The sequence below is a fragment of the Falco cherrug genome, chromosome 11, assembly GCF_023634085.1.
Source record: "Falco cherrug isolate bFalChe1 chromosome 11, bFalChe1.pri, whole genome shotgun sequence".
Taxonomy (NCBI): Eukaryota; Metazoa; Chordata; class Aves; order Falconiformes; family Falconidae; genus Falco; species Falco cherrug.
The window spans coordinates 28,919,312-29,180,428 of record NC_073707.1 but is presented as its reverse complement, the minus strand read 5'-3'; the positions used below and the strand labels follow the sequence as shown (position 1 = coordinate 29,180,428).

The 261,117-nt window shown below is 40.9% G+C and overlaps 1 protein-coding gene across 1 annotated transcript; it reads left to right on the top strand.

The window, feature by feature from the left end:
* The first annotated feature begins 31,618 nt into the window (after nt 1-31,618).
* Nucleotides 31,619-232,590, top strand: LOC102046314 (multiple epidermal growth factor-like domains protein 6). The gene is made up of 37 exons (XM_055724090.1): nt 31,619-31,764; nt 46,427-46,561; nt 47,203-47,312; nt 48,802-48,906; nt 142,753-142,875; nt 163,129-163,251; nt 169,851-169,976; nt 176,707-176,829; nt 179,444-179,581; nt 181,695-181,817; nt 182,397-182,519; nt 183,471-183,623; nt 186,171-186,302; nt 188,719-188,847; nt 189,165-189,293; nt 190,110-190,244; nt 191,255-191,389; nt 191,835-191,960; nt 192,992-193,123; nt 194,097-194,225; nt 195,830-195,961; nt 199,026-199,154; nt 205,070-205,198; nt 209,897-210,025; nt 212,164-212,292; nt 212,825-212,950; nt 214,029-214,157; nt 214,318-214,446; nt 215,569-215,700; nt 220,410-220,538; nt 221,401-221,526; nt 222,213-222,341; nt 224,637-224,765; nt 225,085-225,213; nt 225,911-226,036; nt 228,463-228,591; nt 229,597-232,590. The coding sequence occupies exons 1-37, from the start codon at nt 31,679-31,681 to the stop codon at nt 229,674-229,676; spliced, it is 4,656 nt and encodes a 1,551-aa protein (XP_055580065.1). The 5' UTR covers nt 31,619-31,678; the 3' UTR covers nt 229,677-232,590.
* The last annotated feature ends 28,527 nt before the right edge of the window (nt 232,591-261,117 follow it).

The following is a 261,117-nucleotide window of genomic DNA, read 5'->3' as shown; positions in this document are numbered from 1 at the left end:
AAAAAGAGCAACAACATATTCTTTTCCCTTGCTTTAAGAAGATTCCTGAAGTTACGTTTAAAGGCTGTTGTTCAAAACCATGAGTGTTTCAAATTGACTAGATAAGTTTTATAGTATCCATTTCTTTCACGAAGTAGTCCCAGTAGGTTTCTTAGTATCACCTGAACTGCAGCCTCCCTCCCTTTCCCAGACTCCTTCAGAGATGTTCTGTCTTTGCACTACCAGGCTCCTCAGGTTGAGCTCAGTTAAGGAGAACGAGACAATTATTTCTAGACTGAGACTTTGAAATTACTGAAGATGATTTATACTTCAGTGTTGCAGTTATTCAGATTACTTAATTTCTTGAGCTTCCACTTGTTGCTTACCTTACTTTTTCTAACACTAGTCTACACCTCTGGTTTTGATCACTTTGCACTGGAGAACAACTGGCTAACCAGTAACTTCATCTGAATGTGGTAGTCACTTTGGGTTATCATTATGATGAATAGACACCATAAATTTAAGAAGAGACTGAACTGACACCGCTACTTAATACCTATTCCAAATACAGTTAATTGATTATGGTAATGTAAATATACTTAATCTGCTTGTAGAAATTGGCAATATCATTAACAAATGCTGAGAAAAGAGCAAATGAGTATCTCTCTTTGCTTAATCAAATATTACTTATATTCAGTAATAGCTAGTGATATATCTCCTCTTCAGCTCATGTAAATTGTGATTCTTCATGAGAAAACCAATTAGAGTTAAAATGAGGAATTTATTGGGAGCAAGGGACTATTATGTGAAGCTATTAGGCAAATTTGAATTGGAAGTCCCAAAATAGAAAGGTTTGGACCTAAAAGAGACTGTAATATATTAAAAAGCATTAAATTAGTTGCTAGGAGAGGAATGTTACTTTGACTAATCACTGAATAAGTTACTGATATAATCAGAAAAGATGGGGAATAAGTGTGTTCTGAGCCATGTTGTACCATGGGAAGCGTGCTTGGAGGCTGCAACAGGGAATTAATGGGCAGGCATTTATACACACCTATTTATCATCTTTAGTTTAATTTCCTAAGCAAATGAGGCTTGTGCAATCAAACCGTCTGCCAGTTTGTGCCTTGTAAGTACAAGCAGTTGGCCAATGCATTGGCCAATTTCAAACAAATTTAACCGGGCTGTAGAAATGTTGAGCAAAAAACGAAGTTCCTATAAGTTTTGAGAAATTAAAGGAACAATACCTAAAGTATAACCCCCTGAGTTCCCTAACTGAAGAAAAGGCTACGTGTGCTCAGACTCAGTTGGATAACAGAGAACCTGTTCAGGGGAGAGAAATATCCCATTTCTTTAGGACATGTGTTCTCACCATCAAACACAAGGTGTGGGAAGCCAGTCCTTAGTACGTCTGGAAATCACAGAACTACATGGGTTTTTTTGTTTCCTTTGTCTGGTTTTCTCCTCTTAAAATGTAATTCTCTTGTATTTTCTTTCATTTTTTTCACTGTGAGTTTAACTAAGCTTGATACCATGATTATTATGTACCTAGGGATACCAGTTTCTAATAAAAATGATCATTAAACAGCTTTGTTTCCAGTTTGACCCCATGAACACAGCAGTTAAATAGATCAAGTAGCAGGTCTTTTTTTTTTTTTTTTTTTTTTTTTTTTTTTAATCCTACCAATCAATGGATCAGGGATCCAAAGTGATGGAAATGTACAGTGAAGGTTGTCCCATACAAGTCATAGCCCATTCATTTGGTTGCCAGAAATCAAGGAATGTACTGGCAAGGCGTATGTTATTACCTCTCCAGCTACAAAGCACATTCCAACTGCAGATGTTTAGGCAAGAATGACCTTTTTGTCCAGTGACTAAAGCTTACTAATGCGTGCAAAGATTGTTTTAACACTCAGTGTCATTTATTAGTGGTCAGAAACTGAAGGAATAAAAAGGTTGGACTTCAAGAGGTGAATGGTCCTGGGAAAATTGAATTTATCCTTGCCTGAGGCCATAGTTTGTGACACAGGGGAAGTCAGGTTTTTATAGCTGACCTATCAGCTGCCTGTGTCTGAGTGCCCAGCTTAAGTAATCAGTTGAACTCTTTGCTGATATCCTAATTCAAGGTGAGGGTGAGGACAAGGAGGACAGTGTTTTGATACAGAAAGTGCTATACTACTTAATATTCAGGGGAAAAAAATAATCAAACCTAACATATCCCAGACTGGACATGCAAAGTTAACACAGCTTTGACATGCGTTTTCTGGTGCCTCAGTTCTTGCTGTAGAACAGTAGAGGATGACTGACTTCTTTCTCGTGGATGCATATCAAGATACATTGATCTAAATCACTCAGCATTCATGGTAGGAATGGGGATAAACACTGGTAAGAAAATTCTGTCTAGGTTCATAGAATAATTAAAACAGCATTCCATACTGAGGTGAGAAAATGTGGTTAACTGATGGAGATGAATAAGGAGGCTGCGCTCTGACTTAATATCCTCTTTCTGGTGCTTCCTGACTTAAATAGTCTTGTCATTTTACTGGCTCCAAAACATTATCCTTTGTAAATAATTAATGTAGGTGAGCAGATGCATTAAAATGTACAGTTGTTTTAATAGGACTAGGAGGTAATGGAGCTATGTATGCCGCAGATCCCCAAATTCACTATGAAACGTACATGCAGGACACACTTGGAATTGCCACGCGTTACATCATTGCCATACAGTCACCACAGATGAACTTTGAGGGGTAGTACTCCAGTGTACCCTGTGCTGGAGCTATTGTCCATCGATGCAAAATAACTTCTAAGAAATGCTGGAATTTGATCAGCCTTTTGCTGAAATTCCCAGAAAAAAACTCCTCATACTGTTACATGCTCCATTGCTCTTAACATAACAGCTACCATAAAAACTGACAGTAAACACTTGAAACAAATATTAGGATCTCATATAATTTAAATACCTTGTTTAATCATGAATTGATTTGAAACAATGATTAGATGATCCACCTTATACAAAACTTGCAATTGGAAGCCCTGTATTCCTGAGGGCTGGTGTTACACAAAAAAGGAGTAAGTTTGAGTGGTAATAATAAGAACACTCTTATGATTAAGGGGCTGGATGCCGGAGCCTTTAAGCACTTACCTAACAGCACGTTATTTGCATAAAACAGAAGTGCTCCTAGACCAGGATCTCTGTGTAATTTTGCTTCTGTGTGTTTTGTTTATACTACAGATCAATCTGAACCACTAAGTGAAATGCAAACAACAACAGTGCTCAGTCTGCCCCATGGCAGGTGGATGCCTTTGGCAGTATGAGCAACCACACACAAAAGACATGGGGTTGTGCCTGTAGTGAGGTGGAAACAGGAGAAAAATCTAACTCCTGGGGGAGCACCATGCAAATATAAGAACAGTCAGAACACAGGACCCTGGAGTTTTTCCATGTGGTAGAGTGTTGGGGGGGTCCTGTGTGCTAGCTGAAAAATTCTGTGAGGGAAGTAGGCTTCCCCGTTTTACTGTTTCAAAAGGTAGCAGTTGCATTCCAGATTTTATGAGTTAGAGGAAATTGTTGAACTTGGGAATGCTGACTACAGGCATTGTTTTTTCTGATACATAGAATAATCCCCAGTGATTACATTTTCCTGGTGCATTTCCCATTGGGCTGTCCAGACTGGAGGCCGTTGCAGATGAAGAAGTAAATAGGTCAGTGAATTTTGAACTGTTTTATCTTCTGCTTTTTCCAGTCTTGTTGGACTTGTCTATTTTTTCACAGTCTTTTGGTTTTTCAGCACCTGAATAAAAGCCAGGGTCTGATATCCTACAGCTGTAGAACTGTCTGGCCTTCCAGGGAAGAGAAATCTCATCTTCATAATTGTTTCCATTATCATTGCACTGTAAGATAAGGAAGTGACTGATGAACGAATGTAAATTTCATTGACATTTATATCTGTGATATCTTTGTGATTTTTTAAGGATCTGAAATGGAGACTTTTAAACGGAGTTTGGAAAGAACTGTTTACTTTGTAGGGTTAATTCAAGGAGAAAACAAGCACTCAGGAATTTATGTATAAAATCTGAAGAAATGTAAAGGACTTTAAAATGAACTCAGGATTTTAACAGCCATATTCACATTTATTTTCAACTTCATGAGATTGCCATCTCTATTACTGATACTGTCAGGGCCTGCCAGACTTGGAAATAGAAAATGTTTTTCCAGTCAGTTACAGGTTTGTCCCTGGATTGTAGTTTTATTTAAATTTTAGTTATTTACTTCTAGCTTTTGTGCTGCTCTTACACACCAGGAAAACGTGTGCAGGCTTCTCTCACAAAGCATAACTATCTGTCCTAATTGTTAGTCTTGGAAGTGCTTTACGATTACATTACAAAATAAAATTAGTTCCAGTGCAAATGAATTTTACAGATTTGTTTGGGAACATATAAGAATATAGAAGAATGGAGAAAATAGCTGCATTTGAGAATGACCTGTGAGATAAACCTTGAGCTGTTCTCCTCAAAGGTTTCTAATATTTTGTGTTTCATGTGTCACTGTTGAACTTGGTAGGAGTGTTTGCACTCAAAAAAGTATGTACTTGTTTGCAGTGTTCAGGCCTCACTTTGAAAAGGCTATCTAGGAACTCACTGAGCTCTTGCTAATAAAAAGGAGTCCTTAAATTGAATACCCTACTCATTTGTTGTGTTTCAGAAAATCGTGCAATTTCTCCATCTTTGTTCCCTAGTCTTTAGGACTTTATTCTGTAGGGAGGTTTTTTGATTTTTTTTTTGTTGGTGGTGTTTACTTTTTGTGCATATATTTGTTTTACCATTAGCTCAAATGTCTCGAAGAATTTGAGTGCAATTCTTCTTTAGCGTGTGAGCTGCTGCAGGATTAACATGGTCCTGTTGTCCAGATGGCTCAATGCATATGACTGGGAACCTTAACAGATGTGATGATCCTGGTCCCCAGGTTTGCAAAACTCTTCTCCACTTCACTGATAGAAGTACAGCTCTTCACTGTCTTTTAAATCGTTCAACTTTGTGCACTGTGAATATTCTTTTTGTCTCAGATATCCAAAATTACTTCAGTCCTGTTGGTGAGGAATTACTCTTGCCTACTGCCTGGTGAGAGATTTGTTATTTTTGTGTTAGCTACCAAAACCTCCTTGAGCCACATTTTGCCTGATTCAGTTACTGTTTGAGTTCCCTTCAAAGGGTGTTGTGTAGGAGTCTCTCCCCCTTTTCCCATGTAGCAGAAGATAAATGCCTGCTGGCGGCTCTCTGACGCTGCCACATCAGTTTTCATCACAGCTTTCCCTGTTTGTCCAGCTCGTCACTCCATCTGGGGTAAGCAGCATTCTTTCAGAGGTTAGGTTTATTATGTCTGCACATTAACTGAGGATGACAAAGTAAAGAACCACTAAGGAGTTGTTGTATGAAGATGGTCCTGAAAGAAGTAATTAATGGTTATGCCAGTAAGGTTCTTGAACTAGCTGTAGAAATGACATTGGAAATTGATCTTTTTGTCTGTGAAAAAGCATAGCTTGTGTGTTGGCTTGGATCCGTGCAGCACTGTAAGGACAGGAAAAAAGATCCCAGGAGCTGTTTGTTTTTGCAGTTATTAAACCCGATGAGCTTAGTGTTTGGAAATGCTGCAAAAAGTGGGGGAAGACCACTTTTGGAGCAAAGCAAGGGAAATGGAGCTGCAGGGTGGGGAGCAGGCTGCCGGAGAGTCCGTGCCACCTAGCGGGAGCCCCCCTAGGGCGGAGGAGACCCGGGCGTCTGCCCTGTGCCCCAAAAAGCTCACAGGGGTCGCGCCGTGAAATAAAGAAATCACTGAGGCTGTGGGCGCTCAGCAGAACCAATAAGCAAGGCAATGAGTGTGCAAGCTGAAGGCAACAGCTGGTGGACCATGTGTGGGTGAAAAGAATAAAGTCAATTAAATCCCTGATACGGCTCTGTTACAAGGGAACTCATGTCTTTTAGAGTTAGCTACTTACCCCCCGTAACAATACTGCTCAGTCAGCATAGAGGAGCTCTTTGCCTGTGATGTGACACAAACTAACTGTAGTATTGCCCTGAAAGGTTACGCAGAGACATGAGACAGTGTGTATATGCATGATTTATTATTCATACCTGAATTGTAAGTGCTTTAAGGCAATGGAGCCCATAAAGTTTTACAAGCATTTACACAGTACATTTACACTGTGAATAAAGAAGTGCTATGGCTGCTATTAAGAACCTTTATATGGAATTACTGCATAATAAATAATGAGCCCTGAGAGTAAAACCTACTCATCTATGTTATCAGACATTCTTATGTTCTGGCCATGATGATGAACAGCCTCTGAGAGGTATGATGTCCAGCTCAGTGCATGACCTTTTTGTTTGTGTTTGTTTGGGGTTTTTTTAATTTTTATTTAGTTTCCTTAGGAAATGATGTTTCAGTTAGCCAAGGGTGTTGTGTTTGTGTGTTGTTCTCTTTAAAACATTACAATTCACTGTCTGATTCAAGCAGACTTTACCAGGGGCAGCAATCTCAGATATTGCATTCCTGAAAGTTTCGTGCAAATAGGTGGCTGGGTAGAGAAGAGCAAGCCACGAGGGAAAGGCTGAAATGTGGTATCAACTAGCATCTAATAACATGGAAAAATACTTTATAAATACTGGAAGCACAGGAAAAGCTACCATTGCTTTTCATAGCAAACTATAAAACACAAGAATTTCAAATATAAGCTTCTATTGGAACTATTTGTTTAGGCAAAAGTAATACAAGACTGGTAGTAAACCAGGAATGTGAACAGAATTAGGGTATTAGGCAGCATCAGTGGTTTTACTCCTGATTACACTTTCTGAAGTGGAATCACATGGCTAGAGTACAGTTGTCATCAGATAACTATGGTGCAGTTAGCATTGCATCTGTAGGAATCAAAGTTGTATCTACCGTAACTCAGACCAATTCCTGAGGAGGAGATGGGGAGAGAGAAGGGATGTTAGCAACACAGTAGCCCAGATCATTGGTGACAGTCCACGTGTTTCAGCAAATATCCCAACTCCCCACAACATCAGGTACACTTGAGAACCTGATTCTCTGTTGTGTCTCTTTGGATTTTTTGTGCTTTTTGGAGTCTTGCTTATGCTGACCTGCTAGAGGGCTGGGATATGAGATTTTGTAAGAGTAGTTGTACATGCATATTATTTCTAGCATCTTGTTTAGTATCTGTTTTTCAAAAGGAATCTCCTTTTCAAATAGACCCACAGAAGTTTCTGTGTTTAAAAATAGCAACCCGAAAGAGCTTGCATCCTCCTTTTGGCTTTTCTTCTTACATATTGCATGATTCAAGAGAAAGCCTGAACGTATAAGGAGGAAGTGACACAGACATATTGCTCATGATGAGAGCACTAAGCAAATGGAAAACAGAAAACAGAAATTTGGCAGAAGTAGTAAGGAAGATTAAAGTACATCTGGAGTAGAGCTGTGTTATTCTAAGGGGTAAAATAATCAAAACAACTGGAAATCAAAATACATTATTGGAAATTTTAGCATTCAAATGCCAGCAACAAGGAGAGTGAATTTGCCAATTTTTGGTAAAATAATATTTTATTACAGTGAGGTTTCTCCAGTGACTCAGGTAAACTTTCTGATTGCTTAAAATTTGTTTTATCTGTAAAGTGCCTCAAAGTGGAACAGTCTACTGTAAAGAAGCAACACGGCTTTTGAGTACATACAGTACATGTAGAATAAACACGCTGCTAGGCAGCTGATGTTTTTCTAGAGTTTCAGATAGCAGAAATGTGTAAATCTGAAGGTTACGGTTAGGTAAAATAATTACTGACCTCCTAACCTTTAGAATGGTTGATTAAAAGTGCAATTCCTAATCAAATACGCATATATATTTACCTAAGGTCTTCAGATCTCAAAAGAGCATTCTGTGTACTGCGTATTATGTATATAACACAAAGACTTGAATTCATACAGACAGTTTTCTGGGTGACATATTGGTTCTATTAAAGCCAACATCAAATTATTGAATATAGTATACTCAAGATTTCACTTTTACTTTCTTTTGACTTCAGAATTTAATATGTGATTAGTTTGTTTTGACTTGACTTAAAACCTAATGCATGACTAATGCTGATATGCAGTAATAAAACTTCCTGTTAGAATAAATCCCAAGAAACTCTACTAATTTTATTGTCAATTTGGACTCATACCAATGTTACAGTGGAGAATTTTTTCATTTTTATTTCCACAGTGAAAGTAAGAGGCCCCAGCTGAAATATGACAGCCAGACTGTGTGTTGGAGCAGTTTAGGTCCAGAGCCAGACCTATATTCTGCAGTCTGAATATTTTTCTAATTAAAATACACTTGATCTACTGTTAGAGTGTTGAAGAGCTTTTGAAGTCAGACTCTCACTTGTTCACTTTTGCGGAGTATTTTGAGGAAAGAGGGTTGTCTTTGTTTTGGGACACATAAATGAAGTTTGGTTAATAGATTATAGTAACCATAGACTAGATCACATTGTAAATTTCATACTCCACTTCCATTTGTTCATCCTACAACCCTGAATTTTTTACTGCATTTATCACAATGGTATTTGGAGACATATTAGGTTTCAAAGTGGGCTTACTGAACTTTTTCAAATCTGTCTCTTTTTTTTCCTCAGGTCAGCATACACTGTTTTTTAGGGCTCTGTTCTCACTGTGTTTCAGTGCAAATTTTGAAACTAGTTCAAGAAGTAGGCTTTATGTGCTTTTCTGAAGACATGAAGCATCAGGATCAGTCAGGATTACTCATCCTCATTGTACACATCACTTATATCCAATTATGCCAATATTTTTTTTACAAATATTAAAGGCACATGGCCTGATCTGAAACAAAGTAAGTTTTTTAAAATGGAAAATAAATTTCCATTTTTTGAGTGGGAATTATGGTATCTAGAATATTTTGCTTCAAAACAGGTTCCTTTCTTTATTGAAGGGAACAGTTAAACCCCTGACTTTAACTAGCTTTACACCACTTGCAATGTACTTTTTACAGCTCACTTGAAACCCCATACAAATACATCATGTTAGCTTATTTGTGTGTGATGCAACACAAAGCTGAAAACTTCAAGGTTTGCAGAGGCTGGATGACATTCCATCATGGCACTTTTGGGGAAAACGGTTGTTCCAGAAGAGCACGATTTAGTTGAAACCTGACGTTTGGCATATTATTTACCTCCTCAGGCAAGATACCCCCACACAATTTCTGCATGGCAAATACTGGTCTGTAAACTTTGTGGGACAGTAGAGTGTGCTGGGTGACTGGCACGTGCCTGTCGGGAAGCTACAGCGTCTGCCAGGTTGTTATGCTGGGTGCTGTTGGGGGACCAAAGCACAACTGGACACACAGACACCTTGTTGCTGAGAGAGAGCAGGCTGCCTTGTGCCTTGAACACCCCCCCATCTCTGGTTTCTCAGTTCAGATCCTCAAAGAAAACCTAGAAGTTGCTTCAAAAGCCCACGTGGAACATTAACATTTCATGGTTCTGACAGACAAGTTGCTTTTCTGGCCATTACAGGTTTTCTCACTCTGCATCATCTATTAAGTTCTCACTGTCCCAAAGGCACCTCTCCTGTCACCACAGGGTCAAAGCAGCTTGTCTCTTCCATTGCTTTAGCCTAACCCTAACATCCCTTCTTTTCCCAAAGTGCCGGCACAGCACCCTCTTTATCACAGTAACTGAATAAAGCAGATAGGTAAACTTCTTCCTTGGTGTAGGCAGCTTCAAAGGTTGGTGCTCCTGGCTTAGCACATGAAAAAAAATGGAAGACATGCAAGAAACGGAACTCAGTTAATTGAGAAGGGAAGAAAAAGCACGTAGATGGCATTTGCCTTCTAAAAAGCATATGTAGGAGTATCCTCTGATGATAAATCTGTAAGTGGTATATGCCCAATATTTTTAGATCGTACAGGATTTCTTCCAGCAATAATAAATACTATTCAAGGTGCCAAAGTTGTTACCACTAGTCCAAACTTCTATATGCAACCATGTGAGAAACTGCAGGTTCTCCAGTTGGTTGGTGCTTACCCAGGTATTACGCCAGTGTGCAAAGCCACAGACTAATGATAATAGTTGGGGTTTTTTTCACTTAAAAAGGAAATAGTTCAATTAAGCACGTGTATAGCAGTTCTGTATAATAGGAAGCTTTGCCCAAGAGATCTGGCCATAGGTCTTGAAATCACTGGAAATCCTTTCAATACTGCATGGGCCCCAAACCGTCTATTTATAAAACAGATCCAGAACATGCATCCAAGCTTTCTATCCTGTTTCTGTGCCATAGTGCTTTGTTGGGACACAATTTAAATTCCTTTGAACTCAAATTCTCCTTGACTACAAGAAACATTGACTGGGATTTTGCCTTTAAAAACAGCAAAGTAAATGAGCCTCTACACTCAATCACAAATAGTCAGGCCTTTGTTATCTGAGCTGCTTTTGACATAAAGATCTCCTATGTGAAAAAAAGAACACACTATTTGTCAAAGCTCTGTTTCTAAGATGGAGTGATACGTTTTTTCAGAGTCCACAGAAGACAGTGTACAGATAAAACTTACCTGAGAGATGGCAGATGGAGGTGACAGTCTTCTTTGTTCAGGAAAAGGAGGAATTCAGCCATGGCTTCTGCACACTTATGTTAATATCTTAACCACTGGGCTTCTGACTGTTTTGGATACCATGTTGAAAAGTCTTGATGTCATCCCAAACCAGATGGGGATCATACTGTAAATTTCCAGGTTCTGTAGGCTGGGGGAAAGTTTCTCACTTCAAATAATGAGCTGCTTTTACTGAAACAACCAATTAGGGATATGTCTCTGCCAATTTAAGTTATTTTCCTTTGCACCTAAACATTTAGTCTGGAAAAAATGGGGTTTGATGTTGTACTTTGGTTATACTGCTTCTCTGTCTAATATCTTATAAATACCTTCTGTCTTGAAGTTTATGAAGACTTTACTCTGAGGCCATACTGACCCCTGAGATCAAGACCCTGCTGTTGAACCAATTTGGAAAAGGGATTACAAAACACAGGGTATGAACACTTCATTTTGGACATAAGTGTGTGGTAAAGAGCTTTTAACTAGTGCATTTCCATCACCAGAGCCCATCTAGTAATGGCCAATACTGCTGATATAACCAGAGGCAAACAGGCTGATTGATGATACCCAGCTCATTAGTAAGCTTTTCAAAAGGAGGAAAACCCACCAAAAGAATCCTTGCTCCAAGTTCCCTGGTGTGTCTTATTTTCTGTGTTCCTTCTAGAACATAGCTGCCTTCTGGACAAAGATGACCTATGTTATGCCGTATTATGTTTCTGGAACATAAAGAGCAGCAAGAAGCTTATCCAAGCTCTTTAAGGAATCCCCATTTGGACTGAGAGGTGCGTGACCAGTATCTTCATCTTTTCATGACAATAAGCACCACAAAAGTAAACGACTCAAGTATATTTGTGGCAGTGTTTGCAGAAACAAATCCAACAAATCCTTCTGGGGCTCTTAGTAACCTCTCAGATGCTGAATAACAACTCCTTTGAAGTGAGTACCTAATCCTTTTGGGGGGGAGGTTCAGTGAAATATGATTTCACTTTTCAAGATGTGGCAGTGATACAGAAGCCTCTGTATGCAAATCGACAGCACCAATTACTTTGTGCCTATGAGAAATTGTTTCATTTTTTAATGAGATGAGAAACACTGACTGAAGTACAGTCGTGTTACACATTAAAAAGGAGTGGTATATTTGGTAGCCAATTTTAACACCTTGTAATGAGAATATATAGTGACAGAAATATTTCTTTCAAGTACAGCCTGGTGGTAAAACGCGGAGATGTTCTGGCTCTCAATTAGCACTTTACACTTGTACTTTATATAGGTATGCGCGCTGTCACCATGGGTTGGTTGCTCTTAAAAGTATCCAGGCGTGGTTCCAATGTGCATTTATACATTGTGTTTATCTGTTACTGATGTGAACTTCCCAGCAAAAGCAGAGCATCCCTGGTCAGTGCCCAGGGGACCACTCCCGGCCCGCCGGGGCTTCCCTCTGGCACCAGGCTTTTGCCAGGAATTCTGTTTTCTGCCATTCCGGCATCCAGGCTGGGAGCCGGTTTGAGATTTATTCTTCCTCGTCTTTCTTCTCTCCCTGCTCAGCGATCTTTCACTGCAACTTCTTTACATTCCCGTCTATTTAACCTCTATGCTCCGCAGCAGCGCGTTTGCTTTCCTAAGGGCCGGGCCGGCGCGCTGCTGAAACACGGGACTTGTGGCGGTGCGGTCGGTGCCACTGCGGCGCTTCGGGCAGGCTCCGGCGCCCCGTGCGCTGTGCGGTGCGGAGCGGAGCGGTGCGGTGCGGAGCGGTGCAGCAATTCCCGCCCTGGGCGCCAGATGGCGCCACCACCCCGGTGCTCGCGCCACCGTCCTCCGCTTGCCGGGCCTCGGCCGCCACAGGGCGCGCGTCGCCTTCGCCTCCGCCGCCTTTTGGTGTGACACCAGTAAGTGCTGTGAAAGGAAAACCGCTTCGTTTTATATTTCTGACTTGGTAAAATGAAATGAAAACTTCTCCGGGAGGTGGCTGCGGGGGCTGAGCTGCACCCCGAGCACCCACCTCCCTGAGGGCAGTCCCGGCGGCAGGGTTCCCTGAGGCAGCACGCTTCCTTCAGGGGGACACACACCAGTGCTGGGGCCTGAAAAAGGCTCCTGCTCTGAAGGTGCTTTGTGGGAAGGTGTTATCAGTGCCATCAAATGTCTGACAGGCGGATGCCGAGGGGACAGGGCCAGTCTCCCGTCAGCAGTGCGCAGCGACGGGACCAGGGGCCGCGGGCACACGCTGCAGCCCAAGAAGCTCCATCTGAATGTGAGGAAAAACTTCTCTGCCTTGAGGGTGGCGGAGCACTGGAGCGGGCTGCCCGGAGGGGCGGTGGGGTCTCCGTGTCTGGAGACACCCACAACCCGCCCGGACGCGGCTCTGTGACCTGCTGTAGCCGGGGTCAGCCTCGGTGCCCCCCCGAGGTCCCTTCCGAACCTGGCCACTCTGATCTTCCAACCCTTCTATTCCAGGACACCTTTGTGGGAAGCCATTTGCTTTCATCAACCCATTCCTGGCTTCCTCGCTCTCTTGTGCCACAGGTTTCCTACAGACCTATAGCTGAACGGGGGCTGCTCCCTGGGTGGATTGTACCTGACCTGTAGGACAGCTAGTGGCTGTTGTTGGGTTTCTGCTCCTCTCCCCGCACACCCGCTGTGCTTGTGCAGCTCCAGGTGTACGAGGAACATTTGCCAGCTCTTAGGAAAGGATATGCAGGATGCTATCATATGTTAGTGCTTCCATTCTGCACTGCTCTCGTGTGTTTCTAAAAGCCTTAGTAAAACTTCTAGTTTAAAAAGTACTTCGGGTTTCCACTGGCTTGAGCTGGCTTGTTGGTTTGCAGATGAATCAATCAGTGTACTGTTGCAAAGGCATAGTGTCTTCAGAGTGTGACCGTTCAGCACACATCTAAATAAAACAGGTTTTTTGTTTATTATGATCTTTTCATTATCTGCATTGGGGAGATTCTGGCATTTTACATGGCACTTTGAACAGGTTAGCTACTTGAAGGAACAGCTTTTTCTCCTCCACAAAGTAGTAAATACTATATTGACAATCTTTTTCCACTTCATTTGAGAATAGACTCTTTCCAAGGAAAATAAAAGCTAGTTAAAGCCACCTGTCCACATGTCCCAGTTTTATTTCAGAGCCAAAAAAGAAATCGTGAATAGGAAATAGAAGAAAAAAATCCTTCCCCAGTTGGTGATTTCATTGTAGAGTTCCAAGATGTTCACTATGTCACTAAACAAGAAACTGTAACTGTATGTTAATGTTCATCTAAACTTCCCATTAGCTGATACACTTTCATGTATTAATTATGTGCCCCTTTACTATCTTACAAAAAAAGAACATTACATTGTACTATACTTGTGGCTTGGGCACTGGCACAGGCTTTATGGTAACAATGCTCCAAGCATCCTACCTCTGCTTCTGCTTGTCTTTGGGCATGTTACATACTGCCTTTTTCTTCTCTGTGAATTAGGGATGGTCATTTAATTCTTCTCATGTGTTGTTTATTTATACTATAAAAAATTAATTTCTCAGTCTGTGTTTTTTCACAACTGATTTTGCCTCAGTGGATATACCTAGATGTTAATATAACAGAAAAAATATTTGACCGCTATGATTTCTTATTGATTTTTTTTCTTTCTGTCTACAAAATGCTGATAACATTCAAGTACACTTTAACGCAGCCATTGCCAGAGGTTTGTAAAGTGCTTAGAGATCTGCAGGATGAATATGCTAAAGAAGTGCCAAGCAAGATGATAATAGCCTATGTTTATTACCTTGATAGAATCCATAGAGTTTCAGCGGAAACAAGTCCTAAAGTGCTTGTACCCAGCTGATGGAAGCTGGGGTCTTACAAAATTTTCTAATTCCCTTCTTCCCCCCACCCTGGCTCTTCGTCCTGCTTTTCACTGACCTGCTGTTCTCAGCGTGCTGTTGAGTTGCTTATTTTCAGTGCAAACTTGATTCACACAGCCCAAAGTCTGCATTTTAAGTGAAGCACTTTGGTTTGTGTTGCCTCATTATTTTTCTTCATGGTACACCACAACACAAGGGTGTTTTGCAAAGCTTAATTGAAACCAACAGGTAACTGTCTGACCTGCACTACTTAGAAATGACCTGCTAGGTATCAATTTAGTATACTTGGACTGTTTTTTTTGGCTTGTACACAAATATTTATGGCAACTTGGCTTAAACCCTATTGTAACAGAGTTGCTGTGGCACCATGGGATTATTTGTGTCTCAGAATTTCACCCCTTAAAATCCAGGGTTTATTTCACAAATAAAAATACATCTGTTCATTTCTGCTAAAGGGAGGAAGGGGATGAGGGGACCGAGTCCACCCTCTGTAAGTTTGAAGGCTACACCAAGTTGGGTGGGAGTGTTCATCCGCTGGAGGGCAGGAAGGCTCTGCAGAGGGGTCTGGACAGGCCGGACTGGTGGGCCAAGAACAGTTCTGTGGGGTTCAACACGGAGAAGTGCCGGGTCCTGCACATGGGTCACAATAGCCCCACGCAGCACTGCAGGCTTGGGGCAGGTTGGCTGGGAAGCTGCCTGGAAGAAAAGGACCTGGGGGGTGCCAGTTGAGAGCCGGCTGAACATGAGCCAGCAGTGTGCCCAGGTGGCCAAGGCCAACAGCATCCTGGCTCGTGCCAGCAGCAGCGTGGCCAGCAGGAGCGGGGCAGTGCCCGTCCCCCTGTGCTGGGCACTGGTGGGGCCGCCCCTCGCACCCTGGGCTCAGTGTTGGGCCCCTCAGCGCAGGAGGGACCCTGAGGGGCTGGAGCGTGTCCAGAGCCGGGCAGGGGCTGGGGCACCAGCCTGGCGGGGGGCGGCTGGGGGGGCTCAGCCTGCAGAAAAGGGGCTGGGGGGGGGATCTTACCGCTCTCTGCAGCTGCCTGGAAGGAGGCCATAGGCAGGTGGGGGGGGTCAGTCTCTTCTCCCAGATAACTAGCAACAGGACCAGGGGAACAGCCTCAAGTTCCACCAGGGGAGGTTTAGATTGGATATGAGGAAACATTTCTTCATGGAAAGGGTGGTCAAGCATTGGAACAGGCTGCCCAGGGAGGCAGTAAATTCACTATCCCTGGAGGTGTTTAAAAAATGCGTAGATGTGGTGCTTAGGGACATGGCTTAGTGGTGGGCTTGGCAGGGTTAACAGCTGGGCTTGATCACAAGGGTCTTTTCCAACCTCAATGATCCTATGATTCTATGACATTTTACTACTGCACAGTCCCACATTTACTGGGAACTGCGCAAACTGGAGGCCTTACTCAGGGCCCTAAAAGGAGAGGAAGGTGGAAATCTGTGTACACGGGGGCTCACCACAGCAGCTCCAAATGGGGCTTTTGGTCACTCACTTTTCTCAGGAACAGCTTTTGCAGGAAATGTTTGTGGAGGAAAAATCCTAGTAATTCTAAAAGCATTGGAAACATATTTTTCTTTTCAATGGACATCTGTTGTGCTAAAGAAAAAAACAGGCTTAGAAAATAATGATGACTCTGTAGTTCCATATTATTTTCACTGTACATACCCAGAACAAACCATATTTGTCAAAATTTTGCTAAGCATTAGTAAGTGTTGATGTAAGTACAATATGCTGAAATGTGCTTGTAGAAATCACATAATAATTCATAGAAACAGAAGCAAAAGATGGAGCATCCACAGCAGTTTGGAGTTCACAGTGCTAGAAGAGAGCTCTTAATTCTTAAAAGAAATTATAAATGCTCCTAGAATGCAACTTCTGCAACTTTTGTTTGTCATTTCTAAACTCATTGACTGTGCTTTATTGGCAACTAAAAGCAAGTCGCTTATGGCATGAGGAATGTGCTGAACAAGGTCAAGAACATTTTAAGGCAGCAATTTCTTTCCTTGATAACATAAGGCATAGTCGTTTCAACAGCTAAGTAAAGGTCAGGATGATTCAGGGTCAGCCTTAAAAGTGCTAGCCTTAAAAGAGTCATAAAGCCACAATGGCCCAGAATTTTCTACTGTTCAACCGTTTTTATAGCTGATTACTCCAGGGTGAGCATCAGTAGCCAGTAATCATAGAAAGAGCTGCTGGGTTTACACCTAAAGGGAGGAGAACATTGTGAACGTTTTTTGGAATACCCATTTTCTGGTATGTCATAAACATGCCAGAAAAGCTCTTTGCAGTATGAAAATTTCTTCTGGAGTGCAAGAGTTAAAAATTGGATGGACTTGGTAGTGACAGTCTTTCTTACAGCTTCAGCAGAAGTTGGACATCGTCCCTATTTCTGGAAGATAAGATTATAGGCATTTTGTTTGTCAGAAGAAGTTTCATTGTGTGAGAATAATTCATATTTCCTAAGTATGCCACATTTCTTTAGTAAGCCTTTTCTACAGTTGAAATGTGGCTGTGCCCTGTCCATCATCTGTCCTAGAAATGGGAAAATGAGTGACAGAAATTATTTGTTAAAAATTGCTAAAATCATTCCACAAATGCTACAGGAAAGAGACATTGTTTATGTAGTTGCATTGGGGTATGTGTACTTCAAGTGAAATACACCAGGGAAAAAATGGTCAATGGGGTGTGTTAAAGGTCTTTTATTTGCATAGATGCTTCACTTTGCCACCTGATTTATAAATCTGTGGATTCGGGAACCCTAACTAAATACTAGTGGGTTAGCATTTGCCCTTATAACCACATGCTGGAACTGGAGTTTGCTCAGTGAAACTGTCATCCCCTACCTCCAAAGATCAGATACTTTCTTAGCATCCTGATCTGTCCAAGGCTTAATAGTAAGAAATTTGTTTTACATATCTAAGGATAATAAAAGAAAATAATTGCAGTAAGGAAACATTCATGTTCTCTGAAGTTCAGACTCATGTATCACAACAGGTACTGATTTCTAGGGACTGGTAGTTTATTATTAGTTTATTTCTCATAATCAGTCTGTCTGTGTGCTCACATGGACTTCATGAGTCACATCTCAGCTCATTATCTTGTGAAACAGACCTATTATTTTTGAAAGCCATCCAGTCAATAAATTAGCTTGGAGGAAATGATAGTCCTAAACACCTTTTCAATAGATTGCTGTCATGCTTGGTCCCTATCAAAGAGAAGCCTGAATTTTTTGTCGTGACATATGGATTAACTGAGCCTTCCCTGCTGTGAGAAAACAAAAGACAATTGGTGATGCATGGAGCAAACTGATCTTAAAACAGAGACATCAGCAAAGAAACATGACAGCATAAAAAGACAGAGTACAGTCTGCCGTCCACATTTACAAAGTCATTCAGTCTGTCTGTAACTCCAGCATACATCTATTGCCTATTTTTTTCTCAAAGTGACAGTGTTCCTTAACCATAACGTCTCAAAAAACCCTGCACTTCAGACAGAAGTAGGGGCATGTTAACCAGAGTTTCTTTTGTCCTTTACCATGCTTTCTGTTGAACCACAAAAAGCTCACTCAGGGTCAATAAGGAATAATTCTCCAAGCACAGTTCCTTTCTTTGCTCTGGCTTTTGCTTGCGCCTTCCACACTACTGTGCAGAAGCCCGTATGAAAATTTCAATGTGCTACAATAGAACAAGCTGATTGTCATATTTCCCCTTCATTATTTATACATGAATATGCCTTTTACCTGATAGAATTTTACTGTTTTCTTCTGTTATTTAATGTGACTTTGTAGTTGCCGATTACATCTGTATGATACATTTAGATACAATACAGAGAAAATGCAGTGTGTTCTCATTGGGTGTAAAACAACAGATCTGTGCTGGGTCAGCTCACATCTTTTACCAGAGGCTAAGGGTCAGAGGCTGGTTAGACTGTAGATGAGGGAAAGTCCCCGTAGAAATGACACACAGCCATCATGGCTTCCTTCTAGGAGTTCAGTTTCATGAATTTTGAACTTCCCAATATGACTTTTTAAATTTTGCTTCAGATCTATCCTGATCATTATCTAACGTTCTTGCTCAGGTGGACTGAATTTGTATGTTGGTTTTTGCCCCTTAAGGATCTGAGCATTTTTGTTTCAGTGTTTTTAGCAACAAATGCTTAGTATTTTCTTGACTTTTAGAGAAACAGATATTTTATTTCCTAGCTTGCAGAGGAATGAAGCTGGGTTAATTAGCATTAGTAATATACAACTGTGGGTTGGCTTCGGGGGTGGTGGGTTGGCCGATGTAGATAAGGTGCAGGTGTGGCTGGTTAAGTTAAGTGGTTGAGAGCCGATGAAGAGAGAACAGCCGAGGAATAAGCAAGAGAAGAGAGAAAACATGCCCTGGACGAGGTGAGGAGAAAGCAGCAGAGGGACTGGTATGAAGAGTATGTTCGTATGAGATGGTAAAAGACCTTGTTGCAGCCAGCTAGTTTGGAGAGTGCTGAGACACTAGCTCTTTGAAAGTATCTCTTTTCTCTGAAATTCAGGATATTTCTGTGCAAAAATTATTTGTCCATTGTGCAGTTGCTGTCATACTGACTATTGCTTTTAAGTGTGATTGATTCTTAAAGAACAGCTAATAGAGCTTTTTGCCCACTATCCTCTTGTCATTGCTGTAGATAGAAAGAAACCTTTCAGCAGGAGAAACTATTGATTTTATTACACCTTGGACGTACTGTCATCAAAATAGAATCAGAGAGCTTGATCCTTCCCTTGCTAATTCTTATTTTACATTGGTAATTCCTCTAGCTTGTTTCTGTGAGAAATAAGTAAGAGAGGGTCACTCAACCTTCTGCAGATGGAAGGATTGGAACCATCATCCCTTAAAGTATTGTCCCTTAAAATTGTTCACAAGAAAAGCATATGGACTGTGTGACTTGCACAGAAACCCTGAGAAGCTGGAAGAGGAAAATGGTCACATCTTACTTTACCCACAAAACCTTGAATTATTGATGAGATCTACCTGCTTACATAACTCCCATAATGTAAATATACCTGCATATCGCATGCATTAATGGATTTGTCCTTAGGCCACCTTGGCAAGGCAGGAAGAATTTAAAGGGAAATTTGAAATTAAAACACCCCCCCCACCCCAGTGCCTTAGGACATTGAGGTGAAATACAAGTACTTAAATCCTGGCAGTACAGTGAGACTTGCAAGCCTAAAGCTCGTAATGGCCATGTTTTTGATAGCGATGTTTCCCTAATGCTTAACATTCTGTTTCGGCTTGTGTCCAGAACTGTGTCTTAGCAAGGCTCAGCAGCTTTGCCTGTCCCATGCTGACGTCCCTCTGTGCACACTGCTACCTGAGATAACCTCTCCAGAAGACATGAAGCCAGTATCTATCTTCATTAGAAATTATGCTGGAAGACACAGGTCTTTATTCTTGCCCAATTGTTCAAAAGGAGATTTTTTTTTTTTTTCCTCAGTGTTTTCTGTATTGCCAGTCTTCCTCTATGGAAGTGCCTGATAAAGGAGAAATAGGGATGAGAAATCAGGGATTTCTGGACAAATGTTGGGAGAAAAAGGAAGCCAAGCCAGGACCCGCTTTGAGCAGGTTCCGGCTCCTAGTGCAGTGCAGTGCGGCACAGGAGCAGAGGGAGGTGTTGAGCTGAAAAAAGAGATGACTTGGTCTTGATCCCTGTTCTAAAGATTGTCAATTTATCTAGTGATCACTCGATGTAAATTAAGATCAGGATAATCCCAGACTGCAAATTCCAAATGAGCATAGTTATTTTTTCAGTATTTAAGCCCAGTAGAATGTGAGATTTAGGACACATCTTCGTCTTTCATACTTTTCTATTTGATAATTTATATAGCTTCCTTCTTGGGGATGCTGAGGAGCCATTTCTTGACTGCTGCAAGATTAGGTACTGCAACTCTACTTTAGGAGCTAAACAGCCTAAAGTTAATTTGTTTACAACTTTACAACTTTTTTCATTACTTCTTTCAGGTCACCTATGAGCTTTGGGAGCAAGAAAATAAACCCAATGTCCCATATAATTTTAATGCCTAAGCTATCAAATTCTGGTTCCTGTGCTGCATTTACTGACTTTTAAGTAAGTGAAAACAAGCCTTAAGATGGACAGAATAGTTTATCAGTTAATAATGTATATCTGAATGATATCACTGCTGTGCTCAACACTTAAAGAGCACAAATATAAAACCCACCATAAATCTGAAGATTCCAGCTCAGTAATGCTGCAACAGCCAAAATAGATCATAGCAGTTCAGGAAGCAAATTCCATTTTCACCGAGAAATGTAACAAAATGTATACAAAGAAACACTGCTTTTCAAACATAGATTTTAGAACATTGCTGTAATACCTAATAACATGAGCAGATGTCCTGGGGGGCTGCTGCCGAGTTCAACACACACATAGTTAAGTGACGGGGGAGGAGCAACACAGCTGCAGAGGCATCCCCCTTTATCCATATCATGTCTGAACCAAGCTCTGAATGTCAATTGCGTATTGCCCTGGTCCAAATTATCAGCTATAATAGAAACTAATTGATGTTAAGTGAATGTTGTCTACCATCTCAGTTTAATGAAATTCAATGTTTCTGTCAAATTTTCTTACCACGACTTCAGTATAAAAGTGGGAAAAACAATGTTGCAAGGAATGACATAGCAGGAGTGAGATTTTGGTTTTCCGCAATTGTTTAGATCTGCAAAATCAACTTTGCAATTGCTGATCAACTGCCAGTCTTTTTCCTGCATACATCCTTGCTGGAGATAAAGGTCTTGTAAAGAAAATTTAGGAGGCCACTTGCCGATGGTGTACAAAGATATAACAGAAGCTATCTTGTTCTTCTGTTAGCCCTGCAGTGGTAACCTTGGTAGATTTGGCTTATCAGTAAATGGTTGCAAAAGAAGGTGCTCTATCATGAAACGAAAGTTGACACATACTGTATTTCTAGTTCTAACTAAACCATGATAACTGATCATTTCCCATTGTCAGTAACATTGCAAATAAACTCAGCTAGCAGGTTTGGACTATCTTGACACCACTGGTTTAATTACCCATGCTATCATGATAGACGGGTGCATGCAAATTTGCGCCTTGAAATTGTAGCTGGACTTCACTTTTATTCACCCTCTAGATGTTTTCCTGTGATCTAAAAGACAAATATATTTCTCTCTTAAGAGAAAACATGATAGCATGCTGTAATTTCAGGGTTAGTTTGCCATTTTTTGGTTATTATTTACATTAGTATAAGGCTAAAGATCCCCAAGCTAGGTTCAGGATCCTATTACACCCAAAGACAAACCAAAAAGATTATTCCCTCTTCAAGGTGCAAAAGGCTTAGTTGTTGAAAGTCACTGAAAGTTATTTAAATTGTCAGCCTCCAAAGCTGTTTCATATAGCTGCTTGAGGTAGAACCCCATTTCTAGCACAGGAGTTACTAGAAAAGATCAGTGTGTTATTCTTGTACCTGAGGCTGCAACACACTGGTTATAGTGACAGGATTCGTAATTAAAAGGCTGAAAACCAGCAGGGAATGTAGGATTGAAAGGCATCGCCTGGTGACCAAATCCAGTTCCCTGTTATCACATAAAACTGTATTTTAGAATTCTTTTAATGAACTTACAAATGTCCACCACGTAGCTAGATCTTTATTTTGTTCCTACTAGGAGGCTATTCCAGACACTCATGCCTTAAATGTATGTGTATGGCTAGTTTGGACTGGCTTGTGCTTATGCCAGCATTGTCTTTTAGCTTTGCCAACATTCTTGCATGTCCCTGATACTTATCCTGTCCCATCCCCCTTTTCATAGTGTGCTTTGAAAGAGCAATCACATAACGATCTCTCTTTCTGCCCCAACCTTCATTCTGCTAGTTTAAACAAGCCTTATTTTTGCTCGTCTAAACAGATCAAATTCTTTCTAGTTTCCTGGCTGCCTGTTCTCCTGCATCCTAATAGACTTGCTCCATACCTGCATCATGTTGAATTCTTTTCTTCACACTCCTGAATAATCAAACCTGTTTGTGGTATCTCAGAATGCCTCCTAGCAGGAGCAATATATCTTTACTGCTAAGGTATCACTACATTCTAGGAGCATACTGATCTTTTTATGTTTTTTGGTTTACTGCCTTACCACATTAGTGGCTTACAGAATCATGTGAGTAACTCCATTTTGTCTCTTTGTGTGTCATGGCAAATACAGCAAAGATTGTTGTTATTATTAGTCCCCATGTGTATAATCTAGCTTCTTGTGGTCTTAGATTTCATCCATATTTTGCTGTTCCAGAGTGATATTCTCATTCTCTTCAGCATCTCTCACCTTTTCACCAGCAAACTTCATGAGGATATGCCTATCATTTGTGCCATAGCGTGCAGAGATAGTACTATTTTTTTCCCCCAAGATAGTACTTTTATTTTCCCCAAGACTCATCCTTGAGAGATTAATTAGTGAGCTTCCCATAACTAAACAATTCCCTTTTGCATACAACTCACCATTATATCCTCCTTAGCTTTTCTTGTACAGTAAGCTGCTTGAGGTTAAACTAACAATTTTCCACAGGTACTAATGCTTCACTGGAATCTGTATAGATTAGAGCTTGCATCTAAAAAGTCAATAATAAAAAAATAATGTTGACTTATTTTAGCACGATTTAGCTTCATAAACTTAGATTTTTGTACCATTTCCATTAATCTTTAATTGTAGTAATCCTCAGAATTATTTTTGATTTTTAGACAAATTTTGAGGTCAGTCTAAAAAGCCTGTAACTACTGACATTGCCTTTTTCTTCCATATATCTAGATGATGATTAATTTATTATTGTCTTGATACATGAGTTAATAAAACTTGCTTGATTTGCAGTACTTAGTCCACTCAACACTGATTTTGTTGGAGTGATGGCTGCTTTTTTGATGGTTACATATTTTTCTCAGACAGTTTTCATGTAAATCTTTGTAGCAATGTGGGTTTCTCCACAAGTTAATAATAGGCACAGAATTATTAGTTGGGGATTCCATTCCAACACCGTTTTGTTGTTGTTGGATATGATCACAGTACAACCTGTTAAGCTGTAGATAAACAGACATACAGGCAAGTATGAAATATTTAATTGCCACTTTCTTGCTGGAGTCCTGTGCTTGCTGTTTCATGAAGCACGGTCAGCGCAATTCCCATACTCAGGATGATTCTATTTACGTTTAACAGCAAATACTGCTGATGCTAATATCTGTCTCCCTTAAGAATTTAAAAAGAAGGCTTATTAAACCATTTTCAGTTCATCAGCTCCCTGTAGACAAGAATGTTTGAATCCTGCCTTGTAATACGTAAATGCCTTTATATGTGCATGGCAGTATGAGGTTAACTCTGTGTATTAAAAGCTGTTCCAGGATACCTATGATTCCTTGATAATAAGGGAAATTAAATATCTTTTCATGTATCATAGATATCACAAAGATGAGAATTCTCTATGCTTCTCAGATATCCATGATTAGGAAAACAGGATCTGTCTACTCTAATGCTAACTTTCTTACCAGTTCTTTTATTCTTTTAAGAGAACTTGGTTATTAATGTTAGATAGGGAAATATACAGGAAAGCTTGCAAACATCCTCAACTGCAATGTGCAGGCATCATTTTCTAGACTCGACATTTGAGAATAAAACCTACTAAAAGTTTAGGAGTTAGGGAAGGATCTGGAGCAAAGTGCTTTGGCACCATAAAGGTAAAATATGACTATATGATTTTTTTAAAAAAACATGGACCCTGATGAGTGCTTTTGGAATATAAATTTTAGCGTGAGGCATTCCCTTTCCTCATGTCTTTGGTCTCAGACTAAAGTCAAACGGAGTGGTGGTGTTTAAACCATATGTTCAGGCACCTGAATTTGAGCAGTTTTGATTAAAAACAAATCCAGATAGATTTGGGGGTTTGTAGATCACATGGGTTGTTTAGTCTATGGGGAGGGGACCCAGGAGGAGGGAAGAATAGAAAAAAAGTTCTTGCTCTATCAAAATATGACAATGTTATCTGAATTTTAAAATATGTGTTTTAGTTCTAAAAATGTCTGAAAATATGGGTCAGGTCTTGCAGTTTCTACTTATTCAAAATACATAATGTAGTCTGTAAGTGTTAACGGAAAAAATAAATACAAAATCTTAGAATTTTATTTTTCTTCTTAGATTTCAGTTTCATCGTTCCCAAAAAATTCTCCTGGTTTCTGTTAATAGTTGGTAAATAGATTTATAGTAGGTAAACTGTTTCTCAGAAGAAAAAAGAACAGACAAATGCTCCTTTATGCTACAGATAAAGCACTTTTCAAAGGCAATAAAAACATGAAGAATAAGGAAAAAACTCTCCTCTTTAATTTCATCCTTCCCTCCCTCTTTCCCTCCAAGCCACTACATTAATTAGCTGTCTGACTGATTACTCAGTCAAGGACTTAAAAGATCAATGGTGACAGTAGCCAGGCAGGTAATTTAGAGGAAAAAACAGTAAAGTAATGCTCTAATGTCTTTCTGAGAATGAAGTGTGGTCTAGTTGTGTCAGCAGAACAGACAAGAGAGGGAAGTTATACAGAGAAACACGCTATTGAGTTTCGGTTCATCTGTGACAAATTACCTGAAAGTGTATTCCTGGGATTTCATTAGCCCCTAATTGGAAGCAAACAAACAAAGCATTTATTCCCTTGAATTTTTGTATTTTAAGTACCAGTGATGTGCTTAGTACTGTATAAGACAAAGGAGAAAATACAGGCTTTCCAAGCAGCTCACATCTGAAATACATGAGCATTTCCAAAGGGACAGGGAAACCCTGAGGAGAAGTCTACTTCTGAGCACTTTTTTCTTTGATATATTTTGCGACTGCATTTTTGGTGATGTAGACGAGAGTTACTAGTTTTAACATCTAAAACCCAAATTTTGAGTGGGTTGCCTACCCCAGAGGATAAATTAGAATGCTTGAAGTATTAGTGCTAGTTAAGACTGTAGTTTTACATGCAGCAGTTGCTGGAGTATTATTATTGCCTTTTTTGTGTGCTTGAGTTCATCCCTTTAGTATAGCCCTGACACTCACTGAGCTATGCTATGAACTAGCTGAAAAATTCATTAGGTGAAATAGACCTCTTTTATCACATATTTTAATATTTTTTGCATTTATTTGTTTCAATTTTCTTAGAGAATAACTCTATGAAATTTCCTACCCTCAGGATAGATCAAGAATATTTGAAAATCAGATTGTGTTGTCTACCTATGGTTGGTTGGCTAAGTCTCAAAGGGCTCTCTGTATTTCCTGACTTTGATGAGCCTTTAAACACTCCTAGCATGAACACCCCAAATTTGATTTCTCTGAACATATAAGTATGCAGGTACTCTGCTGAGTTTTTATATGAGTTGCTTGTTCAGCTGTTTGCAGATTTTTCAGGTGGGTAACAGCACGGTCAAAAGAAGAGCACTGAGAAGAGAACTGTTAAAAAATAAAAACCTATTTCCTCCTAGAAAATGTTTTGTAATATTTGCACTGCTCTGCAAAATAGTGGATTGCTCTGAAGTTTCTAAACCCTAATTCTTTTCTTTGTATTGAGATGAGGCTGGAATAGCTCCATTAAGTTTATTTGAGTTACATCTGGCACTCACCTGTGTAGGTCAGAGAAGATGCGAGTCCTCCCCAAATGTGTGATTTTAATTTGAATGTATGCAAGTATGCTAGATGAGCTACTCATTGGAGTGTCATTATCCCAAATCCAGAAATAGATAAAAGTACTCCCAGTTGTTATTGCCTGTCAACATAAAACTTACTTCAGGATTATATTGTCAATAGTGTGTTCTTGCTAGGGTTTTGGTTAACCAATGCTAAAGAGAAAAGCTAAGAAATGAGATCAGTGGTCTTTATATAAGTAATTGTGAATGTGGGGAACATTTTATTTTCTCAATCAGATGTAATAGCTCCCTACAGAAATATACTCCTGACTTGAATATCAATGGATTCCTACTTATTCTGTCAAAAAGAAATACTTTATTTGAACATTCTTTCCCTTTTAGAGAGAGTGCTATGGGGTTAAATTGTTCAGACCCTTTTTATTTCCTTCCCTTCCAACCCCTCCTGCCCTCTCCTCTGAATGAACCTCAGACGTCAATGAAAACCTGTTTCTGTTACACCAGGCAAATGGAAGAGCGTAGTTGGTGACTGTTGGATGGGCAGGGTGGAAATGACTGGGGAATGAGTAGGATGTTGACAGTAAATTCCCACAGAAGGAAAACCTATTGAACTACACACTCCCTACCTCTCATCATCACCTGTAGCGGCACATGCAAAGCACTGCCCACGCCAGGCAGGGCCACCGAGGGTCCCAGCTTCCGGTCCCAGCTTCCAGTCCCAGCCACGTTTGCTCAAACACACAGTGAATTTGTCACTACTCTTCGTGCAGGGGTTTGGCTCTTTGTGGCAGCTAATGCCTGTGAATGGCTGTGTTGTTACCAAGTAATGGAAGAGGGGGTCAGAGGGCAGAAATGCTCAGAAAGATAGAAATGAAACAGGAATTTCAATTCAGAGCTAATGGATGGGGTTCGGAGGCTTCTATTAGTGGAAATTATCACTGTATTAATGTATTTCAGGCAGCATTTTTTACAGTTGAATATGGTGTTATTTTCCTAGTTATCCATTCCCTGACAAGTGGTTATAATCAAAGCTGTCTGTGAGCACTATTATCAGAAACTTACTATTATGTGCTGTAGGAAAAAATATCATGGAACAATGCAGTGCCAGAAAGCTATTATATGTTTTAAAGATCTAGTGCAGCTCCAAGTATTTATTTATGTACTACTTTTACTTCCTGTAGAAGAAAATAATTTGAACTTAATTTTCTTGTCTTACCCAACTGCTTTAGAAAATGTACCTCCCAAAGTAAGTCCATAATTATGATTAACAACACGGGTTAGATCCTCAGTTACTGTAAATTGGCATTTCCCCATTCATTGCAGTGGAGCAACGCCAATTCACTGCAACAGAGAAAGCTTCCAATGGCCTTGGTATGATGCTTTACATCTTTAGGGGTATTAACAAACCTTCTTTAATACAGTATCATACAGGCGTTACTCTAGCCAGAACAAAGTTAAAAAAGGAATAAATTTAGCATCACAGTCCTAAAAGTCTTTAAAATTATCTTGTAAGCAAAAAGAATCCTTTCAATATATTCTGTTGATGAATTAAATCAACAAAACTGCTATTGCTCTGTCAGGTGGTCTGGCTTTGTAGAACAACCTTATTTTCTTCTTAAATTTCAGGTTAGCCATGTACTTAAAAATATTACTGTAATTCAGGCATAGCTCTTACTGCTTATTGTGGAGGAAGGAACTCCGGTGAGACAACATAGGAATGAAGTAATTACCTAAAATGCTTATATAGTTGACTGTGAAACATCAAGAAAAAAGAAATATTTACAAATCATAGGGATTTTGAGGTTATGATTATGAATAGGCAGTAATAAATTCTGCACTTCAATTAGTAAATCCTCAAGAAGGCTAAAGATTAATCAGATTAATTTGAGCAGTAATCAATACGTTTTTGGAAACATTCTCTGTTTCAGGCTGGTCTGCCATGCTCTCCATCCAGTTGGTGCTGATGAAAATGATGGTCTAAGACTAAGACTAGTGAAGAAAAATTCAGAATTCCTGAGGATACACTGATGGACAGGTAGCATCTGTAAACAGGTACTATCCCTGCAACTTGTTCTTTCCAAATGTCCGTTTCTCAGCATCCTCTCTTTTTCATCTTACACCTGGGAATTGAACAAACAAAATCCAAATAGGTTTTTGGAACAATCCTAAACCAGGGATACTGTGAAGACAAATGGTAAATGTCTGTTACCCCAGCTGCTAAGTTAATTACTGTAATGGGAAACATCTTGAGAGAAGCATTACATATGGTTATTAGCAATTAACCCACCACTCCAAAAATCACAATTCCTGCTAATAACAGAACACAGCACAGCCTTCCTAATTACAGTCTCTGCACGAAAATTTCTTTATGTCAGAAGGGAATGTTAAATCCTGTAACTAGCTACGATTTAAAAAGAGTGGAAATGGAGATATTGAGAATTAGACAGAAAAATGAAAATAGAAAAGGGTGATGTGTTACTGAGTCAAAGTTGTGGGCACACTCATTCACGCTTGGGGGATACACAACAACTGTCACAACATCTTTGTAGAAAGGCAAAATCATAAATCAAAATTAAAATGTTAATGAGGAGGGAAATATGCTTTAAAATGGAGAGGATAGGATAGAACTTTCTTCACAGATACTGACTTTGCTACAGAATTCATGATCTGGACGCTGTTGTAAATAATGTGCTGAATTTGGATTGTACTGGAATATGTCAGAACAATTTTCTGATCAACAAGAGAGGAGAATAATGAAAGTTATATATCTTCCATCCCACAGAAAGTCCTTCAGTACTACATGGAGGGCATGAATGGTTTTTCTCTAACTGTTTGTATTCTATGCAATCAGATTAGGTTGTAGCTCACCTGCACCAAGCCACTAAGAACTGGCACTTTAACTGCCCAGTTCAAAAGCTGATTTAGCAGGGCAAGATGCTATTTAATTTACTCCTTTCACCAATCAGGAAGGGAACTCTTTTGTCAACATATTCAGAGACTGGTTTGGTGGTGGCCATGATGTGGTTTGTAGGTATCAAGATGAAAGATGCACAATTGTATAGCAAGTAAGTTTTGTGTGTCCAGCTGGTCATGGCAGGGATGTGGAATAGAAAGAATTCACTAATGCTGTATCCACTACCCTTTTTTCCTGACGTAGCACACTGTTACCCGTGTAAGAACTAGAATAAATGAGTCTTCTTTTACCTCTGTATTATCTATGTCGGGTCAGAAGATTTACCTGACTTGGGCACAGTCGGATCACTTATCCCACTAGGGTTTTGAAACTGCTTTTACAAATGCTGCAATTCTTAATCACGCAACTCATGTGAATTGTCCCATTAAAGTCAACAGCTTTGCAGGATATTCTCAATTAAAACACAGCTGAGCAGAAAACATTAAATAGTATTTGTAAGAAGGGCACATTGCACAGGCTGGATTTACATTTCAACTCAGGAGAATGTCAGTGTCATAGTCACTACAGCGAGGCCTGCAAGACTCTACACAGAAGGCAAGGGGATGTTACACTGCTCCATCTTCAGAATTCAGTTGCAGCTGTATTTTGCTGTGTGGCCCCCAGGCAAAGGTCCTGCCTATTCGGTTGCCTTCACTGATTAAGGTATGCTGCACTTCAGTACACCCCAAATTTGCATGTTGCTGTTCTGTTATTCTTAATAACTGGATGTGTATAAATGTTGTGTATAGTTTGTAATGATCACATGCAGGTTTGAAAAATAATGTTGAACAGTTTATTTTTGAGTCCCTTAGAGATGGAAAAAATAAAAACATTTTTTAAAGACTAATATACCTCTCCTGGAAAAAAACAGCTGATCAATAAGTTCCTTTGCTATATTGCCATGATGTGATCCTGAAAATAATCCCGGTTGGGATGACATCTCAGAACATAATGAACACTCAGACTTGCTGTAATGAAGGTCTATTATTTTATGAAGAAAGATTTTCTGGGGTTTAAGAAATAAAATGATTAGAAAACTATGTGCTTTGCAGGAGGTAATGTGATTAGCTCAACATAAGGTCCTGCAGAGTTAAAACTACTCCAGACGCAAGAAAGGCTTAGCCATTCAACGGAAATTTCAGAGTACAATTAATCTGCTCTAAGGTCAGATAAGGGCTCTGTGTTTCCTTTACCATGAGAAAGAAATCAGTCAATAAAGTCTCAAGGGGATCATGTCAATGCAAGCTTCAAAGCAATGAACAACATCAAACCTGTTTTCTTGTTATGATCGGTAAATGTTTACCTACTTTCACAAAGGCCTTGGAAAATAAAAAACATGCAGGAAACTCTGCTTGTAAAGTGCGTGTAAAGGAGAAGCCAGTGTATCTTGTTACAGGACTGAAAGGAAGACAAATTAATGCACTGTAACACTAAGGCTGACCCCTAACCCGTGAGGATGTTAGTGTGCCCGTGCAGTTCTCTCTGTCACAAATTTGGATAGGTGCTAATCTGGAGCAACCAGAGACCAAGCCCATTCCACACTGGAGTGGAAGGAAATCACAGTTGTCTTTAGCATCAATTGGCTCAGGGCCCATCAGCTCAGCGGCTGGTTACTCATGGCTCTCTAGAGGCAGGAAAATTGTGGGGTAATAGACCCTGAGTCCTACATTAGATCATAAAATGCTTAAGGTACGTTTTCCCCCTTTATTATTTGCTGCTATGCACGGTTCCCCTTTCAGGTCAGTTGATCTCCCTTCTCTCACCAGTAAAGGGGAAGAGTTGCCTTCTGAGAGCAGTAAAGGTCTGGAGAGATGATAAAGATGGGAGGATGGGTGGTCTAGAGGATAGCTGGCAACTCTGGGATTTAACAAACCACTCCTCCGCTCCCAGCTGTACATTCTTGCTGTCACTAACTCTCACAGTAGTGGTGTTATCCCTCCCTCGTGATGTTAAATGCATTTATTTTCATGGTTACCTCTTTGAAGTGCTCAGATGTGATTGTAACGGACGTCACGCATGGAACAAAGAAGGACTGGAGGAAAAAGGAGAAGCTGAGCTACGGCTCTCGCAGTAAAGCAGAAACAGCTTGGCATCCTGGAGCAGGAGGGAGAGCGTGCAGGGGGTGGCAGTTCTCCTCCGAGAACCGGTAGCCGTCATGAACATGAGGCTGCACACAACTTCAGATATTATTCAGTGGAAACAAATCCTTCCTTATTTCCACCTCCCCGTGTTGTGCCCAACGGGAATTTGGACCGAGAGGAAAGTCCCTTTCGAGGAGGGGGAACCGCAGAGACAGCCCAGAGGAGGAGAGGTGAAGCTGGAAGCACGCGGGCGGCGCGGGGCGTCAGGAGAGCCCGCGGGTCCCGGCCCGGGAGCCCCGAGCCCGCCGGGGGGGATGGGGGCACGGCGGCCCCTGGCCCCGAGCGGCGCGGGGAGCTGCGGGGCGGGCTGGGGGCGGGCCGGGGCCGCCCAGCCAGTGGCGCGCCTCGCCGCGGCTTTAAACCATTTGGAGGGTCGGCGGTAGCCGGGCGGGCGGCTGGTGTACCGCTGAGCTGCGGCCGCCCTCCGCATCCCTCCGCGCCGCACATCGCTTCCCTCGGCGGCGCCATGGGCCCGGGGCCGGCCTGCCTCTGCCTCTGCCTTTGCCTGTGCTGGGCGCTGGCCGCCACGGAGCCGCGGCTGCAGCGGGGCATGTGAGTGGGGCGGCGCGGGCGGGGGCTGGCGGCACCGCGGGGCTCGCTGCAGCCTTTGTCTCTTGCGGGGCAGGGTCTTGCGGGGCTCCCCGCGGAACGCGGCTTCGGGTTCGCCGCCGTGCAGCCCTGCCACAAAGAAAAGTTTAGCTGGGTGCGCTTTAACTTCCCAAGGTCCCCGCCCGCGGTGCGGGTTTCTGATCCGCGGAGTGATTTTTGAATGGTTACTCGTGAGACTCCGAGCCCCGGAGGGACGGCGGGCGGGCTTGCTTGACTTTGATTCGAGATCTGAAGTGAGCTTCAGAGAGTGCATCAGTATCTCTGAGTCTGTTTCTTCCTTCTCATTTAAAAAGCGAACGGGTGGCAGAGCTGAGCGCTGTACAGCTGCCCTAGTCCACGCTTTTAGAGGGGCTACGGTGAGCTTTACCTGGTGGCAAACGGCAAGAGAAAAATCAGAGTAATCAAACGTAAATGCAATCAGCAAGAAATAGAGACCATGAGCAGGCAGAGGTGGGAGCGGTGGAAAGCATCCATCCGCAGCTGTAAGCACAGCTCCTTTGCAGGCACAAAGGAGTTGAGTCCACATGTATGCTTGTGCAGGAGGAAGTTTCTATGAGGTGTTTTGCATGACATGAGCAACAAATGTCCTTTGTTGTAAATGCGATGTAGCATTTTTGTCAAGAGGCGGTTTTTATAAATTCTAAAGTAGAGTAGCTGACAGCCTGCGCCAAATCTTATGGTTTAAAATTTTTGCCCATTGAAATGGAAAATAAAACGTCTGGAAACTGTTCCCTGCTTTGTGTTGGGCATCTTGTTCTCTGCAAAGCTCCTTTTGTGTTTTTAAGGAATGTCCCCTGTCCTGTCCATCCGTCCCCCAGCAACCTGACAGAAGCCTTTTCAGATGTCTGTGATAACCCGATTTCTAGCCTCTTTTCTCTTCCTATATTTTGACATAATGAACTTCATCCCATCTTTTTATAATAATTTTTTCTTCTATTTAGTTTAAATTTAAGCATTTCCTCTGTCACGAAATTGAGATTTGTAAGCCTATTGCTCATTGGTTTTCTATGCAATGTCATGTAAATATGTATTTACAACAAGTGCTTTAAAGTGGTTTATATTACTCCATTTTGCTAGAGCATTAAGTATCCATCACAACGTTTAGAGAAGTCAAGTTCTTTTTCTGGTAAAGCATTTTTCTTTTAAAAAAGTGCTCTGTGTTTCAGGCATGCTTCTTGCTCTTTTTGTAAGCAATTGCTGTACTATGAGGAAGAGTACCATTGGTCTACATTAATCTATTTGTATTTGACATAGGCAATAACTATGATTCTGCACTTTTGAAGCTGGAGGTGGTGTTAACTGTGAATTGCCTCCAACCAGTTTTTGTTTGCTGTTCTCTTTTTAAAGGTAGTGTCACTGAAAGAATACAGGAAACAGTCCCTTCTGGAAATGACATTGTTTGGAGATATTACTGTTGGTCTTGAGTCCTTGGGAGCAGCAGTGCACTGTTAGCCAGCAGCAATCAGAAAAACCACCCAAACCCCTGTACCTGTGACAAAGCCTTGCATGCTTTTCCCAAGAGGCATACCCCTGCCATTACTGTAATTCTTATTCCTTTTTTCTGAACTAGGGCAAATATAAGTGTTACTCCAAACTTACTTTACACTATTCAGAGACTTGACCTTTGATGTAAACAGAAATACAAGGCATCATTACTCCTAGCGGGTAAGCCTGCTAGCTTTCACCAAGAAACAGTGAAATATCCAAAAGGACACTTCTAATGAATTGCCTTTTTCTAGTAATTGTGTTTTGTTCTTTTGACATTGGTCATCTGCAGCCAATGGGATAAGAACAACAAATGTATCCCTTGGAACATACCATGCTGAGTGCTTTCTTGTTTAGCATTTGCTGCTGTTTTGATTGAGAACTTATGTGGCTGAGGATATACAGGATATTCTTCATAATTGTTTTTGCTCTGCTGCTAACTTGAGTATTTGCTCCTAGCTAAAATGCAAGCGATCTGTGTGGATGTTGGTATTCTGCTTCCAAGCCCCCTGAGGAGATTTAATGTAGAACAGATTATAGGATGACTAGCTATTTCCATCAACTACGTTTCCAGACAATTAGCCCTTGATGATCTTGTATTAGAACTTTAGAGAACACTGGAACAACCAGAGAACAAATTTGCAGTGTTCATTGAAAAGCATGCTATTTGGGCCTTGAAATGAGGAATTAACCATCTCTCACCATAAAAAGCACATTTTTAGCAGCTCACTTAGCAGTGAGCTCTGTAGTTCAAACCTGGGGTATATAATGACATTCTAATTGTGATGTGTGGTTATCTAGCATTGAGTTTACTTTCAGGGTCGTGCTTCTCAAAAGGCTGGAGGTAGCTGTGGGGCAGAGCAGAAACAGGAACTATGAGTGGAGGGCTTCAGTTGCTGTCAGAAGTGGTAAATCCTTTCCTAGAGAAATATTCCACTACAACTTTAAGTACAGATGTTTGCTCACAGTTACCTATATAGGACAGAACAAAAGGCAGGAGTGGTTATGAGGCATGTGCTAAGAACCCCCTTTGTGCAATGAATATTACCTTTCATAGTTAGGACTGAGGCATAGCTCAAGACTGGATTCTTCTGTTCCCAAGTGACACGAGTAAGGAGTTCTTTGGAAAAGTCATGAGATAAACTTCATCCCTCTTAATTTTAAGCTCATTGACTTGCTCTGTGGCTTTGCAGGTCCAGGATGACATCTGAAGGGTCTGATTTGGTTTTAGAGGATCCAGTCACAATCTTGCAGTAAAAATATTTTGTTTAGACTTTTTCATTGCTCAAATGTTGCAGCTGCATATTTTCACTCTATTTTTAAGCAAGTAAATTTGGTCACATTCCAAGGAACACCTGGATTTAGAGCTGAATTCCTGGCTGAGTAACTGTTTTCCAGCTTTGTAAATTCTATGGGGCATGGTAGGCTTACTTGTGTTCCTCTAGATAAATCATATTCCCAAAAGCAAAATCTAGCATTCAGATGGTATCTACATTTGCAGTGCTCAAGTAAACTTGGTCCTTTAACTAACCCGCTTATTGGGCTACAAAGATACAGGACAATTTTTGTACCGTGTGTCTCATTGGAAACAGATGTGGCTGTGGACACCATTTTGAAGTGATATAAATAATTGGTTTAGGTGTAATTAAGAAGGTGAAGCCCACTTTTTTTGAACACTCGAGTGCATTTCAAGATAAACTACTGTTGTACAAAGCATTTCCATATGAAGAGATGCTTCTGAATTTTGATTGCCACAGTGGAACAAATTGCATGCCACTTTATTTTCTTTGTTGCATTCCTACATATTCAAAGTGACACAAAAAATGTTTCTGTAAAGTATTATGGTGATACAGCTTAAACTTGGATCCTGGAGTTTTGTCATAATACTGTCCAAATGATGTGAAAAGTAGGTTGTGTAATCAGCTCTTGGTGAGAAATTTTCTCAGTATATTGGCTGTTTAGCCAATATGGTGTATTTTCACCTCCAGTGATGCCAATTTGCAGGTGTGAGGCAAGTCTTTATTCCTAGCATTAAATAAGGGCTTAAAGTGTGTTTAGTTTTTGGAGCTGAAATGATTCATGTAGTAGAATTTTCTTCCATTTCTTTGAATGGGATATCCTATGTTCAGAGATTTGATAGTTAACTGAAGATTGAAGGTTTTCAAGTGAGAATAAGGACCTGATTTGCCACTGGTGTATTAAAATTTGTATCTCACGTTAAGTAAGCTTAAATTAGGTCTTTCTTATCAATGCTTTTTAAACCTTGGTTGAAGTGATGCCAGCAGCCCAGAGTCACTGCCGAATTCTGATTTACGTTGCTGAATTTTACCTAACAAGTTTTTTTTTTCAGCTGAAACCTCAAGTACTTCTTCCCAGTCCTGTCTGCCTAGGATCTGTAAGGTTGCAGCAAACCCTCAGTACTATTGAACAGCAGCTACCTCCAGCTTTTGAGGTTTGGATGATGTGATCCCAGTAAACATGATTTAAATGCTTTGGCATAAAAGTTATGGCAGTCCTGTCCTGTCCTCTCATTCCACCCTTCCCCTCTCCCCTCCAGTCCTTTAGTATCCAGTAGTTCTTTCTAGGAAAGAAAAATAAATGTTGAAGACTGAGATCTTTCTCATCTTTGTGAACGTGAACGTCATGCTTAACAAAAAAATGTCTTTCTAGTCTGTGCACTACAGTATCTTGCCACCAGATAGAGCTCATGCTGGTCAGCACTGTAAAACAGAATCACATTTTTCAAGAGTTTGCTGCGCTTAAAGCCTCTGTTTCGGACTTTCTAGAGGAAAATCAATTTTGAGTTTAGTCTTTTAATGGATGAGAAAGGGTTGTTGCTTGGTTGGGGTTTTTTTCCCCTCATCCCAGTATGTTCATTGGAAGGAGACTTAAAGATAATGAATATCATCATGATATAGTTCTTTTCCTGATTTATGACTTGGTTTTCTGCTCTTCAGGAGAAACATGAGATCAAGACTTCCACCTAAACTCTGAAATAGCCAGAAGACTAGGAAAATAATCTTAAAATGTGATAGCCTGAAGTTGCTGTATTTATCAAAGATAAACTTGATCTCATGATTAACTGTAAAATATTTTCCAGTTTTATAAATATGTTTTCATGTCAGAGACATCATGTAATATACCTACAAGAGCTTTAGAAGTTTGCTGTCCGTAATCACAATATATACTGTAAGATTCTTAAATATGCAAGTTTAAGGTAGGTAAGGCTCTACTATTCACTTTTGATGGGATTTGGCTGGTTACTCTTCAAAAATTCACCCAAAGAGGAAAGAACATGTCAGCATTTCTTTAGGTTTAATTGTGCTGCACTTCAAAATGTTGATACAGTTTAATTATTTATGCATATGTTGATTACATGCATATCCTGTGTGTTCACAGTATTTCTGATTTTTAGGAAAATTGCCTGCTTTTTGCTTTGACTTTTTTTCTGCATGGGTTATATCCAGCGCTGCTTATTTATCTTAGTTCTGGCACGCCATGATCTAGATGTGACAGAGAATGTGGAATTTAACAAATTTGAAGAAACCTCCTGGTGAGAGGGGGTAAGATTATCTGGTAATGTAAAACCTAGTCTTTGATGACTCGTCAGCAGAACCTCCTTTGATGGAAGCACCGCTTTGGCTCTCAGAGAGTTAACAGACCATATTGGAGACTTGTGTTATTCACCAATTAAATACCTTCCCTCTTTGAACACAGTTAATAGATTTCCTCCTTCTGAAATTCAAGCCTGTTATTGCTTACGTTCTCTCTAAAATCTATTGCTTTTAATTTATTTCTGAGGAGAAAGAAATTTCCTTTCATTACTGCTAAATCAAAGCATTTTAAAATTGCGTACTGAACATATGTAGTCTTGAGTTTATACTTTGGATTCCATGCTGGTCTTGGTTTAAAACTGGTCATTAATTGTTCTGGAGGTAAACTTGAGATTTCTGCCTTTGTGTAAGAAGATGTACACTTTCAGATATAATCTGTACACAAACTGGGCTGTACACTGAGCTGTATTTCTCTCAGTGCCTTTGACCTATGGTGAATATTTGATCTCGTGTGTAAAAAAGGGGAATGTTATTTAAGTTGCAGTGCTGACCTTTTTTTTTTTTTTTTTTTGTATTCTTTAGCAGAAACACTGTACTGCCTTCCCTTTGTTAAGTCAGAGCAGAACTTGCTCAGATTGTTGTGTAGTAGAGAACACCATGCCCAGACTCTGTTTTTATGTACACAAATTAATTGAATATTGAAAATAAATCATAGTATCTGAGCCTGTGCCTCAGAAGACTTTATAAGGTGCTTTATATTGTTTTATAACAAAAAATGTTATCTGAAATTATGAAACACATATTTTGGGTTTACTGTTTTCGGGTGAGAGTATTTCTGTATAGGAAAAGAGTTTTCATACACCTCAACCCTTACAATACTCTTCAGTGGTTATCTTCTATTTGTAAATGCTAGCACTCTCCCTGCCTGACAGATGCATCATCGATGGTGAAAAATACAGTTGCATGAGCTTACCTCTTATAATTGTAGTCTTTGAAGCAAGGCCTGTCCATCTGTTCTTGTCTGAAGTAACACCAGGAATCTGTGGGTTATTTAGAACCTCTGTGGAAGTTTCTCATCTGAAAGATACAAATGTTTGGTGAGGTGTTTTTCCCCTGTTTGCTGCTGTTGAACACTAATCCAGTAATGCATGCTTGTTAGTTGGCATGTGGGTTTTTTTTGTGGCTAGAATTCATAAAATATTTAGCTCAACTAAAATTGCTTAATGTTTAAAAAACAAACACACAAAAACAAATGGGCATTTGCATCAGTGTTATAAAGCTTAGGGTTTATAGGGGAGTAGAGTACTTGGAATATTTTAACACTTAAAACATTGGCATGTAGGGAGTCTTCTTGCATATATTACATGATACTTCAGAAGTAAGCATTCAAGAAAAGAGGTTTTGGCTCTAAACTCTTAAAATCTGACATCTACCAGAAAAGCAGCGAACAATTCCTAGACACTGGTTGCCAAACTGAAACTGAGGATTTCGCTACCTTCTAACTAGTTTCACTGTCAAGTGATGTGGCACTTGCTGTAAACCAAAATGAGCTTTTTCTCTTTGTGACACAAGTGGTATGACACTTTTCAGTAATTTTAATTTTAATATTTTAGCATCAAGCCCTCTTGTGTCTTCTTGCCAAAAGAAGTTCAGGTGTGTACCTGGCAGATTTACCAGGGTGACTTTTATTATAACACTTTTCCTCAGTGGAATGATGATTGAGATGGGTGTAGTTAATGTGAAACTTCATCTAGAGATGACTGCTGCTGCTTGATGCTTTCCTCTTTGTGCTGGTTTTGGCTGGGATAGAGTTATTTTTTTCCATAGTTGCTGGTTGTGGGGCTATGTTTTGGATTTGTGCTGGAAACAGTGTTGATAATTCAGGGGTGTTTTAGCTACTGCTGAGCAGCACTTACACAGAGCCAAAGCCTTTTCTGCCTCCCATCACACCCCACCCCACAGTGGGCAGCCTGGGGTGCACAAGGAGCTGGGAGGGGACCCAGCGGGGACAGATAACCCCAGCTGACTTAAGGGATATCCCACACCATATGACATCATGCTCAGCATTTAAAGCTGGAGGAAGAAGGAAAGGGGGATGTTTGGAGTTATGGCGTTTGTCTTCCCAAGTCCCCGTTACGCGTGATGGAGCCCTACTCTCCTGGGGATGGGGAGAATGCCCATGGGAAGCGGTTAATGAATTCCTTGTTTTGCTTTCCTTGCATGCATGGCTTTTGCTTTACCTCTTAAACTGTCTTTAATTCAACCCATGAGTTTTCTCACTTTTACTCTTCTAATTCTCTCCCCCACCCTATGGGGGGGAGTGAGCGAATGGCTGTGTGGGTCTGAGTTGCCAACTGGAGTTAAACCACAATGCTCTTATAATTTCACATTTTCTTATTACTCAGTTCAGTCTAAATTTTGGACAATTATTTGCTTTGTCTTAACAATGAGTACATGCAAACTATTTCTTAGCCTCTATATGCGTGACCTCCCATATGGTCTTCTCATTACATTAAAATTGGATTCTTAGGACAAAGGCCCTTAAATTGTCTGTGAAGTGGTCTGCATGCTAGGATGGTTGGTTGGTGCTGTGTGAGGGCTTGGTAGGCCTGGTCACTGGCAGTGATGCTGACACTCTCCTGGATGCTATTCTTTAAGTCACTTTTTTAAAAATATCCCCTGTGTAGAAATCTGTGGAGGTGTCAGAAGGCATCTAACAATAAAGAACATAATGGATTTAAGAATATGCTAATATCAGCTAGTCTCTGCAATTATTGTGCTAATACTTTGGTAGTGAATTTTCTTTGTTTACAATAAGACTCAGGCCAAAGCAGCCATATGTTGGGATAATCAACTATTTTGGGTACAGTAGATAAGTAACGTGCATGCTTCCCTGAATATGCATGAAGACAGGTATTTGGAGGCTATCAGAGTTGTATGCTAAAGTGGTGATCCTGTATTTGCCATTCTGTGGGTATGCACTTCACTTGATGCTTTACCTGATCCTGCAGATGCCACTTGGTGCCTGCAGAGGTCATCCGGTAGAAGAAACTGTAACACTGGATGTTGCTGGGGGACCGAGGCTATGTGACACTACTTAAAATAACAAAACAAACAAAGAAAAAAAAAATCACTCCTTCATTTAAAATACAAAAAAAGTTACTTTCCAAATCATAGTTAAATGATCTGGATGTGCATGTTTATCTTCTGCTTTTCTTGCTAACCAAAATAGATTATTCTGTCTCGGGAGAGGGAGGAGGATAGTTAAATAGAAGCTAAACGACAGACGCTGCACTCTGATAGCAGTAGGAACTAAAAATCTTATTGTTGTTATAATAGCTGAGTGTGTAATTAATCATCTCGTATTGATTTGCTCTTAATCTAGATGCAGTGCACAAAGGCTGAAAGAACTCTCATGTTATTTAGCTGCTCCATCTAATCAGAAAGAGGATGTGAATAAGACGCAGCAGTGCATTAGTAACCTGTGGGCTATAGGAGAGTCTTCTGTGGTGGACCTTTGTCCACAGATCCAGAGAATAGTAGTGATAATGAGACAGAGTCTAAATGAGCTTGGAGCTTACAATCCATATCCCAGAGGGCATATAAACATCCCAAATATTGATACAGGATCAGTAGAGAGCAGGGATTGATTAGTGGTCAAAGGAGCAGGATGTCCTAATTGTCTCTGGTAGTGCTGATTAATTTTATCTGGGAAATGTGGGGAAATGAGCCTTAAAATAGACTAAGGGGAGCTTGGCAGTTTTGTCATTCCCACCTTTGTGAATTATTGTTGCTACTAAGCAATATATATCTAGAGACAAAATTTATATCTTTATTTCTATATAAATAAATGTTACTTGTTCTTTGGACCTTTTGTTTCTGTGGACTGTTTCCTGATTTTGACTTTTTTTTTTTTTTTCTGTGCTCAGATGGAATTTGCTTTTCTCTCTTTTTCACTTGAGATTTTATTTATAGCAAACTTTAAATCAACATCCTGTTTGCATACAACATGGTGGTGTTGACTTTGTTTCCTCTACAGTGCAGCATGCTTCTGCATGGTGCCAACCTGCCTTTGTCTTTTATAAAAAGCTGGGGATGTTTTGCTTGGGTGGTTGCAAGTGTGAGGAGATTCAGACAATTTTGTAGCCTGAGAAGTTTCTAGCCAAAGCCATTGTAGCAATGTGCAGTGTATCTCTAGAGCAAAACCACTAGTTGTCATCAGAGTAGCAGATAATTTAGCCCCGACTATAATCTTGGTTTCTTTAAGGTAGGTGCTCATTTGATCTTTACAAACTAACTCTGGAAAAACATGTAGACTATGCTTTTCTAAACTTTTAATAACGGCATAAAGGGAAGGAACACTGACCATTTAATGTTTTGAAAATACAGAATTCCAGCCGGTCACTTCTTATGACAAGTTTCATGTATTGACTACTTTGTGGGAAGATCAATAGTGTTCAGGCTGCAAATTCTTCAGCTGAGGCAATGCAGGCTGCGACATCTCGTTCTTAGGAAGACATTAACAGCCTTCTGGCTTAGCATAGAAGGGGGTGTCATTCACTTAGTCTCTGTGGAAAGACCTAAAATCAGACAGCCAAATCATTCTTTGCTTCGTATTCATTAATGTTTTGATTTAAAGTTTGTGCTGTTGAAAGAAACCTTTAGGGATATCTTGATTACCATTACATCTACCTACCTTAGATTCTTGATTTGAGCTGGTAAAAAAGTGGATTGATAGAGTGAGATATTTACTTTAATTGTCATTCAAAGAGCCAGGTGGTTAGGATCATGTTAGGCAGAACAAGAAAATATCCCTGTCAGAGATACGATGTATCTTTTAAAATGGTGGAGCTATTCCCTTTCTAGCTCTTGTGTGTTCCCTTGTTTTCCCGTCTCCTCACCTCTGCTTGCCCCTTTTGGACTGCACGTGCCAGGGAGTGTGTGCAGCTGCCTTTCTGCTCCCACAAGCAGATGGCCTGTACCTGTCTTTTCCTTTGTTACGTGAAAACCGTGTGCACCTCATTGTAAGAGCCTGTCTATTGCTGTAGAAAATTATTTATGCTTGTTTGAGTGTGTGTAAAAGAGATAGCTGCACTGATATTCTTCTCAGAGTTGCAGAGCCATGGACAAGGATAAAACAGCAGAGCGCCTCACTTGGGAGACCGTAGACATGCTGTTTCTAGCATCTATTGTCTGCCTTGGGTTGTGGGAGGGCTGCAGTCCCTTCTTAGGGGAACTTGGTTGAGATGACACTGGTGGTGACAACAGCTTGAGATAGAAGACATAGAATTGCAGCTCAGGACAAATGACCAGAATTGCCAGTGACTCACTGAGGACTTCAAGGATGCTGTCTGTATGTCCAAGTGCTGGTGGGTGAGATCAGTCCATTGAGCTTGTGGGCTGCTTCCTGGAACGGGCAGCGAATGGCTGCTAAGGGGAACAGGAAAAGGGGTGAGCATGCAGCAGCACTTTGCCTAAGTAACTGCCTCAGCCTCAGTAACTCGAGGCTCATGGAGTTCTTGAGCCAGGTTTGTCACCTTTGTATTTAATAGACCTCCATGGGTGCTCCTTTGACTGCATTTTTGTATGAAGATACGCATTCCTTTTTAAATTCTAAACACAGGAATGAATTCTATCCCGCCTGGAGATGCTTTTAATTTTCTCTGAACTTTTCCTGTTGTGCAGTAGTTCGTGGGCATCACAGCCGTGTGATTAGCCAAGGCTGCTCTTGCTTCATGTTGGTCTAATTATCTGTTCATTAGAATCTTAAGTCTCGAGCTGGAAATGTGTAGGGTGCTTTTTTTTTAAAGGGCAGTCTCCTAATGCAAATATTAAAAGAGAGTTTTCTGGCTTGCCTGAGTCAGACTGACAAGCTAATAATAGCCTTCGTGTTAGTCTTGGCTAACAGAGTGCATCAGTATAAAAAGGTTTTAAGGGACTGGTGTATCAATCAAATCATAGAACATAATATGCTTTTGTGTATTTTGCTTGTTTTAACTCTTAAACTCCCATTAAGAAATATTTTCTGAATGCGAAGGGCATGGGGGTAAAAATGGAGCTCGCCTCTAAATATACCATTACATCCACTTGAGGTTTCAGGTTAATCTTGGATGGCCTCTAATTAATAGAATGCCATGAAACAAAATTGTATTTTCAGTAGCCCTAGGCTTGTTCAAGAAACTGTTCTTAAGTTTATAGATAACATATCAAAGAGCAATGAGTCAGATAGTCAACACACCAGTTTTTAAGTGTTGGGGCGGGGGGGAAGTTGTGAAGATGGCTAATTGTTGAAGAGGGCATGTTTTATTTCCCAGTTCTGCCAGCAGAGGATTACATGTTATACAATTGCTTCAATTTAATTGTAGTGTAGCAGAGGTTTTGATATCTGCCTTTAAATTATCCCAAGGGCATCTAGGAGGAACGGCTTACTTTGAATAAATCTTAATAAACATATGACTTTATGCTGCTGGCTTGTTTTGTTCTGTGAGCGCCATTTGTTCCTATTAACTATATCACAGAAGTCAATACAGCTATTCCTGGAAACATGGCAATATCACATGAGTAAGGTTTTATAGGATGGCCTCAGTATGTCATTACAACAATTGTCATCTTCTCTCTTTTATTTGTGGAAGAGTGATGCATATGAATGTACCTTTATCTGGAAAGTTTTGGGCAATTCTAATAAAAGGAGATATGCATGAATTATCAGTACATGATGTTCTGTTCACTAGAGGGAGAGTCATTTTAAAAAGCCTGCTAAGTGAGGCATGGTTGCTAAGTAAGGCGAGGGTTTTATTAGACCAACTGACGTAATGGAAAAAAAGCAGGCCAGATTTTGGGCATACAAAGACCTCCTTTGGATGTGAAACAAATGACAGACTTTGCGCTAAGAATGGCTTGGGAACAATTGCTCTGAACTTAAGCTAAATATGTTAAATGGTGAGGTAATTTGAGAGGAAGAGGTAGCTGGGACACGTGGAAAAGACTGTGAAGTAATGGAGAGAACATGGGAATGTGGAGGAAGGGTGGTTTCTGGAAGAATTTAAGGCAATCTGAAACTACGATGCTACTGTCTTCTGTCTTGCTTCATGGTGTTGGCAGCCACAGAGAGGGCAAACTCCATGAATGGGAAATAAGGAGCAATATAGAAAATGAACCCTGTAGTGGAGGAGGAAGAATGTGGAGCAATAGCGGAGGGATGTCCACTGAAAGTATGTTTTAGGATGATGGAGATGAGCAGTTCCTCCAAAGCCTATGAGAAATAGGCATTCTGGTTCAGGAAACTAGCTTCTGTCAAGATAAGGTTTTCTAATACAAACGTACTGTACTTTTTTTTTGTTTGTTTGTTTGTTTTTTTCTTCCCCCATGGTGAGATAAGACAATCAGAGCATACAGTTGTGGACTTTTTTCATAACTTTATGTAGCTTGCCTGGAATTACTGAGGGGGTACTTCGTTTGTTTTTAAATCCCATCTGTTTCTCTACTGAAGTGTCCTTGCTGGGAGAAGGTCCTCTTTACCCTGGGGTGGATGTTCCAGGTGTTCACCTTTGCTGGGGACTTGCAGTGCTGTTGGGAGACCTGTCGGATTTCCCATTCTAAGTGGGCTTTGCATGACTGCTGGCCTTAGCAGAGCACTGAACATCTTCTGCATGGTACTGGGAATATTGTGGAGTGGATTTGATCTAGGTAGGCAGGGTTTCTTCCAGGTGTTTAGCTCAACAGTAAAAACAATCATGCTTATAGTATTTTCTGTTCTGCACAGGCTTAATTCAATGGTGTTTGTAAACCACCTGAAGACCTGCAGATGAAAGATGTCCTTTTTTATTAAAAAGGCTACCTTGCGTGGTGGTCAGACATAATAGGGAGCTGTAAAGTACTTTGGGCCTCTGAAATAAAAAGCACCATAAATCTTGAATGAGATATTAAAATATCCAGTATAACTAATGATAACTTTAACTGCCAGGCAGCTGTTTGGCTAGAACAGTTTATCTTATTAACGCAGGAACCCCTCCTGTTTTCTAGCACAGGCTCATATCCATACCTTTGACAGAGGAAACAAGTGTGTCAGTGTGTTACTCTTTGTTACTCTCTAGCCTGAAGAGGGGTCCCAAGCTGAAATTTGGGGAAGTATTTGTCTGCTAGCCAGTATGACAACTGTTGAATGTTGCTTACCATTTACCAGAGTGGGTATACAAGGTCCCTGTTTCCCCCCTGTGTTTTAGTCATTGAGGCTTAAATTTGCAAAGCCTCACCAGCTAGAGAAATCTGTCTTGGGGAATTGAAAATTTAGTTATTACACAAATGATCTTAAACTACTAAAAAAAGATTAAAATCACTGAATTAATTTCATTTTTGTTACGGTATACTTCTGCCTGAAAAGACAAAAAAACCCCACATGTTCTGTGGCTTTAGTTAGACCCTGCATGTTCTGTACGGTTATGTTCTGGCATGCAGCATTTCCTAATTTACACCGGGGCAAAGAAATCAGAATAAAGAAGACAGAATCTCTGCAAAACCACCACCATGTGACGTTTTTTTTTGACCCATCGTACCTCTTGAAATCTTGTTATTTTTGTAACTAGGGCTAGGTAGCAGGATGAAGATTACATATCATCCTACAAAGCAAAGCTTTTATTTTGATCTTGTTATTTTAGAATAATCAGCAGAGAACAAGGATACTACCTCCTATGAATTTCATGTGCTTCCCAAAGGGGACTGATAGCAAAGGGGGGACTCTTACAGAATATAAGTTTTCCACAGCAACAGTTTAGATAAATCTTATCTGCCCTTGAATTTGTTGTAAATCTTCCATTGACTTGTGAGGAGTCAGAATTTCATTGTATATTTGCATACTGTTTTTGAAGGCAGGCGCTGTGTTTTCATTGTGTGGGTATGGAGGCTGGCTATTCAGTAGCTTTGAGCCGTGAAGGTCAGTGCCTGTAGCTGTCAAGTCTTTGATTCCCACCCTGGCATGTCAACTGAAATAAGGGGCTGTTGTGTGGACCAGGCCTAGCAGGGGGACTTCCAGCAGTCTCAGCACAGGAAGAGCCTCTCCAGCTCCCTCACCTTGGTCTTCTGCTCCTCAGCTCGTGAGGCACCAGCCTTCCTCAGGCAGTGCCTTGTCTGAAAGGGTTGCCGTGGGCTGGTATTATCAAGGGACAGCAAAGAGTGTCTGCTGAGCAGTTGGTCAAATACTGCTCCAACACTTTAGCTCTCATTTTCTGGGAACAATGTACATTTGTGTTTTGCTAGCTGGGCCTTAATGTAAAAATACCCCGTCATCAGGAATGCGTTTGCACTTGTGACTTGTCCGACCAATACATAATGAAATCTTGGCTCCATTAACATCTGTGGCCATTCTGAAGTCATTGGCTCATGATTTGTCAGGTGCGTGTGGATACTGAAGAGAGCCGTTTGATCAGTCAAAGGTGAAAAAGTCATAGAACTACAGTAGTTTTAATAGCAATATAAATCTGTTTCAAACTGTTACACGTAGCACAATTTCATGCATATTTCTTTAGACTTAAGAAATTAGTGCTAAAGTGTGACTTTTTCTTTCCCTCAAGGCCAAATGTCTGTCCAGTGTTTGAGCTGGCACTGGTAGGACACCAACAGCCGTGTGTTCAAGCCTTTAGTCGCATGGTCAAGATGTGGAAACAAGGATGCACAAGGAGGAGGTGGTGTATGGGCTACGAGAGGAGGTAAGCTATTTTTATAAATGGATTCTGTTACTGGACTTAGTGCAAATTCTTCAACTGTTTTTTTCTTTGTGTATGTGTTAAATATTTAATCTGAAATGCGTGACTTAGCGGGATGCTAACTATATCCATAACTGAGACTTTAATTCTGTTATTACTGAGCAGAAAATACAACTTTTTTTCCTGTGTTCTGTGTTGGTCATGAATTTCTTGACTGGCTTTAGATCACAATTTTATATTATCAGAAAATGTTCCTGTCTCATCCTTTTTCAGGTGAATTCCAGCTGTCAAGACATCTACTTTGAAAAATTGAACTTCTATTTCTGTCATATACTTAGAACTGATGGGAGATCTGACTCCCCCAACAGTTAAAACCAAAACTGATTGCAAAACAAAATTACTCACCTTTTGACTAGCCTGAATACAAATTCATCAGAAAATTGCGGACATGGTATAGTAGAGCTATTGGATGTTATCAGTTATCAGGATACGCTTTGTTATATTTGCTTCATTTTTAACAAGAACTACTGATAGGGGCTGGAAAAGCATATCTTAAATATGACAGAGTTCAGTTTGCTACTGATGAGATGTGAATAAGTGAAATAGAAGTTGTGATTGTTCTCTTAAACTTACTCTTTTAAAAGGTCTGGGTACTACACGATTTACAAGCAAGTGTACAGAATGGAGCATCAGATCGTCTATAAGTGCTGCCCTGGATGGGTCCAACATGACAATGAACCTGGCTGTTTGCACTGTAAGTTGATGGCACAACTGTGACAGACCAAGAGAGAGGACACCCTTAGGCCTTACTTTCCTACTGATAATTATTTCTAGAAAGATGGATTTTGTTTCTTGCTATTTGTGACTGGGATTTCCAGTTATAAAGAGGTAATCTCTTGATGGGGAAATAAACTTATTTTAAAAATACAAAAGCTGTCATGTGTAAAAGTACCAGATATCTCTAATATTAATCTAACCAGTGGAAAATTAATTTCTGATTGTAGTTGTAACATTTTTGTGCCAGCCTGGCTTTGACAAGCCAACTGAATTTATTGCTGCTACCCAAATTACACAAAGAAATCTGCTGTAAGGCACTTGTTTTTTGGATGTAATGCTTCTTGCAGAGTCTGACTGGTTTTGGCTTTTACACTGCTGCTGTTGCTGTTGAAGCAATTGTGTTTCTACCCTATGGTTCCATCTGATGAGAGCCCATTTCTATCAGTAATTTCTAATCATGATTGGATGTTTTGCTAAGGGATGGAAATCAGTTTAAATGATAAGGAAGCACTTCAGCCACTGTTAACAAGACATGAGTAGAAGATAGCAATCTACACAGTGTTTAGTGTTGTTATGGTTTTGTCAGTAATTGTATTTTCTGTATGAAAATTAGCATCTGTTCCTACGTATTTTTTTAATCTTCATACCAACTTGAGGGCTGCATTCAGAGAGCTTGCTTCTATGGTTGTCTCTTCATATATAAAACCCAAAAACAAGCCTGAGAGGTAATTCCTGTTACTTTCAGCCTGAATCTACATATTTAGTGTGCACCTGTTTAGTTGTAGGAAGTCAAAGATATGTTTGCAATCTTTATTTTTATCTCTGGTGTAAAGGAATTTAGCGTATTTAAACACCAGTGGCAATAGAAAATCATTTTCTTACTGACAAAGCAGTGCAGACTTGTTTTGATTTCTTTAAGGCACCAAAGTGGTTGAATTCTTCTTTTGTATCTGATGTTCTTTGCGAGTTTGGCTCAAGTATGTGGAATTTAATTTATTATAAATAAATAATGTTCTGTGTTGGAGGAAGGGAAGTATTGTAAATCCCTTGGACATATGTAACATCTTTTAGTATGCCAGTGTTTCTTAACCATTGCTGCATTATTCCTAGCAGTTCACCTCTTTCATCCTGGCTTCAGGCAGTGCTTAGAGTCCTGTGTTTGTCTTCTGACTGTGAATCTTGGAAGACTAAGAAACTGTCTTCTGACTCTGAATCATCTTTGGGTTAAACTACATTCTTAGTCTTATTTTTATTAAAGTTAAATTTCTTAATATCAACATGGTACTTATACCCATGATAACAAGTTCTATTGCAGTCTAACCTTTCCATTTAAATAAAAGGCTGGATTTTTTTCTTATTTGGAAGTTCCTGTTACAGCAGGACTATGACAGGAAGAGAAAATTCTGGAGGATCCTTGGCACAAAACCAACAAATAAACCCGTTTCATTCTGCTTGTATGTTACTAGTGCATTGCATGGCTGGCACTTGCTTCAATGGAGGGAAATGTTCTGAAGCAGGATCCCAGGTGTGCCAGTGTCCTGCAGGATTTCAGGGTCCTCGCTGCCAGTATGGTGAGTCAAACTTAAATTGTCTCAAATGCATCTGGTGTTTGGGTAAAATGCATGTTTAACAATATTTGTTAAAATGTATTTTATTAATGTTGACTTAAAATTAAGGTTGTTTTTGCTGCACTCCAACTGATTATTTGGCCATTCCCTTATTTTCCAGAATTTGCCTTTTTTGGTATTGAATTTTGACAAAGCAAGATGAAAATTTAATTTGGTTGATATCAGATGAGTTTCTGATAATATATTTAATGGATAATGCCATTGAATATCAGCAGCAGTGTCCAGTGGAATATCTTTCTATTGCTTTTGAACTTGTATGTTCTTGTGGGGCTCTTGCTAAATTTGTCAGCATTGCTTTTACCCTTTTGTGAGAGTAAATTCTGAGTCAAAACAGGTTGGGCAGTAGGTAAAGAATGTAACAAATGAACCAAATGTATGTATTAATGGGATTTCTTTTGGTGCTTCTGACAGTAGGAAGGCTGGTTTTACAGATCACTACCAAATATTTCCTAGTACTCTTGATGTAATTTACGCGCTAATCTTTCATTTCAATAACTGTGTTCTAGCATATTATGCTAGACTTAAACCATCACCCGCTCTGTGGGAATCTTTTTCTCTTGTATGCTGGTTCACAGCCTGATAAACCCACAACGAGTTGTCTTGTAATTTGTGTGAAATAAGACCATGATGTACTCTGTAAAGCTCTCCAAAATTACAGAACTTCATCTGTTTGGCTTCTAAAGGGAGGGGGGAAAAGTCATTCCTTCAGAGTAGGCTGTGATTGGGACAAAGGATTTCTTTTGTATTAGGCAAATGATAATTTCCTTTTCAACTGAAGTACATTGTGTTTTGTTCAAAGAAAGGCAGATTTCTGAATATTAAGGTTTTTCACTTTTAAATTCTAAGATGTTCACATCCTCACCTGGCTTGTCAGTCATGTAGTAGAAGTGAGAAGAAACGTAACAACTGTTTACAACAATTCCTTTAGGAGCTGAAAAGCTAAGCTCTACTCGATACATGGCTTGTATCAGCTCTGTACTTGATACGTGGCTTGTCATGCTTGCTTTGTAACCTCTGTCATATTCTGGTCTCTGTGCTCCACCAAGGCTCATGTGATGGACTGGGTCTTGTGTGGGCTTACTGCACCAAAGCAGCTTTGTCTGTATGGGTAGCAGCCTCTCTCAGCGAAGGTAATAAAGCAGCTGGAGGTGCAGCAGGCATGGTAAGTGGGAAATGCTAAAACTCAGCAAATGTTGCAACAGGGTTGTTTTCATTGATGCCTGGTCATAGATAACAATTTTCCTTTATAAGCAGGCATTTAAATAAAATGCAGAGCTCTTGATAATGGAGCTTGAGCTGGTATCAGGCCACAGTGTGCCTTCAGGCAACATCAGTTCAGTTAAGCAGACTCCAAGGGAGATGCTGTAATTCAGCATTTCTTTACTGCCTATAGAAACAAGTTTTGTATATAACATGGTATCAACCAGAGTGACACCAATGCAGGTTACTTTGTTACTGACTTACAATACAGCTTCAAGGTAAGCAGGATCTAAGGAGCCCATATAATAAGCTTTCATCAAATGCAATATGTGTCTCGGCACGTTTTAAACTGTCTTTGCTAGTCTTTGGAGTCTCCCTCTGTTGCTTGGAAAAAGTTACAGCACTAAGGCGTTTCCAAGAGGCAGATTATATAGGTGCTGTGCATGGATGGCACAGGTCAGATTTTCAAACTGAAATGAAATTGTGCGGTCTCTATTTCACAGGTTGGTGACTGTGGACACTAAAAATAACGTGAGGTGCCCTCCAGTTCTCACTCTTTGCGGTTGGGTGAAACATTTATCTTGGTGGTTTGTCTGTTTTCTGTTGATTCCTAAGGTTTGAATGGAATTTCAGTAGTCGTCATTTTCAGGTTTATATGGTAGCTGTTATCATAGCCTGGCAGGAGTAAGTTTATAAATTGAATTCTGAAGGGGAAAAAACTTCCTTTCAGAAAGAACGTTATGGACAATTCACCTGCCTAACAAAAGCAAGGTAACTTAGAGTGCAAGGCCTCTTAACTGTTGCAGGCATCTCTGGTCAGATGTTTGTGAGATTTGTATCATATTTGTTGCAAGCAAAGCTAAAGAACATGTACTGTGGAATTAGCAACTATAGCCTCTGTTTTTCTGCTGATGTTGGAATATTGCTCTTTTGAAATAGCTTGAATTTAATGTGACTGGATTACTGAATGGTAACATATTGTGGTTTTAAATGATCATTAAATCTAGTCTGTCCCTCCCCTCCATACTTGCCTGTGCAGCCTTACTGTAAAAAAAACAAACCAAAAAACCCCCAAAAAACCAAACAAAAAAACCCCACAAAACAACAAACAAAACTGTTTTCTTTCCAACACTTAAACCAATGGAAGAAGAATCTCTCCTACCTTTTGCTTTGAGGATTTGGTGGAACAGGTGTGTGCCAGGAAACCCGTGGTTTATGGTTTTAGAACATGTGCTATAAAATGTTAGTGGAGAAGATTATACTATGATATGTGAAGCTGTCAAAGAGGACAGTCTTTGGTACAGAAGCATACTTCCTTAGACCTCTGGACTGGATCCATCAACGGTCTTTTTAGCAGGAGTGTTCAGGTTGTCCTCTTGGGAGCTTTACAGGGGAAGGGAGGCTTTAACTGAATACAAGACCACAAACTACTGGAAGAAAGCATCCTTGGTGGTAATCTTGGTTTCTTTCGCTTTTGGCATTATGGCTTCCTGAGGAGATTGACAGGATGAACCATGGGGATTTTGTAACTGTACTTGCACTCACTCAAGCAAAATTGTTGCATGTATCCCATTTTATATCGCCCAGTCTCCAGCCTCTTTGCTTATCTTCTGTTTCTGTCATTCAGTGTGGACAGCTAATTCTAAAGTATCACTTGGGTAGTGGCTCTCAGGATCTCCCTGCTGGGCACTACAATCCGCAGACAAGAAATTATTATTAAAATATTATTAACATCAATTACTCCAAAATATATATATAGGAACATATATCTCAATCTTCTAATCTGGTTTTTCAGGTTTGTTGAGTTTATATTTGCCGCTAAATTAATAAGTCGATCAGTGTCCTGGAAATCAAGTTGCTAAATGCTTTGTCTTGGTCTGTCCTGCAGAAAGTTTGTGACAGGTCATCAAGAATGACTTATGACAGCCCAGTGCATCATAGCAATCCATAGCAGAGATGACTACTCAGAACTGGCATGATCGCTTCTAATGATTTTTTTAAAGATATTGTGTGGTGTTTTAGCAGCCTGTAACATGACATCATTTCTGATTAGATGCTGAAAGGGTTATTGTTCCTGCAACAAACTTTATGTAATTGTGACTAGAAATGCATTACTGCATCTCTTGTATACTTCACTCCATAGTTTTATTATTTTACCCACACAAGCAGCAATAAAAACTTAGAAGAAAGATTTATGAGTGAAATGGTCGAGCTCTTCATATAGCCATTACAAGGATTCAGTAACAGATTGAGCTGTCTCTTTCATTGTCTGCTGCAATTTGTCTTCTAATAATAGACTTATATCAATTACAATGTAAACTTGCAAGCTATATTTCTTTCTATTTTTTAACTTGTTTGGAAGTCAAGATTCCCATTTCTCTTGAGCCCAGTGAAAGGGAAGGAAGACTTATAGCAAAAAAGAAAAAGGGTAAAACACAGTTCCAAGAATAAAATCTGCTGCAGTGCTAGTTTCATTTTTATTCACTAGTTGTCCTAGCAATTTTTTTCAAGGCCTGCTAGCCACCTGAGCTGGACATGAGGTAAATTAATTTCATTTAGCTTGTTTAATTCAGTCCTGGGACTTGTGCTTGCACATGCAGCTAGATTCTACAAAGAAGGGTAACTGTATTTACTCCTGATATATATAATATTGCTCAATACAAAATGAGGGGTTAGTTTTGACCCTTAAACATTTTGCTATCAAAGCTCAAGTTATTGCTGATTTTCCCACATGCCTCCTGCTGGTTTTAAATACTTAAAGTAAAAGCAAGAGTGAGAACTCAGCAGGCTTTATAATGTCATGACAAACAAAATCCCAGCATTACAAAGGTTTTGCAAGAGGCTACCATAATTAGGCAAGAGCAAGTACAATTGAGCATCTCTGAAACAATGGGTGTTATCGGAAGACATGTAAAAGTGAGGAATGACCGGGGCAGACTTGTCTGGAAAGTCATCTTGCGATGACATGATGTTTGTCATCTTAGCTTAATCATTTGAAGAAAGCTGAACACAATATTCCAGTGTTTAACAGATTAAGTGTCAATATATTTAAATTTTACACTGTAATGTTTGCTGTAACGCAGGTGGAATTTTAAATTCTTCTATGCTGCCTATGTAGTTGCTAAAGATTGTGTGCTTAGGGAACATTTACTACATCTTGAGGCAGTGTGGTCTGCTGAATACAGTGCTTGCCTGATAGTTGAGATAAGAGCTTTGTTTTCTACCTGCCACTGACCTTGGATGTTAGTTCGGTAACTTTTAGCAAATTGTACCACTATGCCTCAATTTCTTTGTATATGAAATGTTGATAATGGTAACTCATTCCTTTGTAAAGTGCTTTGAGACCCAAGTAATTAAGAGTAAGATAATGGCATTGGAATGTGTATATAAAGGCAAAATGCACACTGCATGTGTATCTAAAATGAAATGCTTATGAGACAGATATTCATCAGTTCATTGACTAGCTGTCAATCTCTCCTTAACTCTGGTCACACGCTATTAAGATATTGAACTATATAAAGATTCTAGTAAACAAAAATGTCAGTACCTCCTAGTCCAAATAGATCAGTTTGTTACAGAACTACTTAAAACAGAGGTGGTTTTTTTTAACCATTCACTAAAATGGCATGAACTCTGATATATCTTCTTGCAGCTAAAAATACTTTCTCATTCACTGTGGAAAAGAATTTTTCTCATTTTCCTCTAGAAAATATTTCTTCCTGCAAAGAGTTATTTGGTAAAGCCTCTGATTAATGTCTTCTCTGCAATTCTGGTCTCTTGTAGAGCTGCATATTTTCTTCTTCTTTAAGACTGAAGACCTAGACAAGGATTACAGGGCAGTATATATCCATGAAACAGTGCTGCAAATTTTTGTTCTTTGTAGGTCCTTAAAATAGCAAAAGGCAAGCTTAAAACTCCCATGGATCTGCTACCTGTAGAGATGTCTTTAGTTTTCATATATCTTTGTTTCCCAGTGGAACTAGATAATGTTTGAGTATTTGTAAGGGTAGATTAGTTCTTAATGTGCTTGCCCAGTGCTGCTGATAGCAAGGGCCCTCACTTTTGCCAGAGGTTTCTAGCATTTTGTTTTCATATTTTGGCTATGAATCCCATGCAGTTTTACCAAAGACAAAATTTTTAACATGAAAATTCTCCATTAGCCCATAGGGAGAGTGGAAGAGGATGGCACAAAGATAATTTATGTTCAGATTGTTCTAGTTTAGGGCACATAGTCTCTTCAAGATTATAATTTCGTTTTTTTTCTGTTTTAGTACAGTCATTCTCATGCTCCAAATGACTGTCTCAGCAGTGAAATGCTAGTGCGCCAGTCATGGCAAGTGAAGCAGAGATGACTGATCAGGCTGCTCAGGATAGAAAGGTACCTATCCTCTGGTGAAAAGAAACCTTGTGATTATCCTCTACCCCTGGTGGGGACCTGTTTTTTTGTTCTTCCTCTGCTTTGTTTAAACTCCCAGGAAAAATGATCCATTAGTCCCCTACCTTTTTTCTCTGGCTACATACTCTTCTGTTTTTATGATTAAGAAACACTGGCTGACAGAAAATATGAAGATGTAGATGCTTTTGGTCCTTTACATGGCAGTAAAGGAGCAGCAGTGTTGTGTGAGCTTTTGACAGCTTGAGAGCATCCTGTTGGCTTGGTATGTGCTGAAGCACTTCAAAGTTGTGTAACCGCTTGTGCATGCATTAGAGGCTGTGGTAATAAGCATCTTTTTTAGCACTTGCCAAAGTAATAACAGTGATGTTGTATTGACTATCCAAAAACATTCAAAGTGGTGAATTTTGAAAACACCAGTGTGTTTTAAATAACGAACACAGCTAACAAGGTGTGTTGACATGTTTCATCTCAGAAATTGAGTAGACCATGGCACTTCCTTTCTGTTTGTCATGTGTGAGCCACACAGGAGAGACCAGCAGCATGAGGCAGTTTCATACGATGGTGCTTTGCTGTCTTGTCTTCTGTGGCAGGTTGTATATGGGGCTAACAACTAATGCCTGCTGTTTTGTTAAGGAAGTAGTCACTACTGAAATCTCAGCCAGTTTTAAAGCAGATTGTTTTAATTCAATGAAATGGCAGGCAGACTAGGTAGGTTTTAAACAACCTTAATATAAATTGGTCATGTAACAAATGCAAAAGCTCTTGATTTAGATGAAGTGATCAGAGAAATCCAGTGTTTATCTCTTTGCTCTAATTCTTTCAAACATTGAAGATTTCACAGTTCCTTTAAAACTGTTTCAAAGGCTGTTTCAGGTGATTTTTATTCATAGTGAAGATGCCCAATATGCATTTGAGAAATCCCCCTTATTTAACTTACTTTAGATGTTTTTGTATTTTAAGTACTATTTCAGTTGGTGTGACAGTTCTGCCCTTGCCAAAACAGCTAGGTGTGTTTTTGCATGGTATAGCAAGTTGTATGCTTTAACTCATGTAGAGTGGTCCTGTAGGCATGAAAGCCAACCCAAAGGGAGGTCTAGAAATCTGCTCAGTCTAAAATAAGGATGACCTTTTCAAACTTCCCCTCTCATTAACTAAAAATCAGTAATCAGTAATTTATTTCATATGAAGATACTGCTGTTATTGCTGTGTTAATCCTCTTAGTCTGCATCTCTTCACCTTCCTTGATACTGTCTGTAGCACACAGGCATCAGTTGCGTTTGTACCAAATGCAGCCTTTATATTTCTCAATGTATCATCAGCCTCTGTCAGCTTGGAGTTGTCAGGGCTAAATTGGTGTCCTGCTGTCACTGCTATGTTCAATCTGATGTTACTTGTGCAATCTGCTTCTTGGTGACCTTGGAGGCTGCTGTCACATGCTGCCTGTTTCTGCCTTGGGTGGGAGCTGTGAAGCCTCACAAAATCTGCAAATCCAGTTTTGGCCCTTCCAGAAACAATATAAAAGCTTGACAGCACTTAAAGCTTCCTTGATGGTGCAGAAGTCCAGAGTCTAAAAGCACAGAGGCAACTAAGATAATGCTATTCAGGTCAAAAAGTAAAGGAAGGTATGAATGATGAAAGTATGCTGTCCTTGCACTTCAAAAACCATTTCAGATCTCATATCTGTTCAAAAAAATGGCTTGTGTAATTCTTCAAAAAGCAGAGAATGCTTGCATTGTTTGGGAGAATATTAGGACAGGACTCAACTGAAACAGTGAGACGGGGATATTTAACTCTGTCAAAGTAGCTTGAAAGTTCACAGGAACAATAGCGAAGCATAGGCACAAATCCATCTCTTCCGTTGGACTGCCACAAGAGCTTGACATTTAACTTGGTCATTTTTAGTCACCAGGAAGTAGCACTAGATATGTACAATTTATTTAAGCAAGTACTTTAGTATGCTTTCCTGTTTCTTCTGCTTGGAAATGGTGGATGATTTTTGTTTGGCTTTTTTTACTGCATTATTTTAATTCATGATTTGTGAGGAGCAAATTTGGATAAAAATTGAGTTTATAAAGGACTTTATATCAACGAAATGCTTTAGGCAATTTTATGTAGTTAATCAGAAGTCTTTGCAAGTGAAAATATGTCAACAGACCTTTGGTGTTTAAAATTAGTATATTAATCAGAGCAGTTATTTATAGTTAGTGAACTGAATTGTTTTTTTCTGTGCTGTCCTACACTACTTAGAACCAATCGATCTCATCTTGTCTTACTTGTAGGAAAAAGGGAAAAACACTGGTGTCTTGCTCTTTCAGTCCATAATTGGTTTATCAACTTAAATGAAATTTTAGCTGTGGTAAAGTCTTCTGATGTAACCTTTTAGCAGATTCTGGTCTCACTGTATAGCTGGAGACCTTCAGCACTTCAGTGATCTAATTGCCTTCAGAATCTGAGAAACAAATCTATGCTGGTTGATTCTGCCACCCCCCCACCACCCCCTCAAGCCTTAATGTAGCATATAAATTTCACATTAGGTTTTAAAAAGTATTTATTTTTCCTTTTAAAATATTTATCTTAACTATTTTTAAAAAAAGTTATCTGTTTCTAAAGTACAATGCCAACCCTTACGTGTACGCCTATCAAAACAGTCATCTGCTGTCATTGAAAAATGCCTTCTGAGTTTGGTCTCATGGTAATATACCTTTCTCTAATCTGTCTCCTGTATTCTGCACTTTGGCAACTGATAGGTATCCTGACATTTGAAACAGATTGTGATTTGAATAATATATTATCGATATATATAGTCACAAATTAATAAAATGTAACATTGGACCTAAATATATAATGTCAGAGAGCTGGAGCTGATTAGAAACCCGTAAGAAAGAAGAGTTTAATATTCTTCTGTGCAGAGACTTGCAAAAGACAAATGTAGTGTACAAAGCACTGCAGAAGGTCCAAGCTATCTATAATCTCCCAAGAAAAAAGTTATGGTTAAGATAAAATGACATTATCTGTTCTAATGATGGATTACAGTTGATTCAGAGATTAATTCCAGATGAAAGCAAGATCCTATGGAGGATTCAAAAAACATGAAAGTGTGGCTTGCTCCACCCTTTCCGTTCTTTCTTCTTTGCCCTTCCCCCTGCATTCACTTCTTTCTTCACATACATCTAGTTTTTGCTAGTATCATCTGTAGGAACACCCTTCAGCACTGGTAAGATATGAACCTCTACAGATAAAAAGCCCTTTAAAGTAGCCACTAAAAAGCTAGGAGGAATAAAAGCTTTGTCACTTTAAAATGGGAATGGTGAAACACTGATGGAAAAATCATGGCTGGCTCTCTCCTAGATATGACAGGATATAACAATCAGCCCATCTTGCTGAAACGCTCTCGAGTGCCTGGGCTTCACAGCCATTAGTACAAAGCGACAGGTAGACAGACAGCACTAGTGAAATAGCAAACAAATATGTCAAAAGTAAATGAACCTAAGAATAACCACTTGAAAGCAAATTCACCCTTGTTGTCTTTGGTACAAAATGCTGTTTACTTTTTACTTCTTGCAAAAGGTAGAAGTACAAAAAAATCATGGAAAAAACCCTTGCTTTCTAGCTGCTAGCATTTATTTGATGTTGGTTCAGGAAATGTGGTACCAAACCATAGCAAAGATGAACCCTGTGCAGAGATGCTTGTAGGTACATTTCTCTTCCTACCGCTCCCCGCCCCCCCCCCCCCCCCCCCCCCCCCCCCGCAACAAAAGGTGAGTAAGCAGACCTCGAGTCTCAAGAAACATACGTCTTCTATTTCATGACTCCTGCTGGTTTCTATGTGACTGCGGGCAAATTTATTTGGGTGTTCAGCCTGCTTGCTTCAGTGCAGAGGTATCTGAGCTAGATCACAGGCAATCAGGTCAGTTAATACAGATGAGTTTAAATAGCCCATGGTGGCTAGACTTTTGCCAACACTCAGTTCATGCAGTGTTTATGTAGCTCTTAATGCAACGCCTCAGTTAAAGAAAGCATCTAGATAACCTAGGGTTTTAACTGATTTGGCAGAATATCGGGCAGATTTTTTTCTTTAAACCTTTTTATTGATGTGTTTTGGGAGGTTCGCAGAGTGAATTTTGAGATGATTGCTATGTGTCTCATTCTCCTCTCAGCAGATAGCTCTCCCTTTTCTTTAACCTTCTTGCACTTGGAGTCAGATGGCAGGTGCTTCTGTCTTCCGTTGTGCTTTCTCACCCATCCTCAGAAGCGATTGGACTGTTGTGTGTTTCCAAAGAGATACCCATAATAAGAGAACACTTCACAAACAAAGCTCTGTTGACTGTTGCTTTCTACTTCAGTGCTGTTAGTCTAGCATGTTGTTGCTGATTGCTTTTGCTCCCATGAAATGTTCTTGAGGCATTGTCATTGCAATGTTTTTTGAAATAGAGACTTGTTGAGCACCGCTTCAAGGATTGACTGAGCCAAATTTAGGTAGCTAATTATTTTTGCTGACCTAAATGCTTTGTTGACACGCAGATAGGAACAGTTTTTGAATGTAAAAGAAAAAAGTATACCTCTAGAAGTGCATATATGCAGCTATTCAGTCAGGACTTTATCTCTAAGTCTGATTTAAGACATGGACAATGGCCTTTAAGAAATGATCTTAGCATCAAAGGCAGGCCTGTGGTTCCTTTCCTGGTTCTTTCCAGCCTTTGCCTGCAATTCTCTCGAGCCTGGATTTGCTTTATTCTAGAGGCTGTGTTTTAAGGCTTAAGAGTAGATGTGTTAATGTGTATCCTGTCATGCCTCCTTTCTATGGGGAAATTCCTTCCATCCTGTGCTACGTGTTTCCTTGGGAGGTCTCTCGGTGCTCGTAAGGAAACACCTATTTGTTGTTAGCTATGATCCACCTAGAAATTTGTCTTCTCAGGTGTAATGACTGCCACAGAATTCTTCTTTATAAATACTATTTTACAGTCATTTAACAGCATTCTTCAGTGCTGATGTTTATTTCATCTAAAAGGGGCAAAAGAGTTAATTACATTGTCTAGAAATGGAGACAGAATCTTGCCCGCAACCATGAGGCATTACTGCTCACTTCAATATAACTGAACTCACAGTAGTGGCAGCTGGATTTAATTATAAGTTTGCAACCCTGTGGTTTCAGCAGCAGCTGCTGAAGAATGGATAATGCAAGTAGCCTTCGAAGCCATTCACATTAGAGATAAAACCTTGTCATTCATGGAGACAGCTGACTGAACAAGTATTAAAATGAACAAAGATTTCCCCAGGGAGGTTGCAGTATGAGGTTTGTTTTTTGTCTATTTGGCTCTTGCTCAGATATGTCAGGCATGCAGTATTTTATTCTGTGTTTCCACCCAAAAATAAGAGACTATTCACAAATAAAAGTCCTAGAGTATCTAATTGCCAAACACATTGAACAGCAACATATATGCATGTGTGTTTTGTGTTACAAGTGACTTCTGTGATGCCAAGCAGTCTAAGATAAGCATCAGTTGCGTGATTAACATGTGGCTAAATAAGTTAGAAAGGAAACAATACTACTTGGCTTTTGTTGTATTTCTATAGCAGTCTTATGAATTAAGCGCTATCCCTGCCTGAAACATGAGGGAGAAGGATGGGGGAAGGCTACTTATGTGCTTAAAGGCACTTTAAAGTTTCACTTTATTTTATTCAATGGTATGTCAGTAATAGATAGATACCACGACTGACCTGCTATGGAATAATATGTGGCTATTGAAATTCTGGTTTTGTTTTTTCGGTTGATATTTTTGACTTTTTATAGAATGTAAAAATTAAAATTCTAAAATGAATTTGGGTCTTGAAGCACTAAAACTATAAGCTCCAACCTCCACAGGCAATTTCAAATATTTTCCAAGTCAAATTGGAACAAAAGCTAGGTCTAAATGATGTGGAAATTCTAAGTTTGTTACAGAGTACATGCCTAGCTTCAAACATGACAGTATTGGTGCCATTCAGTATGACATGCCTTTTACACCTGAAAAAATTGTTTGCTGTTATGACTTATTTCTCCAGGAAGACAAATCTGCTTCTTCTGTGTCACTAGATTACTTGCATACCAATGTGTCTTCAGGAGAACACATTGTAAAGCAAATCTGTACTATTTTGTTTATGTGTACAGACCCTGTGGTGTCATCTGTAACACGAGGATTTGCCCTGGCATCTTGCTGAAAAATTTCCTTTCTAATGCTGTTGTTTCACTAGTAAGTTGCTATCTTACTCCCAGCAGTTTTGGTAGTATTTCAATGGTAATATGTGTGTGTAACCTAGAACATTCTTTATTATTCTCTGAAATTTGTTGTATAAGCTTAATCTTAGTATTACTTGTGGATAAGCATCAGTCTAGCAGTTAATTGTAGAAGCAAAAAACATCAGGGATTTATTTTATACAAATGTCAACACTTCAGTTGAGTGAAGCAAGTTTCAACTGCTCTTGCTTAAATTTCTCCTGCTCAGAAAGACTTTCTAGCATCTCTAAAATGATTGTAGCTGTATATGAACCCCAACAATTACTCTTGAACTGTGGAGCAGGTTTTCAGCTTTACTGAGTTCAGATGTTCCCTGGTGTCATTTTCCAGCATCATTGGTCACAGTCACTTCCTAACATGACTTCCCATGCTCTGTTGAATTTTGAGGTGAGTAATCATTTGGAATACTGGAAATACTTTTCTGTTTTCTCTACCGTGAGACTTGCTGTTCTCTGAAAATAGGCCCTGGTTAAGGGATGTTTTTCTGGGTCTGTAAAAACCAGTGTAAGCTGGTCAAATTCCAGACCTGACTGTTTCAAAGCTGAGTCTCACATTGCATTTCTTAGGCCTGTTCTTTGGTGCTCCCCCCACCCCCCTTTTTTTCCCCTCAAAAATAATGAAGCACTGAATTACACTGCTTAAAGTGCAGCTTTTGTACATCTAGGCAGATACCTGTCATTTCTGCCTTGTCACCTCTCCTGTGAAGGAAGAGGCAGCTATGGGTGGATGGTTTTTGGAGGTGCTAGCCCTGTGATTCTTTGAAATTGTTTCATTTTTATTGAGGGTCATTGATCATTCTTCTTTTCCTTGTTCATTTTTTCCTGTCCTTGCTACTTTCCAAGCCTGAAGTTGTGACTTAAACTTTAGATCCAGTTACTTCAAAATTGTTTTCTGCTTCTTCAGGTACTTTCTAATAACCTATTCTATGTACAACCAAAGTTGAAAAGGCCAAATTTATTTTGTGGCCGCCTGGAATAAAAGTGTCTGCTCTTGGTTTTTAAGATGTTAGAGAGATTCTGATGGCGTGCATCATTTGTAAGGTACCAAAGTGAGGGAAATAGTGTGTATGCTATCCTTTTTTAAAGAAAACTTATTTCTAACTGTTTCCTTTTTTGTAAAATCTAATTGCTTTTGGTTCACTGAGAATTCACGGGCAATTGCTTTTCTTGCTATTACCTGTGCTGCAAGTAGAGCTTTTGTATTCAGGGTTGCTGACCTGAATCTGTTTTCTCTCACCGTAATCTCATACTGTTTTGGAGCTTGCAAAAGCTGACAGGAGTTAGGGGAGGCAATACTGATCTGTTGATGTGTCTTACATCATTTACTTCACATGTGAATACTAGAAATCCTGTTAGTATATAGCATAAAGGCTAACAGGGGGGAATAACCAATTCCAGTGGAGATTTTTAGGACTAGTCTTTCACTTGTCCATCCATCCCTTCTTCTTACACCCCTGCCCCAACCTGAAATGTACCTGCACGTAAAGTGTGCATTTTTTTTTCCTTTCTCTTCTTTTTTTCTTCTCCCTAGCCTCTGTGTCCCAGTGTTGCATTTATGTTGTGTAAATAATGTAGGAAATGTAAGTGTAACTTGAGGTAGGGAAATGTCAGGCTCGTTATGATGTTAAGCCTCTTGAATAATCTTCTCATTTTGGATCTTTATACCCTATAGAACATAGTCTTGAAAGTCTGTGTAATGCCTGGTTAACTGAATAGCCTTGTCTGCTCATTGTGGTACCGGTATAAACAAGGACTGTTTAAGTTATGTTTTCCAAGCTGGGGTCCGCAGTGTATCACTTCTGGATCTTTGCACAGTCAAAGAAGTTGAGAGTTCAATTCAGTCTTCTCTGACTTCTCTGCTTTGTGGTAAAAATCTGCTTTCATTGACTTGAAGGTGGTATTATTTTGAATGTATTTGGGAACTGAATTTGGAATTATTTTTGACCTTAGCATAGTAAAGCAACAATCTCCATTTGCAATAATCTTTCTTTAGTTTTATATGGCGTGTGAAGTAACAGGAAGGAGAATGTGCTAAAAGAGCAGAGAACAGATAGATGTTCATCAGAGAGCAAATTTAATAACTGTGAAATAAGTGCATATGTTAACAACGCTTGCTAAATTCTTTGCATGGAAGGCACATTCGTCTGTGGCATGACTGTACAATTTTACGTTGATCGCAGCAGAGTTGTACTACACATCTCTAGAGAATTTAGCCACCATTTGTTTCATATTCCACCTCTGTTCCAGCCAAATAAATTTGAGATAGAAGAAAATTGCACAACACATGGGGAAAAATGAAAAAAGAAAGTGTAGGTGTAGCTCTAAGTGTTGCTCTCGTCATCATCTTTGTATTTCAGATAGCTTTGTGTGACGATCCATTTATCATGGCAGTTGTTCATTATCCTGCCAGCCTCTTGGCATTATCATTTATTCTGACAAGTGCATAATAAAGCTGAAAGTTTTAGAGCTGATGAACTACTGTATATGTGAATATACTTTAGGATTTTTTGGGTTGTGCAACTAATTCAATTTCACTCAAAACATTTTCTTTTGATTTAATCTTATTCTGTAAGAAAATTGGATGGCAAATAAAATAATTCACCAACAACTGAAATGCCATCAATCCTGTGATGGAATATGGACAGCTTTTTGGGGTGAAGGATAAGGCTAACAAGTAATTTAGAAAAGTGTATGAAGGGTAACGTAACTCACTAGAACTTAAGAGAAAATTTTAGTTCTCCATCCATCCAGAACAGTTCAAACTGAGGTCTGGTCAGTACCTGACTTTTCTCTCATTTTCTCAAAAATCCTGTGTATTCTTAAATAAGCATTTGTAACGTAAGCATGCTGTCTATATAAAATAAATAAATAAATATATGTCTAACTTATGGTATGCTACGTGCATGCTTTTGTTGTAAGAGCCTAGCTGGGCAGTTAGGGAACTCCAGCACTTCTCAGAGTTCAGTTACTGCATCCCAGGAATGAGCCTTTCTGTGTGCTTTAGCCTTAAAATAAACAAGAAAGACTGTCTAAAGAATAAAAAGCTTGAACCACCCCAAAATATTTGTGAAGTTTCAGATGTATCTAAATATTTAGAGAAGTAGGATGCACAGGTTGTAGTGAGGGAGAACTCACGGGAGAGGAACTGTGTGAGGTTAAATGTGCTCCGACATGGCCTTGGTTAACTAGAAGTTCTTGAAACAGAGCTACTCTGTCAGTGTAAGTTTTCCTTATTAATTGATGTATTGCTCTCATGCCCTCTTTATGAATGTTCATTTACATAAGCTTTCAGAAATGCAAATTCAATGCCAGTATCTTTTTCTTTTATTTTTAATAGGCGTATCAAAGAATCAAGTGGAAAGTATGCATACGAACAGCACATTCAAATTTATAACCAGATGAAAATATACTACCGGTGCAGCACTGTGCTCTGGGATTCAGAAGTCGAATATGCTTGAAGTACAGTTCATCATAGTGAAGGTTATAGTCCAGTTACTGTTCACAAACATTCCTGGCTGACCTGCAGTGCAGGTCATTATGTCTGTACAGTTCACTGGATATAATGCCTTGAGTTTCATTTGCCCTTTATCCTGACACAGGTACTTAGTAAGTATCACCTGATTTATTTTATTGGGCTTGTTCCTTTCTGATATCAAATTTCCTGACTTAGTAGTTTTAAACAGGTCATATTTTTTTGCTCTGTTGGGAGGCCCATATTTCTGTCACTGTTTCAAAGGTTTTCTGTGCGGTCATTATCAACCTGATTCAGTGCTTGCAGGAAACCTGGTAGATTTTTAACTAGTAATGGTGAAGAATTCTTGCCTACATAGCATACGATCTTTAAAAATGTGCCAGTCTCTTCCTAATGACAGTATAATGTCTATAGCCAAATGAGTCGATGACTTGCGCTGCTTTGATGCACTAAGGCGTGAGGACAAAGGGTGGATTATTACACTTGTCCAGAAACCACATCAATGTGGCTCGTGTCTTGGATTGTATGCCTTCCTGGGGAAAAGAGAACAAATGCAGCCTCAGTGTATGAGAGCAGAGTAATTGGAGGTTGCTCCAGTGCTGTTGTGTTGGCATCCCAGTTGAGGGACAGTGGTCCTCCTTGCTCCAGAAAGAATCCAGCACCTCTTTGAAGTCCTTTTGCTGCCAGTGCAATTCAGGATCATCTTTCATCCACTGCAATGTCTTTCCTGGCTTTCCTTCTGTGTTTAATTATGCAGGATGTTAGCATAAGCTATGAGGCTCAGTGGTAGGGGGCTTTATTGGATAGTCCCGAGGACATGGGCCAGAGTGTGTTGCAATCTCCTGTGGAACATATGTCTTCTGCATTGCATTTTATTGCACTGGAGTATAATTAAAGCTGGTACAGCATGTGTGAAGCATGTAGTCTCCTTCCCAAGCCAGAAGCTGGGAGTTGCTGTGCCAGCAACTCAAATCTGCAAAGGCAAATGCTGAATGGTGTTGTGTCCTTTGGCCTGTTCCTCCACAAGTCTCTCCTTTTGCTATAAATATTGTCTTATTTTTGTATTCCTGTCACTCTGCTCTTTGGGGTTAATACATAAGTGCTTTGAAGGAGCCGAGAACTATATAGGCCTTACTATATATGTCTGTAGGCCTTAAAGAATCAACAGCCCTTGTTAAGGAAGCAGTGGCTTTGGAGTGTACCCACTGACAGAACTGCAGAATTGTTTTTTTTCTTTATGAGCACTTGCCCCATCTCTGCCTTTGCACAGTCTAGCAGAAGCTACTTGCGCTGCACTTGGGCTCTCATACCCTCAGAAGGCTTTGCGTGGCAGGTATTTAGCCATGCTTAAACTCTGCATCTACTGATCTGAACTCTACATCTACTCTACTCATGTAGAGTTTATTTTATTGTTCTATAGAAAATGAGGACTCTAACCTTTCAGCATATTATAGGTGAGAAAATCAGATCAAAGCCAATATGATTTTCTCACTGTTGCAATCTTTTAGATTGCAAAAATAGGTCTTGGTGATCGAAAGTACCATATGCACATGTTGTCATGAAGGGAAGTCTGACTGTTGCACATCTGACCTATGTCAAATGGAGGCAGCAAAGATACAATCCAAATGCAGTGTGGGAAGGATAAGTTGACAGCACTTTTCTGCAAGAGAACACACTTTATGCCGAGAATCCACAGCTAAGGGTAAGGAGGATCACTAGGGTGGTGGTGCACTTTGGTTTAGCTCCTGTGTTGTTTTTCCACAGGATGATGGTGGATCATCTTACTAGTATCATGATTCATTCTTCTAGCTCCTCTGAAAATTAGGTACTAGGGGTAGGGTGAATGCTTTGATACTCATCTAGAGACCCCACAAGCAATGAATGGAAAGTCTATGTCTGGAAAAAGTGTCTTCATATGTTGGATAGATGCAGAGCCAGTAGTGCCTAATAGGAGAAAGATTTTCTTAAGAAGTTACTACTTTGTTCCATTTCTCTTACCTCTGGGTGTGTGGATTGTTATAGAAAGGCCCATGGTTGTGTGTAAGTAACTGAACTGTTAACAGTGTCGCTTGGATTAGTTACTAGGGGTGAGTCTCAGGCACTTCTGCAAGTTTAAGAGCTTTTTACTGTTTTTTTCCTGGCTCAGTTTCTTTCTGATTTAAAGGTTTTAATGGCTGTGACTAGTGTGCAGTATTTACATTCCTTCATTAGGAATAATCTACTGCAGTATTTTCTTAAATAAACAGCAAATTTGAAACCAGTGAGGAAAATCAAACATGCCCCACAATGGACCCAGTGATGAATATCAGCCAAAAATGTTCTGAACCCATACATGCGGAGAAGGGCAATTTCTTGCCTTTCCTGTCTTATTACTGTCTGATGTTGCTTGATGCGCACAATAAGCCAGTTCGGTAGTTCTGGTCATTGTGTGTCTTTTTGCCTCTTCCTTCAGTATCCTGAATCAGGCTAATCCTCTCTTCTTCACTTTTTGTAATACTGCTTTTAAAACAATATAGACTGGTCTTCCTCAAAATTTCTTTTGGCCGTTTCTGCTGAACAGTCTATTCTTATTTTAGGTAAATGTGAAGGTTTTGACATGCAAAACATGCCATATTTTCCACCGTTTCCTCAAATGGTGTAGTTGCACTTCTGGCCACCTCCTGGGGATAAAAGCAATGCCTAGACTAGCAGATGATCCAGAGTGACTCGGACACCTGTCCTACCTCTTACTACTGCTAGAAATGGCAGCAAGTAAAATGTAGATTCCTTATACAAGTACGGAGTAACAGGGTTTCTTGGAGGTTGGGAAGGAACAGAGTGAGCAATGGCATAGAGCTGCCGCTGAACTCTCTAAATGCTATTTGAGGATACTGGCTGTTCTAGCCAGGGACTCCCAAGTGTCCCATCTGTGCACCAGGGCACCCTTTCTACATCTTAGCCTCATTGCCCTCATTGGTACTCTGCTGAAGGTGGTGTTAGCTATTTTGTAGGGATCTTGCAACATTTCATGAAGAGGTAGCATAAAGGTCCCTGCATCTGGGCTTACAGGCAGAAATAAATATTACTGAAAAATAAATAAATGATTCAGCCTACAAACTGTACTTCTGAGCACAGACCAGTTAAAATGATTCCCTCAGACATCACAGTTTTTTAATGGGTCTTTCCTTGGCTTGTTTTACATCTGGAGGCAAGCAGCCCCCAGATTTTTCCTCATCTTACACATCTATGAACTATGTGTTATAAATATTTAATTTTTTTAATAACTGCAAGGCCTTTTGGAATCTTACATATTTTAATTTTATAAATAATTTTATCTGTATGAAGAAACACTCATTAAAAGCCTATTGTGTTCACAATGAAGGAAGTAAGATTCTGTGGTTTAGAAAACACTCCTTTCAAAATTCTCTTTATAGTACACTAAAACTGAAGAGGTCTATTGATTTAATGCACACAACAATATGGTGTTGTGCTATGTTATGTTTCTGTCTTAGTAGAAATGTATTATTGATTGTTTTCATTATGACCAGATGGTAATGACTAGCAAAGTCAGTCTACACAATTTGCCAATACAAAAAAAAACCTTTTGAGAACTTTCTTGCCATGTTGTTTGACTGTAGCATACTTGTAATGATCTCATTCTTTCTCATACTTAAGTAAATAATTGCCTTCACTGTCCTGAGAGTAGATCTAAGCTTAAATTGAAACTTATATAAATGTCAGTACTTTGTAACTTAATGTTACAGTTCATAGATGGCAAAAAAAGTGAATGTTGCAAATACTTGAAGAGGCTTTGACTGAAATTACCCTGACTTACACTCTATTCAGCCCTGCTGACTTTGAGGGAGGGATATGAGGCAGCAGAGGATTTGATGCATGGTTAACCTCAGTAAAATAGAGTATCTTCTTGATTCATAGACACTTGTGGCTCCTACTGAAATTGCTGAGAACTCTTCATGAGAAACAATGCAACTTCATATTAAGTTGTGTGAACCTGAAACAAACTGCCCCAGCAGAATCTGGGAGAGCAGGAGCAAAGTGGTAAAATACCATGTTGTATATGATGGATCTCTGATGGGGTCCCTCCTCAGTGTATGCACCTAAGCATGTTGTGAAGCTTCAATATAATTTTGGCAGTTGATGGGCTGTCACCATGGAGTAAATGAGAAATGATCACCTTCTACCAGAAGTGATGCTAGACTTGACAGGCAGAAGGCATAACTGAACTTTTCTGTCCAGTGACTCCAAGCTGGTGCTCCAGTCAGTATGGCAGAATAAAAGCACATGCTGGTTCAGGTGGAGACTAAAAAATAGTCAGATAAAGGGAATAGAGAAGTTTTGACTTAGGTTGATATCAGAGTTGAGTGATGTGGAATGGCAGTTCTGCAATTACGTGGATCTGGGACTATGAAGGCAGAGGGAATAGTCCTGGAGCCAGAGCAGAAAACTAGGAATAGGAGCCAGGAGAGTGGATGATTGTTTCATTTTTATTTTTATTATTTATAACATTATTTTTTTATAGACATTTTTTTCCTGACTGAAGCTGGAAGGTTAGCGGTTTCTGATACAAACTAAGGTTCTGGTCTTGGCAGTGAAATGCAGCTATGGTCATCTATCTAGGATTTTGGCCGAACGGCTTGCTTAACTCTGCCCATCTGTCATCAGCATCCTTTATTCTGTGGCAGAGTGAAACTGGGAGTTTGACTTCAGAGATGCTTGTTATGCCTGGTGTGTCACTGTTCATGACAGATCTGATGTACTCGTGTAGCAATTAATGGTGGTGCAGACTTTCTTTTGGCACCATCATGTTTTGTGAGTTTTCATCAGCCTGTACTTAGTTTGAAGTGAACAAAATACTGAATATTAGAGATGGAGAGGGCTGAGACTGCAGATGCCTCTGCAAATAGCATGAAAGAAGATGTGGCATAGTGTAGGGCTGGCCAGGCAATGATATTCCTGTCCTGTGATTGTTTTCAAGATCAGAGTTGTTTTGTTTTGATCTTGCTCTAATTCAGAACAGAGCACCAAAATTCAAGTGTTTATGGACCCAAGGATCTCCATTATTCTGCTTCAGGTAGAGTGCGCTTACAACTTTAGAAGACACCTGCTCTGGCAGGTGCTGAATGAATCTGAAATGATCTTTGAAGCTTCCATTATTCTCATCAATAAAATGAAGAGCCGGTCAGTCACACAGTGTGATGTGTCCCTGGCTCTGCACAAGCCTTGCAGCCTGGCTGTTTCGGGGCCCTGGCCAGCATGGCTTCTAGACACAGGGGACATCTGTCTCCCAGGAGTGTCCCAGTTCTGTGACTGAAGGAAAATCCTGTGATTTCTGGGTCCATAACCCCTCCAGATGGGCTCTTATGGGTTGTTGCAGACCAGGGATCTCTAGCAGCCGTCTGTATGAGGGCTGAGCAGCTCTTCACTAGCATATGACTCTTCCGTGTTTCATCAGAATTTGATTTCAACTCATGTGTTTTCTGTAAGACACTTATTTCAGTGAATGATCTAAAAACAAACAGGCTTGTTTTTCTTGGAAAAATCTCAATAGCCTTTATTGTATATTTAATTCTGATGTTTCTGGAAGATTCGATTGGCATGTTCCACTGTAGTGGGCCTCTTCTTATAGATAGTCAACAGAATGGACTTGGCACAGCACTAAAACCTCTTCTGCTGAGAATATAACTACTTTTTAAAGGTAAAACTAGCAAAATAAAACACAAATTAAACTACTTTGTCTCAGAATGGAATTGAATGTACGTATTTAGGTTAAAGTAAGAAATGTTTTTAAGCAAGATATAGTATTCAGTATTTATTCACGCAAAGTTAGTAAAACAAAGATAATTTTTATCTTCATCAAATAAAAGAAAACACAATGCTGATCTCACTTAAGCCTATATAAACAATTACTCTGAATTAATTTTGGGTTTCTGTTTATTCTGCAACGTGATTGTCAGACAGCTGTTTATATGCAATTGGAGCTTTATAGCCTAATTCTGCTGCTGTTGATGTGAATGTCAAACTTAGCATCCTGCAGTGGAAGGAGAATTGGACCCTTAGCTTGCACATTAAGAGTGAGAATACATACGCAAGTTCTTAATTTATAAGAATAAATTGTTACAGGAAACCTTCCTGTCTAGGTTTTCAGTATCTAGAATGTGTTTTCCATACTCAAACTGTAATGAGTAACAAGTTGAAACTTGCATTACCTTCACTAGTTTTACTGAGTATTACAGCATATTTCCAAACTCTTTTATAGGCATAATATTTCAGGACATTGCTTATTGTAGTCTTTAAACTGAAAACTGGCCTTCTAGACTCGAGCTGTCCCAAGTCCAGTTTGGCAGCTGTTCCACTGTAGACTTGTATGCTTCTCATTTTAAATCTTGTTGATCAAGTTATTCCATACTGCATTACAGATTTCTTATATAAATAACTTTAAATCTCAATGGGACTGAAACAACAGTTGTGGCGGCCAATTCTGGCCTGTGATTTTTCTGATCTTCTTATGCCTTTGCTGGCAGTGAATGTGTATATAGGTCCTGACACAGCTACTGCGCTCTTTTGGCTGCTTTTTTTTTTTTTTGTCTTTTCCATTATTAACAATATCAAAGGATCGCTTAGTCACCTCAGCCTAGGTCTGAATACCCTATTTGCTTGCCATTTTTGGTCTTTCAGCCTAGAAGGCCTGGGTCATCTAGGCTTTAGAAAAGACTTAAAGTAGACTTTTAATGTAAGAAAAGATTCCTTGAAGCTTGGATTTGCTTATTTTATTCCCTTTGCCATTATTATGTGTCACAACTGAAATACCCAATAATAATAGTTTCAAACTGTCATTATTTAGCTAGATTTTCCCAAATACTACTTAATTCCTTCTGTTTCCCTGCTATTGGTAGGGGTGGAAAGGATAGATGTTACATGTTGTCTAGTCACTTTACTACTTGCATAATAACCAAAAGAATTTACTGAAAATCAATTCCTGCCATACAATAACTTAAGATACAAATATCTTTAAAATGTCTGTACCTTTTAATTAGCAATGCTACATGTTCTCTGCAAGAATATTGACATCCTCTGTGGAAGAAATGTCTTCTTTAATGCTGCCTTTGGGCGTGTGGGGAAATGGGTTGCAAGATGCTCTTACCTTTTCTGAGGGCGCACACACATGTGCAGAAAGGTTGTGATGCATGCCATTGAACTGAGTGATTCACTGATGGCTATGTGGCTTTTAAAGTATATTAGAGAATATTCCCTTCTTTAAATAACTCTTTGGTTTCAATAATGGAACAAAGAATGAGATGCTTTTAGATGCTGTGAGAAATTCCTAACAGCTTCTTGATTATTTTTGTCTTTCCCCAGCCACCTGTGTTACAAGGTAGTAATTCTGTAAGTTTTATTCCAGTTTTTAGGCTTGCCTAAGATACTTCATAAAGTCAGTATTGTTTGGTCATGAATATGCAGTGTATAGAAATTGTCTCTCGGTGCATATGTAATGGAGTGGTGTGTGTGTGTGTCCATGTATATGTACACATAATACGTATACGAAGGGTAATATTGTAAAGGGTGAGAAAGTTAATTTTGTAAATCTGCACAATATTTTAATGAATACCTTAAAGCTAAGTAAATGGTGTTTCTTTGCTTTATGTAGGGAGCTTTGTTTACATATATGTACAAATAAACTCAGTTTGCTATTACTGAATAGTCCCTGTGCATCCTGTATACAAAGAAATATCCTGTATAAAAAGAAATTCTTTAAAACTAGCCTCTTCCCAGCTGAACTTCTGACAAATGCTTACAAAAAGAGAAGAACCTTTCCAAGACAATCTTTTTTCAGAGGATCTGTTTCACAGCTGAGAGTCCTTTAGGACTAATGCTTCAGCACTAGCCTGGATATTGAAATCTAGGCACCATTAGCTGGAGTGTCCCAATTACTTTAATTGACACAGACATATCTGAGGAGAGAGGCTGTTTCCAAGGTTACCAGGATTTGAATTACAGCACCACTTTTTAAAAAAGAAAAGAAAAAGGAAAAAAAGAAGCTACCCCTCCCTTTAAACTCCAGTCCTATTAGAAGTCAAAGAAATTTTAGTAAGAGTGGAGTAAGCTCTTTGCAACACTAGTAAATATGGTCCTAAGCAAAATTATCCAATGTCTTATATAATGCTGTGGCCACTTATATTTGCTTTTGATTTATTTGCAGAGTACTAGTGTTATGACTAAATGATCTTAAAGGATTGGTTTCTGGATCATGCCTACAGCCACTGGGGAATATTGTGAAAAACTTTCTTCAGTGTTAGATTCATGTGCATGTCTGGCACTGAAAAAAAATAAATCTTCTCTCATCGCCCATTTTCTGGAGAAATGTGTGTTACAGTGAATAGAAATTAGAGTTGAGCCTTCAGCTCTGTTCTATATTAATGTTTAAATGTTCATCTTATAATAAGTTGGCATAATTCTAGAAATACAGTGTCTTCCAAACACTTTAATAATTCTTCAAAATAATTTCTGTGCTGTGATGCAACTCTTAGTTCCACTGCTGCATTCCAACATCTGTTTCACTTTAGTGGGAATTTCAAATACTTATCCTCAATGTTGTGTGTGAAGTTTTTAGAACATGGTTTTATCCAGTTTTCCAGGGAAAAGTACTGGAAATGGCAGCAGAGTGGGTGCAGGTTTTGAGGCTGTCCTGGATTACAAGAGGAGGTACAGGAAAGGTTAATGCTTCAGACTGTTCTGTTTCAATTGTCCTGCCCCACTGCTGCCAACTTTATTGTGCATGCTGCACTGTAATACAAAGAGTAGGAGTTTGCTGTGACATCTTGAGCTCCTGTCTGTCATGTTGGTGGCTTTCTTTTCTCCTTAACTTAGTAACATATCTGAGTCATCTGGCCCTTTGCCCCTTCCTCAGGCTCACTGGCAGTCACGGAGACCTTAAGCACCTGGCAATGAAGGCTGCAAAGGAAGAGAAAAAAATATCGGAAGGATGGAGAATGCAGCAGAGGCAGGGGAGTATATGTAGAAGATACATTAATCTCTGTCCTCTGGCAGTCAGTTTTGCATTTAGTTTTGGGATGATCGCTGTGGGAATTGACTCGGTCAGTGCTGGAACTGAACACTTGCTGTTGTCTCCCCTTGTGTTGTCTTGTAGACTGAGTTGTGCTCAAAAGTTCAGAGGATCATCTTGTCCTTAATTCTGTGGGTTTTGTAACAGCCTAATGAAGAAAGGCTTTCTGCCTGTAAGTTCAGCCAATTAAATTTCTGTAAACTTTTCTGCTAATTTTTCCTCTATTTCCATTACTGTAAGTCAGAAGCAACTGTACTGGTCCCAGTCTGTGGATTCACTTCATGTAATTGAAACTGGAGAGTTTGAAAACCACTCAGCAAGAGGTTTTGTGGCAGAAATTGCTTTAAAAGGAGCTTTTTCTCCTGCTGTGGAGGTACTATGTCAAGTACCTAGCCTGTAGGTTGTGGAACAAGGAAAGTTACCCATTTAATTTATACCTTGGTATGTGCCGTAGATGTGATACCTCTCACTAATTCAGCGTACTGGTTGGTTGACCAGATCCAGTACCATTTTGCCTAGTGCATTCCCAAAGTCCCCGATTGTCTGGAGCATAAAGCCGCAAATGGCAGTGAAAGCCTTGTTACTGGTTCAAACCTATTGATAAGAGTCTGAGGTAAAATGAAATTCCGTGAGATCTCCAGAGCAATTATATAGCTGCGATGAGTTTAAATAAAGTTCACTAAAACACACTGGACTCGCAGCCTCTTATGATCATCAGTCATCTGTGTGGCTGAGAGCGTAATTATTATGGGCATGCTGTCAAGACTCTGTAAGACTCTAGTGAGGAATAGTTTGCAAGACTGGTTCATCATAAATTTTGTCATGTAAGAGTGAAAGCCATTTTTTCTTATTGGACAAAACTGAAATATACATGGATCTTATCCAGTGGATATCTTCTTTTAAAGCCTTTCTGGATTATATCTGCTTTATTAAACTATAACCATTAAAGAAAATAAAAAGTTGTTCTTGGAGCCTGAGGTCTTTTCATTAGAGAATTGGAGAATGCCACAATAGGTAGGAAGAGCTTGTGATGAATTTCCTTTCTAGTCCGTGGTTCAGGTGTTTACAACAGGAAATGATTTATGAGATTAATCTAGATTTCAGACTATGTTTGGCAAGAAGAGGCAAGAACACCCTCTGAATAGCATAATCAAACTAAGGCATTTAATTTTTTAATATGTTCCTTCAGTAAGTGAAGCCTGCCAGTTCTAGGCATATGTGCCATTACAGATTTAATCATATAGATGATGCATTCACAGAAATGATACACACCTCATGTATTTGGAATTACTGAGTGTTCTTTATACCACTTCTGTGAAAAATAGCCTTTTCTATAATCTTTTAGAGCTCTGAATAGAGGATTGCATTCCATTCCATAGTGCTGAGCTGGAGTTTTTAGGCACTGTGACGTATACCAGGAGACTTGTGTTAAGGACTGAACAAACACTGAGCAAATGGATAGTCCATGCAGAGAAGGTTTAGAAAGAGAAAAGATTCATATGCTAAGAGCATTTACTGAATATATTTGTTTCTTAATTTTAAAATTCAGTCACCTCTTTCTTTTTATACAGAAATGAGCACTTCGGATAGATAAAGGCATTGGTCTTATTCACAATTTAATTGCATAGGTACACAGTGTTCTTCCAGTACACTTATGCTGGGACCAGTTCCCCTGTATGTATATTGGGCTGGGACCCAGTGTAAGCTATACCAGCAAGGAAGTGTTTCTGAATGTGTCTAAAAGGGTGTTGGAAGCAAAATGACTATGGCAGCATAGCCCTCCTGTACATATTCACATAGTATAAAGGTCAAGAAAGTGCAGAAACGCTTTGTAGTGGTCTAGTTAAAGGCTGGCAGAAATCCTATCTGTGAAGATATCACAAGCATAATGCATGTAGTCATAACTTAAATTATTAAGAGGCTGAAGTACAAAAAGCTTGAGTACAGTTACAGCTAGGTTGTTGGGTTTTTTTTCCCAAAGAGTACTAGTACAAACCTTATTGCAAAAAAACTCCACCCTTATAAATTCTGAACAAAGTGCTTTGTTTGTTTTGACACTGTTTACCTAAAAGTTACCTGTTCTAGTAAATGTGGTTGTGTAACATACAAACGCATGTGTATGCTTCACAGACATGCTGTAGGAGTTGCTTATCAAATCCATTGAGACTGTTTACTCATCCCGTGAGACATTTACCCATACCAACCCATGATTTCCTAGTTCCAGTTTAACAAAAATAATGTTGGGCATATGGAGTGAGATTACAAACTTTTGTTTTATTCCAAGCTACAGAAAAATTGCTTTAACACAGTTCATCATTTATCTCCTAATTTACATTCAACTGCTGTTCTGGGACTTGCCAAGTTCAAAGATTTTTCATTTTACTATTACTCTGCTGGCTTAAAAAAAGTAAAAATGAAAAAAAAGAAAAAGATGTAGTAGCTGGTTGCACTTTATAACTGTCTGGGGGTGAAGTCATGGCTCCCTTAAAATTGATGGAAAAACTCTCATTGACTGTAGTGAAACTTAGTTTTCCTTTTGAAATCTGTTTTTAATTATAAAAACAAACCTTTCTCTCTCTTTTTTTTTTTTCTTTGCCTTCTCCCTCCTTGCTTGTTGACTTTTCATCCTTGCTCACTTGCATTGTGTTCAAATGCTCTTACTTGTATTTTATAACAACAAGAAGAAACTTTCTTTTGCCTGATCAACTTTCTGTACTAATTCTTGTGCCTTTTGAAGAAAAGAAATAGTCCAATATTTTATTTTTTTTTTTTATGCTGAGAGCAAATAGAACATGATGGAAAGGTCTGAAAGAAATATACTTTTGTTATCTATTAATCTCTGGAGTTGTTGCTGAAAGCCAAAGGAGCTATGTTCCTGACTAAAGGTATTAGAGCGTACTAAGTCTTTAAGGTCTCACCCTGGATGTCTCACTGAGTACTCAATTGTCCTACTGAAGTTAAAAATGAATTTAGCATATGCTGTAACTTCTTAAGTAGTTAGTAGAGCTAAAGCCTTTTTTTTTTTTTTTTTTATATAACTACAGTGTTCTGCTTCCCCAGCTAAATCTTTTTTATGTCGTCTTTGAAAAACTGATTCTACTTATAATGGCCACCAGGTATTTGAAGAAACCAGATAGCAATGTTTCCTAAATGTGTACACAGTAAATAAAGCACAGTAGTTGCTTTAGTGAGCTTTGTTCTGTTGTAAAGCCCTGGTTTTGTAATGCCTTTGTAAAGAGGGAATTGGATGTACAAGTTACTCCGTTGTTAGGTAACCTCAGCAACCAGTTCCTGTGAAAGTGTACATGAAAGAGACTCGTGTCTCTAGACATTGCCTTGCTGCAATTGTGTTTCTATAACAACTTGAGGAATCATTAATAAATTTGAAACATAGCTTCTCCCCCTAAGCATTTCTTGCAGAATGGGGGTTTGTACCAGATTTCAAAGAAAAGCATCATGTTTACAATTTATTTCCTGAGTAAAATAATTTACTTTTTCAAGCAAAATTGAGCCAATGCATTGTATTAAAAAAACCACCACTGATGGCTCTAAAAGTTGTCTAGTGGTTAGCTTGCTTAAACAAATAATTATTTCTAACATTCTTCAACTATTAACTCCTTTAAAACATGAAAACATTTGTCTGTTGAACTGTTCTTGTAAAGTTTCCTCTCCCTATGTTAGTTTTCTCTTCTCTTATATCTGGAGATTTGAAAATAGCTGAAGATATTTCATGTTTTATACCCACTTATTTTTATTTTTAGGTTTTTACTGCTCACATCTTAGAACGAAGTTTCAAAGGTTGCTTCTGAGAAAATTCATTAATGATGCTTTTTTGAGATATGTATTTTATGTGGGGTTATAAAAAGCCTCTTCTCATCTCATTTCTTAATACCAGTTTGTTCTTGGGGTTGTCAGTTGATCTTGTCTGTTCCTCAGTTTCTGAAGTAACTGAGCTTTTCCTGTAAAGAGATGTTTGACAACTGTTACATAGCTAGCCAGAATGAGAAAGAGTAGTCATGGATAGATTTTTAGAAACTCTAGTAACCTTGTGCTTCATATACTTACGTTCTTATGGTTCTTCAGAGGTTGTACCTTTGTGGCTGCCCCCCTTTGAAAAAACCTAAAATTAAAAAAAAAAAAATAATCTAGAGAACAGTTATATGCATATTAGCATTTGTTGCATTGCATCTGTAAGTTCCCCAAAATTTTAGGACAAATAAATACCATTAAGCTAAATGCTCAAAGAATTTATGTATATTGCAACACCTTCCTGTTAGTGTTTTGAATTGATAATGCTACATCTGTTCACTGGTTATCATCTACAAAAGAACATGATTTAGAGCTGTAATAAATATCGGCCAGTACTCTACTAACCTGGCTTTCAATTGAGATTATTCTTCCAATTTAATCTTTAGAGGTAGCAGATTTCATTGCAGATACATAATCTTCCCCAATAATGGCAAAATTTCCTTGGTGAAAATGGAATGTTCTGAAGATTGTAATTATGGCAGAGGTTTGATCAATATGTACTTCCTTAAAGAGATACTATTTGTTGGAGATATCTCTTGTTGGAGAGCTAGTGAAATGATTTACCTTCTGTAGGACTGCTGTGTTGAAATGCATCAAGCACAGCATCACAAAACCAGATAAGACAGTTAATCTAGAAGTCCATTGTAGAATAACAGATGTTATTATTATGGCCTATGTAGAACAGTCCAGTGTGTTCCTTGAGAGCAGCTTAGATGATTCACATAGTCTTATTTCCATTACTGCTGTCGGTGATGAGTAATGGTGTGCTGTCCAGAACACAGGATTTTTACAACTCCTCCTCTTTGTGAAAATCTGTTCCTCCATGCTAGCTATATCTGCTGTTATTTAAATGTATCAAATATACACTTTCAGAGGAAAAAATATACAGGCATTGCTAAGTGAAGTTGAGAGGAACTCTGTTAATTCTTCTGTTACATTCACTCAGGCTCGTTACCGAAATCATCTTGGGATGCAGAGCCCAAATCAATCTACTTGCATCTCTGTTGCTCTTGAATATAAAATGCCATCTTGGAGCTGTCTCTTGTTTGCTGTATAATTTTCAACCATTGACTCTGTTCTGTGATGCCCTCAGGAGGCTATTAAGAAGGTAACTCATTGTGGGAATCTGAAGTGTAGCGATAATAGTTTGCCATAAACTGTAAAATGGAAGAATTTTATAGATTGTTAAAGCTCACTTTAACATTCTTTATTTCATCTTCTGCTTTGGATTAATGCAAAGACCATTGCAGACAAAGGAGGGATGACTGCTGCTGGATTCATGAACTTTGGATCAGGGTGTATAGGAGTCGATGATTAGAAGCAGATGGTTCCTATTGGGCAAACAGGTTTTGGGAAATCGAATTAGTATGTATTTTTACTCATATTTTTGCAAATAGTAAGAGCACCGGTTATGATTTCAAGGTCTCTAGTGTGCTTTTACCAGATGCTACCAGTGCAAAATTCTTACTTTTTCTGGCGGTAAGCTTAATGCACACTACCTGTCCAGCTCACACTGCGTACTCCATAGTTAGTAACTTCAGAAGACTAGAAAATACTGGTAAGCGTAATAAAACCATGTTAGCATAAGCAAGTACACTATCCCTCAGAGCATGATGTTGGAGAAGGTTGAGATGGTTCACTGGAAAATGCAATACTTGATATATGTAGTAGTGCTAAACCAGAACATTTGGATAGAGGCCAGAAGGAGGAAGGAGTGTGTTTCTGGTGATTTGAGGCAAGACTGACAAAAATACTGGGGTCATCTACCAATATTGAAATTACAGATGCAATGTGGGAGATTTGTGTCTGTTAAACTTGCAGGGATAAGAAATATTTTACTTTTTTGGCAGTATTTCACTTGGACATTTTTACTGTGGAGTTTAGTTATGGATGAGGTCCTGAGGGTGGTAAAAATGCAAAGAAGCTTTGCTTATTCCCACCCAAGAATTCCACCTTAAAAATGTAAAAGACCATAGACACTAACAGTCAACGAGGTAGAACACAAATGAGAATTTAAACTATTTATTGTTTTAGGTTGTGGTTTGGTCATATCTATGGCTTAATTGTTGAGCTTCTTAGTAACAAAGTAAGTTGTTAGAAGGATTTTTGAAGGTGGGCAATGATTTAGTTTTGTTCAGGGAGGATTGTGTCCCTGCTTGGTCCTGCAAGGTGAGGGACAGCATAAGACTATATGCAGGGAGAATTGTTTGCTTTTATTTTTATCATATGGTTAATGAAGTCTGACATCTTGATTGATGGGACAGAGCTATTGGGGACCTTGGAAGTAAGGTAAGGCAAGAAAATATATGTCTGATATCACAGAGAAGGAGGTAGTAGAAGAAACAGCACCGAGATTTGGCTGCAAATACCGCTTACCTGGATGGGTGGTTTCACAAGTCTGTACAGATATGAGCAAGGGAAATTGCAACACTGAGGCTAAAAAAAAAAAAGACGATAAAATCTTTTTTACAGAACTCAACATGTAAAAACCAGTGCCTCAAAAACAAGTTAAGTTATCCAGATGAATACTTTGTTATTGAAGCTGGTAGGCAGACCAGATCTGGCAGTCAGGATCTGCAGGCAGACCCAGATGATGTGCAGATTAGCAGGTTGCCTGACAGGATGGTGATGTCTTACCCGGTAGATGAGAGAAGATGTGGCAGGAACTTCTTTTCACTCCAGATATCACCCAGACAGAAAACATGGCATCTCTGTTCTCCCCACTGCAATTAATCCTTAGAGGAGTTGCAGGCAACCTTGTTAAAACATCACAACAATATGTTAATTAGCTTGTTCATTCAAAAGTACATACCTAGAAGTCCAATGAAAGAATTGGACTGGAATAACTGGAGTTCCAGTTTCTGTGGAAAAGCAGACTTAAAATCTTAAATCTAAGTAAAAGCAAGCAGTAAGCTAGCTCCTGTTTTGAGCAAACCCATTTGAGAATTAGAAAAACCACAGATGAAGCTAGCGATAAACCTAAATCTCAAGCAATTCATTTAACTGGAAAAGCTACCCCAGGGACTTGGATGGGTCTTAATCTAGAGTTTTCTTCACTGTCAAGTGTTTGCTCCCTCTTGTTATCTGCAGCAGGGGCTGTCCTTGCATTTTATTTCACTTTAATTTTATTTTTTTACTTGCTAACGATTGTCTCACCTTGTCAATTTGAGAAAATTAATCAAATGTCCGACTGTCATCAGAACTATTAATTTTTTCTGCTTCATCATTTAATTTTTTGTATCTTCTTTACTAAAGCTGAAATATACTTAGGTACAGACCTGTGCAGCTGACACATTTCCCCTCCATAAGGTTTCTCTATTTTGGAAGTCCACTGAGACTTTCAAATAAATTGAATTGACCTGTGCAGATCACTGTGTATTTGTCTCTTGCCTGACCCTCCTCTCATATGGCAAGCATACAGATTTGAATGAATATGATTATACAGGAAAGCAGATTCACTGTTTATAATTGCTTTCAATTGCTATTGCTTGGCACTGGAAAGTGCCAATACATTTTTTTTTTTTCAGAAATGTTTTTTTCTACAGGAACTTTTGTTTGAGATGATGATCTCAGTTGTTTAGTCCAATGACTGTGCCATGACCAGTTACTAGATATTAACTGGTAGTTAATTGCAAGCTTTGGTTGTTTGCCTAACACTTCAGTTATTCAGAAACAAATGTACCTTTTTTCAGCTGAGTGTGATTCTGGCTTGGGTGAAATTAGTAGCTCAGTGTTTTGTTATTCTGCCCTGTGATCATCAACCCTGAAAAGCAGCTTTCCCTTTCATGTGCTATCTGTAGGAAATTTGTCTTTGTCAGCAGTGTTCCCTTATTCTGCGTACCCAAGGATATGTCTCTGTTTTATCAGGTGCTTCAGAATTATTCTGTATTGTGTGGGAAGTCTCAGAGGAGGAATTTGTCCAGCCACTTGGGTCAGGGATCTCTTCCCTGTGCACTGTTTTCAATCTACCTATTGCAATATTATGCACACACTTGCAAACTGGAAGCTGTAACATACGTAAATAAAGGGGATGTTTATTAATATATGTTGCCTGTGCAAGCTATAAATAACAAACAACAATAATGATGCAGTGTCTGATCCACATCTACCAATAAAATAGTTGGGTTTTTTTTTTTTTTTATGTTGTTGGTAGTGTCTCCCACCCACCCACCCCCCTTAAAAAAAAAAAAAGTTCTGGATGGCATCTCACTAAAAAAGCATGTCTTAATTTTAAAATTTGTGTGTCCTATCTTCCTTGGATTTGAATTGCTAGTTAAATCCCTGTAATTTTTTTTTCTCTGTCACTCCTGATAATGCTACTTTTGGAGTTGTTGTATACGAAACTTAGGAGGTGGTGATTTTAATGAAAAAAAATTATTTGCTGTAATAAGATACAGTTCTGTTCTTTTTCTGTGTAGAGAACACTGAATTATTTTCCCTTTCAAGCAGCCTACTATAAAGTGAAAGAAAATGTTAAGTACTTCAGATAGCTAGAGCAAAACTAAAGGTTGAATAGAAACCTCTGCCTTGCTGCTGCTGCTCGCACTGACAGCGGTTCTGATATTCTGTGTGGCAGTTTGTTTACCGGATGGAAATGTTTCATTCACCACTGTCTTTTTTTATTTGTCACAAAGAACAGAATTGGACTTAATCAGTTTTAATTGTCGTTAGTAGAACTAATACAAGGAGAGTCAAACAGTGGTGCTGAGAAGGCTAGTAATTTTAACACGTAGTTTTTAGAGAAAAATGAACTTATATATGTGAAAATTGAACTTTTTCTCACCTTATCTTAATGTTTAATCGGAGACCTTGCAACTCCCATTTTCCCTGTCTGGCGCTTACGGTTTTGATATGACAACTCATACCATTCTCTAAACTCGAAAGCTCAAGAGAATGCCTGTAATCACATACTAATGATACAGTTTTTCTGATTAAATTCACTTACATCATTCCTAAAAGAAGCGATAAGTTTAAATTGCTAAACCTGCCCAGTTTCTCTCTATTGCAGTGTCATCTTTATGCTGCTGATAGAGGAAAAGTGGGAGCTGTGGTTTTCTTTAACATAAAATTAGTATTTAGGAAAACAGAGGTGCAACTAGTTTTCATATCCTCTGCAGGAGAGAGGCATAGTACTTTATTGAAATGACGGTTACAAGGTGCAAAGATTGAAGACTTATCTAGTCTGGTGCTGAATGTACTATGTTAATTTTGACTGTGCAGGTTTTTGTTCTCTAAATGTTGGCTTGAGTTTTTAAGCATTTGAGCAAGGAAGATGCTTACAAGGCTCTTACTACCATCTTTAAGAGTGCATCCTTTGAATTACCAACAAAAGTGCCCTATAAGCAATATGCATAATGGTCACAGCACAAATCCCAAATACACTTAAAGCCCTGACTCCACTCAGTCTGCATATTATTTTATGTTCCTTGTAAGCATGAGCCTTCTGAAAAAAGAAATGAAACCATGCGAAACATTAGCTCTGGATCCTTCCATTTGTCCCAGAATGGGAGTAGGGAAGCTTTCTTCCAAGTTACTGGACCACCAACATGCCTCAATCATGCTGTCCCTGGTGGAAACCCTTACAAGCTGAAAGTTGTCTGTCTTCCCACTTCAGGTTTCCAATAAGGCAATTTGTGTAAATTGAGGTTATTTTCAGTGTGGTGAGGTATTAGCTGTAATCTGGGTTAAAGCCATTTGTGTTTGGAACTAGTACTGAGAGTACAAGACTTGCTTGACTAGGAACCATAGTTATTTTCAGTGTGCGTAGAATAAAGCAAACCTAACATATGCTGGTTATCTTTATTTCTTACCACTGTGTTACAAATAGCAGTGCTCTCAGCACTATACTTATTTGAAAGCTCAAAGGCTGTTTCACGTTAGACAGCTTTATTCTGAGAAAATATATTCGTGCACCGAAGGAATTACTGAAATCTTAGACCTCCCTGCTTGGTCATAAGTCCTCTAAGCTTCCATCACCTCTTTGCACCGATGCTTTTAATGAGACTTTGCAGTTCACATCTGGCTTTTACTACTGTGAGTGTGTGACAGGATACAAAGGGTTCATTGTTTAAAAATGGAGACCTGAGGCTTGTAAGAAAGCAGTAGGAGTTGAAAGTGACTCTAAACAAAATCCATTTTAAATGAATTCAAGTCTTCAAGAGTGTTTCTTGTCTATTTTACATATCAAAGGCCTTCATTTCTTATTTATGGTAGGTAAAAACTGTATAGGCTGTTGCTTGCTATTGTTTTGTCCTTATTTAACTATATTAATATTCAGTTACTTTAGGGTAGCATCTATATTCAGTAAATCTATTTATCTTTCTTATCCATAAAGAGCCAGTGAGTCTACATGCTCTGTTCACAAAAGTATCTTTATGTTTACACAGTACCAAATATTGTTGGCCTTTGGTCACAGGTAATGAATAATATTTGCAGCAGAAACAGAATAGCCTTCTGTCTTGGGCAGACCCTACAGAAAGGGGTTGTGTCCACTGGAAAGCTCCCAGTACTACCAATAACGAGTTAGTGGCAGGTCCAGGAGCGCTTTACTGGTAGATGGATCCAGGCGGTTACAAGAGTGATCGCTAATCCTGCAAGTCAAAACCTCTCATGCTTTGAGAGCAGAAAGAGAGCGGGCATTTTAGCCAGCACTTTTTCATCTAAAAGCAACATCTGTGGAATGACTTTAATGGTAATCTGTAGCTGTGAAGAATGTTATGATCTCTTTTGCTGTCCAACTGAAGGTGCTTGCACAAAGCCCCTTTTGAAAAGTGCAGAAATACACTAGCTTCAAGAATCATAGTTTTTATAAGTTTTTATAACTCATTACTATTCTTGCAGTATTTCATTATATGGTTACAGGAGTGATATATAGGGCAAGTAAGGGGGGAGTCAGGAGACCTGGTTGTGTGTTGGTGCTGCTGTGCTATTGTTTTGCATAGACTGTGTTGGTGGGATTCTTTCTGCTTTGCTGTATCGTTGTTTTCAACCTCCAGCCATTTCTTTCTGGATCATTTTGAACTAAATCAGAATGGGGACAGTTTTACCCTGCTATGTGCTCTCAGCTGTGTTAGCTTAGATCTTCCCCTGGACTACCTGTTGCTATTTTTCTAGCTAGTTTAGCCACGCTGTGTCTGGTAGCTGAGCTAACTTACTCAAAGCTTGTAGGAGGCACTGGAAATGGCAGTTTGCTGTGCCATGTAGGCATCTTGCTTTTGTAAGGCACCTTGTTTACTTTTGTACAAGTTGTTACAGCTGAGACCTCTAAATGATACCATAACGTGTGCTGGTTTTAGGCAGGCTCATTAAGATAAAGTCAGGTTGTGTCTCTTTGTACTTCCCTTTGGTCCTTAATGTTACTTCTCAGCATTACTTATTTCATACAAAGAAATAAAATGTGGTGGTTCAAATTAATGGCCTATGTTCTCTTCTGTAAAGCCATGAGATGTTATTAAACAAATGATACTTCTGGAGAAATAGAAAATTTGTGATTGTGGAGTTACATACAATCCTACTTGGAGTATACTGAAAAGCATAAACGATAAAGCTAACCTCAGCATGACATTTGAATACAATAACTTTTAAAAATGCTTTTAAGAAATACTAATGTTACCTTCCTAGTAAGGATTTAATAAAAAAAGTTAATCTCTGGACCTGATAAACACATTCAACGCTACCTCCATGAGATGCGATGTGGAGAGGGAAAAAAATTATGTCATGGGTCACATACATGTCCTAATTTTACTAAGATAATTTCTGAAGTTGGAAATGAAAAATATGTAGAGGGGATCAAAATATAACCAAGTTTATTCCTTCACAGGTGGTTCTGCTTGAAAGGTAGCCTACAGAGCTTTTCTGTCACTGTTGTGAGTTGTGAGGAATCCTGGGTCAATTTTTGGCTCGCTCTATTTAGCTGATGCCTTTGCTTTGTTTGCCGTATGGGGTTGGTAAGTGCCCTAGCTGCTGTTGGCATTCAGAGGAGCATCTGTGAGGGAGCTGATGGGGTTTAAGGGGCAGGTAAGGTGCACTGCAGCTGTAGAGTCTTTAGAAATTGATCTTAAGCATAATAAGCTATTGTAGCCTTCGATTCAACCGAGTGATGAAGAAACAGTTTGTAGTTGTAGACAGACTTGAATAAAGTATGAACAAGTTAACTTCACTGTGGAATTTCAGTGATTCTGTTTGCACCTGCAAACAACTGATGGGCACAATTTGTAGGTCAGAGTGTGAGTTTTGTTTGGCAGCCTGTTCATGGTACGCTTGGCTGGACTGCAGTCCAGTCATCACAGGGACTGCTTCTAGCTTGACCTTGTTGGGGCTGGCAATGTCCAAGTCAGACCCATCTGTGAGATAGAAAAATCTGTGCTCATGGATGCTTACGCTGCTCATCTTCACTTTTCTGATTTATGACAGATGAGGTTCTGCAATTTTGTTGTCTTGGAAATGACATTTTATTTCCTTTTTCTTCTAGAGAGGTTGATTTGTTTTTTGTAATTCTTGCCAGTAAAGGGAAATTTAGAAGACTTGGTTTGCTAGAGTAAAAGCAACCCCTGTGGTTTGGCATCTGAATTTATTCCAAAGCAAGAAAGATCTAGCCTCTGCTTTGGATTTGGTCTGAATATTACGAGAGCTTTCAATCCAGGCAGAGACAGATTTTGTAGAAAAATAGTTAATACAACCAGACTTCTACAAATGCAGTTTGCCCTATTGTTCTGAGGCAGGTGTGGATTTTCTTAGGCAAGTTTTCTTAAGTAACAAATGGCAGAGACTTCCAGTATCTATAAAATTTTGTATTGCGTTGGTATGTTTATCAGCCAGCATGAAGTGCCAAGAAAACATTTTGATCATTTGTGATCTCTCTGCTCCTGTTGTGCCATGCTCTGTAGCACTGGTGTTCTCAGGGACTTCGGTGGTGCATACACTTTGTATAAAATACTGTTCACTGTGAGTGAGGTTAGTGTAATCTGTCCTTAAAATTGAAGATAAGGAGTTTCAGCACCTCCAAGTCCTGAATAGTTGCCTTTGTAACATGCAGCGTGAGGAGAAATAGAGCTGAGCAACTGAATACAGGAAAGATCACCAAGGTCTAAGGGAAACAAATATAAGAAAAAGCACTATGCTGAACAAGCAGAAGCCTTTGCATTGAACAGACACCAGAAACTTTATCTTCTGGGGGCAATTTGTGTTATCTTTCACTGTTTTCTGTTTCTGGAGCAGATTACTTTGGCCAGGAAGGTTTCTCTTCCCTTCATTCAGTCTCTCATTATGTGGCCTGATTTTTGCCTGTTAACCTTTCATGCTTACACAAGGTTAGAGCTTTGAGGATGGTTTGCTTTTCCTACTAAAAGCTCCAGTATGAGGAAAGTACAGAATGTAGTTTCATGTGTTGTAGCTCCTCAGTTAGTACAAACTGCGGCAGAGCCACCGAAATGGCAGGGCCAACTGCCAAATTGGTTTTGTCTGCTGCTTCTTTCTGATTGCAGGCATCAATACAGTAATGGTTTGGGGGTTGTGTTTTTTGGGGGGGTTTTTTGTTTTTTTTTTTCAATGGCATCCCCCTACCACCTAATATCTAAGCACATGGCAGTTTGATTGTATCAGCTTTGATAAATGAGAGAAACTGAGGTACAGTGCTTGTGGGCATACAATGACTTAGTGAAAATGACAATAATTAAGTTAAATTTCGCTATCTTAAGCCATTTTTGTAACTCCTATGTGCCAGTTTATGCAGGGTTTAACTCTTGCCATTGAAGGGTATCTATTCTGATGGTAATATGCTTGCTTTCCTGAGGGACAACTAGCTACTTGATTATTTTTTTGGTTTGTTTGTTTGTTTGTTTTTTCCAGAAATGCTGGCTACTTAAATAATTTTGGGGTATATGAACTTGACAGCTTGAAAAAGAAGACAGCTTTAAAAATAATTTTACAGCTTCTGGGTTGTAAAACGTTGGTCGCAGTCTTCCAAAGTTCAGTCAGTTGCAGAAAAATAGTTTTTTCTTTTACTTGGTGCTATGGCAGTGGTAAATATTCAAGTGTTTAGTTAAAGTGCTTTGGATCAAACAAAATGCATTGTGGTATATAAGAGATCTTGAAGACCAAACCTGTCTGAAGCTAAAATGCAGTTCCTCCCACCTCTGCCCTCTCCCTCCAGATCAATGACATGATAAATTGAAACAAATCTGATATGTGTAACCTGATCAGGCTTCCTTTACTAGTCCTGTCTTCAGCTTGATCCAAATACTCTTCAGCCTTTCCATTGTCTGCTTTGGGAACAGCCCAGGCTCTAATTGTCCCTTTAGTGAGAAAGTTGACCTCTTGACTGATTATTTTTCTTTTGCTGAATTAATTTCTTTTTGTGTTTGAAAAGAGACTTTGGATCCCACTGAAGTGACTCAGTTATACAAAGGGAACAGAGATTTAAAAATAATAATAATAATGATAGTAATGCATCTCTTGCCCTTCTTTTTGATGTGCCCAATAGGAACATCCTGGTACAATCATAAGTGGAAGTCAGTAGAGTTTTCCCATCAACCTAGCAAAGGTCATACAGAAAAATAAATAGAATTTTTCATGAAGCTTAATAAGGGTGAGCTATGTCTTCAGATGCTTTTCTTTATAGCTAATTGCTTTATCAATCTGGTATAGAACAGAATACAGAGACTAAAATATTTGTTAATTCCAGCCAACTTTTTTCAAAACTGAAACATCCTAGGTTTTTTTGTTGAAGCTTGACAGCATGAAAGCTCTTGGAGAACTTGTGTATGTTAATGCATGTATAGTTTTTACAAATGAATAAAAAATAGAGTAATTATAAATTAGCATTAGAAAAAACATTCTAAAATGTTTAGAAATTAGGAATTGGAAATACATTTTTAAGAAGAAAATGTTTTATGAATAACAAACCTTTGTTGTGACTATATGACATCTTAATACTTTAGGTAATACTGTTGTAATTGGGAATTCCAAAAAACTGTGACCCATAAGTATCTCTTCCGAATCTTTATATTGAAGAAGGATATAGCAGTCACCCAATTCCTTGAAATGTCTTCCCTTTAGCTAAATCACAAGCATTACTCTTTTAAAAGAGCAAGCGCAGTAATGAGATGCCACCTTCTTCCTGAAGAAATTTGGAGCCAGGAAAGAAACTCTGTGGGGAAACAAAATGTAACCATCTAATATTTTATGAAGAATGATTTCTCCTCCAGGGTTACTATTTCATGTTTTTATTCTAATAGATCTTGTTAAACAATGAGGCAGGTAACTCTGTCCTTACTTTTAATGACTGGTTTCAAAAAAGTGCTGCTGTTCATCAAGTTAAGTGCTTAATTATTGTTCCCTAGGCCATTTACAAATATTCCCTGAAACAATCTATCAGTGTAAAGATTAATTGAAGTCATTTTGTTGTCTGGGGAAAATTTGGAGTAATTTTGTTGTCTAGAGAGAACTTCAGAAATGTTTTTCTTGACGTTTCCTGTTTTTATGAGTAGGCTCACAGGTAAGTTGTGGACTTGTGTTGGGGTTGTCATGTGTGACAACTTCATTTTTCAGCTTTAGGTAGTCTGTCACCATTCCTGAAGCTATATGCCTTTGTTCAGGAGCTGATCCAGAGCCCACATCTTAGACTTTCAGTTAATCCATGGCTTGTGTGTTGGCTTCCTGCTGTGACTCCGAACCAAAAGAGCATCCACTTCAGTGATTAACATGCTATCATAAGAGAGAATGAAGAGACAGTGTTTTTTCTCTTAACATCTAGCAAAAGTTGCTTCATTAAACCAATATCAGTACAAAAAATATCTGTTCAAATAGTGCCTACCTGCTAAGAGGTTGCCATCCTGAATAATGTTTTATATTTGATGTATATTCTGCCTTTCATCAGTGCCTGTGGGCTTTATTAAGTCTTTATGAACTACTTTGCTTCTCTCATTATGAAAATGCATTAACCTCCAGGCTGGAGCTCCTCAGTCATTACATCACATGCCAATAAGAACAGGGGAAACAGAGAACTTCCAAAATTTTACTCTTTCTGTAGTGTATAAAGGTCCTGGTCATGCTTGGGACCCTGTTTTGCTGAGCGATGTTCAGCTAATATTCTTTCCCAGATATTATAATAAGATAAATATAAACTTAGCAGGTGGAGGCAACAGATTGAGACAACATAAGTTAATGATGATATCACTATAATTAAAGTATTAGCAGTGGTTCTGTTACAGCAGCTGCTTGGTTGTCTAGTACAACCTATCCAGATAAAGTAACATTGATATAGGTGGGAATGTAGTTTCTAATAAGACTCAAGAAGGCATTACAGTTACCCTCTTGTCATTAATGCAAACTGATCTTACCATTTCTTTGCACATAGTGATTTTTTGGAACAAATACAGCACCCCTTCAAAATCTGCTCCAGAAGATAGTTTCCGTGATGGTCACAGACCATCTAATGTTTTAGTGAGACATGGGTTTGCTCCTTTTGCCACGTATTTTAAATTCCTGCTGATATCTTGTGCTTTTGGGGGAAATATTAAGGCTTAAATAATGACTTTTTAAAGAATTGTCCATTCTTGGCCACACTCTTGGAGTCTCTTATTTTAAAAACTGATGGAAACACAAAGGGACTTCACATGTCTGTGGAACCAGGGTGAGTGAAACCCTCAGAAACAACAAGGAGAAGCTGAGGCTGAAAGACAGACATCCATTTAATTTTTTAAAATCTTGGAGAGATGGTGCTTGATGGGGAAGGAAATCAAGCCTGACAATATTGTGACAAATGTCCCTACAAGTATATTTAAGTGTCTTAAATTTGGCCAGATTTCTTTACATGTCACTTATGAGGGGTTGTTTTACATTTAAATAATATCAGCCAAAGGAAGAAAGTTAGGGTTGCTGTGGTCATAAATACTGGAGCAGCTTCAAGGGAAGTACTCCCCTTGAAAGAGACTGGCATTAACAAGGTTTTCTTTCTGGGCATGCAAAAGCCACAGTAATGTTGTTTTAGTTTAGATTTCAAAAGATATCTAAACTTTTATTTAGATAAAATAAATAAAAGTTTTATTATTTATTTTAAAATATCTTAGTCAGGTGTAGGCAGCTCAGGCTGAGGAGCACATGGGCTAAGGTAGGTGAGGTCCATAGTGTCCATTCTCTTCTGTGGTACTTTCTGCAGAAGTCTGGCATAAAGTTATGACATGTAAAGTGTTTCTTATTTTAGTCATTGGCCTTATTCAGACATGCCTGTGAAACTAATGTCTTGCCATTAAGAAGACAAGGAACTTTTCAGTGTGTGCTGCCGGTGAAAATCCCCAAATCTAATAAAATCTGGGAGTTTGTCCCCACTGGGAGGTAATTGCTTTAGTCTTCAACCAGCTGATTTACATGTAAAAATGATATACATATCAAAAACATATAATTAGTAATGGAAATATTTATCATAGCTCTTTCTAAACCAGTGATAACTCCCGGAACAATATAGGGGAGCCAGAGTTAAAATGTACACACTACTCAGTTTTTGCTTTGCCTCAAAGAAGTGCTGCCATATGTATCCACTGAAGGTGAGTTGGAGAAGCTCTTGGCATCAGTCTGTGCCAGCAGTCAGCAGGCGTCAATTAATCATTGTGGCCTGTTCAGTCCTTGCAACTCTTCTGTGGTTTCCAGTGCTCTGAGCTGTACCTTGCCCCTCTGCAAATGGAATGAAGAAGCAGCTGTTCACTGAGACCAATTTTCTGGGAGAGGAAATATTAAGAGTTTTGAAATAATTTTGCAGAAAAGAGTAGAAAAGTACATTTAGATAAACAATTTGTTAGGAGAAATGTCTTGAAAAGGCAGTCTACTTGGTTTTAAGTGATGTAGCTTTGAAACATACCATTTTGCAATGTAAGCTTGCAAGATCTAAAACATGTTGTCTTTGCTCAGCACATCACATATATTAATAATTAAAGTTGGATTTCAAGGGACAATTGGGCTTTGATATGCAACTCCTCTGCCTCCTCCCTTTTTTGTTCATTAGGGACCTTTGGAGCAAGAGAGAGAAGGGGAGAGATTTTCATTGCACTTCTGCTTTGCACAGTGAAAGGGCAGTTTTTGAACTGCATTTACAAATAATTTTCTTTCATTGGACTTGCTGATTGGATTAGCAATACTGCTGGCTTTATTACCCCTGATTAAAGTCAGGGCACTGGGGATCTGACAAATGAATTCTGTCTGTAGTTCACCCAACACACACTGTTTAATCCTGTTGATTGCAAGGCTTACCAAAATTGTTTAGTCACAAAGCTAGTTCTGTAAGTCAGCTAGGAGAAAAAAGGTAAACAAAAGATTGCTCAGGAGGAAATGAGTTTGCAAATTATGTATACTCATATAGCTTCTACCAAAAGTCCAGAAAAACTGTGTGTTAAAAGCTAGAGCTCTGGATGACCTTTCGGTCGTCTGGTGTGTCCCTGTACTAACGCAGGATTGTTTCCTGTGGTATACATCTTTGAAGTCCTTGCAAAAAGGAGATTAGGTCTGAGTACTCTGCCCATGAAAATGTACTTGGTAGTGAAACAAGAGGAAGCACAGTACGCATTTCACTGTTACTGTTCCTTGGACCTCAAATCTCCTAAATGTGCAAGAACGATTACATTATTTTGCTTCCATTAAAGGTTTTTTTTCCCCTCCATAAAACTGAACAGAGTAACGGCTCTTCACTGAGAGTATTAGTGGCAGACAAATTAGTAAGCAACTATTTTCAGTTATAATTATCCCTGAGGTTTGGGGTTGTCATTGTTCTCTAAATGCCTTATGTCTGCAGTCCTCAATTTCAGCCACGTTTTTCAGGCAGCAGCCCTGCTTGTCTCCCACCATGTGCTGTCAAATAATAAGGCAGACTGTAGCCAGATTTAGGGATAGTAGTAGACCCTTGTACTCTGCCAAGATGTTTGCAATGCACTGTTCAACCTGGCCTGCTAGCCACTGCTGCTGGCTTCTCCTGCTTTTCACTGCAAGTGCGACTGGTTTGGTGGAGTTTTGCAGTTTTCCAGTTCTGGTTTGCCAGCCCTTGGGAGTCATGAGAACAAAAGACAGGTCCTAGTGGGGATGGAAGACTAAAACCTGCACTGAGTTTTTGGTTGCTGAGACTGCAAGTTATATAGAAAGGATGATGTATTTCTTGACCTTTCAAGTAAAAGCCTAGTCCTAAAGTATCTTCCTAAAGACTAGAAGGACATGATGAGGTTCACCTTAAAAGGTGAACATCCAGAGTCCCAGATCATTCTGCAAGTGAGGGTCATGACTGGTTGCTTCTGCATGGAATTGTGCTCCTTGAGCAAAAACTGGAAGATGCAAGTGAGCTTTTACACTCTTGTTTGTTGTGCCCTGCTCAACAGTGTGCTTTAGGAGTTGAGAGTTGGCCTTGACTTTTCAATTTTTTTGCTTAATTCAGTACAGTAACACTGGAAATCTTCTGTTAGAAAACACTAAATTAGCTTTAGACTGTAGCAGGCGGTTATATAAATGAGACATAATAAATCAAAGCTTTCTTTTAAGGGTGTAATTTGTACTGAATACTCTTGGAATGAGTTTTGTGGATTTGGAAGCTGAATATTACAATTTCAGTGTGGCAGAAATATGTTTTGGTGAGAATTAATTCCTGACTAACAGAATTATGTTTATGTCTATTCAGCCCATATCCTCTCCAAGGCAGCATCTGGCTTGTTCTCCTTCCCAATTTTACATTTGGATAAAGTCCGAATAAGAAAACTCTGGGCTGTAGTGCAATTAAACAAGTAACTCAGGGTCCCAGTCCTGCTTGGATCCTTTTCTAGCTCTCGGCTTGTTGCTGTAACAGGTCCTGGAAAGTCTCCGAGTACCCAAATAGCAATGTTTTTGTTTCTAACTTTCTGACATTCTGCGAGAATTCACTGCATAGTTTGACCAGATTTGCAGATGACAGGCCCAGTCTGGACCAAAGATCAAGCAGAGCTTTCACTGCAGCAGCTTCTCCTGGCACCTGGACTTGTGTTGTGCTATGGGGAACGGCTCTTCTGCCCCTTGCTGTTGCCTCACCAGATGAGAGTCATGGGGGAAGCTGGTAAGAATGAGCTGCCTTGGCTTCCCTTTGTGCCTCTGCTTCATCAGCAGCTACTGCACGCTTAATAATCCTGTGATAATGAAGCAGGCGAGCTGGGAGTATCTCTATTCTCATTAAGGTGGGGAGTGGTGTTGGCCTAACAAGGTTGTTCTCACCACTGCCTCGTTAAATGCCTTTTCTGTTGCTTTTCCCTGCCATGTTTGGGGGCTTGTCTTCTCTGTTTTTGTTAATAATTTGAAAATACACAGTGGTACTCAAATCTTGTTAAATGATGTTTGGGTTGCCTCGTAAAACAAGATAATTGTGCAATCACAGAATGGTTTAAACATCTGATTTGGATTTGAAACAAAAATGCTATGTAATTGCTCTCTAAAACTTGTAACTCGCACATGAAATGGATGTTATCAGGCAGATGTTCTTTTATTCACCAGCACACTCAGTATCTCTGGCTCTTAAGTACCAGGATAAGCGAAACATGCTTAATTAGCTCAATTGTCTGTGGCTAACCGTTATGCCCAGCTTCTGGTGTCTAGGTATGGTTCTGCAATAACGCCTGGCAATTTTCTCATGCACTTGGTATTACACCAGTGACCTAAGCCAGTGCTACAGGATGTAAAAGAACATAAAATTTGTGGGAACACTGGCCCTTACAACTGCCCCCTGAAAACTGAGGCTTCTATGTTAAATAGGCTTAACACAGCATCAGTATGTAAAACAGCTCACACCGTGCTACAGAATTACTTACATGGAATTTTTTTCTCTCATCACGACAGGAAAGGTTTTAAAATCTCAATTATTTTAGGAGTAAAACTTTAAAACTTAGCTTAATTTTTTGTTGACCCAAAACTAAATACTGTCATTTTTGTGTGCACGTTCTGCTTGGTTTCACACCCATTGGCATTTTCTGAAGTAATTTCAGTAACATTTCCTGGGGGAGGGCCACAAACCTCCCAGGCAAACGCCACCTCTTTCACCAATCTGTGAGCAAATGCCAAAGCAAACTTAGTCTTTAAGTAGTATGTGAGGGGGCTGTTCACAGGTCTGAAAGTATTATCCTGATAAAGTACAATTCCAGTTGTCCTTTTGAAATTTATCTTCTAAAAAACTCTGCAAGTCCTTAGAAGTTGTCAGGAGTGTGGAGTAGGTAGTTAAAGATGGGTGGAAAAAATCCCTGCTAACCAGAATTTCTTTTGGTACTTCTAGTGCATGGTAGTGGCTTTCCTCTTGTCCTGTTGTGTGATTGTTGCAGGGTCTTCAGGTCTTCCTTCACATCATTTCACTATCTAATTTTTTTCTTTTTTTGTCTGCTGAAATCCATTGTTACCAGATTTGCAGCACATATTGATCTCTAGTCAAGCAGATACTTGCCCTGCCTTTAGCAGTCTCTTGCCTGTGGGCTGCGTCTTCTCATTATTTCTTCACTGGCCACTGGCTGTCTGAGATATGTCTATCATCCTGTTAAGTGCGTTTGAAAGACACCGATTCCTTGGTATTCTATCAGAAAAACATTAATAAATTTCTTCTTTCAAAAGCAAGGCGCAGTATGTAACTTGAATCTTGCTTCCTTTTGTCCCAAACTCAAATTCATATTTTTAAGAACTTACCATGTTACATAACATTCCAAGACTAGAAAAAATAAATAAAACGAAAGGAAGTTTACCATATAAGCTTTGGAAGACTTGGTGCAAACAAATAACCTGACAGTGGCCTTAGTTTTTAAACCTTAATTATGTCAGATCTGATTAGCAGTTAAATGCGCAAGCACAGGATGAGGCAGAGTTTGCTTTTAAAGGTAGTGTTGGGTGACCAGAGATTGTGGCTGGTTCTGTATTGAACAAAGGCCTAATCTTGGAAGTAAAGGCATAGGATGGTGGTAGGTGATGGGCTTTGGGCACCTTCAAACCCAAACATTTGTTCTTGTTGCCCTTTAATGCTGTGTTAACCAGGTAAAATCCAAATTAGGATGTTTAAATGGTCTAGCTAAATTTCCCTTGAGAATTCAAATTAGACTCTTCCCCTCTCTGGCTCTCTGTTGCTGATTGCTGGCAGATTTTTCTTTCTATCCCTTTGTCGCTAATGTAAGAAGAAATGAATATCCTCAAACTCTTTTATTGCATAGATGGGACCATCTTCTTTCAAGTTCATTTTCTTTGTTGTAAGTCAGCTCCTAAAGGCATCATACACAATTCTAAAAAAATAGAAAGGCAGATATGATGACTGAGGTCCACATTACTCATAGTTCTAAAATAAAACACACTCCTGAGCTGTAGATAAGAGTAGCTGTAGGTGCAGTGAAGCAGCACAAAGTGTGTGTAGGCATCTCTGTCTTTTGCAGGATAGGGAGCTACCAGGAATCCTCCTTTCTCTAGCAGAACTACAAAATCCTGTTGCTGAATTAATTACTGGGAGAGGGAAGTTTCGGTCTTAAAAGAAATTTAAAACAATAACCACCATACAACAAAGTACCTTCTGATTTTATCAGAAATACTGATCACCCTTAGAAGCATTTGTGGGATAGTTTTTCAAGTAAAATTAGGATGAACAGAAAAAAAAAATATCACGTGTAAGCAAGTCTCCTAAAATTAGTTTGGAAACCTAAACCAATAAGCAGATCCCAAGGTGCCGCATAAGACTGTAAAGGGAATGTAACTTGTATAGTTGACAGTCTGATAATCCATGTGCAGTCATCCTGAAATATTGTTAAATTAACTTGAAGCAGCCTCATGATAAAAAACTGATTTATTTTTTTCTTTCCCCCCTCTGTATCAGACTTTTTATCCTTCAGGAAAAAGAAAACAGACTTCATATTCGTTGCATAAAGTGTGCCTAGGGACCTTGAAGTCTTGTGGATTAAAACGAATTAGGGATAAACAGGTTTATTTCTGATCAAAACAGAACTTGCTAGCTGAAATTTCTGTGGCATTTTGGGGGTCTGCTCTGGCTGTGCTAAACAAGTTTGCTAAAGAAAGCTGTGGCTGTGCTACGTGGGAATGTCAGATTCATGATTCTCATTAACTTGCGAGGGATCTCCGACATGGGCAGCAACGAGATTGTGGAAATATGGCATTTCCTTGCAGAACTTTTTGAAAAACAGCCTGTGCACTTCTACTAACCTAAATGGGTGATTTAACCTTTCTAGCAAAATGAGGTCTACCCGGCAGTGAAAATGGGCCAGCTCTGAAAAACCTCCGTATCTTTATGTGCTGTCATAAGAGCATTGCTCTGGAAGAGTTGATGGTGCGTGCTGCAGGCAGCCTGCCCCGGGGTGTGCGGGCTGCCCTCGGTCGCGAGGAGTGGCGGCTGGTTTGCTTTAACATTCCTTAGTGGCAGAAGATGAATTTCTCTGATTTGGAGCTTGCTGCTTAGATCAGGCTGCAAAACAGGAAGACGGTTATGAATCCTTAGCAGCTGGAGGACTAGATAATTTTGCAGCTAATCTTTCTGCTGTTTTTAATGCCTGATTGATTACCTTATAAAGAGTTTAGAATTAGTTTAGTTTAAGCCACTCTGCTACTTCCTTTAATAAAATTGTCTTCCTTTGGGGTGGGCCAGAAGCAAATGATTTTGAACACAGAACCTGGTGTACGTAAGTTTATGGAGGGTGGCCTAGGCTTTCAGGGATTTGCAAGGCAGCGTGCAAAGCACTGAGGACTTCTGAAGTTTGTGCTTGGAAATGGAATACCTGCCACATCTAGCATTTTCTCGTTCCACTGATTAGTCCCCCTATGAGTGTGTCTTTGGAGAAGGCAGAGAGATGAGCACGGAGAGAAACCTGAGAAAGGACGGCAGTATTGGAACAACGTGAAATTAAAATCAAAGCCCTTCAGCAAGCTGACATTTAGTATTTTAAGATGAAGGATACCATTCAATAATGCTGTGTTATATCCTTAACCCAATGGGTGGGGTTTGTGTCTTTAAATTACAAGTGATTAAGACTTGGCTGTAGATTAACCCAAGATCCAGGTATTCATCTAAAGAGATGTCCTCTTATGAAAGCCGGTTATTTCAAGATGGTGTTTGATGGTTTTCTTTTACTTCTGTTGTCTGGGGTTTTTTTGGCATACCTGCTGCTGATTGACACACCACACACACCAGAAACAGAGTAGCCCACCCTTTACAGACTTAAAAACTATTTATAGTATATATTTTATATACGTCCGTGTTCCTGGATGGATAGAGGAAGAATTTGATTTGGCAAAACTAAACTGTACATTATATAGCAGTACTTAAAAGCCTTCCATCCACAAGCTTCTGCTGACCTGTTAGTAAAAGTATGAAGTATTCAGGAAATAATTTTGATAGGGTCATATTGTGTGCTATGATAAGAGAGTTACACTAATGAGGACTGACTGACATTCATTGATCTTGGAAAAGGTAGGAGCATAGTTAATTATTTCATCGCAGGGAAGATTAAACCACTTAGCAGAGAATGGGTGGTGGGATGAGATCAGTGTTCAGGGAATCATGCTGTTATAGAGGAACACAGCATCTCTCTCGGAGGTTGGAAGGGTTTTGAAAATGTGCTGACTCAGGGAAGCAGCTGGTATTTGCTGAAGCAGGTAGTAACGGAAATGAGGGTTGTAAGACCTGGGAGAACTTGAAAGCACAAGTCTACTAAGAGTTTCTAACACTTAGTAAGACGATGGATAATTCTGAATACACACGGTATGCAGATGCCTAGAAGCAGCCAGTGAGGGTGTGGAATTTGAGGTTTTGCTGTAGGTAAAAGCAGACAGGAAGCATTTCAACAAGGAAACGTGCAGCACTATGTGAAGGACTGAAATAAAGCCATGTGAGATCACAGCATGGCACGTGTACTCGCCAGGACAGCAGTTCTCTCCTTCGTCCGTCAGCCCCGGCAGGGCCCTTGATCTCCCCCTTCCCTGCCAAAATGGAAAGCTTGGTGTTTCCCAGCCTCGAGGGAGAGCATTGTTTTGCTCTCTACAAAGCATAGTTTTGTAGGCTAAGACGTCAAATAACATAGGACTGGAAGAAGGCTCCTGGGCCACTGACAGGATTTCCAGCTAGTATGAGCAGATGTGTCTTATTAATCCCTCTATAAAATTGTTAAGTGATTGCTTTAAAAACCTTATGTTCTAGTATTTGTATCCTTGTTTCAGATCTTACTGTCATTAAATATTTTTTCAGTGCTGTTGATGTTAAACCATCTGGCAGTGGACGCAGATCTCCAGTGTTTTTTCCAAGGTTTTCCTCATCTATTCCTGTTGTGTTTTGGTTTCCTGGTTTAGTACCAGACGGAATTCCAGAGAAATTAAGAGTTAAGGGGCTAAAACGTTATTAATTCTCTTGAGCTGCTTGCATATGTTCATATTTAAAACATAGACAGAACCTTCACTGTTGTGATGGAAATTTTGCGTTTTCTTTTTGTTTAGTTAAACATTTCAGAGCTCAAAATATTATAGATCTTGGACTTCTTGTGTAAAGTCTCTGCTTTTTTCAGAAAGTTAGCAGAAAAAAATACAAAAAGAGGGCAAGAAACCCTATTCCTTTTCCTGCCCAGTTTGTCTTCCTTCATGCCAATATGAACATTTTTCTCTATGTGGAGCTGGCCATGAAAGAAAACATTCTCAGAAAGAGGGCAAAGCAGCCCTCTGATGTCGGAGCAGAAAGCAACACACAATTGCTATTTTGTCCCTTGTAGAACAGGACAAAGAGATGAGTCTCTTAAACACACCACGCTCCACAAATTTTGTATCTCCATTGGAACTGAATGGTTAAATGAAACCTTGTCCTAATGCAAGCCAAGGCAGAACACCTACGAGTGACTGCTCAGCTTGTGTGTGGCACTAGAGAATAAAGTTGTAGTAAATCTGGGAAGAGGAGCAATGGGAGAGGTGAATTCTGTGGTGTTATTTTAGAACAGATGATCATTAACAGAAATATAAAATATAAGCACTATAACTGAATAGGAAAGAAGAAAAAGGATAGAGGACAAACATAAAATTATGTTTTAAGATGGTATTTTTGGTTACTATGGCATTTAATTAAAGATTTTGCACATGCTGCTGTAGATTAAGTGCAAAATATTTTAAAATACAGGCAAAAGTCTTCATTGTTTTGTGCGACGTGCATGGACACAAGGTACAACTTTTCATGTTGTGTTTTGCTATTTTGCTCTCTTTTTACATGTAACTAAACCACAATATATTATTTCTGGTTTTCAGAAAGCAGATTTGTGGCATTAACTAAACACTCCTTGGTACTTTATCAAATGTGCAGTAGCCAAAATGCAAAGACAGACTTCTTTGTTGTTGCGTGTGAAAGCCAATTGTAATTGCCCAGGGAAAGATTAGCTACAATAGGTGTTAGCTAACATTTCCCCCCCCCCCCCCCATTCAGGGTTGAGTGCAATTCTTTCTCCTCCTTTTTACTTTCTGGTTCAAGAGGAGGCAGAAATGGCTGGCAGTCTCTTCCCATTTCTCACCTCATCTTTTAATTGCCTGTTTTATTTAGGTTCATTTTTACTTGGGTTAGTGAAGGTCACACTCCTCTCTGATGTTGTTAGCTTTTTACAAACCTTTATTTCTGTAATAAAGCTTAGAAATGTCAACTTGAGTGCAGGATAAAGTTCTATTGTTTTCCTTCCATATTTGCATGTTGGACTTTTGTGGACTGAAATTACACCTCTATTTTCTTTACTTACAAGGTCAACGTTATGACCCCTATTTCCACTTTGCCACTGTAGTTTGAATTGCAGCTCTAAGCAGTTAATGCCGACATTAGATATATCTACTTCCCCTGAAACTGCTGTAAGAACAGAAAAGTCAACTGAATAGTAATATCAAGTTCTGTTGATGCCACTCTTTCTTTAGGCTAATGTGAATCATACTCTAGATAAACATTTCCTTCCCAAGCACTTGTGCATGGTTTCTATCAGCATATCAAATGTTTACCTGTATTTCTATTCAGTTTTGAAATATTTATCTGAGGCAAAATTGGCTCTAAGTGGAACTTCACCAAAAAAACCCGACACCCAAACCCAAAAAACTATTTTTGTGCTCAAGGTTGCATCAGTGGGTTAGGCATCCTGTCTACTACTCTGATTTTGGATTCTCTTCTCACAAATAACCAGCAGACTGAGACCAGACTTCCAAGAAATTCTTGGTACGAGCCACACAGCCTCCACCCTGGAGCTGTTGATGTGTACAGCTGCACTGGTCCTCAGTATTTAGCAAAATGATCAATGTGAAAGAAGAGACATCCCTGTGGCAGCTGCTGCTGTTCTGCGTTCTTGGCCAGGATGGCAGCAGAAGTGCACATCAGCATCCTTGGTGCCATACGGCGTGAGACTGTTGTGTCACACACCATGTGGAAGATGAGAGAGAATAATTTCAGCTGAGTATTTAGGGAAGGCTGATGGGTATTTTAGGTGCCTCTGTGTCCTCATATTGACCCTTTCTCTGCAGTGTATCTGCTTAGTTAAATCTTGTCAGCATGAGGATATGCAACACATACTTTTCCTTGTATCGGATAAATTAGTCTTGTGAGAATATTACTCCAATAATAAATTTTACCCTATGTCTCCCTCTCCTCATCCCTCCTTCCTGTGGTGAGCAGGTTTTACATTCTGACATCCCCTTTAAGTGTCTCTACAAACGACTGAATTAACTCTTTTGTGACTCTTATCCTGCACATTAGATGAGACTGACATTGTTGGTGGAGCTGCTTTTTAGCTAATGACTTGTATTTGATATCAAATGCCCCATTTTAAATGCAAGCAAAACATATCCTGCCAAAATGAAAACAAAGCATGTTAAGCAAAGACCAGGCACATAGGGCTTGACTGATGTTCAGAAGTTATTTTTTTTCTCTGTGAACTCTTGTCAAAGTCTAGAATACATGAAAGCAAAAAAGAGCCTTGATTCACTTCTCATGCCTTTGGGAATATATATGGCAAAAATTTAAAATTCTGATCCAGCAGCTTCAAAAACACGGCATCTGAAATAAATTATTTTCACTACATAGCAGCAAGTGAACTCTTACACTGAAACTATTCCTTTTGAACTTCTGCGTGGTGTGTAACACACTGTCTCGAGCCATACGGCACCAAGAAAACACCGTCTTTCATTGCTGTAGCCTTTCTGGCTCGGATTCATACCAACAGCTGTCAGAGTGCTGTCTCTCTTCTTGTGTCGATCATTTGACTGGAAAATGAAAAGATAATTAACAGTTTGATATTTAATAGGGCATTGTTTTAAAAACAAGGCAAAACCTAGATGCAAGGGATTCCTGGCAGAAATCACCTGGAGATCGCGTATTTCAGTTAACTGCAAATTTGCCTCATAAATCTTAACGGTTCTGTTCTATATGAAATGAATTTAGTGTCAGCAAATTTTAAAACTATGTCTAAAGTGTCTAATGAGTTTATAAGCCACTAGAGAAGATAGGATGCTTTGCTTGCAGCATGGAGCTTAATTTGATATTCAAGGTCAGCACATCAAACTTCTTAATCAAGATCATAATGAGGAAAACATTTCTACTCGAGCAAAGGAGCAGAAAATAGGAACAGTACAAGAAGGAGCATTTATGCAGATGATTAACAAGTTCTTGTTTTAGTCTTCTGTCAAAGTTGAACCAAAACTCTTCTATGCTTTTCTATTAAACAAGTGCATTAAAATGTAAAAGAATTGCTTTAGTTTCCAAGGGATTGGTAAATGGCTGTGAAACCACATCATTCCATTTTATTAGCAAGGTGACAATGTTCTGGTGCCCTACATTTCAAATGGAAAATCTGAAGCCTTCAAGATTTAATGCAGTCAATGTTCTCTTAAATTGTGCCACAATAGAAATAGAGCATGGGGAGAGAACTTCAGGAAGGCTTTACAAAAGAGCTGGGAGCTGCTTTGGGGAATTAGTGAAGGTATTCTGTTTATATTAGCAAATGAAGATAAGAACTCCTCAGTTCTTTAGCAATGGAGTTAAAATCTCAGTCCTTAGGGCACTCTTTTCGATGGAAAAACAGTCTGATGGTTTAATAATTTTATTTGTACAGTTGATAACAGGAATTGCTTCTGTCTTCACTAACTGATGACCAAGGGTTGAAGCAATAGTGTTGTAGTATAGCTGCTTTTTGTGACTGCCTTAGGCATTTGACCTTCACTTTGCCCTTCAGCTGGGTGTTTTTGGCTCTATCTGCAGACTACATAAGCAGAGTGTCCAAAATTATTTCAGTCTGAGATACTGTCAATATGTCATCAACTACAGCCCTACTGGGGAGTTTTAAAATTCTTTCCAGCACATAATGGATATATCTGTTTAAACAGTTCTTAAAATTCTGAGGAGATAGACAAATCCGGCAGAAAATCAATAGTGGGTTGCTAGTGGCTCTATTATTTATTAATTTCAACACAACCCAGTGTACTGCTAGGTGAATATCGAAGGCCACGATTTTTTTGGTATATTATAAAGATAATATCTTAAGGGGGAGGGGGCTAACTTGGAAGTCTTTTGTCAGATAAATATCTCCAGAAGGTCCATCAACTGGACTCTGTTCCTTTTGAAGTCTGAGCTATATTTGTGCATTTTGGAGCCAAACGTGGTCATATAGACTGATCTTGCTGTGGATTTCTGTAGAGATAACTTTCTTCATAGTGTTTTATTCTCTCGGAAATTGTTGTTTCGAACATGTAGCCTTTAGTGTGATCCTTGTGTCGATGTTTTGCAATCTTTCTAGGAAACGAAGTGAAAAGTCTGATACACAGAAATATTTCCTTTCATTTATTGGGCTATCTGATGTGTCTCATAAATAAAGATTTAAGAAAAGCTGTTTCAGTAAGTATATTTATATTGACAATAAATCTATTTTATCACAGTACAAGCAATTATTGCTCAGCATGGGTGTCCGCTGTAAATTGGCAATAGCTTGGGGCAGCTTTTAAATGGTAAATCGTGATTATGAAGATATTAAAGCCTGGCACTATCCTGAAAATAAGTATGTAATGATGACACCTTCTTACTTGCAGATATACTTCCTGCATGTATTTACAGCCCAACCTGCTGATGGAAGAAACTAAAATAGATTCTGTTTGCTGGTAGCTCTGCAGTCAGCACGCTCCTGGAAATGGGAGTTGGGCTTTTCTCAGGGCTAAGCAAATCTACCCATACTCATTAGGAAGGCTCTGATAGCAGGATCTTTCATGGCCCGTAATACATTCAGCATGAAAAAAAAAATCATCAGGGGGTTTTAGATTGAAAATGAAACTGCTAGGCTGATGGAAATCAATTGGAAGAAGCCAATAAATAGATCAAGATAAATCTAAAGATCTCCTGGGAATGGGGCAATCTCCAGGCGTGTCCTAGAGCACCGTATTTAGAAAAAGAAACAGTATTTCAGCATTTGAAAAACTGCTGGTGGTAGAAAAGTATATTACTTTGCTGAAAAAAATGTACACTTGTAGGGGTCTTTTTTGTTTATTTTTTTTTCCCAAATGCAAATTTGATGTTCAGGAAATTTTGTGTAGAGCCTAGTCAGCAGTGCACAAGGCTAAAGAGGAAAACTAAGCCCCGAATTACAAACTGGAGTTTTTTTATGTATTCTTAGAACCATGCACATGTGCTGAGGTAGGACAGAATGGGACCTTTTGGGACCATGGTGGCTAATCAGAAGTTTTGTGGAAATTTAGGGGTAGCTGGTTCAGTCTGGATAATGAGGTCCAGTTTTCTGCTGTCAAAGGCCAACCATCTTATCTAAGTCCTTACATATTTATTTTTTCAGACTACCGTTGTATTTTCAGTTTCATTCTCTTTCCTGTTTTGTAGAAAAAAGTGACAGAGACGCAGAACACACTTTCAGTCCTTGTCCCTGGCCAACACGCCATTCCCTCCTCTAGCCTTCAGGAGCTTTCTGAGAATCCTCCCAAGCAGGAGAATGCATCTCATTTCCAGTAGAGCAGATTGAAGCAGGCACGTGAAGCTGACGTCCTGAGCAATGCACAGCTTCCATCTCCCTGTTTAAATTACCGAAGCAATGTTGCCCAGGTGGCTGAAATCAGCTCCAGGTGCATGGACATCACTCATGGCTGTTGTTAACCCCCTGAGCAGTGTGCTTCCCTTGGCCTCTGGTTTATTTAACCGAAGTTGTTGGTAGGTGCCTCTTGGTGTTCGTAACATGGCAATTAGTTATTAACACTGAATTTTTAAAATGTTTCTTTGTGGTTCTCTGAGCACTTCGCAGAGAGAGGGGTGCAAAGTATCAGCTTTCCCAGCAAGCTTCGCATCCCTGCACTGGTTGATATCCAAGCCTTATGGTTGATTCCCCCTTACATTAGAGAAGCTAAGCGTGGAAGTGGTAACTCACTCTTTAGCAGTAATAAGATTGTTAACTTTTGTTTCTAAAAGAATTAAATTCTGGAATTATCCCACTGTAGCCATCTTATAACCTTTGTCTTATACCATCATCTTCCTTCTGTGTATAGAAAGTGAAAACAAATTTCTGGAGAGGTTTTTCTGTCAGTATAATAGACTGAAGCTTTTTGTAATAAAACCATAGCAAAAGCTTTTAAGACTGTAATTTAGAAGAAACTGCCCATGAAGTTTCTGTAGTATATTATTTCAATATTATTTCATTTCTGGTTTTGGGAAAATGCAGTTCTCACTTTGGCTTCCATGCTTGATGTGTTATTTGTGTAAAATGGTATAAATTCTATTTGGACAGTTTTATATACCTTAAGGTGCAGTACCTGCAATGTCCATAAGAAGTTTAAACTATCTAAAACTAGTTCAAAGTCAAATGTCAGTACAGTGAAAATGCATTTATTTTCATTTGAAATAAGAACATAAAAAGCACACATGATAGTTTTCAGAACTGTCTTTGTAGTTTGAATCTTGAGAGTTGTTTTCTAGTATAATGACTCTAATTATTATAGCTTCTTGATCTATTAATGTGTTTATATACATAACATCATCTCTAAATTAGGTGTGAATTAGGTCAAGTTTGGTCAAGGAATTGTCTCGGCAAAACATAGTAAAGCAGGAAGCCACAAAGGAAAAGTAGTGTTAATCGACTTAAGCTGTGTCCTTTTTATGAATTGAGTGACGGGGTGTGGATGTAGGACTCCTATGGGAAAATTACGAGGGGATATTTAAGAGAGGAGGTATGTGCTACAAAGGCAGGAAATATCATTCTAGTATTTCCTCTTGTTTTAACAATTATATGCCTTTTCAAAAAATTAAACTGGATTCTCTTTGCCAACTGGACTGTGTAGCTATGTAAGTCTGTAGTGCAGTTTATTGTTGTATGTGGAAACCCAATTTACAATAAATCATTTCTTGATGTAGGATTTGAATTAGCATCTTTTTCTGTAATATATTTGAGTATGCAAATATTGTATTCTAGTTTATGGTATCAGAATACCTGTTAAATACACTTTTATCTTCCCCTTCACTAGAAAAGTCATTGTTATCTGAAATATACTACCTCTTTTGTTGAAGACGGAACTTATTTAAGACCTTTTTCATTTTCAATAATTTATTACATATAAATCTTTGCTTATAACTTCATGAAGCCTTCAGGCTGGAGGCATTGTTAGAAGAAGAGTTATAGAAGGCAATCATTTTTTATATGCTCCTAATAAATGGAACTAGGCCAGGTAAGGATATAAAAAAGTCAATATGTAAGAAGTAAAGACGTGAAGCTAGTGGATCGCATTTGTGTTCTGATCTGAATAAGAAACATTGCACATGCGACAGAGAGATCAAGTAAGGTTTGCCATGCATCTGGGTGCACAATAAATTCAGTGAAAGGAAAATTCTTATTCTGAGTGAGTTTGGGTTTTTTTTTTATTTTTTTATTTTTTATTCTTCCAAGTAGCCCAAGTGGTGTGTGTGTGTCAAGTGGTTACGTTCCAATGCAATATTGTCTTGGTTATCTTGTGTTTCAGATATATAAATACCTCTTTGATCTAAGTTTGCAGGAAACCCAATTCGACATGCAGTTGAATTGTGGATGTAATTTTTCACCAGATAGGTTTGAAATTATATTGGCTGTATGAAGCTGTTTTTCTCATACAAATCAGTGCACAGGGATAGTTTTCATGTTCAGTCTTGCTGCATCGGGCCATGTGATGCCAGTTGGAGTGTTTACAATTCAAACCCAAGGAGTTACTGCTGAATGGCAGGTGACAAAAGCAGGTGATTGAAGGTGATTGAAGGAAGGGTAGCCTAAGAGCAGTCTGGATTGTAGAGCTGTGAGGCTATAAAACATGAGTCAGATTTCATGTCCATTTATTTTATATTAAAACACACAGAGAACAACAACAAATACTTCCCCTCCAGACCTGCCTCCCCAAAGCATGGCTGTCTTCTTACTGTTTCTCCCACCACTTACAATCCTAAAAAAATTATCGATCATGTACTCTGACACCAGCTTGGTAGTCTAAGAGCAGCAATTAAGAGACTTCAGTGCCTGTGCAGCTGTGTGAGATGTAAAATTAGAGTCCTAGGGAGCACACAAATTCACTTGGAGTGTGGTGCTGGTATAAATGTCCTGTGGGAGAGCTGTAGCCAACGCCGTGTCCTTGTTTGTCATTTTGCTGCATAACGTTGGGAAGGTACTTAACTCCTATAAATCCTCCTGACTGCATTTGTTGAGTTTCACTTATTGCTTACACCACCTGAGGATGTGTCCCTGTTGCACCCACTGCTGAGACTGTCAGCGTGACTGTCCTGCTCATGTATCCTGTGGTTCAACAGCAACTTCTGCTCAATGCCTGTCACGACAACAGCAACCCGGCTTTGTTTTTAATGGGAATGGAAGGAGTTTGAAAAATTCACCGTTCTCAGAATTCTCACTAATGGAAACAGTGGCTTTCAGGATATTACATGTCCTATGGAAAGTGTGTTTATGTTTGTATATGCAAAAAAGAGAAAGCACCAAGGCCAGCCTCAGCACAAATATAATTAGTAGCTGTGGGATAGTTCAAGGCTCGTGGTGTTCAGGTATGGAAACAGCACAGAAAAAATGAAAATAAACTTGTGTTTGAATTTTTCTGCCTTGCAGAGTGGTAGGAAAAAAAATAGTTTTACCAAATCTAAAAGCTGTTAGATGGAAACAATGTGAGTTGTCATTTCTTTGACCTTCATCAGTGTCAGACTGAAAATAGTGTCAGGGTGCCTTACCCATCCGTGTCTCCCCAAACCTGGCCTTTGGCATTAGGAGGGACGCTCCATCTGAGACACTACCTAAAGAGAAAGACTAATGTGTCAGTGCTGGCTTAAATTGTCAAGCAGGTAATATTTCTTTTTTCTAAAAAAGTAATTACTAGTGAAGTAAAGGATGGGTTTAGGCATCCAGAGGTTTAAAATGACATGAAGTATTTGGTGCTACTATTATAAGAGGTGATTTATCCCAGTGGATCCAGAAGGCTGCTGCAATGAAAATATTTCTGGTTTCTGTTACTGCTTACCATGCATAAAACCCCTGAAAGAGAAATAACCATCCTGAAGAGTAATACTGGAAAGAAACCCAGTATGTGTGGTTCCTTGCAGTCTGTATTCTTCATTTCATTCTCATTTTTCTTTTTTTTTTCCCTTGAAAATTCCAGTAAACTACAAATAATATTTACTGCTGACACCACCGCCACCACCCCTCCCCCAACACTTTCACTCAGTTGTTAGAACTTAAACTGCAGGCCTGTAATTGAAATGAATGTAAAATTATTTGGCTGATTACCCATTTTCACAATGATAGGTTTCCTTGTTGTGTGTGAAAACTAAATGATAATGTTTTAAGTCACGACTGCACCTTGGCAGCCTTTGAATCTGGATGTACAGAGCTTTCCTGAAGGTAATATCAGAGCCTCAGAGCATAAAGCAGTAATTGATGTGACTGATCCACAAGTGAACTCTGCAAGGTGTAAGATGAATAGCAATGAAATTGCAAAAGCTCCAGTAATGAGGCAGGCTGTATTTTAGCTTGTTTTACTAGATGTATGCACCTGCATATTACACTGACTTACTCCATGCTACATAGAAAAGGGCATCCTAAAGTAAACTCAGAATTTTAGTTTTCATTTATTTCAAATAGTCCTTCAAACTGTTTAGTGTTTTTGAGTAGTGACTTTCTTGGTAGTACAAATTCTCTTGTAAATATATTGTGCTAAAAAGGGATTTATTTTTTTCTTTTCATAAACAATCCTTCAAAGAAAAAAACCTGCAGTATTTGGACCATTTCTTTTGTCTTGCTGCTTACTAAGTTGCAGGATGGTTTCTTGTACATAACAAAACAGGTTTCTTAACTTTTTCAAGTTCTTAAAAGAAAGAACGCAGTTTCCTACTGTGAAGTGGTCCTTAAACTAATAGAAGTATAACCTGTTGTGCAGTAGCAATACACTAATTTCTGAATGTGGCCATAATATTTCTTCTACCAAAAGAAACCTCTGCAAAATAGCTCACTTTAAACAAAGGCTGTAAAATGTTAGACGCAGAATTTCACATTCAGTTATTCTACTCTCTAACCAATATATTTCAGATTTGAAGTTAACGATTTTGCTTACTACTCGACACAAGACACTTCACATGGAAAGCACCTTTCCTTGATGGTAATGGCTGAAATGCTGCCTAGGTCCTTTACTCTATGGGACCTTCCAGCTGGTTTCACCTTGGCAGAGCTGGCATTTAGCAGCTGGTTTGTCATTTCCCTCTGGTAATAGTGGTGCTATGGTGGAATATTTCAGAAAACCACCAAGTCACATAGGTAATGTCAAATGGGACTTATTCTTCTGGCTTTATCAATTCTTATCGGTGAAATTGCACATGAAACCATGATGTGAAAGCAGAAAATTAAGAACAATTAACAATGGTAGCGGTTAAACTGACTGAACAAGCCTGCCTCTGTATACGTGTTCTGTATCATGCAAACGATGGTTTGGGCAGAACGTTGGCAATATAAGGAAAGAGGGTATTTTATCCTTAATTTCCTTTGTTTCTCCATGTCTTCTGCATGCAGCTTCAGCCCTGGCAGCACCGCTGAGTTTGAATTTCTTTGTAAAAAACTAAGGCGAGGGGAAGGAGAGTTTCTGTTGCTAGAGATGAATGACAGCACTCTCATTGACTTCCATGGGGGTGAGACAACAGCGCGCAGCGATCATGAACGGGGAGAGGGAGTGATGGGCTATTACAGTTTGGATCTGAGGGGCGGTAGGAGTTAAAAGGGTCATGAAGTTTATGCATTATTGACAGAATACCCATAATGACTCCTTAGGAGCTATTATACAGTGATATGTGAAGGCCTTAGTTGGGGATGATTTAATTTATGAATCATTTCTGTGATGGATTGCCTGCTATGTCAGACCGGCTGCTGCACTAACTCGGTGTTCTTAATTCATTATGAAAGATTTTATGCAAAGTAATTGCTGTACAACAGCCACTTTTCAGAATGAAATAATGTGGATGCTTTTTTTCCCCTCTCCTACTAGTGAAAGCTTTTGTTCACATTATGAGCAATGTTCCGTTTGTGAAGTATCATCTGGAAAAGCTTTGCTAGGAAGCAGCGCTGCTAAAGACCGGAGCTTCTGAAATGGCAAATGTTTTTGCACTTTGAGGTCTAATCTTTCAGGTTTCAGATTTACTTCTGTTTAATGAAGTCTCATGTTAATTCAGGCATAGGCAACATATTGAAATTCTTCATGCACAAATCCTCCAGAGGAATTCAGGAATTGGTTCTAAAATATCAGAGGTGAAATTTAAAAAGGTCTTTTTATTATTTTGGTGGTTTTCCTGTACAGTATTGCGTGAGGCTCATAATCTTTCTCTGTCTTTCTCTTCTTGCTGCAAAACAAATCTGTCTGTGGTTCCTTTTTAGAGAAAGTGAAAAATTACTTCTCTCAACCAAAGCAAAATGAGGGAACTGTTACAGTATGTGGAGCCCCAAAACTGTACAAATCTCTTCAGAAGGACTAGAAAAATGCTGTGCCCATCAACAGCGGTTGTACCCTGTGGCCCAGGTACAATTTCTGTCTTGGGAAATCCCAACAGAGCATGAAGAGAGGAAAGGACTTCTTCCTTTCCCTCCTGCTATGCTGCTTTCCCAGCCATTAGCCAGCCAGGATGCTGAACCAGGTCAGACTGATCATCAGGGACGCCCCCGGTCCCTCTTTCCTTGTCTTCCTTCAGCTGTGAGCTCTTCCCGGCAGAGACTGCCTTCCTCACAGGGCATGCTGGCAGCATGTGTTAGAGCCCTGTTTTTCAAGGCATTGAGGAGGAGATCATCTTCTCCGTGCAGTGCAGGGGCATGCAGGAATATTGAAGTGAGCCCCAGAATAAGCTGTGTTAATATGGTACACGCCTAATTTATTCTGCTCCTCAGGGTGTGACTTGCTAGTCATTATTGAGAGCATAAACACAGAAATCCAAGGCATGGTTTTGGTAGTTATTTTAAAAATCTTAATTCCTTCATTCTGCTTTCTTAATTCAAAGCAGGGATGAAATTGTAATGTATTCTTCTGGGAAACACAAAAATGGATTCCTTTGGGTTAAAAAAAATCAAGTGTGTGTCTAAAAATAACTCAAGTGATCCTTTTTCATTCCATTAATATGTCCCATTTTTGAAGTCTAGAGATGAAATCTTTAAGTTTTTTGTGTTGGTTTTTTTTGTGTGTGTGTGTTGTTTTTTTTTTTTTTCTTTTTTTTGCCCCAATAAATGCATGAATTTATTTGAAGAAGTGCAAGCCCAGAAATACTATAAGAGGGTACAAGCTCCTCAGCTTTAGACAAGATTGATGAGGTTAGCCTGACTGGCAAGTGTGCAGTTTACATGCTAATAGCAAGTATGCTGTCTTGCAGGGAGAAAATACATTGCAGAGTAAGTGTGGAATGTTTATTAGTCCCAGTAAAGTGTAGCGGAGACAGTACAAATGATGTAAGAGGAATGTTGTGCAGGAAATATAAGTCATTAGATCAGACATGTGTTTCTTGGCCAAAACCCCTTTGTTTTATAATCAATCCATAAGGACTCTGTGCAGACAGATGTCACACTCATCATCTTCGCCCCGCACGGGTCCCACAGAGATGCAGCAGCTCGCCCAAGGCTGCCCCATGGCTCCAGAAATCAAGGGTGGGTAAGACCTCGTAAACAAACTTTAAGGCGACCCATACTTGGTTTCAGGGGCTGCGTGGCTATCATCACTGCTGGGTATCAATGTCCATGTTTGCATGTATGCGCTTTGTTTCCTTACACAAAATATTATATGTATGGTGAGGAGAGAACGATTTTGCTTTTCCCCTGCTTGCAACAAAGTTTGTAACAGTGAAAAGTTGAACGAATCATAGTAAGAGCTCTTTTACATTAGCAAATATCAATTTTACTTTTTGTTGGTGAAGAGGGAAAGCAGGAAGGGTTTAAATTGCCTGCTTTTTTATCATACTAGTCATAAATCTGAGGGAGTTCTTAAGGTACAGCGATTGGAAACAAAATTTATCCCTGTTGCTTCATGGATGGTATATATTTTTGTAGAAAGCACCTTAGCTTCATTGGCTGCAGCTTTTTTGTAAAAATAGGAAAAACTTTGTTTCCTTCAGTTTTACATAACCTGCTATTTATACTTTGTGTTTTGATTTTATGCTGTAATTTTAGGAGGTGGGAGTTACTTTTTTTTTTTTTTTTTTAATGCTGTACCTGCTTTTCCCTAAATGTTCTTCTTGAAGAGTAGAAAATTCAAATTAGTTTGCCTTTTGAGAATGCTGGTTTCATACAAGAAGTCCATCAAGAAATGTCCTACAGTAATGACTGTACCTTCTTTATCTTTCAGTACTAAAATGTCATTGTTTAAGCTTGCTGGACAAATAGCACGAGTTTTCATTCAGCACAGCTAGAGACTTACTCAAATTCCCATTTACCTCATTACAATGGAAATTTCCAACAAACTGTTGTGGTGTTATCAACTGCAAATAAACCAAAGGTTAAACTAGCAGGAAGCAATGTGAGTCTGTGATGCCTGGCATGTGTTATTGAAAAGATTTTTTCCTAGAGAATGTGATTTTTCTGGTTCCCTGTAGAATAGAGTAAATCCACGTTACCATTTGTCCTGGTTGTGGATCTGATCATGTTCGCCTGTGCAGGTGTAGCTCTCTGAGTTAATTATTCCAATCTATCTTGGATTTGGTGCCCCATGAAGCAGCTGGCAAACATGGTGGGTCAAGTAATCAGCACTTTGCTGTAGAAAATCCACTCCATGTCTTTGGGTTTTGGTTTGCGTCTGGGTACAGACAGAAACATATAAATAAAGGAAGTATGGACAAATATAAGCTTATGTCATTAGTTGTTGACAATAACCTTAAACAAAACAAGCCACCTGCTCCAAGTGTGCTCCAAAATTCACTATCAGTGGCTTTCTAAACTGAAATGCTAAGAAAATAAATAAAGAAAGAAAACAAACCCTATAATGCTACTTTATAATATAAATAGAAAGTTCATATATTGGAAGGCTCTGATAAGGTGGTGGGTTTTTTTTTGTTTGTTTTTTGTTTTTGTTTTTTAAATATCACATCCCTGCAAGCCATTTTTCTATATCCTTCCTCATTTGCATATTGGTAATCAAAGTAACCTACTCCCCCATTCTTTGAATAGGCTTTTCAAGCCTTTTTTTTTTTTTTTTTTAATTGCTCTATTTCCTTCTGGCATATAAGATAGGGTCTTTATTTTTTTCTTACTTTGTATCTGTGTTGTAATAATTTTCAGATACATGCTTTTCTAGGAATATAAAGTTTTGGGTAGTATATTTTTAAAGCTGATTTACTGTTTTTCTTTTATTAGCTTAAGGGTTAGGAGCTTTGGGCAGATTTTAAAGTCTGTGTTTGATCTTTTTTTTCTTTTTCCTGTGAAGATGACAGTTTGCAGCAATCAGTAAGCTTTATCTCTCTGGGTTTTCTACAAAATAAGTATCTCTTTATGTGAAAGTATATTTTTACATTTTTAACAGGGACCATTTCAGAAAAGGCCACACTTTTTAAAATTTTAAAACAATGATGTTTAATGATAAATAATCCTAAAAAAAAATAATCTAAACATCATTCTCTAAATTTTCTCAGTGTAGGTTTTGCAATTCATAAGGAGGAAGCCAGCATGGTATGTGGGGTTTGTAAATCCGAACTTGAGGGCAGGCATGCTCAGAAATGAATGTGGATGCTGGGCATGAAGCACAGTCCCGCCCTGGGTCTCTCATTTTGTCCAGGAACCTCTTTACGTAATACAGCAGTGGATTTTTTGATTTGGGCCTGTAAAAAGGAAAGTGTTCTTATTTACAGAAAGAATACTTATCCTAGGCATTCATTCTTTCATATGTTGACACTCCTGTCATCTTCTATTTAGAGGATATATCTCCTGTACAGTTTATATAGGTTATAGCCTTTAATTTTGGATGCGCAGTGCTGTCCTACTCTGGGTACAACTCCAGTAACTCCAGAGCTGTCCCTGCTCCTGGCACTGCCCCATAATAGCAAAAGGGCAGCAGCTGTAGGTGGAGGCTTGGACAGACCCAAGCAGAACGTGTGGAAGTGCACTGCTTTAAATTCTGCTAGAAAAACCAACTCTCCTTTTATTTAAAAGTTCTCAGTGTCCTGCTTTGCTTCAGTACCATATCTGCCAGGGAGTATCTAGTGCTGCTTGCCGTGCGACTATCTTCTATTGGTCTGTCATGTTGTCTTCTATTGTAGCTGGAACATTGCTGCTGCTTATATACTGAGCCCCTTTGTCTTTCCTCTTTTACACTTCCCCTTTAGAGAAACATCATTTATTGTTTTCTCAGCACTCAGTCTTCCCTGAATGTGTGTCGTTCTTGTTATCCGTTACCCAGGATAGAAGTACCACAGTAGTTGTTAATTACAATGGAGAACTGCAGGGCAACACGTCACATCTTTTGGGTATAGATAGATTACACTACATCAATAGCTGTTGGTATATATGAAACTTAAGGAACATGGTTAAACTGCAACACAGCTGAAAGTGCTGGAGGTATTACTCTGTTTTGAAAGGTTTTGATTGTGGTGAAGAATTATTTGTAAGAGTTAATCCAATTCTCTTTTCCCAGTGAAAAGAGGGAGAATCTCTATCTTGCCTCTGTGGAAAGCATTTAACCATTCAATTAGCAAGTTCATCTGGAAGCATGTGAAGAAAGACACAAGAATCCTCCTGGGCATGCTGTATGAATACCAATGTATTAATTAAAATCAATCTAAATATGTCAGTATTCTGCAGTTAGGGCCATATTTCAGATATCATGGGGCCATCTTTTTTCATAAAATTACAGTGTACTCATGCAGCATTTGATATTTATCTTAAAAAAAAACCCAACAGAACAACCAACCCAAACACTTTCTTCCTGGGACACTTACAAGTCTGGAAGGTCCTGGGTTTATACAAATGCCTTGTAACTGCAGAGAACCTTATTGTCATTTCTGCAGCGAGACCTGCTGAGGTGCCTGTGCATTGGGCCCTGTAAAAGCAGGCTCTGTTTAGGTTTGTCCTTCTGGCCTCCTTTCTTTGTTTAAACTATGAAATACAGTGTAAACACACAGCATAAATAGCCAACCCCAAATGTAATCTGTAAACCTTGTTGCTTTGGGTTTAAGTTTGTTAAATGCTCTGAAGTGCAAGTTCCCAGGCTCCTTAAACTTTGTGCTGAATCAGCAGATGTGCCACTTTCATCTCACTGCAATGATCTGTTCCACCAGGCTCAGGTCTCTTATCTGCTTTCTGTCCGCTTTCTCTCCTGTTCTTTTCAGTATTCTCTTTTCTCCCATACTTCCTACCCAGCTTCTCAAAGTGACTATTTTGGGATGCCTAAGCCATGTGAACTTACAGCAAGGATAGATGCTAGGTGCCTTGGACTCCATATTTCCTCTGGCTGCTGTTACAAGAAGGACTAGAAGCCAGGATTGGGCTGTTGGGTAGTGGCATGAATCCAGGAGACAGGTTGTGCGGGGAAAATCAGCAGCTATTGCAAGGCTCATGCCACATTTCATGTGTGAGAGACCTCACGTAATACTCCCAGTTGTGGCTTACAGTAAGTAGGAGGGTGTCATTCAGGGTGAAATCAGATGCTGTGCTGGAAAATATTTAATATTTGCGTGCGCTGGATTTTATATTAATGTAATATTAATATGTGCTGGAGGTATTTAGAAGACGTGTAGACGTGGTGCTTCGGGACATGGTTTAGTGGTGGACTTGGCAGTGTTAGGTTTATCGTTGGACTCAACGATTTTAAAGGTCTTTTCTAACCTAAATGAATCTATGAAAATCCAGTGGATCCTACAGGCAGCAGCATCAGTGCCGCTGCGAAAGCCACCAGATGGTGGGAGCCTGGCAGGACCAAGGTCTGTTTGCACCAGAAGGCACGTTCACCCAGAAGTACCTGTAACCAGTGCTGTGTCCCTTTGCTCCTTTGTTCCTTTGCTGCCAGCAGCTGAGAGAGAGCAGGGGGCACAGACACAGGTCTTCACCTGTTGATAGACTGTGCTTGCCTTGGCAGTGTCCCTTTAAACAAGCCCTTCATGTCTCCTATGTTGCTTTAAAAAGTTCATAAAGTTTTCCCATTCGATTTGCTGTTGCTAGGTGCTGGGTGGTTTGGTGGGTTGTGGTTTTTTTTTTTTTTTTTTTCATTGTGCTTGTTATGAAGAAGCCTTCAGCAGGCTAAGAATATTTTATAAGGTTAGAAAATGGTGTTAAATGTTAATTAGCAGTTGCATAATCCCAGGTGGCATCCTCTCACATGCACTCGTCAATTTTTAATGAGTGTCACTCGTGCATATCAAACTCAAAATTAGCTTTCTTTCCCAAGTACTCTGTTTGATTTTCACACTCACTTTCCCTCCCCTTCTCCTTTGATGTTACTGACACAATATATCATGCTGGCATTTGCTTTGGCTTCATCTCATGCATATTGTCATGTAGCTAGTTAGTTATCTGCAACATATACACATACTCATGTCTGTAGAAGCACAGCTTCATAGAATCACAGAATGAATATAGAGGGCTACCACCCCCCCCATCTTAGTAAACTGAATGAGGAAAACTTGATGCAAAAACATTTAGGGTTTAAATCTGAGATTTCAGAGTACTAGAGCCACTCTCTGAGCTTGGCTGGAGGTGACCCTCTCTGATCCTGCATTGCATCTGTTGGAGCCCTGGTGTAGTTCCTCCAAATAAAAATTTGGAGCAAAAGTCTCTGTGTCTCCACTAAATTTATCACAAGTTAAAAACTAACAAGAAGTGTTGTACCTACATGTATCTGCTAACTGGTGGGATGCTTCACCACCTTGTTATCTGTGCATTGTGCTGGTAGAAAAGCATGACTAGTCAGAGGTGGGAAGGATATTTAACATCCACAAAAGCATGCATAGCCCTGTACGGGAATGCCCTCTGTGGGCTGGTTTTGTTTTTGAAAGGTGTCAGAAGTGAAAGTTGCCAAGGCCAGTGAGATTTTGCAGATCTGCACGTGCAGATTGAAATAACCTGATTATTGCAACCCTTGCATCCAATCCTTGGTTGCTCTCAGATGAGCTCACTGTGATAGTGTTACCCAAGCCACTGGTATCGGATAGAGTGTGCACATATCAAATGGAGGCACATAAAGGGACAGTCAGGCTGAGTAAGATCATCTCAACTCCTACGGAGTCTTTCTCTTCACTTTGTCAGTTTGTGCAGAGCTTTAGACTCGAATCTGTTAAGCAACTTCGTGGTAAATCACAGAACAGCTGAACAGAAGCTCAGATAACTGAATTTTCACTGTTTATCATTTCCATTAGTCTTTTTGCTTGTTAAAAGGAAAATCAAAACTCCCTTCCCCCGGCCCCGCCACTCCCCTTCCCTCACATGCAGGTTTGGTCCTTAGCTTCTGATTTGATCATGGAAGCAATTTTACTTTGGTCTACATTTTGCTTTGATTTTTATTTGTTAAGGAAAGAGTTCTTTAAGCATCAGGATGATTTTGTTTTGTTAAATGGAGTTGTTAGCTCACTTGGCAGGAGTCTCTGTACAGACTTTGCTTTGATTTCCCCTAAGAATACCATGTGTTTGAAAAATATTGGCTTCTTGACACTGTAGTGCCAATGACCTCTCTTTCCAATAGAACAAACTCAGCTTCAAATTATTTTTATTAATCAAGATTTTATCTCTTACCAGAGATTGACAGTTTTCCAAAATCTTTTTGACAGCTACTGGTAGATGCGAGAGGTGAACCAGAATTAACAATCAAGGGTTAGGGGCCTGATTCCTGTTGTTACTTACCAAAACCTAAATGGGGGAAAGCTCACTGATCCTCCTGCAGTTACACCAGCACAAATGAGATTAGAATGCAGTCGTGTATCCAGGAAAATGAAAATGTCATGGCCATGACTGGTGTCCAACTTCTGAAATAAACAGATCAAGCAGGAGTAATTACATTTCTCTTTCACCCTTTCTGCACACAGGCACTTTTCACTATCCTTTGATGATCTGTACAGAAAATATATATGGTAATAAATATTTCCACACCCATTGCTAGTTTGTAAGAGTAATGTAGCTACTTAGGATGAAGAAAGTAGCAGGATGATACACAAGACATTGAAATGCCAAAAGGCCAGTATATTTTCCAAAAGCTTCCTATTTAAAATGTAGTTTGGGTGGTGTTTTTTTTAACTTATAGTAGTGGGGTGTGTGTGTGTGTGTGTGTGTTAGTGCTGGGTGGTGGAGTGATGGTTATTTTTCCATATCCCAGCAGTACATAGAAGCCATGGGCAGACACCAGTGCAGGCACTGTCCAAGGAGGCAGTAGAGATGAGATCAAATGGTGCAATGCTGCCAGCTCCCTCTCCCTTGTTCTTCAGTGCAAGCAAGGATACAAAATATTCAGATGTGCTAATTGAAACACATTGTGCTTTCATTTCAAAGGTCCTATTGCATGGGAGAACTTAAAAGATAGTTCTAGTATTAATTAACCTGGTTTTGATCCTTGGTAAGAAAAAGCAAGCTGTTCTAACAGGAATCCAACCCTTGCTGCTCCTGAACTTGCATCTGCTCTAGACCCATCTGGAAACTCAAATGCGGGAGATGACTTGGAGAGAAATGATTACTGAGGTTTTTCCAGTCTGGATCAGGAGTTGAATGTTAAAAATTTAATGAGATAGCTTGCTATTGTGGGATTTGGCACCCCAGTGGAGTTTCTTAAAAGCTTTGACTAGTACACAGTATTTATTAGGACTGAATTTGGGCTTATTTTAACTCTCACTATCAACCTTCGGGTTTTCGTACTCAGTCTTCCAAGAGATTTGGGCTATCTGTTGAAGCTTTGGATAGGTACCGTTAAAGAGGATGTGTCTTTCAGGCTATTTTTGTTGGTAGGTTATTGGACAAAATATCAGCTGCTTCTGGAAGATCTCCATTCATTTCATGTGCGTTTGTGACCACGCACATACTGCCAGGCATTTGCCTCCTAGAAGCAGGCTTATTCTTCTGTGTCTGCTAAGCCATGTGCATCAGCTTTAAAATGCTGTCAGAACGCTGACTCAACCTGGGAGAAAGAACCAGAAAGGTGTTTTCAGTGCATTACTTCATGTTCTGTTTTCTGACCCATAATTGTGTATTTTCAAACGCACACACTATAATAAGTGAAACCAATTCATTTGGAGGGCAGGAGTTTTTCTTCTCCCTTCTCCTTGCTTTTCACTTCTGATTTCCTTAATGTGAGTTACTCTGCTTTCCAAGAGACAGAAATTCATTGCTTCTGCCAATATTTGGAGTTATAAACCATTGCTTGAACTTTATGATAACATTAATCCTAGTGTATAGATTGTTACTATGGTTAAGGACTGTCTTACCAGCTCTAACAGCTCTTGGTATTGCTTCAGGCCATTAAGCAACAAATTGTCTGTAAGGAGTAATTTGTTGCATTTCGCCTACCTTGTTTTATAATGCAAGGTATTATATTTTATGTTATGCTTCCCTGGGTTCAGTTGTCACCCCCATACAATGCCACAAGCTCTTCAGTCTATATGACCACCCAGTTATTCCCTCTCTTGGGAATACACCTTGGAGAAGATGAGACAAATTGAAAAGTATTTTGAAGTAACAGCAGAGTTTTACTTCTTGAAATTGTGGAGTTCAGCAATCCCACGACATTTTAATGGTTAGTTGTATTTTTCAGTCCATGACAACATTTAGGACAGAGATATACAGACTTCAGTCTGTTTTAATCCTCTATTTGCATGTCAGTATCAAATTTTATGAATACATATGCTGATTTACATAAAGTTGTGACAGAAGAATGTAAAGAGACAAAATAACTGCGGAAGTGTAATTATTGAAATAAAATTGGACACATGAAAAAACTATAATATGACCTTAATGAATGGAGGCTATGGAGATTTTTCATGTAGTCTGCTTACTTGCATTGTGTTTAAGTCTGATTTACTCAAACTGATTCTAAGCTGTGCAATGGAAAGGTGAATCAGCCCATTGTTCTTGATGGGTTCATTCTCTGTGTTTACAGCTTGTTTTGTCAAAGAGAGGAGTAAGGGCTTTTTCAGCCTTTATAACTTCTATTGTAGTTTAAAAGAAAAAGAAGCAAAGATACAAGTTCTCAAGACACAACAGGATGGACAGGACTTGCTCTTAGCAGTAGCAATATTGAATTGACTCACTGTGGGTACTATTGACAAGGTCTCTCCTGCACATAAGTAACATTCCGGTCTCCATACCTCTGCACAAGTGGCGGTGGAGCAAACACACTTATCGTCAGTGGGTGGGCCTTGCTCACTGCTCTTGTTTCATTCTGTTGCTCCACTAGAATTAATCTTGTTTCTCTGGAAATCGGCTGAGAACTGGCCCAAATGCATCTCTGGAAACAGACTGAGGAGCTGGGAGCAATAAGCAATTACATTGTGTTATATCAAGAATCCAGGTGGAAGTGGTTCACAGCTGTAGAAAATGTTGTGAGAAAAGGTATGAAATGAGTTTGGTGGCTGTTCCCTTCTTCCTTGGACCAGCTGCTTTGTAAGGTTCACTTTGAAACATATGCTGGATTCCAGCCATTCCTAATGACCTGCTTCAGACAGGCATTAGGGTTTCACAGTTACTGGTTTGGGCAGGGTGATTTAAAAACCTGTCAAATGCCTTTTCTCCTTCTGCTGTTAGACTTGAACAGCCAACAATGCCAAGAGCCAGCGCTGTAGGGAAGGCTGTACATTACTGAACTCTACTGGTTTTGGTGGAGCCTCACTGACTGACACCACCCAAGGAATTTGCCTGAAGTGAGAGGTGGCTTGTGTTTTGTTTTCCTTAGTGTTGAGAGAACTGGGGGTTTTGCATTCCAGTTAGCTTAGAAATGTGTAAATTTCTTGAAAGCTTTTGGTGATACAGAGAACAGCAAGGACATAACCTGGCTTTGCAGAACTTTAAGAAGGAAGGCGAGAAAATGAGGGGTCTGATTTTCCTTTTAGGGTAATGTAGATCAGAAATAACTGCTGAAATCAGTGAGCTACACAAATGTAAAAATGGAGAAGGCAAAAATCAAGTCTGTCCCGTTACCATTTTACCTGTTAACTCAATATATCTGATAAAGAAATCATTTAGACATAATAAACATGCCATTTTTACAGTCACATTTCAGAGCAGAACCACACTTCAAGGGCTATAATTGTGACCTACATTTTGAATTATTTGATAAGGCTGACCCCCCATGATGATCTCAAATTAAAATCTTATAAATTACCACTTTCTGGCAAATAGGCTTGCTGTTATCATTTCACTCTGACATTTATTCTTTGCTATGGGTCACTGCTTTATTACTGTAAGAGCTTGTGGCCAAGTGCTGTTCCCAAAGCATAGGAAAGACGTTAAAGGTTAATTTCTCACAAACTGTGAGAAAATGTTACTTCTCGTTCATTTAGATTTGCATTACTGAATTTGCATTCTTTTTATAGTATGTGTATTAGTATGTAGCTAAAATCCCTCACAGCAAATCAACCAATAAATTGCACTGAATTACAGTGCGGTAATGAATTGCTTGTCATTTGGCTTCTAACAACAATAACAAGAATGTTTTTTAATGCTCTTGGCCAGACAATTAATATATTCTCTCTTGGTGTAACTCTGAAGTCACTGGAGCTCTGCCTGCAGAGTACTTGGCCCAAAAGTTGCAAGTGCTATAGAAGTTGATTGTTGTGTCTTCATCTGAATGTGTCTTGGGCTGTAGTCTTCTTAAAAAAAAAATATGATGGCGAAAGCTAATGTTTGGTTCTACTGTGCGCTGGGTCTTCAACTGGACAGGCAATTCCCCTGGAAATTTGCAGCTGTACCTCAAAGGTAAAACAACCCTTGGCCAGCCAGCACAAGGCCAGATGGGCTAATCCCCCCCCTGCCCCCCAGAAGAGCCCTGGGAAGTGTTTGTTCTGCACGTAAACAAGATTCATTTGGGATTTGACAAGGGGACTGTATTGGAAGGACTTCCTGGGTTTTATCAGACCTGCCCTTCAGGTGGAGACAAGCCCAGAAGGCAGCATAACTGCCCTCTGGATAAATTGCATTTTATGTGATTTTTTTTTTTTTTTTTAAGTATTAAAGTCTACCTTCCTAGTGGGAAATTCTGTAGAGGGAACCATTAATTGTTTCTGTACTCCATATCCATAGCTGGGACTGAGGAGAAGGAGCTGAACTACCATGCCTGCATGTTGCCTGTGCAGGTACTTCTTCCCTGGGGGACTGAGGTTGTCCTTAAAAAGAAGTGGGGTACAGCATGGGGCTGATAATAGTAAAGGCACCCCCATGCACATAGATCCCTTTGGTGTTACTCAGAGGAATTCAGCTATGTAGAGGAGGAGGGAGGGAAACATTGACACAGCTCTTTACCAGACAGAAATGATTAAAAAATGAATCATGGTCTGCGCTGTGTGAGCTATCACTAGTAGTTCCCTGAAGAAATAGGTTAATAAAGTTGTGGCCTAATTAAATCACAGAACTTGTTTGTCATCTTGCCCCTTTGAGACTGACATCCTCCAGACTTTGCCATGACACCAGCCCAGAGGCTTACGTGCCTTGTGTAGGACAGTGCACACAGGTGAGATGTTTTACACATAAAGTCACTAAAGTATTCCCCTTTTGCACTGGGTGGGCACTTGTATCAATTAGTTTATTGTTTACTAGTTGCGGTTGCAGATAGTTTATGCTTAACACAGGAAACATCTGTGTGATCTCTCCTGAGGCTTGTGTCATTACTATACTGTCTAGTCTTAATTCTTCCCAATTATTTTGGCGATTGTGCAGTCTCCCTCTACTGCCAAGTTTGGAGGCTTCAGTAAATAGCAAATTAAATGTGTAACCTGTGTGTATGAAGAAACCTATATATCATAAAGGCACTGTTTCACTTTGCACTGATGACTCATGGTAAGGGGAAGCTTAGCTGTGTTAACGAGGTTTATGCAAGGCTGGCTTTGGTGGCAGCCGTTAGCTATTTGTAACTGGGTTCTCAGGGAAAGCAAGGTCGCACACCCTGTGCCTGCTACTAGTGGATCATTGTGGCCCATCCCAGGTTTGACATTGGTGGAAGCTGGAGTTGTCTCCCAGTAATACTGTGTAACAGTTTGCTACGAGAAACCAAAGTAGTTTCTCATTCCTGGCACCGAATGAGGTTTGTTTGCAAAATAAGTGTGGTGAAATATCTATCATGCTGTATTGTGCAGTGTCGATATACAATAGGGAATACATATATAATATCTGAGCTTCACATATTACCCTTTTATGGCTTCACTAGAGTTAAGATACAAATGGGAGAGTTATATGTGCACTATAAAGTAGATCTGACCTTTTGAGATTTTATTTTCTTCTTTGGTTTGTAAGCACGTTGTGTGTATGCTTTCATCCTGGCTTAGGCTTTTGAGTTAAGCTCAGTGAAGGATGTATAGCTATAGCTGTGAAATTCAAGAAGCCACTGATATGATTATAATGACCTCAACAAACAGCTGTGACATTCATTCCTCTCAGAGGTACTTTTTTGATTCTCATTCTTAACTAAAGGAGTGCTAATGAGAACATTTTGGAGTGACTTCTATAACTTTTCGCTGCTTTCTTGTCTAAGGGTTGGACTTTTTGTTTGGATTTGTAAGCCAACTTTATTTTACAACTCTGAGTGGATGAGGGTTTTTTTTTTTTCTGTAGGTAAATATCAGGGGCTGCAAGAAGAATGACAAAGACTTGTTGGAAAAGAAAATTGGTGTTTAGCACTTCATGCTATTTGATTAGGAAAACATCTGGTACTTTTTAGTTTAATTATTTCATTGATGTAAGGGACTATAAGGATTTTGCCTTTAAAGATCTCGTTTTACATCAATATAACACATTGAGTTTTGAAGTAGTTTGACATGGTGCATGTTTTCTCCAATGGATTCCCAGTGCAGACACACAAATGGTAATATCTGTGCCAGACTATTTGACAAAGGGGTTAACTGGTGGCACCTTCTGACTCAAGGAAATGCAGCCTGCCATTGGTAGGCTATTTCCTTAAACTCTCGAAGGGCTTACCAACTGAGTAAGGAAATACATTTGGTGATGAGTCATCCAGTCTTAGTGCCATAATATGTACTACGTTAAAGAATATACAAAGGAAGTGTCTTGAGCTTAGAATTTTATCACTTGGATGACAAACGTCTTAACTCTAAATTTGGAACTTGCTGTGTTTAAATGTCAATAGCAAATAATCCTTTTTTTTTAAGCTTAGTGGTAATTAAATCTTTATGTGATTTAATCCTGATGGTTTTAAAACTTTATCATCTAAGTATTAACGCATATTAAGCAATTCCATTTTTTCAATGCTAACATGACATGAAATTGCCTTACATATTGAAGAAGTAGAGTTGCCTGATTTTTCTGGAGTCCTCAGCCCAAACTCGCCATAACAGAAATGTTCTTTGGATTTAGTTTTTAAAACAAATTACTTTAATAAATTAAAATAATTCATAAAGGATACAGGTTGCAAACTACTGACTTGAAATTTTTATGCATTGTTCTCAAAATCTGCATTAAAAAACAGCTGTACCTTCCCCTCCCTTACCCTGCCCCTTGCATCGCATCTCAAATTAGGTCTCTTATCAGCCTGCAGCAAGGACCACGGCAGTATCTCCAATATCCTGCAAAGAGACAATACCACACAAATAAGGGGGAAGGGGCAGTACTTCTATTTATTATTTTGTGTATGGTGAGAAGAAATAAAATAGTTCTAGAAATGAAGTATGATCCTTTGACAATCTTATGCCAGGACAGAAGGAGTGCAGAATGTTTCTCTGCACTGCAGAAGGAGGGCTGGTAACAATTGTCAGTTGAGTGGGTTAAGGAGGATGACAGTGTCTCTCTTTTCCTATTGTTCTGCTGCCTTGCTCTCCAGCTTCCTACAGACCCTCACTCTGGATGTCTGTTATATATTTCATTGATAGAAGACTGTATGAATTTGTCCTCTAGGTAAACACATTTCTGTCTTAAAGGGTGGTGAAATTGTTCCAAGATACAAGTAAATGATCAAAATGTGATATCAGCTCCAGGTGGAATTTTTGGCTTATTGATTTTTTATTTTTTTTTTTTGTCTGTGGTTAGCTACACTACATTTAAAACCAGACAAGAGAAGCAATGGAAAATAGGGGAATATCCTACAGTAGCATAAGCTGGCCAGATGATGCAACAGTTTTTCTGGTCTTTTACAAGTTTAAATTAAATGGAAGATTTCAATTTTAATGTAAGTAGCAAGGATACAATGTGCAACTTCAACATAAAAAGACAGAAATACAGTATTAAATGTAAGTATTCAGTGTTAAGGCTCCTGAGTTGCTGTTTGACTAGGTTGTTATTCTTTTAAATTTAAATATGCAGTAGTACTTTTTCAAAATCACTTGAACAGACATGCTATTTCTCTTTGAGTAATAATGATTTACCACCTTTTATTTTATCTTTTGGATGTCAGGGTAGTAGCATTACCACACTGAAACTAAGTCATATTTCTTGTATCCTATATCATTCTCTTTAGCAGCATTTGACAAGAGAAAGAAGAATACTATGTTTCCAAACTACAAAACAGCCATACTTCCTTACGAGAATATTAGAAAACTTAAGTTATGAGGCACGTTTTAATAACTTCAGTCACATGTACTCAAAGCAGGCATAAGCAAAGTATTAACTGATGTAGTATTTATGTAATAGAAGTCTTGGTGTTTACTGTGTAGCAAGGACTTACGACCATTTTAAGGAGATTTCTAGACCCTGAGATGAAATAATCTCTTTTTGGTTTGTCACTGTGATAGAATGAAGGTGCTCATGAATTTACTGTAAATAGAATTTTCTAATCATCCTCGGGAAAATTAGAAATATATGGCAGAATAACAAACCAGCCATTCATCTGTTGGGTTAAATGTACTAACGTGAACTTAACAAGCCATGTCGTCTTTTAACACATGCAAAGGACCAAATTATCTGCTGAAAGACTGACATTATGTAAATGTAACATTTGCTGGACCTCTAAACCCTGTGATTAAATTACTGTCTAAATTATTCTGCAATATGAATGTCGCCTACAAAAAGAAAAGCTGTAAAAGAAATGACTGTGACATCTTCTGGGTTTGCAGTATTTCCATAATGAGTATTTGAAATGAACAGTTTGTATATATAACTCAAAATCTTAATGAAATAAGAAGAAAGTGAGTGGAGGATATGACGTGAGGAAAACTTACTCTACAAAGAGTAATTTATCCCAGGGTTTTGGCAAGACTTTGTTAGCGGGAGAAGCACGGCTCAGTTAAAAGGGGAATTTCATCCACAAATCAAAACCTGTCACTGGAGAGATGCTTCCCAACTTTCCTCTGTGGATGTGTTGGGTAATCAGTGGCAAGTAGTCTTCTTTCACTTAGGACATTGAGAGAGACACGTCTGTAAAACAGCAAAAAATAAAAATGGAAGAGTGTGCTGAGAAGTAATTATGTCCCTGAAAGGCTGTGTATAAATTGTTCCCTGCAAATAGATATCTCCTCATGCAGAATAACTGATCAGTTAACTTGTACTGTATCATTAACTCATGTAAATTATCTTACTTGTATTTCACTCATTCAAAAAATTAAAATCTAGCAGAAGAAATGTGTTTCAGCAAATGGAGGAATTGAATGTTTTATTAATTGGCTACTTAGTAAGCTATAACAACAACAGCGGGGAGAGGCAGCACTTCACAGAGTCATTAATTGAGCCTCATGGTACACCTGCGAGGTGGAATGACTGACTGATAGCCCTTTTCCGATTACTTCGCGCTAGAGGCTGCGGTGACGGAGAGTTAATATTCTCCTGAAAATCCGTAAAGGCCGTTTTTTTTTTTTTCCCTCTACTGTCTCCATGAAGCCCCAGGTGGAAATTCAGCCCAGATGGAAAGCAGCAAAACTGAGGTGCTCAGAGAAATGACTTGATATCCACCTGCACTGGAAAGTTAAAGATTTCTTAGAAAAGATGGTCAGTCTGGCCAGCGGTGGTCCTCAGCAGATGGATTTGGGGGTACTTTTTTGCATGGATCTTGCATTTCTGATCAGTTTTGCCGCAAGGTTTGTTGTTATCGTAAGGGGAGCCGGACCAGATCTCCACAGTCCCCAGCAATATTTTATAATCGAGAGGACTGGTTCCAACATGTGGGAATCCTTCCTTGTTGTCTCATCACCTTGATGGGACTTCTTCATTCTTTTTATATATGTTTGTCATTGTAATTTATAATGACCAGAAAATTTAGTGTGAACTTTACCTGCAATGCATACATGTTATCTTTTCTCAGACAGCAAAGTTTTCCCGAGAGCCTTATTCACTTGCTTGCTTCCTGTGCCAAATCCTGTAATAGGAGAATCAGTTGTATTGTTTAGATATAACCAGCTTATTCAAATTCTGTGGAAATCCAGATGTAATTTCCAGATTAGTTCATGTTTCCACAAGCCGTGCAATTGTGGTACTATTTTCAGATGAAGCAAATCTTTCTCAATCCTACAGACCATCCATAAAAACTCACCTCTTCCCCTCTGCCCCCCCCCCCCCCATGTGATTTCGTTCAGTGAGAGCGAGAATGAAAAGGGGTTTAATTCAGGTGATTTTGTAGTGATGCTCCCTGTTTCAGCAAAGTATGGTAGTTTATTTCTCCTTGCTAGAAAAAGTGCTTTTTTTTAAAAAAAAAAAAAAAAAAAAAAAAAAAAAAGCTTGCAGGTGTCCTGTTGATTTCCCTTCATCCAAACCCTTCCTGTTGTGTGGGAAGAAAAGTAGAAAAATACTGGGCGCTTGAGGGGGAATAATAAACATCATAATAACAGAAAATAAAAACTCTAAACTGCTGCCTCCATTCCTCAAACTATTTGCAGATTCAACCAAAATGGCATCTAAATGTTTGAAACTTTGTTTTTATTTATGCCTTGTCCTCACTGTCTCACTAACGTACCATGGCCCGTACACAACTGGGAGAAGACCATGCAGAGCGACTTACTGGTTTGTAGCATTTCCTCTTTGGAAGTGGAAATACAATTTTTCTGTGCAACTGTAACAAAGTTACCTCCAAGATTCCCTTCACTTTTTGTTTGAAAAGGAAATATTTCTGTTTTTCCTTTCTCTTGTTCCTCTTCCTATTTAGTCAGTGCCCCATAAATACATCTGCAAATAGCTCCTGCTCTAAGTAGTTCAGTTTGCAATTAAAAATACGAGGAAAACAGGTAAGCATGAGAATCAGTGGCAGGTATATTCCCTGGTTTTCTAATTTATTCAAATTCTGGAGGAAATGAGATACACAGGAAAATAGATGACTTCAGATGCTCTGAGGGTGAGGGCTGGTCCTATATATGATAATCTCTGAAATATATACTGCTCTTAGTTATACCATAATCCCTGATAATTGAGAAATTTGGTCATTTCTGGCATAAACATGAGTAGTTTTTCAATATCTTGCTGTTGAGCTTAAATTACCACAGGTTTACAATTTTGTAACTATAAACTGAACTTTGTCATTAATTTTTCAGCATTAAAAAGAAAAAGTAGGCTAAACTTGAGCTATAGATGAAGTATTTAAAATAATTTCCCAAAGCCCTTCATAAATGTGACATTGATTCATTGATATACAGACCATTAGCAGTTAGTCTCCTCTGTTCATCTATCATTTCAATTATCTCTAGACTTCCCCAGGGTCTTTGACAAATGGGAGACAATTTGCATTTTGTACATTAATGACCTTGGCTGAATTTGTAATTTTATTCCCCCCATCTTATAATTATACGTTAGCATTTGAGGGGAAAACCCCACAAAACTATAGTTGGCCAGTTTTTAATTTAACCAGAAGTGTACAGCTGCTGAGGTGGAGGAAAAGGAACAAATATGAAAAAAAAATAAAAGCCTAAAAGTATTTTGGATTTTGTGAAGAACTTTTACTAGGATGCAGATTATAGCAAGTTAAGTGTGATGTCTGTTTTGCAGGGGAATGTTAGCTCTCTGGGTTGCAAGCTTAGAAAAGCTGTCTCTTGGTCCCTCTGACAACGCACAAGAGGAATTTCGGGAAAAGATCCCTTGGGGGGGGTGGGGGGGTGGGAAGAGAAGAAAGTAGATGAAAAAGAGCCACATTTAAAAATGTATATTTCAGAGGTGTATGGTGCTGTTAGATGTCCAAGCATACTTTGTTACTTTACACCATCAATCATCTATCTCCTCTATAGTGGGCCAAACTCAGTAGTAAAGAGAAAGTAGGAATGATTGTCATGGAAAGAAATATTTTCTGAGCTCCTTTCTTTTCTCCAGTACACTCGCTGCCATCCAGCCTTTAGCTTAGGCACAGCGGCAGTCCTCGAGGACCACCAGCCACAGTCCCACCGTGTGGTCTCCTTTCTGCCATGTCTAGTCCCCTAGTTTGCCTTCTAGCTCCTGTTCACGGTGCGGTTCCGACATAGAGATTTGAGCTTTGGTTTTTTCATCGTTTCAAGTGTAAAATTATTTTCAACAATGCCAAAGCATTCTTAAAAGGTATTTTGTATCTTCTGATAAGCATGTTTATTAACATTAATTTTTGTGAATCTTTGCATGTGGGAAGAACCACAACCACCTCTGAGTGTTAATGTTTTCATATTAGGTCAGACAAAGGTATCTTTTTTTAAGTATTGCTTTTCATCCAGAGGCGTTGCAAAGCTTTTCTGGAGTAGTACATAGACAGACTTCCTCAGTTGCTAAAAAAAATTTCCATTAATAATTTTGGGTTGTTTAAGACTCCCAAATAATCCTTTTTAGCTTTTTGTTGCTGTTGTTGTATAGAAGATTGCCTATTAAGTTAAACTACTAGTTTTCTTCTGTCTTTGAACCTGTGGTCTTCTGCTCTATTGATGTAGTAACCAAGTTTTAGTGTTACTTGTGTTGCTCACTGTACACATCTTTCCCATGTTTAAAAAAAATACGTGCGGAAACGTCCACATGTTACCATTTTTTTTCCCACTGTTAATGCTCAGAATGTGGGTACCCTGGAGAAGCCATATAAGGATTTAGTAAAAATTAAGCTTTTTAAGCTTTTAGGCAGGCAAAGGAAGTGGTACGGTATTCACAGAAGTAAAATTCACAGCTTAAGTACCCTGTAATTGAAGATCAGCTTGATGGCCTCACAGCATCAGTTCCTCACCAGAAAGCTTCACAGCCAGCTTTCAGGATTTTGGGGCAGCGTGCTGTTTTTTAAGCAACGCAGGGACACGTATGCAGTGCAGTGCATCCCACGTGCTGGTGATCACTGCCTTCTCTAGGAATGTTCTGCAGTTGTTAAAAATTCACTGTTGCCATCACTAGCAGCAGTGTGGTATCTGAGATACGAGTCTTTGCCTTTTCCTTTGAACATGAAATCGTTGCAGTCTCTCAGACAACATCAGGTGGTAACTGTTGGCAACAGCTACGATGTTAGGAGCGACGTATGTTTCTGGCTAGATTTTCAGAACCATCCATAACATTATACTACATGTACTTTGCTCATATATCACACTTCCCTTTTGTGCGTCAGAATGAATTTGGCTGTCTCTTCCATGCAAAAAAGTAATTAGCTTGGGTTGAATGTGAGGAATTTATTTTTTAATTGGAACCGAAGGGTGAAATTCTGAATGTGGAAACCTGAGCTGTGAACTGGTGTTGACCTGTGGCCTTGGCACTGCAGCTCTCCCGCCTAGATGCTCACACTTAGGAGGGACTTATGTGTATAGCAAGAAAGGTCTTGGTCTTCAATAGCATTTGTCCAGGGTATGTTCAGATCAGGCTGTTCAGCCTCGGATTCTTCTGACGTACGTGTACAACTGTTTTTCCACATGCTGAAGATCTGGCAGTGTTTGGTTTGAAGAGGTTTGGTTAAATTAGATGCTCCGAGTGGTCTGTAAGAGTGAGCTAGAGATCAAGGTAAACATATTCATTGATTTATTTCCTCACTCTTTTAAAAACAGGACTCAGGCTCCAAACAATAGATGTGCCCGTGGAATGTACTTGTTTTGCCCGTTTTGTGCGCTGCACACAAGTGCCAGGTGGATATGTATTTATTTCCTCACAGCCTCTCCGGCCATGTTTGGATTTTTCTACCCCTGCTAGTATCTGCCCTTTGATGTCTGTTTTTGATTTATTGAACATCTACAATAGCTCTTTAGTACTTCAAATTTATTTCTAATATGTGTTCTGTTTAAGAGTATTAAATTTAATACTTTGACCTTAGTGCTGCTCAAAAATATATAGGTGGTTATCCAAAACCCAACAACTTTATAGGAGTGTGTTATTTAAGTTTTTACAATGGTATACCCTTTGTTAATAGTGAGGAACATAAAAAATATGTCTGCTGTTTGCTGTGAGAAAGGTAGAACAACGCATGTTTTAAGGTGTAATGATCATGTTTGAAAAGATCAACTGATGTAGTAACTGTGAAGTTTTAAATTATTTATGCCATCTCACTGATGCCTTGCTGAAAACACAAATGCAAATTTCTTTTCAGTTTTGACCTCTGAAAAAATTGAGCATGGCGCTCTATCAAAACCAGATGCCTGACATCCAAGTAGATTTAAAAGGAAAATTTAGTTTGTATTGGGAACCAGAGTGTGAAGTTTGGGTTACATAAAACTGGCTCTTTCTGGCTCTGGTATGAATCAGTTTTAGCAATGCAGAATTAACAATTTCAGCCCTCTAATTTCTGCCTGTGATCACCTCTGACATTTGGTGGTTTAAAAACCCTGAGATCACATATTTTTATAACCAGAACTCCCAGGCTGTAAAACTAAGTCTGCTACCTCTGCTAACAACAGCCGCTACACGTGGTGAACACATGCACTTGCAGAAGCGGTGAATGTCCCAGGTTCAAATGCCAGTGTCAGGCTGAGGTAACTTTCTGCCAGATTGTTGTTTCTGCAGTGTCTGACTTACACCATCACGCTGAGGCTGATTTATTTGTTTTAAAGGAGACCTCTGTGCTTGTCTGCTAGGAAAGGCCCCGAGAAATCACAGCAGTTCTCTGCTACTCATTGCTAATTTATCTGGGAAAAGAAAATCTTATTTCTTCCATCCTTTGCTTCGAGTTTGCCATTAGTAAAAACTGTATGCAAGTTTGTGGTTTGTACATCTCTTTTCAAAGCCTGATATAACTCTATAACCAAGTTTAATCCTCCCACTTGAGTTCCTTAGTGGGAATTCCAGTTAAAGGATGCTCACCTCACTGCCATTTCTGGTGAGAAGGATCCAGACCTCTCTGAAATATTTAGCTCCTGTTTAGTGCTAAATGACATAGCTGCCTTTCTGAAGCACCCAGCGGCTCCCGTTCATCGAGGTGCTCAGCCCTGAACAACGCTGCTTTTTGTGCACGTAGGCTATTGCATGCTGTGCTCCTTAGCAAACCTGCCCTGCAGTCACAATAAGCAATAGTTAACAAGCACCCATTGGTGTCAGATAAGTTAGAAGAATTCAGAAGACAAATTAGGCAATGAAGTCTCTGGGAATAATGACTTCCCTTGGGTTTCTGTACAAATTAAACTGATGAAGATTTAATCTTTTTTTTTTTCTTTTTTTCTATGGGTTCCTTTGCCCTTGACACACAAGATCAGTTACTAGAAGACACAGTGACTGAGTGCAGCTAAGTGCTATTGGCATATGTCTATGTAAACAAAATAACGAGTTCTCATTTATGTCTCTTGTAAACAAGTGACCTGGTTGTATGATTGTGTTTCAGCCATGCGGGCAATGATTACAGAAAAGTTATTTTCTGTAGTAGAAAGTGAGATGACTTTACAACTATAGTTAGTGTAGGATTTTTGTCAGGGCAGTGAGTAATTCTGCCCACATAACTTTCAGGAAGATCTAGAAATGGAAAACAAAAGATGGGAGAGAATATTCAGGAGGATATAGGAAGAAAGAAATATTTAACCCATTTAAGTCAGTAGCGGAGGCGTACCATTCATTGCTGTTTGATCTAATCCCAGGCTATATCTGATGATGAGTAGAGCCTGTTCTACTAGTGATTGACATTGACTGGCAAGGACAGCTATTAAGAAAAATAAGAAAAGAAAGTAGGAGCTTCCATTCAAATCTCAATAATGAATTCCAATTCTAAATCAGAAGCTGGGCATACATCATCCTTTCTCTGCTGAGAAATCTTTTACATTCATTTCAGTTTGTAATGGTTTTGGGGGAAAAAAAAAAAAGAAAAAAGGTTTTAATTATTCATGTGAAAAATGAACTAATTTGCTCACATGCTTAGTCCTGGGGTTAATTATATTATGTAAAAGAATAGTTCATAAGGAACCGGCTTATTACAATAGGAATGCCCTGAAATTTAAGCTGCTTAATTTGTTACCTTGCTCAGACTGTACTATTGTAATAATCAGCCTGTTTGTATGTTAAGCAGCAGCTTCTGGACTTGTGGCTCTGGCCCTGTAACGGGGGCTGTAGGCAGGCGATGTGGTTTGACATGCCCTCTGCTGAGGGGTTCCTCCTGCGCCAGCGTGATCGCTTTGCACCTGCCGTTCTGGTCACACTGCTGGAATGACATCAGATAGTGTTTTGTACCAGGTGAGAGCCTGCCCCAGTGGGAATTGAAGCACCAGGATTTACTGAGGAGTGCTTCAAATGTCCCTTTTCCACAGCATTGCAGTGGAAGGGAGAATGCTTCTGGATTAGAGACATTTATTTTACAGGCGTAGAGAAAAAGAGCTGTGCATTTGCAGTTTGATCGGTTCTTTTTCTGAGTACGGAATAAAGACAGAGGAAGAGACAAAGCTAGCATTTATCTCACTTTATTCTACACTTACATTAATACTTTTTTTTGTCATCTTTTCTGCAACTAGAAGCTAAAACCATTATTTGAGTTACCTTTCCTTGAATATTTGGAAGCCAATTTTCGAATGAGCTGTTCCTGTAGTGCCCAGTTCCCTGTTCCTGCATCCTGCTGGCTGGAGCTCGCCTCGCTCAGACTCCTGCTGTGGCTAACTCCAATTGCTGCTTACATAGATTTTCAAGGAATAGCATACCAGAGCTTTTAAACACCCCATGTTGCACATGGGTACCAAAGTATGCCACCCCTAAATTGGGCAGAATCTGACCCATCATTATAGATTTTACTTGGAGCAAACATATTTATTTGTGCATGACATTGTTCATTCACCTCTTCTCCTGGTGAGTCTGAAAGACATCAACCATGTACACCTCTATCTTTATCTTTGGTTTTGTTATTTATGTGGTGGAGTATTGCAGTGCTCTTCACAGGGTGTGACATCTTAAATCTCTTAAAAATACATGTCATCGAAGAAGAACAGCAAGGAAACAAAGGCAGCAGCTCGTGCATTCCTGCCTTTGTTTCCTTGCTGTTCTTTTTTGATGCCAGCGCTGTATATCTCTGAGCTTGCGTTTTGTTCTGTGGATGCTGGCACTAGCTAACCCACAGGTAACGCTGGGTTATTTACACTTACGTATACTGGCTGTCATTCTCCAGTTATCTTGGCCCAAGAACCTCCATAATGTGGCATAGCCGAGATTTTTTATTTATTTATTTTTAATATGGAAGCAAGTAGTTCTTTTATTAGAGGAATATATAAAACTTAATTAGGAGATTTATAAAGCTTAATGACTGTAAGTGCTAAGTTTTTTTCTATATCCCTTTTCAATTCAGTTCTGATTACTCGATTTATAGGAGATCATAGGAAGCTGGAGGAAAAGCAGCAGTTCTGCATTTAAATTTTCCAGAGATACAAGAGCAAGAGAGGCAAGTTGGACATCTTGTTGGGGTAATAGAAAAAGCTGGGAAAAAGCCAGCCCTGAGTTTGTGACCTGATATCTTCTACTGATTTTCTTACCCAGGAAAGCAGAAGGCAGCAAGATTCAAGCCTGTCTCGGGTTCAGGATGCACTTTGTGAACTCTCCTTTAGGCACCAGGACTTGGCTTGGCTAGAGGCAGCCGCCTGGCTTGTGCTTTGCAATTCATATTTGGGATTTAGCACTCAAAGCAGAAAAGAAAATCCAGTTGCTAAGACTCCTTGCTAATAATCACTGCTTTGGAAATAATCTTTAAAGAATGTTTACCTGCCTGCAAAATACTTAAGTGCTTCTATTGTGGAATCAAACTTTCAAAGTTCAAAGTCTTTTCTTGTTTGTGTGTGCATAACCAGCGCTGGTTGGTACTAGAAGTTAGACATACTGCAAAGAGAATGCATTTTTAGGGCAAAAGTACTTTTAGACAAAAGCAAGGGCTTTTAGGGATGGCACTGCAGAGTCCTGAATTCTTTCTAAAAAGGCTCCATTTTGTGGCATGAAAAGTTGAAGTGGAAAGTAATCCATCTCAGCAGAGCTCTGATGTAAGGAAAGTTGCAGTACAGCAGACGATGCTTTCTTTTATGTTTTGCTCATAACCATCATAGCAGGCAAAGGCAAACACTTGTCTAATTTGATAAAATATCTTTAATTGCAGCAACGGTACTTGAGGTTTGGGCTGGATGCATAAGCTCTGTTTGTAATCATAGTTCCAGCCGTACTCCACAATCATCTCCAATCATTGCCAATTAGCATCCGTTAGTCTGTTGTTGCTTAATTCAGATGTTCTGGGATGTTTAGTTGCATTATTCATACCTTGTCTGGGAAAACATATTCTAAAAATGAGTACTATTACAGGATTTCTTTGTACTGTGATAGATTTTTTTTTTTTCCCTGCCTCTCTTAGTTATTCTAGTTAATTTAGAAAGGAAAACTTTGTTCATGATTTTAGATCCTGCATTTCACTTTTAGGAAACAGTTATTCCTGCTTGATAGAGAATTTGAAAGAGGGATTAAAAAAGTAATAATCAAAGCCGGTATTTTTTCACAGAACAGTTTGGTTTTGGAAGTCGTTGTTGCAAAATGTCATTGATGCTCAAGACATTAGGAATGAAAAGAAGGAAAAAAAAAAAGAGAGCAGCCATGTATATGGTTACGGAAGACTGCCATAACCAGTAACAGATTTTAAAAGGACTTTTAAATCCCAATTTTCAGAACAGAAACTAGTCATTAGTTAGCAGAGAGAGGGAGTAGGAGAACTTGAGGTGGAACAGGCCATCTCTATACCTGCAGCAGGGCACTGAGCATTCTCTGCTGATGCACAAGATGGATTACAGGTCTTGTCTAATAGTGCTTGCCAGGATTTTGGGGTTTAAGAGCTTGTTGTTTCACTTATTTAAACTTTGAGCCTGTTTTTCCCCTCTACAGAATTTTATTCTGACTTCAAAGGAGTTATCCTTAATGTGAGCAAGTGCAAATGATTGATGAATCTGTTTGGGTTTTTTTCTTTAGATGATGATTTTAATAAAAAGAAGTTAATATTAAATATTAGTGAAGTATATTTAACAAGGGCTATGCTTGACTTTTGGTTTTGCACCTAAATCTCATGAAATGGCATTTAGTGCCCCAATAACAAAAGAAAGCAAACTGTGCCAGAGACACACATCCCCGAGGAACGCGGGCCATGCACACATTTGTTACGTGACTGATGTTCTCTGCGTATATGAAAGTGACATGGGGATAAAGAGAAATGAGTGCAGCAGTAATTTCTTAAAAAAAAAAAATAATGAAAAAGAGGAGATGATAGCTTGTGAAAGCACAAGTACTACAGCTGCCAGTGGAGACAGTGGCAATGATGGGTGTTTTCTGAGAGTTCACGCATGGAGAATCTGTGCCAAACTCTCAGGTAAGTTTGTTCCACTAATCAGACGCTTGTTAATAACTGCTCAGATTTACGATACTTCATAACAGCAGCAGAAGAAATATTCGTCCTGTTATTGACTTTGTGGAGGAAGAAAACCTAATAAAGCATTAAGAGTGCTTAATCAATACACATGTAGGACTGCTTGACTATCAGAATGAGCAGCTTTGTTTTCTATTCAGGCAGATAATTTATGGTTAGCGCTGGAAGTGATGTATGTAATTTATGTTTTAGAGACAATTACTGTTCAAAGACAACTGTTACAAAGCTCTTGCAGAAAATGAAGAAAAAGACAACTGCAGTCTCTGGGGTGTGAGCATTGTGCTCAACAGCCTGTCTGGTATATTTGCTCTTCGCGTTATATTTATGTATAACGTTGCTATGATGTATGTGTGCATGCACTTGTGTCAACTGTTGCGTCATAGCAGTGAGCAGCCTTAAAAGTTCAAATCAACTTTCTCAGGTTTCAGGATTTTTTAGACATATGGGTTTGGTTGCAGACCATCTGGGCCATAATTTTTAAAAAACAGTGTCTAAAACTGTAAGTTAAAGAGCTACCTATTTGCTGGATCTTTAGTGCTTTTTAAAAATTCAATCAAATTATTTAGATCTATAAATGAGATGATGTGAAGTGTGCATTATGACACTTGCCTATATGACACCTCCTTATAAAAGCAAATTTTAATATAGTTGCATTTATACTCATTTCTTCATGTACCAGGCACTCGGGATATGGTAAGGTACACATCTAGGTGCATTTAAATTGAACCTTATAAACTACATGTAGGCTTTGATTCTAACCATCATAAGGGTTTTATACTTGAAAGTATTAGTTATATTTTCTGAGTTAGAAATTCACATATTCAAATTGCTATGAAAGTCAATGTAAGCTGCCAGTGCCTGTTAGCAAGAGTAATCAAACCTCTTTCTTAGATAAAGATATTTAACATCTAGTCCTGAAATCAGACCATCTTCATCATAGCCTTCAGGAGAAAATGCCAGCTGGGAAGAAGTGTTATTAGTGAAATGCTGTCTTCCTTCTAAATAAATACGTACTTGTTACTTTGACCCCTAATTGAAGCACGGTGTGTTAGCCCAACACTTTTAAACTAATCAAAATAACCTCTCTGTGATGGTGGGCTTTGTTCATGTGGTATTGCAATAACAATGTGAATGATTTTACAGATTTTATTCCACTTCAGTGATTTATTACAAGTCCAGCGAGCTCTGACACACACTGAAGTCAGCAACTTATGGGTCAGAGCACAGGTTAGCCCCCAAGGCTGGTCACTGAAATGGCAAGTTTGCGTGTGGTTGCATTAAATAAATAAAATTGCAGCTCATATACAGCTGATAAATATAGAAACCTTGGAAAATAGGTTTTAAATACTGGACTGCATTTACAAGATTCTCTTTGTTATCTTAAAATTAATCTTTATTAACGTGTATCACATAAAATTTTTAATGCATGAACAGGTAAAATATACTTACATTTATACATCATTTAAGTAAATTTAAGTAATTTTAATTAAAAAGTACTTAAACTGTACTTTAAAATACTTTAACCATTAGGCAATGGGTTACCTGGTGGGTCCCATAAAACTACCACTGTTGCCAAAATTAAAGGGCGATTCACTGCCCTGTTTTCCTGCTACAGAAGAGCAGCCTCTCACAGGCAGCCCTGCTCCGTGCAGATGCTTCTCCTCCGGCAAGGCTGTCGGGTCCTGCACTCAGGGCAGGCTTAATCCCTTGGTGGCTTTTGAAGATGCTGAATGCAGCTCCATGTGGAGAACCTGCAGAGCTGCAGCCCACACCGACAGCTCAGCGTAGAGGTGTGTGAAGAAGACTCCTGCCCTCATGTATTTCTGCTTTTTAGACTCATTTGGGTTTTTTTTCTTCATCTGTTTGCTACATTTAGAGAGCAAGCAAATAATGCAGGACACTTCTGTTAGATTTCAAATTGAATTTATTTCTTTTAAAAGAAATGATGAAGAACACTTTGTCCAGTATTTACTTTTATATAAGGTGTCCATTTATTTGTAGGAAATCTGAAATCACCTAGACTTTCATAAAAACTTGGTGAAGGGTTTTTTTTCCCTGGAGCTGAGGATTGCTCTGACTTGCTGTGCTGTGTGATATTTTCAGACAGGGATTGAGCAGCATTAAACAAGAATGGTGAAGTAAATGGATTGGAATCAGTCCTTCTCCATTTAGCATATAGCTCCTAGGCATATTTAATTGCTCAAAGGTGGTCCATTTCATGAAAAAAAAAAAAGTAAGGCGTGATCCCCCACATATATCAAATACTTGATGAGACTTTTAGACAAAAGAATACCTTTTTATATAGTGCCATTCTTTAATACCACATGTGCAGGCAGTATGGGATGTACGCACATGTCTACAAACCATATTCTGGCATACTAGTAGATTTAAAAATATACTGTAGGTTTTTTTTCCACGTGTATGGTAGACAGATCATATATAAAGTTAATAGCAAGTTAATCTAGGTAAAGGGTTTTTTCAAAATTTTTTTTCCTTAAAACTTCATGTGGCAGGATTGAAAGCCTCACATAGAGTATGTCCCATAGATAATGTTTTTGTGTTGCAACATTGGCTCTATAAATAAATGTGAAGCATTGCAGTAGCAAACATCACATTTATTTTTTTGAAGCGCCTACAGCATGTCATTACAGATGGATTGATAGTCTTGATAACATTGAACTTTTGTCAGACCTAACGTGGCAGACTTGTTACATGTCAGAAATTTTCTGTCATTTTTCTTGCTATTCAAAAGGCAAATATATTTGCAACCTTGAGTGACATTGAATATGGAAAGCAGACAGAAATTTATCATTTGACAGAATTGTTTTTGTTGGTGGTTTTTTCCTTTTTTTTTTCCTTTTTTTTTTTTTTTCAGTGGCAAAGCTGTAATCGGATTTTAAAATTCTGACTATTCTGTTTTTAGGAATATTGTGGCTGATAAGAGCTGTATGAACTGTCTTTTTACAAATGTAAACCACATTTTTTATTACTTCACATTCAGATCATTTATTTTTTGCTTCTTGGACTGAGGCAACATCTGACCTTTATTACTGAGTCGCACAAAACAACTTGGCAGGGTACAGGCAATGGAGAAGGTCTTGTACAGGAGGCCGTTCAGCAAAGGATGCAGATGCTTAGAGAGCAAATTTTCATAACACTGAGGTTGAAACTAGTACAATTTATACCTCGTGAGTGTGTTCCTTCAACGTGAGTGCTTTGTAATAGCGATAAAGTTGTATCAAAGAGCTTATTTTGATGACTTAAAGTCTAATTTAATTTCTGAGTTATGATGATTAGCTTTAAATGAGATGTCTGTTTAAGGAGACATGTGGATAAAGAGTCAGGTTTTCTGCATATAATAGAAAAAGCATTGGATTTCTGGTGTAAGAACCAGCAAAGAAATGGATGATAACATTTCATCAAAGGATGAGAACAAGTATTAAGGCAGAGACAAGGAAATCCTCCACAGAACATTAAGAAGACAGAGAGTTTGAAGAAGAAGATGAGGTTATCAATCATATAGCACCGATACTTTTGGGGGGCAAAGCTCATAGGTGAACCACAGCATTTTATGCTGAACAAGAAAGAAAAAAGATTTCTGATTGCTAATAAAAACACTCTGTAATCAAAAGGAAAAACATTCTATACATTAGTATGCAATAGCACTATGCACTTCTGAATGTATTATACCCTAGTGAAATCAAGAGGATAATGATTAGCTCCTCAGCTAGAAAGGTTTTCTTCCAATATTTTGGTTCAAAAGACAGACAGTGGTGTTAACAAATTGGGCTGTATATTGTAGACCACATCACTTAGTCAATATTTTGTGCTAGGAGGTCATGTAGTACTGTAGGTGCTAAACAGTGTAGAAGAATAAAGTAGTTATTATTCCCATTATTTTGTTTTAAAAAAATTAACAGAGCAAGAGATTTTATTAGTTTTCAATACTGTTAGTATAAATAGAAGTCGAAGCTGTGGAGCAGGGTTATTATGTGGCTCATTACTGTTTATTACCACAAGGCACATCAAGATGTCTGCAGGTTAGGGGGAGTAAATCATTTGGAACATGCCTGTTTTGTCGATCTTCTGCACGATGCTCAGTGCTAGCACGCTTTCTTCCAGTGCTTTGAGGAATATGCCTAAAATCTGTCGCTTGTCATATGTTCTCTCTGTCTCTTGCTGAAGAGAAGCGAACAGACGAATGTCTTATTTTGGTATGATTTGTTTTTACATTCAGGAGTGGGGGGAAGTGTTTTTCTTTGGAAAAGTTTCTGTCTAAATTGTGTTCCCATGAAATTGAGAAGAGCCTTGCTGACTTCACGCGAGTTAGGCAGAATTTGGTTTGTAGTGTAGCTCTGAGATAGCTGAATATTTTTTTTCTTTTATATAGCTTTCCAATGTTTTCCAGTATCACTGAGGACAAAGTTTTGTTGTCGGTTATTACACTGAATTTAGAGCTGCAGAGAAATGCAAGGGTTTTAGTGAGTTTGTGCCTCTTCAGCTGCACTTTAGTAAATGTTGATGTTTCATGATACACTTTTCTTTTAGCTTTTTAGTAGTCTGAAACCTCCCCTAAAACTTCTTTTAACCTGTGTTTTTTAGCCAGGATCAGAAAAGATCTATTAATGTTAAGCTTAGGCTCATTGAAGAGCTAACAAACCTTGGTAAATCTCAGTCTTTAACAGCTAAGGATTGCAGTTGAAAGGCTCTCACCTCTTGCATGAGTGTGAAATTCTTTCTTTTTTTTGAGTTGTCTTTGCAGCACTTTGTATTTCTTTTGACCAGAGTCTAATTAGAAGTTTTTAAAAAAGCTCCGTTTGCCCACTGGAGATGTGGAGTGCTGCTAATATGAAGTAACTGTGATTTTTTTAGTCACAATGATGCTTATCTTCTGTTGCTTTATCTTCCTTCTCCTGCTTTTCTTGCTCTCTAGCCTGAATGTAATGTGTGATCTCTACCAGTGCCAAAGGCCTTGCGGGTGTGAGATCTGTCACCTGCATTCTCGTGCCAGGTTTGAGAATCTGGTGTGTCCCCTTAGCTCTGGCTTTCCCCTTACTAACATGCTGAGGAGGTCTGCTCTGCGATCAAAGCAGTTCAAGTCATTTGTCAAAAAATGTTACAAAAGACATCCGCAGCCCATTATTCTTACGTGGTTTTGTTGCTGTCCCTGCTTACCCCCCTGCACTGATGAATTACGTGTCTGTGTGGCATTAACGCTTCAGAGAGAGCAAAGCAAGCAAGAAAGCATTGTGCAAGTACATGTTCCGGAGTAGATGAAATCAGTGCAGCAAATACCTGCTGATTTTGTTACATTTACTTATCCCACTTGACAAATTTTCTAGTTTGGAAATATTTCCATACCATCTGTTGTCTCCGATCCTGTTCAACAGAGCACTATTGCTGGCCTGATGATTTCTTCAGAAATCCTTATGCAGGGTATATAAAAACATGGGTTAAAAAGCAAATGTCTTCACTATTGATTCTTCTCAGCCATTGGCTAGCCTATTTACTTATTTATTCCTGCGGTTCTTTAATGGTTTTCATTTATAATGTGTAAGGTTCTATTTTTGCATGTAGGCAAGCACTGACTTCATCAGGTGAATGTGTGAGGTGTGTAGATACTAGTGCATGTGTATCTGAAGGAAAGAAGGACCTTAACTGACTTCAAACACTACCACCTTTTAGAGGTTTCTCACCTCTGCCGTGACTGCTAGAAGCAACCTCATGCACAAGTGAGCCTGGTGGAAATGACCATAAAAAGATTATTCCTGATCTGGTTGCGTGGAAGTGGGAAGTTGGTGTGTTGGGTAGAGCCTGCAGCTGGAGCTGGGCAGACCCTGCAGCTTACCTCATGCAGAAGTCGGGGAGCAAAGTCCCACCGTAGCACCTCTTGGTTGAGCTGGGGGGCACAGCAACAGAGCTGGGAGTCCCTGCTCCTGCGGTTGCCTCCAGGGGCCTTAGCTGTGCATCTTAGTAACTTTTTCATTTCATCACATCACAATCATACACAATTGTCCTCAGATAACCAGGTAATGTGGTCAATGCTCACTATTTACTGACTGCTGTGTATTTTCTTCCTTCAGACATAAATGAGTGCACCACTGAGAACGGTGGCTGCCATGACCAGTGCTGTAATACCATTGGCAGCTACCACTGCAAATGTCCAGCTGGCCAGAAACTAGAAGAAGATGGCAAATCGTGTGGAGGTAACGTTTTGTACTGTGTCTCACTGCTATTAAAAAATGAGAGAAGGCATTGGAAAGGAAAAGGAAATGTTAGCTTTTATCTGGAGCCAGCCAAAGAGCAAATATTCAGAGTTGTCAAGAGTGCAGATCTTCTCATGTCTGGATTATGAAGATGTAACTGTAAGAACACTTCAAAGCGTTGGGGTTTTGTTTTCTTTTTTATGAAAAAATGTTATCACTTAACCTGGATTGGCTGTGCCATGTTCTGATTATGGAATTTCCATCATCAATTTAAAAACTTGAAGAAAGTGTATATGTTTGATAACATTTTGCCTGTCTCTAAAACAAAATGGTTCTTATCAGAAAACACACATACATTTTTTTGCATTTCAATCACAATTCCACAGCTAGAGATTAACTGAATAAAAAAGGATTTTAAACCACATGCTACATAAACCCATGTGTCTCCTTCCTAAGGGAAATATGTCTAGTTAGTGCATTATAGGGTAAAACTTGTTCTTATGCAAAAGCTTGACTTTGTGAAGAAGCAAAACATCACTTAAGCTTATGTTAGAACACATAATGAGTTATGGTTAGACTTCTTAAAGACACACGGGTAAACAAAGAGTGGGTATAAACAAGCCCATCTGATCTGTTGAACCTACAGTCACTACATTTTTTGCATCATCAGATGCTGCAAAAGGTAGAGGAGATCAGGTGTGGGTGTACTGTATTGCAGGCCAGAGCAGTTCCTCTTCTTGAACTCTCCTCTAACACAGGTAATGAATGTTTGCGGCTGTGTGATCTTGTGTGCACTGGCTGTGTGCCTGGATTGCACCCTCGATTGCATTTTATTGCTGCAATAAGTATATCGTTGACATATTTTTATTATCTCAAGTTGAAAGGTACTAGGTTAGGTTTTCATGAAGTGTATTACCATCTTTTCACAAGAAACCATCTTCTCTGGCTTTTCCTGTTGCGTGGTATCTCACAAATTCCTTTCTTCCAGGATTTCATTTTACCATTGTCCTTCAACTCCTTTCTTAAGGTTTGTACAAAGCAATGTATTTCTTGGATGTGGTCATCTGCTTTATCCTAACTTTATAATCCATTTGCCTGCACTCCTTTTTTCACTAGAAGACGATAGAATTATTTTCCACACCAGCCTATCATTTGATATCCAACTCGACAGTTTAAATAAGCTGTAGATGGTTATTTTAGATTGATTGAAGTTTTTTGCGATGGTCCTCTGTGCTTTCATTTTGGCCTTTTGAGAGCTCAAGCCAGAAATACTATGCATGATTCACAGATTCCTGCTACTTCACCTCAACCTTCTCTTGCCTCTTTCAGGGACTGGCTGATAATATACCCATGAACCGGTCTGCATGTTGGTGGCTACTTATTGCTTACAGATCTGCATAAAGGTTGTCAAAAAAATAAGTTTTTGAAAACAGGTGTCCTACTCACTGGGATCCTAAATTGCCTAGTCTGCAAGAGCCCCGTTTCCTTTAAAATACTTTTGTGTTAGTAAGTTAGTTAAATTAGTGTTCCTTCTGCACAATTCTTCTTTTCTTAAAATATATTTTAAAAGCTAGTAGTTTGACATTCTTTAAAAACCTCAAGCAGAGCTTAAGGTGTTTGATTCCTGTACTATACACTATGAAAGCAGGAATTGCAGAAGCATATATTAGTCACAGATTTGAAGCTGCTTTTTGAACTCTTCAGACAAAAATGGAAACCTACAATAAACTGTAAATGCTCAGGTCATAGAACAAAGTGAACATAGGGGTGACACTAATTACACTTGAACTTTTGTGGAGATAATGATGATGAGCGTACGGCTACGCCGACTTACAAGGAAGCCAATTTCTAGTCATCACATGTTACAATATAAGCAACTTAGTGGTTGATCACTACATGTAAGTAGTAAGTAGTAATGTAAGTAAGTAAGAATTAAGTGAACTTCCAAACGAAGCTGCGTGTGCTGCTGGAAGGTGCTGGATCTTTCAGGACGTGACACTGAATTGCTGTTTTATTGATGCCTCTGCATTGCTCAAAGGGGTCATTTTGCAGATGAGAGTAAAGCAGCTTCTCATTCAGGTTAGCCAGCGTTTTTGGAGGAATAAGGCTTATAGTTGTTCTCAGCAGTTACATTCTTTCTTTCTTTATAGCATCATTGTGCTTTATGTTACCCCTTAGTCTAAACTCGAGCATTAAATAGATGTGTACTATTGTTCTGCTCCCATTATCCATCTCATGGTTGGTTTTATTTCACTGGTGAGTGAAATGATCAATTGGTGTACAGGCTTTTCTATAAGCCAAGGTACAAATAAAGTGTATTGTTAGAAAAGCACCATGGAAGTGGTACAGATTTTATTCAGTAAGTCATTATTAGTGCAAAGATTGATCCTGTTTTTCAGAAATAAAATAGAGCATCCTTCTGGCAAAAAGGAAAGATGTTGTCAGAATTATTAAAAAAAAAAAAAAAAAAAGCTTTATTAATTGGTAGCTGTTTAATGCTAAGGAAGGGAAAGTAGGTAAAAATTCACTAATCCAATAACGTAATGAAGTGTACTGCTGATTTGATCAATAATAGTTGGGGGGGGCAATTTTAGGAGACCCAAAGGCCTAATTTCCCAGCTAGAATAAGCTGAGGATGCTCAGCATCTCTGTCTTCTAGGGTGTCAAAGGTGTGTGCAAGACACAAGGCTCTGTGAATATGCAACATGTAGCAGCATAAAATAGGCAATGCAATCTTAAAATAAGTTATTGCTATCAGCATTGACTAAACCTTGCCTTCCTCAGGTGGTTCTGCGGTTAGAGGTGTTGGTTAGAGGCATGTGGGGAAGGGGAGTGAGCAGCACAGCCTGGGGCAGCCCACGCTGCTGGGACCGTGCTCCTTCTGAGTCCTGTAAGGATATTTTCTAGCTAAGTGGGGGCTCCTATGGCAGGAGAGATCATTTAGTTATGTGGTATGTAAAGCCTTACTTAGAGAGCGATACTTACATCAAGAGGAAAGGTGTAGTAACGTGAAGGCATGTGCATCTATATAGAAATGCCAACCAGAGCAGTGAACTGATTAGCCTTTCAAAACTAATTATCTACATGTTGTACGGCAGATTTTACTCTCCAGTGTTCATGGACAGATCTTCAGTTTTCTTATCTGACAGAGAAATATTTTCTGGCAGATAGTCACGTAGGCATTAGAGATTTTGACAGAAAGCTCATACTTACCTTTTGCTCTTCCTGTGTCTGATGGAAATTAATGATGAGAAAGGATTTGGATTTAAATCACTGCACAAATAATACAACAAATTAATATTTGACATTTACCAGTGTGTGACTTGTCAGCCTGATTCTGTGCCCTGTGCATCCGTACCGGCGTTCAGTGTTTCGGGGGCAGTCGGGTCAGTGTCCGTGGGTGGATTTGCTCAGAAAGCTGTGGCTTGGTCTGGGAAAGGCAGAGGAGATGTGTCTCTGGGCGCGACACCTCCCGATGCATTAAGCAGAGGTACCACTGGCTTCCTGCACCAGTGAGAAGGCACGCTGGGAGATGGATGGGTATTCTCATTTAATATTTCATACTAATGCGAAACAATTCTACTCGAATGTCACAAAAACCAGAAATGGTATTTTCCAAACATAAATACCATTTTAAAACTCCATTATTGGCACAAGTCCAGATCCATGGGGGATGCTGAGGCTGCAGCTACAAAAGCATATTTTCACACATGAGTAAGCTCCAGAAGTCAGATTGAAAAAAAAAAAAAAAAGGTTGTGACCTTCTGTTAACCTTCTTTGGTAAACTGTCATTTCTTATTTATATTATTGTGCTTTCATCTGTCAAGGCAACTGAAGGAAGTTAGAGGCAAATGAAGTCCTATGATTAGCTGTTGATGAAAAGAAGCTTTTCTTTTACTGATTAGAGTAATACTGCAATCACTGTAACCCCGTTCCCAGGGGTTTTGGTCAAACCTGGGAGCCCTGGCAGGTTTCCTGACTTTTGCCAGAGGGACTTTCTGAGCAGCTGTGTCCAGAGCCAGTGTGTGACTGTGCGAGGCCACCGCTGCTTACCCTGGTAATGTAATATAGTCACCAGTGTCACTGATTCAGCCCGACCTCTGGTCAGACAGGAGCTCTCCAAACACTGTTGCCACGGAGGGGTTAACAGCTCAGCTAAGAAGGATACTGAGGGATTTGTCTAAGAAAAAGAAAACGTTTATTACAATGACCTCGCCATCTATTTAGCCTGTAAGGTTTGAGGTGTAACTTATTCTTGTCAAACCGTTTTTGTCGAAGAGAATGAACATGCAAATTCTGCATTGGACTGTTTTCCTTGCCCAACAAATTGATGTACCAGGCTCCTGCCATGTCCTGTGAAAAAAACCCTGAAGGATGTTAATACTTTGCACCTCTAGGGAAATGCCAAGGAGCTTTTTAATTCATTTAATTTTTACTAGACAGGAGAAATTAGTCCACTGGAGGGATTCAGGATGCTTTCACATTGTCTTATCTCAGAAAGTTGCTTTTGACTCATAATGCTATGGCATGCCGTTTCACAGAGCTGCATGTTTTCAGGGACACTACACTGTTGGAAGGAAAACAATGAAAATAAGATGTATTTTAGAAAAAGAAAAAAATATACCAGTCTGGTTATAGGTGCAACAAATACTACTTTGCATGAACTCAAATCTCAGGGCAATCAAGTGAAGGCACTCCTAGATGAGGTGAAGCTACCCAGCCTTCTTCATCTTTCTCTATTTTAAGACTTTGTCTTGAGATATGGAAATAAAACCAGTTGCAGGAATAGTATCATTAATATCTAATTATTTGTAACTGGATTACTGTGCCACTTAATGTCTACCTCAGAGAATGGAGGGAACAGGCAACTCCGTCTTGTGACCTTAACTGACCCTGGGGGAATGATTTTGATAACTAAAATATTTTATGTGATTTTTTTTTACAGCAATTCAAAAAGGAAGAGAAAGAGTTGTGAGGCTAAAGAGGACAAAACCTCATTTCTGGCATTTCCAACCCTGTCACTAGGTGCTTTCAGGTACCCTGGGGCTCCAACAGGAGTTCTTATATCAAAGTTGGAAAACTCCAAGTATTTAAGTTTCAAAATAGAAAAAAAGCTGTGATGCACTCTGTTGGAGGCCACAGAATAAACATTTTCTTCTCTGTAAGTTTGTGCATCCAGAATACTGGTAGATCTCTGATCATTTGAAGTGAATTCAACAAGAAGCAATACCTGTTTTTATACATAAATGTTGTTTATTTATGATTGCTTCTACCTGTCAGATCAGTATTATTAGTCACAAATACAAAGCATAATTACATTATTTTTATTTCAGATCCCAGCTGATAAAAATCAAGGGCTCCCTTACTCCTCTTACAAAGGAAAATATATTAACGAAGATTAAGAATTAATCGTGCATTTAAAATGCTATTTAGCATTACGCAGTCAGACTTCTGTGGTTTTCTGGAGATGATTGAGTTTAGGCAGGAGAACTGTGCGGTGTTTGTGCAAGGCTGCAGAGAAGATTCGGGCAGAAACTACTGAAGACATTCATAGATACATTTGCAAACTTCATTGGGAATGAAATTTTATTTCTATTCCCGAGTAATTCTTTTGGAAATTACCAATTCTCATTTTGAAGCATTTGTCTCTGGCTCTTGAGAAGCAATGAAGGCTGGAGGTCGTTTGTCTGACCTTTCCTACGCACTCCTGTGCTGCACTCGGAATTGGCTGGGATCAATAGCTGCGAGAAGCTGTTGCACTCTCCTAGGCAAATAGTGTCATCTTTCTGCATTTGTCTCTTCGTGGTAGTACTACAGCAAAAAGTGTGCTCCCAATAAGTTGTAAAAATTACAACAGACTCATAGTAAAGGTAACAATAACTGGAGGTTATTGGACACTTTAAATGAATTACCTGGATCCTGATTAACGGCAAGCCCAAGGCAGACAGGAACCTGAGCTGAATTTTGGTGAGCTCGTTTCAGGCTGGCAGCACGTAGCGAATGCGGTGGGTTGGTTTGGTCAGTCCCCTCTCGTTTTGTGCGCCTTCCCAAGGCTAATCCACTCAATTACACGCAGGCAACACACGAACCCTTTCAATCTTATTAAAATATATCGTATAGCAAACTTGACAAAATCACATTTATTTTCTGTCTGACCTGTTTCTCCTCAATCAGGGAAGGGTAGGTGCATCACTCGGACCAGAGCCAGACACTTCCAGCCTCTTTTTTTTAAGCCCTTATGTGGTAGTCTTAGCCGGGAAGAGCACCTGATGCTCAGGTAATTGATTTTTTTTTTTTTGAGTTTTAATTGCACTTGTTTAGGTTTTCCCTGATTCATGCTGGCCTATTGCTAAAGTCTCCCCACCCCTCTCTTACACACTGAGCAAAGACGGCTGTGAGCTAAACCACATAATTTCTCACATCTGATATCCCTCAGGGTAGATGAACTAACAGTTATGACAGCTACCTCCAAAGTGAATATTGCCATTGAAGAGTGAGCTCGTTTATCCTGGATGCGTGTTTTATTGATTGGAGTTAAGGACAGGCACAGTCAGTTTTCAATCACTTTTTAAGCACAAGTTTCGTGCAGACCAGTTAGGTAGAAACGGCTGGTGTCGAGAGCAATATCCTAATCCGAGCCTTCAGAGCAGCAGCCGAAGGAGTCCTACCTACATTTGCAGCCTTGGCTCTCAGGGCAGACTGGGACCACTTACATTTCAAGAATTCAATGATTATTTCAAGATAATCTTGGTAAATCTCTTCTTTTCCCATGGAGGAAAAATTTCTTTATTCCGTTGAAGGGTTTTTTTGGTGTCTAGGTTTTTCTCTTTGAATGCTTAATTCATTTCTAGCATGTTAATAAAAGCCTTTTGCATAAGAAAAAAGCATGCAACTGGCAGTTTAATTTTCAGGTTACATAAGCATTACACAGGGTTGGGTGTAGTGCAGCTTGTCGGCATGTCATATGTTTCCTGCAGCACATCTTCGGCTGTGTTCCAAAGCGGTGTGTTTTTTAAAAAGCACAGTATTATTCATAAACCACAGAAAACTGGCACCCCGTTCTGCATTTCAGTTGTCAGATGAATTATTGATCACTGATTTGATACGGACTGAAAGGGAAAAATAGTTTCTAGATTTTTCTCTAGAAAAGGCCTCCCAGGTAACAACAAACGAAGAGTCCCATCTCTACGGCGTCTGCTGGTCTAGTCCATATGGCGCTTGAAAGCGCACCGTGCGTCACAGCTGATTATAGACGCGGCACACGGGCTGCTTCCCCAAGGCTTCCAGCTCCCTTGTCTTCCTCTGGGATCTGAAAAGCCTCACATGGGCTCTACCAGCTGGAAGGAAATACTTAGAGGGAACCGTAACTTGCTATTATCTTTGGGAAGGAGCCGTTGCGTGAAATGCAGGGAGAATGACAGAGGTCCCCTTCACGGTGTCTCTGCGTGTGACTCCAGTTCTTGCAGTTGTTTGTTCAGGAAGGTGGGTGTGAGCGAACATACTGGCCTGAAAAGTTTTCTTTGTCCAAACTGCTCAATGCATGAAGCTTTATTGATTAGCTTTCAACAATGAAAGCATCATTTAAGGTTTGGAAATGTTATAGTATTTGCTACACCACTCAGGGATTTAATGTTGTTTAATTAATGCAAGAGCTTTGAATAGCTAGATGAAAAGCACTATATAACTATATGAGAAGACTGCTATTGTCCAGACAAAATATAATATTTAGAAATAATATGACAAAAATGATAGACTGCAGTACAAATATGTTTTGAGATATTTCTAGGGCTCTGATTAGTTTATATTAGCTAGTTCCTAGCATTTATGACTACTTTTGAAAGGCAGGTTATGGAGAACGTGAACATTCCACTGGGCTGATTGACAATAATTAGTTTATTTTAGAGGAAAGGAAAGAAGCATGGTATTGTTGCAACCAACTAATGTGAATTAAAAGCCAGGTAATCTTTTCTGCAATTACAGGGATACAATGATTGCTGTTGTCAGAGAAGAAAATACATTCATACTTTTAAGAATCGTTGTGTAGGAAGAGCTTCGCAAGCCTGAAATTGAAGCTCTGGTCATGGTCTCCAAAATTACGGTTAGTAGTAATTTTATGCAGAAGCAAGGCTTTTGAATACTTAAATTATAGCTTGTTTGTGGCAAGGTATTTACCAGCAAATAAAAGCATCTTATAAACAGCACATGAGTCATCTTGGTGTTCATTTTGAGCACATCGAAAATGTAAATTGCAACTGAATTATTCTTGGGTTGAGAGGCAAGGCTTAGAAACCTTCAATTCATACTTTAAATGGAAATTATGAGAGGAAAAATGTGCACATTTGCCTCTCAGTGGAGAATATTGTGGAGGGTAACTACTGCTTTTTCTATAGCTTTGCCTACAGGCTACGTAAACAAGGACTAAGGGCAGATACAGAGATAGGAAGAAGTACAACTCCTGAGCGGTGTTTATATTCCTCTTTAGAAGCATTTAATACCAGTCTTCACTAGGACAACTAATAGAAATCCCGGGTTTTTTTATTGAAATACCCACAGATTTTATGAGCCCTCTGATATATCTTTTAAAAGCTTTAAAACAATTTGTGATAAAATCTAAACCAAACAGAAATCTGTCAGCTTCGCTGTTCAAAGCATTGGCCCAAAGGAAGCAATCCAGACATGACTGTCAGCAAGATAGCAACTGCTGGGAGGGCTACAGTTCGTTATTAAAAGATCAGTAGTTTGATCAACATCATATTGGATTACTCAAACTTCAATCACATGAGTACCTGAGGGCTTTAACTGGGATTTATTAGAAGACCAACTTGAAATAAACGTGCTGTAGTTGCATACCAGACCTTTCAGAGACCCACCTGAGAACCTTGTTAACAGTTACTATCCCAAAAGAGATTCAATGTCAGCCAAGGAGTTCAAAAACAACTAATAAAAATGGAGTAATCAAGTGATTAATTTGATGTCATTTTTAATCTCAGGAAGAGGAAAAAAAGGAGAAAAAAATCTTCTGAGCGTTGTGACATTGTTCATTAGGATCCAGCTCTGGAAGTTGGTACGGATAGGTTTGGGATGTGTTAATGCCACTTCTTTCTTCTTATGGTTGAATATCTGCAGAGTCACAACTAATATATGTCATAAGGAAGCAGGGCAAGAAAATCGGTGTAACATGCTGTCTTTCGCTCGCTGGCGATTTATGTTGCAGATCAGCCTGGAATTGTGATAGCTCCGGTGGGGGATCAATACTTGTGCTGGCTTCTTGAGGAGGCACCCGGTGAAGTAATGGCTGTAGAGCAATGTCAGTGAGCCAGTTTTTACAGAAATGGAGCGGATTGTGCTGGGGTCTCCTGTAGGTGAGATGGGCAGAGAGATGGAGCTTGGTGGCTGAGTGGTGTGCTCTCCCTCCTTCTTTTCCTAGCCCCGTACAGTCTTGTCACTGCAGGCGTGGTGCTGGCATTGCATGCATTTCACATGTTGAGCAATACAGTTCTGACTGGTGATCGCTCCTTCCAAACCAATTATTCCCAAGACTGGCTTATGTTCCAGTCAGTTTGTGAGACAAGTCTATCCATGTGATGTTTTTAAGCTTTTTACCAACACAAGTAGGACATTTGTCACAAATAGCATTCATGTTTCCAACCAGCAGAGCATATGTACAGTAAGCTGGAAACATCAGATTATGAAGGTATTTGCATGATTATCATTTTCTTCAGCATATTTTACCTACTGTGTGGGGAAAAGACATTTCTCTATGCAGTATACTGTAATGAAGACACTGAGCTCAGCAAGTGGGCATTAATATTGTTGCTAACAAAACCCAGATGTTCTCATCAGATCAGTCATTGCTCTCTTTTTTATTCCATAAATTTTTTCAAACTGTCATATCCTGCCGAGAGAAGATGCTGATGGCCCGATGCATAAAACTCCTTAGTACACCTCAGATTTGAATCTGCGCGTGGGGTTTGGACTGTATCGTGCTGTCGCTTGTTAAGTACATCCCCTTGTAGAGTTCCTCTCCTCCTCTGCCAGCCTCCCACCTCCCAGCATGACCCCACTGAATTGTGCTGAGGAGCTGTATTTAAAAATTGATAGCCCCATAACAAATCTTCCTCCTACTATGCTGTCCTATGTCAGGAAAGCTTGCAAGAGCGTTGCGGTGAAGCTGCTGATGCTAGTGATCTGAAAGCCTTTCTCCTAAGCAGAAATTACATAAAACTTTAATTATTGTGTTTCAGCCCACACTGCTGCGGCGTACAAGTATACATCCTCTTCCAGCTTCCCTGTTTACAGCTGGTACATTCACTTCTTTTCTACAGAAAACAGTAAAATGACTGAGGCTGTTTTCTCCAGCATGTAAACATTTTTAAAGATCATAAGTTACACGTTTGTCTGGATTGTCATTCTTCCGATTGTACTCCCTTGTTATTTCATGTGGTCATTCACTTATCCTGGCACCAGTTTTCCACTGAGAATTTTATGTCCATCTGTGTGGGTTTCATATTGATGTGAATCAGAGCCATCAAGGGTGTACAGATCTGTTAGTATAACCCCACTGTGGAGGCCGGTAACCCCATCGGTCTTCCTTTTTGGCTTTACTTTGCCGAGATGCTGTGTGCTACTCTGAGGTTCAGAAATGGATTGTTCTCTTTTGTTTTAAAGACTAAAGTGGAGAAAAATGTAAAAATCTGCTTTGTGAAAAGATGGGGAAAAGTATTTCTTCACAGCTGTGTGAAAATGTCACAGTGTTGTCTGAGGTTGGTCCATGAAATTATCATGTTCCATACTGTAATCCTATACTCTGATTTTCTTGCAAATTATCTGGTCTCAATAATTGCATCAAACTTATATATGTGTGTGTGTGTGTGTGTGTATATATAAATAACATGCATGTGTATAGTTAATGAAGAAAGCCTTCAAACTTTAATTAGGGCTGCTTGACTCCAAAGCAGTTTACATATCACAGGCGTACCCAGCTATCAAACACATGCTTCTCCTTTTTTCATTCAACTGACACTTTCATTTTCTCTGCATATTTTCAGGACTGAGCAGTGATGTGTTTTGACTCCTGAGGCTACAGACAATATCAAAATGAGGATTAGAAATGAAGCTTTACCTGTCAATTAAGTTGTTAAGCTTGTCCTCCACAGCATCTACACTTTCAAACGGCCTGTTTATTGAATTTGAAATAGTTTTCATTCTTGACTTTGTTTAAATTGAATGGACAGTTGTAATTATAATCTTCAGAGTTTTCAACTGCAACATATGGTTTGCATAGAGAGTTGTGGATGAGGGGATTTTGGCTGTTCATTGAGCTAAACCACTGTTAAATATCTTGAGAGAGATTGGCGTGTCAGGCATTGAAAGTGAGCAGAAATTGGCAGTACAAATAGTGGCCGTTTTTGTCTTTTCATATTGCTCTGTCCAGGAGATCTGCTCTTGAGGGACATCTGAGAAATGCACTGTGGTTGTAGGATCTAGTCATTGGTGAGGAACAAGCCACCACCTGCAACGGTTGCATTATGCCAGTCTTCACATGAACACAGTATTTAAAAAAAAAAAAAAAAAAAAAAAAAAAAAAAGTAGTCTTAAAGTATCTTTTTCTCTGATACATTCCTGCCCCATCCCAACAATGAATTCAAATTACCAAGACCTTTGGCAAATCAATGTTATTCTTTCAAATCATCTGTGGCCCCCACTAACAGGATTGCGTGACGTCTCATCTATTTGTTCTCCAATACGGCCAGTGACAGATCAGGAAATGAAATCCATGTCTTTAAGACATGGTCAGGTGTATTGTCCCTTTCAGTGCTTACAGAAGTAAGTCTTCTCCCCAGAAGTGGGTTGGAGGGCAGCTTGCACTGGGCGTGCTGGAAGCAGCTCTCTGCCTTGACTCCGCAGCTGCTCCATGGAGCTCCCCCAAAAGCCCTACCACAGAGATGCCTCTGTCCTCTTCCCTCCTTGAAAGCAGCCATTGGGAAATGCAACTCCCTTCAGACCTGGACATAAATATTTATTACCAGGTGCAGATGTAGTCCTGTAGATGACTCTGCTGTTCAGCGTTTCACTGTGCCACGGTCTCTGTCCTTTCGTGTTCTCAGTATTAAGACAGATAAACCAGGGGTGAGTGAAAGGAAACCCGACCTAGACACAGCTGGAAGTCATTGAAGCTACCTGGAAAAACATCTGAAATCTAGGGCAAGGGACCAGCTCCAGGGTAGAAAATTCCTCTCCGCAGTGGGACAGAATCACCGGGGAGGTCTAAAGGAAGGTGACAGACTGAAAGACAGCAAACCCACTGCAGAAAGCTTTGTTGTTTTTAATGCCATCGATTTTCAGGGGAAGGTAAATAATCAGAAAGCCTGTTTCTGTGCATGGCTAATTGGACAGCCCTGCCAAAATAGGTGCTGGTTAAAGCTGCTTTGTCCTTAATCCTGGGCAAAGAAAAAACGTAGTGGAAAACTCACTGCTCTAACAAGGGTCCTCTTTCATTGTGGAGTCCGTTTGCAGGGACTAAATTGGGTAAGGAATCTCTTAACCATGCCTTTTAACCAATCTTTTATCAGATGTGACATGCTCCTTTCAGTCCGGTTTGCTGAAGCTATTCCATTAATTAATTTTGTTGTAGCAGGCTTGCCTCAGACACCTGTGACTTACTGAAATTTAAGTAAGCTTCAGCAGCGATTGGAGCTAACCTGGCTGACTTTGAACCATAGCAGACAATGGATGCTCATATAATCCATCGGAGGGGCCATGAAAGGGCAGAATCAAATAGCTGAGGAGCAAAAATAAAAGCCTAGGAGTGCTAACAGTTCAAAATGACCCAGCTGGCTCTGTGGGAGCACATTTACCTATGCTGAAAGCTGTTTCAGAGAGGCATTTTAACATCAGGTTCTAGTGGACCACTCAGAAGAGCTTGTAGCATATTTATGTTGTTTTGTGAAGCATAAAAAAGCCCTAGATGAGGGGGTTTGCAATTCAAAATTTCACAGATATCAAAACCTGCCCTCTTTCCTCTGCTCAGTTTGGTTCAATGATACAGAAATATGGCTTTTTAAATTAAAATTAATAGAAATTCTGCTTTTCCTTGTTGAATTTTAGTCTGGTTTTGACCAGACTTTCCCTTGTATTTTTCTTCCTAGAGTCTATGCTAATGTCAAACTTCATAGCAGAAAAAATGGACAAATATTTTTCTAGCAACAGGAGTTTCAAAACTCCTCTAAAGAAACTTTCAAACCCTGAAAACCACTTTAGTGCTAGTAAAACAGGAGAGACTCTGCTGCAAGTGCAAGTTTTATCATGCTTAAGAGTGAGTACACTGGGAGTGGATTCACACTGGTTGTCAAATTACAGACATTTTCAAACTCAAGTCTTGGAACAACTGTGATTTAAAGGAAGCTCTGAGTTGAATCTGTCATAAATTTATCTACTTGTAACAATAGTGGGTCTTATTTTACGTTTCACTTTTATGGAAATAGTTTCTGATTTCTGCGATCGGCTTATGAATGGCTGGAAATCAAGCAGGTTTCCCTTCCTTCCCTTAGTGCATGTAAATTATTTAATTTAGAAACACACTAAATTGTGTAAAATCCACCATGTAAATTAGTGAGGAAAGACCATACGATATTTTCACTTCATAGTTTGTGTGAGGTTTAAACATCCTTTGGAGTACATAGAAGAGACTAATCACGTGCTATTACCCGTAACAGAAGGGAAAGCACTGTCATACATCTTTGTTGATTTTAAATATTGTGTTCAATAGCAAACAATAAGAGAGTTTTCATGTCAGATGTAGTAAATGATCTGCAGCTGAAGAGACTAAGTGAGCTAGTCAGGGCAAGGGAGTGGTAAGCCAGGTTTTTGTTAACTTATTTCCAAATAAATGTTTGAGTGAACAGTTTACCCACTTTCAATAATTTGAAACGTTGCCACTTAAGTCTTTATGTTGAGGTTCTTTACATAAGAGCCAATTTTCCCTTCCCCATTTGCCTGTCTCTGTCATTACTAACTAATCCTCACATATTGTGTGGGGACGAGTGACCCCCAGAGCCGCCTGGGTAAAGAAGAGACAAACCCCCAGTTTTACTGAATTTTAAGATAGTGCTGCAAAAAGTAGATTGTGCATCCTCTTTTTGGTCATTATATTTTTATACATAATCACTATAATTTTTCTTAAATTATAATCTGACTTTAAAGCCATCAGCATAAATCATCTTCTAAGTAAATGGAAGTAGGGTTTTGTGTTTTCCTGCTTCTGCTGGTTGCATCCTTTCTGCAGTGAGCTCGGAGGATTTTGACAACTGGAAAATGGAAATGTGCATCTGTCATTCATTCTGATTTTGTGTAGTATTTCTTAGGCATCTGGTGAAAAGGGTGTAGTTATGCTTCTGTGAAAGTCATTTGGGCCAGATCTGCAGGTGGTATTGTGGTGGTTTGGGTCCCTGCATGCAGGCGGTTGTGCTAGCGTGTACCCAGGCTGTGTTTCTTACATCAGCTCCCAGCTGGACAGAAATCTTTTCATCCATATCAGGTCTTTAGTGTTTGTGGGGTGTGTGATGCTCACAACTATTTGGTCTCTGTCTCTCTTCATGTTGGTCTTTACTTGCCAAAGTAAAGGGGTTTTGCTAAAACTAAAAAGAAAAAAAAAAAACCAAACACAAAACTCTCATATGATGAGATCGGTACTGTCCAGTTCTGGTTTCTTTCCCCAGCAGTGCCTGGGCACCGTGAAGAAGAATTTGTTTTCTCTGCTTATCTGTCTGAAAGTACTGGCTTCAAACAGTTATCAATCTGTGCATGTTTTTACAGTCAAGGGAGAGAGCCTGTTCATTTGTCACCCAGAAGAAACGCCACTGGCTCTATGAAACTAGCTGAGAGGCAAACCTTGCTCTGCCACCCTGTGCCTGCTTAGACCTCACACGGTGCTCTTGGCAAAGCGTCCTTGATGCGAATGCCAGCTCAGGGATACCCTTGGCACTGGGATCATCTCTCTTTCCATTCAGGATTCCCTAAATGTTTGTGCCATTGTTGGCTTGGCCAGCCCAAAGAAGGGAACTCAGACCTGCAGTACAGGTTTTATCTTTAATAACCTTATACCTTTAATTGTACTAAAAATATGAAAGCAGGAAAAGCGTGCAATAAACTTAGTATTAGAAGAGCATTTCATCTTATACTTTCGGAGTAGCTGCACACATGTATGCAGAAGGATAAAATTTGATGATAATGACTTTGTGAGGAATGCAGCACTTAAAAAAAAAAATAAAGGGAATTCAATTAGAAATAAAAGCAGGCCTGCCTTTCAGTATTTCTGCAGGCACTTTGAGAACTGAACTGACAGTTGTCCTGCACCAGAACCCAAACATATGCATATGCTACAGAGGGTCATGGATGCATCGTTGCAGGCCTGTGGGAGAGCGGGTTATGCGCTAATCGTGAGAGCAGTCACTGCAGAAGTTGCTAGACAGGCTCCTTGGAAAAAAAATTATTTAAAAGCAAAGAGGGCTTGGGATTGCATGAAGTGGCTGTCCAGTGGTTAAAATAGACAAACATTTCTTGGTCCTTTTGAAGGCTTGTGATCATTCAGGTATTTATGTGTGGGTTTAAGGATGTACTTGGTTTGCAGTGTAAGCATGAGGGTCTTTGGCAACACCAGCTCCCCTCCATGCAGAGATGTGGGAGCTGTGGCTGCTGCCTGCTCTTCCCCTGCAAGTGATGTTGGGGCGATGCAAGTGGAGAACTTAAAAACAGGGAGCTGAAAAATAGTCTACCCACTCACAGCTCTGTCTTATACAGCCTGGCCAAAAAAGAGGGGAAAGATCATAAAAATGGAGAGGCTACTGCAAAAGCTCAGTCCTGCTGCCATCAGAACTGGGTGGGTTTTTTTTTTTCTTCTTTTGGGGTTTAGTTTTGCATGTTGTTTACATTTCTTAATGGTTTAAAAAGCGAAGCCGTTTGTTAGTGGATAATCAACCTGGCAACATCTTGCCTTTTTTGATTTCTTTGTAAGAACATGATTGTAGGTTCACTAATTATCTGTGTTTAACACCGTTGTCTCTTTCTTTTTGAAGAACTGATTGATCATAGCTGTTCCTAAATGTTTTAGTAATGATATGAAAAAAAACATTGATGTGATGATGCTGAATTCCAAACAAGCAATTACACAGCTCTCTTTATACAGGGTTTGGGCAGGGAAATCAGACTGTTGCCTTTGTGGCCTGTCAAATCAATTGGGGACGGACTTCCTTGAGGATTAGCAGAGTCCCCGTTTAGGGGTATGGTAGACTTCAAAATCTGTAACTTCAGTAGGATCTGCCCTTGGAAAGGACACAGTGCTGGCAATGGGTTGTGCGTTTCTATGCTGCATCCTCTTTTCCCATGTTTGGGACTTGAGCTGTGCATCCTTTTGGCGTGGAGGAAAGGTCAGCGTGCCGTCGCAATGCGCAGAGCTCAGTCCAGATGCACAGACCTCAGAAGCACACAGAGCAAAAAAATGGGCATGTCGTGATGGCTAAAATACTTTACACCTTGGAAATGCATAGGATTAACTTTTGGCTTGTATGGCTGGCCATGAGTTTATTATTGCCAGGTTGTTCCTAATGAAATGTGGGTAAATGGGGACACAGTCCCTGGTGGGGGTAGGGGAGCATGTGCTGTATACAGACAGCACAAAAAGCAGAGATACCTTAGGTGGGCAATCCCACTAAAATGCATCTCTGCTGAAATTTGCCGAAGGTGAGGAGGAGGATATTCACATACTGTCTCTGCTGTATTCAGCCAGCAGCATAATCCCCTTTGCGAGATAGCCTTGGGACAGCACAACGTTTCGCTTCTCGCCTCTCGTCTCAGCGGATTGCTCTCCCTGTTTTGTGGGAATGCAGTTGCTTTCATCACAGTCTGATTTATGATAAGCAAGTGTTAAATGGCTTGAAATTCAGGTTATTCAGATAAGTGTCCTAAATTGTAACTGTAGAAGGTTGAGCACGTGGGTGTTTCAGTTTGATCTGCAGTGGAAAGTAATCCAAATTTAATTATAGAGTATCATTAAATAGATACACTTCCATAATCCCATAATATTCTAGAATCACAATAGAATGACTTTATATTTCTAGGACATTTTTTCTATATTTTTATAACTTCATAATTCCAGAATAATTTTTGATCTCTCTAGTTACTTCCCATGTAGAAAAAGAAGTGGCTACTTCCGTACCTATAACAGCATAAGCTGTTGTTTTTCTGCTATGTATATCCTTTCCTGGTATGTATGTCCTTTACTAGAACAACAATTTCGATATAGAATTCCAAATAGGTTAGATTTTTAAAACTTTCAAGTGCAATCCAAGCATTTAGATTAGTGTCTACATTGCAGATTGCTCCCCAGACAAAATAATTAAGGCATTTTTCTTCTATAACTGGGGTCAAAGTTGTTTCCTGGCCTTGAGACATAAAGACATTAAAAGGTGACTGTGTGCATTTTTCTTGATTATATCTGAGTAAGTGAAAGAATCTTTCAAAGTATTATCCTTAAAATATCGATCTCGCAAAGAAAGCCTGAGATTGGAAGGGATCGAGGGATCGTCTGTCCTCAAACTTGCCGCTCACTTGGCATCCTGGCAGGGCAGTCATGGAGTTGTGTTGCAGGCTCGTTGATCTCACCTGTTTCCCCCCCTCCCCTTACTGCTGGGAGTCTCGGGGTGGGCTTAGGTATAGCTCATATATACAAGGATTTTAAGGTCTTTTATTTTTCATTTATTTTTTATTGCCTTTCAGCAATATAATTGCCTTATTGCCTTTTGGGATGTGCCAGCATGAGGGGAATGCCATTGAAAGAAGAGCTGCAGCAGTTGTGGGAGCTGCTGGCCACAGAGCTCCACCATAAACCAAGTCACTTCTTTAAATGTTCAAGTAGAGACTAACAAATAAAGCTAGCACCAAGTGCTCATTTTTATTAGCTGGACTGTTTTTTTCCTCCTTTCCAAGTGCTGATATCCTAACTTAAAACTCTATTTTAGAGAAGTTCTGCAGTTGATTGTAGCCTACAAAATTAATATATTGAAGCTCCTGGAGTCTGAGTTTATTAAGGTATAAATACTGGAACGTGGTGTACTATATAGTTCAGCTGCTTCCTTGTTAGATTCTTCTGAGCCTTTTTGCTTATTTTATTTCTGTAATACTCAAGACAAATAGTTTCCTGGTTTTGATTTCATCCTGGCATTTTTCAGCAGGCTAGGTCTTAACAGTATAGAATTCAACAAGATGAATAACATTATCTGTTTACTGTTTACATTTAAAAAAGCAAAACTTCTGTTTAAAAGAAAGAGTATTCCAGATGTCTCCAGGCAGTAGGAAATGTATGTAGTATACAGTCTAATAAACCAGCAAATATAGCAGGATTAAAAAGTGCTGCATGTTAGCAAATGGTCTAAATTTAAACACTAGTCAACACCAGGACTTTATTTTAGGTAAGTGAAATTCATGTGTGAAACACTAAAATTTAACTTTATAAATACTTTTCCTTAGGACTAGGATGTTCTGCGTTTCCAAGTCATCTTTAAAACTTCCTTTTTCATTTAATTTTGATTAGATTTTCTAAAATGGAAAAAACATAAAAGCATTTTCAAAAATGTAAACCATGAAAGCTAAATGCAAAGCAGATATATCAACAGCAAAAATATGAAAGCCAGACCCCCTTGTTCCTCAAGTGCAATATGGGGGGGAAAAAAAACCCTCTTTACATTGCTGTGTTCTGCTCTGCTGCCAGCTCGCTTCCCCACAGCAGCAGCTGCAGGCTTGCCTCGTGTTGCAGCCAGTCTTTTATTTTTCTAAATCCCAGCCTCCTCATCCACACCCACCGGGGTGGGTAAATCCCTTAGGTGATTTGAGAATATGATCTAAAAAGTGATTAAATCAATGGCAGTCTTTAACATTGAAAGGGGGTTTCTTTGTAGATGTATATTGCGGGAGGGAGGGTTGGCTTCGGCAAGAGTGTGGTGGGTTGACCTTGGCTGGATGCCGTATTTCCAATGACTTCTGTGACAATTTTTAAGGTAATGGTGTCATAGAATCACAGAACCATAGACTGGTTTGGGTTGGAAGGGACCTTAAAGATCACTGAGTTCCAACCCCCTGCCCCGGGCAGGGCCACCTCCCCCCAGCCCAGGTTGCCCAGAGCCCCGTCCAGCCTGGCCTTGAGCCCTGCCAGGGACGGGGCACCCACAGCTGCTCTGGGCAGCCTGGGCCAGCGCCTCCCACCCTCACAGTAAAGAATTTCTTCCTCGTAGCTGACGTAAATCTGCCCTCTTTCAGTTTAAAACCACTCTCCCTGTCCTCTCCAGGTCCTGTCACCACCTGCCTTTGTAAAAAGTCCCTCACCAGCTTTCTCGTTAGCCCCTTTAGGTACTGGAAGGCTGTTATGCTTTGATGAGCCCAGGATGTGACTGGCTTTCCAGGCTGCAGGCGCATGTTGCTGGGTAATGTTGATCTTCTCATCAACGGACACCTCCAAGTCCTTCTTCTCAGGGCTGCTCTTAACCCACTCTCTGCCCAGCCTGTGTTTGTGCTTGGGATTGCCCTGACCCGTGTGCAGGACCTTGCACCTGGCCTTGTTGAACAAGTCATCTGAGAAGATGCAATGTAAAATTGAGGTGAACACAAGGAAGCCCGACAGACAAGAGTCACAGCAAACGTGGCACAAAATCACCATTTTTTTTAAACGTAGCATCTAAGCTCTCTGTGCATTCAGTGGCTGAAAATGTAATGCTGATTGAGAGCATGGGCTCTGCTCTTGCATGGCTTTTTTTCCATTTATGTTGGTTGTACGTGCTTGTAGCCTCAAGAGCACCTGCTAATAGTATTAAAGGCCTGATGCAAAAGGAAATCTTAATACAGCAATTTTTTACAAAAACCACATGTTTGACCAGTGGTACCTACAAGCTCAGATGTGTTATCTCACCCTAATTCTTTCCCTGTATTTTTTTCTTGGCCCTGAGGCAGCAGCCGTGTCACCGATCACTCTAATTAAGAAGGCTTTCAGAAGTAGAAACTACAGAGGCAGTGCCCGCGGGAACTTTGAAAAACACCATCAAATTTCAATTTTCTTTGCTCTGTTTACAGCACAGAAGTGAAGTAAACAAAAACCCCGGCTGAGTGTAACGATTACATTATGTATGAGCTACGTGCCGTCCAGGAAAACCAGGGTATGTCTTTGCTAAGGCTGCCTTGTAGTTCTCATCATCTGCCTGCCTTCTCTAGATGTGGACGAGTGTGCGGTGGTGAACGGGGGCTGCCAGCAGGGCTGCGTCAACACACACGGCTCCTTCCACTGCCGGTGCCAGGCGGGATACAGGCTCCATGCTGATGGGCGCACGTGCGTGGGTAAGTAAACAGTAACAAGCACTTCACATACTTCAGGACATGGTTTTCTCTGCTAAACCTGTCTTTCTCTAAGTGCAAAGGTTTGTAGGCTTCCCCAGTCTGAGTTTTGACTAATTCACAAAGGGTTTCAATATCCATACCAGTTCAAGCAGCTTCCAAGAATTACAGGATTTCCAATTTTTTTCCCCTTTTTGTATGAACAAAGGAGTAACGGTGTCCTGTGTTTCTGTGATGCAATCTTGCGAAAATTTCTTCTGTTTTGCAGCAGGCATTAAAGAAATAGGGGTTCTTCATTTCCAATGAAAATGGCTTTTGATTTCTGAGCATTTTTTTCTTTGTGTCACATCTCACTGCATGTTCCAGCACTGCCCTGGGCTTTTCTGCCCCCATTACTCTTCCTCTTAGGCTTTTTGCTTGTTTTTTCTGAAGAGTTACAAACAGCAGATAGTGACATCTCCTGCCTACAGCTGCCTGGCAGAATGCTGCTTTTCTGACCAAGCAATCTCAAAACACAGCTTGTGTCTTCAGTGATGAAGGAAAAATAAAAGCTTGTTGTTGCCACCCTGAAGTTGGATATAACCTTACAGTACGTGACCATCTCTGTTAGACTGCCCAGACTGGGACCCCCTAGGCTTTCCCAGGTGGTGGCATGAGCAGAGGCAGGAGGATATCATTAACTGGGTCGAGGGGGTTGATGATAAAGTAAGATCTCTGTGACTGTGCTGCAATAAGCAGAGCAGAAGCTCTTGGAAGGATCTAGAGCAGAGGCCAAATTTGTGAATTACTAAGATGCATTTCAGAATGTGGTGCTATGGACTGGTAGCTAGAGAGGGAGCTCTAAGAAGCTAATAAAATATTAAGCTCAGACATTTTCTCTGGTTTTCAGAGAGTGCACGAAGAGAAGCAGCCTTACCCTTCATCTCTTCTCTTCAGCCTTTGCTGTATGTTGAATTTTTTAGGTAAAACAGCAAAGCAGAATTGTCTGCTGGGGTCTGGTTTACATTTTAGTTATTAGGCACTGTAAGCAGCATGGATGGGGTGGGCTGAAAACTCTCCTCCAAGGCATATTACATGAATGTTTAGTTTGTGCTAGTCCTTTTAGCTCACGCAGGAGGTGCTCATGCATGTGAAGCTGAGAGTTTTGAGCACTTACCCTGAGATTCTGCTCATGCTGTGGGCTGATAATTAGGGTGCTATAGGTTTGCGAAAGCTCCTTGTTCCCACAGCAGTCCTATGCCCTTTGATTCATTCCTTTATGTGCATCAGTCTTTAAAAGGTTGCGCTGCTTCTGTACGTCAGGGATACATCTTCATCTGCTGCAACCCTGTTTGTAACATCTCTCTTACAACTGATACCAAACTTCCTTTGCTCAGCCAGCAGAACCCATGCTGTGCCTCTCCATGGCACACCCAAGCAAAAGACAACACATGAAAGCCAATGACAAAAGAAGTTGCAAACAAAAGTGATTGCTTTTCTTTAAATTAGTTTTAAAGCTCCCATCTTGAAGATCTTCCACTCATGAATGCTTGCTTACGGATGTGTTTCCCTTTCTGCCAACATTAAATACAGAGCACGGGCTGGCTGCCCGTCTCTTCTTGGCAACTGCTCCGCTAATCTGAATGATGCTCGCAGTTGTACTGACAGACGTCTGCTGTTGGTCAGAGGAATTCCATTCCAGGAAGCAGGCACTAGAAAACAGTAGGAAGAGGGTGGTATGATCCCAAAGGCTATACCCTGTTTTTCAGGTTTGGGTGAAAAGCCACTGATTTGCAGTATGGAAATGTACACGCATGTAAATGAGAGCACCATAGAGCTCAGCCGTTCAGCCTGTGATGCTTGTAGGGAGGATTAGCAGCTGTGCCATTAAAAATAAACCCCGTGTTTCTTAGGTTGCACTCTGAGCCCTAAAAGAAGACATGCAGAGTTAATTCTGCTTGTTGCTAAAAATAATAAAATAAAATACACTGTCCTTGTGTTGCATTTAAATCAGTACGAAAGTCAAGTTGTAGAATTCTGCAAAAAGTCTTAAAATGCTCTGTCATTTGGGAAGAAGTAAAGAACATCATTTGTTCAAATTTTTAAGCCTGATTTTAGGTAATATGAGAAGAACAGTTAAGTATGGTCAGACCACATCTGCAGAATAAGTTCGCTCACAGTTTGGTCATTGTCTTGGTTCTTGCACAAAGTCCCCTGGTTGTGCTTAATGTCAGCCAAATATGCCATCAGTCATTTCTGGTATTATCACAGCAATAAATTTACTGATGCAACCAGAACATAAGATGTACAGGGCTCAAGCTGCTGGAATAATGGTTTTTATTTAACAAACTTACCCTTTTAGTAGTTTGGGTTTACCACATAGAGAGACTTTCAGCGGTTTGGTAATTAACTGCAATTAAAAGTGCGTTGAAGTCTCAATCTTTATTAGCTTAGTTGGAGAAGAAATGGATAAGAAAATACTAGTGTGAGAGAAAAAAAACAATGTAAAAGCAGAGTGGCTCATATGTAACTAGAAACACTAGTGTTTTTCTATGAATTAAAGGAAAAGGGAGAAATTCAGCTCTGATCAGATCTGACCAGGGAAGACCCAGAAGTGAAAGATGTGATGCCCGAGTTACATTACTCTGTCTGAATAGTCTCATTTTCAGCTGTGGTGGAGTGGGAATTTTATACAAAAAAAGTGGCTTTGGGGGGAGACAACTGAATGACAAATGCAAGAAGTAGGTATTATGGCAATAAAATGAATTTACCTGTGTAATACGTAAAACCTTCCATGGGCATAGAATAGTAGTTTTCTCATCGCACAAGTAATCAAGAAGCTGTTTGGAGTTGTCTTAGCTATGAACATTATCAGAAAGCAAGTTTTCATTTCACAAATGTCAGTATTGAGAAGAAGTTATTAAAAATACTTAATACAACTTTCAGTTCTCTTTGCAGTATCTCAGAAATTATCAATGAGAAATAGAAATAAATCCTAAGACGAGAGACAGGAGTAGGTTTCAGAGAGAACCACTATCATGATAACGGATATACACAATACTGAGTGGAGGATATTGAGTTCTGTTTCAGCTGTTTAGACAAGGCATCAAAATAAATGGCTATCATAAGCATTGGAGCACAAGACAGTTACTAATTGATGAGGACAGGGAGAAGCATTTCATATAAACCAGTAATTCAGGAGTGCCTAGCACTGGGATTTGGGCACTAACTGCTGGCACTGACCGCTAGGGATGGGGAAAGTCTGCCTCTTCTGCTGCACCAGTTGACACATTTCAGTTTTGAGAACTCGTCCGATCAAGAAGTAAACCCAATAACACACCTCTCGTTTGACTGCGTGCAACTAAGCAGAACACCTAGCATTTCAAATATTACTGTTAATGCAAGCTCTATTTCTTCCATGGCTACTTTGGAGGATGTAACGATCTCTCCCACATACTAAGAATAAAGAGGGACAAAGTTCTAGGAATGAGCTGTTTATGGAAGGTGTTCATCTCAGCTGCAGGTATAAGAAACAAGTGTCCCTTTAAACAGGCTTTTCAGATGAACCCAGCCCAGATTTCTGTATGTTCATTCTTTCCGCATCTTCATTTTCTTTTTGGCAACCCTATGTTTCTGGGAGCAAAAGTGCCAAAATCACTTGAGGGGAAGCAGATTTTGCAGCCTAGATGGCTTGGAAGTCTCCCATACATAAAGAAGTGCATCTATGTTCTTACAAGATATTCAGCCTACATCTGAAGAGTCAAAAACCTGGGATAAGCTACTTTCTTCTGTGAGTGCATGGAGGATTACTGACCTTCTGTCACGAGCTCTTTCCAGCAAGTCTGGTCCTCCTACTATGTCATCACAGTGTGTTTGGGATCCTGACTAACTGCTGGTGGTCCATCCCTCCACTGCTAGTACAAGCCTCAAAGTACATGGTTTGAAGAAATCTTTGTTTGTCATCCATCCTGCTCTCATTAGAAACTTCTGCTCGTACTCCAAGGCAAACAACCGCTTAGACGGGTTGCCTTGTTCAATGATAACTAGTGTGTGAAACTAAAATACTTTCTTCTTGATTTCTTTGGTCTCTGATAATTTGTGCCAAGCCAGAATCCTGTCTTTTTGCATGCTCCCTGTTGTTCTTAGCTTTTTGGTCCCACAAATTTTGCTCAATATTGAATGCACTTCTAGATATATGTGCCAGACTGAACGTTCGCTACAAAACAGGTAATTAGAACAACTGAAGGTAACACTCTCCAATTTTTTTGTTTGTTTGTTTGTTTTTAATGCCTTGATTATGGTAATGTAGTGAATTTAATTTCATTAAAGTTTAATTGACTGGTATCTGGAAAGCAGAAACCCAGACAGAGAACATGTTTATTGTAGTATTGGTCTGTGGTTTTAGTTTGGTGCAAATTCATTGTCTTCATAGGAATTTATTCTTTTTTGAACTCCTAGAAGTGAAAGCAGAGACCCCGATTCATCTCTGGTGCCAACTGTTATCTTTGATGTCTGCCTTATGTAGAAAAGCTGTTGAGATGCAGGTTTTTATGGAGACTTTCACACACTAAGGCTCTTAATAGAGGAAATAACAAAGACAATATCTCTACAAATCTAGAATCTATGTTTTTCCACAGAAGTAAAAGCACAGTGCGTCTGAAGTTATGTTTCTTGTCATTGATAAGGTTGGGTTTAAGATGATGGAAAACTCATAGGTTTTAAGAGGCTGTGTGTTCTGACCCCATGGTTGCTATGTGTACGTCTAAGTGTGTGTGTGTGTGTGTGTATAATACTTGTTATATGCATATATATCATACTCAGGTTTTTTGTACAAATGGGCCATATTACAATAACTTGCCATATTTCTGCCTCAACCCCATGCACGTGCTCAGACCTCCAGCCACAAGCCCTTTTACAAGAGGTGGGATTAGACTCACGACATGCCGAGCCTCTCCCTTTTTCTGATCAAAGATGCATGGCCGGTACCTGGCAGCAGAAGCACATTTCAGCCCATTGCTTCCCTGGTGGCTCTTCCCATCCAGTCTGGCACCTCCTCTCACGCAGCCTGCTCGATACCTCGATAAAAAGGCGTGATAAACCCGGCCGCGGCCACTCGGGAAACTCCGCGCTCCCCAGCCGCAGGCAGAGACCCGCACCGCCCCAGCTCTCCGCACACAAGTTCACGCTTGTGCCTTCTGGCTTTGAAGCCTCCAAATTTTTTTTTGTGGCAGGTTGCTGCTTATCTCGCCTTACATCCAAATTGGCTTTTGCCTAGAAAATGGCACTTTTAAAAATCGGGATGTATATTCTGTCACTTGGAGCCGATTGAAGGCATTTTTTATCTTCTGAAATATTTTCATCTTATTTGAATATTCTTGCGGAAAAACAGGTCTTTGGATACAAACGTGCAGCAAGCAGGAAGCTTTGAATGTATCGGGTCTGCTGTCTCCCGTGTAGCGATTGAAGTGCTTTCAAGTTACATTGCTAACCGGGTGGGAGGTTTGCAAGCAGAGGTGGAGCTCAGAAGCCAGGGTCAGCGTGCAACGAGGTGTCCTCTGGCTACTTCTGCGTATGCACCAATGATAATGTAAAAATTAGCTTCTCTTTTTGTCTTTTTAACACATACTTGGCTGCACAAACTAAGTATTTGCTAATTGATAGCATAGGGTGAAATGTATTCTACAGCAGCTTTTGTGGCTAATGTTTTCTTAATGTCTATTATAGATAAATGAATTAATATGAATATTCTTAAAATAACTATCAAAGCTTTTTGCTGACTTCATTGGGTCTGGAGTTTGGTGCTTTCCATGAAGGACCAAATAGTCTTTCTAGCTACTCATGGAGAACATAATACATCCCCGCTGTTAAAATATATATAGATGCAGTCGTGCACATACTCACACTTACGTATGTACAGCACAATAACAGGTTCAGACGATCCATCTTATTTTTATATGCAGTGTGCGAATAGGTGTGGGTGTGTGTTAATGTGTTTTGGCAGAAGGAGAAATGTTTCTCCAGAGGCTGGGGATACATGTTGAACAAAAAACAGAGTATTAATTTGCTCGGGTAAAAGAAGCAGCATCTTTAGAGACGTACTAAAGACCCTCTTGTTCCTTGTGGTTTATTTTGTAAGTCTGTCCTGTGCAGCTTGTGACTGCTGTCATTTGCAGCTTCCAGTGCATGAGACTGAGGAGATCACCCTGAAAGACAATTTTTTTTTATTTTAATCAATGACAGCAGGGACAAAAATAAACAAACAGCTAATGGGCAAGTGCCAGTAGGGCCGCTCTTTTTTCCCCTCCCCCGGCCCCTTACCTCAGTGGATTCTTGAGTGCTTTGCTGCTGTCAGATCAAAGAGTGGCTGTACTTCAGTCAGCGTTACAGCTCTTAGATCTCACCTGCCTCTCGCTGGAATCACGACTGTCGCCGACGTGGGATGCTGTGTCAAACAAGCGCTGTGAATGCAAGGGAGAGCAATCACACAGGGGATGAGGACAGGTGCATTTATGAAAGCTGTTTGGTGAGATTTGCACATTTTTGCTGTCATTCATGTATTTAAAATAGGAAATAAGTTTCTTGGGTTGTTGATATGTGTTCCTTCAATGCTTCCTTGGTTCCAGCTGTCAGTTCCTGCAGTGTTAACAAGGGGGGCTGTGAGCAGGAGTGCATTCAGCTTGGTGAAGACCGCTACAAGTGCCAGTGCCAGCCGGGCTACCAGCTGAAGAGGGATGCCAGATCCTGTGAAGGTAGGTCCTGCGTTACCTGTCTGGAGACAGACATTAAAGGCAATTTAAAAGACCCCAGGATAGTGCTTTGGGTTGTTGGATTCGTTCATATTTCACCCTGCTTGCCAAAAGCAGTTTTAGGAATCGCTTATTAACAGGATTTTAAAATGACACGTGTTTGAGGTGTGAAGTTCACATTGAGTCACAACTTCAAATGAGATTTTGGCCTCATAGACCCCTGGCTGTTCGTTGCACGCTGATGATGATGACATAGGTTAGGAACGTAAACGTGTTCTAATTCTAACATTTCATTACTCATCAAGTTGTATATAGAGTTGGCCTGTATAACATGTTTTATTCTACATAAAGACTTCTTTATCTGCTTTTGGCTTGTGTTGCTCCTAATCGCAGTCCCATTCATTCATCCTCCCCTTCAGGTTTCTAAGCAAACACTTTCACAAGCAGAACAGAAATGCTACCTTTGGGTTTGATTGTTGGTTAGGGTTTTTTTTCTCACATATCTTAGCATATTCATCAGTTTTTAAGGCAACCCCCCCTTCCCCAACACAAGCGCGCACACGGTACCCTTGCATATGCCAGAGAAAGATAGGGCCAAATTTATGGATTTACTGCGCTAAAATTCCTGTCACAAAACCGTTTCCATATGGCTTCTCTTCTGCTCAGAGATTTTATATGCTGTGTGTAAAGTGTAAGTAAATCCTGCTGTTCAGCTTGCTTCCAATTCACGCTGTGTGCAACGAGCACTTGGCCTTCGGTTCTGGCCTCCCCAGGCCCTGCCCTCCGCAGAGCCTGCGCACACAGCGCTGCAGCAAGCGCCCGCAGCCAGCTCGCCTCACCATCTCTCACCGGGTGGCCACTTTTTGTTCCCGAGACTGTCGGAAGGAGTTGGAAAATAGGAGCTTTAGTGGGAAGAGGGCATCACAGACCTTCCCCCACTGTTCTCCAGTGCATTTCCAAACCTCTCACAGCTCCTCCACTGCCTCTCCCACTCAAGGCATCCTTGGCCAAGGCAGCTGGGTATACAGAGCCCTGCAAAAAAACTCTTTGGCTTTTTTTTGTGGTGGTGTGGTGGGACAGAGGTTGGATTGGCAGGGTGTAAGTATGGCACTGCCTGGTCAGGTGGGAGTTGTCCCTTTTGGGTGGTCATGGAGCAGTTCAGACCTCTGTTGTTTGGAGGTTTAGAGCCACTTCACGCTCTACCTATCTCAGCTGCCAGCAACTGGTTCAGCTCAGCAGCAAAACGAGCAGGCTCAGTCCCCTAATTAGTGAGGTTTTGCCACCACACAGACAGCTGTGGCCGTTCGCTCCCTTGTGTCGTGGGGCTGATGAAGGTCAGCCACCCACCGAAGGCAGCAGTTTGTCACCAGGTGGTAATTACTGAACAGTGGAGAGGGGCCAAGGTCAGATTTGTCTGCGAGTAAGACCTTATCTGGAGTTCATGTGTATGCCTGGTTACCTACGTTCAGAGTTGAGTAAATCAAAATAGAATAGTGCACCCCCGCCCCAGGACAGCTGTGCTCAGAGGAAGGAGAATCTCTCTCACAAGGAGAGCTCAGCTGCCAAAATGAAGACCAAGTAGGATGCTTTTCTCCCATAAATACCTTAGCAAATAAATGCCTGGGAGAGAAAAGTGCTAGGTAAGGCAATGGACAAGATTTTTACAGGAACAAATGATCGTAAAGTGGCCATGAGTGCATTTGGGTTGGCAATTAGAGATGTTTTAAGTAGAAAAGGTGGGAGGAGGTGAGCCTGGCTGCTTTTAATTTCCACGGATGGAGAAACTACAGCGGGCTAGCTGTGCTGCCAGTGTGGAGTCATCCCTGCTGACTCTTGGGAGCTAGTACTGCACCCCATGGCCCTGAAAGCCTGTACAGAACCACACAAGCCCAGCAGGGTAGTGCAGCATTCAGCATGGAGGAAAACCGACGGGATGGAGTGGTGTGGCATCAGGCAAAATTGTAAGATAGCGCCAGGGGTGAGACATGTATGGATGCAGTCAGCAGCGGCTGTGCTAGCTGTGTAAGAGGGTGGGCTATACAGGATGTGTGTTAGAGTGAATTCCCCATTGGGTTATCCATGGGTGGCAAGAACAAATATCTTTCTCAAGCCACTTTGAGTTTTCTTTCTGTAAGTCAATGCTCTTTCCACCCCTAACTTTTCCTGCCATGAGAAGGAAATTTTACTCCTCACCACTTCATATTTTCTCCACGTAAAGTCTTGCTGTGAGCAAGAAAATTAACTTGATAAGGCCCAGTTCTCTTTCTTTAGGTGCTTTAGAGGTCATGGCAGATAGGACTGGAGACTGTTCTTTACAACCTTGCAGTGAAGGTCTGGAAGGCCCACAGCACACACAGAGCCAATACTCATGCTTCACCAAGAGCATTGCTGCCATCCCAGATCAGTGCATCGCCACGGCTTTTTCAGATGAGGTTCCTGGATGTTCTGGGACTTCTAGGAAACAAAACCATTCCAGTACATTTTTTTGCCATAGTGTTCACAGCTTGGAATAGAGCTTTGTAGGATGGAGTCTGTTATCTACTGAAGTTAAGTTAAACAGTAAGAGACAAATATGTTGGAAAAAGAACACTAGTGAGCTATTTTTAGCTTTTCCTGAAACCTGTCTATAACAGGAAGGAACAGACGTGTCAGTGGAAAACAAGTCAATCGGAGGTTGCCTTATGTCCTGAAGATCTTTCCTTTATGAACATTTGTCTTGTCTAAGGACTTTTAAGACTGCTATCTTTATTCAGATTACTATGTTTTAGTAACATCTACCCTATAATTTGTTATTTGCTTGTTGTCATGTCACAGAGTATTACAAGTTTTACTCTATGCTGTAATCATTCTCAAATTAAAGCTTTAGCTGCTCTGAAAACCTTTATAATATGCAGGTTTAACAGATGCTGTTTGATAGTGATTTCATTTAGTTTAACCAAATAGAAAAAGAATCGGCAAATAACTCGTTATTTTATATCGGCAAGGAACAAGTTCTTGCTTGAAGCCAAATCCTTTGTAGACTGCAAATTGTTGAACTGCAGAGCCAAGTTGTCAGCCTTGAAAGCGTCATGTAGAATGAAGTGCTGCTGTCCCTTGGAAACCTATTTGCCACCTATCCTGTTGAAAGTCCAACACAAAATTTCAGTTCTACATCCTTAACAATGTTTTGTTGTTTGGTTGGTTGGCTTGGTTTTTTTAATATATCAGATTTTGATATGAAAACTCTGGCTTTTAACCCAAGTCAGACCTGTCCAAACAGTCCCGTTAGGTCCGTGCAAAGTCTTTATTTGGGTAAATACATCTGTATGCTTCCAGCAGGTACATGTTCCAGAAATAAACTCATGAACCACAGTGAAATCTTTGAAGTGGAGGCTTCTGTACACACTTTATAAATGTGTTTCTAAGTACTTGCCACTTAGAGCAACTTATCCTTGAAATAGTATATTATTGTCTGAGAAAAGAAAAAAATCCTGATGTGCAACATGAATGGCATATGGGTTTAGATTGAGGGAGTTTTTTTAGGGCCCTTCAGCATTTATTTCCTCGAGAGACTTTTAAATACACATTGTTCCATGGCGAACTCCACCCTTGTATGTGTTTATGGGTTCACACATTGGAGTGCTAATTGCTCTTGTTTAGAGCAACTCTTGAAATCTGCTCAGTTACAGCAAAATAAGAATAAAATGTACTTTTCTTGTCCTACTTCCAAGTGTAATACGAGCCCAGTTTCCTGCTGTTTAAGGCATTGTTCCTGCTCTATGAAAAATGCCGTCCAGCAACAAAGAAAATAGTGCACAGAAAAACAACGGCTTTACTATACACAAAATTCTGTCAAGTATTTTTTTCCTAATCTAAGCTCTTACAGCTACAGTAATCTTTGCTGTTAGTTGTAACGGTGGCAGGTAAGACCATTTTCAGACAAAAATGTGACCTTTAAGTTGACAGTGTGCTGTAATTGGTTTCAGTGATAGACCCCTGCACAAGTGGGAATGGAAGATGCTCACAAATCTGTCAAAATGAGAAAGGAATTTCAAAATGTGAGTGTCACCCAGGGCATTATCTTTCTGCAGACAAAAAGTCCTGTTTGGGTAAGAAACTATGGACTGTTTATTGGAAAGGAAGGTATTAATCAGTGCTCTGGCTTACTGAGCTTGGAATGGAAAGCTATATGTTATTCAAATATATGTATGCATTTTGAAACAGCATTTCTGTGGTATTTATGTCAGCCAGTAGTCTTGAAGGACCATTTTAGTTAGTAATGAAAATTACTCTGTGATCTCTTAAATCATGCTTTCTAGAGACTGGATTTGTAGATGCTGTACTGTTATTCCTGTAGGGTCCCTTTAAAATAATGCCCCAGATACAGCTCCTGGAAAGTTGGTTCAAGTAACACTCTGAACCAGGTCACTGAAAACCTATTTAGAATTCAAAGGGCTTTTTAGCTGGAGAACTGTTTCCATATTAATAGAGAAACTACTGTGAAGGAAGAAATTGTGAAGTGTGAGATTTCCAAAGAGAGGAGCTTAAAAAGTTGAATTCCAAAGTCCTGTATTTAGTCTGGGATTTTCAAAAGGATCTAAAGCATTTCTGACCTGAAATGTGGGGGAATTAAAGATCAAAATACCTGCTTTTCTTTTGCAATATGAAGCTTGGAAGCTAGATAGTTTATCAGTTTCAGGAAGTAAAAGGCACTTGTGGACCTCATAGTGCACAGATTTTTAACAGCCTTGTCAGGATCAGGGTATGTATTCAGACACGAATTTTAAACTCCTCCTTTTGAAGACATGGCCACAATTTTGCCAATATTTAAACTGTTGTTTTATGTATAGAGGGTGCTGGGTTCTTTGCAAAATATTTACTTCCTACCCGGAGTATTATAGTCCAGTTGTCTGTAAACCCTCCTCTGAGTAGCACTGCACAGCTCAGCGATTCCGTTCTCTTACTGGCGTTACTCATGAGTAAGGTTACTGAAAAAGCAAAGTATTTTCAAGTAGCATAGACACTTCAGTGATGATTAATAGATGGAAACAGCAGTGGGTTTAATACTAGGGTCAATATGTTACTCGTTTTATCTTGAATGCATGTTGACAATTCTGTTAATTTATCTATAAGCTAAAGCACTAGGTAGCTTGCAGCGTTATATATGGGAACAAATTATCTTCCCAGCCTCATGGCAACAGTCTTTTGAATCATTAAGTATCGTGTCTTACCATGGATATACAATTATTGTTTTTTCTCCTAGAAATTATTCAACGTCTTTTGCAAAATTCAAGCTGCTATTTGACTCTGGAAACCGAGCTAGGAGACAGAGGGCAACTAATGTGTCATACTTCAGCTATTAGCTGTATGTGCAAGATAGGAAGAAACATGTGCAGGATGGTGACTGTGGTTCAGTTTTCCAACTTTTTATTTTTCTGTTTGAAAAAGCAGAAAAAGAGAAAAGAACATTTACAGCATTTGCCAACATACTCTACTTGCAAAATGGCAATTACAGAAAAAGGAGAAATAACCCATTTTATTCTAAACAGCAGCTCCTCACATTGCTGCTTCAGAGAAGCTGTCATTTATCCTGAAATTTTCATGAGTTGGTGTGTGGTGTTTGCACTGCCTGGGGCCTCTTTTTGCAAGTAGGCTGATTGCATTCGTAAAGCTCCTTGTGTTCAAGTACAAGGGGCCATGAATACGGTGCTGGTTACAGCACAGACGGAGGAAAAAATCTGTTAGTGGTTTGCCGTGGTAAAAGGTGAGGAGCTGCACACTGGATTGTTCTCTCCCGTGTGCGAGACACTGACCCAGGACTGCTGCAATAAATAATCTGTATTTTGCGAGTGAAATATCAGAACAAGAGGAGAAGAAGGAGGTAGGTTAGGGGTTTGCCATGTGCAAGATAATTCCAGTCTTTGCACAGGGGCCGGCGTTTTCTGCAGCTGTGTTCCACAGCAGCAGTATTTAGCATAAGGTTTTGCTTTGCTTTTATTCAATAATTATTCCTTAAAAGTATTTTTGCGTTCCACTGAGATTTTAAGAAGATGGATGCCTTTGGCATTTAACTCCACAACGCAGACTAGTGGGTGTAAAGCTGAGGAAGAGACTGCTTGACATAGGACTGGGCAAAGAATGTTCTCCCCACCTACAGCCCTTCACCTTTTTCCTTTTCTTACAGGTGGGGCAAAACTCCCCTGGTAGAGTAGGTGCCTTCCTGCTGCACCTCTGTAGAAGCAGCCGCGTGATTCAGGGATGTGACAGAGATCTGTCTCCATTGTACCTTCTGAAACCCAGCCACCACTTAATCCAAATAATTTTACACTCAGAAAATAGTCAGCTTTTTCCTGCTCATTCATTTAACTATAATGGCATTGAGGACCTAGTGATGATTTTAGGGTACTGGGAGATAGGACTTCCTTCTGAGTTCTTCATGTGACTTCTTTTGTCATTGCTTTTTTTACAAGACTAATAAAGTTGCTTTGGCTGATACTGTAAACATAACATTTGGTATTGTAAACGTTCACATGGAGAGGTTCAAAGTCAACAGTGTTTAGAAAAGAAGATTATTTTGGAGAATGTTGCTGTGAGTTCACTGTTCCTGGATTCATCAGGTGGTGTCAGCTGTAGGCTAAAATCAGGATGCTCTTTTCAGTGGATGTTTGGAAATACAGCTGTGTATGTGTAGAGCAGTATTATTTTTTATTTTAATATGCAAATGAATATTTTTGCCTTTCTCTCTGTTTCGTAGATGTTGACGAGTGTGCAGAAGGGAGAGCCAGGTGTGCTCATCGTTGTGTGAACACTCTGGGATCCTTCACCTGTGTCTGTAATCCCGGCTTTGAGCTGGGGGCTGATGGAAAGCAGTGCTACCGTAAGTGACACTTTTACAGCTATGCATTTCAGGTTATCTTACCTGCAAACTGCTAGGCTTCAGTTTTAATTCAGTCAGATTAGCACTCCCAGCAAAATGCTAAAAAGTATGCAAAAGCTCAAGCTTAATACGGTGTTCTTCACCTTCTGCTACTGCTGGTTGTGCAGGTTGGTACATTCCTAAGTGTTCACAGACCTTAATTACTGCATCTCAAAGAGTAAACAGCCCGGTTGGTTTATCTTCAGAGTCTGGTGAATTCTGCTGCAAAGCTACTAAAATATTGCTATTCTATAAAATATATTAATTCCTGCCCTCTTATTCTTCATGTTTCCATATTTTTTTATATTTCTTATATGCTGGATCTGATGCAAAAGAAAACCATCATGATGTTCCACTCTTGTCTTTATTTGTCTCGTTTACTTGTGTTCCTCCTGAGATTATTGAGGCTTTTTAGTAGATGCTTTTAAAACAAAGGGAAAAAAGCAAGACTGGGGATGACAAAAATATTTGAACAACTAAAATGTCCTAAACTGAAGTGATACTGAGCCCTGTTGTCTTCCTTCCCATAACTTAACTCATGCCAGCGGGGTTTCTTAACCAACACTGCTTTTCATGAGAAGGGGACTGACTCCCAGCGCTGTTAGTTGACAGGTAATCCCTGGGCTGTCCTTGAGGGCAAATTTAGATTAATAAAGGAGGTGATGTGGAAGAGTTGGTGTTATTATGGACCTAACATAAGCTCATTGGAATGCAGACAAAAGCATGACCTGTTTTAGCAAAGAGGTGGGCAAAGATTGTACAATCTTAATAATACTGTGCAAGAACTTTCAGCACAGTTTCCTTAGGAAAATATGCTGCATGCCAGGGAATTATTGCTTTCTTTAAGAATGTGCATATAAGAAATACTTAAGGATAAAATTCAGTTTCAAAGCATTAACATACATTAAAAACAAAACCCAATTACACGAGAGACATCCTGGAGAATTATTTCATAGGTGATGGGGAACTGTGAGTAGTACAATGGTGGAGGAAATGCAATTAATATATAGATACGAAATCATCTCTTACAGGGATAAAAAATTGGCTTAGACCACTTAGATTTCATTGTGATTTTCTGATAATATTTTTCACCAAATCTCAGGGGACGGTGGTTCTCTGTGCCTTATGTACAATATTACAGAGCAAACAATAAAAATAAAAACATTCTGCATATATTTATGATCAGGATTATCCCAGTGTTTGAGCAATTTACAATCTTTGTTTATTCTTTCGTTTCCCCAGTGGCATGGGGAAGAGCTGTTATTCCATTTTTACTGATGAAGAGCTGAGACAAAGTAAATGATGGAGATGGCGTATAAAGTCAGATTCTGCATTTGATTGGCAAGTTTCCTAAATCCCAGCTTAACACACTGGACAGGAGACTAGATTTCATCTCCGTGGTGCAAAAAATCTTACTATGCATGAAATGTATCCCTCGGTATATGTTCTCTTAATTCATACCCTGTCCCAGCTAGACTTGCATTTCTTGTTGGCAGGCAGGTTGCTCCCTGGGGACACAAAAAGAGGTAGGATGGGAGCCACTGGCACAGGTGTGTGCCTGGGCCGTGGGGCAACGCCATCCTTCTGTACCAGGTCTGAGGGCCCCTGCTCTGAGCTGGGCTGTTTCTGGAAGGACGGTGGCTCATTTAGGGAGAGTGTTTCTCAGTTCCCCTACATATTATGGGAAATTAATTGCTCTCTAAATCGCTCTGTAACAAGATAATCCATCAAATTCTTCAAGAGAAACTTTATAACTGACCTTATTGTTTCTTTTCATCCCAAAGAAATCGTCTAAGGAAGTACCTGGGTGGGGGTGAGGTGGCCAGATGCTCCCTTTCCTGTAGGAGGGTTTCTGCTGGACCTGGCCATGGTGCTGTGAGGAGTGCCCAGCACAACCGAGCGCAGGAGGGGGGGTGGTCTGTCAGGGCGAAGGGGACTGGCGACAGCATCGTACCACCACCCTGTCTTAATTGCAGGGGGGACAAAGTCTTAGCAGAGGAGCTGCCGTGTGCCCCCTTGAAGGGACATCCGAGGGTCAAACACTGCGAATTGGTTTGCTCTGCGATTCGGTGTCAGGCTCGCCCACAGGACCCTGCCGTGGAAGTTTAAGATGTTTGTGTTTGGTGGACGTTTCAGAATCTGACTCTCTCCCATTCGCATACAAAACCAAAAGCTGCGTTTTGGAAAGCATAAGCAGTCTGGGTTGAGATGGGCCACCTGGGCTCCTCAGATGGTTCCTTTCCTCCTTTGAGGCAAGGGCAGAACTTGCTGTTGCGTTCAAACAAAACATAAATCTCAGGAAACCTGTGAACGCTCCCGTAGCAGGCAGGCTGCTGAAGTGGTGAGCCGGCTTCATGTTACCAAAGTTGAGAGCATCCTCTGTTATGACACAAGGAGACATAACCGGAGTTCGGTGACTCCAAAATGTGCTCTGCTCGGGTGTGTGTGGGAGCTGAGTTTATATTTCCTGCTACAGCGGTCGGCTTATGGATGCTTTTTTACAGAAGGCTTATTCTCCAGTGACTCTCCCCCTGTGCTTGCTTTTTAACATCCTTTTGATTTATTTCTCTGCAAGGCATCGAAATGGAAATTGTCGATAGCTGCCAGGAGAACAACGGTGGCTGCTCTCACCGCTGCGAGCACACGACTGCGGGGCCGCGCTGCTCCTGCGATGACGGCTATCGCCTCGAGTTTGATGGCAAAACGTGCGCAGGTAATTCATGGCAAATGCTGCATCTCTGCGGGAGTAGGGAGGTGATGTGGCAGGTCTCTCTGCAAGGGGACCCTGCAGGAGAGCTGTCGCTCAAGGAAATAACTTCCCATCCCCTTCCCTTCTTCTACATTTTAATTAATACTGTCCTCTGATGCTTCCTCCACTGCTGCTCCAGCCTGCCTTGCTCTGCATGTTTGCTGGGATTATTAATTAACAAGGGGAAGGAGTTCTGCCTCCTAAATGGAAGATGACACTTTGGTGCATCACCAGCTGTTATGGCCGTATCTCATTGTGTCCAGCCCAAGTATTGCTTGCCTGACTTTTTTTCCCTCCCCTTCCTCAGCCAGTGACTGGGAGGAAGGTCGGCTCTGGCTGGGAGCTCTGGCACTGCGGTTCTGAAGTGCTTTGTGCGCAAACTCCGCTTTGTGTTATGGAAGTTGCTGTATTTCCATCAGATTTGCTCAGTGATGAGATTGCACTTCTGGCTGTGAGAAGTCTCACTCAGGAAGTGAAAGCAATAGAGTTAGATTTGTTTTTGTTTTGAGAGAAGAGCTTAAAAAGTCGTTCACATTTTAAATGATTTTACTATGTGATTTTTTTTCTTTTATCTTTTGTTGTTGTTCATGGCTTTTGCTATGCAAACTGTATCTCATTCTGGTTTAGGCTTGCTGTCACTATGTCATTAAAATTTTAAGGAATAGCAAAGAAGAAGCAGGGTGTTGGGGGGAAGGAAAGGAAGAGCAGGCATCACAGAGCAGTATAGTGAGACATGAGGAGAGGCAGAGAGCAGGAGCACTGGTGAATGGGAGAAGCATTACCCGTGGGAGTCTTGCAACTAAAAAAGCCAAGTGCTGGAGAGAGGAAGGAGCAGGGGAGGAGGGGAGCATGGAGGTTTGCACGGGCGGTTGATGCTGGAGCTAAAAAAGCAAAAGCAAAGAAGGTCAGGGAGGCAGATCTGGACTCAGAGCCTTGCGGGGGTGGGCTGGGTTACGCACTCCTGTTTGTGTATGGATGAGAGCAGGCAGAGCAGCCTCCTGCCCGTGCCCCAGCTCACTGACCTGCTGATGGAGATTTCAGAGGGAAGCAGTTCCTCTGGACACAGCGAGGGAAGTGAGAGCACAGGGGAAGGGTTCGGCAAGGCTGAGGACATGAAAAGCTGCTCTTAACAGCAAAAATCTTTTTGTTGGATGCAGGTTTCGCATTCCTACACAGACAAGGGGCTGTTGCTAGACCCCAGAGCAAGGCATCAACTGACACACTGCAGAGGAGCTGGGCTTGTGACATTTCTGGAAAACACTCCATGTTCAACTAACCTGCATTAATCATTTTCGTGCTGACCTCCTCACCTCAATTGATTAATTACATTTTCTTTCTCCTTTTCCTCCTGTCGGTGTTTTCTAATAATGTTGGTACTCCTTCCAAGGTTAATTGAGACACTGACCTTTCCCATCTGCGGCTGCTCGTGTGGGTAACGTTCAAAAGTGTTTTGCAGACTCAGCATTGACAAGGTGGTCCTTGAATGGCCGCCGACCCGCTCAGCAGGCTGCAAGGGTTGACACCAGCTGAGAGCCTGCAGTGAAAAGATAACAGCTCGATTCTCCTATCTAATCACTGGAACAGCAGCGTCGACGATACCAATTTCCAGATGGACACAGGGCAGGATAAGGCAATGGGCAATTAGTTATCAAAAACTACAGTTGCACCTAGCAGGCTGCTGATGTCCAGCAAGGGCACTGATGGATCGGAGCGCTGTTTCACTGATAGTTTGCATTGAAAAAGGTAGAACGTAAAAAAGTCCAAATGGTTAAACCTAAATTACTGTTGAATAGATGGTATTTGTGGGCCGATGAGACATAGTTATTGTCTGTTTTGTAAATTGCCTCGTGGCAGCTAAGGTTTGCAGCCAAGATGGCTCTCCCTGGGCATGGAGGGTACTGGCTGCTGGGAGAGAAGGTAGAAGGCAGCCGCTGTCAGGATTCGGACAGTGTTTTCTGTGGGTGAAGGGAGAGGAAGACGTAAAGGCATGTTCTGAAAAGCACGGTAGCTACTGAGCAAAACTGCGGCAGCAGCTCGGACGGTGTCTGAGGCTGAACGAGCTGCCCCTTCCTCGCAGAGCTGGACGAGTGTGAGACCGGGGAGTCCTGCTGCTCCCAGTTCTGCATCAACTACGCGGGTGGCTACGAGTGTGCCTGCAAAGCGGGGTTCCAGCCCAACGCCGACGGCTGCGCCTGCGACGGTGAGTCCTTTGATATCAGTGGCTCGCTCTGAGCACAACAGCAGGTAGAAGAAATGCTGATAAAGCTTGTCACAGGGCTTTGTGGGCATTTCCCTAATAATAGAATCAGTGACCATACACCAGCTTTGCCAATAAGGTTTTACAAACGTGTGATTTCCACTTCGTGAGGCTGGAATACAGTAATAACCCAGCATCCAGCATGGAGAAGCAGGGCTGTGGGAGACAAGCCAGCAGAGAGGAACTTCTCCTTCTCTCTCCATGGACACTGTATATTGATGTGTGTTAAAGACTACTTCTACGAAAGGAGAGCCCTCAAAATAACTGAAGGATCAACTGAGCTTAACAGCTTAAAGCAGCTGTTTTCACTTGAGACAAAAACATAGGTGAAATAATCCGTTCCATGTTGCCCTGAAATGTTTTAATATCTCCAATAGTAGTGAGAAACTGAGAGTCCCAAAGTACTAAGAAAATCGGGTTTTCTTACATGCAGAATAATTTTTCAGATGCAGCCAGGCATGGAGTGCACTCTTCAAGCAGAGGTACTTGTGCCTAATCAGCATTTACATCTGTTTTTTCTAGATGTGGATGAATGTCAGCTAGATAATGGCAACTGCGACCATTTCTGTGTTAATTCTCTGGGGTCATACGAATGTGCATGTAAGGAAGGTTACAGGCTTGGTCTTAACAGGTGGTCCTGCATCGGTAAGTTGTTTTTATGTCTTGAAGGCCATTATGTATTTCCCACTGATTTAAAGTGTGAATTTGGAACTGGGATTTTCACAAATCCTGGGATTTTAGGAGCCAAATTTGAGCCGCCTCTGAATGGGGCCAGGGGAGGGCTACGTGTGACAAGGGGATCCCACGTTCATCCTCGAGTAGTGGGTTTTGCCAGAGATTAATGGGAGATGAACGCTTAAACCCACTGGAAATGTTTGAAAACCTAAACCTTGTGCTTTAGAAATAAATATTACTCTGACAGTTTTCTTGCACTATTTCATGAAGTTTAACATGCTGTGGAAAAAAAAGGTAGCCAGATTCTGCTTCGATGAACCACGGCAAGTTTTCCACTAAAGCGATGGTGTGATTCTGGACTTCTGCCAGTGTAACCAGCACAGAGTTTAGCCTAGCAGCTTACTTCTATAACAGTTTAGCACCTGCTAAACCTTGGGCAGAGTTTAATATTTTAACCAACACCAAAAAGAAAGCCAACTGATTTCCCATCATTTTGAGACTCAAATTCTAGTTTTTCTGAAAATAAATTGGACATCAGCCTCACTCTATATTTGTCATCTCCAAAATGAGCTAAATTAATGACCTTAATTAACTAAAATAATCTCAAACTTCAAGTGAGGAAAATTAAACTCCTTGTTTAATTTTTCTTGGACTCTGCAGGACCAGACTTTAATTTCCAGAAGAAAGGAAAGGGAAATATATTTTTTTTCTGCCCCTTTTCTCTTATTTGGATAGCAGAAACCCTGTTTATAAATACAGATGAGAAAATGAATCGACTGGAGCTGCTGTGCAGACTGCACAGGGGTGTAGCTAGAAACCTACCAGCATTAAAAAAAAAAAAAAAAAAATTAAAATGAAAGGCAAGTGTCATGGAGGAAGACTCAGGGCCAGATCCTGTTGGCATGTGTGTGTCAGCCCTAGGTGGAGATGAGGCAGATGCCGAGGAGGCGGTGGGGCTTGCTGGGGCTCCGGGGCTGCAGTTCAGAGGTTCCCCCCAGCTCCTTCGCTATGCACTTGGTGCCCTCTATGAGGATGAAGACCCACGAGGAGAGCTCACCCTGGTGCAAAGGGTCGGTGAGTGAACAGCATCATTTCTAGCCATCACAGCAAACTGGGGGAATGGGCTTGGAACGAGGATCCGGGGCAAGAGTTTATGCAGGGCTCGCTGAGTTTAAGCTGTCAGGAGGAGCAGAGGAGGGATGAGCATTAATCCTGCTTTCTGCCTGTCCTCCGTGCCAGCAGGGAGGAAGCATCACATGCGCCATCCCAAATGGGGTATGTTTGAGGAACGTGGAGGCTCCCCAGTCACGGCTGCTGCTGCCTGGATGTGGTGGGGGGGGATGTGGAGGGAGGCAGGGGAAAAGCGAGCAGCACAGGAAGCAAGGGGTGAGAGGCTTCTTGGAAAAATTGGGTGTCTGCACAAAGCCCTGGAGGCAACAGACCGAAGAGAGATGCTCTTCCTCCCAGGGACGAGAGGATTGCGTGGGTTTCTGCAACGCACAAAATCAAAAAACCACCAAAGTTGCTAAGTTGCTCTATTGAGAGCAAGCCCTTGGGAAACACTCCTATGGGGGCATGTGTGCCTGTTTACAAGCCCTTTTATAATACTTGGAGGGGGTTTTGCTCAAATTATTTGTATTCTTGCTTGGGGTAACACACAGCCCTTTGGAGATTCAGGTCTCTTAATGCTATGGGCGTGTTCTCCAGGAAAAGCAAGGACCCATCCACATAGAGCTCAGGCTGGCCAAGGGCTCAGCACAGCGGGGGGCAAACACACAAGTCACAGGACTGGGTGCAGAGCAGCTTTGCATCCCACCCGGACTTCGCATGACTTCTGTCTTTCCACTTGAAGCTGGAAACTTCCCCACTTGAAGAGTACTATGAGTTGAAACACTGTGCTTGCTTTCTGATGAGTGCAGCATGTGCTGGTGGGTCACCAGGCAGGAATGGGATTTCTTATTTTTGTTATGTATGTCCTGTGATTTTTATATGAGCTCTAATTACTCATCTGAGAACTGTGCCTTACAGCAAAACCCAGGAACTGGTCTTGCCTTTAATAAAAGATTAACTTATTTTTATGAACAAAACTGTTAAGACCTCCCAAATCACATAGCATCCAGCCAGACTCAACGACATCGATAACCAATTGGGAAACTGATAAATGAGATAACCACAGGCAAAATTATCAGGCCTAGAAACCACAATCAAATATTTATTGACCAGTTTTTGCATGTTTTATTTATATTTAGCCACATAAATTTGGTTGTAATCAGTCATAGCTGAGCATCTGCACTTTTTCTAAAGCTGAGGCTTTTCAGCACGTGATGATTTGTAGGAAAAGGTGATGGAGAAATGAAACTTTTAATGGTGTAGTAATTTCTTTTACCTCCCAATTATTAATTTATTTCTTATGCTTTCAAACATATTTTTGTGCTGCCATCTATATTATAAAAATGCCCATGCTTTAGCAATAAGCTGATGCAAGTAATTAAATATTTTCTATAGCTTGTATGACTTTTAATGTAGAAGCATGACATTTTTAATGGTAATCTGTATTCTTCTCCTAAAGTATGAATTTGTAACTTGTTCCAAGTGGGAGCACTGGGATCCTGAATGTCTCTGAAAGCTTAGGCATTTGCTCAGCTACAGAAAAAAGGAACAGTTGGGTGCTGAGACCTAGAGGAAATCTGGCCTCACATAGAAAATTGCTGGTGAAAAGCAACCAGCCTGCTGACTTACTGTTAGCTGAAATAATCTGCCAGCTCGCTTTCGGGTGTTGTTCAAAATCCCTTTCCAAGAAGCCTCCAGCCACAGCCATAAAGCCTCACAGGCAATAAACTGACCGTGTCGATAGGATCTTAATGTCAGTGAGGTATTTTAGCAGGGAGTAACATTTATTTTCAATGCCTTTCTCAGTGGACTCCACAAAGGGAGACCATGAAGGTGCATGTGCCTGCGGGTGCAAGGGAGAAAAGGGGGGTGGGGAGGCTGAGGGAGGAATGCAATTTCGTATAAGGTTTCCCATATAAACCAACCCTTTTTTTCATATCCATGAAGAGAAAAAGGAACTGATAAATGTGTATTATGCTTTGTTTTCCTAGAATAACACTGAAACTATGCTGTTAAAAATATCACTGAAATAGCACCGCATCCACCTACTGCAATAGAAGGACAAAAAGGATAGCCTAGCAAGGACACAAGGAGATTCTCTCCCAAGAAATACTTTTGGTTATATACAATATTATTAAGCATTATGTGCAAATTCAGTTTTTCTGAAGGCCAAATATTTGTTTTTAAAAAGTAATTTTAAGTGCTCTTTGGGGAATTACAGTATTTAAAGGAGAAAATTCTAGCTAAAGTCACAGCTTTCCTTTTGTTTAGACTGAGAATTTGAAGAGGAAAGTTTGGGAATCTGCATTTGGGACTGTCTTTTGCAATGAATCAGTGGTATTTGCAGCAGCACAATATTAATGTTAGCAAAGTGAATACTTTTTTTTCAGACTGTAAATTTTGTGTAGGTTCCTTTTGCACTTGTGCATGTGGAATGATAGGCAAGAGCTTGTGGAAATGTTCTGTCTGGATGCTCACAAAGCCTTCTGTATTTATTTTTTTTCATTTCAGTTTGCCTTGATAGCACTTTTGGCAATGACTGTAGCTTGAGGTGTGAGGATTGTCTGAACGGAGGCAGATGTAACAGTGAACGCAGTGGCTGTGTTTGCTCACCTGGGTGGACCGGCATTATCTGTAATGAAAGTGAGTATGATGTGCTTGAAAGGTGGGGGCTTTGTCCTAGTGCTGTGACACTGCAGGTAGGTAGAAAATACAAATAAGCTGTTTTACTTTTAATCTGTAAAGCTCTCTAAGGTCTCAGAGGTAGATCAAAATTTGATTGTAATGTGGCACATTAAATAGAAATTGTCAGGGATGCTACTGGATATGATATGAACCCTCAAACAGCGAGGTCTTTGCCCTCCAGTGCAGTACGGTAGAGTACCCCTCCTGAGTATTTGGTTGGTGTTCATTCCTATTCACTCTGCTGCTAAAAAGTGCCAAAGTTTGCCTGCCATGCTTCGTTCCACAACTTGCCTCGCTGATGTCCAGAAGTCTGTCCCAGCAGGTGGTGTGACAATCTGGGTGGACATGTATACCAAGCGTCATTTTTTCCATTATAGCATCCCAAGACATTAACTTCTTTTGTTTTTCTGTGTTGGTAAACTTGTGCCTGGTTCTTTTTCTTTAGCATTCTTTTTATTACTAGCATCATTTTCTTGGGATGGTTAATTTTTAATATTGGAAATTGTATTTTTCAGAAATCTCTTCCCAAGTCAGCCAGTGCCCTTTGTAACAGCTTTTTACTCTCCTGCTTCCTGGCAGAAGATCTTTGTGTTTCAGAAGTATGTGTCAAAACCAACTGGAAAGACAGTAGCGGTGATTTCTTGATGTACCATGCACGGTCCTTCATCTGCAGTTTGGCAAAACTTGACTGTTGCTTGTCTGCAACTTACACAGCCGGTGCCCTGCATGTTTGCGGAGGGTGCCTCCATTTCCCGGTGTATGGCCTGATGGGCCGTCATCCTCGGAAAGTCTCTGCTGTCACTGATGAGACAATTGATGAGGAATTGTTGCTTAGCATCAGTAGACAGCACTCTTCAGTTAATTGCCATCAGGATTATTTACGAGGCATCAGCACAAGGACAGAAATGTAGAAAAACCAGCAAATTATTGAAACTAATTCTCCATCTGTAGTTATTTTGTTCTACGGTGTGGAATATCCCTTTGGCCAGTTTGGGTCAGCTGTCCTGGCTGTGTCCCCTCCTGATTTCTTGTGCCCCTCCAGCCTTCTTGATGGCAGGACCTAAAGAACTGCAAAGTCTTTGACTTAGTATAAAACTACTTAGCAACAACTAAACACATCAGTGTGTTATTAACATTATTCTCATATTAAATCCAAAACGCAGCATTGTACCAGCTACTAAAAAAAACCTAAAAAACTATCCCTGCTGAAACCAGGGTAGGGGCTGATCATGAGTTTGGTTTGTAAACATGGGGGGCAGCTGACAGAGTAGGAACGAAGAGGATTAAAACGATAATTTCTAGTCTGCCTAAGACAGGTCAAGCTACCAAGTTCGGATATTCTTACTCCTATTCATGGTGCTCTAGTGGTTCAGGATGGATTATAAAAATTTCAAGAGAGGTTCCAAATTCTTTAGTTCACTTCATAAATAATAATATTATTGCTCTTTATTTATGGTAGATATAAATGCCGGTAATTTGGTGGAGTTTGCCTCTGGAATGTAAAGAACTTTAATGGGACTGTGTTATTAAGCCAAACCTGCCATCCGATGAAGTAGGCATTGGCAATGATAAATGCAGTTATAATGTGTGTGAATTAGTCATATGTGATTGCTTTCACTCGTTTCTCTTGCTTTCTTAATATACAGTATAGTTTATGGGTTAAGGGTAAACTAAACAGTTGAGAAAACTGGAACTAAATTTCTCTAATAATGTAACAAAGAAGCTGAATGGAAATTGATGTGAAATGTCAAGTTTCTTAATGTACATTGATAAAATGTCAGTTAAGTCAGATGACTCCAGAACTGTGTTTACTCGGCTAGCTCAGGCTGCAAACACAGGAGCAAGGCTTCATTTCACGATCTGTTTTGTGCAGGAGCAATGAGGGCTTTAGGAAGGAATCCCATGCTGGTCTGGATCCATTGCTGCCACGAGCACTGGGGGAATTTCAAAGACTATGTAACAAACCACAATGTTATTTTTATAATAGTATTTGGGAGAAAAACAAATATTTAAAATACTTATCTCCAAATATTCAAAACTGTGCTCTGATTTTTAAGCTTTGTACTTGAGGCGATTTCTTTTGAGTCCTGTGCACTGTGTGCAGGGTAGCCTATACAGGGGAGAATTTGGCTAAGTAACACAGTACTTCACATAAGTAAGCTTGGTTAATTCAGGTGTCCTTTTAAAATTATCTAGTAAGTATCAGATGGATTTGCATTACCTCATATAGAAAGAATATGGCTTGGTTTAGAGCCTGCCTGACTAAAGAGACACTCTCCCTGCTTGGTTTTGATGACTGCAGTCTTATTTTGCTTCATTTCTAGCAGAAAGAAAGGATTTCTTGACCCATCCATCTTCCCTGCTTTCTCCGCAGCTTGCTCCCCCGGGACGTATGGCAGAAGCTGCGCCGCTGTTTGCAAGTGCCAGAACGGAGGCTCCTGCGACCCAGTGACGGGGCAGTGCCGCTGCCCGCCCGGCGTGCATGGCAAGCTCTGCGAAGATGGTACGGCTCCCCTTGTCTTGCCAGCTGTCCTGTGTGCCTGACACCTCACCGCTTCCCCCCCCACCCCGTTCCTGTCTAGGTGTAGTTGTGCGTGGTACTGTAACCCTGCGGCGTGCCTTGCAGTGGCTCTGGGTTAAATAATTAGCAAGACGGAGGGTGAGAAAAAGCAAGTGCCTGGTGAGGATGGGCTGCGCAGTGCCCAGGTCAGCAATGAGGCAGGTGGTGCTTTCTACAGCAGCAACTGAAAGACAGCCGATTTGGTGTTCGTGTTTTAACCCTTCCCAGCTAACGCCTTGCTGTGTTTGTGCACTCCAAAGGTTGCCCGAAAGGCCTCTTTGGGAAAAACTGTAACAGGCCCTGCAACTGCGCCAACAACGGCTATTGCCACAGGCTCTACGGCGCCTGCCTGTGTGACCCTGGGCTCTACGGGCGCTTCTGCCATCTTGGTAAGTCCCCATAATTTTTCGGCTCTCTTTTAACACATGCATGACATAACGGTCTTAAAAACTTGACGTAGCGTATAAAACAAGCAAGGCTGTGGGCTCTGCGAGGAGCTGGGGGCAGCAGGAGGGTGTGACTTTTGATGTGTGGTGGGAAGCCCCAGAAACTTCATTAATCTTTCCCTTTGCAACTAATCTTTGCCATAAGGACTGAGATTTCCTGGTGCACAAAGGCGGGGGCTATAGTAGGGTTAGGCTGGGATGCGCAGGTTAATGTTAGGGTTGCTGGTGAGGTTAAAGTCTAGTTGGAATTAGTGGCTGCTGATGCAGTTGGAGCTGGAGCTGAGGAGCAAGGCTAGCTGGTGCAGGATGAGGATGGAATGTTAAATGGGAATAAAAAGAATCAAAACAAAAATGTTGAAAAATAGATGGTCATGTTTCTTTGCGCTTACATCTATGCAAGATTAAAAAATAGTTGTGTGATTGTTTCGGGTTTGGTTTTTTTCGTGTGTATGGAAGCTTTTGTCTGTGATTGTATCCAAATATTTTTTCATTAAAACTAAGTTTTCTTTGAAACATTTCTCATTCTTGCATTCACCATGTATTGCTTGAAATGAAATGAATTACTTAATAATGGAATCATGTAAACTATATTTTACACACCCACACATTAATAGGCACTGTCATAGGAATGTGGATGTATTTGCTGAAAGTAAAATGAATGTTTTGCTTTTTGCAGCAGTTGCATTCTGCAGCAGTGTGCAATTTCAAATAACTCATGCATAATTACAGAGCTAATGATTCCTTTTCATCTGGCTGCAGCCTGTCCCAGGTGGGCCTTTGGAGCTGGCTGCTCGGAGGAGTGTCAGTGCGTGAAAGAGCACACGCTGGAATGCAACGCGAGGAACGGGACTTGCACCTGCAAGCCTGGTTATCACGGCAAGAAGTGTCAGAAAGGTACACTAGAAAGCCAGATTCCCTATGTTTGCTTATTCCTTTGTCCTAGCATTACTTTGCGTTCTTCCTCCCATCTGCTTTGTTTGGTGGCTGCTTGCTGCTAATATATTGTTATTCTACTAATTATTTTGTCTGATTTTTCATTTGGCAAACGCCATGAGTACCTGCTATCACAGGGCTTACAGGGACATTAAGGGGAATACATTTTATGATTGCAGGAGTTTTAGCCTGATCAAATGACGACAGAAATCTAGAAACTGAATTCTAATACAACCCTAAATAATGATGGTTGTGGGAGTTTTCGCTTTTGTTCTTCCCTTTTTCCACACAGACAGTAAATAAGTGGCAAAACATCCGTTTCATGGCTGTGGGGTTATTTGTAAACGGTTTCAGTAATGCGACTTTTCCTTCAGATTTGCAGGTCTTTGAATTCAACTTAGTCTTTGTAGTTTTTGGGGGGTAGTTCAAAGAGAATTGTATTCCACATTCATGTTTGCATGTCTCAGTAGCCCTCTCCAGACAGTAATAGAGTAATGCAATAAAGATTCTCCCTTCAGATTCCTCTCTGGGCAGGCAGAAACGTGTCAGATTTATGACACTAGTTCTAGGGGGTTTGGTGGAGAATAATAGTGAAGATATTTAATATTTTTAGCATTCGTGACATGCTCAGTTCTGAGGGAGAGCATCCCTCGCCTGGCACTGGCTTTGCACCAAGGCAGAGAGCAGCAGAAGGTACAGACAGATAAGAAGAGTAATTCTGTAATGGCTGTAATTGTATATATCCTTAAGTATTCTGCCACTCTGTTTCTGGGTTGTATTTAAGCAGTAACCTCTTTGAAATGTCCATGCAAGTGTTTAGTAAGTATTTACACTTCATTATCGGCACTGCTAATACGTACATTATAATACATTTTCTGCAAGTTTCTGCCAAATTGTTTTCTGACTTTTGTTCAGTTTTCTTAACTCTTCCTTTTTCTTCTAAGTATTCTGTAGCTACTTGCATTTTCCAGAGTGCACGCCTGGCTTTTATGGGGCTGGTTGCAAACTGAGGTGCAGCTGTCCTAGTGATGTTTTGTGTGATCATGAGACAGGAGTCTGCAAACATCCATGTCCACCTGGGTTTCATGGAGAAAAATGCCGTTTATGTAGGTACTCACTGCATGTTTTGCTGGGAGGTACACTTTGGATGGGAAAACTTACTCAGGAAACTTCTGTTCAGATACAGAAGTTGCAAATCGAAACGTACAGTTGTTGATATGAGTTGGCAGATCCCCACTGAAACCAAACTGATATTTGGAGCCCAGGAACTGCTGTGTCACACTGCTTGCAAAGGTCAAGGCACAAGGCTGAGACCAGTTACTAAAACTAGCATTTGTTCAGGTAACTATAATTCTTTTTAGAGCTTCAGGGACAGATTTTCTAGAGCTCCGCTGAAATATAATTACAAACACCGGTTGCTGAGATGCTGATGCTGAGATTGATCACATCATACCGGCACAGCTCAGTTTAAAATCACCAGTGGTGGTGCCTCCCTAATGTCTTCAACATGCTGCCTCAGGCTAACCGTGTCTTTGGGTTTCTTTTGACCAGCTTGTCAGCCTGGGAGCTTCGGGGCAAACTGCAGGCAGAGGTGCAGCTGTGGAGAAGCACCATGCAACCCAAAGACAGGGCAGTGTATTTGCCCTACTGGGAAGACTGGTGCTACGTGTGAGCAAGGTGTGTAAGACATGGGACTAGGGTAGTGAGTGTCTTACTCTGGAAGACGTGGTAAGAAGTGGAATTATTCCGTTTGCCACCAAAAAACTGCTGCAATGCAATATGCTTCACTTGCAGAAGGGGTAAAGGATAAGTCTTGCTACAGAACATATGACATCCACATGTGGGATTGCTTGTGAAAAACAGAGCATGGTTCAGTCACCCTGACCTGTCTCTCTGGTCCAATTAATGGTGATTTGTATGATGGGCTGCGTTTATGCTAGTTGGGCAGAGCTTGGGACTGTGCTGCCATATGCACACAGTGTGCCCCAGGAGCTGTTGAAGGGCCTTGGCCAAAGAAGCTGGGGTGGAACCAGCAAGCAAAGGACCTGGAAGAGAGGAAGGAATTAAAAAGGAGAGCATTATTGTGAGTAACTAAGTAAAGGGATGAAAAAAGTCTCGGGGACACTGCCCTACCAAAGGGCCGTGGGACACCCCTCTACCACTTGCAGAGCTCTGGCTATTGTGTGCTGAGGAGCATCTGCTCTGTGTGGAGCCAGGTTGTGGCTCACTGCGCCACAGAGCAGGAACCTGATGAGAGAGATGGAGGTGTATGGAGACCTGGGCTCGCACCCAGTCCCTCAGGACTGTATGACCATCCTGACCCCCACTCAGCCCAGCAAAAACACAGTAGCAGCCCTCTCCTCCTGCATCTATCTGCAGGTTACTGCCCTCTGGAGATTTCCTTTGCTGAGTGCAATTATTAATTTTTCAGATAAGTCCTGACATTACAGATGTACCATTGGTGGAAGCTGGGAGAGAGCCTTTGGGTCTCTCTGTAGATGTGTTCTCGCATGCTGCAGTACAGAGGCGTTGACTCTTTCAGAAGGTTTACTGTGACAGTGCTGTAGATCTGTGGGGATAATATAACCATCCTTTATCCAGCTTAGATTTGTCATTGGTTTTAAATTCTCAAAGGTAACGGTAGAAATCTGTAACTGCCTTGGAACAGAAAATGGCACTGGGGATATCTCACGTGCTTTTTTCCCTAGATTGCCCAGCTGGCCGGTGGGGACCAGACTGCCAGTCCTCCTGTGAGCCCTGTGCCAACGGGGGACAGTGCAACAGAGAAACGGGAGCCTGCGACTGTCCCCCTGGCTACACGGGGCCATCCTGCTCTGCACGTAAGTCCTCACATCGGCTTTCCCCATGAAAAGAAAGTCAGTTTGAAAATTTAGGTTATGGCTTGTTTCCTGCCTTCTTGCTGTTTCATGAGATGCTTGTTACATTAGACAAACTGCTCCAAGATAAAGCACTCTTCAGCTTCAGAAATTCCCCAAGTTGGATTTTATATTACTTACTAAAGGGAGATTACAGATAAATGCAGATGACCAGCTAAAGTGCATCCCAAATGTTATCATTAGACCCAATTCCTGGCAATATGTACTTAGAAATACACTGCATCCCAAATGTTATCATTAGACCTGATTCCTGGCAATATGTACTTAGAAATAAAATGTTTAATAGCCACAATACTTGCATTATAATCCTGGTTGCAATATAATCCTGGTCTGCAAAGAGGTGCTGACCCGTTGGCCCATATGGCATCACTCGGGTTATGGTTGCAGCAACGCTCCTTGATGTATATAATTTAAGATTAAATAACAGTGAGGACGAAGGAGTAGTATCGGTGCTATCTCTGCAGATCCCCTGAGACCATGGGAATATGCTCAAGCAACTGCTCTGCGCTACTGTGGCACGGCTTGTTATCCAGCCTCTGTGTGCTAAAAGCTGCTTGAGTAGGGCTGTCGTGCTGGCATAGAGAGGCTCCGAGCGCTGCTTCCTGCAAGACCTCAGCAGTGGCACATTTTTTCTCCTTGTTTTGACAAATGTTTGCTCAGCCATCATTTTCCTTCTCTGACTGATTCTGATGTGCAGAAGTACCCAAAAGTCACTCGAGCTATTCCTGCTTTCCAGGACTCAGCGCCAGACACCTCATATACAAATTACAGATGTTTCTTTCATTTTGCAATTTTGATTTCTGGATTCCGCTAATGCATGTTTTAGGGGGCAAGCTGTTGCTGTCTTGTTTGAAAAGATCAGACTATGCCTGAGTTATTACCTAGGTGAAATTGCAGTCTGTTCATCTGTTTCCAGCCTGCCCTGATGGTTACTATGGACAAAATTGCCTGCTGTTATGCAGCTGTAGCAGCAGTGCTCAGTGTCACCATGTCACTGGAGAGTGTACGTGTCCCCCCGGCTGGACCGGCCACGACTGCAAACACCGTAAGTCAAATGCATATTTGCTCCACAGGGCACACTGTATCTCCCAGGGACTTCTGCAAATGTAAGAACCAGCTCTGTTTGTTCTTAGTCTATTACAGTTTTTTTAATATACTTTTGCTAATCTTATTGCTTCTGAAATTGTGTGTTTACGGGTTTGCACAGCCTGGGTGGTTATAATCCTTAATTATCTAGGTTCAAAGTATTGAAATAGATGGCTGATGAAGCGCAAAGTATTGATATAAGCTCTTATTTCAACACTATGGATCCCTTTGCCCAATACCATCTGTCCTGTCAGCATTTTGACTGACAGTTTTGTTTTTCATTTTCAGCGCAGATTAGTTTCAAGATTAATTCTCAATTTTTCATTTTGTTTAGGGGAGATTTATTCAACAAGTGAGTGGCATGTACAGTTGTGTGTCTTAAGGTCACTTCTTAACTTGTGAATATAAATGTTAGGAGAAATTCTGTTCTCTGGAATAGCAGAGCATCCTTCTGTTGACTTGAGCATTGTTCTCCATACTGATGGCAGTGTAAGAGTGCAGATTTGCCCTTTTTGGATAGCACCATATAAATGTTAAGCCATCCTGCTTGATTCTGTCTTTTTCCTGTTTTGTGTGTTTTCTGCTTGATTCATTATGATCCTTCTTGCAAAAAGCCAACAGAACACAAACCTGTTTCTAAGCTTGGTCTGAAACACATAAAATCATATAAATTAGTTGCCAGTGTTGGCAGCAATGAGTTTTGGACCTGGCTTCTCAGGCTTGGTACTGAAGAAAACTCTGGGAAAATCTGAAGTTTCCACCAATATGGGTATTTTAAAAATCAAATCAGTTGGTAACATATAGAGCAATTTAGATAGCTTTCCACAACTCTCTTAGCTGTCTAAAGAATTAAGAGACCATGGCCAAAAAAGCTTTTGTTTCTCTTCAGGATAAGATATGGGAAAAGTTGTCCTGTAGAGATGTCTCAGGCAGGCAGCTCTTCCAACTGTTGCAGCCCAGGCATGAAACAGATGCCCAACTCCAGAACCAGGTTTCTGTTGCCCTAATTGGCACTTTCATCTTTATCCTAACAAGAAAGGAAGGAGATGTTGTGGTACGTTGTTGTAATCACGTCAGTGTTACGTGATATTTAGAATGAAAGCAGGAAGTTGCTTTAACAAAGGTAGTGAGGTTTCTCTGTCTGTGTCCATGTTGCATTTCCCAGTATTTTGAGGAAAATGTGAAGGGTGCTCACAAACCTGTCTTGTTTTACCCATTAGCTATTCTGGTTATGCAGAGTTTTGCTAATGAGTCAATAGCTGGTATTTTATTTTCATGAAATTACTTGTTTGTGACTGTGGATTGATTGATATGGATTCACTATGAATGATTAGTTTTAGGTGGATGACATAATATCTGCCTACTTTCAGCTGAAATAAATCAGCAAAAATTGTATTTCTTTCCATTGGTTTGTGCCCCACGCTGCAGCTGAGAGTCCCGTCCAGCGCTCCTGTATCTTAAGGGGCCATTTTGCATCTTTTCTGCTCTCTCATTTAGATGTAAAAGAATCCTTCGGGTGAGCTCCAAGTTGATTCTCAATGTAAATACCATTTTACATTGCAGCCTGCAATAGTGGCCATTGGGGACAGAGCTGTGAAAACACGTGTGTCTGCAATAACAGCGACGGTAGCTGTGATCCAATCACTGGCTCCTGCTTCTGTGAGCCGGGATTCACTGGGAGACACTGTGAACGGAGTAAGTTGCCACTTTGTCAAAACAGGGAATTTGCAAAAACCGAGCAGCGGAAATTGTGATTTTCCTGCTAATTCCCTGCAGGAAGACCTCCAGGCTGTACTGCCTCCGGTCTGCCCAGCGCGTCACAGGGCTCTCGGGTTTCATCGGGGTTAGATGGTTTCCCTAATCTGGATTCCAGAAAAGTTATTTTCAGACTTGTTTTGGACTCAGCAGCTATTTTTAATGTTAAGACTTCGTGTGAGTGATAGGATTGATGTGTGTTTGGCTTGTGGCATAAAAGTTTCCATATCGGTTTTATTTATTCAGTTTTATGTCTGCACTACTTCTTCATAAATCTTTTTTTTAAGGCCAGGCATATAGAAGTGCTTCGCATGTACATAACAGAAGAAATATCAGGAAGATTTAGGGTTCTCTATTAACATCAAAAATACGCAATGGTCTTACCAGAGGCCCATATTCTCCACTAATCTGTCTCTTAACAGAGGTCAATAGCAGATGCCTTAAGAGGATAAAAACAGGCATATAGATAATTCCTGATGTGTTTCCCCAGGTCTGATCAATTTGTCACTCAGGAACTTCTTGAGACAGAAGCAATATCTCTATATTTAATACAACTTGATTTTTTTTTTCCAATTAATGTGCCCATTTCCTTTTTGATTCCATGCGAACATTTGGTATCCACTTCATCTTCTGGCAGTAAGTTGCATAGTTAAGTTGCTATTATTATTATTGATTATATTGATGTTGGTAAATAAAATAAATATTTTATCTATTAGTTTAACAACCTTACAGTGGCACAGATGTAGCTATCAGAGTCTCAGTAGTGTAGGCAGAATTAACTGCTGGTGTCACACAGAAATGTCAAAGCAATTAATCTGAAACAGTGACCTAAGACAAAAACCCTGGAAAGTTGATCTTACAGCTCTTGTTGCTGTTGGCGTAGAGGGAATGGAAGGACAGTTAGTTGGGAAGACCAGCTCCCAGAGAAAGAGCTGCCAACTCCACTTCTCTTTCGCTCTTGACCTCTCTCAAAACAGCATCTCTGCAGAGAGAAAGTAGCCAAATAGCTGGTTGTAATCTTTTCTGGCAAGGTAATCAGTGAAGCCACTGTGGCTGACAAAACATCTTGCAACCCCTAATGTTCTGTCTATGGGTTTTCTGGTTTATTGAGTCTGCTTTGTACCCCACTTCAACTGTGTGTGTATAAAAAAAATGCATATATGTATGTATAAAAACCACACATAAATATGTGTGTGTGTGTGCATGTGTACAAGATTATGAAAGCCATAATACTTTCCTAAACATTTTATGCTGCCTTGGAGGTGAGATCTTTACTGTCCCTGGGGAGCTCCTCTGCTCTTGAGGCATCTCTAGCCTCTTGCTGCAGGTCAGGCTCTTTCCCTTTGCGGCTTTGCAGGCAGCTCAGGTTCTCCGGCGGGATGGATGTATCTCGGCATGCATTGCAGCAGCCTGTGCCGGCTCGAGCAGGGGGAAGATTCTCTGTGATGTGGACTGCAAAATCATTTGTGAAGTGCACTGACCTGTTGCCGTCACCTTGAAAGTCTCAGCTCCAGGCTAAACACCGCAGGTTTGAGGAAAGCTCAGCTGAGAGTCCCACACCTATTGCTGCACTGGAATACTATTTTACTCACATAGATTCTCTGGAGACTGACTGAAATTTCAAGTGAAAAGTAAATGCTGAACAGGATCAAGCTTTTAAGGCACAAGTGCACTTCTGTGTATTTACTCGTTAAAGTAGTGTAGGAGGCATGATGCACAATGAGCTGCAGCTTTGGGAATAGGAGGTGATACAAACGGGATTTTGTACCGGTTCAAGCCTGGGGTGAATTTCACCTCTAAGTGCAAAAAATGCATTCAAACTCCTCCACATTTAAACAACAGCCCATTTTCCAACACAGATGATTGAAAGCAAGGAAGTACTTAAGCCACCTTGCTATCCTTCCGTCTGCCATCCCGACCTACAGGCTCTGTAGGAGACGCAGGGGTTGGCTCTAGCTAGCAGTCACTGGGCTGCAGGAGCAGTGGAATTCACACCAGCTCTGATCAGTGCCCACCTACGGCAGCAACACCGAACCCACCCCTTTAGTCCAGACACAGAGTTGTCTTTGAGGATCCTTGTTGTTTTCTGTTCTCTGTGATTCTTTCAGATTGCCAGAAAATCACTTATGTTGATGTAAATGTTCAAATCATACACTTTTAAAAGAAATCTGGCAATAACCTATGTAACTTATTTAAAGGGGAGTTCACAAGACCTTCCAACATGAGTAGAGGCCCTGTAATATTGTGTTTAGCCAAGTATATCTTTGTATTTCAGCCTGTCCAAAATATGAATTAGGCAACTGGCCCTATTCTTAATTGATTTTCTTATAATCCTGGAAGAAATGACTTTCGTTCTCAAGCGTTGTTTTCTTTCTTCTGATAGTGAGTACCATGCAAATCTTCTAAAACTCCTTACATTAACTGCTGTGGAAATGCATTTGTTAATCTGTCCCCCAGATGCAATGTTTTCGCTTGAATTCTTCAAAGCAGAGCCTGAAAGTAGAGTATACAGCAATCAGTTAGGAGCTTTCTGAAGGAAGCCACTGCATTTCATATTTTCTCCAGCTTTCTGGGGAAAGAATATTTGCAGGAAACCAGAGGATAGGGTCTCGAAAGGAGGCACAGAAGCCGGGAGCTTCCCCCCTCCTGCCTGATGAAGTCCCAGTGATGTGCATGTAAGCAACTCCAGACCAGCGTGCAAAGTGTCATCAAGCAGAACCTGTGAAGTCGCGGGCTTTGCAGCTATCAGATGATGTTAGTTTTCTGTGCAGAATTTAGTCTTTCAACAACCTGGTGTTTTTCTAAAATAGACCTCAATATAAGCAGCCCAGCCTACCTGGGCCCCAAGGAGAACACTTAATCATATCAATTTTAAGGCATTACCATTATGCCTCGATTCTTCTTTTGGAAATAGTAAGAATTCCCATGTATCTAAAAATTCCCCATTGATTCCTGAGCTGCTCCAGAATTAACCCATCATCTGGTTTTGATTCCTCTGCTGCAGGATGCCCCGCGGGAAGCTTTGGCCCTAGCTGTGAGTACAGCTGTCGGTGCCAGAATGGAGCTGCCTGCGACCACGTGAGCGGAGCCTGTACTTGCACGGCGGGCTGGACCGGAACCTTCTGTGGAAGAGGTACTGCTGCTCCCTCTGGTCCCTTTCGGGTTTATGCAGACGGGCTGTTGTTATGCAGAGAGCTGGGTTTACAGGTTACAGCACCAGATCTAAATAAACCATTGAACTTAACTGGAAGATGATACTGAAATGTGCACTTCCATCCTAACTCAGCAAAGCGTTTTGCTGGGTGCCTAACGTTTGGCACATGTTCTAACCTGATTAAAATTAGATACATGCTTAAGATTCCTGCTAGGTCACGTTTTTTATGAAGACTCTCTTTTTAAGCAAAGTCTTACTATTTGAACACTGAGCAGAAAGATGCTTGTCCTGCCTTACACTTGCTTGTTCCTTGTGCCTCTCTGAAATATTTCAGAGAAAAACATGCATCTGTGCATCGCCCCAAAGGAGCTCTGTAAGAACAGGCATACTTTTAACTTTAATAAATCCAAGAGATCAATTTTCTATTACCTGATCATTTGATAAAGTGTTGGAAAAGTTGGACTGGATTCCTTAGATACGTTACTGCGAGTCAGTCTGTGGCATCGCCTAAGGCGGCTGCTGTCGTGCCGCACATTTGTGCGGGTCATAAAAAATACGATCCTGAATGCAACAGAAACAACACGTAGTCAGTCAGACATCGTGAAAGTTATGTAAGTATAAATGATTGAAGAGTCTGCAAATGGTGATCATTAAACCAAAGTCACAATAATTTGGCTTAGAAAGCAGCTTTATCAGCCAGCTTACAAAGGCAGCGTTCGAGCTAGGACAGCGGGAAGCGGCGGCGCTGGCAGGCAGCTGCTGCCCTCTGATGGGAAGGGAGCTGCTCCACAGCCCTCCAGTGGTGGAGCAAAGCACCCCACTGAGGAGCTCAGATGCTGCCTGTCGTCTCCCTCTCATTCTTATCAGGAATTATTATACAAAATAAATACTCTTTTCAAGGTTCTGCTGCAAAGTGTGCCTTGTAATTCATGGTATCTCCACTATGTCCCTTTTTAAAATGATTTAGTTGAACTCTGTTTCCTTAAGTATAACCTTTTTATCATTTTTCTTTTGAATTGGAAAAGCAACTCGGTTATCCATGTTGTGGTGTAGGTCTGTTCATTCCAGCAGGAATCAAAATGGGGACAAAGAGGCTAAAAGTCCTTGGCCAAAGTAGGTGTGAGGAATATGGAGAAGCCTGAGTGATGTCTACTGGGGAAAAAAAATACAAGTCACAGCTTCCAAAGCAGTCACATTGGACGTTTTTATCTTCTTAAATTCCTGAAAGACGACTGTGGAGGGGAGAGTAGATTTTAACGTTTACCATTCAAGAGACCCTATTTTCCACATGTTTTCTCTCAAGCAGGCAGGGTGTTTGCTCCGAGCTGACTTGTGTTACCTTCTCACATAGAAAGTTTCAGCCAGAATGGTTTGGCTGTGCCAAAAGACGAAGAGGGAGGAAACGTGTGGGTGGTTTGCCCTTGGTAGAACCTTCTTGGCACCTTTTCTCTGAGGAGCTGTAGCACTTCTGTTTTTAGTGACTCAGAGACTGGCAGGGTTTCCTTCTGGCAGGGATGTGCTTTTTGCCGTCCTCTTGGCAATCCACCCACGTTGGCCAAGCTCTGTGCCTTGCAGACAAGAATGTAGGGATTGAGACCCAACACAGCGGAGTTGCCTTGAACTTCTCACATACGGCTGATGCTTCATCCCGTGGCTGGGAAGGACTTTTCCATCATCACAGAAATGTTGAAACTGAAACTTTTACAGCCTTGTGAGTTCAAAGTCATAGGAGAAGACGGAACCTTACAAAATCTAACATTAAATAATAATTAATATTAATATCACCCATGCACAATGAGTATGTTTGAACGCATAGTCATCACTTCTGGTATTTTGCATTGTGGCAGCATGAGGTCCAGATTCTAGCTGAAATTGCAGAAGTATCAAAATTTGCCTTTGGGGTTTTTTTGGAATTGGTTTTCTTTCTTCAGGTGGCAAAAAGTACTGCTGTTCCTTTTCATTAATTTGCTGCCTTCGCTATGAAGTAGGGCTTCATAGGTTTACATGCCAGTCCCTGTTGCAAAACACCACTTCCGTGGCCATTTTCAAGTTCTGTATTTCCCACAAATTTCCATATTGTCTTATTATTATTTATTAGCATTCTTAATGTAATTTTAGCCCTTGATGAGTCCCAACATTGGGCTTTTGTGTTATCTGTCTTTATGGTGAAGTTAACCAGGCTTATCCAGCTTTCTCTGCCTCTGTGGGTGTGCACTCACAACTCTAGAAAGCTCTTGGGGGATTTATGGCACTCTGGACACGCGACCCTGTATTTATTATTTTGAGCAGTCATATTACCAGCTGATGTGCTACAGTATCTTGACCGGTAACTGATGTTCATCCCCTGGCAAGACAGCCAACCCAAAGGAAAAGCACCATTGTGCTTGAATGTGTCATGGTGTTTGAGGCAGGAGCAATGCCTCGGTCATATTTCAATTTAACTGAATCAAGGCAAACCTTTTAATTCTCTGGACTTGAGTATTTTGGAGGTATGACCCAAGACCTTGTATGTGATTCAGTGTTCTCTGAAAAGAACATGAAGAGTGGTGGCTCAGAACACATATGCAATAATCAGTGCAAATTGGTATGTACCTGCATATAGCTCCTGCCAGTAACACAGAAAACAGCCACAACCACATCATCCACCAGCACTGGACAGTTTCCAGGCTAACCAGTAGCAGGAGATGCTGTTGCTCCAGATTGCCATTTTGTGAGACCTTGCTGTGAATTACTCACTGAACTGAGCTGACTGAACTTCTGTGCCCTCAGCCACGGGTACTGCCAAGAGACCTCGCACTCTTCAAAGTACTTTTGTCTGTTCATCAGCATCTCAATTCTGCTTTACTCTGAGTCAGTTTGTCTGGTATCGTTCAGTCCTGCTGCTGCCTCTCCAGTAGCGGTGTGATCACATATAATAATAATGGGTAAGAATAAAGCTATTGAGATATTTTCTGAAAAAAAAAAAATATTTAGATATTTCTGAAGGTGGTAAATGCCTGCTCCACCTTTCAGCCCTGCTCAGTCCTTTGGAAAAATGAACCTTGTGAATCTTGTAACTCTTTCAAAAGAGTTGCAAAAGGAACAGGACTGTTTCAGTTTCAAAATAGCTAACATTTGCAAATAAGGCTGAAATACTTTCTCTCTCTTGTTAAATCTTGATAACCTAAGTAGCATTATCCCCAGAAAAGATGCCTACTGTATTGACCCACTGCTGCAGGGCTTTGGTTTTAATGCACTTACAGCTAAACAGGCAAGTAAAAAGCAAAACCAAGCAAACCAAAAAAGCACACCACAATAAGAAAAACCCCAATGCCAACTCCAAAACCAATCTTTCTTGTAATAAATATATCAATGTTTACTCCAAATAAATATAACCATCTGACACGCAGGAATCCTGAGCCATGGGTTCCTAGTGTCAGGCAGGCCAGGCAGCCCCCAGCAAACCCAAAAGGGGTCAAGACGTGCCTGTGTTCTCCGTCTGTGCCCACAGCTCTGTTACAGGTGCGCCATGCCATGCTGAGTGAGCTAAGCCACCCTGCCCTGCACCGGGGTTGCTCTACTCCTGTTTGGGAAGGCAATTGTTATAATTGATTTAATTCTGATAATTGATTTAATTCTGTGAAGTGCTGAGCATCTGCTGCTCCCCCTTTGAAGGTTGTGACTGTCTCCGGTGCACTGAAATTTGGTTCAGTTTTGTTCCCTGCTGCTCTCTGCTATGTGTTGTGTGACCCAGGGCACATGTCCAGTTATGGGATCAGGCCAGCAGAAGAATTATCCAGTTTGCTGCTTGATCTGGCTGAGTATCCCAAAATGCCACACAATTAGCCCACAAACTGGAGGCAGCAGAGTCTCCGACTTTTCCTACAGTATGTTTATTAATTGATGCATTAGTAACAGCAACACAGAGCCCTTGTGAAATGCAGCGCTCAGAGTTGGAATTTGAACCACTGTCTAAATCAGTGTTACCGCAGGACAGACTGACAGGGCTTCTCTCTTGGGATTTCAGCAGTTAATCATTATCATATGATAGCCCAGCAAGATATCTGTTTTAATAAGATAAAAGGGAAAAATAAATATGGTGCATTTCTAGAAATAGCTGACAGCACTGTGTAGTCCCTTCATTAAACAAAGAAAAACTTTGTCAGCCTTTGAAGTCACCTAGGGTTAAGTAGAAGTCCTTTCTTGTATGCTCTGCCATACACGCTGCAGAAGCATAATAAATAAGGACATAAAGATTGAAACCACATGCTGATGTCTCCTCCTTACAACCTGATAACAGCTCTCTCCCCAGTGTGAACTGAGCAGAGGCTGATGGATGTGTTACGGTTTTACATCAGTATGAGGCACTTTTCTGTTTTTCTGAGACGGAAAGCGGTGTAAGTCTGACACCTTTCTTATGCCAAAGAAGCCGCCGCAGTCTGGACAGCATGAAGGGAAGAGCAGCCTTTTCACTTGGAGTAGGTGAAACAATCGTATATAGTTGCAAGCTGAGAAGAGCTCTGAGAGTAGAAAAGCCAAAGCAGATGACGTGGTGTGTTACACCGCCGCGTTGCTGTCAGGAGGCCCAGGTTTACCTGCGCCTACGGATACTGGACTTCCCCGCCTTGTGAGCACAGAAGACAGCAGTGCTTTCTGCAAGAGGACTGAACTTACATTTGTGGAAGAGGCAGTACAAGTAGACTGGGACCGAGAGTCTGGGCGTAAAGAAGACACAGGGCAAGAAAAGGGACAGAAAAGTCTAACACTGGAAGATGCATATGGATAACAGTGTTATTCTGACATGGTAGAGAGCTGTGAAGTTAGTGTGGAGGATTGCTGGGTAGTGTATACAATGGTCATCATCATAAGACTCTATTGGGAAGCCAGTCATTCGAATTTCATGGTAGAAGTATGAGGATATATTGAACAAGGTGGACAAAGAGCTAAATTTTATTGAATAACTGCTTATTTAATGAGCACCATCACTCCTGAGACTGAGTGATTCTGGGATTCTGTGGAAAGAATGACATACCAGTGTGTATCTACAGATTTATTATCATTTAGTATAACATAATTGTACATGTACTTCTATCATCTAAAAACACACACATATATATGCAGACAGAAAGGTTAAAGTTGGGCTACATAGAGAATATTATTCCCAATTTCTTGTTTTTTAACTCTGCACGGCAGCCTCAGTGTTCTTGTAATGCAGCATTTGGGGTGTGATGTGGCCCACTGACAAGCACCAATGCCTTATTTTCACTGCTGTCAACACTGGTACAGATGTAAATTGGGTCCATGGGGCTGCTGTTCCTTATGTGTCCTAGATGGAAGTACGGAGTGCCTGGAGTTGTTTTGCTACATTTAATATGTCTTGGTTTTCTCTATTCGTTCTCTTTGCCAGGTTTTCATTTCAGCACTGAACTACAACACTATGGCTTATGTTCACTGTTAAAAAATCTTTAGAGAAGTGTCAGAACAGTAATGGGAGCGTAAGTTTTGCATTTCAAAAGGCAGCGAGATCATCAGGGATGGTCCTGTGGTCTTGCGTTAGACTGGATCATTTCCTTTTTCCTCTGTCAATTATGGAAGCGCAAGGACTGGCTTGTGTGAATCCAGATCCATGCTCTCTCCTGTTTTTTGGCTTTGCAGTATTCTCAGCCGTGTTTTTCTATGCAGACATCTGTTGCTTGTGTAAAATGGGTCACATTTTTCTGAGATGCACGTAGCAGAATTGTACAGGCTTAACCCTTGAAACAACTTTGGCTCTTAAGCATAGTCAGAGAGTGACGTGTGACAAAGCATCCGTGAAAAGATGAGCAATGCCCCGTGTTTTTAGGTCTGTGAGCTAGAGTTTATACAAAAAAAAGAAAGCAGGACCTCTGCTAAAAACAAATGTTTTACATTTTCAGCTTGTCCAGATGGATTCTTTGGGCTTGACTGCCACCAGGTGTGCAAGTGCAAGAATGCTGCTGGCTGTGACCACGTCCTGGGAACATGCAGCTGCCTCCCCGGCTGGCTGGGAGAGACCTGCGAGCAGCGTACGTACAGCCACCCTCACATCCCTGTGCCCAGATCCTTCCAGCCCTAACACGGGGTTCTTCTGGGAATGTAGGATGACCTGCCAGGGTATAATTTTAGATAGGTCACACTCTTTTCCAAAGATGCCAAAAAAGGGAACATTTTTTTGTAGCTGTGTAAATGATCAACTTTTTTTTTTTTTTTTTTTTTAACAGCTGTTGGCACTTGTCAAATGTTATAAGCATCAGGGTTTTTTAAATAGCAGGGCTGTCTCCTAGCATATGATGAATCTCTGCTTTTTATTTTTGTGCGACATTAAGATGTGAAATGCAGTATCCCTGTTTCTGGTGTATCTCACCTAATTATCAATCATAAAGTGACATATTACAAATACACAAAGTGGAAAACTTAGAGCTGGGACTATTTTGTTATATCAGCATGACAAAATAGTTTTTTAACTAATTCTTAGAAATTCCTAGATTTTCACAAGTATATATTGCCCAACAGTCTTCAAGCTAGTAAGATTTTTCTGTATGTTGGTGTGTATGCATATATAAAATTGACTCTTCTGAGAAACTGTTTGCTAAATTTTATGGGAAATGAAACTTTTCTTTAGCTATGTGGCAGTACGCATGGAGATCACTGAGCTTATTTGCAAAATTTAGCAAATACGTTGGGGGGGGTTAAGATTTTCAGGTTTTAGCCTCTCTGCTTCCTAGTTTCGCTTTAGGATGATGTCATGGTCTATACCTCCTTTTGAAAATATGACTGCCATCTGCAGGAGTGTGTTGTAGAGCTGGGGTCCAAAGCAGGTCCACAGGGAGCCCACTTACTGAGTTATCATTGAACACTTTCCTAAGACTTCTTTAATCCATAGGTTGCAGATTTCTGCAATAGGAAATTGATTTAATTCAGAAAACAGAGAGAAATATTACTTGTATTGAAACAATTCTATTTTCCAGCCACACACCATGTTATAATCAGCTTTGTTTGAGGGCTGTGCTGCTCTTCAAATATTTTCTTTCATTTGCCCCCACCACACAACGCAACCTGTCTTCTGAAATGGCTTTTGCAAAATCCCCTGCTCTTTTGATTTACAGGAGGATCAATGCTGGTGAATCTTTTCATTTTTTCGATATTTCTGCAAACATCCCACTATTGCAGTCCTTTTGGCCTCCGTGTACCCCCCACCCATAGGAACACTTGGCTCTTCATCCCCCACCACCTGAAGATGGTGGTGGTGATACTCCCTTTTGGATGTAGGTTAATGAGCTGACCGTGAAATAAGTGCAGAGCCGGAGCCGTGTAGCTATACCGAAGAGCAGAAAAGGTGCTGCTGAACAGGTACAGTGTTTGCTTCTTGGCCGCAGCCCATTTTTACTGCTGAGCCACGGCACTAGCGATGTGTCACCTTGGCCCTTCGCTGCTCCTTAGACTGCATTAGGGATGGGAGGCTTTGTTACATATTTCATTAAATTCAATTAAGAAATGCAGCTCTTTGTCAATGGCCTTCTGTGCCCCCCTCTACTCACATGAGAAAAAAAACCAACTATTTATTCTCTGGTGCTGCAGCCGGTAGAGCTTTATGCTGGGTTGATTTATTCCTCGTGCTGGTGAAGATGCCAAAGCCTCCGAGGTCTCCTTGGCCTGTAAGAGCGAGGTCAGTAAATGGTGCAAAGGGTAGCCTCCTTTTCTCTTGGCTAAACGATGAATCTTCATTTCGATTTTAAGACTGGAGCTTGGGCACGCCCCTCCAGAGCTGCTCGCAGTAGGGCAGCCATGGGTTGGAGATACCAGCCCACCACTCCCCATCCTTGTTGGGTGTTTAATATTCACCTTGCCAGTTCCTGGGACTTGCCAGCTCTAGCAGCTGGAAGGACAGCACTCGTGCTCAAGTAATCAGATTGCAGGCAGTGTGCTGAAGGATATTGAGGAATAATTTTGACATCATGGGATTTGAATTGATCTTAAGCTGGCCATGCAGTGCATTTTATACACTGCTATCTAATTACGGGCAATACGAACAGTAGTGCCTTTTGTTGAAGCTGTCTAATGCTTTCCATTACAAGACCATGTTTTTCAATTGCTTGTAAATTAATTGTATTAATCTGGGATGAAATCTGCCAAGCAAGGTCTGCCTCAGCTTAAGCTTGTCTTCGATGATTATTATTTTTTTTTTTTAGTTTGGGGTTTGGGTTTTTTGAGTGTCCGCTTGAGATATCTTAGGTTTCTGAGAAAGAGGTTTAGGAAAAGTGTGTTACTTGTTTGGTTTGTTTTTTTTTTTAATAAACTGTTTCATTGAGTGCTGTGATGCCTCAGTGGTACCAAAGCCAGGACTTGACATGTGGCACCTCTTTGTGCCAGAGGGGTAACCTTCCTACAACCATCAAAGTTGCCCAAATTTTGCTATCTCAAAAAAAATCCAAAAAACCAACAAACAAACAAAAAAAAAGAGCCAAATCCAACCAAACGCCACTCCAGCCTGCCAAAAAAGCCTGCCAAAAAAACCCGCCACCAAACTGATTGTATTAGTACTAAAACTGCCTCTTTTTGGAGCTGTTGGGGCTCAGCAGGGTCTTCGCAGAAGCAGTTCCTTGTGGTAAGAAAGAGACCACGCTGGTCTGCAAAATAAACGAGCACAGAAAGATCGGGTCTGTCAGAGTCTCCACTCAGGGTGCTGGTAACCAGGGGTCTGACATTTCACGGGGTGTAAGCACTTGATTTTGCAAATATCCTGTTCTTTTAAAGCCAAAGTTCAATTTTGGGGGAAATGATCCACAGGAGCTGCATGAAATCAAAGCTTCTGGACACCCTATAGAGTGTTAGCGTCCATCATTTCCCTGTGCTCCCTGATGCTTTTGATGGCTGTTGACTTCCAGTCTGGAAGAAAACCTCCAGTTTCATGTGTTCCTTACTCTGCATGCAAAAAAGGATTTTAAAGACTGCGAACAAAGAAATCCTCCTCTTACAGAGGAAAGGCACTGAGAGGAAAATTTTGAAGCAGGAAGTCTAATAATTTAAACCTTTCTATTGCTTCTTCCCTTTGCACTTGTCATGAAGAAAGGAGAAAAGGCCCGGGGATATTTGTACATTCAGTTGTGGAACTTCCTAAAATAGCTTTAATACATCGCTTGTTATCTTAATCTTCAGGAAAGTGCTTTGATAATCAGGACTGCCCTACCAAGAGGCTAAAAATGTTTGTATCCACCCAGTAGAATAAAAATTTCTTCTCCAGGAATTTCTGCTTTATTACCAGAATTTTCACTGGAAAAGTCTTTTGTCTTCTCGGTAAGCATAACAAGAGCTTTGCACGCACACGCCAAGAACCTCACACGAACCACTAGGAACAAGTCAGGGGACCTGGTTATGAGCTGCTTTTTCCTTTGGCTTGGTTACGATACAGTTCTGTTCTGTATTGTGGAAATATTTAGTTCTGCTCCCAAAACTGAGCCAGAGCTCTGTAGGATGGGCTGAACTTTTAACTTGGCAACCAAGCCTCATTTGCAGAACAAACTTTAACTGTGATGGGACTGAGCTCCTGCACTTTCTTGTGGTTTCAGTGTGGATGGGGTCCAAGCGATGACAAAAATGAGCACTGTTGAAAAGCAGTCCTGAGAGAAATGGTGTCTGTGAGAACTGCCTTGGGAAGCTGGAAGTCCTCAGATGGGAAGAAAAGGGCTGAGAATGGGTCAGATGCTGTCAACCAAGTTCACCCCTGAGGTCAAGGTGGTTTCATGCCTCCTTTAGGTCCCCAGGGACATTTCCTCCCACTGCGCTGCACCTTGTTCTGCACACTGACACCCTCAAAGGCATAGAGGTTTTGGTGAAAAATCAATGTTTGTGTCTGATCCTGGAAGATGTCCTGAACTTGCTGAATGTGACATTCTTCTGGATCATGGATCAGGGCTTTTTTTGCCTCTCCAATGCTTGCCAGCAGCGCTGCAGGGATGAGAGGCTCTGACAGCTTCATACAAGTGAAGGAGAGCCTCTGCAAGGCAGGCACAAAAACTGTGCAAGGAGGCTATCCAACTTCTTCAACTCATTTTGTAATTTTTGGGTGATATCTGAAGAAAACAGGGCAGCAGTACTGTGTGTTTTCCAGCCGTTAAAGCTATCCAAATCTCCAGTGCAATGGAGACTTACAGGAGTTTTATCACTACCATTTTTCATAGGCAGCTGCACTGAAAATGGAGCTGCAGCAAGTGTACGTTTGCGAGATGGCTGCGTTAAGTTTTCACCTGGGAGCCAGCTGCTTAACTGAATGCATTGAAAATATCACCCCTCTCTGACCAAAGAATGAGACTCTGGGTGAGCGAAGGCATCCAGCTGTGAAAAATGAACACTGAAAACAATGAAGTTGTCAGTTCTCTTACCAGGATGCAAATAAATACCCAGGCTGTCAAGCTGGCGGTTCTGCTGGACCATTAGTTTAGCACAAAGACTTTCCGCAGGGCAGGGGATGACAGCTGATCCATCACCCGAGCGATCCTGCCCTTCGATAAAAACCTCTTCAGAATGTGCTATGATACATATTTTTAAGCCACATTATTTAGTGTCAGGCGTGGTTAATATACAGACTTAGGCACCCTTATGATGTGGAAAAGCGTGAAGCCACTTCCAAACTAATTTCCTTTGTGCTGGGTTGTGGCTCAGGTTTGCTGTGTCCGATGCCACCTTTGATGCTTCCTGATGGGTTTTTTGGACTTCTCTCGTTGCAGCCTGCCAGGGGGACAGCTACGGGCCAGGCTGCAGCCACGCTTGTCACTGTCACAACGGAGCGCTCTGTCATCACATCACCGGGACGTGCCTTTGTAGCCCAGGGTGGAAAGGAGCCACCTGCCAAGAGGGTAAAGTTGGAAATCCAAGGGGAAAAGAAAATTTCTGCTCAGGGGGATTCATTGATATTTTAATTATCAGCTCATTGCCCTGTGTTGTCACTGGTTTTGTATCCGCACAGTGATGTGAATCAGTCCATTACGTAAATCTGTGACACTATGTTGTAGGAGCTCAGTGTGCATGGGGCAGGGAGGGTTGAAACAGAGTCATAAACTGAAAGAGAGCTGATTTTGAAGGCTGATTAAGAGAGAAAAGGTCCACAAAATCCCCAGTTATGACACTGAAATAAAACTGTTTCTTTTCTATGGCCTGCTCTACCATCCTGTGCCCAACTGATCCTCGTCATTACCGTATGCTGTCCCAGACAGACATAGGCTAAATCCAGAACATGTGAAAGGCCTTGGGACTTCCAGCCTTGGCAATTGGGCTGATACGTTTGACTCAAGCACAAGCCCAACTCCAAGTAGCCTTAAAAAAAGAGGCTGGCAAAGAAAGGCTGCGCTAAGACTTATGTCACACATCCTAACCCCCTGCACCCAAGCCTCCAGAAAAAGTCTGTCCATCCCCGTTGCAGAAGGCTCCCTTTTCTGTGCCTCTGCCATGAGGTACGTGACACCATAAACAGTGCCACAGAGTTGGGGATGCTGCTGCAGGTGCTCCTGATTGAGCTGGGCTTTGGAGTCAGCACCTCCACGCAAGCAGCAGCTGCTCTTCAGCGAACCAAGAGGATGGCTGGGGAGAGGGGGTGGAAGCTGGCAGGGTAGAGGAATATGTCATTTAAGTGGGTCCTCCTTTAAAAGCTAACAGGAAGAGCCCTTTCCATGAAGGAATAAAATATTGGGAAAGCACCAAATTTTTCTTGATTCCATGTGTGACACAACCTAAAATTTTCTGGTTTCCGTGAAGACCTCAGATACAAAACTAAAGCAAAAATTAAGCCGTTCTCAAATATGAAGACATTGTCAAACATTCCCTTTCTATTTAATGATATGCTGGGGGATTTCTTTTCTCTTTGGAAGTAAGGAGGTGTAGACCAAGTGTACAAGGCTGGGTGAGCCATCCTCTGGTGACTGCTTTTGCAGAGTGAGAACTTTTTACTGTTATGTAAGATGTTAACATCTTACAAAGGTACCACTCTAGCACATGATGGAGGTATTTTTTGTGTCAAAAAAAATTAGGTTCTATCCATAGGAACTGATTGTGATGGGAATTAATAAACTTGCTTAATTAAAATTAGGTCAACTGTGAGATGTCGTCAGCCAGCTGTGGGTAGCAGGATCACTTAGAAAAGGAATTGTGATTTTAAGAGGACTGTACAAAGAAAACCTAAAACCAGGCAATTCAGTAGCTCCTTGAGTCTCACCAGCTTTCTCAGCACAAAGAGATGTTTTGGGCCCCTCGCTACAAGAGGGATGCTGCGGTGCTGGGGCACGTCTGGATAGGGGCAACAGAGCTGGGGAAGGGGCTGGGGCACCAGTCTGGTGGGTGGGAGCTGGGGGGGCTCAGCCTGGAGAAAAGGGGCTCAGGGGGGATCTTACTGCTCTCTACAGCTGCCTGGAAGGAGGTTGTAACAAGGTGGGGGTCAGTCTCTTCTCTCAGGTAACTAGCAACAGAGCAAGAGGAAAGAGCCTCAAGCTGCACCAGGGGAGGTTTACGTTGGGTATTAGGGAAAATTTCTTCATGGAAAGGGTGGCCAAGCATTGGCACAGGCTGCCCAGGGAGGTGGTGCAATCACCATCCCTGGAGGAGTTTAAAAAAAACACGTAGATGCGGTGCTTAGGGACATGGCTTAGTGGTGGGCTCGGCAGTGCTGGGTTAGCGGTTGGACTTGATGATCTCCAAGGTCCTTTCCAACCTAAATGATTCTATGGTTCTGTGGGTTTTGTAGGTGCAAACAGCAAATCTCAAGGTTGTTTGGTGGGTCATAGAAAATTCATCACCTTCATCACCTGTTTTGTTCCCAGACCAGTTTTACACTGGTCTGTGTAATTCCATCAGTCGTGGCCCATTTGTACTCTTCTGTACCTCCCGCCGTATCTCCATGATCACCAGGGCAAGAAGGGGTATAAGCTGGGAGAGGTTGTGTTTAACCTGCCTCCTTCTCCTGCACTTCTTAACGGAGGGCTTTTGTCCTACCTCCTCTCCGCAGCCTGTCCTCCTGGATGGTATGGTGCAAACTGCCTACAGCGCTGTGTCTGCCATGGCCAAGCAAAGTGTGACCGTGTGACGGGCGAGTGCCTCTGTCCCCAGGGTTGGACTGGGATAGCGTGTGAGTTGGGTGAGTATCATCACATCCTCCCCTCCTCTAGCACCTCATTTCAGTCACTTTGCAAGGAAATCCAGTACTGTTGAGGTGTGGTTTGAGACAGTCCAGAAAAAGAAAGAGAGGAGGGGCAAGAGGGCTGGAGAGCACCAGGTGTGGAGAGGCTGAAAAAATTCAGATTATTTGGCCAGAGACTAAAGCTGAGGGGAGATACGGTGTGGGCACGCAGACATACCATAGTGCTAGAAACTGGCTGCACGGAGAAGAGGAATAAGCTATTCTCTGTCCCTTGGGAACAAGGAAGATGTGTAATAAACTCCATTTGATGAGAAAAAAACCAATAAAAGAAATTCTCCAAGAGGAAAATAATGTGTTTCTAGAGAATTTTGTCAAGGGAGGCTTAAAAATCTCCCTCACTGCAGTTTTTAGGACCAGCTTAGGTGGCTCACCATATTTCAGAGTCCTCAGTGTGTTCTTCTGGGAGCCCCTCCAGCCTGCTCCTCTCCGCCCCCCCCCCCCCCCATCAGTCTCCCCCATCTCATTTCAGAGTGTGGGGATGGGAGGTACGGAGAGGGCTGTCAGCAGAACTGCAGCTGCCACCATGGTGTTTGTGACCAGCGCTCGGGGAAATGCATCTGCCACGCTGGCTGGACTGGGGACGACTGTGATGCTGGTAAGGGAAGTTCCTTCTGCAGATGCTTTTTTTTAACATCCTTTTCTGCAATCAGCCATTTCCCTCCACAACGTGAAGTCCATTTCCATTTTGTATCTTACTTTTCCAGTATTCCGTAGGCCAAAAAGAAATAATGCCGGTGTCAGTGCTCACCATGTGTCTCAGGAGCCCTGCAGGCAGGTCTCTGCCCAACCACAAATACATGCCCTTGTCCAAATCATTTTATTTCCTCCTACTTTTGTTCTCTGCCTGCGAAGAAAATGAAGGTTATTACTCTACCTCACGGGTACAAGCAAGAACATATAAAAAGGAGCGAGTTGTAGGAAGAGTTTGCCAGATCAGCCATATGCTGCTGCACCTCTGAGGGTCATTGAGAGGTGCTCAGCAAACTGAGCTGTAATGGTTCAGCTTGTATCGATCTGGCATGTGGTCCAAATTGCCCAGGTTTGACATAGCTGTCTGGCATGTTTAGAGCCATGTAAATCCCTGAAATAGAAATCTTGTAAGCAGTAGGTATCAGCTGACTTGAAATGTGCTTTCAGTTTGGCCACTGAGGTGCTGTGATTTTTGCAAGCCATTTGCAAGAAATTTTCTGATGTCTCCTGAGGTGCTGAGGATTCACAAAGCCTCAGCCACCAGTGTGAGCTGTAAAGTCTTTGCAGTGCCCACCTTCCTTTTCTTCAGGCCTTGCTTCCTCTTTGATCGCTTTGCCGAGACCTGTGAGGTCGGAAACAGTACATGGACACAACGTATTTTCTCTGTTCAAACTTCTGTCACTTTGTCTGTGTGTGATTGTGTATGTAAAAGTGAGTGGCATCACCATCTCTGTAGGCATCACCTGGATTTGTACTCCAGACTATGACTAAGTCATTGCAAACATTCATGTGTGGAGTCATTAATAGCCAACACTAAATGCTTTTAGTATTTTTAATATATTATTTCAAAGATATTTTCTGGGCGTTCAGTCTTCTAAGTATACATCGCCATGTGCACGAACAGCAATATTGGCTCGTTTGCCAGCGACGGATGCTCTCCGGGCAGCGGGAGGAACTGTTGCTCTCTCTGCTTCTCCTCGCAGTCTGCCCCCTGGGACTGTTTGGCAAGCAGTGCGAGGAGCACTGTGACTGCGTACACGCCTTGTCCTGCCACCACCAAACTGGAGCGTGTCACTGTGAAAAGGGATGGCGAGGGAGGCACTGTGACAAACGTGAGTGTCTGCTGGGCATTACGACGGGAGGTCAATGTCGGTGCGTACATTCCTCCCAGATCTAGAGCTGGGGACAGCTCGCGGGGATGGGGGGTAGCTTTGCAGCATCGTGCCTGGCCCCTGCCTTGTACCCTAACAAGGATGGTTTGCATCGTTGCAGCTTGCTTGCCCGGCCGCTACGGCGTGGGCTGTGCCCAGCGATGCCGGTGTCCCGTGGGTGCCCCCTGCCATTCCCTGACGGGCGCCTGCGGCTGTCCTCCAGGATTCACCGGCTACGGCTGTGAGAAAAGTAAGTTTGTTATAAGAATGCAAATACTTCCCTTGTAAATCAAGAAATTAATTTCTTAAAGAAAAACTTGATGATATAATGCCTGAAGAGGGAGGAGGCAGCAACCTCGCAGCAGTGGAGATGGACCAGGGCTGCTTGTCACTCGCCTAAGTGGTTTGGCTGGCTCTGACCTCCGTGCCTTGCACAGTCTCGGCTGGCAGCATTTGCCCTCTCTCTGTTTGCAGCTCCCAGGCTGGCAGGGAGCAGCTGGGGCTAAACTGGATCAAAACTGACTGAGGAGGTGCCAGCAGAGCCCGGCTCCTGCCCGTGGCCATTGCTGTGCCGTGGGTAAGGCAGCAGCTCTGCTTTCTGCTGGCCTTGTCCCCGTGAGAGACCATCTATTCCTGCTGTCGGAGCTCGTGGAAATGTCATTATCTGGTTTTTCGTCAGTGTTGAGTTTGGCTGTCTGGAGCTGTCTTTGAAAGCAGGTTTGTTCTGTGACCGCAGCCGCAGCTGCATAATTTTGACTTTGTTCTTCCTTACAATGCTTCGCCTGAGCAGCGCTCAAGCAAAAAGAAAAAAAAAACCAAAACAAAAAAAAAAAAAAAAGAATTAAAAGAATTGACATTGGTGTCCCTTATCCTCCACTAAAGGACTCTAAATCCTGACCCACAACCAGGGCAACTTAAGGGAAGTGAGATGTAAGAATTAGACGTGGGAAGTCCAAAACCTGTAGGCAATGTGGCTGTCAACAGGCAAAATGAAACCCGTGAAGATGCTGGGGCTACAGCAGCTTTGCAAGTTTAAACTCCCCGCAAAAGGTAGAATGTCTTTATCCAATGTCTGGTCCCTTGTGAATTACACTGTTATTTTAGTCAATTTTACCTGACATTTCCCTATGATTTTTTCTAGTGACAAGAAAATTGTATCTGGCTCTTGACAGTTGGGCACAAATTGACTGAACAAAACAAAATCAAGCAGTGAAGTAACCCCCAAGTAAATGTAATAAATCCAAAGTCCCGGAGGAGAGCGTCGTTCTGTAGGCAGGGATTTTATTTAATAAATTTGAGCTCGCTCTTTGTTTGAGTGTTATATTTACCAAGACAAATTTAATTTATTGGTTTACATTTCCTCTTCCCCAAGCTTGTCCACCGGGCACGTATGGTAAGAACTGTAACCGAGTATGTCAGTGCTCTGCTGAGAATGAGGAATGTCACCCGGTGACCGGAGACTGTGCGTGCCGCCCGGGGTACTTCGGGGCCCGCTGCCACCTCCGTGAGTATCTTTGTGGGATGCCCAGGACTGAGTTACACAGCAGCATGTGCTGGCACTTGGAGTTCATCTGTGCCAGTATCTTCAGCGCTGACTGAGAGAAAGAAAGCGTAGGTTGTGTTAATTTACAATAATCAAAATACCTGTTAAAAAAAAAAGAAAGACTCATTTACTAGCTAAATTATTTTCAATTTCATGCCATGCTGAAGGATATCACTATCATCCTCTGCATTTACACCTCTCCTCTGCAGCTACACCTGCAGCTCTTTCATTTCCCAATACCTAGGCCAAAACACTTCCCAAAATCTCTGTGTGCTCAAGTGAGGACAAATGGTTATTGCAAAACAACAAGCTGCAATTGGCAGTAAATCTAAGGGATTCATAAAGTCACTTGAGTTGTAGGACCTTCTGAGGAACAATCAAATTAAACAAATTGTTACTCTAGATTGAAAAATGGTGACTAGTGTGGAGGACAAAATGCCAATTGGCCAAGCACTCCATCATAAAAAATATTCCCAGATCCACATGCCTTAGGCTGGTTTTTTAGGACATCTGTAAAGTTGGTTTCTGGTGGAATGTGGCAATTGATAAGAAACATATACCGACATATCCAATAAAGGAGACAGTCAATTACCTTTTTATTTACAACTTTAATTTTGTTTTTACTCCATGGCTTGTAATAGTCTCGGGTTTTAGTTGTGGGTTTGGTTTTTGTTGTTTTTTTTTTTAAAAAAAAAAAAAGCTGTAGTCTTTCAAGCCTAGTCTTGTTCTCTTTGGTGAACACTGATTTTCCTTTCGTAGGAATCCAGCGCGGCGCTCTCTTTGGTTCACTTGCTTTTTGGGGTGACAATTTCGACATAAAGGCCAGCTGCAATATATGGAGCTCTAGTAAGGGTTAAACCTGTGCTTTGTTCCTAGGGTAGAAATAGGAAAGAGCCTCATTTTAGAGATGGGCATTTGTATTACTGTCATGTCATCACAAGTTATTCTTTAAAATACAAATGTAAATTTAAGGATTGATTCTATCGTCCTTTGTACATCAGTTCTCGCTGTACGTGAGATTGAAATCCAGCCTTCAACATCTAGGTTAAAGCCATCTGGATCCATTATACATTAGATTATAATAAATATTATAGTACAGCAGTAGTGGAGATCAACTATTTAACAGTATCATTTTAAAAGACTTAATCATGGTTAGCCTATTACTTTTATGTAGCAATCTTTCAGCAGTCATTACCTGTGCATGTACTACTAAATTTCTATAGATTATAGTTAATGTCCTCAAGCTTGCTTAGATCCTTAAGTTTTTATTTCAGAATTTAAACATTTAAAGCATTAATAATTACACTGAAGTTCCGATGTAAAAGAAATTACTTACAAAAATGAAATCTGTGTTTCATTGTATTCAGAGGGGATTTTGCCATGGTCTTCTGTGTACCTAGGATTAAACTTATAGCGTATGAGACGTGAGCCTTCATGGCATGGTGTTCTCTTAGATTCCAAAAATACACAGTATCTTGCACAGCAAATTCCCATTTGATTGATACAGTTTTGTTAAACATTTACTAGAGACATAATGGAATGTGGGAGGTTCACAGAGAGAGAAAATTTGTCTTGTCTTGGGGTTTTTTTAGCTCTTCTCCCTTATGTCACTCTGACCATTGCATAGACAGACACAAAAATGGAAGGAAAACAGCTGAAGTGTGAGTTATTTTTAGGTTTAGGTCAACGGAGTGAAAGATTGTGGACCCGATTCTGCAGTGACTGTCTGATAACCAAGGATAGCTAGCGTGACTGGTGGGAATACTCCATGTTCCCACCATCCTCACTACAGGGAGAACTGGGGCTGCTCCAGCATGAAGAAGCTTTCAATATAATATTAAAAACAGCATAGGGAGCCGCTCCCAAAGACGTGAAATGGGCTTCAGTCCAGTCAACATGTGGTTGGATGCTGCTGGAAATGGTTTCTGGCAACTGTTGCTATATTTATAGTACTGTGAAAAAAGGTTCACGAAAGTATCTATAAAAGGTGTAGTTGGCTGGGAAGTCAAATTTCCAGGAGCCAAGAGCAACGAGGCTTTCATGTTCTCAAATTTTGGAGTGAAGAGCTGAAACAGTCTCTTGGCAGGATCCAGAGGAAGCAGACAAACTAGCAATAAGGTTCCCATCAATTGTCCATAACTCGGTGGACGGGCAGATCTACTTGAGTGAAGTTATGAATAAAAAGCAGTAAGTGGTGTTGTAATGGATAAAAAAACCCATGTGTTTTTTTATCTCTCTGTGACATTTACTGGGCTGGGTGAACCCTGAGCCAGAAAGACTTCACCAGCTTCACCTTCAAGGTGTGGGTAACAGGATGCTTCAGAAGTTATTTTTTTGGAAATGCAATTAATGATGTAGGTAAGAAAAGACCAGTTGGTATGAAAAAATTTAGGAGCTCTTGGTCATGGCAAACCCACTCAAACCAGAAGGAAAAAATTAGGAAATAAGTTAGAAATCTGGCTGCTGCTCCTGCTGTTCTCAGAAAAACATGTCAGATGCACAGGAAACTGTTAAATTAGAAAATGTCTTTATGAGATAACTGGTGGTTAGAGGCTAACCCTCTTTATACAGGCAGAGCCTACTGAAAGGGCAGGACACTGTGTAAATGCCCTAGCTGTCTGCATAGAAGTTCTGCTGCAAAGTAGTAACAGATGAGATGGCCTTGTTAATAATCACATGAGCGTCGCAGCTGATGGTTTTGCCCTGCTTGTGCTGCTTCCGATTGGATCGAAATAAATAAAATCCTGCAAGGGTAAATAAATTGGGAAGGAAGGAATTACTGCATCCCTTTCAGTAATGGAGCAGTTCTTGCCAGTCTTGAGCTGAGGAACGAACTCTGAAAGCTTTGCCAGGGAGAAGCAACGTGTTTGGGAGTGTGGGAAACAGAACTAAAATAAAAGAGAAAAGCCAAATGATGACCAAAGGGAAAAAGAGGAGGAAGAGAAATTAACTTAAGAGTCAAATTAAATAATTGAATCTGGGTGTATCTTTAACTTCACATCTTGGTCAAAATGAAATAGATGTTGCAGGGTTGCAGAGATGTTACTCTGTGATGCCAGGGTTTGCACATGAAACAGATTTTCTGTGCTGACAGATGGAAGCACTGATGACGAAGTATTCATTGAGAAGAAGCCATGGTTGAGAAGGGCTGGGGAGAGTATCTGCATGTAATAAAAGTGTGTATCTGTTTAGTCCTGATGATCTGCTATCCTGATTTGAGCAGAATCCAATTTTCAGTTTTATTTTAAAAGGTATCCCTTTAAAGCTTCACCATAAGCTCTCCCTCTCTATTGAATAGTTCAAAAATCTAGAGATTTCTCCAGCCACTCAGCCCATGCCTGCATGCCTTCAGAAAAGAGAGAAAATACATAAATTTATTTATGCACAGATTGTGAGAGATCTGTTGCTTGGAGACATGTACAAATATTATATTCAACCAGATTTCCAAAGTAGCCATAGGCTTCCTTTTACCAGGGAAGAGAGGGAAGGAAGGAGCAAAGAAGTGACATGTAGAGGTAGTAACACTGGTGTAACTGTTCAATGATGATCATGTTGCTCTAAAAGCAGCAGCTTCTCCCTTTTCCAGTACACTGGAAAATTAAGAGAATAACCTGCATCTCCAGAATCTGGTGGTACCGTGCTGAAGGCAGCCCTGGCAGACAGAGGCACGTGTGTAGCAGCTCTGCCCAGCTATTTTCCTCATTTGCAGCCTCTGTCACCCTAAAGAGTATCTTGAAGACGTGAGCCAAGCGTGGCAGATGCATTCGTGTCTTCCTGATGTTGTATTCAGCGCTCCTTCAGTGTTAGCTGTCTAAAAATACCCGTGACCACCTGGAAAACCTCTTCATGGACAGCTGGTTGCTACGTAACACTGGCCCAGCAATCCATCCAGGTCTAATGTTTCTTCTGGTTATTACAAAATAGAGATGTTTTGGGTTTTTCCTCAAAGAATTTTCTGGCTTTGCATTTAAACCATCTTTCTCCTGTATCTACCTTCTGAGATGGTGTCTTCTGAAATTCCCTCTTATTGTCATGTGCAGGTTTTCATAGTCTTCCATCCACAGCCCACTAGACGTGCCAGAGCAATGGCAGCTCCAGTTTGGAGGGAAGGAGTAGATTATAGAGGAAACAAATTTTCTCCAACTTAAACATTTTTAGAAGACAAGACCTGCTCCATAACTGGTCTGCTGAAAGGCGCAGATACGGCTTCTCACCATCTCAGGCAAACCAGGCTGTTGCTGCCCAAAGGAAGAGGGACCGGGGCCCCAACTCTCCCCACCTCTGCCATGGGAGGGAAAGGGGGCACAGGTTGATTTGGAACAGAAAGAGGAAAACCTCTGAAGAACTGGGCTTGCTTTTCTTGTTACTGTCACCTATGAGGAATGGGAGGAGCAGGCAGAGCCAGGAGCTGTCGGACCAGGCTTGGTGGCAGCGGTTGGTGCAGCTCCCCAGGGGTCTGACACCGCGAGGCAGCGCTGCCTTGCTGCCCCACGGAGTGCATTGCCCGGGGCACCCATCTGCTGGTCAGTGCCTCCTCCTGGCCCTCCAGAAGTGAATAGTTAGAAAATGAAAACCTCATTTGGGTTGAAAGCAACAAAGTGCTTATGACATTAAATGCAAGAAGCCCAGTAACAACATTGCCTAATTGCTATTTTGCTCTTTTGATACAGGGTGCCCAAAAGGTACTTACGGTTCGAACTGCCAAAACCCCTGTAAATGCATGAACGGAGCCCACTGCGACCCTGCGTCGGGAACGTGTGACTGCGCGCCTGGTTTCATTGGAGCCGACTGTAGTAAAAGTAAGCCAACACTCATGTTCTGCTGCTTTCAAAAAACAGCAGAGGAATAATCTGCATAAGAGCTTGTCAGTAGAAAAACAGACAGACCCCAGCTACCTCCTCCTTGAATTGTAAATCAGGATTCCAGCTTTGTAAAAAATCTCTTGCAAAATATTTTCCCTCTCTTCTGCGTGCGTAGAAGCAAGGACACTCATCCCAGGATTACAACCTGCTTGCCCAAGCTTATTTCTAGAGCCAGCTCAGCATGAATGGCTCAAGTTCCTTCTTCCTGTCCAAAATTTCTAGGTTGAGAAATTGTCTCAGTATTTTGCTTCACACTATGGTGCCATTAGTTTCAATAAATGGGAAAAAGATCAAGTTTTGTCATGGCAAAACTGGTAAAGACTCCATGGCAACCCTACTCTTACTTCTGTATTTTAGAGCTAAATTGTGTGGCTGAATTTCTGTGCTTTTTCCAAAGCTATGATCTCTGTGAAGGTCTGTTCAGCTTATTCAAGGGAGAGCAATGTTTTGATGTTTGGTAGCCTCTAGCTTTGCTCTTCAGCATAGGACACCATCAATATTAAGGAAGGAAAGATGTCTTTAGCTGCAAGGATGAGCAGCTGGGCACTCATCTTTTTGGCAGGAAACCTGCTAAATGTTCTAGGTGAAACCATGGGTTAGATTTATAACCTCTAGTGAGGTTTCAGAGGATGAAGCAGTCATGTCTTTGGATGGATTTTTGGTTCATAGTTGTTCCTTTGAAGCACATTAGCTGGAATAAAAATGAAGCCAGCTCTACCTGTAAGATCCTGCCAGTGTTAAGGATGAAAGCTGGCGCTGGCTACCCGGCGTGTTTAACAAAAGGCCGTGTTCCCTTCAGCTTGCCCTGAGAACCGACACGGGAAGGACTGCGCCCTGTTCTGTGCATGTGGTAAAGGTCAGTGTGACCCACGGACTGGCAAGTGCACCTGTCCTCCTGGCCAAATGGGACCCAGCTGTCAGCAAGGTAACAAAGCGGGACCCAGGGTCACCTCGTCAGTCGGTGACATACTCAAAACAACCAGCAAACAAAACTCAGCGCCATACATTGTTAGAACTGTGCTTCCCAATGCCTTTGCTTGATAACGTTGCAGTCTGCTGTACTCGGCCCCTGTCTGTCCCCGCTCCCTCACCCTGCCTTTATCCTGCCCCCGTTTCCTGCCCATGTCTCACCACTTTGCTCCACCACACTCACTGCCATTGCACTGGTTTCTCCACCAAGCTGCAGTGACTCCTTTCAGAGGCTTCAATCCAAACAGAACATAAAGATGGGGAAAAAGGTGGTTGGTAGCACACAACACGAGCAGTGTGAGGGAGCTGTGGATGGATGGGACTAAATTTGGAAGCAAATTGCTTGAGCTATAAAAGTGAAGGGAGAGGATTTGCTGAAGAGGATGAATTAAGAGGGGACAAAGGCAGGAGAGCAAGAGGAGCAAATGTGGAGTCAAGCCAAGTGAGGAGATATGGTGAGACCGAGAACGTTTGGGTGAAACTGCTAATAATCGTGGAGTAGAGTGTCCCACAGCCCTCAGGAGACACCAGGCACTTGGGATACTGTGGGGAGCATGTGTTTCTGTTTATTCCCTGTCACCTTCATCCTTTTTGGGGATGCTAATTTATTTATTTTTTCAAACTTTGTTAATTTTCTGTTAGTGTGTCCCCAGGGACAGTATGGCCCCAACTGCCACCTGACATGTACCTGTCAGAACGGTGGTATCTGTGACCACGTGGATGGCAACTGCACTTGCGGGCTCGGCTGGACAGGAAGATCGTGTGAGAAAGGTGAATTTTTGCTTTGATGATAGTGGATGTGTACATTCAAGCAGGGGTTTGCAGTGTCTGCAGACCCACAAAAGGGGACAGGTTTTACTTAAGTAGACTCCGTCCCAGCTGCATTTGTCTCTGTAGCATCTTTCATGCAGAACTGCCCCTAGACAGAGCTTTAGGTCTTTTTTCAGAAACAGTTTCCTCATGAGCCTTGCTCTGTAACTCTCAAATTCCTTTGCACAGGCTCTTTTCTTGTCCTGTCCAATTCTGCTGTTCTTTTGTTCATGGGAACCTTGTTTTGTATCTTCCTTCATGAACTTTTGTGTTCTTTTGTTCATGGTAATGCTGTTTTTCTCTTCGTTCACGTGCTTCTCCGAGGTCAGCAGAAGCCTGCATCTCCCTCCTCTCTTGTTACGTCCTCTCTTGTTATTCTCTTCCCTCAGACTGGACTGCAGTTGAACTTCCATGTATTGACTTCCCTGCTAATACAGTTCTGACATCTGTCCAAAGCTATTGCGACTGTCCTGCTATCTCACCCTTACTTCTCCATGTCAGCTCTCCCTCACACAAGACAAAGGATACTTAAACAGAACAAGCTCAGTTTTCACCTCAGAAACCCTCCTGCCAGCCTGAGTCTTTCCATGTCTTTCCTTCTGTCCATCTCCCAAAAATCATACTGAATTTCCACCTTCCCATTTCTCTCTCTAGATAAGAGATATCTGTATAGTTACCAACTTAAATGCCCAAGAAACCATGAGTTTACTGGTATGAAATATAAAAAGTTAGTTCTGAGTAGTTCTGAGTTCACATTCAAGACAAACTTCATTACATCGTAACTGCCGTGGTGCAATCTCCCCAGCGTTCTCCCAGGCCCTCATTTACAGGCTTTCTGTCTGACATCTGTAGCGTATCCACCCCAAAATCCATGCGTATATTTACAAAGAACTAGTTGTTACAGGGGAGTGTTGCTATATAAAAGTGTCATATAGAAATGACACTTTTTTAGCAGCCTTCCTCCATGCAGTTGTTTCACTTTGCACCTGAGAAGACTCAGAGACCCACTTCATGCCTGTGTGTGTGCAGAGGAGGAGTCGGAAGGAAAAAAGAAAGATGCTAACTACATGGAGCCGCTCACAATGTGAATACTACTGTGGACAGGCACTAAGGAAGTGAAGTTCACCATTAACTGGCTAACTTTGGGTTGGTAGCCACCTGCGTTCGTCTCTCTTTGTTCCTTGGAATCTCTGTAACCACCCACAGGCTGCGTTTGGGTTGCAAAGCCTCGGTAGAGTCATGCAGGTGCTACCACGTGGAGCAGCAGGTCATGGGGGTATCTTATGGATATGCTTAGATGAAACATCTCTGAAGTCAGGCACGGGGAAAAGACACGCACACATCATATAAGGGACTGTGTGTTACATCGCTAGAAAGAGCTTCACTGTTGGTCTTTTGACAGAGATAGCCAGGTTGTTGGGAAATTGAGTCTTGATTTCCACAGCAGTGTGGGTTTGAGTGTGTTTTGACTAGAAATCAAAGACAGCTAATCAAGCATCCTTTTCCTAGTGATTAGGTGTGGTGTTCTTGAAAGATCTTGTCTGACATTTGCAGTTATGAATCTAATTATTTGGATGGCTATGCTTATTTAAGTTGGTCTGCCCAGATTCAAATTATCACAGCAGTGGGAAGTTAACTTATGCAGAAATGATGCCCAGGTTAATTATATTGGCACAGTCACTTTCGCATGACTTGGCTTTCAGTAATTTGAGAGGTGTTTAGTTCTGTATAAGCAGATATCTCATTATACAGGGAAAGGCTGTTGCTGTGTGTGAAAAAGAGATCCTCCTGGCTTGATCTGGAATTGGAATAGCATGAACTCCAATGATAACACAGAGGAGGAAAAGCTTCATGTTTTCTTTCACACTTTCTGAGTGTCTAAAAGAAAATATCGCTGTAGATATAAAGAAAAAATAGAAGATACCATTTATGCTATTTAGTATGTGGCTTTAGAACACCTGGTGCAGGTTCAACACTGCATGAAGCATCAAATTAGTAAAGGCAGGCTATAAAGAGTACAAGGAAACGGCTGTTTGAACACCTACGTAACATAAAAGACTTCTGATCAACGTACATATATACATCACAGTTGTAGAGAAATGCTGTGTCTTCACAACAAACGTTCTCTTTAGGTCTGCAAGTTATTGTATGGGCATCATATCAGCTATGCAAACTATCACATAAGAGCTTCTCTGGGTGAGGTCAGTGATGTTTTTGTTTTGTTCATCTGTTACTCTGTCCATGTCCTGCCAGCAGAATGTCTCCCGGGGAAGTATGGGTCTGGCTGTGGCTTGGACTGCTCGTGCCAGCACAACGGCACCTGCGACAGGTTCACGGGCTGCTGCCGATGCCCCGAGGGCTACTACGGCCACTCCTGTGAGCACAGTAAGTGGCGGCACCCGGGGCAGCCCAGGTGCCCTGTTTGCCAACAGTGATGGGATGTGGGCTTCGGAGTAGTCATGTAAACACCTTGCCAGTTCAGTTAAAAGTTTGGGGGTGTCCCGAATGACCTGATTGCTTCCAGATCTGAGTAACTTGCGTATTTCTGATGCTGGGGTGGTACAAGTTTTAAAAAGCACACGGCACTGTTAACGGTAAATATAGTTTTTGTCAGTTCCTAGGGAACGTGGCTGAAAATACACAGGTTTTTAAAGGGGTATATGTTTTTACTTCATAAACATTTCTCAATACTCTTGTTTTTCAGAGTGCCCCCTTGGATTTTATGGGCTAAGCTGTCTTCACACATGTGCCTGTCAAAATGGAGCAACCTGCGATGCAGTGACAGGACAGTGCATTTGTCCTTTGGGTTATCAAGGTGCCCACTGTGAAAAAGGTATTTGCACCCCTCTGACGGACAAGAAAAAAAAAAAGAAAAAGAAAAAAAAAAACCCCCAAAGAATCAAAACCAAAGTAAAACTCAAAAAGCCCCATGTGATTACTCAAATGTTTGTTTGTTGATAGCTGCTGCTTCCTTATTTTGAGCTTTATGAATATCCTGAAACACTGAACTTGGGATAGTTTACCTGTTACATATCTGGGTGTTCTCATTTCCTTATAAATTAACTAATCTGTTTCCGATTAATGCAGTGAAAGTCCTGGTCTCCATGATGTCTTGCAGCAATGAGTTTCATATGTTGTTTATTAAAAATAACTCCCTTTTACCGATTCTAAATTTACTTCTAAAACTCCAAATAAGATTATTAAATAGCTGTATGTCAGACCTGTTGAGAGTTATGGAATGGTCTTCTAGAGAGTTCTAATTAAAAAACAAAAATAAGTGCCAGTTACATTTCTGAGACAGATTTACAGATACCTTTGATAGGTTAGATTAGTCGGACCCGACATAAGGAGAACTCATATAAATATTATGCCTATTCCACTATGTTCGATTCTTGATTAAACTTGGCATTTACACTGGCTTCAGTGGAGAGTTTATGAGCTTTCCTCTGGGACATCCTGGAGAAACTCATCTGGCTTAATGTACGTCTTGCCATTCAAATGTGCATCTAAAAAAGCACTCTCGCTGTCAGGCTGCGACAGGGGCTGGTTTGGAGAGAGGTGCCAGCACCAGTGCGACTGCGGGGATGGTCCTTGTGATCCAGAGACTGGGAAGTGCCTTTGCCCACCTGGGAAGACTGGAGACAAATGTGACATTGGTAAGGGTAATATTTTCTAAAGGCTGGACTATGTGTAGTTAAACCAATATGACCTGTTGGTCTAAGCCTAACTGTGAAAGTACATTTGCTGGTATTCGAGAACACTTTGTAGCAAATTACACCTATGGGTTATCAACAGCTTTATCAACAGGCTGTGCCTCTGGATTTAATCAATGTTTATATTGATACACTGATAGGAAAGCTGTTCACGGGTCAGCTGTAAAATGTCATTTGCCTTGAGTTTTGGAGAGCACGTGCTGTGAAGGATCTACCAAGCCCACAGTTTTGCAGATGTAGCGGGGAAGTCTCCAGAGGCTGCAAATGGGCACAAAGGGATCCGATTGCAGTGTGTTTTGTCACATGGACATCTGTGACCCTTTTCAGACCAGTGCCAAAGTATTTCCCGCTCCAGATTTGCTTCCCCGGGAAGCAGAGTAGAATCCCTGCGGATGAGGGTGGCAGAGCTGCAGCAGCTATGCCTGCCTCTGGGGTTCAGCAGCAGTCCAGGAATATTGAATCCGAATAAAATTCCCTCGTTTGCAGCACAGGCACTCAGGCTGTGTGCTTGGGAAATGGTTGGCCCGTGAGAGAGGGAATTATTTTGTAACAAGGGTATAAAAATAGGAAAGAAAATTCTCCTGTAGGGAAAACCAGTCCCACCTCTGTGCCCTGATGAGGTGGTTGCAGGGCTGAGAGGCAGCAATGGCAGGCAAGGTGACTCTGCTCACAGTTATGATGGAGTAAATTTAGGGTAATCCACTGAAGTAAAAGGAATTGCAGTGGTTTAAACAAGTGTAAGAAGAGATTTGTGATCCTAATGCCGTGGCAAACAAGATAGGAGGAGTGAACATCCAGGTGCTGCTATTGCGGGTTCACACCAGGAACCATAATCCTCCTGAGCCCCCAGATCACAGCAGAGGAATATTATTTCTCCTTTTTTTCAAGGGTAGGGCAGGAAACAGCTTCAAACAGCATGTGTTTAACGCACAGTAACTGCTGGGAGCTTAAGTGCTAGTGCAACCTGCAAAACTGAGACGGAAGAGCCTTTGCTTCCCTCCCCGCGCTGCCCTGTGGTCAGAAGCCGAAGGCGGCCAGCCGGCGGGCGCGGGTCCCACGGGGCCACCAGGCACCCCGCAGCACGGCGCTGGGCAGCCGGGGGCCAGCCCCGTTCTAGCAGAAGTGGAACGCAAGGGGGAAGCTCAGCACCAAAAACGCTAACCGAGGTTTTGCTTCTTGCAAACTCTAGGAGTAATTTTTATTTTTCTTAAATCAGCTAGGGTAGCCCCCATCCATGAAAAGCTGTTATGGGGTAGGTTTTATTTGCATTTTTATTTTCAATTAGGCTCAGTTCATCTGTGATATAACTGTGAGCAGCTGTGACTGTGCAGCAGCCATAAAGATAAAAGGCCTGATTTTAATTTGAACTCTGGTAAAGCACCCATTAAACGGGCAAAATGTTAATTAAAAAAAAAAAAAGAGAGAGAATATAACAGACTTTTATGGGCGCTCTTTTTCTGTAGTAAATTAACATTGCAGACTTTCAAACAGATGTCTTAAATACACATTGTTATTAACATGAAAATGTGGTATTACATAAATTAAAATCAGGTCCAGAGGTGTTTGAGGAGACCTTTTCTCATAACATTTCCTAATTGAAAAGGCCAAGCTCTGAGCGCACAGGGAGAGTTCTTCCACGTGTTGGGGCTGCAGCTGATGCAGGGCTCAGCAGCACTTTTATTTACCTAATGGTGCTTGTGTGAGAAAGCAAGCGCCTTGATTATTTACAGTGTTTTCTAGCAAGGTGAGGGAGAGAGGGCTATTGTTTACAGTGTATTTAGCACCCTGCCTTGTGACCTGCTGCTAACTTCTCCTTCATGTCTGTACTCTGCATAAAAAAAAAAAAAGCTGCAATGAGGATTTATCAGCCTAGGTATGGAATACATTTGCATTTGGAAGCGAGACATTTTGTGAGTTTAATTTGCCAGGAGGCAGCAGAATTGTGCAATCAGAGTAAGACATAACAGTATATAGAAAATGGATTAATTTTCAGTTTCACGTTCTTTGAGTGAAGGCTCTTTGCTGGCACACACTGACAGCCAAGCCGTGTGGTAGAGAGGTGCGGGAGATAGTGTGGATCCAGGATGCTGACTGTAACTTTCCTGAGCAAATCCCAAGGTCTTTTTTGTTGGGCTGTCAACCCCTGTTTTTATACCATTAATGATTTCCATTCCGGGAACTTCTTTAGGACAGCTGGGCTACAGTTTGGGCAGACCATGTGGCAGACAAAACTTGAAGACTGTAAGGCTTTCTGAAATGTCATGCTTTAATGTTAACAGATGTAGGTGTCTAAGTAGCTTCCTGATCCCGGAGAGCAAGGAGACTACTAGGGAGCATTTACCTTCTTCCAAACACTTCTGTCCTTCCAGAATGCAGGTCAAACCAGTATGGCCCTGACTGCTCCTTGCAATGCCAGTGTGCCAGCAAATCCCAGTGCAATCCGTACAACGGGAATTGCGTGTGCCCAGCCACGTGGATGGGGCCAACCTGCAAAGAAGGTAACACAAGCTGGAGATGCGCAGCCTTTCTTAGTAGAAGAAGTCATGCATTGACCGTGGTGGGGGTGGGTGGACCGTTTGGACAGGAGTATCAATGCACCACCCAAACATGGTGCTCAGCAGCAGCCACCACAGTTCCTGTGTTAGGCTGTGCGAGGCAGAAGCTGTTCTGCATTTCCATCTCTGGTGAAGAACACAGAGCCTGTGATAGCAGCAGCTTTGCTTGGAAGGGTTGTGTTGGTGTGTGCTCTACTCCAAAGGGTCCCAGCACCTGATGGTGCAAATGCCAGCAGACACTGCAAATGCCAGGAGTCATTCCAGGTGGTTTTGAGGTCTCGGCCAAGCTGAACTGCCTCGGTGCAGTGGTTTCCCCTCAGAGCAGGCTGTGGAGATCAAGGATTCCTGAGGCTGCCTGGTCCAGCACAGCAGTACGCTCTTCTGTGCCTGCCAGTATCAAATCTTGCCCTGAAACAGTTGATACCCACAACTTCTATAAGAAGAATGAGGAGGTTTACTTGCTGTGCATGCCATCCCATTCACTTTTTGTAGGTCTCGGGTTTTGAGGATCGTGGTGAGGTGCAATAAGCCAGAGAAGCAGACAAAACATTGGAAAATAGATGTGGATTGATTTGTGAGTGTGCTAAAGCACTCATCGCACTATCACAAGGAGGCTGGGACTTTTTGTATTTTGATAATTTTTCTTCTTGAGATATAGTACAGAGTGAAAATTTCCTCCCACTTGTAATCTAATTGCAACTGGCTTGATGGTGATACCATACAATTCTGCATTTAGTTTAGAAAACGCTTTGGGAACTTGCCATTTGAGACATGTTTTACTGTTTTGTCTGCTTTCTGCCGCTGTGAGGAGGCCAGTGTAACTCAGTCCTCACCTTTTTTTGAAGGGTAATATTTATTGAATTATTTAAGTGTAAATTGTATAATCTATGTAATATTTCAGTATTACATTATATAGACCTGAAACTGTGTTTCTGCTGAATTCTCTAGGTGGCCCTCCAAAGCTTCCTTTTCATGAAGAACAAATTCAAGAAAGAGGGAAGATTTTTCCAAGAGCTCTACAACAGTAACATTTGGACTAATAAATGAACTGTTTTATATGCACAGACGGTATTTGAATTTGGATATGAAAACAGCTATTCAATTCAGCTTGAATTGTACTGAAGTATTCACACTTCTTATGGAAGACTACAGAGGCCATTTAGTAGCTGGATCCTTTTAAAAAGTTGAATCTGTTTCATGTATTTATTCCTAGCCTCTTACCCCTCCATTAATCTGCTCTGGACGTTCTTTCTGCTATATAATATAATTCATTGTTTGAAAGCTTGGACATGTTTTTAATAAGACCGGCTCCAAAGAGTATCAGGATAAGCAGTATGTAACATATCAACGTGCAGTGAGCCACACCACTTATAAGTGACTTTCTAAACCTGCTTGACAACCAGCATGGAGTTTACTGAGCGTTTCACAGATTACGAAACCAATACTGATTCACTGCAAAGTCACGTTGCACAGAAACTAGTGGGATTCACCAAATCAATTCTGCTTTGAATAACATTGTGTGTTCTAGAAAAACGTTCAGTCTAATTTTAAACTTGCAACTGAAGCAGAATCCAGCACAGTCCTTGATAAGTGAGAATATGTACTGCATTTTTAGTGTGGATTGACTGATTGGAAGGTCTCCATCTATATCTTGCTTCTGTCTGAATCTGTCTTCCAAAGAGCATGGTGTCACCTGTCAGACTCTTCTGGCTTTCTGCATCCTCCCGTCTTGTCAGTTCACTTTCTCAGTGGTTTGTCAAGTCAAACTGTGCAGCAGTTCTCATCAAACAGTACTGTCTAACGCAGAAAAGAGTTTTGTCTTGGGTGGAGAAAGCAGATAGTAAGCAAGGATAGATGTTTGAAGATAACCTTTGTGTTCTTTATATAAAGGATTATAATGTGCTTTTACTGCACAATAGGTTGTCAGCTTTAAAAAGTCCTGATACCATTCAACAGCTGCTGTTGGTCACTGAATAGAACAAAGACATGTTGGTGCTATTTTGTCTTTTTAGACAGGTTGTTCTTTAGTATAGAACTATATAATTATAGAGAAATAATGTTCTCTATTTTAATATTCTGAGTTAACCTGACTAAATAATTTCAGAGTGCCTCTTTATACCTCTCTTTAGGTTAGGAGTTACAAAATCTACGTAGTAACCTCTGGAGTCTGACGATATCAAAAGTGCACTTATTAAAGGGCATCAGGACCACAGGCTCATCAGACATGGTAATACAGGTAGTGCCAGGTCTTGTGTTCACGCTACCGTTCACACAGCGTAACAGACTGGAACTCTGCAAGAGAAGATTTTTGTCTTAGAAGAGACAAAATGACAATAATTGATGTAACTTGTGATTTGTAAAGCTTATTTTTGTTGTTGCAGTTGGATAATGAGTAGATGAAGTCACAGTTTTACCCCATGGTTCACCTCAGGTCTTAAACACATCTGCAGTCAGCAACTGTCCAGTACAAAGCAAGTGACACTTGCTCACCTGCTTGCAAACTGTGATCTATTCTAAGCAATATAGGTTTTGTAGGTATTTTTCAAGCTTCATGGAAGTCTTGTTGTTGTTCATCACCTCATAGGTATAGAAATTCATCCTAAATGCCATAAAGTTATTTGTGAATGTGTCAGAATTCATTAACCAACTGTGCTTTCAGCCAAAATATCACAGGGGCTGATGGTGATCCCTGGTCATTTCTTCTGTAGAGACCCATGAATGTCACTGGAAAGTTTACTCAATGAAAATGTGCCAAAACTGTTGTTCCCAAACTAGTCAGAAGTGTGTGGCTCTCAGCAGGGCTTTACTGCCAGCTGTGACATTTTAAACATTTTTTTGGAGATGAGATGTCCTGGGTCTGATCCTGCAATTATGTGAATTTGGGGCAATTTCACTGAACTGGAACTGATAAGGTAAATCTCATGTGAGAAAATTAAACATAATCTTAGCAACTGCTGGAGAGGGACAATCCAGGTTAAGCAATTAACATATTTTGGACTTAACTATGTATTTACCACAGAGCCAAACTACAACAGTAATGCAAGAGTCACATTATATTCGAGACGTTTCCTAGAATCATAAAGTTAAGTTGTAAGAGACCTCTGGATGTCCAGGCTTCTCTTCAAAGCCTGATCAGCTTCAAAGGTAAAGGGAGTTGCTCAGAGATTCATCTGGCTGAGTTCTGAATATCTCCAAGGATGGAGATCCCACCACCTCTTTGAGCCCCTGTCCCAGTGAAAATTTCATGCTCAAGACTATTATTTTTTCTCCCCTATTTTCTAATCAGAATTTTCTTAAGTTCAACTTGTCCGGTGCTTCTCATCCTTTCAGTGTGCATCTCGGAGAATTATTTGACTTCATCTCACCTACAGCCCCCATGGGGTAGTTGAAGACAGCAGTAATACCTCCCCTTGGTCTTCTCTCCTGAAGACCGAGCAAACCTTGCTCCCTCAGACCCAACTGTATCAGCCCCGATTACCTGGCCCCGTTCCAGTACATTGGACATTTCAGTGATGGGAAGGATGCCCAGTGACTGGTACGGTTACTCAGCAGCTAATGCCTCAAAGCCCAGAGCTTACGTTTTGCTGTTTGACAGCAGTTTATAAAACGGACTGGTTTTTCTTATCTCTGTATTCTGCTATGTGATTAGAGCAGCTAATCAAAGAAAAAGCCTTTCTCAAACCATATTATTTACCTGTGTATACTTGTTTACATTTTCCACAGTACCTTGATAATAGAATTGTAAATATGTAGTATAAAGGAAATAAAATTTTTTGTATGAAGTATTTTTAAAGAATGTCGCAATTTGTACGTGATGAAACATGTATTGTAAGTGACTGATGCTGAGCCTGTGCCAGTGAATTAGAGGCCCAAGAAGATCTGCTTCGGAAATATTTCAGCAAACTTGTTTTAAAAAAAAAAATCAAAAAATGCCATTTCATATAAAACCATTCACATGCAATAGTCTTTTTATTCATTCCTCCTTCAAAATATTTCTTAGGCTCTTGATGGTATTGCCTTGGGAACAGAAGTTCACTGCATTGAACAGATCATTCTGACTTGGGGCTCAATATGACTTTTTGTTCCAGAACTAAGTGCAATCATATAAGGTAAAAATCAAAATTAAGTATTTAAAAATATTAAAAGATTAATTTTGAGTTAATTTGGAATGTCTTGTCTTTGTTCTCTGTTAGTGAAGGTTTTCATTCTTTTCACAAGGCAGGGAAAATGTTTACAGGATGTTATTTTCTAAAAGAAGAGCCAAAACTTTACATCATCAGCTATAAATTAAGGGATTTTACTTGCTTGTGATGTCATTAATATGTTTTGATTCTGCTCCTTACTGCAGGTTAACAAATTTACCTAATTTTGTGCCTACAAAATAGTCTTTATTAAACAGCATGGACTTTTTAAATGGAAAAACTACTAAATCAGCTTTTCCATAGATTAATTTTGTGGCAAGTGAGTATAGCTGCTACTAAAATAATACAACTCTGCTTATTTGCTTCATCAGATTCCAGCGGAAGACTGTCAGGCTGATACTGTCCTGGGCATAGCTCTGGAGCTTTGAAACTGAAAGTGAAAACTTCAGTGAAAATAGTTTTTATACTTAAATTTATGTCTCTCTTTCTCTTGGTGAATGCCTTTCTTGGCTCTCCATTTCCCAGAAGGCTGACATTAATTATGCTTCCTTGAAAAGAGCGTTCTGTATATTCCTTCCACTGTAACACAGTTGCATGCATAGGTAACTCCTTTCAGAAGGACACTGAAATTATTTCGGCCATGCAGTTTCTGTGCCAAATCCCGCTCACTCACCTTGTTGTGTATTCCAGATAACTTCAGTTTGAGAAGAGTGGAAATGAGTTGAGTGTAACTCAGTGGGTCCAGCAGAATCTTACTCAATGTGAATTCGTGAAACCAGAACAACATGTTCTAAGTTAGACTTCAGTATTTATAACACTATCCTCATAGGAAAACAATCAGAATTTTAAAAATTCCCCGCTTCCCCTGCCAAAAATTATTATTCTACTTTTATCCTTTTTATGTTGAAGAACCGTAGCTATTAAAGTTTGCCCAGATTTCTTGCCAACCATATTATTTTGATTGGCTGCAGATTTCTGTTTTTGTAAGTAATAACCATCACAGTATCAGGAGTTGCCAACGGGACAAACATGGAAATTATACCTTTATGTCCTTCCCAGAAGAGCCAGACACACATTTTGGAGCCATCATGGTTTCATACTGTAGATCTAACAGTGACAAATAATGTTTCTGTTAGAGTTTAGCTTCTCATCAGAGCAAAGAAAAGCTTAGGAAGAGTCCTTGAGAGAACGGGTGGACCAGGAAACCTCCATCCTCCCATCCTTGTGTTAATTTTTTGGTTTTTTACAGTTGGGCTAGAAATCTCAGTCCCCAGTTCTTGAAGGTCTTTTCCTTCTGACTGCAGCAGCTCTGTGCATGAGCTGTGACACCATGCCCAGTAATTCTTTTGCCGGGTCAAAGCTTTAAATTCTAACACCGCGTAAAGCAATTTCCAGTGGTAAACACTGAATCTCAGAGTTGTTTGAGAATAAATTGTTCATTCTGCTCTTTTTATTGCTTTTAATAAGCACTTGCATAGCAATATTCTGTCTTCGTGAATTTGTAACCCCCCCTTCAAAGAGTATGTGAGATGTTTCTCAAAACTGTACTATACGTTGTTGGACACATATCATAGTGAAAGGATGCTGGTTTCTTTATATAACCATGTCATTAAAACTTGTTCTTGTTCTCTTCTTATTGATAGTCTTGAAGCAATAGGCTTATGTTGTGGAGGAAGCTTTGTTCTGTTAAACTAATTCACATCCAGAGCACGTGCACTGGAATCACACCTGCTTGTGGTAGTTTGTGTAGAATAACTAATGGCCTCTACATAAATGGGTTTATATATGATCCCTGACCAGAGCACCTTGTCCAGTGATCAAACCTGATAAATAGAGGTTTCTGGCACTCAGTCTCCAGAGTATTAGAAATATTCAAAACACAGCGTAAATCTTGCTGGAAGAGGATGGTTATGAACTGTAACATTTCTGGAAGACTTGGGCATGGAGCACTTTGAAGGCATTTGAAACCGCACACCTGCGGGCTTCCATCAGCCTTCTTGGACACATCCCAGAGCCTAATACTCACCAAACAAATAGCCCAGTTCACCTTAAGGGTATTGTCTTCTCACATTGGAAGGAGCTAAAGGAACACATGTGCTTGTTTAATGCCAAATAATGCAATAAGTGTGTGCTGGTTAATTGGAAGTAGCATGCTAAATTGAATTCAAAATGTGTAACAAAGTGAGGACAGTATATCAAGCTGTCGGAGAAAAAGTGGACAGATACGGGTAGCCAGCTTCTGGGAGAACAGCTCTACAGACTTGGATTGATTTTTAAATTTTAGAGCAAACATTTTAACTTGAGCTCTCTAGTACCACAGAATTTTGTCATATGTGATTTACTTCACTTTTCCTACAGTTTTTAGCAAGGAATAGAATAATTACATTCATTTGGTTTGTCATCTTTTTAACATATGTTATAAAGATAGTTGTGTAATCACTGCAACTTATTGAGCAATTTCTTTATAGAAGCAATATTTAAACTATTCAAAGAAAATGCTGCTGTTATTGCACTAACCTCTCAGTCCCAATGATTGCTGTTAGGAGCTGATCAAAAAGTAGACATAATATTCTCAATCTATGCAGGTTTAGCATGGGTCTGTGTCTTAAACCTGTAAAAAAGCCATGTCTCTGCAGCACTTGAAATGTTCTTGTATGCCTGCAATGGATCCGTGGCACTGGAATAAGAGTGACCTCGTGGCTGGGATCTGGGAAGCGCTGCTGGTATGGTCCACTCCATGGTATGTTCCCCTCGGCATCCTCAGACTCTGTTAAACCCATCTGTGGGCGGCACTGCTTATCTCTTATTGTAGGCAGCACTAAAAGTTCACAGGATGCTAACAGAGTAGTCTGTATGAACACAGAGAGAAAAAAAAACAACCTTGTCCAAAGCCCATGAATGATTTTAAAATGATTTAAAAGTTCTGTATGATAAGGCACTGCTTTGTTGATTCCTTTCAAGCATGGTGGTTAAAAAAAATACAACTCAGTTGTGTTGTTTTATATAAGAATAAAGATGTCAGCAACTAGTCATCTAACTGTCCTTGCCATTTGGCAGTATCTAGCTTCCTTTTCAGTAATAGCCCAATAAATCTTTATCTTTTAGTAAGTTGATGACAGCAAAACATCTTGAGAAGCTGCATGTGGTGTAGATATTATAGTTAATGTTTAAAATGCTTTGTGCCATCATCTACTGGGTGTTTTTTCCAGTCCAGATGTAACAACTTGGCTCAAGGCATGCGCTCGTGTCTCCCTCTAGTGACTCCAAGAGCCCAACGATAATTAAGCTAATTAATTATTTTAAGGTCTGTAATTTCTTGGTGTAAGAGATCAGAGTTAGGCTTGCTGCTCCTCAGAGGTCACATCTTGGCTAATTAGTTCATTAACATATCAGTCGCAGACCATGGCCGCCCTGAGCAGAGGCTGTGCAGACAGCAAGGTGACGGTCCTGCCCCGAGACCACCGCGTTTGCCCGCAGCAACGGAGACCTCTGCTCAGGTGGCCTCGGGGCTTGCACAGACCTCTTGCCAAAGGTAATACAACATCTGTAGCTGTCCAGTTTGCAGTTTCTGCACTTCGCGTTGTTGAGGTCTTCCTACCGACAAGCCCTTCTTAGTTCATCCAGAAGCATGAAGGAAACCTGTTGTGGAATTCAAGGGTTGTCTCATCTCTGTCCACTGCTTTGAGGACAGTGGAGGCTTCCCAGCATGGAGCACCAGAGCTCACCCAGCACACGCTGCCTGGTGGAGCGGAGCCGTGTTTGGGTGGAAATGCTCCATGTTCCCACTGATTCTGCCCTCTTGTTCCAGTTCTCATTAGTAAGAAACTGGCCTGTCATTTCTTTGTTATTTTGTAAATCTTAGCATACTATAAATTACTTATAAAGTGACTTAATGAAAGTTCTCTGGGTTTTGCACATGGAGGTTTTTTTCAACCAGAAATCTAGTTCTAAATGATTTATATGTCCGTTAAGGTATGCAGTAGGATTCCTTGCTGTATGTCATCAGCAAAGAACAAGATTGGTGCGAGCAGAGGCTGCGGGGTTAATTCCTGCCTGTCTGTTTGCTTTTTTTTCCCTTTTCTATTTGACATTTATGTTGTAGTAGCTGTTGTGGATCTTGGCCTTGCATTACTAGGCACATGAGAAGGCTGCTCTTAATTATTACTTTAACCTTAAGGGTATATATGAAGTACAGAACAGCAAACGTAATAGCATCATGTTAAATACGGGTGTATTCCTGGGTAATGAGGGATGGGAGTGCCGCAGGAGCAGCCGCAGCAAACCGCTCTGCTGAGGGCATCGCTCTGCTCAAGCCCTGCGTGGAGCCCTTCTCCACCCTCTCAGAAGCCAGAGATTTGAACAGACACCTTGAAGAGCTATTGGAACTGTTCACAGTCATATTTAGTGTGATAAAACTTTTTACAAGAACTAGTGAGTTTGATCAGAAAATAGTTATTTTTGGCTGCCAGTGTGGCAAAACCACTTCAAATACGAACTCCAGAATGTGTTGAAAGGAGACGATTTGCCAGGGCAGCTATTGTAGCAAAGTCTCCCCTCTGATCCACAGGAATCCTTTCTCCAAGAGACATTACTTAAAAAGGTAGGGTAGATGTCAAGCGCCTGGAAAACCTGTACATCTTTGAAAAGTGTTGCAGGGGGCTGTTTTGGTTTGGTTTCTTGTTGCAGACTCTGTTGCTGTGAAGTGGTAGCTGGAGTTTTCCTTCCCTTGGGAAGCTTTGCAGATGAATTTGGGAGTGCAGTGTCACCAGTGTGATAATGTGCTCTCTTCGTGGGATAACGGAGATGTGTGACTTGCGGTGGTGCATCCAGCCCTTTAAGTCCAGGGTTTTTACCCTAAAAAAAACCAAGTAGAGCGTCATGATGAATTTGCAGTAAGTTCTCTCTTATTTCTGATTTCTAGCTCCAAAGAAAAGCCTTAGCTTTTTTTTTTTTTTTCTGCTTTTTTTTTTAATATGTATAAAACCTCAATGCTACTCCCAGGGATGCAGCTGCACAGGGTCCTCTAGGGAGCCAGGGCTGCCTCCCCTGGGAGAAACCAGAAAAGGTCTGTAAGGGTTTGAGCAGAATTATTTTACCTTAACACGGCAGCAGTAAAAATGCATTTTAATGCATATCTCAATGGGTGCTTGTTCAAGCAGAAAACAGCCCCTAAACACTTCAGGAACTGAAAAAGGGGCAAATCGACAGCGCCTGTTATCTTGAGTACATAAATGGTGCTTCAGTGCCCTGTGGTACAGCTATCACGTGATAAGCGTGTGCCAAGTCATGGGAGATGTGAAAAACATTACGGCTGATAAATGAATGTTTTATTTTGAGTAGGCATGAAGGAGGATGTTGAAAACTGGGTTTCTTCCTGACTCTGCTGCCAGGAATACAAAGCGGCACACAAGAGACTTTGAAGGCCCCTCTGGGAAAAATGCCATTACCAACTCAACTGTGGTGCGTTGTCCAAGTTGCCCTGAAGGAATCTCGGCCAGAAACACCTGTTAACAATAAGGACTTGTTAATGTTTCACAATTATTTTCCCAAGTATGTTATTGCTACACCAGTCCTCAACACAAGAAATTTTGGCAAACATTAAATACACGATACCTGTGCAAACCTCTGCTCTGTCTGCATCTGCAAAGACCAAGATAAAGCTGCATCTGCAGGTCTGGTGAGGACTCGGTGGAGCTCAGCTTCCACTCAGCAGGGAGGGATTAATGGGGTGCGTTGGGCACGCGCTTGGGATCCTTTGGGAACCAGCACCAGGGAAGAGAAGGTGGGCTGTAGATGAATTCCAGAGCCTCTTTACAATAGTATTAAAAGTCTTACATTTTTTTGAGTTACTTGTTTGTCCTGCCTTGTGAATCTTCATTTTTCATCTATCCTTTTTTTGTCCCAAAGATGACCCACTCCATCAGAGATGAAAAAATCTCAGACTCGTGCTTTTCGTGCCATTCTCCTGACATGGGGCACATCTGGCATCATGTGGCAGCTCTTCCCCTGCTCTGTATGCAATCAGGAAGAATAAAAAGCTGTGGTTCTATCAGTCATGACCACAGATTTATCAAAGAAAACCAACATGGGTATCTCATTTTTTGTGGAAGAAAGTTAAGCAACAAACTACTTATGGCACATCCTGATTTTTCAATACAGGGGCTGCAAAAGGGAATGGAGGAGAGCTGCCCACGTTGGTGGCTGGTCGGGAGGGATTGCGTATATTTGCTCGAACCCTCTGAAGGTGTTGCTTCATCACCAGCTTCAGTTCAGGCCAGATACAAACTCCTGATTTACCAGAGGCATGAGCCTCCTGCTTCAAGGTGTGTTTACAGAACTCCTGCTAGGCGTGGTAGACTTCCAACATGGTAGCTGTGGAAGTCAAAGCTGACCAGGCTGTGTACCTTTGCAACTAAAGAAAAGCAGTGGATGTCGACTTCTCTGCCTAATATCAAGGCAACACCGAAGTTAAGTTTATCCTCCCCAAGTGAGGAAACTGCAGCACCAGCACAGCACCTTCAATATACCTACCTCACGCTGCCGGCTCTTAAAGCTAGTTTAAGTGCTTTGATGTAGTAAGTAAGTAAAGATATGTAAGTGAATGTGAGTAAAATTGAAAAATGTAAGTAAAGATACTTAAAGCAGCTTGACGGGTGTCAAAAAGGGACATCAGATTTTGAAATCATACTGCGAGCCTGTCTTCCTTCTTGAGCCTTGATACACCTTTCCAGTGGGTTTGTAAATTTGAACATCTGCTTAAATCTGCTTGTTATAGTTTATGTGCAAGCTATTTGACAGCATACATTTCCAATTAATGACAGATTGCTAAATGACGTGGGTCCCAAGGAACGTTTCGCAGTGATGGTGCAATGCTTCTAGATTCTCATGTGTTGAGTGTCACATCCATTGCTTGCAAAAGATTTTCACGGACCGCAGTGACAGAGACTGATTCATTTTGCTTGGGCGTTCCACAGGAATAGGTGGATTCAAACCCACCGAGATACGAGAAAGAGCTGGAGCTGGGGGTCTCCTACACCCTGGTAAGTGCTCTAGTCACTGGCTGATTTGATAAGGAAAACACTATCTGTGGCTATCATCCCACAGGCTTATAAATATAGCTTCATCATTTGCTTATTTTTAACTGGAACGAGCGTGTTGGTAATTTGTGTGATTTTTCGGCCTCCAAAAATGTCTGAGTGACTCAGTAGGTGGCACCCTTTCTATTCCTTTATTTCCCACCAAATGTCAAAAATAAGTTGGAGCTGGAGCTTGTGTGTGTGTGAAACAAGTTCAGTAAAAATGTAAATGCATATTTGTCTCCTTAATTGAATATAGTATATTGTGAAATCATTACTGTCAGGGCACACTTGGGTTTATACAAACGCTTAAGTAAAGAAAATATATAAACCTAGATTGACTTGAACAATTTGAATGGGATAGCGGACATCTGTGTTCAATAACGTTACTTTGGTAAGCGGTGTTTAATATTTCATGTCAAAGCAAGGAGAGTAATAGAGCGGGGTATTTTCTGAATTCTTAGATTGCTGAAGTTTATGGCACGGCGTAATATATAATCTGTCCTTTGTCAAGCTCACCAGAAAGAGCCCTACTGCAGCTGAAGATGTAAAGTACTGTAATATATATGTTTCTAGACCTCTCCCTGCTTGAGGAATTAATCTTGGAAGGTGCTGAGTGCCCCGAAGTGCCAGTGAAGTCAGTGGGATTTGAAGTTTCTCGCAGCTCGGTGGACGGGGATCCTTACAGGGGCTAATTAGCCTCCTCCAGGCCGTGGCCAGGAAAGCCCTTCAGCGCTGCTGAACTTCTAGTGTGTGAGGAGTCCTCTTGAAACTGGCGTTAGTAATGCTGCTGAGATATAGTGTTCAGAGATCCAGCTCATGCCTCCATCATCTTATAAAATAAGAGCTGCTCCCTGACCTCGGGAATTTAGAATCTGGATGCGAAGGAGTGAAAAAGACTCGCCCAGGGGCAGATCTGCCACCAAGGGCTGAGCCCAGAGTGCCCCAAAATGGGCCAGAGCCTTATCTGCTGGGCTTCGGGTGGTGGAGGAGGCAGCAAAGGACACCCCTTTGCTCCAAGTGAAGTCTGTGCACAAGTACATCACCAGCTCGAGGACTCTGTTTGCCTTTAGAAAGTTCAAAGGAAGAGAAACATTTCCAAGTATCTTCCAAGTCTATTATTAATGAACAATTACATTGATGTTTTTGGATGGATTTGCACAGAGTAATTCATCTACAAACAAATCTTTCTTTTCTATTCCCTGCCCCTCCCCCCTCCAACCCCAATCTTTTGTATTTCAGTTTTAGGTGAAATTCTGTAGTGGAAGTGGCCAAAAGAAACATGCTTTCCCGAGCCTCATGCCGAATGTCTGTCTGGATATTTTCATTTTAACTGCAGCTTGGGAAAAAAAAATGTAAACACGGTGCTAGTATCATTTTTAAGCTGAAACTGTTCTTCCCCCGTGCTCAAATAGCATTATAAATGTTTGCTCAAAAGAGGCATATTTATTCATCTAGCCTCTGAGAGAACACTGTGTGCATAGGTAGTAATAAAAACGTATTAAGGAGTGAGAGAGATTCCCCTGGTAAATGGTTTTTCTCTTGACCTCCTCTTAAGCATCTTAGCGGGGCTCTGCTGTTGCCTCTCTGAGGAAGTATGTTTGCACTGGGGAGGAAGAATTTTTAAAGTTGCAGAGTGTTACAAACAGTGAGCAAATAAGTGTGGGTTTGTTGGTTTTTCTTTTTATAATGCTGGAAAAAAAGTCTTATGAAAAAATTGTGGCATGCGAAGCAGTCACAATGAACGTTGTTCCCAATATGCTATATAATTTCTTACAAGGCAGATGATTTGTGTGATTGTTATTCCATAACACTATTTTTTTCCTTACTAATTTCTCAACATTTTTTTTTTTTTTTTGCATAACTATTCACTACTCCTGCATTTGATATTCAGACATCCATCAGATACCCAGCATCTGACCGTGCGGCTTATCTGACACATATTATTGTCCCCTGATTACCAGCACAAGTATTTGTATGTGCAAAAATGATTTCCAGTAACTCTTTTGCATGAGACCATGGAATTGCTTTTCCATTAATTTGGTTCACTCAAATGTTTGTGGGAAGGAAACGCAAAACAGGAGGGATTGTAGCAGAAAGAAATGCATCCGGCTGTTTGTGTGGGACCTCTCTGCTTTGCTCACCCAGCTATCTCTCCTGTCCAGTTAAATGTGCAGTTGGCAGTCATCAAGCCGACTCGATTCACCGTAGAAGCTGGAGATGGAAAACACCTGCTCACATCATCTTCTGTCCAGTGCAGAGCCGTTTCCCTGCAGGACATAGGTCATCCCTAAATTCTGCAGCTGACACGCTATACACAGCCGCAACTGGCAGCATCCTGTCCAGGGCGGCACTTCATAAATCAGGGCTAGGCCCAGCACATCGGCAAGGAAGAGCAGTTACCAACGCCATATCTCCCTTCCCAACGGCTTTCTTATGTTTCAAGGAATCAGTGGCATGTCAGAAATGATACTCTTGCTGAAACACTAAATAGTATCTTGATAGTACCGTATCTTGCCAAGCAAGAACATAAGCAAACACTCAGGTCTTCACTGGGGACTTGAGCAATCACCCGCCATGGCCAACATTCCTCCCAGCTGTTTACGCGTCCATCATAGGGTCATTGCTGCTGCTATCAATAGCTGATGTTATTAATGCTATATTACTATGACATTTTATCATTCCTGGGTGGGAGGATGAGTTAAATGATGAATCTGTGCATATTTGTCACGATGGGAGCCTCCAGATCGCCGTGTTTCTGTGGAAACCTGGCCCTGGTTTAGCTGAACTGGCTTTAAAATCTAACCCCATTGTGGGTGCTGAGCACTCGGGAAAGGGAAAAAAGCTGGCGCTGAGCTCCACTTGGAAATCTCCTCCCAGATGTATGGAAGTTTGTTTATTTTCACATTTAAGAGATCTAGAAAATTGCACCAAGACGCAAAACAGTACAACAGAAATGGTCTTTGCAAATACTAATCTTCACCAACTGGCATAAAGCAGATAAGTATTTTTTCCATAAATTTTTGGGTAAGCTTAAGTTACAAAAGGCCAAAAAGGAAAGATAAAAAACAAAAAAGCCTATCTCAGCCAAGATCATTAGTTTAGAATATATGTAGTGCCAAAACGACCCAAGTTGCACAATTTCACCACACATACCCATTTCTTAACCCATTCTGGCTTGATCAAAACTTGATGACTCGAGCGGGGTGCGATGGGCTTCGCACCAGGCTGTGGCAGCTGGTACCCTGCCCCTGCTTAGGGACCATTGGCCTGCTGCCCTCAGTGCAGGTAGTATTGGACAATGGAGGGTTATTTCTGCCTCCCCTGGTGAAGCAGTGAGTGTTTTGAGCAGAAGCCCCTTGGGTGCTAGTCAGAAATGGTGCACCCTCCTCTCCGTGAGAGGAAGCAAGCTCAGATGAAGGGCTGCTGCTTCATTTTCTGAAAAGGACCACAGTGCTACATTACTGTGTGTGTCTTACTGGCCTTGAGATGGAGTCTTTCAAAGTGCTTTTGAGATACCTGTAACATATGGTGACATTTTCAAATATTCACCATGTGGAGAGAGTGCTGTAATGTAGGCAACTGCCATGCTGCGGTGACGCTGGGGAAATAGCAGAAGTCTGGCTTACAGAGCAAAGATTAAATAATGTTGTCCAAATTTTAACAAGGTTATCACAGTGGGCCTGGGAAAACTTCAGCCATGTGGTTCTCTAAAGACTTTGAGGTATTGTTAATTAAATGACTGCTGTGTTTTTACCTCCCATAAAAAACTTTACCTCCCATAAAAGCTTTTTAGCTTGACAATGCATTAGGCAGAAACCCTGCTCAGTGTCTGCCTGCTCTTGAGCGAATGCCTTATGTTGCTCCTGGGGCTGCGCAAGCAGAGGCAGCTCTGGTGCCAGCACCCCAACCCAACCTGTATCTGGCTGGAAGGGCCCTGAGACACCACCCCCGCCCCCCCTCCTTTGGTCACGAGTGGGACAATGGTGGTAACCTCCTGGCTGATGAACGCAGCCGGGCAAGATGGGAAGGGCATGAAAATGTTCCGATTGCCATGAGTGAGAAGCAACACAACATCAGTATTGCCTCTCTTGTTCTTGGCATTGCAACAATGCATAGTTTTCTGTTGTCTCTGGAACCACTCAGGCCTGTAATGAATGGAGTACCAGTGATTGAAAACGTTCCTTTTAAGCGGATGTTTCCATTAATTTGTTTTCCTCCTTAAGCCTTGTAATGGTTTTTTCAAGTGTCAGCAGAAGGGCTGAAGCATCTCTTGATCTTGTAAATTACATGTCCATGTGGACCAGTCCAGGCACCATGTGAAATTTTCAACACAGTATTCACTTGTTCTCCAAACTCTCGATGTTTTGATTATTTCATTTCCCTGGTACTAAGAAGGGAAGACTTCCAAGGTCTGCCTTTTTAAAAGTAATGGCAGACAGTAATTCTGTTTGCAAACATGATATGTACAGCTGATTTTCAGAAAAGCTGAGGTCACCTTCGTTGTGACTTCAGGCAAAGTTATGGGAGTGTGATATCTCCAAAAAACTGAAAAAAACAGTGGCCACCTTTAAAATGCCAGTTGAATGTTTAGAGTGGATTAGGACACTTCAATTAAAATAAAATTTTAGAAAATCACTTGTCAGCAGCAAAGCTCTGTGGAGGATCAGGTTAATTTAGACTGTACCTTCCACTGTCTCCGCTTCTTGGTCTGTGATTTACCCAAATCACAAGAGCGCTGCCGCTTTAAACAGCCCAGCGGTCAGGATAGCTCACGTGTGAACTGGGATTACAACCTTCAGCTGAATGTGTCTGAGCAGAGATTTGATCTCGAATTTCCCACAGCCAAAGGCCTAAATTCCAGGATATTAGCAAGACAGAAACAGTTGTCAGGCATCTATCTTGTTCTGTTGGAGGGGATGAAAAAAAAAAAAAAGAGGAGAGAGAAAAGGAGAGGAAAAAAACCTTGGCTTCACCCCAGTGTGGAAACCTTTTCCCATCTCAATTTAGCTGAAAAAAGAGCCAAGACTAACAGCCAATGCCTGAGTAACGTAGGGACCCTATTCAGCGAACTGTTTAATCCCATACTTAACTGTACCTATGGATATGGTTTATGTTCAGACTTGCATGTTTTGCTGCATGAGGATGGATTTAGATGGAAACTTGATGATCTGGAGAAGCAAGCCTATACCTCTGATCCTTCAGGCTTTACTCGGGCAGATCGCTTACTGGTAAATAAAAACTCAGATAGATACTGAAAGTGGAGACCAGCTGCTGCCCCCAGCAATGACAACTGGTAGAGGTTTGGGCTCTGTATCTGCCTATCCATTTTTTTATGTCTGTAAGAGGTGATACAGATTGGATGACAGTACCTTGGTCTCTGAACATCTCATATCAACCCCAGACAGAACAGCCATGCTCAGACAGTGGCTCTGAAAAAGCCCCTAAAGGCACGCTCACTGTCAGTGGCAATCACAGATGCTTAGTAGGAAGGCACACATGCCACCGCATGTTGACAGCAGAAATGTGTGGACCCCAGTGAATCAGGAAGCCAGTAAGGGGACCATGGCAGCTTGGTGGTTGGTTAGGTTGGTAGCCTGGAGAAGAGCAACATAAAAGAGGGATATCCTGAATCTGATTTACTTGTGCATCAATGAAGTAGGGAAGTCCCATGCTCCTGTGCTTCCAGACATGCTAAGCATGGTTTCATGAGCTCACAGAAATGCGGGGTTGGCTGGGCCCTCGGGAGGTCGCATAGTCAAGCTGCTGCACTGACGCCAAGACCATCCCTGACATGTGTTTGCCTGTGCAGTTATTGAAAACCTCTTCTCAAAGGACTCACTAACTTCATTCTTTTCATTAAGTGCTTCGTGACCTTTGCAGTTGGGAAGCTTTGCCTAACGTTCAAGCCACACCGCCTCTGCTGCTAACGCAGGCAATTTTTTCCCCATGGGATGCAGAGTTGTTCGTTGCCCTTTTCATAACCATACTTTGTGCACTGGGAGATAGCTAGCACATCTCCCATGTGGAAACAAGCACCTTTTCAATTCTCCTCAAGCTTATATATATGTGCGTGTAATCTATATATATGTTTATATATATACGCATACATAAAAAATGGTACTTTGGTCCCGTTGCTCTCCCAGGTGCTGCTGTTTCTGAAGCTCCCCAGTGCTGCCCTCCCTGGAGCTGTGCCCCTCTTCCAGACCTCTGTCCCATCCGTTGCTCAGCTCCTGTCCATCACACTCATGGCCACGCATCAAATGGCCCTGAACTCCTTCCCTCAGGTCATTTTTCTATGCTTTGTCTACCACATCGAACAGGGGGGGTCAAAGTCCTCCCCAGATCGCTGGGTCCAGTTCTGGGAGGTGCTGGAGGACCTGCAAATCCGGTGACCATGTGGGGTGACCTGTTGTCTGGCGGCTTCCGTGCTGAGATGATGACATCGTTGTTCATAAAAGAAATATGTTGGCATTCAGGTATGACTACCCCACAGGATCATAGAAGTGATTTAATATTTTAAACTATGAAACATGGCTTTTAACAGTTTCTGCAGGGTGCAAGGGCACTTACAAGATAGCACTGTATTAGTCACTACCATGGGCCACCTTCTGAATATTATAAACCTTAATTTACTTTTTTTATAATCTGAATGGACTTTTTAAGTATATCTAAGGGAATTGGAGTGAGGAGAAACATTGCTTAATTCAGCCATTGCATCCTTAAAGCCAGATTGGAAACATGGAAACCATATGTGAGCTTTTAGCTAATAAAATAAAATGCCAAAATGTGGCGGCTGAAGCTATTGCACCCAAAATATAATTGCACATATGCTCATTTACTCACTTATAATCAAAACATTAAAAATAATAAAAAAAAAATATTTGATACTCAGACTAGGTGTAACTGTTGGACTAAGTTATTTTACAAAATTATTTTACATGGAAAGAATGTGCACGGGTTTTTCTCATGGCAATGTGAAAAGCAAACTGTATAAATACAGCCACACACAGCACCAATTGATAATGTTTCACCTGAACACAAAAAAGGCCTCAAAATTCCTTAGCATGCCAAATTTGTATTCATCTTACTATAAAGTAATCTTACTTTTAGATGTCTCTAGACTACATATTAATGGTAAGTGCTTTTTTTATGCTGAGCGTTGGTTTTCATAGCGGCAGATTCATTTTTCCATGATGACAAATCCTAAAGAGATATTTAGCCCTGTCAAAGGTGCCAGAACTGAAATCATCTCTTTGCTTAAACACTTCATCCTTCATGTTCTGACTGTCTCTGAAACACTGGTTTTATTTTAGCTGGTTTTAGTCTCTCTTCAATCTGAGCCTTACTGTCCCAGAACTGATTGGAAGCTTCATGGAGCTGTTCAAAATGAGCTGCTTAAAAATCAGTCAGAGAAGAGCCTGCTCCTCGCCCAGAGGTTAAGGACCATACAGTCCTTTTTCTCCTCCTGTTTTTCCCTGTGATATCAGTTGCATGAATTCAGGGAATCTCAGCTCAGCTTGGGTTTTGCAGCACATGGTCTCTGGGGAGATGCTTGCTGAAGCCATGCAGGGATGGGCAACAAACATTTATGGCATCAGTCTTGAATGCTGAGGTCTAGTGCAAGGCTGAAGCACTGATGGGACCTCAATAAATTCACTTCTGCTGTGAATTAGCTGTCAAGAGTGGGAAGCAAGAGGAGCAGTGCTGCTCTCTTTGACCGATAGGCTACACTAAAACTTGTCTGAGTGTAAACCTCAGCGTAATGTGCAATGAGATGCCATTGCCCAGCTGAAATACCAGGGGCAGCTCTTTCACTTTGGAGGCATTTACCTTCCTGGTGCTGCCCCGGGGTGCCCTCCCCACGGGCAGCCCCCACGTTTACTCCGAAGCATCGCTCCCAAAGCCGATGCAAAGTTTCTTGAAATTAGCCAAAGCGACCAAAAAATGTGATGTGCATGAAGAATGAGATTTTTTTTCAATTGCTAGCGCTTTATTTTTTTAGAAACATGAGAGAAGTAGGTAAAAATTATAATGTGTCTTCTAAAAGGATGAGAGAGGAAAATTAATTAATAGGGAAGCAATTGGATGGGAACACGGGTTAAGTGCCTGGCTCTGCCACTGGCTTCTTTCACAACCACGGCCAACATCCATATTTCTTCCTCTCTCCAACCTTTGGGTCTCTCCTGCCCCCGTACGCCATCTGTAACACAGCTCCCATCTGCAAAGTATTTCCATTGTTTGTCTCGAGAGCTTGATGGCTTTTGACTATGTGCAGTGCATTGCACAATGGCCTCTGGATGCTATTTTATAAACAGCAAATATAAATAGAAGACTTTTAGAGAGACTAATAAAAAAACTTTAGAAATAATCTGTTTAAAGTGAATTTGAAAGTGAAAAGCTGACGTGCAGATGCAGTGCTGGGATATCTTTAAGACATGCTAGCCAAGAAATCAGCCCTTGTTTATTTTCTTATGTGATAAGTTAGATAGGGAAAATGTTTTCATATTTTTTTTTTCAAAAATTAAAAAATCAGATAGAGTAGCCAAAGGAATGAGTGAAGTCAGATCAAAGATGATAAATTGAGTCTGATGAGATGAAGAGTTTACCTATTTCAAATACTCAACTGAAAAAGTCCGATTTTATAGAAAATTTTCTTAAAAAAAAAATAGAGAGAGAAAGAGGAAGAATTAAAAAAAAAAAAAAAACACACAAGAGAAATGAAAAGAAAAACATGCCATAGCCAATAAGTTGTGAAAAACTCTGGAGACTGGCACTTTCAAATGCTTGGCAGGTTATTAAGCCAATTTTTATTTAGTCCACTATAACTGTTGGAGGGTCTGTGATTCCCAACTGTTTCACATCAGAGAATGAAAACAACTATAGCCCAGCCAAGACCACATTGGTTACTGCCAGCCCCTTTATGTGCCAAACATGAAAGCAACAAGTCCAGATGCTTTGATCCCAGCATTTTTGGATTTAGCCCAGAATGTTTTTAACTCATGTTAGGACAACATACATTATAACTGGAAATCAATCAATAGCACTGTGACCTTCAAACGCAGTAAATGTTTGGAGTTAGTTTCTGAGCATGTAATCTAAATTGGGGATTGGAAGTTGGAAGCAGTCCTAACCTAACAGAAAAAAAAATGTATAGTTTTAGAATCTGGAGTTGCAAGGAAGCAACAAATGAAGGTTTAATTGTCTAGGGAAAGAGTATGAGGCATCGGAGATGCATCTGACGTGGAAAGCTGCAAAAGCCCATGGAGCAAAGCAACGCCATCAAGCCATCCACCCCAGTATGACGGGGAAATGGTAAGTGGGATGATATGGGAGAAACACATACGGACCTGCCCTCTCCCACTCTAGGCTGGGGATCATAAGCCCATTTCAGAGGTGAAATGGTCTCTGGGTCGGTGCCACATCAAATGTCCACAAATGCCTCCTCTCAGTCACCGGTGGCAGCCCATTGGCATCTGCCTTCAGCAAAGCTGTTGCTGGCCTCTGCCCCACGCTGCGGGTGTGCGGGGCAGGGTGGCATGCAAGGGCGAGGGGATGCCCATGGGGAGCAAGCAGGGAAAATGCATCCATGCATCCCAGGAAGGTTTATGCCCAGTGTCTGCATCCCGGGCATTTCACAGGAAGAAGCCCTGAGCCACCACCCCATGCTGTGGGACTCTTTTAGCAAAGTTTGTAGCAAGAAAGAAAATGAAAAAGAAAAAGAAAAAAGAAAAAAGAGCTAATTTATTGCAAATATAGCTGTACTGTAGATCAGGTTTTAGCTAGTCTTACAGATCTACACCATAATGCCTTTAACCTTTACACTGCTCTTACATCAGTGAAGTAGCACCCGATGTGCACCGATCTCAATCAGATCAAGGTCGGACCTCTACAGGGAAGAAGTGGCTTCAAAAGGTAATTAAAATCATTTAATCTCCTTTTTTTCCCCCCTTTTGCAGTATGATTTAATTGTATTGCCACTAAATACCAGTCTAGACAAAGTCTTGTTACAAGCTTTAAAATCCCAGAGTAGTTTTACCTATTAGTGACCATGCGTGGCTTTGGCATGCTGTGGCACGAGCTCACACCACAGCTCCCTTACAGCGGTGCTCCCGCCGTTACAAATCTCTATCACAAGGAATAAAACCCAAATGAATATAAAAAGCCCTTCTCCAGCTAGAAAAGCAAGTCCTTTTTAGCAGATATGAGATCCATACCGACACAAATGGCAAATAGGCAAGTTACTGTGGCAATGCAATGGTGACTGGGTGCCCGCCCTGGTTGTCACCGGCAGCTGCAGGGGCACGGGGGGCAGTGGTGGTGCCAAGAGGTGGCTCTGACCCGCAGGTAAGGCTCGCCCGGCGGGGATGTGCCATCGCATCTGAAGGATTCACACTCCAAATAAACTCCCTGGAGGTGGTGTGATGTGGGGAAGGGAGACAGCTGCTTCACACAGGGAGGAGGGGGCATCGGGCACATGGAAACCATTGGGAGAGCAGACGCAGCCTGGAGTACCGCTCACTGGTGGGGAAACCTCTGTTGCAGCAAACACAATGTGCAGGAGCAGGGTGGGGGAGTGGAGGGGCCCTGAGAAGTCCCCCTGGGGTGCAGGGGGAGGCAGCACCACCCCGAGTCGAGCCCGGGTGTGGGTATGTGAGCCCCAGCCCCGGTAAGCCAGGGCTGGCTGCATCCTGATGCTGCTGCCTGTCCTTCTCACCCGGACCTCTCATGGCTGTACTCACTGTACACCCTGGATGCAGAGGAGCAGCCTGTGCCACCTCTCCTTTTCCAGCGCACCGTATTCTGAGTGGCCTATTTTTACGAAGAGGGAGGATGCACCACATGTCACAGAGGGCCCCAGACTTTGTGTGAGCCTCCACCCCTTCCCTGACAGAAAAACTGCATTTTGTCAATGCGAAGAGAAAACAACGCAGTGCTAGATAACTGTCGTCGTTTGTCTGTCTGAGCGGATGACTTTCCCGTTTCATTTCCTCCTGTGTAATGTTATAGGGGACATATATGAGATATGCAGCAAGGACTGAAGCAGGGAAGTCTGCAGGAGTGTTTAGTGGGAGGTCAGGAATTTTTAAGAGGTATTATTACAAGGCGGTGTGGTTTGGGTCATGTTTCTTGTAGACATCTTGTCAGGAAACTTTTTAAATAATAAATTATAATGTCTTTATATATCATACAAGCTTATTAAACTCAATCTTTAAACATAAAACTGAATTTTGAAAATATCATCAGACAAACTCAGAAGTTAAAAAAAAAAAAAAAAAAGATTAGAAATAAAACATATGCTGGCCAGAGTTTTAAAGACAGTAGCCACAGCACAGCAGATTTTAATTATCAGCTACCTGCAGTGGCAGTGGCCTGGGATGAAATGTTTTGATGTGTGCAAATGTTTCTATAAAACAGTTGAAGCTTTCTTAGTTCCTGTATCATTCTTTTCCTGAGCACTGCGGGTTTCCAGTATGAATATTTCACAGACTGGGATCTCAGGAAGATCTGAAGTCTTTGCTCTCACTGTTTCTCCAACACTAAAATGAGGATACTTACATTTATTTACTATGAAAGCCTCTTAGCTCTTCCAAAAAAAAAAAAATATTTAATGTCTGGTTAGAACTAGCAGTTGTGGAAGAAATAGTTGAAGACATAATGTTACCATAAATCCTGCTAACACTTGGACTAGGAGAATAACACTCTATGTAATGATCCAGATTTCCTCTTTGAAACATTTCTGCTGTGCCATCTTTTGTCAAAAATATCCCCAAGTTTAACCAGCACAGACCTTTTTCAGAAATGTAGAGCAAGCGATTCATGTTCTTTCTCCCAGACACCTCTGGCAAATGGCTGTGTGCTGCAGAGCCTCTGCTGACTTAACCAAGGCACTTCACAAACAAAATCCTTGAAGGGGGCTTGGTGACCCAAGCACCATCTCCACTGGGAATTCCCCATGGCAGCAGCTCAGCTCTGATCTGAATGTGGGGCTCTTCACTTTAGTTCAGCCTTTCCCTTCTGGATGGCCCAGGACTGCACAAAATACGTGGCAAAATACAGTGATGGACTCGCTGACATCACCTGGGAGAAGAGGTGGGTCCTGAAGAGCTTTTGGAGCAGGAAGAGGATTCCCAGCACCATGCTCATCTCTCATTCACCCACTGGGACTGACCTTGCAGCACAAGAGATGGAAAGACAGGACAGACCCGGTCTGTGAGGCATTTCCAGGACTCATGGTAAGACTTAATGTCTGATAAAGTCAGGGAAAAATCCATCTTCCTGAGCACAGCCTGATTTGTGTGGGCTTGGGGGAAAGGGTGAGGTGCGTTTGCTATCCTCTAAATGAATTCTGTCCCAAGCCAGGGAGGCGGCTACTGCTCCTGCTGAAAGGAGCGCTTACAAATTACTGGGATACCCCTTAATTCACGTGCACTGTTGATCTGAATGAGAGAGCCAGAACATATGTATATATACACGTGTCCCACCTTCTGTGCCCATGATGCTCGTTTCTGGGCTCACATTTCTGCCTCAGATTTCCTGGAGCCTGAAATGAAGGGTCTCGTGTCACAGCCTACACCTTCACCCACATCACCAGGGACGGCTCCCAGGGAGGTCACCCCACCACACCACGCTGTCCCATAGGGACCTGCCCTTCAAGTGCACTCATCAGCCCCAGATGCAGAGGAGCACCACGTCCTGTCCTGATTTACAGCCTACAGGGTCCAGCCTGGCCTGGTATTGGCAGCTGGCACCTAGTGAAGGAGATAATATTTATAGAGATATAAATCAGGGAGCCCCTTTCCAATGTAAATAGTACCAAAACGATTTGACCCTAGGTACTAATTTCCTTTCTTAATCCGTAGCCTAATAGAGTGTTCTTGTAAAGTGCAGGTTTTCCTCAAAGGTGCTTTTTATCAAACGTCTGATGGAGGTTGGTGGAATGATTGGTCATGAATTGCTGGCCTCACAGTAAGGGTAAATGTGATTAAGGTAATTAAGTTGTAGGTGCTGTTACATATTAGAGATAGCTATAGATTTTTATTATCTGTTGTGTCAGATTTAATTGGTGGCTATTAGTGTCTCGACAGATCTCAAGATGCACGAAGCTTTTTAATGGGGAATCTGATTGCACCTGGGGGCATTTTCTCTCCACAGCCAAAATTGCTTTTCTCCTCTATCACAGGGAATACTTGGATTCATCAGTACCGCAGCAGCTCTTGATCAAGAAACAACCTTCAGTGGTCATTAGGAGGGTTAGAAGGCCTGGGATGAGCAGGCAGCATGGACAGGACAGTATGTGGGGTATCAAGGATCTGGGGGTTTATTCTCTGCATTGCTAATTGCCTGTGTTTGAATTTCTGGTCATTTCTGTCTATTTTAACTGTTGAATTTTCAGGGTAAAAAGAACTACACTTTATTTATACAGAGGTGATCATCTTGGCTCTCGTCTTGTCTTTGGGCACGTTGGTCTTCCTATAACACAGATGATAGCTATGGAGTACTAACAGACACAGCGGATTTCGTAAAAAAATTATTTTAAAGTGAGGTCCAGATCCAGGCTTAGAGCAAGAATTTCTGGCCCAGTCACATTTTAAAGAACAGGAAAGGGAATTGTAAGATCAGTTAATTAACCATAGACTAGGCAAGATACATTGGTGAATGACTATACCCCTGGTTCCAAAGCACGCTGAGAAGCTGTTGCTTCCAGCAACATGCCGCATGGGTACCTTGTATTAACCTGGCGGGAGCGTCCCTACTGCTGAACCACACAGCTCATCAGCGTCAAATAACATGCTAGATTTATCCTCTGCAAATTCTCATCCACATGTATAGATGCAGTCCAATGTTGTTAAGCTTGTGAAATTTGATGGGCTCACAGCACGAGGTAGTTTAGCTGCCGCTATGTGAGATTCCCATCTATGTTCAGGTTTATTGAAAACCTTATGTCCCATCTGTTTCTAGATGCTCCTTTCATGTTCCTCATCTCTTTAGGCTCTCTTTTCCAAAGCGTTCGCTTGATCCATGTGGAGTTAATAAGCGATTTTGGTGTGTGAGTATATGCGTAAGGACCAAGATGTCTTGTTTCATAAAAGTCTGTCATTGATTTATTCCTCCTTCTGCTGCCTTGCTTCCTGTTCATTTCTCCTCGCACTTTCAGAGCGAGGGACGCTGTTTACATTAAGGATGTTTCTTGTGTTTACAGATGGGACAGCATTTGTAAATGATTCTGAGGAGTTGTTGTTTCCAAGGAGTCTCTCCAGGCTTTCAAGAAGGGGTCTCACCACGTTAGTGCTTCGTGCTCACTGTTTGTTTTAAACTTATTTCATATGTCAAAAAAACCCGTGCCAGTGGGACTGCTCAGCCCCTGGTGCCATTAACATCCCCATGGTTTTCTGCCAGCCAGGCAGCCGGGATGCATGTGGACATCAGGTCTACCAGTGTTTGTCTGCATGAGCAGTTCCACTCGCTTCTCCTTGTGTGTAATGGAGTGTGACACACAGTCGTGGGGTTTTATTTCAGAAAGTCATCGTTCTACCTCCTCTCTCTCCCCTGTGTGTGATGAGTCTCTATATCATAACTAGGAATGCTGGAGTTTTATAATAACACTGGTTTTTTTCTTTCAGAAAAAGAGGAAAAACCACGCTAATTTTGTGTTTTATCAGTATGTATGCTTTGTCAAAGAGTCCCACTTTAAAGACGTATTTGTTGTTTTGGACTTTTTCAGGATAGTTAAAAAGATAGTCAAGGAATAGATCAGCCTGAGGCAGGGCTCCTCATGGAAGTCCTTCTGCCACACATGGTGGATTTTGTGCTTGTCTTGGTGTCTGAACCATAGAGAAACACTGAAAATAAATACATTTATCAGCTAGATGTGCCTGTGCTTGTCATGGAAAAGTGGACACCAATTTGAATCGACTAGCATCCTTTTTATCCTGGGATGCGGGGGAATGTATTTTCCCTAGCGTCATGACATAGTTTTTGCATAGCCTAAAATAAAAAGCACATGTTGCATAAAGGCGAAGTGCATGGATATCTAAGCTGTCAAAGAGGAAGAGTGACCAAGCCAAATATCTTTGGCTAAATGAGGCAGGAATTCAAAGCTGAGTACTGCCTACGAATAAAATGCCAGATTCATTGTCATTGCTTGTAGTGTTTTTATAAAAAAGGAGCGTCGTAGGCTGATCTCAGTGGGCAAATCTGACCTGGAGGTTTGCTGAGCCAGCGAGACTTGCAGACACACATGGCAGCCGGCAGAAAGGAGCTGATGGCTTTTGGAAAATCTTGCCTAAGCGGGAGCATTTCTATGTCTTCTGAGACAGGTTTAAAGAGTGGCTACAAGTCAAGCGTTCAGCTCCTAGTTGTTGAACATCTTTATTTATATTGCACTGGATGCTGTTTCTTGGATGAGATGGAAAACTGAGGTCCTAACCTCTGGTTTTCAGGATTTATCTTTTTTTCCTTTACGCCAATTTCACATTTTGTGATGTCCCAATGTTCTTACTAAATTGCTGCCAATTATACTCGGTCAAATTCTGGGGGAGGGTTTTTTTAACCACTTCTTATCCAAATTAAATTCCTCTGGAAGAAATGGAACCAGCAAAAATATTGTCTAAACAAGCATTTGGGAGAAGGTTTAAAACACACACTGCACTGGCTGGAGCTTCTCACGCTTGTAAGAAAGTAACTAAGATCACCAAATAGATGTTTAAGAGCTCCCTTTTGGCAAAAAAACACCCAGTCCTGTAAGTGGAGGTAGGTACAGAGAAACTGTTGCAACCTGAAGCATGGAGAAGTTACGGGATTTCTGTTTAGAAAAGAGTTTTGAATTTATACACAGAAACCTTCATACGGTATGGGTTTAATATATGCGATTCCAGTTTTAAACATAAACCGTGAGCCAAGTTATAGGTAGAGCTGCTGGTGCTGAAATACTATATACAGAGAAAGGTCTGAAAGAAGCTGATAGTTCTGTGATAATGCAGCTTTGGATACTTGAGTATTCTTTCCATTTCTGTTTTTACTACGCTCCATTAGCAGTAAAATATGCAAGTGTCATTCCAGCTTTACCGTTTTTGAAGTGCTACTTGAGCATTGTAGGAATCTTTTGGCAGGAAAAATGTATCTTTCACAGGAAATTCTATAACTATCAAGATAAGTTTTAAAAATATTTTCTTTTTCAAAGCAATGTGAATCAAATGCTGCTCTGCAAACTGACACTCTAGATGAAGCAATGAGCCTGAGCTGCCTGAAAGCAAAGGGAAGAGGCTACAACTCCTTAAATTTGCTGTTATCTGAGTGCCTTTCCAAAAGGTATTTTAATTCATTTGTATTCTTGGAAATACCACTTTCTGGGTCAACACTATAGGCCGATGCTGCCAAAAAGCCCCTCATCCTTCTGGGGAAAGTGGCAGCCCTGATGGGGAGATGGGCCTGCCCAAAATGAGCTGTTATCCCCCCTCTGGTCTGACAGCAGCTGCCTAGAAGTGGCCAACCTTTGGTATTCGGTTACTGCCGCAATGGATTTGACCAGGTGGTCCTTAGAGACTCAGTGTTTGAACCCCTCGACTACCCATGCCCTGAGTTTTAATGTTATTCCAACAAACACCTCTGATGTAAAGCCCCTCTGATGTAAAGAGAAGGCTGGGTTCTCTCTTGGCTGTTAGGGGAAATATTATCTTTCAAAGGAAGGGCAGCATTTACCTCTTTAAAAAGTCAGTTCGAGATCAGAAGCAACGACTTCCAACGCTATTTTTATTTCAAGGTTTCAGTATCCTGAACCATCTGATCTCACCTAATCACGCTGCAGCACGTCAACCGATCAGTCTTCTCCTCTTCTCTCCTAGGTAGCTCCACCGGGATGTTAAGCTGTATTTGCTTGGGGTAAGGTACCAGGCTATGCCGATATTGTTTTGCAGGGGACAATTTTCTGATATTTGACTGCCTTGGGTAAGATATTTTTGGTGAATCGTTATACCAAAATGAAAGAAGGTAACTTGAGAAAGATGCTTATGTTTCTGTAGCACTTTGCAGCAGATGTCTCCTATTTACTGCTTTATTTTATTGCTTAATGACTGGATCTCGAGTAATTGAACAATTTGACAGATATTTATTTGTAAAACGTGATTCATTTAGTCAGACATTGCAAAACAGTTTCATGCCAGTTCGAGAGATTTTGGTAGAACCTTCTAAAGATGCAAACATTCAAGTAAATTGCTCATGTCAATAGCACATCCACTTTTTACTGTTCTTTACTGCACACAAATATTTGAGTTGACAAAAAAGCGCTGGTGAACAGACTACAGGGACTTCTGAACTTTAATCAACCACAAGCACTGGCAGGGTTCAGAAGTAATTTCCTAACTATGAATCACCTGCAGACAATGAATCACATACTGGAGAAGATTGCCAAATAAAACAAGCCATCATGTATAGCTTGCATTGACTGGACTATGGAAAGGCCTTTGATTCACCTAGCTGAAAGAGAAGCTGTGATGAAAGCACTGAAATAAAGGCATAAAAGAATGTAGGAATCCCAAACCACATCTGCTAACAGTGAATGGCGACATTTAAGTTCGACAAGAAAGATAAAAGAAAGCGAGACTAAGCAAAATAGCAGGCAAGGAGACACTATCTTACTGGAAAAGACTTGCCTGGAGAAGAACTTCACAAAGCATTTCTGGGAAGAAGACCTTAGCTTAACTTACACCATATGTGCAAGCTCAGATTTCGGCTGCGATGGAGCAGTTGTCTTTCCTGCAATGGCCAGTGATCTCCAGATGATTTTTAGGGGAACTGAAACATGGGGATAGCAGGGAAGACAAATGGCAGGGGAAGGCTGAGGAGGGAAGGCACTCTCCCGGCAGCCAGTCTGGTGCTCGCTAGGGTGAGCAGAAAGCTTCTCCAGGGATTTCACAGGCCAAACTCCTTCTGCTGAAGAGGAGGTGTTAGATTCCATCTCTAAGAGAAAGGGGCCAAGAGTCTGGGTGCTAACAAAAAAAAATAAAAAGGATGAGATCTAGTATAATACTTTTCAGAGGCAGCGCCGAATAAAGGGATAGTGAAATAGGAGAAGAAACCAAAAACTTCCCGGAGACTGTACAGAATCATACATAAGAGTAAGTCCTAACACAAGGAAAAGAAATAAAATAAGGAATAAAATTTACTTTTTTAATACTTTTTTTTTTTATTATGAGAGGTATTTGGCCATGTTTTCCCAAGCAATGAGACAATAGCTGGTAAGGCAATGACAGAGGAAGCAAAAAAAGCCCCGCAATTATCTAGACTTTGACGATTCCCCTCTGTTTGTGCCAGTATTCAATAAACCCTCAAATTGCATGCTGTAGTAGGAGAGTGAATTTACTGCAGCCAAAATCATATGAGTGCAATGAATCAAGACAGCCTTTCCTCACTGCTCAGGTCTGGCTCATGCTTTATGCTCCACATACGAACCTACACCAAAAAAAGGTAAAGCAGAATTTCAAGATCGCTGTACTAGCTACCAGCTAATGGAGGGAAACTCACTGCTGGCACAAGGAGGTCACCACTGGTACCTCTGCCCAGCAAGACCTGGTTTAGGTCCTGCTTATTTCTTGGCTGCTCGGACAGGCAATAATTAGGCAAAAAATCTGAATTTTCTCCCCAACACCAGCCCAGCAAGGAGCGGCATTAGCCCAACGCTTGGGTCCTGGGCTGTAAAGAATCCTCTTAGTAGGGACTTCACAGTCATCCAGGGTGACTTTCAGTTGGCAGCGAGCCCTTTCCTTTAATTTGTTTTGAAGAAGGTCTGGTCTGTGCTGGAGGGACCGTGAGCACTTCCCTCAGCAGCCACGAGAGAGCACCCGGCAATTAGGGCTGGGAGGGCTTTGCACTGCTCTGTGAAGGAAAATAAATCACTGACAACGTTAAGAGAAACCCTTCGCAGGATTCCCTCCTCGCTTTACGCTCTTTAAACAAAACTGGAGTCAGGAATGCAAGCCAGGGTTAACTAAACCCTTGCTACTTGTTTTGAGTTGCAAGTTGCTGTGAGGTTTAGCTGTGGATCGATGCATGGGGCCGGTAGCTGTGAAATATTGCCCTGGTGCAGGGGAAGGGGAGTTTGTCCCCGGGCTTATGATATTCTTGTTCAAAGCCAAAGGCAGCCTAATGACTGCTGGCAACGTCAGCGGCCGTTTAGCAGCGGCTAGCTCTTTACCTAAGTTGTCCATTTTCCTGTGTGCTGAGTAAGACTCAGGCATCGGCTGATCAAAGAGCCTGCCCATGAAATGCAGCTGAAATAAGTTTTCCACACTTTATTTCTCACATGTTAGATACATTGATACAGACAAGAAATCTTGCGCGTACAAGCAGGCATGGGGAGGGGGTCTGCAGGGAGGCAGGGGCGGCCCGTCCATCACCCACCGCTGTCCCCACTGGGGCATGTTTCTGATGCTCCCATGGAGAATTAAAGCCTCGGTTAAGGTTTTACCTTTGTTTTCAAAGCGTTTTAAACAGTTTTTACTGTAAGGTTTAGGGTGAGCTATAAGAAAAAGATATAAATATAATAAATAATGGAAAACCATTTACGTAGAGGCTTCATGTTCCTGGATGGTACTTTCAAACATGTTGGATAGTATTAAAAAAAATGCAGAAATCTCTGCTTCTAAAGCCTTAGATCACATATGAGTTGTATAGTTCAAGAGGCACAAGTTTACTTGTGTGGTCGCTGAGGTATATGTTTTCACAGGCATGTAAGAGCGGCTCTCAGGCTGCAGCACAGGTGCGAGGCAGCGTGCCTGGCGAGAGTTGTGATCCACGAAGCTCTATCCCATCCCACTGCCAGGGATGCTGGTGACTTGCACACCTCCAGGAGCATGCCCCGGCCATGCTGCAGCGAAGCTGAGGTTGGTGTTGTCCCTGGCGGGCAGGGGCAGGGGTGATGCCCTGCATGGCACGGTAAATTCAGCAAAAGTGCTTTGGATCTTTGCTTTCAGCTGTGGGGTGTCCCTGAGTCGGGGCTCCATCCGTTGGAGGAGAGACGTTTTGCTCCCAGGACTGGGTTTGGGAAAGCTTTCTGTTAGGAGGAAGAGGAGGGAGAAGGTGCTAAGGGTGAAGGGTTTGTAAAGGGAATTTGGTGCTTTGCCCCGTGCTCTCAAAGGCACCTCGCTCCCAGTGAGGAGTGTCTGGCAACACCAGCCCCGCTCCCTGGTACTGTCAAGTTGGAGCCTTTCAACAGGGATAAAAAAACATTGTTAAAAACAACAAAGTAATTAAACACTGATACAGCCCTGTGTGCTTTTTTTGTATTTGGCTGCCTTTTGTAGAGACGCTCTGGCTCCAGCCATTCAAGCGGTTTCCTATGACTTGACTTCAAAACCAACCAACAACAACAACAACCACCAGCTCTGCCACGCGTTGGCCTGCACTGACCCGGCTGCAGGAGACACACACCCCCACTGGGCACCGGCATGTGGACCCCCACATCTTCCAGCCAGGGATAATCTGAAGTCACCTCCTTATTCCCAGGGTTGACCATTGCGGTTTCTGCCGTCCCTTTGGTGAGCAAAAAATATTATCTCCAAATTGCCTAAGTGTATATGCCATTACATGCAAGACATATATGTAAGTACTTACTAATATATGTAATACTGACATATAATTATTCTAAGTATATAAAGTTAAAAGGGAAGAGTTGAAAGCAGCAAAATGTGCAAAGCTGCGTTTGAAATCACGTCAAGCCCAGGAGTGTTTCCAGTCCTGCCCTTTGGGAAAGTCAGCCCCTAATTTAGTTGATGCTTTGTTCAGTTACTGTGTGTAGTAATACTGCTGATTAAGCCTAGACTTAAATATTACAGAAAGCATAAGAAAACAAAATCTTGCTAAATATTTAATAAGTACTTCATATTTAATACTTAATAAGAAGATTTATGTACGCGTATTCAACCAGCAGAGATCAGATGGTGGGTTCAATACCAGGTGCCACAAAGTGTACCAGAAGGTGCTTTGAAGGACCCCCGTAGTGTTTAGTGCAGAAGGGAAAAAAGTCTCCAAGTGAAGCACATAATGGGTCTACTTCACTAAATAAATTTAGGTTTATTGATGGACAATAACAAACACCGTGTGGTGGTGCCACAGGGAAAGCTGCCAGTGCTCAAGTCAGATTTTCACCGTGTTTTCTCGCTCCGTTCATTTGATCATCCTAAAATGTCTTCAGGAGTTAAAATTCTTCCTTCTGATGTATCTTGTACCCAGTAAATGCTGTTTAAATCGATGGC

Bases quoted from the DNA above. Each gene is read 5' to 3' on its own strand.
- LOC102046314 (XM_055724090.1), top strand. From the start codon at position 31,679: ATGGGCCCGGGGCCGGCCTGCCTCTGCCTCTGCCTTTGCCTGTGCTGG. The intron at 181,818-182,396 runs GTGAGTCCTTTG...TGTTTTTTCTAG, and splicing joins CGACGGCTGCGCCTGCGACG to ATGTGGATGAATGTCAGCTA. The intron at 183,624-186,170 runs GTGAGTGAACAG...TTTTCATTTCAG, and splicing joins CACCCTGGTGCAAAGGGTCG to TTTGCCTTGATAGCACTTTT.